The 288,358-nt window shown below is 37.3% G+C and overlaps 7 protein-coding genes, 2 long non-coding RNA genes, 2 other non-coding genes and 1 pseudogene across 20 annotated transcripts; 6 read left to right on the forward strand and 6 right to left on the reverse strand.

Annotated features, from left to right (window-relative positions):
• Positions 1–4,498: 4,498 nt before the first annotated feature.
• On the forward strand, positions 4,499–4,604 carry LOC145625890 (small nucleolar RNA R71). Its single transcript, XR_014110786.1, has one exon. It is a non-coding gene; the product is annotated as a small nucleolar RNA R71 (small nucleolar RNA).
• Positions 4,605–18,183: 13,579 nt separating this feature from the next.
• LOC145624972 (uncharacterized) lies at positions 18,184–19,590 on the forward strand (annotated as a pseudogene).
• A 2,593-nt stretch (positions 19,591–22,183) lies between these two features.
• Positions 22,184–22,288, reverse strand: LOC145625853 (small nucleolar RNA R71). The gene has a single exon (XR_014110752.1). It is a non-coding gene; the product is annotated as a small nucleolar RNA R71 (small nucleolar RNA).
• A 12,556-nt stretch (positions 22,289–34,844) lies between these two features.
• Positions 34,845–50,918, reverse strand: LOC145623917 (peptidyl-prolyl cis-trans isomerase FKBP19, chloroplastic-like). Of its 2 annotated transcripts, none has more exons than XM_081676830.1 (12): positions 50,527–50,918; positions 50,393–50,437; positions 45,136–45,190; positions 44,881–45,042; positions 43,074–43,159; positions 42,916–42,970; positions 42,582–42,658; positions 42,439–42,483; positions 35,848–35,903; positions 35,449–35,524; positions 35,231–35,372; positions 34,845–35,150 (listed from the first exon to the last, which is right to left on the reverse strand). In XM_081676830.1, the coding sequence occupies exons 1-11, from the start codon at positions 50,848–50,850 to the stop codon at positions 35,277–35,279; spliced, it is 1,077 nt and encodes a 358-aa protein (XP_081532956.1). In that variant the 5' UTR covers positions 50,851–50,918; the 3' UTR covers positions 34,845–35,150; positions 35,231–35,276. The 2 variants fall into 2 exon arrangements, with proteins under 2 accessions (XP_081532956.1, XP_081532955.1); XM_081676829.1 differs by having other exon boundaries at positions 42,582–42,662; positions 42,920–42,970; positions 50,527–50,915.
• A 21,393-nt stretch (positions 50,919–72,311) lies between these two features.
• On the reverse strand, positions 72,312–75,634 carry LOC145613026 (uncharacterized). The gene is made up of 4 exons (XM_081668097.1): positions 75,531–75,634; positions 75,422–75,460; positions 74,221–74,277; positions 72,312–72,708 (listed from the first exon to the last, which is right to left on the reverse strand). Exons 1-4 carry the CDS (start codon positions 75,566–75,568, stop codon positions 72,360–72,362), a joined length of 483 nt encoding a protein of 160 aa, XP_081524223.1. The 5' UTR covers positions 75,569–75,634; the 3' UTR covers positions 72,312–72,359.
• An 8,188-nt stretch (positions 75,635–83,822) lies between these two features.
• On the reverse strand, positions 83,823–94,774 carry LOC145623918 (uncharacterized). 3 transcript variants are annotated; one of them, XR_014110304.1, is made up of 7 exons: positions 94,342–94,774; positions 94,213–94,236; positions 93,713–93,851; positions 93,085–93,161; positions 91,170–91,257; positions 90,629–90,690; positions 83,823–84,217 (listed from the first exon to the last, which is right to left on the reverse strand). It is a non-coding gene; the product is annotated as an uncharacterized LOC145623918 (long non-coding RNA). The 3 variants fall into 3 exon arrangements; XR_014110302.1 differs by lacking the exon at positions 93,713–93,851; XR_014110303.1 differs by lacking the exon at positions 93,713–93,851 and having other exon boundaries at positions 90,629–90,829.
• Positions 94,775–102,050: 7,276 nt separating this feature from the next.
• Positions 102,051–116,640, forward strand: LOC145623919 (C-type lectin receptor-like tyrosine-protein kinase At1g52310). 4 transcript variants are annotated; one of them, XM_081676833.1, is made up of 5 exons: positions 102,051–102,182; positions 102,520–102,672; positions 103,339–103,782; positions 113,642–114,212; positions 115,920–116,640. In XM_081676833.1, the coding sequence occupies exons 2-5, from the start codon at positions 102,546–102,548 to the stop codon at positions 116,458–116,460; spliced, it is 1,683 nt and encodes a 560-aa protein (XP_081532959.1). In that variant the 5' UTR covers positions 102,051–102,182; positions 102,520–102,545; the 3' UTR covers positions 116,461–116,640. The 4 variants fall into 4 exon arrangements, with proteins under 4 accessions (XP_081532959.1, XP_081532960.1, XP_081532957.1 ...); XM_081676834.1 differs by having other exon boundaries at positions 102,104–102,182; positions 102,523–102,672; XM_081676831.1 differs by having other exon boundaries at positions 102,125–102,207.
• Positions 108,754–109,258, reverse strand: LOC145623920 (uncharacterized). Its single transcript, XR_014110305.1, has 2 exons — positions 109,167–109,258; positions 108,754–109,050 (listed from the first exon to the last, which is right to left on the reverse strand). It is a non-coding gene; the product is annotated as an uncharacterized LOC145623920 (long non-coding RNA).
• Positions 116,641–123,694: 7,054 nt separating the features above from the next.
• Positions 123,695–124,462, forward strand: LOC145624973 (uncharacterized). The gene has a single exon (XM_081678059.1). The coding sequence runs from the start codon at positions 123,695–123,697 to the stop codon at positions 124,460–124,462; it is 768 nt and encodes a 255-aa protein (XP_081534185.1).
• A 13,944-nt stretch (positions 124,463–138,406) lies between these two features.
• Positions 138,407–144,417, forward strand: LOC145623921 (allantoate deiminase 2-like). Of its 3 annotated transcripts, none has more exons than XM_081676836.1 (12): positions 138,408–138,609; positions 139,208–139,296; positions 139,902–140,005; positions 140,078–140,162; positions 140,256–140,372; positions 141,319–141,428; positions 141,507–141,612; positions 141,733–141,819; positions 143,324–143,560; positions 143,656–143,781; positions 143,876–144,037; positions 144,120–144,417. In XM_081676836.1, exons 1-12 carry the CDS (start codon positions 138,519–138,521, stop codon positions 144,240–144,242), a joined length of 1,437 nt encoding a protein of 478 aa, XP_081532962.1. In that variant the 5' UTR covers positions 138,408–138,518; the 3' UTR covers positions 144,243–144,417. The 3 variants fall into 3 exon arrangements, with proteins under 3 accessions (XP_081532964.1, XP_081532962.1, XP_081532963.1); XM_081676837.1 differs by having other exon boundaries at positions 139,211–139,296; XM_081676838.1 differs by lacking the exon at positions 143,324–143,560 and having other exon boundaries at positions 138,407–138,609.
• Positions 144,418–154,749: 10,332 nt separating this feature from the next.
• LOC145624975 (uncharacterized) lies at positions 154,750–162,987 on the forward strand. The gene is made up of 12 exons (XM_081678060.1): positions 154,750–155,368; positions 155,681–156,151; positions 156,332–158,898; positions 161,068–161,211; positions 161,293–161,554; positions 161,638–161,746; positions 161,827–161,954; positions 162,030–162,108; positions 162,187–162,298; positions 162,376–162,551; positions 162,625–162,739; positions 162,850–162,987. Exons 1-12 carry the CDS (start codon positions 154,750–154,752, stop codon positions 162,985–162,987), a joined length of 4,920 nt encoding a protein of 1,639 aa, XP_081534186.1.
• A 103,148-nt stretch (positions 162,988–266,135) lies between these two features.
• LOC145623922 (copper-transporting ATPase RAN1-like) lies at positions 266,136–276,561 on the reverse strand. 2 transcript variants are annotated; one of them, XM_081676840.1, is made up of 10 exons: positions 276,078–276,195; positions 274,391–274,447; positions 273,670–274,284; positions 272,132–272,558; positions 271,460–271,785; positions 270,763–270,821; positions 270,323–270,665; positions 269,935–270,123; positions 269,580–269,837; positions 266,136–266,851 (listed from the first exon to the last, which is right to left on the reverse strand). In XM_081676840.1, exons 3-10 carry the CDS (start codon positions 274,162–274,164, stop codon positions 266,375–266,377), a joined length of 2,574 nt encoding a protein of 857 aa, XP_081532966.1. In that variant the 5' UTR covers positions 274,165–274,284; positions 274,391–274,447; positions 276,078–276,195; the 3' UTR covers positions 266,136–266,374. The 2 variants fall into 2 exon arrangements, with proteins under 2 accessions (XP_081532966.1, XP_081532965.1); XM_081676839.1 differs by lacking the exon at positions 274,391–274,447 and having other exon boundaries at positions 276,078–276,561.
• Positions 276,562–288,358: the final 11,797 nt, after the last annotated feature.

Raw genomic sequence — 288,358 nt, forward strand, 5'->3', positions numbered from 1 at the left:
TCTTAAAAAGATTAACCACTACCTTAGAATCATTCGTAGGGGAAGCCACGGCCTCCGCCCACTTAGAGACATAGTCAACGGCAACCAAAATATACTTGTTCCCATGTGAAGATATAAAAGGGCCCATGAAATCTATAGCCCACACATCAAAAACTTCAAGCTCAAGGATGGGGTTTTGCGGCATTTCATCCCTCCTAGAAATATTCCCCATCCGTTGACATCTATCACAAGTCTTAACAAAAATCCAAGCATCCTTTAATAGAGAAGACCAAAAGAGCATAGATTGTAGAGCCTTTGATGCGGTCTGTTAAGCACTCATAAGCCGACCACAAGGAGAAGAGTGGCACATATGGAGAACACTTTGAACCTCGTCATTGGGGACGCATCTCCTTAACAAACCATCGACCCCTCTATTCAACAAAATCGGATCATCCCAAATGTATCTCTTTGCCTCATGCTTGAGTCTTCGACGTTGTTGTGAAGTGAAATCCGGAGGTATGGCACCACAAGCCAGATAATTCACAATATCCGCATACCATGGCTCCGACTTCACCTCAAGGACATATAGCACATCATCCCTTAGAGAATCATCTATTGGTAAACCATCATCTTCAAACCTTGCACCGCCCAACCTTAAAAGGTGATCCGCCACCACATTCTCGGCTCCCTTCTTGTCTCTCATCTCATAATCGAAGTCTTGGAGAACTAAAACCCATCTTAACAACCTCGGTTTAGCTTCCTTCTTTCCTATCAAATATTTGAGAGTCAAGTGGTCGGTATACACAATTGTCCTAGAACTAATGAGGTAGGTTCTAAACTTCTCAAATGAGTGAATAACCGCTAAGAAATCCTTCTCGATAGTTGTGTAGTTTAGTTGGGCATCATTGAGAGTTTTAGACAAATAATGTATGACATGAAGTTTCCCATCCTTTCGTTGCCCAAGAACCGATCCAATAGCCTCGTCACTTGCATCGCTCATGAGCTCAAATAGAAGAGACCAATCCGGACCTTGGACAATAGGAGCGGTGCAAAGGGCTTCTTTCAACCTACAAAAAGACTCTTGACAAGCATCATCAAATTAAACACAAACTCCTTATCTTGTTGCAATAAGGATGTTAAAGGCTTAGCAATCAATGAAAAATCTTTTATAAAACGCCGATAGAACCCGGCATGGCCAAGAAAGGATCTCACTTCCCTTACGTTGGTGGGGGGAGGAAGTTTCTCAATGACCTCTACCTTGGCTCTATCTACCTCAATGCCGGAATGGGAAATTTTGTGCCCAAGAACAATCCCACTTTCCACCATAAAGTAGCACTTTTCCCAATTCAACACGAGATTGGCCCTCTCACATCTTTCTAAGCAACGAGATAAATTGGATAGACAATCTTCATAGGTGGCTCCTCCAACGGAGAAATCATACATGAAGACTTCTATCTCATCCTCAATCATATCACTAAAAATTGACATCATGCAACGTTGGAATGTTGCGGGGGCATTACAAAGCTCGAAAGACATTCCACGATACGCATAAGTACCGTAGGGGCATGTGAAAGTCGTCTTCTCTTGATCCTTGGGGTCAATCGGGATTTGGAAAAATCCCGAGTAACCATCCAGGAAACAATAGAAAGAATGCTTTGTAAGCCTTTCCCACATTTGATCAATGAACGGTAGTGGAAAATGATCTTTACATGTACTTGTGTTAAGTTGGCGATAGTCAATACACATGCGCCAACCGGTAACAATCCTAGTAGGCACTAGTTGATCATGATCATTTTTCACTACCGCCATGCCCCCTTTCTTAGGCACAACTTGTACGGGAGATACCCAATCACTATGAGCAATTGGGTAAATAATTCCCACATCAAGAAGCTTAGCCACTTTCTTCCGCACAACCTCTTACATGGAAGGGTTAAGCTTTCTTTGCCTTTGTCTAACGGGTTTGGCATCTCCCTCTAGATCAATTTTGTGCATGCATATGGATGGACTTATACCTTTTATGTCATCAATGGTATAACCCAAAGCTTTCTTGTGTTTTTTCGAAACATTGATCAAGAGGGAGGTTTGCTCCTCCATTAGGTTAGAATTGACAATCACGGGTAAAGACTCATCGGAACAAAGAAATGCATACCTCAAGCCCAAAGGTAGAGGTTTCAAGTCTACCTTTGGTGCTCCCTTACCATTGGGGCTCTCTTCTCTTTCTTCAACTTGAAAGAGATCATGAATGTAAGGAACCTCTTCTTCCATGCTCACATCCTTGCACTCCCTCTTGCTTTCCTCAAGCAAATCCTCATAGAATTGTATGTCTTCTTTGTGAGTACCTATCTTTGATTCATTAAACAACACACTTTCGAGAGGATCATTAGTGGCATGCAAGTGGGAGCGGGAAAATTCATGAAGCACGGTATCAAGAACATCTACTCTAAAGCATTCACCACTTGAGGAGGGTTGTTGCATGACATTATTCAAATCAAATTCAATGGAATCATTGTCAATTTTCAAGGATATCTTACCCTCCTTCACATCGATGATAGATCTAGAAGTAGCTAGAAATGGTCTACCCAAAATTATAGGAATCCTCTCGTCTTCATCCATCTCTAGCACATAGAAATCCACGGGGACTATGAACTTTCCTACCCTAAGGTGAATATCCTCAACCTTGCCCATGGGGAACTTAATGGAATGGTCCGCTAGTTGGAGAGTTATATTAGTGGGGGAGAGGGTTCCTACTCTAAGATTTTGGTAGACGGAATAGGGCATTAGACTCACACTTGCTCCTAAATCATACAAGGCTTTATCAAACACAATGCCATTAATAGAACAAGGGATGGAGAAGTTACCTAGATCTTTCAATTTGGTAGGAAGTTTGTTGGAAAGAATTGCACTACAATTGGCGGTCAAACTCACTATCTCACACTCCCTTCTCCCACTCAAAAGGTCTTTCAAGAATTTGGAATAATGGGGCATTTGCTTCATAGCATCAACAAAAGGAACGGAAACATGAAAATTCTTAATGACTTCCAAAAACTTCCCAAATTGGGCATCAAGTTTAGCTCTCACAAATCGTTGTGGAAAGGGTAGCTTCTCCTCTCTAGGTTGGCGATTTAGGGGCAAGGGGGTGGCTTCTTTTCCCTTTGGCACCTCAACATCTTTTTCCTTTTCAACGCTCAATGGCTCATTGGTTCTCTCACCCTCATTCTCTAACTCCACCTCCTCTTGGGGTTCTTGGGGTTCTTCCTCAACTAAAGGGTCACTCCCTACTACCTTCCCACTCTAGTTGTCATGGCATACAAAGGTTTTGGGTTGAATCCTTGACTTGGAATGTGAGAAGAAGAAGAAGAAGAAGAAGATGATGATGATGATGAATTAAATGCAAGTTGAGCAATTTGGGTCTCAAGCATTTTCATATGAGCATTGGTTCGCTTTTTATCCTCCTCATATCTCCTTTATTCCTCCTCATGCCTCTTTTGATCCTCCTCACGCATTTTCAATAGAGCAATCCTCCTCATATCTCCTTTGTTCCTCCTTATGCCTCTTTTGATCCTCCTCACGCATTTTCAATAGAGCATCTAACTTAGTCATCATGGGATCATTTTGAGGGGCTTCAAGTTAAAGAGGTTGTTCAGGTGGAGGAAGTTGGGGTTGATGGAAACCCGGAGGCCTATTAGTTAGGGCATAGTTAGAAACATATTGACCCCTATTGCCTCTGGTACCTTGGTTAGGAACATTGCTTTGTTGGTTGTTTCCCATGTTACTTTGATCACAAAAATTTTTATTTTGATGGTCATGGTATCGGTAATTAGGTTGTTGGTTTTGATTACCATACCCCCTTTGGTTAGAGTAGCCTCTTCCATTGAAATTGGAAGGGCCTCCCCCACCATGGTATTGGTTATCATAACCACCACCACTTTGGTTCCAACCACGGTTTCCACCTTGATTCCAATTCCCCATTTGATTGGAGTTTGGCCTCAAGTTCCCTACATTCCCCATTCTAGGAGCAAAATTCATAGCATTGACATTTTCCATATTATCATCATTTTCATGGGGAAGGGGTTGAACTTCACAAGCATATACACAATGAGAGGTATCATGATCATAGGTTTCACAATTAGAACAAAACATGCATCCTTGGGGCATTGTATTGTAAGAAGAGGGGGAGAAAGTATCCATACCATTGCCTCCCTTGGTTGAAGGGGAGGTATTACCGTGAGGATTGGGCCTTTCTTTCATCAATTCATCCATTTGCTTGGTCATTTTGGAGATTTGGGTAGAGAGGTTGTTGATTGTGTTGGCTTGCTCCAATGCATAAACACCCTTACTATAAGTAGAATCCCTTTCTCCTTCATACCAATCATCATAGTGCTTTGAGGCCTCCTCTATAATACAATCCACTTCATCCTCTCCTTTTTTCATGATTGGGCCGCCGGCCGCGGAGTCTAGGCTTGTTCTTCCTTGAAGTGTGAGACCTCCCTGGAAAGTGTGAATGAGTTGATACTTGGGTATCCCATGGTGCGGGCATTGACGTTGAATTTCTTTGTATCGTTCCCATGCCGCACTTAGAGACTCACCACTCTTTTGGTGAAAACCTTGAATCAAAGACCGAGCCTCGGCGGTCTTCCTATGGTTATAAAACCTCCTCAAGAAAGTCGTAGTCACTTGGTCCCATGTTGTGAGAGAGTTAGGGGGCACCTCTTTCTCTAGCCATTCTAGACCTCTCCCAATTAGAGAAAATGGAAACATCTTGAGGCGAATATATTCTTGAATCACTCCATTGGCCTTTATTGTGTCACAATATTTCTCAAACTCTTTTAAGTGCTCATGAGAACTCTCAAACTTTCCACCCGAGAATTGTTTCCTCTCAATCAAAGTAATCAAATTAGGCCTGATCTCGAAATTGTTGGCTTGAGTAGTAGGAGTTAGGATCCCACTTTGTGCTCTAAAGGCTTCGGGAGCCCCAAGATGACTCAAAGGTGTATTCTCTCCCATTTTAGGACCTTCTTCACTCTCGAACTTATAGGTTGAGAAAGGGTTGATTTCCGGACTCGATGATGAGTTAGGGCTATCTAATTCTTCACTTGAGGGTGAAGAGGGTGGAGTATCTTCTAATTCTCTTACTCCTCTCGTCGGGGTGTGAGAATTTCTACTCCTTGCTCTTGCTTCTCTTCGAAGTAGGGACAAAGACCTCTCTAGCTCTAGATTGATGGGAATCAAAGATCTTGAGCGTGTTCGTCCTCTGTTCATGCAACAAAGCTAAGAAGAACGTAAGCACTGACAAGTAACAAAAGTAGCAAACACTAACAAATAAAAGGTGAGATAGTCTCAAACAAGAAATTAAATAGCAATGGAAGCCGTCTCCCCGGCAACGGCGCCAATTTGATAGAGGAATAATCACGTCGTTAGACAACTACACCTAAATCAAATACAATTTATAACACTCGACTTAACCTAATACAAGTATATGGCAAGAAGAGGGATCGAACCACATGGAGAAGCACATAAACACCGCATTCATCACTAGATTCTAAGCTATCTCGGGACAAAGAACAGAAATGACTAAGAGATTAAACTAAAAGTAAAACGAGTTAAAATCAATATAACTAAACACCAAGGGGAATGGGTAGATGTAGGTGCTGCTTGATCATGCAATAACATAAAAGCAAATTAATAGTGAACTAAACATGCATGAATATCGAAATAAGGTCCAATCTAACCGCCTTCCGGGGTTAATCGGTTTCTCCTAACATAGCCTCTATGTTTCCACACTAGAACCATATATTAGGAGGTGCAATCAAAGAACAATTGATAGTAATGAACCTTAACTAAGTCAACTTCCGTTCCTTGTTAGAAAAGATTCACCTTTAATCAACCAACAATGTGCACTTGCAAGAAGATCAAAGAATATCAAGCATGCAAAGATTTTAATCAAAATTAACTTAATCCCAATATTATAAGCATTAACAATTAGCAACTACACCATCCCCACACCCTTGGCTAAGTGACTACTCACAAATCATGTTGAAAACAATATCAATCACCAAATCAATAAGCATCAACATGATCAATAAGCAAAGAAGAAAAATCAAAGTAAACAAACAAAATTAAATGCAAAAGTAAAGAGAAAGAGTAAGAGACTGCTCATTAATTGAAGTAGAAGATCTACAAAAGATTAAACAAGCTTCTTCTTCAAAATCCAAGTTCATAAATGAAGAAATCCACACTTTCTCTCTCTACCAAATGAAGACTAATAGTGTTTATCTCTTTAGATTAAGCTAAAAATGCAGAAAATTAAAACTAAGTTAATCTAACTACATCAAAACGTTCTAAAATGGGACTTATATAGTCCGTACACAGCCAGCTGAAATAGAGGAGTGGTCCGACCGAACACTGGGAAGGTTTGGCCAGACTACATGGTAGGTTCGGCCAAACCATGGGTAGATTCGGTCGAACCTCCCTGATCCTGGTCTGGTCGAACTTCTGAGGTTTGACCACTCCTGCAAAATTGCCAAAATGCAACTTGACTCTACCTCAACGTTCGGTCAGACCACTGAGCAGGTTCGGCCACACCTTCAGGGGGTTCGGCCGAACCTCTCCTGAATCTTGCTTCCTTCATCTTTCCTTAAGCTTAGCTTCCTCCTCTTGAAAACCCCGATGGTTCCTATAAAGAATAACCATGGAAATCAAAGTAAAGAGTAGGAAACGGGGCAAAATCTAGGAAAGAAGATGCATAAAGGGAAAGGGAACTAAGTGCAAAGAAAAGGATGCAAACAGGCCGCAAATGTGGGAAAATGACCATCAAAATGAACCTTAATCGTGGCATAAATGCCACTCATCAGTGATGGACACAGGTGGAGCGACGAACTCCGTGTGCACATCCTATGAAATAAACTGAGTAATTAGTATCTACTTAGGGGCTATACAAGAGACAAATGCACAAGATCAAGAATACCTCCACTCCTCCCTCTGGCAAAATAGGTGGTGGAGCCAAGAGCGGCAGCAATGGCTCTGAGTTGCATAGCTTCGGACGAGCATGCGTCCGCCAAGGTGTGCCCTCTGGCGCCCTACTCGCCAAGGTCCTCAACCTCGCCTTATCGAAGATATGCCGAGGAGGGCAAGCTGGAACAACAAAGGCTCCGAGGAGTGCTGAATAGCCAATCTCTCGCCTAAATACACCATAGCATCATACGTCCCTTAAAAGTAGCGACGCTAAGCGGTGTATTGCGCAGCAAGCGCTGAAGCGTCAAAATTGGCCCACGGCCAAAACTCTACAGTCGGCTCCTACAAAATGCATACTCATATGATAAAATCCTACTAAAGGTATAAAAGGCAACTATACAATAAAATACCTAGAGGATCAACTCTCGAATGCGCCTAGAGGTGACATCCGCACTGTGACGACCTCCCTAACTGGCAGCAATAGGGAGCTCGCGAGGTGAAGGTCTTGCCGGTGCAAGAGATGGAAAGTACTCGTAGAATCAGATCTACAAAAATAGAAAAATGTCAACAGATGCCATAATCGATCTAGAGCTAACTTTAGAAGAAATAAAGTGTACCTCTATGTCTCTCAAAAAGCTAGAAATTGCGATGTCTCCCTCAAAGGAGCTATGACGACTAGAAAGTCGCAGTCCGATTAGGAAGTCCGCATAGGCCAAGCTGACCCAATCATACGACCCAACTAAAACAAGGTCACGAATAGCAAGCAGGTAAAAGAGAAGCACTCGACTACTTCTATCAAGAGAAAAGGTCCCTGACAACAGAGTAAGAGCAAAAATATGCACCCGCTGCTCTAGGGTGGTCATATGGTCCTGAAATGCCGCTGCAATCGTGCTCCGACAAATGCATCAAGTGCTAAGCTACGTCGAATCAGCCTCAGCACGAGCCCGAATAGTGATAGGGCCCAACAGCTCCAGTACCTCTGGAGAAAAGACAGTGATCTCGCCATCAAAAGGGAGCGGGACCGAAGTAAACTCCAATCCCGAAATGAGACTAAAGTCAGTGGGGGTAACGGTCATCTCACCCCAAGGGAAATGAAAGGTGTTGGTGGTGTCCCAAAAGAACTCCACCAAAACTGGGACTACGTAGTGGCTCTGTCTGAAAGAGTACATAGCCTGAGTGGCTCACAGCAAAGGAGTCAAGCCACATGACTCCCACAAATGGCGCAGACCGACGTGGTCACAGAAGTAAGTATCGTACAAAGAGCCGATGGTCGTGTTGCTAGAGCCATGGCTACGGACCGTCCCGTTAAGAATCCCTCGACGAACAAGCACTGCAATATGGAACTCTAGCGCGAAGTACATAGTGTGCTCGCCCCACTCTGGAAACCTCCCTAGAGAAGAAGAGGTGCCTACGGGATCGTCCTCCAGATGAGCCTCCCTAGAACTGGAACGAGAACCCGAACCTCATCGTCTATCCATGCTATATTATGCAAAATACCAGGAAATTAAGGTTGTATAGTATCTAAGGTTCGCCTAGCCGCATGATACTATGTTCGCAAAAAAAACAAAGTATAATTTCAATTCGAGCATAATTAGCAAATTTCAGCAATCAAACAATTTCTTGCAATATTATGATAAATATTGTGACATTTTGACAAAAATGGCTAGCAAAAACCCGAAGAACAGGTCACATTGTTCTCACGGACTTAAGGGGTTTAACAATGGCAATTTGCTCATTTATTCACCAAATTGAATAAAACAAGTTTTAAAATTCTCTAAACATGATTTATAAACATAATCCAGCAATTTCAAGGCATAAAATTTGATAAACAAAGCAAATTAAGCATAACTGGGTTCGATTTTTTTGAATACCTACGCGAGAACATCTCCGAATTCAGCAAAAATCAAGTTAAGTTTTAGAAAAACTTACATGGATCCAAAAAATAGATGAGACAAGCTTTGATTTGCAACAAATTTGAGCGAATTTGGTGGACAAACGAGCAAGAACGACCAATTTGAAGCTTCGAGTGGAAACATATATGCAGCAGCAACAGCCACGACAAATGAAGAAGAAATGGGTTTTATTTCAAAAACCCGACACCAGCGCCAGACGACGAGTTCGTCGCCAGGCGCTAGTCTTCGTTGCCTGGAGACAGAGTTGAATTGCGACGATAGTGCTTTCCAAAATGCGCTGGTGAGGCGACAAAACACGTGGCCTTTATAAATTACTATGTGGACCTTATGCAACAATTTTGGGTTCCTTGGTACGCCAGTTAGCCCCTATAAGAAATTTTGACATGATTAAGTAATCGGCTCGATTACAATCATAGTAGGTGATCGACCTGATAATAGATCGTCTCACTAAGCTTAAAGTGTCAAAGCATTGGCTCATCGCAAAGGCCTCGATATAATGGTTCATAAGCAGCAGAAAGGCACCGACGTAATGGTTCACAAACAGCAAAAAGCGCTGACGTACTAGCACCGCGAAAGTTTCAGCAAATATCACGGCAGCAAAGTTCAAGCGAGCTTTAAGGATCGACAAGCGTTGGTCTTCGATAATTTTCTTCGGAATATTATCGCGAAAACTGATGATGACTGCAAGCGGAGTTATTTTTGACGACGTTCCCTAGGATGTGGAGAGTTGTCACAAACAATTGAGGATGGATTCAAGCGAAGTGATCTACAACGGCATTCCCTAGCTTGTGGAGAGTTGTTACAAACAACAACTGAGGATGGCTTCAAGCGAAGTTATCTTCGACGAAGTTCCCTAGGAAGTGGAAGGTTGTCAAAATTAGGAGGTGATTTCAAGAGAATTTATCTTTGATCGTGTTCCCTAGCTTGCGGAAGATGTCAAAAGGTGGTAGAACGTCGTTCCAAGCAGAGCAATCTTCGATATTGTTCCCTAGCTTGCGGAAGATTATCACGGAGGAAATTGGAGGCAGTTACAAGCGTAGCAGTCTTCATGCGGTATCCCCTAGCTTAAGGAAGATCGTCACAAATCGATTACTACATAGACGTGTGCTCGACGGTGCAAGATACGCATTTCTATACTCTCTTATCTGTTTTAACTAACGCTAGTTTGCAGGTATCAGCATTATAAGAATAATTTAGGATCGCAAAACGTTCTGAATCATTCTCCGTCCCTACTATTATTTTGAATTTTGTTTTCGAAACATAAGTTTCTCCAAACTCAGTCAAAGTGGGGGCTTCTGTAGACACCCAAATGTGTCTCCCCAAAACCAAACCCAGTGATGAATACCTTCCACGTCTTTTGATTATCTAACGAGGTGAAAGTGTGGAAAGTCTAATGATGAGGATATTTTTATTAAAATATTTCTCTTTCTGTTTTTTAAAATATTTCATTTCTTACCTTATTTATGAAAAATAGCCAGTCCAATTTGGTTTGGTCCATGATAAGGGTCCAATAATAGTGTTGTTGGATTGGGCTCGAAAAGAGATTTCCAATGATATATAATAAGCCCAATTTCGATGAATTATGAGGAAGTTATGGATTAAATTAAATTAGGCCCAAAGATTTTAAAGGTGGCCTAACGATCTAGAGGAGAGCCTATTAATTATTATTCCTAAAGTGGTTAGGATTGATTTTAATCTTCTAAGAATATTTAGAAGGTTCTTTTTAATTCTAATGAGGTTAAGATCTATGATTATATTTTTAAAAGATGTTTTATTTAGAATAAAATATATTAAATCTGATTTTGAAAACTACTTGGACGCATAATTACCTGCAACCGGTTTGAAAGGTAATTACGCGTGTAAAAGCGCGTTGACTTTTAAACCAGCGCAAGACGACAGAGTCGTCGCCAGGCACTGACCTTCGTTGCCTGGTGATGGCCTTCGTCGTCTGGCGACGGGCTTGTCGTCTGGTGCTGGCTCTTGTCATTTGCGACAGGAGGTATTTTATTCCGAATATGATTTTCTTCGATCTCGTGCTATTTTTCCTATAAATAGGGGTCGTATCTCCCTGTTTTAAAATCATCTACATCTACAATCAACACCCAGAGTTCTCTAATTCTCTCTCTCTCTAAAAGCTAGAAGCTTTCTCTCTCTTTTCTTTTTCTAAATCTTCCCTCTCTCAAAATTCCTCACTCATTAGCTCTAGAAACACCTAGCCAAGTTCAAATTTGTCTTCGCCCTAGACGTGAAAGGTTTGATATTTCTGAGGGTTTGGTCCCAAATCTCTATTTCAATTATTTAATTTAATTGTTTGTTTATACTTTTCCTTGAAGTAACTAACGTGTGTATTTTGTTATTAGAAAGAGATACGAGGAATCGAAGTAAGTAATTTAATTGGCTTATTGATCTTTTGATATATATATAGAAATCATGCTTAGTATGTTATTTTGATTCCTAGTATCATGTTAGTATGTTTTATTGCTTCCTAGTATCATGTTTAGGGTTAATTAAAATTTCTAATATCATGTATGATTACTATGATGCTTCTTATTTCTTTCTTGATATCATGTTAGTATCATGTTAGGGCTAAATCTTTGATCTTTAATGTTTAGTGACATGCTAGGGTTTGTTATTAATCTTGTTAGTAACATGCCTAGGATCTTGCTATTAATATTATGCTTTAACACGATTATTTTAATATGATTGTTATTTCGATTATGATTATAATTATTATGTTTCTTGATATTACTAATTGTTATTGCTTGATCACACCTTTCATGCATGTTTAAAGGGAATTTATACTTGTAATCACGCTTAATAAGATAATTAATAAATTTGTTTAGGTTAATATGATTATAATTCATGTGATCGCCAATAATAGATTTGTTTGCGCATTAATATTCAACCAACATAGATTAAACAGGTTTAGGGTTAACCTATTGATTGCATGTTAGTCAGAAAGCGCACATGAATACGAGAAGAATAAAGTATAGTCTATATTTAGGGCAGATTTAATCTCTTTTAGGTTGAATTTGTACCTTCATCCCCGAACTTCCAGTCATGGTTCCAGACCTATTGGAGTTAACAATCTCCTGGATCGTTAAGGGGTGTAACCTTCACCCTGTGAACGGTTTACAAGTTCCTAAAACTTGTTGGCGACTCTTTTACTCCAGCTTCCTTCCCTTTGGACGCCACCCATGCTTAAGTGTATGATCACAGTAGGGCTCAAGTGTGGGATGGCTTGAAATATTCCCTACAAGTATCTTTGGTTGATTCTAGGATAGAGTATGCTAAGGTAGTGTCTTTAGAACTTTTAGGACCTTAAAGCCGAATTCTGTTGTTTTTGAAAATTTGCAATTGCTCCCCTTTGGTGAATTTGAAACTAATAGTGAATTTTTTCTACAACCATGTGAGGATTAATTCTTTTCAAGCTTTCTACATATCTTGCATGAGCGGCACATGGATCCTTGACTATTGTATGCTTTATCTAGATTTGACTTTCATCTCCCGAGATCGCAACCGAGCCATTTAGAAAGGAAAAAGGCATCTTTTCGGGGTGGTAATTTTTCATTTTCTAGGATAGTTTTCTTTTCATTATTTTGAGTTTTCATTTGCCTTCTTGCTAACCATTTGAGCCTTATATCCTTCTTCTCAAGCCTCATCATTAGATCTTAAGCCTTTTGTTTCATTCTTTTTCCTATCATTGGTTTTTGTGAAGCATTTGGTATCTTATGTTGGAGTTATGGTGGATTAGAATGGATTGTTTGGTCCTTTTAATGAAAGCAAGTTTGTATTGTAAATTTTTTGTGAATAAAAAGCAAATGCAAAAGTTGAAAAAGTCGTCCATAGTTAAAAGAGGCAAGGACAATGAATAATGTGATAAATGAAAAAATTAAAAAAAATAAGAAAGAGCAAAGCAAATTCAAAAAGTTTTGCCAAAATTGAAAAAAGTGAAAAATGAAAAATTCAAAAAAAATATTTTGATGTAAGTGTCTTTCTCCCTATTTTAAGCATTGAGGACAATGCTTTGTTCAAGCTTGGGGGAAAGCGTTCTTACGCTTTTTGTACATATGTTTGTGATTCTTGGCTTTGAATAAGCTTGAGGGTGTTGTGTTTTTGTTTGGTGATTACTTGGTTTTGATGTTGAGATTTGGCCAATATTTGCTTCACGATTTAGGTATACCACCAAATTTCAAGTTTTATCCTACCCTCACCCTTATCGCCCTTATATTACAACCCTTTCCAAGACCTTTTGACCTTTGTGGTTGAGTCACAAGTCGATGTAAGGATGTAGGTCAAGCTTATAGAGCGGTCTGCAATAGTTGAGATGTTGAGAAACCTCAAATCTATTTCTTTTTCTTGTTCCTTCGAGGAACTATAAAGATGCTTGCTACATGTAGATTTGAAGCCAATTGAGAGAATGTGCTAAAAGTGTTATGAGATGAAAGTGAATAGAGTCTTGATAGTTCTCTATTCTTAGCATGTCCTATGTTTCAATCAACCTTAGATATCTTAGAGCATGCACTCCCTTACTTGTTTAGAAAGATTTGCATTCATTTATGCTTGTACATTTGCAAAATATTCATTCATGAACATTTGTTTTCTTTCCTTTTCTTTTTTCTTCTTTTTCGTGCTTTGCCTTTTTGTTTGGTTTGTGAGAGCTATGGGTCAATCTATTAGGAAACCCTTATAAGAGCATCACTCGTCCTCTAGGGCAATCTAGGGGTTTAAATGGCTTGTCTTTTGTTGCTAAAATTGACCATGATTCCTACGAATGTGGGTTAGTGTATATTCTTGTCTCTTCTCTTCTTTTGGTTTGTTTGAATAAGCTCATCATTTTCCATCCCTTGGTTTTGTTTTGCTCGAGGACGAGTAAAAGATAAGCTTGAGGTATTTGATGGGTGTCATAAATGGCACCCATTTGATGAGTATTTAGGTTGTTTTCATCTTCTTTTCATAGCTTTCCTTCTTAATAAATGCTTAGTTTCATGCTTTTGCTCTTTGTTTTACCTTTTCTTTCTTATTTTGTGGTTTTGTGCATTTTGATAGATTTCCTAGTCTTTTTTCTTTTATTTGCTCTCTTTTCGTGGTTGTAGGTATTGTACGAGATTCGGATCTTGATATTGGTAGTTTACTTAGGTGGAAAATTCTTTTGGAGCAATCTCACAGCAGTAGGAATGCTCAAGATGCAAGGAAGTGGATTCTCCAAGTTCTAACTCTTGCGCTCTCAAGCCGCGCTCTCATGAAGGAGTGGTGTTGAACCCACTGTCAAGTGCTTTGGAACTGCCACTCTTAGTGTTCATCATCATCATATTGCGCGCTCACTAGAAGTCCCTTAGCGAACGCACAAAGCATCGAAAAAATCAAAGAAACCCAAAGGAGCGCAGGTGCGCAGCCCTATTGTGCGAGCGCGCCACCAGCCCGCGCACCGGTGCGCCTCCTCGGGTCCTTATTTTTTATCGGCTTTGTTTCGAGTTTCCTATTTATATCTACTTGTAACTCGATTTTGGAGGGTAATTAGATGCAATTAGAGATAATCTTTGATCATGTTCTTAGCTTAGTTGATAGCTTCTCTCTCTAGTTTTAGGGTTAGTTTAGGAGTAGATTTTGATAGAGAAAGTGAGGAATTTCAATGGCGATTGAGAGATTGAAGATTCAATGGTGACAATTGTGTCGAAGATCTTCTCTATTGTCAATGAGCATTTCTAACTCTATCTCATTTTATTGCTTTGTTTAATATTTAAGTTTGTTTGGATTGATTTTGATGTTTCATGCTTGATTAGTGTAGTTGTTCTTCATATATTGTTGATTCATATTTTCCTTAGTTGTTAATTAATTAGATGATGAAGTTAGAGTAGTTATTTGGCTAGGGACTGGGTTAACTATTATGATTGATTGATTGTGCTTAATTGGGGATTATGTTGATTAATTATTGAGATTAAAGTGATTAATAAAAATTGTGCATATGCGTAATTCGACAAACGTTGAGAATTATGCTAGATTGCATTGTAATTTCTAATGATATGGACCATTGATTTAGGAATTGCAATTGTCCCATTTAGCCTTGTTAGTAACGTTCCTAGTTAGTGTCTCTCGTAGTTGGCGCTAGTTAAACCTCTAGGAGATAGCTTGTCGAGCTCTTTTGATTGCACTTACCAATAGTCTTTGCAACCAATTATTTAAATGTTGTTCTCGATTTGCTACAATTGTCATGATTACTCGTTGATCCCTATTCCCTAGTGTTTTATTTGTTTGGTTTCTTTCTTTGTTAGTTGTTAGTGTTCTCTCTTTATCTTTGTCTTCGACCTAGCTTAGGCGCGTAATTGAGAGTGCTTGAACATTACCGTTCCTTTGGGTTCGACCCTTGACTTGCCTTTATACTTGTATTTAGGTTTGTTCAGTGTTTATAAATTTAGTTTAACCGGGGGAGGATTAGTCAACGACCTAGTTCTTCCCCTCGTCACTAACTTGAAGAAGTTCGTGTTGTGCAGTGTGCTAGTCAAAGTAAGCAAGGTGTTTTTGATGAGCGTCATTTATGGTGCTCAATAGAGTAGTTTTCGATTCCTTTTCTATATTTTCTCGTATTATTTTCTTATGTTCTTTCTAGTTTTCTCTTATTTTCCTTCTTTATAGCTCATTTTGGTTTTCCGTTCACTTTTATGAGCTTAATTAGTTATTTTAGTTTAATTTCTATATTTTTTTTTTTTGCTTTTTCTCTTACTTTTACTTGATTTCTTGCAAGTGAAGTTTTGAAATCTTGTTTGATGCTCCCTTACGGATGTTTTCTTATTAATTTTAGGTCTAGAGTATGCAAATACTTGAAGATTAAAAGGCTGACCTCCTCGCAAGCATCACCTTGAGAGCACCGATGATGAGGATGCACGAGAGCGCAAGTATACGAGCGAGCAAGGGAGGCCAAGCCACGAGCATCACAACAGGGGTGCGCTCACGCAGACCCCTCTGTGCGTGCGCCCAGACCCTGCTGTGCGCACGCACGGCTGGCCTAGTACGTGCGCACAGGGTGCTCCGCCTCCCTTCGCTCAATTTGTTATAAATAGCCATTGACTTTTCCTTTTTTAGGAGAGACGACTATATATGTACTTGAGACTTATTTTCCAGAAAGAGAAGAGAGAGAAAGTAGAGAGAGGAACTTGAGTTACTTTTTTTGTACTTCAATTTCATCTTTGATTTCAACTTTTAGCTTGGTTCATCTTCAATCAATGAAAGTTTGTGAGATTTTTTTCTTTTGAATTTACTTTTGTTGTTATTTCCTTTAATTCTTGAATGTTTGATTTAAATTTTGATCTTTGGTTGAGAATTTGTTGAATGTTTGATTTCTCTTTTATTAAGCTTGAAATGATGATGTTTGTGATTCAATTTGTATTGTTTGCCAATTCTACCATGATTAGTGAGTAGATTAATAGCTAGGGAGAAGGGGAAGCATGCTTTATTGATGATTCTTTGTTGATTGAATTGTTGCAATTAAATTGGTTGACATAGTTGTGCATGAGATTAATCGACTAGGAGTGATCAACCTATAAGATTAATCTAGATTACATAGCAAATTTCAATGACATGAACCCTTGATTTAAAAGTTGCTTTAATTGATAGAATTTGATTGTGATCTTCCTTGTTAGCCATTCATAGTGAACCCTAGCTTGGCTTATAGGAGATAGCTTTTGGATTCCATTAGTTGCAACTATTGTTTGTCCTTTGCAATGTTTGAATCAATCGAGTCATCCATCGATTAGCATAATCATTGAGCTTGCATGTGAAACCCATATCTCTAGTGTTTAGCATATTGGATTTATTTGATTTGTTTAGATTTTTTATACCTTAACTACAAACAAATTCTTTATACAATCTTCGAAGTAGCTTGACCTATGCTATAGCTTTCTCCTACTCATTCCTTTGGGTTCTACCCTTGACTTACCATATACTCCTATTAGGTTGGTTGAGTGTTTAAAAATTTGTTTGGCTCTAGGGGTGATTAGAAAACGTCCTACATTTTCCCTACGTCAAAAATGGCGCCATTGCCGGGGAATGATACGGGTGCTTTGTTATATTTGTTGAGTTTACTTCATCTTAAATTGAAAATACAAAAAGAATTTTCTATTTTAGGCTACACTTGTAGCCGTGCTACTAATTGTTTCTTTTGAGATTGTATGCATAGAGCATGTGGTTGTTCACTAGTGCCACTTGATCCGGAGATTGAGACGACAATTGCAAGGATAAGATTTGCTAGACGATCTTTGAGTTCTAGCTCTTCAAGTAAAGAAGAACCACAACAAGAAGAACAAGAAAGGATGGGAGAAAATCCAAGAGTGGCATTGTAGGAATTGGGGATTCCCGGTGCATATAGATTTGAAAGTAGGATTGCTCCACCTACAACACTGGAAAATGATTTTTAATTAAGGCCGGCAATGATCACTTTGATAGAGAGGCGACAATTTAGTGGGGCCAAGTATGAAAGCCCACTAAATCATCTCATGGCCTGTTTGGTATTGTGGATTTCATTTTAAATGACGGAATTGGGCCAAATAGGTTGTTTGGCTATAATAAGAATTTGGATTTGTAATTGGGCCAAATCCAAGGTATGTAAGAAATATGGCCATTTGAAATCCATTATCAAATCACGTCATTTCAAATCCAATTTGTTTCCCATCTCACTCCTTCTCTCTCCACGATACTCTCTGAGAAAATTTTTCCCTAAATCCTTGCTCTCTCTCCTACCTCTCTCCTGTGCCGCCATTAGAGAAGCTGAGGTCAAGCTTTTTCTCTATCTCCAATCTCTTTCCTCAAGTATGCTCTATCTCTCTCCGATTTGTTGCTTAATCCTATAATCTAATGCTCAGATTATTGTAGTTTATTAGTTGCAATTCTTAACCCTAATTTCTGTAATTTGATGAGATTTGTCAATTTAATCAACCCTAATTTTTGCAATTTGATGAGAAATAGCACTGATGGCTGCGATTGTATTATTGATCCAAAATATGATTGAATTCTTGAAAACCTATCAAAAGCTCTTAAAACAAAGCTAAATCCAGCCATGTAACTCGGATTTGAATCGAACACTGAAATTGATCTGACAAGCCGTTTTGAATAGTTTAATTAAATAGCACTGACTTGATTAAATAGGGTGGTTGTTCGATTTTATAGCTGCCTTTGTTGAATGATTTGATGCTTGAATTTTGTAAAGAAAGATACTATTGAATTGGCTTACAAGCTGTTGATTAAAAAGTTGTTGCTTACAAGTTGTTAATGATACTATTGAATTGGCTTAAGATAAGCAAAGTTTGAGTTTGGGTATTGTTTATTCTTCCAGCTCATAATTGAAAAGATGTCAGAGGAAGTCTCTACCCGGGAGTCGCTAAAACGTGTAAGGGATGATGACGAAGATATGGAGTTTATTGTCGTAGTTATAGGTTTTATTATGATAGTAGTAGGTGCATGTTATGGTCAAAAGTATTGGCTTAAGGAGGTAACATGGAATGAGCATGAGCGTGCCTTAACTAGAGCTACTTGGATGAACACTTTAAAAAAATGATAGGATTTGTCGAGAGCAATTAAGGCTTGACATAAGTTGTTTTAATAAATTATGTCATATATTGCAAACTAAGGGAGGTTTAAAGACAACAAGAAATGTCACGGTAAAAGAGATAGTTGCATTGTTTCTTCATATTCTTGCCCAAGATTTGAAAAATAGAACAATTTAAGCTATCTTTGCCCGTTATGGAGAGACCGTGAGTCGTCAATTCCATATAGTCCTCCAATCTATTTTGAAGATTGGAAAGTATTACATCAAGCAAGTTGACCAAACCACTAGTTTTGCCGAGGATAACAAGTGGAAATGGTTTGAGGTAAAATCAATATGACTTATAGCTTAAACGATATAAATTTCTTTTTATTAGCCTAAGTTATGTATTGTGAAATATAATGCTAGGGTGTTGTTGGAGCTCTTGATGGAACACACATTAAGATGGCCGTCCCTATTGAGGATCGTCCTCGCTATCGAGATAGGAAAGGTGACCTTAGTACTAATGTCTTAGCGGCTTGTGATTCTAATCTTCGTTTCACATATGTCTTACCTGGTTGGGAAGGGTCCGCATCAGATCCTCGTGTGCTTCGTGATGCATTAAGGAGGCCTAATGGGCTTAAAATACCAAGAAGTAAGAGTTTAGATTTTTTTTTTTCCTCATAACTTAGTAATTTTATATTGAATCTTATATGATTAATCTAATATTTGATAATGCAGACAAATACTTTCTAGTGGATTTGGGCTTTTCAAACTGTGAGGGATTTTTAGCTCCTTACAAAGGAACCCGTTATCATTTAAATTTGTGGCAGGGAAACACTCCAACAAATTATATGGAACTTTTCAATTTACGACATTCCTCTGCCCGAAACACTATTGAGAGGGCTTTTGGGTTGTTGAAGAAACGTAGGAGCATTCTTAGGGATCCTAGTTTTTTTGGGAAAAAGACTCAAATTAGGATAATTAATGCATGTTTCATCCTCCATAACTTTTTAAGAGAGGAAAAAAATGGAAGAAACGACTCTTATGCAAGAGGTAGAACAAGATTTGTTAAATATGGAAGTAATCGATGTAGAAGAGGAATAAGAAGAAGAAGAAGACTATATTACTAGTGCTCGGTCAACAAAAGAGTGGAATGAGTTTAGGGATAGACTTGCCAAGAAGATGTTTAAAGAGTATCAAGGGAGGAGACTTCGAATTTTGACTACTTAATGAAATGGATAATAGGTGATTAATGGTTTTGATTTCTTAGGCTATATTTACTGTGGTTCTGTTGTTTCTTATCTATTTACTACTGCCATGTGCATTTTTTGCTATTAGGATGTACAAATACTTTCTGTTTCTTTTATTCATCCTAAACTGCTATGGACTCAGCTCACCCCTGTCAATGTAACAGTATAATTCAGAGAGTTACATGACTGCATATTAATGTTTTCATCACATTTTTATTTATTTAATTTTTTTTTTTTTTTTTTTTTTTTTTTGCTTATCTTGGCTGTCTGCTAATGTTTACATTGTGATATTTAGGAACAATGACTTCTAAAAGACAAGGCAAACAACCTATGGGTCCTCCTAATAGAAGAGGATATGTTTCGTGGAATTCAAATATGGATGAGATACTTACTTCTACATTGTTTGAGCAAATAAATGAAGGGAACAAGGGTGATGGAGATTTCAAGTCACAAGCATATCAAGCCGTGGTTGACAAGTTAAGGGCTGACTTGGGCATGTCTATAACTATAGATCATGTTAGGAATCGGATTAAGGTTTGGAAGAAGCACTATTCCGTTATTACTGAAATTCGAACTAACACGAAGTTTAAATGGGATGAAAAAAAGAAGATGGTGGTGATCCCTATAGAACAGCTTGCTGATTGGTATACATACTGTACGGTATGCTTCATTTATTTCTTGTTTCATTGAATAGACTATAATATGAAATTTTATTATCTGTTTCAGCTTGTTGATTGTTAATTGTTCTGCTTCTAGGCTTGTTTAGGCTTATATGTTAATTTAGGCTTGTTTTATATGTTAATCTGAAATTCTAGGCTTGTTTACCGAACTGAAAACCTTCCTATTTTCCTTTGAACTGAGCCTCTACAACATTGACCTTCTGCCTTAAAAATAACTTGCATATATTGCATAAGGATATCATTATCTCAGAAAAGCCAAATTGAATTTACAAGTTTCTCTTTTTAGTGCTAAGGATTACATGACATCTTGGCTTCTAACTCTTGTAATACAGTACTTATGAACCCTCTAGATTGATTGAGGGCCAAAATCAGTTTATGATAGACAAAATGCTGCTACTGATTATGGTACAATTGTACCAAGTAAGACCCCATTCCTGATAAACAACCGATGTGATTTCATTATTTATTGCTGTATTTTAAATTTTGTACTGACATTATAGTCATTCATGCTCATGTTAAGGTTATAAGTGTGCTGGTGGAGCTTGCTCTCTTAACTTTAGATATGCCTAATGGTGCTGAACTGCTGACCTTCTAAGCTAGAATCAAGAGGAGTCAGCATTTCCCATTGAATCCCATTGAATTTTGCAAAAAACTTGAGTGTGCTTCTATAACCGAGATAGTGGGATTGGAGTATAATATTTATAAAATGTCATTGGTATAGTATTTATGATCAGCTCTTCTGATGTACTTGTAATTAGAACTTGATCAGGAATGTTGCATTTCTTAGAAGTATATTCTTGATGGCTTGCTATGCCTCTCAGCAGTATATTAAAGACGCTGCATATCAGATTATAGTTTGTTATTGTGCTGCTTTTCTGATTATAGTTTGTCTTACATTGATGTTGATTATTGCTAATATAGGATGCTCCCCAAGCCGCTGCATATCAAAATAAATTCATTGAGAATTGGGATGATATATGTACTTTGTTTGCTTCGGATAGAGCTACTGGTGAAGGAGCTGAGCAACATGAAGAAGCTGCTGCAGCAATGGAGAATGAAAATGATAATGCAAGTACCTCCGAGGCTTCTTCCGGAGGATCAAACAAGAAGCTCAAAAGAGATCGTCTAGCAGATGCAGTGAGCTGTTTTGCAGAGTCGTTTAAGGAGTATGTGAGCAGAGCGCAAGGGCCATCGAAGCCAACTTCACAGGAGATCTACGAGGTAGTCTCAAGTGTACTTGGGATCTCACGTCACCAAGTCCTACAAGCTGTGAAAAGGTTCATGAATGGGACGGTGGATGAGTTTGAAATGTTAAAAACTCTACCGGAAGTGGAAAAATTGGATTGGGTTTTATTATGTATTAATGATTAGTATTTTTATTTAGATGATTGTGAACTAAAACTACTAGCTAGATCTTGATATGTTGTCTTTTTGTTTAGAGTTTGTTGGCAAAATGTACCTTGGTTTAAAATTCAGAATTTGAAATTCCTTGTATTTCCAAACAGATATTAGAATTTGAAATTCAGGATTTGAAATTCCTTGTTTTGCCAAACAACTTTTAGAATTTGAAATCCAAAATTGTAAATTCTTAACTTTCCCAAACATGGGACTTGGAATTGAAATCTAGTAATTGAAATTTTAGAATTGAATTCAACTATTTGAAATGAAATAGGTGTATCCAAACACAACCTCAAGGAGTTTGAAAAGTATTGTAACACTATCAAACTGAATGGAATTTCCCAAGAATTCATCCCCTCAAGTTTTTTCCCTTTTCCCTCATTAGGCGTGCCTTGGAATGGCTAGACAAGGAGGTCAAACTAAATTCTCTAAGGACATGGGACAAAGTGACCAAGAAATTTCTATCCCGTTTTTATCCACAAAAGAAAACGGCGGAGGCTAGAGCTTTGATCCAAGGTTCAAGCAAAAGCCTAGTGAAAGCCGCTATGAAGCATGGGAGAGATACGAAGAGTATCAAAGAGAATGTCCTCACCACAGAATTCCTACTTACCAAATTATTCAAATCTTCTATGGTGGCCTACCTCCTCAAGGAAAGTCATGTTTAGATGGAGGAGCCGAAGGTCCAATTATGAATAAAACGGAGGAGGAAGTGGTAGACATAATTGAAGATGTAGTGAGGTAAATAGAGATTGGCAAGATGGAAAAGGGGAGTCAAGTAGCAAGAGTAGCTCTTCGGTGTACTCGGTTGATCATCTAAATGCAATCAACAATCTATCCTCACAAATGACACTTGGGGAAGGAAATGTCCGCTATCAAGGCAAAGTTGGAAAGTGCTACCTCCCAAGTTTCAAATCTTCCCTCCCGATCTAAGGGGAGAGGTATGTCTTCTAATTCTCAACCCTCTCCCTCTTCTAGTAACATGCGTAGTGGATGCTTGTTTTGTGATGTTTGTGGATCGTATGATCATGATACTTCTAATTGCCCTCATGTATGTATGGATGTTTGTGATGATTAATATGGGAATGTGAATGGGCATGTGAATAATATGTCAAACAATAATGATTTTAGGTTTGATAATCAAAGAGGTCAATGGAGTAGGAATTACAACAACCATGGGAATTTTGACAACTATAACCAAGGTGTTGGTTATAGGAACAAAGGGAACCAAAATTCTCGAGGTGGAATTTTGACAACTATAACCAAGGTGTTATAGGAACCAAGGGAACCAAAATTCTCGAGGTAACTATAACAGACAAGGTTATAGCAGCCAAAATCAAAACCAAAATTATGGTAATCATAACCAAGGTTATGGAAACCATAATCAAGGTTTTGGTCAAAATCAAGGAAGAGGTAATTGGAACAATCAAAATAGGGGAAATTTTCAAAACAATGCTCAAAGGGGTCCCCCACCCGGATTTGCTCGAAAGACCCAAAATGATAATTTCTGTGTTCAATCATCATCATCATCTTATTCTTCTTCTAGGACTAATTTGGAAGAAATCATTGAAAACAAAACAAAGTTGTTGAACACTTATATGGCGGTGAGTGACAAGAAGTTTAATGAAATGATGACCCACAGTAAGATGCTTGAAACCCAAATATCTCAACTTGCCAATGCTTTGAAAGACCATGCAAGCCCTTCTTCTTTACCTTCTCAAGACCAAGACCCTAAGAGATCCGTTAGTGTCATACTAACAAGGAGTGGTAAGGTGCTTGAGGAGAGTTTTCCTAGCAAGAGCAAGAGTGAGAAGGGTACAAAGGAGGTTTTAGTTGAGGAAGAGGGAGATGGTGCATTTTTGAGTGAAGTGATGGTAGATCCACCCAAGGAGGTGAAGGAAGAGAGAGAAGTTGTGAAACCTTAGCTTCCTTATCCACAAAGATTCATGAGACACAAGTTGGATGAACAATTTGGAAAATTTATTGATATGCTCAAGCAACTTCACCTTTCTCTACCATTTACCGCTGTTGTCACCCAAATGCCTAACTATGCAAAATTCCTCAAAGACATTTTGAGCGGTAGGAGGACTTGTGATGTTGTGGAGACGGTGAACTTGACCGAGAATTGTAGTGCAATTATAATGAACAAGATGTCACCTAAGCTAAAATATCCCGAAAACTTTTCCATCCCTTGTGCCATTTACAAAATGCAAATCGACAATGTCTTATGTGACTTAGGAGCTAGTGTTAGCCTTATGCCATATTCGGTGTACCAAATACTTGAAATAGGGGAGCTCTTACCTACTAAAATCACTTTGCAATTGATCGATAGGTCAATCAAGTTTCCTAAGGGTAAGGTGGAGGATGTCCCTTTGAGGGTTGGGAAATTTGTTATTCCAGTGGAAATTTTGGTGCTTGAGATAGACAAAGATGCTAGCATTCCTATCATTCTAGGGAGACTGTTCCTCGCTACTTCAGGTGCTATGATAGATGTCAAGAGCGCAAAAAATTCACTTAAAGTAGGGGATGAGGTGATAAAATTTGACTTGAATGATAGTATGAAGTATCCATGTTCTTCTTTAGAGAATTGTATGATGATTGACTCTCTTGATCATGTTGTGCCTTCCATGCATGAGCAATTACTCACCTATAACGATGCTCTTGAGAATGTTTTGTTGAATAAGCGAAAAATGGGTGATCTTAGCAAGGATATGGCTTTGTATGAAAATGTGCTCAATGGAAGCCTTGAGGATGTTGATGAGAAAATGTGCATGAACATTACTAGCCAAGAAGCATTGCAAGTGGCTACATCAAAGGAAGGTAAAGGTGTCCCCATGGTTGAGTTCAAACCTCTTCCATCACACCTTAGGTATGAATTCTTAGGCCCTAACTCAACTTTTCCCGTAATTATTAGTTCCTCCTTGAGTGAGAGCCAAGCCCAAAAGTTTTATGGTGTATTGAGAAAGCACCAAGGTGATTTGGACTATACTATTGATGACCTCAAAGGTATTAGTCCCGCCCTATGCATGCACCACATTGATGAGTCTATTTTATATATATTTTTATTCCCCGTCCCACGGTCATATTTGTGCTTATTTGAGCTCTGCGGAGTTATTTTTATTACTAATATACGTTTTTTAGTGTTTTTGTAGAGTTGGTATTATTTTGTAGGAATTTGCAAATTTATAACAATTTTCGAGCTTATTGAGCCACTACAAAGATATTAGAGTCGGATCGTATTTTTATAACCGTATGTTTAAAGCCCAAGACCAAGTTAAAGAAATTTAGTTCGGTGATTAAGGGCTCGATTGATGAAGAGGCCCAAATTAATATTTTGGATCAAATGATAAGCAAGTTAGTTAAGGATTTTGGGCCCAAAGCAAAAGAAGTCCAATCTCAAAGAAAATCAGAGCTGCTGGGCTGATTTATTGACCGGGCCCGGTCGGGTGATAGTTGGCCCCATCAGGCGAGCTTGATGGGAGATGTTCCGCTTCATCATAGTGGGCTTGTTATTTGGCCCACTTGATTTTGTTATGTCGGTGAAGTGGTTTATAAATAGGAATACATAGTAGTATTGTAGGAGGTAATTTTTGGAGCTATTATTTTCTTTATATTTCCGTAACTTGCACGCTAGTTAGGATTTTCTTAGGCTTTTGTTTTATATCGCTTTTCGTCTATTTTGTCTTGGTACTAATTACTTTTGTTTCTCGTTTGTTTGATGATTGTTATTGTTTAACTTTTGTTTGGTTACTATTGTTGATTTTACTTTGGTAGTTTTCTTTAATTTTGGTTTATATTATTATTGTTTTTATTATGCTTTATTTAATTGCTTATTGCTTTTAATCATGTTTTCTTTAATCGCTTTGATTAGTTTAATTTTAATTATGTGTAAGTAGTTTTCTTTCTAGGGTTTATGGGGATCCATAAATAATATGAAGGGGTAATTTATTATTGTTGATTGTCAATGCTAGATTAATTTCCTATTGATTGATTTAATGCTCTGTGACTAGATTAGGCCTGATCTTTTATGCATGAGTTTGACAATATTGATTCGAGATTCGAGAGATGAGAATTGATGTTTAGGTCTAGTTTCAATAGGCAGGTTAATTTATAAATGGTTAAGTCGAGATTCGAGAGATGAGATTTAATACCGGTAGATTAATTATGTGATTGTAATACGTAGCGAAAGCCCTTTATGATTTGATTAATTGATGCATTGATGATTGATTATTATGTTTTACCCTGGAATATTATTTATTGGTGAACCTATGCCCTAGGTCTTTTATTCATTGTTTCTCCTCCTACTTTTATTCTTTTCCACTTTTACTCTTAGTAGTTTAATTTCCCTTCGATAATAATAATTTGTTACTCTATAATCTAGATTATATTAAATAATTAGGAATAAAAAGACTCGTTTCCCTGTGGATTCGACCATACTTCCCTATCTATTTTAGTTAGTGGTTTTAGGAATTACTTTTGATTAGGTGATACGACTTTAGCCTGTCACACATCACTCTTGAGGATAATGCCTCACTTAGCATTTAAAGACAATGAAAGCCCCACCCTCAAATGGAGGAGGTGGTCAAGAAGGAAACCACCAAGATATTGGATGCGGGAATCATATTCCCCATCTCTAGCTCATGTTGGGTTTCTCCGGTCCACGTTGTCCTAAAGAAAGGAGGCATGACCGTTGTAGAGAATGAGAGAGGTGAGCTCATTCCTACAAGAACGGTCACGGGATGGAGGATATGTATAGATTATCGACGTCTAAACACATCCACTAAAAAGGATCATTTCCCCCTTCCCTTCATTGATCAAATTCTTGAGAGACTAACAAGACACAAATATTATTGTTTTCTTGATGGCTACTCTACTTTCTTTCAAATTGCTATTCATCCAGATGAGTAAGAGAAAACAACTTTTACTTGCCCATATGGAACTTTTGCCTATAGTAGAATGCCATTTGGGATTTATAATGCCCCCGCAACCTTCAAACGGTGCATGATGAGCATTTTTGGAGATATGTTGGAAGAAGAAATGGAAGTGTTTATGGATGATTTTTCGATGGGAGGTGTTTCATTTGAGGCTTGTCTTGAGAATCTCAAAAAGTTTTTGGCTGGATGTGAGAAAGTGAATCTAGTTTTGAATTAGGAGAAGTGTCACTTCATGGTTGAGGAAGGCATCGTCTTTGGTTATAAAATCTCTCACAAGGGAATTGAGGTGGACCAAGCAAAGATTGGGGTCATTGAAAAGCTTCCACCTCTGGTCAATGTGAAAGGTGTGAGATCTTTCATGGGGCATGTCGGGTTCTATAGGAGATTCATCAAGGATTTCTCTCTAATTGCTAAGCCCCTCAATGATCTTCTTCAAAAGTATGTTGAGTTTGTGTTTGATGATAGATGTTTGGAAGCATTCAACAAATTAAAGAAAGCCTTGACTTCCACCCCCATAGTCCAAGCCCCGTGATGGGATTTACCTTTTGAATTGATGTGTGAGGCTAGTGATACGGCTATTGGAAGTGTTTTGGGTCAAAGAATTGATAAGAAGCTCCATGTGACGAGCGATAAACCTAGGTCGTTGGGGACTAGATTTCCTGGCCAAAATAATATTTATAAAGCTAAACCAACCCGAGGTATAGGATAAGTCTAGGTCGAATCCCAAGGGAAGGAGGGAGTGCTAAGGTCGATGCTAAGCTATTCCGAAGGCTAGGGGACGACCCAAATTCAACCCGACTTGTTATTGACTCGACCCTAATTTTACCCGACCTATTACTATCCTAACCAAAAATTCAACCCGATTTGTTACTAACCCGACCTGAAATCAACACGACATGCTATTAACCTATCCTAAATTCAACCCAAATTATTCCTGGCCTGATTTCAAATCACCTTAAATTCAATTTAGACCGCCTTATTATTATTGATTAAAGCGTTTTGTCTAGGGGGACCTAGGTTGTCCAGGTCAGCAAAAGAAAGAAGCATCATCCCCAAATTTAAGAGTTAAATATAGTATATATTTGTTGTATGGTCAAAGGAGATAATTATCTTCATAAATTATAGACTATAGTTCCCTATTATGTTGTCATATATATTTCTATATAATCAAAGAAAATACTAAGCTTGATAAAAAATGATAATTACAAAGTATCTATTTATATTTAGTTAGAGTTTAGCCTATAAAGATTTACAAAGGCATGTACATTGTACAGTGCATTTATTTTCTTAATGATAAGGAAGGAAGATATTCCCTCAATCTTTCAGAGGATTATTTTTTTTCTTCATTTTTCCTCAATCTAAATGATAAAAATTTATAAATACTACTACTTTAATTTTTGGATGCATGTACATTCTTTATTTAAATTTAGTAATTAAGATTTACAAATACTGCTACTTTTTAGGTACAAGTTCATTCTATATTTCAATTAAGCAATTACAGTTTACGAATACTACTACTTTGTAGGTTCATGTGCATTCTAAATGTAGTCAATTACGGTTTGCGAATACTATTGGACCTAAGGCTTGTTTGTTTTATCTTATATTGCATTTATATAAAAAAAATAATTAATTACAATTTCAGATTAAAAAAATAAAATAAATAATAATTTCGGATAATGATTAAATTGAACGTGATAATGATTGAATGCGAGCATGAGTATATGACAATGACCTGATGATAATCAGACCCGAATAATTTACATGATCCCGGTCATGACTTGACTTGTTTGTACTTGAGAAAGCGGTGACCCGAACTAGATCTGTTAAAAGGCTTTTAACAAACCGACCCAAAAAATGTACTCGAACCCAAGATAACTCGACCTAAAATCAACTCGAAATCCAAATTAACCCAATATTTGAGACCTTAGCCCGAACATGACCTAATTTGGAAATGACACAACCAGATCATAACCCGCAAATTATAGACTTGAACCGAACCCGACTCAAACCCGAGAATGACCCTACCTGATTCTAACCCGTAAATTATTGGCTTGAACCAAACCCGGTTCGAACCCGAGAATTACCCTAACCTGTTTTAACCCGTGAAATCCCGAACTAAACTAGACCTATTATTCACCCGACCCGAATGTAACCCGACCTGTTATTAACCCGACCTAAACCTGACCCAAACCCGATAAGATGTAAGACCCGACGTGACCCGACTCAAGCACGACCCAACCCGAACCCGACCCGCATAAATTACGGCAATGACCCGAGTTTACCCAACCAACTTTTACCTAACCCAAACCCGACCTGTTTACCCGAATTGACAGCTTTAATGGTGGTATTGCCATTTCTTGGCGTTCCATGAAACAAACCATTGCAGCTACTTCTTCCATCATTATAAGATTTTAGCAATTCACGAGGCTAATCGTGAATGTGCATGGTGAAGGTCGGTAATTCAACATGTAAAAGAAGTTTGTAGTTTATCATCCGGGAAAAAGGCACTGACAACTCTATATGAAGATACTGCAACTTGTATTTCTCAACTTAAGAAAGGATACATCAAAGGTGATAGAATAAAGCACATCTTGAGAAAATTGGAGATATAAATGTTATGAAGCTTTGTTCATGTGAGAACTTAGCAAACTTATTTACTAAGGCTCTTTCAACTGCAACATTTGAAAGGCTAGTTTATCATATTGAATTGCGTCTTCTCAAAGATCTCTAGTGATATAATAATGAGGGGGAGTAACTGTGTGCTGCACTCTTTTCCCTTTATCCATGGTTTTTTCCCAAGGGATTTTTCCTAAAAAGTTTTTAATGAGACAGCATATAAGCTCATTAAATCTATTGTAATAATGTCCATCCAAGAGAGACTGTTACAAAATATATTCATTGTGGATGTTCATTATTGCTTGTAAATCCCTAGTATTATGCCCCCCATTGTAACTCCCATGCCCCCCATTTGCCATTACCTCTATTGAAACCCCCACTTAAATGAAATCTTAATTTTCCGTGAAGGTTACATTATGTTCTATTGGAAATTCTTGAGTGAAACACAAAGGAAGGAGAGGGAAAACAAATGTGATAAAGTCTCACATTGATATCTATCTTTCAGTTATGTTTTTCTATTCTTTGGCTTGATCTTGTTTTGGAAAGTTGTGATCAATTACAATAATTATTGACTGTTGGGTTGATTCCCTAATTGTTAGCTGTTTAATGGGGGTTTAATGGCAAAATGTTAATACCTTTTATGGCTGCCATTTCTCCTTAAATCAAGCTGGTTGTTGCCTTCTTCAATGTTGCACATTACCTTTTTTGGCCTCTATATATATGTGTGCTTTTACAAGCTTAAATATATACTAAAATACAATTACTTCCTCTCTTCTCTTCAGAAAATATTCCTTCGGTTTTGGGCAAGTATTCTGAGTTCCAGTCGGGTTTGTGAGTGCACACAAACTCCGGCGCCGTGCTTATTCTGGAGGGCGACCGCTTGATAACTACTGTACCGGGGTAGCGCGGAATCGTCTTTTAGGTCAGTGGTTATCCACGACGCGGCAATAGTCAATTTGGTCTACACAACATTGAGATAAGTATTTTTGTTTAATTTACTTATATACTAACAATCTAAAAGACGATGCTTATTGATTCTAAATGTCTATTTATTAACATGTGGAATTTAGAATGTTTTCTTATATTTGGAGCAAATTTTATGTTTTTTATGAATGTGTAACCTTATTGATTTGAGAAACGATTATTTGACCTATAGTTTTTTAATTTTGATATGTCAAAGTTAGATAATGTTGTGATTCTTTTTAGTCATATCACTTTCTTTTATTATGTATGGAGTATATCATTCTTGTAGTTATCATGATTTACTATGTATTAAGCAATTACGGATTGTAAGCTTGTGATAGTATTGCTTATACTCATTAGTTATTTTCATGATATATATGATTATTTATAAAAATGCAATTATATATGTTGATTATTATACATGTCTGCATGTAATAACTAATATAGATAGATATATGCAACAAGCCTACATTACTAAGCTTCTTTGGCTACTTGTGACTTTGTGAGTATATTAAATTACGTTATCTAGCTAGTACTTGATTGGGCAATTATTTCTTAACACTCTGGTTGATTGAATTCAAGGAATTATTTTGCTAAAGTTTTGACGATTGTGAGAATTAATTAAGGAATTAATTCTGCATATAGTGTATGTCTGATGAATCATGAATATTACTTTTGGTCATCCATTTTCTAAATTATAGCCTTGGTTATTTTGACTAAGTAATTGTTGTATGGGGAGTTTTAATTTGGAGAGTTAGCTTAAATCATGGGAGTACATTAAAAACCTTTTAATTGGTGATTGATTTTATTTTTTGAATGGTTGAGTTATTGCTTTATGTTATGTATAAAATTGTACCTAGCTTTTTGCAATATAACTAATATAGTAATATGGGTTACTTTATTTTTAATTGGCCAATGATATTATATTATTATGTTGTTGAATATATGCTTTTCTAGTTTTTGACAAAGAATGTTGAATTTGTCAAATAAATATTTGTTGAAATGAGTATGAAATTCCATATGTTTAGTTACCTCTAATTTCTTGGTTCTACATTTTGTGGATTGAAATTGGCCTTGGAGATAGCTTTATTGATTTAAATACCTATATGGTGGGATAGTTTGAGCTATGTCTTTGTCATATGTTTTGAGGTGTATGTACGAACTTCTAGTACTACTTTGCCATTATTCATGTATTAGATATGGAGTTTAATTAGAGTTATTGCATCAATTATTCATTTGTTGATATGCAAGTCATAATTTTTGTAACGTGATCTCATTACATAATTTTTGTATTTCATTAACATATGTAGAATTATATTTCTAATATGGTGAGTTTGTGAAGGGATATTATGTGATATTTTTTTTTCCTTAAGGAGAATATATGACTTTCTCTTTGGAGAATTTTGAGTAAAGTATTTTGGGAATTAAACTACGACTTTTCGATTTTTATGATGGTTTCTTGTTACCGTCTATGACTCTTTATTGTGTTATAATTCATTATGGATAAAGCATGAGTAAAATGTAAAGGCCCTAAATTTCATATGGTGGCATGGGAATTAATATTTTGAAGTATTGTTGAATTATTATCTTTGATTAATTCAATGTTTCAAAGATTTATCTCTACTCTTGTCCACCTTATATGTTATTAGACCCAAGTTCTATGACATAGTTATGGGTTTTTCTCAATCATGTATTTGACTATGCTTCATTTTGGGATTTGGAATTTTGGACCTTATGCATTCATGTGGAGGTTCAGGTTTTATAAACTTATGTGATTTCGTTATAAGAAATGTATGTTATTAAAGATCCCATATGAATATTGGAGGGATTTTGTATGTCCAAATATTTCGTTTATTGAGAATGTGGGTTTTAGGCGTATTGATAAGGGCTTTGAATCGGACTTTGTTGTCCAATGTGGGGGAAGTAATAAAAAAGAATTAGTGTTGGACTCAAAGTCTTGACTCAGTGTTTGCTTAGTAATTGCATTTAGTTCATGACTTTGTAGGCGAGTCTTGGAGTAGTAATTTTTATTATGAGCCTGATTGATCCTTTATATGGATAATGCCTTTAAGCATGTATGTGTGTTAGCACTATGTTTCTTGTAATTACATATGCACATTGGAATGCCACGTCTTTCTTTCTTCTTTTATTAATGGTGATGGATTTTTAAATTTGGTAAGAATGAGAGGCACTTCTAATGTTAGAGTTTTCTATTGTATAATGCGAAGCCTGAAAGTGATTAATTGTGCTAAAGACAATTTTTGATCGAGCTTGTCTTACAAGATTGTTTTGGTATCTCTATGTCTTTAGAGTATCAACTTTAAACTAGTGAAATGTCATGAGTGATTGTTTCCGTGGAAGAAGTTGTTGACTATGAGTTAGGTTATGTTTAACTATGTGTAGAATTCTACAATCTTTTCCTTGGGATTGTAAAGCTTGATATTTCTTCTATGGATTTTGTTGCTAATTCACTGAGTTTTGTTGGAAGTCTTTACGGCTAAACTTGTGATGGATGAGTCATTGCTACAATATAAAGATTTTGAATTTTTCTTGATCATATGTGAACTTTTGTGTCTATTTGGTAGTGCTATGTTTCTTGGGAACTATGCTTAGTCTGACATTGCTTATTATGTAAGTAGATTAAGCAAGTATACTCTTAACTTGAGCAATGATCATTTGATCGTTTTGATGAGGAGGTTGCATAGGTACTTGAAAAGTACAAAAGATTAGGAGTTTGCACTATTGTAAGTGGTTATGTCTGCACCACTACGGGGTGGAGCTATGTTTTGGAAATTGTGCAAAGCAACCTTGTTTTTCTATGTTTGTTTTGGAATTATCTAAATTTATTGCTCTTGAATTGACAGGTTATGAGGCAAGATGATCAAGAGTATATGGCTCTTATGAGCAAAAATGTGCTTGCAAATATCCCATTGTAAAGGAATTCGTCGTGATTTGCAAGTTGTGGTTACTTTTGATTGAACCATGCCCATGATGGTTGATGCCAAAGATAATTTTTCGAATGGGGTGATATCACTAGACTAAATAAAAGTCTAAAAGGAATGTTACGGATCCGTTAACTAATAAAGGCCTGTGTATAAAACTAGTTTTGGTAACATCGGAGGGGATGGGACTAAAAGCCCAAAGTATGAATTATAAGTAATCAACTCCTACTCATTATGAGTTCAAAGGGGAACATTATGAATTAATTCGGAAGCACAAAAATTTTATTTTTGTCCATCCCTAGATGTTTGATATGTGCTTGCTACAAATGGAAAGAGGATGAGCAAATGGCTCTTAATGAACCCATATCCATATTTTTGGTGGTGTGATGTAGCTCACACTTGATGGGATTCACCTACTTAGGTGTGGAAGTGTGGCCGCTTCCTATGAATATTGTGAGGGCTAATAATCTAGAGCACCTATGAGCATCCAGGCTGGACGTATGGCCAGTATAATGCGTCACCTTTATTCGCGGAATTTCAGAATATTATACATGTTCAATTGTGTGGCTCAAAGTGATGGGTCCCTAACTCCCTATTAAGTTCAAGATGAAGGTCACTTGGTAGGTGAGGGATCATAGTTTGATGTCCACTATGTGTTAATTCAAGTCGCGAGACATTAACACTTATGCAATTGTTTTGTTTTGCCCAAAACCAATTTTCTCTCTTTCTTTCTTTTCACATCTTCGAACCTGTGGGGGATTGTTGGAAATTCTTGAGTGAAACACAAAGGAAGGAGAGGGAAAACAAATGTGATAAAGTCTCACATTGATATCTATCTTTCAGTTATGTTTTTCTCTTCTTTGGCTTGATCTTGTTTTGGAAAGTTGTGATCAATTACAATAATTATTGACTGTTGGGTTGATTCCCTAATTGTTAGCTGTTTAATGGGGGTTTAATGGCAAAATGTTAATACCTTTTATGGCTGCCATTTCTCCTTAAATCAATCTGGTTGTTGCCTTCTTCAATGTTGCACATTACCTTTTTTTGGCCTCTATATATATATATGTGCCTTTACAAGCTTAAATATATACTAAAATACAATTACTTCCTCTCTTCTCTTCATAAAATATTCCTTCGGTTTTGGGCAAGTATTCTGAGTTCCAGTCGGGTTTGTGAGTGCACACAAACTCCGACGCCGTGCTTATCCTGGAGGGCGACCGCTTGATAACTACTGTACCGGGGTAGCGCGAAATCGTCTTTTAGGTCAGTGGTTATCCACGACGCGGCAATAGTCAATTTGGTCTACACAACATTGAGATAAGTATTTTTGTTTAATTTACTTATATACTAACATGTTCATCATATATATATAGTATGGCTAATGAAATGAGAAGACAACAAAAGAATTACTATCAACGTCTCTCTCTATTATATTCTCTGTTTCTCTTTATTTTCATAATAGCAAATATAACTTTTTATGAACTACCCTCATAAAGAAAGTTTCTTAGTACAAAGTATTTTTTAATGTTTATTAAAAATAGTACTACCTCTGTTTCTTATTATGTGTAACAAAGGAATATTTTATGTCTTACAAATAATACCCCTTTGTTGCACATAATAAAAAACGGAGGTAGTATAAAAAATTCTACAACAAATGCTAAAATAAATTTTGTAAGTTAGAAAGTGCACTAATGGAACGGAAGATGTCATTCAATGTTCAATAATTTATTCTCATCATTTTGATTATAAAGCAACACAATTGAAATGGTAGAATTGCATTTAGTTCTTCTATGGAAAAAATGCTGAGAAATTACAAATGTCCATCTATGCAAAAGAGGATAAAATATAATTTTTTTTTAAAAAAAAAACGCAAGATAAATTAAATGAAAAACAATATCACTATAGAAGGAAACATCATAAGCATTAGCCTTCAGGCGACATCAGCAGGAACCACACTCCTTTGCCATTCCATATTTCGGTACCTCAAAACTACAACGGGCAAACCTTTGGCTGCAATTCAAGTAACACCGAAAGTCTCAAGAATAATATAATTTCAAACAACATGTGCAAACAAATTAGTAATGACTAACCTATAAACACTAAATAGTGTTCAACAATCAGCGAGAGCAGCAACTTTCAATTTGTTACGATTTTAAGGAGCTCAATATCAAACAACAGAGTCTTATCTATAAGTCCCTGGTTCCTCAGCACAAAATCCAATGCCCTTTGCCCCTGTGGAAATAACTTCGTCAGTAACACTGAGATTAGAATGAACAACGAAATGAAATCGTTGACATATCCTACATACCGAGAACGTTGTTGGCTTAGGTCCCTTCTTGTTGTAGTCGTTGTCAGGGTATCCCAGTTCTGGAGGCACTATAACCCTGCACCATCCAAGAAATCCAACTGCCCTTTGTCAACTTACAAAATTCCACTCTTGAAAGTATTGCAAAGTAGAGAAACCCAATGAGCAGAAAATGGCTATATCAGTCTACATTAGTTAAAAATGCAGATCTAAATGTTCGGCCGAATTTTCCTTAGTAACAAAGGATAGGTACTCTTTCTGTATCACAATATTTCTCTTTTTTTTTATTCAAATAAGATGTTAGTAGGAGTTCAACTTTAGTATATACTTCAAAGCTAACTTTCTTGTCACAACAATTGTGATACCGGAAAAAGTACCTATCCTTTGCCAAAAACTGAATACCTTCTAATTCCACCCAATGACATGCCTAAGACAGCTTCCTCGAATGCTGGGATAACCTGCATGGTCAGGCATCAGCTTTGTCAAACACCTTCCAATCTAATTACGATCACCATGAAATGGCAGTAAAAGAAGATTAAGCCTTTGTACTCAATTTAAATACTCGTATATTTTAGTCATCCATTTTATGCCCATCACTCTTATGTGTAAATTTTGTCAGTTACAACAACAATGAACTGGGTCAAACCACCCTCACAACCAATTCAGGTCTATGAAAGAAGAAAGAACAACAAGCTAAAAGGTTCATGATCTGTACCAGCAGTAGCTAGTAGCAACACAAAGAGGAAGAGGGCCAAAGTTATTAATGAAGCACTTGGAGTTGGAGGAGTGGTAACTGGTGTTTAGTTTTTGAAGGCCACAATGGCAGTACAAGCCAAATCTCTTTATTATTAGGGTATCTTTTGTATTGCTGAATGCTTAGTATATAATGTAGCGGCAATAGAATAGTATTCTCTTACGAGATTTGTGAGATTAGTCTAGTAGTGAGAAAAGCAGCCTCGAGCTGCCCTATTGGAGAGTTATAGCCTCAAGCTATATTTCTTGTATCTGTTACTTTTAGATATCACTCAACCACAAGTTTTCACCTTAATATGTGTTCTTGTATCTAGAACATTGCATCTGATTTTCCTAGTCTATAGCAAGTCTATAACCCATTTTTACACCAGTTAGAGAAGCCTAAAGCTCAGCATGTACTCCTACTAGCCTAACTAGTGGAGATGCTGATTCTTAGTACATCTGTTTCAATTGTTTGCCCCTTAGGCAAAGATTGTTAGTCTTCGACCAAAATTTTGCAAGTGGATTGGCATATATATATGAAAGTGAGATTCATGGTGGGGATATGTTATTTAAAAATAAATAAATTGATTGCCGTCAAGAAAAAATGGAATGAACATATTGTTGAATAATTTTGAGAATGGTAGACAAAATTCATGTTAATTAATAAATTCACTTAGGTAATGGTGTTGTGAATTAATTAAATAAGATTATTAAAGCAAGAACCTTGGTAAAAAGGACAAAAATATAAATGGTGAAGAAAGAGCAGCACTCGGTTTAGAGAATTAAGGCTGCCATTGTTCTGCCCTCTCTTCCGACCGGTGAGGGTGGTGCTGCCCGATCGGGCGCGAGGCTGATGACTGATGATAAAGGTTAACCGCCTGATCGGGCTTCCGTCGCCCGGCAGGGCGCGATTTGGGTCTGGTTTGTTTCTGACGGTTATCGTCAGTTATCTTCATTGGTGTTTGATGTCGTTTGGCTTTGTGATATTGCTTTAGTGTAAATATGTTTAAAATACATATGATGGGACATATCAAGAAAGAAAGTCAGTTTGCTTTTCCTTCTTGAAACCTTATTGCAAAACCGATTTATCATCATCATAATTTACCAAATTTTGTTTTACATTTTACCACAAATATACTACACACTATTGTGGTTGTCTTCGTTGTATCTCCTGGTAATTTCGTGATACTCGATGTGTAAATTAAGGGTCGAAATATTACTTTGGGAAACTGATTTTGTTCAGGCCTCGAAGTGTTAATTGTTCAATTTCGTGTCATTTTTGTGACCCGGTAAACCAATTTCCCCAACAATCCAAAGTAATAATTTCCTACAAAGATGACATGGTGTAAGAATTATCTTGCAATTTTCATAATTTGGACAAATTAAGAGGAGTTGTTTTACGAAGATGGTAAAAGTTCGTAGTTGCATTTTTGGTGTAATCTCTTGGAGTGGTATTTGCTCACATCCCCGAAGTTAATGGAGGAAGAAGACGAGTCATTGGAGGCCGCAAGGAAGATGATCAAGCGGAAAAACGGTTTGTTCGGTACCATTAAATTGATGCAATTCACAGTAATTTATTGTTGTGTTTATCCATGGCGAATTGGTTAGTATTTCTAATTTTCTATATTGTTATTTTTTATTCATGCTTGAAATAATGAATGGTTTAGTTCATTGTTTGATTTATTCTATGACTATTTAGTATGGATAAATGGTTTATTCTTATTTATATTTTTATTTGATGATGATTTTTTATGGAAGTATTAACATGTATTTATTATGTTAATTGCTATTTAATACGTAATTGGTATTGCATATGTTAATTGTGATTCATGGATTATTGACTATCGACGGTAATTAATGTGGCAAGAGTTATGCTTTAATAAAGTATTTATTGGTCTATGCATGGTAAAAGGTCCGTTGTAGTTTTCAATGGGTTATGCGATAATGACTAATGGCCACAGTAATTATTAGTATAATTTTTGAGGTAATTCAAATGTCTTGAATTGATTCATCAAGAGATGCACATTTCGATAGGTCATGAACTATTAATGTGGATAGTATGGTATATATTATCGATTATTTAATTTATTCAATTTTGAATTTATTGTTTATTTTGCAAGACCATGATTTATTTTATGTTTATGGTGTTGTCTTGTGTAATTATTTTATGTAATTTCAGTTGTAAAAGCGTATGTATATGAAACAAGTTTGATGGCAATGAGGAGTTTGTCAAATTTGTGTATATGTTGTATTAATTCTTATGCATGAAACTGATTTTGGTTTTTATGAGTAAATTAGATGTATTTATCTTTCGTGATATCCATGTTTTGGAGGAAGAATTTAATTCTTGATTATCATGATGATAGGATACATGTTTTGACAAAATATTGGTTTATTTTGTTGGTTTGAATATGCCATGTTATATTGGGGTTAAGCCAACTAAGTTATGACATATTTGTTTATTTATTTTATTTTATTGATGTTTGTTTATGTTTTAATTCTCTCAGTTAAATCCAATGTGAAAAGAATAATTTATTGCTTGATTAAGTGCATATGTGTTTTCATAGCACACTTTCCTTAGGCAATATGAGGTATTTAGCAACTGTATTTGATTTTTTTTTTTTTTAAGGTGATGCTATGTTTATTTTAGTGTATTCTAAGGATGAATCCTAGACATATTTAAAATCTACTGAGTGAGTGAAGTAGAGTTGCAAACTAACGGAAAGTTTATAAAGTTTACGAAACAATATATGAGGTGAATACTATAAGCCAAGTTATTTCCAATCTATAGGTCTAGTACATGAAATTACCGCATAATTTGCACCACAACAAAGTGGTGTAACGGAAAGGTAGAATAGGACACTAGAAGAAATGAATAATTCTATGTTGTCATATTCGGTTTTCAGTGATGGGTTTTTGGGTGAAGCCGTTTTAACGGCTTGTTATGTGTTAAATCGTGTTCCCATGAAAGGGAAGGATGTTACCCCATATGAGCTATGGCATAAAAGGAAACCAAACTTGAGTCATCTTAAAGTTTGGGGTTGTAAGGCAATTGTAAAAGTGCCGGAACCTAAATATAAAAGTTAGGTGAATAAGGAGTTGAATGCATTTTATAGGATATGCGGTACATAGCTAATCCTATAAATTCTATGTATAGAGCAAATGGCTTTTGGTCGGTTCACACCACCATTGAGTCAAGAAATGCATGGTTTGATGAAAATAGATTTTCTTCAATTCCTAGATCAAAGGATGTAACTCCGAATACCGAAAGGATCAAGGTTTCATTGATCAAGAAATGGATGACCAAACTCATTTAGAGGAGGCATCTACATCATCATCACAATTAAGGAGAAGTAAGAGGCCAAGGAAAGAAAAATCTTTTGGTACGGATTTTCATGTGTACTTGGTTGAAGGATCAAGGGATGAAGTTTCACTACAACATCCAATCAATGTGGAAGATGATATTTTAACATATGATGAGGATATGAAGTCTCGGGATGTTCCATTTTGAAAGAAAGTAATTAATGATAAGATGAAATCTATCATGGGAAACAACACTTGGGTTTTAGCTAATTTACCACCTAGTTTAAACCAATAGGGTGCAAATGGATCTTCAAAAGAAATTGAGGATTGATGGAACTGTTAAAAAAGTTCAAGGCCAAGTTAGTGGCACAAGGTTTTATATAAAAGCCTGGTATCGGTTATTTTGATACATATGCGCCTGTAGCAAGAATTTCAACTATTAGATTGATAATTGCACTTGCGGCAATTATGCACCTAGTGATCCATTTAATGGATGCCAAGACAATATTCTTGAATGGAGATTTGGAAGAAGAGGTTTATATGTGACAACTGGAAAGGTTTGTCATGGAAGGCCAATAGGCAAAAGTTTGCAAGTTAATTAAATCACTGTATAGGCACCTAAGCAATGACATCAATAGCTTGATGGGTAGTGTTGTCTAATGGTTTTAAGTTATACAATTTAGACATGTGTGTATAGCAAATTTGATGACAACGGCCAAGGTGTCATAATTTGTTTATATGTAGATGACATGTTGATCTTTAGAACGGATTTGTCACAAGTTAAGATGAAAAAATCCTTCCTTAGTTCTCTGTTTTCCATGAAAGACATGGGAGAAGCGGATGTCATCTTGGGCATAAGAATAAAGACAAAAAAAGGGAAGTTGATCTTGTCACAATCTCATTACATTGAGAAAGTGCTCAAGAAGTTCAATGTTAGTGAAAGCTTAACCTTTCTTTATTCAACACCTATGGCTCCTAGCATAGAGTTATTATCTAGTATTGTTAAGGTAGTTTCACAACTAGAATATGCTAGAGTATAGGATGTTTGATGTATGCCATGACAAGTACTAGGCAGGATATCGCTTATGCGATTGGTTAATTAAGTAGGTTCACTAGTAATCCTAAAATGCTATGTTAGCAAATGGTTTATTGTTTGTTTATGTACTTGTTGAAAATCATGGATTATGATTTATGTTTTAGTGGGTATCCTTCAGTTATTGAAGGATATTCGGATGTAAGTTGGATCTCAAATAGAGATCTTCCATTCACAAATGGATGGATATTCCCATATGGGGGAGGTACTATTATGGGCATCTAAGAAGCAAACTAACTTGCATTGCGGAATTTATAATGACAACAGAGTTCATTGCATTGCATTCCGCTCGTAAATGAGCACAATGGTTAAGGTTTTAATGCACGATGAGAATTTTTTTTTTTTTTTTGGTTGCAAAAGCCAATATTACTAATAGTAATAAATTGTGATAACAATGTAATTTTTGGCTAAGGCATATAGCCAAGTGTAAAATGGTGAGTTAAGGTATATTGGTGTAAGGTATAGTTACATCAAAGACTTAACAAGGATAGTGTAGTCACTATTGTTTAATTTCGTACGAATTTTAATCTCGCAAATTGCTTAAAAAGCATGGGTAAGAGATGCTAATAAAGGATGGCAATCATTTTAGATTGGAGCGATAATCACAATTAGGAGAATCTCAACTTAACGCCCAATATGACGTTGGGTCTTAAGTTCAATGAGATTAATTCTCTTAATTGATGATTGGGAACTTGTTTAATCATCCAAGGTTAAGTTCCATATTTCTGTGATGAAAAGAGGTTGTTTTAACTTAATAGAATTCCTGATATACTGTCGGTCACAGGAGCATGTTTAGAAATCTACCTATATAAGTACGAAATTTAGCCGCTTCAAGAAGCTATAGGGGCATAGCTTTGAAGTACTTACGAAAAGATAGGGACACATGGCTTTACGTGTCAAGTATAAATGTAATCAAGTTATATATCTAGTGTGTGTAATATCTTCATGAATTCAATATGTATTGCTTTTGGTTCAATCGTTTTACGACACCAAATGGATACGGATTCTTGGAATGTGTATTGCACTAAGTGGAAGTTCAAGTCTTTGTACACTTTCATTTATGCACAAGATTGCCTTTTATGATGATGATGTTTGCAATGTGTCTGGTTTAATTCTCAAAATGAGGGAGGATTGTTGAATAATTTTGAGAATGGTAGACAAAATTCATGTTAATTAATTAATTCACATAGGTAATGGTGTTGTGAATTAATTGAATAAGATTATTAAAGCAAGAACCTTGGTAAAAAGGACAAAAATATTAATGGTGAAGAAAGAGCAGCACTCGTTTTAGAGAATTAAGGCTGCCATTGCTCTGCCCGGTCTGCCGCCCGGTGAGGGTGGTGCTGGCCTGACCGGGAGCGAGGCTGATGACAAATGATGAAGGTTAACCGCCCGGCAGGGCGTGATTTGGGTCTGGTTTGTTTCTAATGGTTATCGTCAGTTATCTTCATTGGTGTTTGATGTCGTTTGGCTTTGTGATATTGCTTTAGTATAAATATGTGTAAAATACATATGATGGGACATATCAAGAAAGAAAGTCAATTTGCTTTTCCTTCTTGAAACCTTATTGCAAAACCAATTTATCATCATCATAATTTACCAAATTTTGTTTTACATTTTACCACAAATATACTACACACTATTGTGGTTGTCTTCGTTGTATCTCCTGGTAATTTCGTGATACCCGGTGTGTAAATTAAGGGTCGAAATATTACTTTGGGAAACTGATTTTGTTCAGGCCTCGAAGTGTTAATTGTTCAATTTCGGGTCATTTTTGTGACCCGGTAAACCAATTTCCCCAACACATATGATATGTGTGCTTCCTTCCATACATCACTGTTTGAAACATGAAAGTCACATACCTCTTGGGATCCTATTTTGAATTTGAAGAATTCCTTGTCATCGCCCTACATATCAAAAGACCAAAAAGTCACAAACTGCTTTTAGACGCACCAACAAGATAACAAGTATAGAGGATAAAGGCATATTATTAACAGAGTAATACCTCAAAGGACCCACCCTTTGTCTTATTACGAGCTTCAAATATACGTCCATAGTATCCTATTGTGTAACCATCCCAATCTACCTGAATACTTTCATAATTGAAATGTTATAAATATTCTCATACAACAAAATCAACAAATAGAAATTAATTGAGTGAACAAAATTGTTCCTTCAACTTGATTGACAAAGCTCTCACAACATAATCTATAACCCCTATATACACGGTATAATGAACGCCAAAAACCAATTAAGGGTTAGAAAGATATGTATGCAATAAATCTATATACATGAAAAACTGAAGCGAATTGAGCAAGTTCAAGTTGGATATGGATGACCCACCACCACAGTCTCCCCAATCTTAGGGGTTGGACCAGTTCCTTTTCTCAAGTCCTGGATGGCAAAACATAAAAAGGTTAAGACAAAATGAAAACTAGAAATGATCATGAACACGTGGGCACATGTTAATGTTTGAAGATGGACAGAATAACCTAACCTTAAACTGGAGGCCACTTTCAGTTTCGATATAGTCAGGGTAACGCATCTTGGTCTTTCCATAATCTTTTCCCCTGAGTGCAGGCACTGAAATTGAAACAGATAAAGACAACCACTGTGACACCTAGAGAGATCAAAATAAGTGGCCCCCAAGTTCCCTGCCGGTAAGTTGCACGCAGACTAGGATCAACAACATATATGCCTCTTTAGACATTTAGAGTCTCACTCTTTGAAGAGATGAGGAAGGTTTATCCTACAAGTATATAACAAAGAGGCTATATCCATTCGATAATTAGTTATGTTTGGTCTTCTGATTGTTTACATTAATAAATCCACACAAGCAGTTTATGAGCCCCCCTTCCCCCCCCCCCCCCCCCCCACCCCCCTCACTGTTATTTTAAATTTTAAAAACAGGAGAACGTTATCATGCCCCCTCTAGTTACTTACTCAGTTCTAAAATTAGTTGACATGCATCTCTTTTGGAGTTTTTTTTTTTTAAAATGTTTCTATTTTAGGTAAGTTTATAAATTTCATTCCCTGTTTTACCTTTTCTTACCCCCACAATACTCCCTATGCATTCATTGATTCACTACTCTCTCTCTCTCTCTCTCTCTCTCTCTCCCTCTCCCTCTCTCTCTCTCTCTCTCTCTCTCTCTCTCTCTCTCTCTCCCTCTCTCTCTCTCGCATACCATGGCAGCCCCTTCCTTCCCTTGTTCCCAAACTGATAAAGGACAATAAGAAAGTCATCCCCAAAAGCTAGTTCAAGAGGAGGAGAGCTCATTGTCCTATATAACCCCCAGATGCGACCAATGTGGGACTCAAGTCCCATAGCTTGTTATGGACCGTAACATACCACCCCTCTTAGCAGGCTACATGATCTCATGTGGAAAACTTTGCGCTAGGAAGGAGGGAGAACAGAAGAGAGAGATGGTTCCTAGCCCCAACAAGCACTGACGTCCCTCCATCTGTCACATGTGGACTAAAGGAGCAGTGGTCGGCTCAAATACCATTGATACATGACAATAAGAGAGTGATCCCCAAAAACTCGCTCAAGATAAGAGGAGTCCATCGTCCTATATGTATCAAAATATGTTTGTGTTTGACGATAGATGGTGGGAATTTGGGTTTTTTTTTTTTCCTATATAGATAGGTACAAAGGTGATAGGTATTGGGATGGGGATGAGAGAAATACGAGATAATATTGTGTGGTAATGGGATGAATCCATCACCTTTTTTATTTTTGTTTTTTCTGTGTGTTTGGATTTTGTATTATTCTATTTTAGGCAGTGTTCTTTGAGTTGGTGTTAGTTATTTTGATTATTTTTTTTCCTCAATTTTAAGGTTGTTATTGAGTGACAGTCATAGTTTTTTACTAGTGGAGTAGGTGGTTGTTTCATAACAAGTAGTGTTGAGTTTTTTCAGTGGTGGTGTCATAACAAGTAGTGTTGAGTTTTCTCAGTGGTGGCATAGGTTGCATTAGTGGTTACATCAACGACAATGTTAGAAGTGGTGGTCCTAAGGAAGTTGGTTGACGTGGTTGTTCTGGCATGGAGAAGAGTATGAGGTTAGTGGGTAGGGGTGGGATTTACGTAAAGAGTATTTTTGTATTTTGTCTTTAAATCTCACTCCTTAATATGTGTGCCTAGATGAAGTGTATCGTATGTCAAGTAATAAGAAACGGAGGAAATACATACTCAAGTATCAAGTAAACCCTTAATATGAATGAACGACTCCTCAATTTTAGGTTGTTACTACAAAAACATACTTACAAAATCAGAGAAGTTTGTCAAGTTTCATAGAAACTTAACTGTCTGCAAATCCAGAGCCTGAAGAAGCAGCTATAGAAGGAGGGGCTGATAACAAGGAAGCAGCGTTCAAAAAGCCAGCAATGGATCCAACTGATGACAATAGAACTTGCCTTCGATTGATCAACTCTACTCTTGTGCAATCATTATCCCCTTCTCTTCTACCTATCCTCTTTCCAAGAAAATATTATTGTAACAAAAATCTAATCGTTTCATAATATATGCAGAGTATTTTAAAGCCTCCAGGTTACAACTTACAAGTTAAATTGAGGGAATCAGAAAAGGGATCACAATCAAAGCTCCACAACCACTTCTGGAAGAAACAAACAGAAGGAAAATATTATCACAGCTTACCCCAGAACAGATGATTAATCATTATCATAAAAAAATAAAAATAAAAAAATAAAAATAAAAAAAAAAAAAAAAAAAAAGGGACCGTTACAGATGATTAATTTTAAGCATAGGGGATGGGAAAGAGTACACTGTATCATGTGCAAACCCTGTATCAAAGATTTGTGTTATGAATAAAACCATTATAGCTTTACAATACAATATGTACCTAATAGCTATAGCCTATATAAAAAAAAAAATATATATATATATATATATATATATATATATATATATATATATATATATATATATATATATATAGCCTATAGGACATATACCTCATAGATTCTCATATATTCATGACATGTACTAAAATTCTAGCTCACTGTCCAGTCATAGATATGTAGTTAGCTCCTAATGTACCATTCATTATAGACCAGCTACAAATTATTCAACAATACAAATGTTGTCGTCGTATTCTATATAGTTCTAGTAAACATTATACTTCGCATTTATTAAAATATATATATATATATATATATATATATATATATATATATATATATATATATATATATATATATATATATATATATATCAATTTGCACCTAACAACCTGACTAGTTGAGAAGCACTATTTCTACAAGCTAATCGTAAGCCAGATTTGCACCAAATTGTTAAAATAGTAAACCAACATATATATATTAAAAGCTAATTGTAAGCCAGATTTGGACCAAATTTGTAAAATAGTAAACAAACATAAATATAGTTAAAACTATACATTGATGATTATAATTACTTCGATAAATGATTGTACATTCTTATTTTAAGTGGCGTCAAGCTCATTAAGGCTCAAAGATTTTTCTCAAAGGAGATGCAAGGATAATACTTAGCCAAAAAGGTTTAGAAAAAAAAAAAAATCAATCCACACATAATTTGCTATTGAGATTAAAGACATTTATGTCTATATCACGTATTGTATGGTAGGAGTGAAACATTATTGTAGTTAGAAAGAATGTTTAAAAGGGTGCAAATACAATCTTAAAATGTAACGTTCCTTATAAGCACATCCAAACTAGGGAAGCATTCATCTAAAACAAATTTCAAAAAAAAAAAAAAGAAAGAAAGATATTCTCCACCAAAGATTTAAAGAAGCTGATGTGTTCTGGGGACAAACCACTACCTCAGCACCAAAGAATTCCCCACTAACGCTGAAAACTTTGGGGTGGGTCAATAGCCAATGTTAGAAAAATCATTTATACACCAATTGAAATTGTCCCATTTGAGTGTAAACTTCTTGCGTATCACTAGTTCCTTAGGGACCTCTTTGGTTGGTATTGATGATCATGCTGACAAGGTTTCTGATTCTATTCCTACAGAGCACAGCACGTTTGATTTGGCTCAAGATGACACTACAGCATACCCGCATACCCTCATAAGCTGGCACAGGACAGAAGCTGAATGGCTGTGATGATTAGCTGGAAACATCTGGAATAATCTAGAAGCTTCTATTTTCTGCTACAAGTTTGTTAGAGTTTGTTATAAGGTTGTTACAAGATATTTTCTCAAGATTTCTCCTTGTAAGAATTCTGTTAGAACTCTTGTATAAATAGCAACATTGCCGTAAATCTTTGTAATCAATCAAATTATTTTCTAAAATCAATAAAACAAACTCTTGTTTCCTCTCTAGAAATTGTTTAACCCTAAATTTTAGAATCTTAACATGGTATCAGAGCAGAAGATCTGCTGAATTTTTTCAAATAATACAACAATTCTGGTATCAGTTCATTCGATTTTCATTTTTCAAGTTCAATTTTTGTAATCAGAAGCAATTTCTCATATAAATTCTTTGCTGAAATCAAATTTTTCAAGCATAAATTCTTGATAACAATGGCAGCACAAGATACTAATTCAATTAATCAGAATCCAACTCAAGATCCCGGATCAGTTTACTACATTCATCCAAGTGAAAATCCAGCTGTTTCACTCGTTTTTGAGAAATTCAATGGTGAGACTTATCAGGATTGGAAGAGAGGTATGATTTCGGCTCTCTCAATGAAGAACAAGATGGCTTTCGTAGATGGAAGCTTGCAAAATCCAGGAGAATCAGATCCAATGTACAATGCTTGGAACAGATGCAATAACATGATAATATCATACATACTGAGATCTGTGGATAATACTCTTGCTAAGAGTGTAATTTTCTTCTCCACTACTTGTGAGATCCGAAAGGATCTTGAAGACAGGTATTCCGTGATTTCTGGACCTTGAATAAGATAGAGTAAGGATCTTCTTCAATTGCTGAGTTCTTTACAAAAATCAAAGGAATTTGGGAACAGATTAGTGCTGCAAAGCCAATTCTTGTCTGCAGTTGTTCAAGATGCACCTGCAATTTGACACAGAAGTCCCTGAAGTCTCGGCAGGATGAAAGATTGATCCAATTTCTTATGAAACTTGATCCTAAACATGCCGAAGTTCGAACAAACATCTTGATGATGAATCCATTGCCTTCTATATCTGTTGCATATAGTTTGCTTATTCAAGATGAAAGGCAGAAACACATTACTATTACCGGGCAACCTAAGAGCATGGCATTTGCAGCTGCAGAAGAGAGAAGAAGTAATTACAGCAGACCCTATCATCATCGAGCACCTCTATTTTGTGATCATTACAAGCTGAATAATCACAAGTTTCACAACATAGATAAGTACTGGAAGTTACATGGTTATCCTGCTAAGGGAGGCTTCAACAAAAACAAAGCCAAGAGAGTTGCAGCTGTCGCTTGTGGTGAAAGTCGAGATGAAGAGGAATGCACCAACTACTTCACTAAAGAGCAGTATGAGAAGCTAGTCAGTCTTATTCAGCAAGATAAGCAGGATAGCTCTTAGCAGTTCAATGGAATGGTCAATAGTAATTGCTTAATTACTTGCCTCAATTCTAAGTGGATAATAGATAGTGGAGCAATTGATCATATATGCTCAAACTTTGAGTTTATTTGATTCATATGATGTGTTTGATAAATTTCCAAGTACAATTACTGTGGCTAATGGAAAGAAAGTAGAAGTCAAGCATATAGGCACTCTAAAATTTGACAATGGTATAATGCTTAAGAATGTGGTGCATTACCTGATTTACACTTTAATTTGATAACCACGCATAGGATTTGTAGAGATATGTGCTGTGGTATTGTTTTTACACATGATAAGTATTTGATTCAGGATCACTCCCATAACGCTTCTCTGGTTCTTGGTAATTTGAACTCAGTATCAGATAGTGACTTGAAGAAGACTAAGAATAATTCCTTCAGTAAATTTGGCTGTAGGAGATGAAGAGAAGTTGCTGCATTTGAGATTAGGTCATTTTCCTTTCAATAAAATGAGTCATATAGATTCTAAGTTCTCAAATTCAACTTGTAATGAAAGCATTTGTCAAATCTGTCCAAAAGCTAGACAAGTTAGGAAGTCTTTTCCAAAGGATAGTGTTAAGAGTGTCAAATGTTTTGATCTCTTACATGTCCTTACAAAATAAGAACTCATGATGGTTATTCTTATTTTTTGACTGTTGTAGATGATATCTCGAAGACATACTTGGACATTTCTAATGAAAAATAAGTCTAAATGTGTTGATACTTTGGAGTTTTTGATTACTTTTATTCACACTCAATTTGGTGTGTATGTTAAGTGTTTGAGAACTGATAATGCAAAGGAATTATGTGAGGGAAGAATGTTGTCAGTATATGAGAAGTTGTGTAGATACTCAACAGCAAAATGGAGTTGTGGAGAGGAAGCATAGACATCCTTTAGAAACAGCAAGAGCTATTGGTTATGTCATACCTTATGAGAAAATTCATGGAATTACAGCTAGCATTGAGCATTTAAAAGTTTTTGGATGCTTGTGTTATGCTGCTACTCTCAAGAATAGCAGGACAAATTTGATTCCAGGGCAACACCTTGTGTAATGCTGGGACTGGACAAAAGGCTTATAAGCTTCTGAACTTAGAAACTAATGCAATGTTTGTTTCTAGGGATGTTACTTTTCATGACAGACATTTTCCATTCCATTTCTCAAACAACACAAACAAGCCAGACTCAATTTTTCTTCCTGCTGATACAGCTTTCACTTTTACTTTTGATCCTAATTTGCCTGATATTTTTGTCATGTTCCCTGACCAAACAACTTCAGACCAAACACAAAACCCTCAAATTAACCCGGATACACAAATAATACCTCATCCTGATCCTAATACCTCAAATATACCTCAAACAAAAACCCCTTGGCCAAACCAGCCTGGATGATTGATTATGTGTGTGCAGTTGATTCTGCAACCTCTCATTGGTGTAATTTTGTTTCCTATAATGATTTTCTTGTTCCCTTCAAGGCATTCATTGCTCATATTTCAAGTGTGATAGAACCAGCTACTTATTTTGAAGCAGCACAGCATTTAAAGTGGATAGATGCTATGAACAAAGAGCTTGAAGCCTTGGCAGCCAACAACACATGGGTTCTAACAGCCGACAAGACCCATCACCAAAGTCTATAACTATTACTGCAGTTCATAGTTTATTATAGCCAGTCAAGTAAGATGGAACCCTTGAATTTCATAAGTTTCCATGTAAAGTCTTGAATGATTACATAAGTTTTAGTATTAACACTCACATTGTCACTCAGTCCCCATCACTAAACTTAGATCAATCAGCTATATTCTCTCAAGGTAATCCAAATACACCCCCACCCCCAAAATTCCCTAATAATAAATGCCTAAGTTTCCTAAAATGACTTGGTTGGTAGGAATTAGGAAGGACATGAAGTATGTGGATGTGCATGAGAATGAGGATTAGGATGAGGCATTGGATCGTAAGGGATGGAGGAGGATGATCTAAGTAGCCAACCCTCTTATGGGATTAAGGCTTTGATTGATTGATAGACTATCGTGTTTATAATCCATGTAAAACCATATCCACCGAACATGTTACACTAGATCAATTAAAGCCTTCATGGAACACACTTTTTTTTCCCAAAGTCCATATACTTCCTAGTTCCTATAATATCAATCAACTTTGTTCCGCTAAAAATACAGGATTTTATGCATTATAAATGCGGGTTAATCTTCTATTTACAAAGAATTAAAAAAAACAATTCTTAGAGTAGTGCAAAAAATTAAGCAAAATTATAAATTATGTACCTCTCCAAAAAGCATGTCCCTGTTTTTCCTGAGAAGCTCCAAAACCTAAACAAGAATGATCCAATAAAATCAAAATTCATAATCCAATAAAATCAAACATCAAGACATACTACAAACAGAGAAGATAGAATTACTCTTTCAATTTGGCTAATGTATTCGAGATCCTCAGGAGTAGGTTCGGGTTCTACATCGTCTTCGTGATCCTCGAAAGCGGTAGTGGTAGCCGGAATAGCCGAGTCATCCATACCAACACGGCCGCGCTGAATTGAACGACGGTGGTTGACATGGTTGAGGGAAAGAGAGAGAATGGTGTTGGTGTTGGTGCTGCTGCGGTTGAAAAGCAGTGAGGTGGTGGTGCTACGGCAATCGTAGTGGTGAGATAAAATGGAAGAAAGTCTACTTGAACAAGTTGAAGATGAAGATGATGGTAGTGGCAGTTGTAACTGTTGGGTTCCCATTCTCTCTCTAAGCTTATCTAATGATGTCTGTTTTTGGCAAGGAGGATCAGATTAATGTTTTTTTATTTTATTTTACTAGGTGAACTTGGAAAATAAGGATATTGCATTATGACATCTGTGGCCATGTGGATTGTTGTTGCTGAATTCTCATTATGTGGTTAGTGTCAATTCGGGTCATTGGTTTAATTTCAATCAGGTTAGTTGTGATTTCGCTTCGTGTTTTATAAAATGTTACACTTTTGATTGATATACATAATTTTAGATTACTTAATTTTTATAAATAAAATAAGAGTTAAATTATTAAAAAAATATATAAAATAAAATTGACGGGAAGAAATACTATCGTTAATAAATAACTATACGACATCTACAATAATACGAAGTAATAAGGATTTGTAAACCACAAATTTTGAGAAATTATCATTACTTTTACAGTCAAAATCATAACTAATTTCAATATTTGACATAGCTCATACTCCACCGCTTCAAGCTTGACGCGAGCAGTGATTTTCGATGTTTTTGCATCTTTTCAAGTAAAGACCTTCGCAATATCCGATGATGTTTTGATCGTAGAGTTGATGTCAAACCCTAAATCCATATTAATCCAAATTGTCTTCCCAATTATAATTAGAACCCTAAACACAAAATTCTCATCCATAGATGAGAATTAAAATCCCTGAATATTAGGAAAGCCATAAAAACTAGGACAGACTCTCACAAATGGAAAGAACAAAGCAAAACAAAACAAAACAAAAAAAAATAAAAAAATAATTAAATCAAAGAAAAAGGGTCGAAAATAGTCTTATTTCTAAATAAAATAGAGGATAGAGAGGATGGACGAGAGAAAAGGAGGCGGTAACACTTTATTGAAAAGTAATGAATGTGAAAGACAATTGGGATTTCATTAAGACTTGTGATGACCATTGTCAATGAAAGAGGAATATATGTAAGAGAAACGAAATGCCTCAACATTTTGTTCTTGAGCTTGAGATCTTTGACATTTGGAGTATTGAATTTATGAGTCATTTTCCCTCTTCTTATGGCAACCAATACATTTTCTTAGCAGTTAATTATGTGTCGAAATGGGTTAAATTTATTGCCTCGCCTACAAATGACCACAAGGTTGTATTAAAGATGTTTAAGAAGATCATATTTCCCCGATATGGGGTTCCAAGAGTAGTCATTAGTGAATGGACAATTGTTCTCACTTTGTGCAACACGCCTTTTGGAAAATGAAAGGATAATAACAAAGATTTTCTTTCTTTTTGTCTACATTTGTAGTCGTGCTACTAACCATTTCTTTGAGATTATATGCATAGATCTTATATTCGTTCTCTATTTCCCTTCGATCTGGAAATTGAAAGGACAATAACAAAGTTGAGAGTTGCTAGACGTTCTCCAAGGCAAGAAGAAGGGTAAGTCATCATGGGAGATAACCAAAGAGTGACATTAATTGAGTTGGGACTTCCTTGAGCCTATAGGTATGAGAGTGGGATTGCTCCACCTACGACACCGGAAAATGACTTTGAGATTAGACCGGCAATGATCACCTTGATAGAAAGGCTTTAATTTAGTGGTGCAAAGCATGAGAGTCCCCTCAACCATCTTAAGGAATTTGAGAAGTATTGCAACACTGTCAAAGTGAGTGGGGTTTATTCGCCTTAAGCTATTCCCTTTTTCTCTCATTGGACGTGCATTGGAGTGGTTGGACAAGGAGGTGAAACCAAACTCCTTGAGGACATGGGATGAGGTGACAAAAGATTTTTTATCTCGATTCTATTCTCAAAAGAAAACGGCCTAAGTAAGAGCTCTCATTCAATGCTTCAAGCAAAAACCCAATGAAAGTCTTTAGGAGGCATGGGAGAGATATAAAGAATACCAAAGAGAGTTCCCATACCATGAGATTCCTACCTATCAAGTCATCCATATCTTCTATGGCGGTCTAAGCCCTCGAGGAAAACCTTGCCTTGATGCGAGAGCTAGAGGACCAATAATGAACAAGACGGAAAAGGAAGTGGTGGATATCATTGAAGACGTGGTGAGGCATTATACGGATTGGCAAGATGATGAGCGTGAAACAACTAGCAAAAGCTGTACTTTGGTGTACTCGGTTGATCACATCAATGCTATCAATAACTTTTCCTCACAAATTTCGGAATTAGGGAAGGTAATGACCTCCATCAAAGCCAAACTTGAGAGTTTTTCATCTCAAGCACCTATTCTTCCCTCCCAAAATAAGGGGAGGGGTTCATTTCCTTACCCTAATCCCCTTCCTTCTTCTAGCAACATGTCAAGTAGCTATATGCTTTGTAATATATGTGATTCATATGATCATGATGCTTCTAATTATCCTAATGCTTCTTTTAATTTGATGGATGTGATGACTATGTTGGCAATGAGAATGAACATGTGAATTATGTGTCTAATAAAAATGTTGGACCTAGATTTGATATTCAAAGGAATAATGGGAATAGGAACTATCATAATGGGAATTTTGATAATTATAACCATAATAGGGGTTATAGAAACCAAGGAAACCAAGGTTTTCGAGCCAACTATAACCACCAAGGTGGTAAAAATGGTCAAAACCAAAGCCAAGGATATGGGAACCATAATCAATATTATGGTAATCGCAACAAAAATGGTAAAAATCAAGGTCGGCGCAATTGGAGTAACCAAAATCGGGGCAATTTTCAAAATAACAATCAAAGGGGTCCCGCACCCGGTTTTACATCAAAGGCTCAAGGCTCAAGTGATAGCTCTTATGCCCAACCATCTTCTTCTAGAGGTAGTTTGGAGGATGACATTGAAAATCAAATCAAGATGCTGAACACTTACATATCATCTAGTGACAAGAAATTTAATGACATGATGGCTCATAGTAAAATGTTAGAAAATCAAATTTCTCAATTGGCCAATGTTTTGAAAGAGCATGCTAGCCCTTCTTCTGTACCATCACAAGGTTTAGATCCTAAGAGACCAATAAATGCCATAGTGACAAGGAGTGATAGGATTCGTGAGGATGGAGTGCCTATGAAGAGTGAGGCTAAGTAGAGTCCTAAGGAAGTTTTGGTTGAAGATGAGGAAGGAAAAAGCTCTTTGAGTGAGGATGTAGGTGAAAAACCAATTGAAAAAGAAAAGGAGAAAGTAAGAGAAGTTAACAAACCCAAGCTTCCATATCCCCAAAATTTGAATAGGCACAATAAGATGAACAATTTGGCAAATCCGTAGAGATGCTTAGGCAACTTCATCTTACTCTTCCGTTTACTGATGTCATTGACCAAATTCCAAATTATGCAAAATTCCTTAAGGATATCTTGAGTGGAAAAATAACTTGTGATGTGGCGGAAACGGTTAGCTTGACCGAGAATTGTACTGCAATAATTATTAACAAGATGTTGTCCAAATTGAAGGACCCCAAAAACTTTTATATCCCTAATGATATCTATAAGATGCAATGCTTTGTGTGACTTAAGAGCTAGGGTTAGCCTTACGCCATATTCGGTTTATCAAAGACTTGAGCTTGGGAACTTTTTCCTACCAACATTACCTTGCAACTAGCCAACAGATCATTTAAGTTTCCAAAAGGTAAGGTAGAGGATGTTCCTTTGAGGGTAGGGAAGTTTGTGATTTCGGTTGATTATGTGGTTCTTGAAATTCATGAGGATGCCAATATTCCTATCATACTTGGTAGACCTTTTCTTGCTACCTCGGGTGCCATTATTGATGTTAAAAGTGCTAAGATTTCTCTCAAAGTTGGAGAAGAAATCATTGAATTTGATTTGAATGAAAGCATGAAATATCCTTCTTCTTCACTTGAAAATTGCATTAGATTTGAAATCTTAGATGATATTGTGAATAACATGCATGAGCACTTGCTCACCTCTAATGATCCACTTGAGTGTGTTTTGTTAAATACGAAAAAGATAGGTGAGCATGGCAAGGAAATGGAATTCTTTGAGAGTGTCATTAATGAGAGCATGGAAAAGAGTGATGATCGTATTTGCATGGGAATCTCAAGTCAAGACTCATTGCAAGCGGCCTCAACTAAGGAAGGTAAAGGTGTTCCAATGGTAGAGCTCAAACCTTTACCATCACACCTTAGGTATGAATTCTTAGCCCCCAATTCTACTTTTCCTGTTATTGTTAGCTCCTCCTTTAGTGAGAGTCAAGATCAAGAGTTATGTGGTGTTTTCACAAGGCACTAAGGTGCTTGGGTTATACAATTGATGACCTCAAAGGTATAAGCTCAGCTTTATGTACACACCATATAACTCTTGAGGAGGGCACCTCACCTAGCTTTGAAAGGCAACAGAAGCTACACCCTCAAATGGGGGTGTTAGTTAAAAAGGAGATCACTAAGCTATTGGATACAGGAATCATATTCCTTATCTCTAGCTCTAGATGGGTTTTCTCGGTCTATGTTATCCCAAAGAAAAGATGCACCGTTGTAGAGAATGAAAGGTGAGCTCATTCCTACAAGGACTGTCACGGGATGGCGAATGTGTATAGACTATCGACGTGTAAATACATCCACCAAAAAGGATCATTTTCCCCTTCACTTCATTGACCAAATGGTTGAAAGACTAACAAGGCCCAAGTATTATTGTTTTCATGATGGATATTCCGGGTTTTTCAAAATTGCTATTCACTCGGATGACTAAGAGAAAATAACTTTTACTTCTACATATGGAACTTTTGCCTATATGAGAATGCCATATGGTATTTGCAACGCCCTCGTCACTTTCCAACGATGTAAGATGAACATATTTGGAAATATGTTGGAAGAAGAAATAGAGGTGTTTATGGATGATTTTTTGTAGGTGGCATTTCATTTTAAGATTGCCTTGAGAATCTTGAGAAGTGTTTGGCTCGATGTGAGAAAGTGAATATGGTTTTGAATTTGGAGGAATGTAATTTCATGGTTGATGAAGGCATTGTCCTTGGTCACAAGATCTCCCACAAGGGCATAGTGGTGGACAAGGTGAACATTGAAGTGATTGAAAAGCTTCCACCGCCGGTTAATGTGAAAGTTATGAGATCTTTCTTAGGGCATGCCAAGTTTGATTGAAGATTTATCAAGGATTTTTCCTCTTACTACAAAACCTCTCAATGATCTTCTTCAAAAAGATGTCGAGTTTGTATTCGATGATAAATGCTTGGAGGATTTTAACAAGTTGAAAAAAGCCTTGATCTCTACTCCTATTGTCCAAGCCCCAAGATGGGATTTACCTTTCGAGTAGACGTGCGATGCTAGCGACACGACCATTGGGGGAGTGCTAGGTCAAAGGGTGGATAAAAATCTTCACGTCAACTACTACATGTTGAAGACCCTTAATGGTGCTTAATGGAATTATACGACAACTAAGAAGGAATTTTTGGCAATTACCCATGCTTTTGAGAAGTTCCGTTGTTACTTGTTGGGATCCAAAACCATTGTTTTCATTGTTCATGCGGCTCTTAAGTATGTCTTGGGAAAAAAGGATCAAAGCCTTGGTTGATCTGTTAGGTACTTGAACTTCAAACTTTTGATCTTGAAATTAGGGATAAGAAGGGAGCTGAGAATGTTGTAGCGGATCATCTATCTCATCTTGAGGAGTCCAAGATGATTATTCTCCCATAAAGGATAAAATGTTAGATGATTCCTTGTATGCTATTGATGTGAGGGAACCCCCATGGTTTGCCATTTAGTCAGCTATCTTGCATGTGGGGAGTTTCCTCCTTCATTATATAAGAATCAAAAGAAGAAGCTCAAGAGGGAGGCTAGACATTACTTGTGGAATAAGCCCATATTGTACAAACGGGGGATTGATGGTTTGCTTTGTTGTTGTCGGCCAAATGAAAAGGTTTCAAGTGTAGTGAAGATGTGCCACTCGGATCCAAATGGTGGTCAATTGGGTGTCTCTAGAACCGCCTCCAAGATTCTTCAATGTGGTTTATGGTGGCCACATCTTTTCAAGGATACATGGGAATTTGTCAAAACATGTGATCGATGTCGCGGAACCGAGAGCATCTCGAAGAGGAATGAGATGCCTCAACAACCCATTCTTGAGTTAGAAGTATTTGATGTATGTGGAATTGACTTCATGGGTCCCTTTTCTTCATCATATGGTAACCAATACATCCTTGTTGCGGTTGACCATGTGTAAAAGTGGGTTGAGGCTATTGCCTCCCCAACAAATGATCACAAGGTGGTAATGAAGATGTTAAAGAAGATTATTTTCCCGAGATTTGGTGTCCCAAAGGCGGTGACATAATGGTTCACATTTTGTGCACAATGCCTTTCAAATAATTTTAAGGAAGCATGGAGTTAATCAATGTTTCGGCCGCCCATATAATCCTCAAACTAGTGGATAAGTGGAGGTGTCTAATCATCAAATCAAGGTAATTCTTGACAAGATGATTGCAAGAAAAAGGAAGGATTGATGGGATATGATAAGCTTGATGATGCCTTTTGGGCATATAGAACGGCTTTCAAAACTCCTATTAGCACCACTCCTTACCGCTTGATTTATGGGAAGTCTTGTCAACTGTCGGTTGAGCTTGAGCACCGCACTCGTTAGGCAATTAAGAGGATCAATTTCGATTTGGCTAGTGCGGGAGAATAATGTTGGGTTGATCTTCATGAGTTGGAAGAGCTTCGCTTGGATGCTTATGATTGTGCTAGGATATACAAATCCCGTTCTAAGAAAGAGCATGACAAGTTTATTGAGAAGAAATAGTTCAATGTTGGTGACAAGGTGCTTGACAAAGGGATATAAACATGTTGTTAAGTGCCTAACCCTAAATCAATTAAGATTTATATAACCTAAACGAACCTAATACAAGTATAAGGTAAGCAAAGGGTCGAACCGCAGGGGGGAAGCTAAACACTGTGATCACTACTAATTAATTAAGCTATCTCGAGACAAAGAATGGAATTATCTAAGAGATTAAACTAAGAGCGAAGTGAATTAAAGACAATATAAAGAAAACACCAAGAGGAATGGGTAGATGTAGGTTTCATTTGAACATGCAATAACATAGAAATAAATCGATAATGAACTAAACATGCATGAATATCGATATAGAGAGTCCAATCTAGCCACCTTCTGGAGTTAATTGGCTTCTCCTAACATAGCCTCTATGCTTCCACATTAGAACCATATATTGGGAGGTAAAATCAAGTAACAATGATACAAATGAACTTAGCTAAGTCAACTTCCGTTTCATGTAGCAAAGATTCACCTTCATTCAACTAACAACGTGCACTTTGCAAAAAGACCAAAGAACAATCAAGCATGTAAAGACTTTAATCACAATCAACTTGAATTGCAACACTATAAACACAAACAAATTCCGACTACATCATACCCACACCCTTGGCTAAGTACCTACTCACTATCCAAAGCAATTATCAAGTCAATCATGATCTTAACAAGCAAAATCATGATTAATAAGTAATTAACAAAACAAAAGCAATTTAAAACAAAATCAAATAGTAGAGTAAAGAGAAAAGGGTAGGAAATGCTCATTCATTAAAGTTGAATTTCTACTAAGAGGTTGATTAAGCTTCTTCTTCAAATCCAAGCTCAACAATCATTAGTAGAAAAAAGAGATTCCCCAATGATTCAAAATCCCCCTATGCCATTCACAATATGCCACAAATACCACCTATGCCTGGAATTGGGCATAACTATACTCAGAGCTTTCCTCATTGAAGCACATTGATATGACAAGAAACCAACAGGTTCTTTCCCACCCATGCAATCAAGCCAATTGCTAAATAACCACTCAAAAGTTTCTGTGTTCTCATGGGAAACTAGAGCACAACCCAAAAGAATGGTTTATCCATGGTGATTTACACCCACAAAGTTTACAAGCGGCAACTTGTATTGATTGGTAACAGTAGACACCCATTTGTGTCTCCCCAAAACCAAACCCGGTGATGAGTACCTTTCGCGTCGAATCATAATCAAATGAAGTGAAAGTGTGGAAAGTCTAGTGTTGCAGATAGTTTTTAATTAGTTTCTTTGTCTCTGTTTTTTAAAACCTATTTTAATAAAACATCCAATCCAGTTTGGTTTGGTCCATAGCAAGGGTCCAATAATGGTGTAGTTGGATGGAGCTTGAAAAGAGCTTTCCAACGATATATTATAAGCTCGATTCCGATGAAAAATGAGGAAGTTATGGCCAAATTACTAAACTGGGCCCGGTTTGATACTTATATGCGGCCCAATGACCTAGAGGAGGGCCTTATATGGATTAATCATTCCTAATGCAATTAGAATTGATTTTAGTCTTCTAGATTCTTCTAGAAGGTTCTTTTCATTCATAATTCAATTAGCATTCATAAATTGACTTTGGTTGACTTTTTGGAGTTTTGATCAGAATGAAAGAGTGTTTTTAAGGAAAATACGATTTTGCCCTTTTGTACGGCTAAATTTTATCAGAATTAAGAAAACGCGTGAAAATAATTGTTAGCGCCTGACGACAGGGATTAGCGCCTGGCGCTAATGCTTGGCGCCTGGTGCTAGCCTTAGCGTCTAGCGCTAATGTTCAGCGTCTAGCGCTAACCTGTTTTGTTCTCGTCGAAACTCTAATTTGTTTTTCTATCCGTTTGGTTGATTTTCTCTATAAATAGCCTCCTAAAACCTCCGTTTTCAATCATCAAAATATCATCAACTCTCTAATTTTCTAATTCTCTTCTCTCCCTCTCTAAGCTAAAGCTTATTCTCTCTCCCTCTTTTCTAGCCTAGCCTTTTACAAACAAAATTCCGCATCTACAAGATCTAGAAGCACCTAGCCTAATTCGAAGTTGCCTTCGCCCTAGACGTGAAAGGTTTTAATTTCTGAGGGTTTGGTCCCAAATCTCTATTTCAATTATTTAATTTAAATGTTGATTTTATTATTTTCCTAGCTTGAAGTTACTAATGCGTGTATTTTGTTATTAGAAAGAGGTACGAGGCATCAAAGTAAGTGCTTTAATTGTTTAATTAATATTATGATTTAGAAATCATGTCTAGGTTGTTATTATGATTCCTAGTGTCATGTTAGGGCGTTTTGATCTTCCTAGTATCATGTTTAGGGTAATAACTATAATTTCTATTATCAAATATGACAATTGTGATTCTTGCGATGCTTCCTATATTCTCTTCCTAATTTCATGTTAGTATCATGTTAGGGTTAAAGCTTTGATTTTTATTGCTTAGTGACATGCTAGGGTTTGTTATTAATATTGTTAGTATCATGCCTAGGATCTTGCTATTATTGTGCTTTAACATGATGATGATGATTATTATGATTATATATAATTTGATTATTATGTTTCTTGATATTGATATTTTTATTGTTATTGCTTGATCACGCCTTTTATGCATGTTGTCAGGGAATTGGTACTTGTAATCATTCTTAATAAGATAATTAATAATCTTGTTTAGGGTTAATTTGATTATAACTCAAGTGATCGCCAATAATAGTTTTATTTGTGCATTAATTTCAACCAACATAGATTAAACAGGTTTAGGGTTAATCCTATTGATTGTATGTTAGTCATAAAGCGCACATGAATACGATCAGAAAAAAGTAGAGGCCTATTATTAGGGTAGGTTCAATCTCTTTTAGGTTGGATTTGTACCTTCATCCCCGAACTACCAGTCATGGTTCCAGACCTATTGGAGTTAACGATCTCCTGGATCGTTAAGGGGTGTAGCCTTCACCTCGTGAACGGTTTACAAGTTCCTAAAACTTGTTGGTGACTCTTTTGCTCTATCTTCTTTCCCTTTGGACGCCACCGTACTTTAATGTATGATCACAATGGGGTTCAAGTTTGGGATAATGCTTGAAATATTCCCTACAGTTTTTGGCGACTCCACTGGGGAGGATTTCTATTTTAATTCCTGAAATTTATTTCGGCAATGATTTAGAATGAGTGGATGAGACTCGAAAAGTTCTAAGCATTTCATGTGCGTAATTTTGATTAACATTATTATCATATGCATAAAAAAAGATCTCATTAGAAAGACCATCCGTAATGAGTTAAAACATAGGATTTTTACACGTAGGAAATTTGAGGAATATCTTTCACAACTAGGACCGAAATAATGCTGCGCGAAACTGGAAAATTTTATCGAGTACAAAAAGCTGCTGAGGCATGTAGGAACTAGCGTCAGGGAACAAAGTCTAGCGCCAATTATTTGACTTTAGCGCCAGGCGACAGCTTCTGTCGCCAGGCGCTAAAGTCAAATTGTGGCGCCGGCCTCTGTTTGCTGGCGCCAAGTTCTTCCAATACCGAGCCAGAAATATGCGTTCTAATTTTGACCGATTTTTAGCACTGTTTGCTCGATCCTACTTCCTGATTGAGTTTTTCTCACTTTTCTGAAACCCATATGTGTTCTACATATGGACATAACCCCCTGGGAATTCATGCTCCATCTACCTGATTGAACGCTCTGAGAAACAAAGGGTACATCCGAGAATGTTGAATTCACCAAACCATGGAAGCGAGTTTTTCTAAACTCGCGGTGTCCCATCCACTCGCGCCAACCCTTCACGGTTAGGCTTCCGCGCGGTGCATCTGGGCAATTAACCATGGACCCTCTATTGACTAAACCATATCCCGAACTTTAGAGAACTAGAGCCATGGTTAGGTTGCAAACTCATTGCATCATGTTGTGCCTACTTGACTAATTGTGCATTTTTGGTTGTGCATACTCTATGTGATTTTCCTAACCGTTTGTTTGACTTGTGTTAAGACTAAATAAGCTGATTTATGACTAAAAGAACTTTGCCTAATTAATTAATTAATTTGAGTAATTAGAGTCTAATAATTTAATCAGAGTTGACTTAGTACGACTTTAGGCATGCCTTGTAAAGTAATAATACCAAAAGCAGTTCCAGATCGACGTTCCAGCAATGGCGCCGAGATTTAAACTGCACCGCCACTCTGTGGAGCGTAGTGCCTGGCGACAGTCCTATCGTCTGGCGCTACACTGCAAAGAGAGGCGTCAGTCCTGTCGTTTTGGCGACAGTTCGGTTTATTGCTCGAGTCATCACCTTATGTCTAATTGAACAGTTTGCTAGTCAATTCGGTTAATTTTTACTGGTAATAATACCGTGTCAAGTCCTTAATCGAGTCTAAGCACTAAGTCCCATGATCTTACAGAAGAGTCAAAGCATGTCACTTACACTCACCACATAAAGCACACACTAATGCACACTTTGACCATGTCTAAGAGAGTCTTGTATGCGCGTATTTTCCGTCATTTTTTGAGGGGGGTAAGTCGGATATTAATCCTCCAATTAAACCACTTGTTTGAACCCTATACTTAACTCCTAAAAATATACACCTTATTTTTGCCAAAAATATGCACCCTAATATGCACCCTATTTTTTCTTTTTTCTTTTTCAAAACCCGTAAAGTCAAAGTCAATTTGAGTCAAGTCATTAAAACAAAAATGGTTTAATATACAACGCGTGGTCAAGAAAGGAAGGGCGTTTGATTAAAGACAACCTTTTTATTCAAGTTCAACTTTTCGACAAACCAATCGCTCGTAAAAGGAAAGCTAAGACGATAATGGCAACTCAAGAGGAAGTTAATGAGCTCAGGAATCAATTGATTACTGTGACTGAGGCGTTAAAGGTTTTAACCCTCAAAATCGATGATCCTGTGAAGCAACAACAGATGGACCTCATGCAAGAAAGCTTGAGAAAGTTGTCTAGTGACTTTAAGTTTCAAGGAATTAGCTCACAAGGGGTCTCGGTGGACAAGGATCTTCTTCCGCAGAAATTCAACGCCAACGACATCCCAAAATTCAAAGCGATTGACAACCCTTATTTTCACCTAAGAGCTTTCAAAACAATAATGAGCATTAAGGGTATTGACAAGAAGGTGTTTCCCTCTTTGTTTTCTCTATCTCTTGAAACCGTTTGCCAACAATGGTTATTCTCTCTTAAGAGAGAAAGAACCTCTACTTGGGAATCTATAGTAAACGCTTTCATTGATAGGTATAAGTGCAACATTCAAGTTGAAACTGACTATAGGGAACTTGAAATTCTCAAGCAGAAGGAGAATGAAGGTTTCACTTCTTTCTTCAACAAATGGAGAGAAACCTCTGCTAAGATGATTGAAGTATCAAGCGAGAAAGAATCTATGAGGTTATTCATCAAAAACCTTCAAGAGAAGTACTCCAAGCATCTCAAATACCAGAATAATCTCCATACCTTCAAGGTCGTCTATGACTTTGGAATTAATATTGAAGACGACCTAGCTAAGCTGAAAGCTGCTAACAGTAGCTCCAACAGTGGCTGGAAAGGCAAGAAGAACGACAATCCTTCTTCTTCCAAAACCACCCACTCGAACAATGTTGGTACCTTTAACTTAAGTGAAGTCCTTGCTATGAATAATCAAGGACTAAAGAAACCATTTAGGAGGAACTTTACTCCTATAGGTATGAGTTATGACACCGCATTTGACCGACTAAATGCAAAAGGTCTTATAACTCCTATTGGACCATTTGGGGACCCACCGGAAGAAAAGAGGACAGCTAACTGGAACCCCAATGCACATTGCAAATATCACCAAGGTAGGGGCCATCTTACCGAAAATTTTTGGAAGCTTAAGTAAGCTATCCAAGATTTAATCGATAACAACAAACTATCATTGCCTCCTGCCAGTAAGAAGCCGAGCATTGACAATGCACCTCTCGCTCATTCCTTGGCCATCTCTGATGAAGAAAACGAGGTTGATCCCTCATCTCTCATCAAGCCTATCGAAGAAATCCATGATATCGAAGAAGAGGAGGAGATCTTTTTCGATGCCATGGATGACTTTCCAGAACTAGCAAGTAAAGAGGATGTACGGTTGCTTACATTGTCCATGTTAGAGGGATCAAACTTGCTACGTGAAGCTCTTGAAGTAGCAAAAAAACATTTAGAGGAGCTTCAGTAAAAGGGTGACAAGGTTCCACCCACGAAAAATAAACCCAAGAGAGAGTTCACACCCATGGGAATGACCTATGATGCTACTTTTGATCGTCTCTATGATCAAGGATTAATCAAACCTATTGGCCCTACCGAGGATCCAACACCAGAAAAGCGATCTTCAATATGGGATCCCAATTCCTATTGCAAGTACCATCGAGGAAACGGTCATACCACTGATGAATGCTACAGGTTTCAAAATCTTATTCAAGATCTCATGGAAGCAAACAAGATCCCATTGCCTTTAGCTAGCAAGAAAACTAGGAAACCCTTCTCTCTACAAGTAATTGACAGACCTAAGAAGAGTAATACAATCTATACTCCAATTGGGATTTCATACGCTAAAATGTACAACATGCTCTCCAAGAGTGGCAAGGTCAAACCTCTCTAACCGAGACCATTTGAATCGCTAAAAAGGACAGATAGGCTCTACTGTCTATACCATCAATCAGGGGGTCACACTATGGAAAAATATTTTAAATTTAAAGATTTAATTCAGAAAATGATTGATGACAAAAAGCTAGTCCAAATTCCACAAGAGGAAGACATAAGCATTAATAGGGGTTGGGATAGTGATGAAAAAGATGTCTACTTAAAAGACATGGAAGGACCTCCACCTTCAGTGTCATATTCCATGGATGATTTCTAGGTTGAAGAAGATTCATCTATACACATCCTCACAAGATCTGGGAGAATGCAACCTCCCATTTCAACACAACCTATACCGACTACGCAGTAAGTTCCCATACCTATCATAGAAGACAATGATATTGTCAAACAGTTCAAGAATACCAAGGTTGAAATGAATGTATGGAAGCTTCTAACAACATCTCGAGAGCATAGGTTGGCAGTGATGAATGCCTTGGATAAGATAGGGATAGATTCTGACACCACTCCTGAGGGGTTGGCTAACTTCCTAACGAGTGATCTCCCTAGTCCTATCAACTTGATCACCTTTTCTGACAAGGATTTACCTCCAGAAGGTGACAAGCATTATAAGGCACTAAACCTCACAGTAGTTTGCAAGAGGATGAACGTCCCTATGACTCTTGTAGACAATGGATCGACAATTAATGTCTGTCTACTCAGAACTGCGAGGATGCTAGGCATAAGGGATGAAGACTTAACCCCGTCAACACAAGGAATAAGAGCTTATGATAACACTCGTCGTCAAGCTCTTGGCAAGATTACCATGAATATAATGGCGGGAGCGATAGAACACGCTACTACATTTCAAGTGGTAGATACTAAAGCTTCATTCAACTTACTGTTGGGACGTCCTTGGCTTCATGACCTAAAGGTCGTCCCTTCATCGCTCCACCAACAGGTAAAGGCCATAGTTGGAGGAATTCCCATCACGATCGATGCTTCACCCATGAGGACTAAAGCTATAGAAAATCCCATCATTAATGTGGAGCACGATGAAGACTTGTGGGGCTTTAATGAAGAGGTCTCCTTAATCGAAGAGGATGAAAGGACCCCTCTCTGCCACGACCCCCACTCCAATATGATAGTGAACGCTATTATGAAGAAACAAGGACATTTTCCTGGAATGACTCTAGGAAAGAAGAAAGGAATAACAAAATCGCTGGAATTACCTGGCCTCCCTAAGTTAGACACTTTCGAACTTGGTTTCGAACCGACTCGGGAAGATCTCAAGCGAGCCCAGGAAAGGTCAAAGGCGCGTAGGAACGCTCGCATCCAAAAGAAAGCAATCCCAATGGATCAGTATCCTCTTACTCTCAATGGACAATTCATAAAAGAAGGAGAGGATTGTCCATTCTAGAAATTTCCCGAACCTTTTGTCGTAAATGGCATAAGGCAACCAGGCTTCGAAATTTTCCTAGATTGCTATTTTCTAGATGAAATCCCAACTCCTATCCTCAAGGAGAAAGCACCCCCATGCTTTGACTTTAATGTCATGGGATTACTATTTGGGCGAGAAAAAGATGAGTCGAAGTACATAGAGGATAACTCCTCGCTCATCCAAACGGTCCTACAAAGCGAAAGCTTTGACCCCTAAAAGCTCATCACTCCAGCAGAAGGATCACTACAAGGATGGCGCAAGACAGTCAAGGTGACTACTCCAAGTGGAAGGAGAATCTCCATTACGACAGGGCAAGGACCGATGTTCGAAGAGTCATTTGAGTCAGAGTCAGAGTCAGAGTGTTTTCCTATAGAGTCATCTAAATCCTTAGTTGTAGCACCCCCTTCTTCTATCTCTTCCCTTAGAATAGTTAGCAATCAAGTCCCTGCGGACATATCTCTTTTCGATGCAATGATTTCTGAGTTTAATAATATGTCTTCATCCTCTTACTCCTCGTGCTTTTCTTTAACCCAAGATGACGAGCATTGCTTATTTAACAATGAAAATGACAAAGAACTTATTAAAGCAATGGAAACACTTGAAAAAAAAACATCGATAATTGAGGAAACTGAGACGGTTGATATCTCAAATGATTTAACCATCAAAAGAGAAGTTAAATCGGATTTACACTTAATGAACAAGAAAGAACCGATTTAATTAATCTACTTAAAGAATTTATCGATGTATTTGCATGGTCATATGAAGATATGCCAGGCATTAATAGAGAAATAGCTCAACACACCATACCACTAATTCCAAGAATGAAACCTGTAAAACGAAAGTTGCGTCGAATGAAACCCGACGTAGCTCTTAAAATAAAAGAAGAAGTTCAAAAACAAATAACTGCAAGTTTTATTAGGGTATCCAAATACCCCGAATGGGTGGCCAACGTCGTCCCAGTTCCGAAAAAGGATGGAAGGGTAAGAATGTGTATCGACTATCGAGATCTAAATAAGGCAAGTCCAAAGGACGACTTCCCTTTACCACACATCGATATTCTGGTACGTAGATAATACAGTGAATCATGCACTTCTCTCGTTCATGGATGGATACGCGGAGTACAATCAAATTCTCATGGCAGAAGAAGACATGGAGAAAACAACCTTCATAACACCATGGGGTACTTACTACTACACGGTAATGCCATTCGGGTTGAAAAACGCGGGTGCTACTTACCAACGAGCAGCGACTGCCTTGCTCCATGACATGATGCACAAAGAAGTTGAGGTATATGTGGACGATATGATTGTGAAGTCAAAAGATCGCCCAGGCCATCAAGTAGCCGTGAGAAAATTCTTCGAAAGGCTAAGAAAATACAACATGAGGTTGAACCCATCCAAGTGTGCTTTCGGAGTCACCTCAGACAAGCTTTTGGGTTATGTCATAAGCTCTAGAGGAATAGAGATAGACCCAACCAAGATCAAGGCAATCATGTCAATGCCACTGCCCAAAACCGAGAAGCAAATTTGAGGATTTATTGGCCGGTTGCAATACATAAGCAGGTTCATATCAAAATTGACAACAATATGTGAGCCAATATTCAAGAAGCTTAAAAAGAATGTACCAGTTATGTGGGATGACGAGTGTCAAAACGCCTTTGAAAAGATCAAAGTCTATCTCGCAAATCCTCCCGTATTAGCACCAGCACTTCCAGGAATACCTCTTAGGTTGTACTTAACAGTCACCAAAGAAACAATGGGAGCCATGCTTGCACAAGAAGTAGAAGGTAAATAAAATGCAATCTACTATCTAAGTAAAAAGATACTCGAGTATGAAGTACGTTATACACCACTTGAGAAATTGTGCCTCGCATTGGTGTGGGCCACAACTAAGTTAAGACATTACATGCTCGTGCATACAGTCTTTGTAGTCTCCCGAATGGATCCACTCAAGTATTTATTCGAGAAGTCTACACTCAATGGGCGCATATCGAGATGGATAGTCAACTTAGCCTAGTTCGATGTAAGATTCATGCCTCAAAAGGCTATCAAAGGATATGTGGTCTCAGATTTTCTAGCGAACATCCCAATAGAAGATTCAACGCCAATACACGACAATGAATTTCCAGACGAAGACTTGATGTCCACAGAAGATGATACTTGGACCTTATACTTCGATGGAGCCTCAAACCAAAAAGGATGTGGCGTTGAGGTATTACTAGTATCACCTAAAGAAGAGCATGTTCCAATCTCCATAAAGCTAGATTTTGACGTTACCAACAACGCTGCTGAATACGAAGCATGCGTGGTAGGCCTTGAAACAGCTCTGGCATTGGGAGTGAAGAAATTACGAATATTCGGGGAATCTTCATTGATCATCAACCATATCTCTAAGAGATGGAAAGTAAGGAGCGAAAGTCTATCCCCTTACCAAACTTATCTGGAAACTCTCACTAATCAGTTAGAGAAGGTAGAATACACGTATCTACCTAGAGAGGAAAATCAAATTGCTGATGCCTTGGCAAGACTAGCCTCAATGGTTAGGATTCCTACGGAAATCGAGCAAATGCCTCTAGCTATAGAAAAAAGGCATAAACCGGCTTACATTCAAGCTATAGAAGACGATGAAGTAATCCAAGATGAAGAAGAAGAAGAAGAAGAAGAAGAAGAAGAAGAAGAAGAAGAAGAAGAAGAAGAAGAAGAAGAAGAAGAAGAAGAAGAAGAAGAAGAAGAAGAAGAAGAAGAAGAAGAAGAAGAAGAAGAAGAATTGTGGTAAACGGATATACTCAATTATGTCACCAAAGGAGAGTACCCTCCTCATGCTGACAAAAGAGCAAAACAAGCATTAAGACTTTTGGATTCCCAATACGTACTCATAGACAATGAATTGCATAAAAGGGTACTTAAGGGTCGAGCTCTCTTATGTGTAGGAAAAAAGGACGCTCAAAGAGTAATGAGGATAGTCCACGAGGGCATTTGTGGAACTCATGTAAATTAAAAAATGCTAGTCCAAAAGATAATGCGAGAAGGATATTATTGGACTACCATGAATAGGGATTGTCATCAATACGTAAAAAGATGCCCTAAGTGCCAAATTTATGCCAATTTACAACATATTCCTCCATCTCTACTCTACACCTACACTTCACCATGGCCATTCTCTACATGGGGAATTGACATTATTGGTAAAATCACTCCCCCGGGAACAGGAGGTCATGAATATATCCTAGTAGCAATTGATTACTTCACAAAGTGGGTCGAAGCACAATCATATGCTAAACTCACCCCAAAACATGTAGCACTCTTTATCGAAAGAAATATTATTTGCCGATATGGAGTCCCACATGAAATGATAAGTGACAATGGAACTCACTTTCAAGCTGAGTGTGAAGAATTGTAACAAAAATATGGCATTCAACACCATCATTTGTCTCCTTATAGACCTTAAGCAAACGGAGCAGTCGAAGCGGCTAATAAAAATCTAAAGACTATCATCGAGAAAATGACAGAAAATTACAAAGATTGGCCTGACAAACTCCATTTCGCACTGTGGGGTTATCGCACATCAACAGGAAATACGCCATTTTCCTTGGTTTATGGAATGGAAGCCGTACAACCTGTAGAGCTAGAGATACCATCTCTACGCATCGCATTAGAAAGCAAACTTGATGAAGTTGAATGGACTAGGGCGAGAAATGAGGAGTTAATTCTACTTGATGAAAAATGACTAGAAGCTCTACATCATACTCAATGCTACCAAACTCGTATGGCTAAGCATTTTAATAAGAAGGTCAAGACAAGAAACATCAAAGTAGGAGACTTGGTGTTAAAAGCATTAAGGAAGAATGTTTTAGATCCAAGGGGAAAATTTAGGCCTAATTGGTCTGGACCCTATATTGTCAAAACAATCCTATCAGGAGGTGCAGCAAAATTAACCGATATGGATGGCAATGAGTTCTCGAACATGACAAATTTTGACCAACTTAAAAAGTACTACCCATAATTACTTGAGTAGGATACTCAAGAGATCTACGTTTGGCCTGATTCCTTAAGAAATGATACGTAGGCAACCCTTTACGGGTGCGGCCACTTTATATTTTGCAAACCTCGCATCCCAGACTTAAAAATAAATTCGACAGAAATTCGACGAAGCATCGGCAACACAGAAAAAGTTTTGTCGCCAGCCGATTAACTTTAGCGCCAGACGACAGTGTCTGTCGCCTGACGCCAGACTGCCGCAGCTGGCGCCAATCATGAAAAAGCGGCACCATATTTCTGGGAGTACCTGGGAATATTTCGGTGATTTTCGGAAAAATTTCGACTTCCGTACTCGAAAAAATTTTCTGGAAAATTAAATTTTCAGTTTTCATTGCTTTAATAAATTAAATTTAAAGGAGATGACTTAATTAAAAAGCTGAAATTTTTTTAATAAAATAAACTAACAATTACATTATTGATGGAATTTAAATAAAGCTTAAACAAATTAACTTTAAATTTAAAACTAAGTCTAATAATTGAAAGTTAAGCAATGCTTTAATCTTTTTTCTCTTTCTTTGCTCTCTTCCAATTTTTGTCTGCATCCTCTTCATCATCCATGACTTTAGCTAGTAGGCATCCTTTATAGGACCTACATTCAATTTTGGAGTAAATAGTTTCTCCCTTAACTAAGACTCCATGTTTCTTCTCTACCCAAGCCTTCTTCTCTACCCAAGCCTTCTTCTCTCAACTGTCAACTTTTCTCTTCCCTTTATCATTCGTAGAGCTCTTCTTCCTAGGCATTGTAGGTGTTTTGAATTCAACCTTTTCACCTAAATGTTCCTTAACGGGAATCACTGTGTCACCTAGACGACTCTTCACATCAGTTTTACTCTGATTTTTCTTCATGTCCTTTGAAGGTTTCTTGAGAAGCCACCTCTTCACATCATTGGGCAAGGAAGGAGGAACCTTTTGGGTAATCACTTCCCATAAAGGCCTAGCGCTCCAATAAGCATCAAATTTTTCTACTTCTTGAGAAACAGGGAATTCATAGGGACGACGAAGATCCCCAGAAGGAATTGTTTGAAGTAGGTCGTACTGTCTTTTTACCCTGCAGGGATAATAAAAAGTCATCCTGGATAAGCTTGGAAGACGGCAGAAGGGTTGCTTGTTGACACCAACCATCTTCTCTATTTTCTACCAAGGGATGACCCACTTGATGGCAAAGTTGCAAGAGGCAAAGACCTTCTTCCATTCATGGCGCCCCATCTTAGAGAATCGTTTCTTCCTTCTCACAAAGCAATTTGGAGTGTATTTTTCAACGTTGTCGGGAGGACTAATTAATTCTAGTCTCTCAATTAGCCACATCTGTAAAAAAAAAAATCAATGCAAATAAATTAATATTACTATACAAAAATATGTTTTAGATTTCTGTAATTAAAAATATTATTTTTCTACCTGTAATAAAATTGGAGAGCCCCGAAGAGGTGCTTTTAGATTTCTTTTCAATTCATCAAGACTAAGCATAGTCTCTCCAACGATTAGTGGCATTGGATTTCTCCCAGATTCAATCTGCTCCAAAACAGTTGATATAATTGTTTGACCTTCATTGGTTCTACCACTAGTGAGAAGATATTGGTTAAGCATGCAAAAGAGAAAAGCCCTTCTTCTATAAACATGAAAAGACTCATAATAAGGTCTATCAAAATAATAGCGAGCAAATTCTTTCAAATTAACTACGCTACCATCTACTATATTTGTTAGATCTTTGTCTTTTAAATTAAAGAAGCGCTCAAAATCCTTATAATAATATTCATTTATTCTAGGGATTACCGCAAGATCTAATGCAGGGAAGCCTAAGATAGCACCGAATTCTTCCGACAAAGGGCTAATTTCATCACACCCTAGTCTAAAACAATGAGTATCCACATCCCAATATTCTAAGACGGTATGAATGAAGTCTATATCAAGATATACCCCTTTGACACCATAAATACCCCCCATATGAAAAAAGTCTAATTCTTTTCTCTCCTTGGCAGCTGGAGATCGACACCATTCATGAGTGAAGTTGGTAAAACTCTTAGTGATTAAAGACATGATTGTTATTTTTTCAATAGCTAAGACTATATTTAATCTGCTGAAATTATGAAGAAAATCGGCTGATCAGGGGGCTATTTATACACGAAATCGGCACGGTTTTAATCCGGAAAGGATTCGGAGTCAGTGTTCATCAGCGCCAGACGCCTGGCGCCAAGCGCTAAGAATTAGCGTCTGGCGCTAACGCAAAACGCGTGGCGCCAGATGGCGCTGACGTGTCTTATCATACGAGCTTTTCAAACACCGCGTTTTTCTGGCTGATTCGAGTCTGAACAATGGCTTTATGATCTTTTATTCTTTTTATACCCCTTTTTCTTAATTAATATATCAATTATATTAATTATATTTTTTTGGATTTTATTTAGACTTAATTTTTAAGTTTTTTGTAAATCCAATATTTTTATTTTCATTTTCTTTTTGGGGGAGAAAGTTAGATACCCTCCATCAATAATAAAAATGACGGAATTTTTGCACAAAATTATTAATTATCACAATTCTTTGCAGAACAAACATGCACATAAAAATGAAAAATAATAAATAAATGTTAAACAAACATGTCTAATAAATGAGTCTAATAAAGGCAAAGTTCTATACAAAGTCAAAATAAAAAAAAAAATAAAGCACAGGTATAAACTACGGCGCTGGAGGACGTAGATGATGAGAGACGCCCATCATATCATAAAACTGCGCAGTAGAGGAGTAACCTCTCCACCAGCTCCAGCTCCAGTGTCCTCGGGAGGTGGAAAACTCAGCTCAGGACCCGTCCACCCAAGATCACCCTGAGGTTGAGGTTGCGGAGGCTGCTGCAATGACGAGCTGACCTCGTACATCCCACCACCTCTAAGAGCCGAGGTAGCCTCTCCCTGGCCTACCGGCCCAGCACGTGCACCCTTAGATGAAGAGTCCGAGCCCTCCACCGCCTCGGTCCGAGCAGCCTCAGAACGACCACTCCGACCGCCAGAGCCAGTATGGCGACGTCTCGAGCTAGACCTCGTCGGGTCTCTCCGCACCTGTAACACCCTAGAAATTCCTTTCTTTTAAAATACATGTTTTGCCCTGTTTAAAAATTTAAATAGGAATATCTAAGATATTACCGCCACTGTGAAAACGGCTAAGGTAACCATCAAAGACACACAGCGGAAGACTAATTTCAAAACCATTCAAAACAAGTCAACTTGAAAAGTCAACCAACGAAAGCAAAGTCAAAACCAAAGTCAAACGAAGTAAAATAAAACCATCCTACAACTTGGAACCATTGTAGGCCCTTATTAAAACCAAACCGACTTTAAAACTTTTGCGTTAGTCATGCATGATAATAATATCATAAATAATTAAAGCGTTAAACACATCATATACTTATAGAAACTAGCATGATTCGCTCTTCACCCATGCTCATTCATGAATATGCTTCATCACCTGAAAACCTCCTCTCTACTTGTCCCCACTACTCGCCATTAGAAAATGGGTCGTCGTAGGGCCAAAGTAAAGACATGGCCAAACACACAAACACACACAATCAGCAAAGCTGAGTACATAAGCGTAATTAAACACACTAACATGCTTTCACCTATCAACACACACTTACCTCATTGCACCTGTTCACAAGCACACACACCAATCAACAAGACACAATGACTAGACACTAATTAATTCATTTAGCGTTGATTACGCATCGAACGGGTTTCCTCCTCCTAACCTCCCCCAAATAAATTTGAGGTTAACTGACACGGGAGCTAACTGTGCCAGCGACAAAACCACTCAAAGGTGGCGGAATTCCTGCGCATAATAATAAATAAAAAGGAATGTACAGCGTCCTGTACTCCATTAGAAGTTATGGTTAAATATAAAACCCCATAACTCCCCCCATTGTTCATACTCAAGGTATATACGTTCCAAGAGTTTTGGTGTGTAATCTCTTTCACTTTACGTTATTTACCTTTTATTGGACTTGGTGATGACTCTCAAAGCATCAGAAAACAATCAACAATAATTATTCAATCAACCAAACATACCAAATTAATTCTTGACCACTTAGTGACCACATATTATTTAATGTTGAACCCTTTTTAATTCTACCTCAGTGTCAAAGACACCTTAAACGCATAATGCGCCAAAAATCCTATCCCTCGGTGTTAAAAACACCTTAAGTGCACAATGGCACCAACATACAATTTATTCCTTGTGTACATAGACACTTATATAGCTCCTTCCTCATGCTTAAAGCATCAATAAAAATTATTTGAACCATAATAAAATTCCGTTTCAATATTCCAAACATAATTAAACATGTAGTTTAATTAATCATGCCTTCTAACATGCCATAAATAAAAATGTGGTTCAAACACAACATGCCCAAAATATAATTTTCCAATCCATAACCATCACAAATAATTCATGCTTCACAATTCAATCACAAACACCATAAATTCACAATTCCATACATAAACCTTAGCATGATACTACTTGTAATTGATTGAAATCCAACCTAGCATGATTCTACATCATCAAAATATGCTAAGTACGCGTACGTACCTCAAATAAGCTCTTAAAATAACCGAGTACTCTACAACAATTCTCGAACCAAGTCTCCTATATAAAGGGACAATAATACTATATTAATTCTCCTTGTATACACAATTTTCAGCAACTTAAACTCACTTTAAATAACTTATAATAATCTGAAAATTATTTAAAAACCCCTAATTAAACTCCTTTTTAATGGATAATCACACCCTTTTATTAAAAATCACAATTATACTACTTTAAATAAAATTCCAACATTTTAAACTAATCAAAAATCCTTTAAAACTTCATCAACATACATCTTTATACTTAAATTATCCATATAAACATTAAATTATCTCTTACCCCTTTTAAACTCAAAGATAAAATTTAAAGCATAAAAAAAAACTTCGTTAAAAATCAAAAACTGCTCGAAAATCGTATTTAGAGGCTTAATTTGGCCACGAGAATCCTTTAAAACGTTGTTTCCACTCGAAAAACACTACTTTTTTTTATCAAAATCGGAGGAGTTTAGAACCTGATTGGGATTAAAACGGGATTAATATTAACTAACGGAAATCTAATAATTAAAACATGAATTTACGTGTTCAAAATAATCTGGAATTAAGTTAAACTAATAAGTAGTTATAATCACCAAAATTTCAAAACATCATTATTATAAAAGCCCTAAATCAATTATTCATAAAAACCCTAAAATCATGATTTTCAATAATTATAAAAAAACCCTAGGTTATAAAATTTAAAAAATCTGAAAATTATAAAGTTTAATCATCAACATACAATTTGATACTAATTAAATTAATTTCAAACAATAAAATCAAAACCCATAAATCAATAATTATAATTACACAAATTAATAAAACAAAGGAGAAAGAAAATAAGACTAACCTTTTTGTGTGGGAAATTTTTGGGGATTCATGGGGTATTTATAGAGTAGAGAGTGTAGGGTTAAATTTGGGCTTATAAAAATGTGGGCTTGAGTTATGGGATGGAATGGGTTATTCCAATAAGAGTATGTAGGAATAATTTACATTGCCCAATAATTAATAAACGTTTGGCCCAAAACATATTTTACTTTTATAAAACTTTATATTTAAAATACTTTAACCCTTTAAAATATTTAATTAAAATAATTGAGCCCTTGACAATACATTTTATTAATACTTAAATACTTTATAAAAATACATAAAAATACGGGGTATTACAGCACCTCAGGTCTCGTCCGGGTACGAGAAGGAATGGGCTGACCCTGCAAGAAGAAACTAAGTCAGAAACAATCAAAATAGAAGCAGTAATGCAAAAATAAGAAGGAAAACTACCTCTTGAACGGCGTTGTCGCGACGACACGTAGCCACATTCCTCATCCGAACGAGCTGGCTCCGGAAGGCATCTATACACCGTGCCATCGCCGTGACCACCTCCCGCGAGAACTGTCAAAGAAATAAAGTCAGTAGCAATGCATAACATGCATGAATAAAATTTCAAATAAATAAAGCTTACCCGAGTCTGGTGGCGAGGAATCAACCACTTCACGAAGCGCTCATCCTCAGGAGCCGGAGGAATCATCTCCTCGATCGGCCCGTATGTCCCCTAATAATGGATAGACATACGAGGTGGCACGAACTCAGTAGGTCCAGCCTGACGAAAACAAATCAAAGTCAGTAAAACATTACTTGGGAGCTACTTAACAAAAGGTAAAAGATGAAAATCATACCGCCACCTCCTCATCCAGAACAGGGGCTGGAGCTAACAGCGGCAGCAGCTCCTCCTCATAGCACCGCCCAGGGATCGTATAAGATCGCCAAGGGGTACCAGCTCTCTCTGACATGCTCACCAACCTCACGCCATTGAACATATGACGCGGTGTAGGAGCAGGAACGACGAAAGTATCTGAGGAATGTTGAATAGTAACTCTCTCTCCAAGATATGAAATCGCTCTGTATGTCCCTAAGAAATAGCGACGCTCAGCGGTATACTGCACAGGTAACCCAGGGACAACCAAGCCGATCCACGGTCGGTACTGCACGTTAGGCTCCTGCGAAGAACGCCTATCTAATAAGAATCTACCAAAGTTAATACGAAAGTGTTTAACTATACAAAGAACCATACCAAGATGATCTGATCTCGGACATAAGCAGTAGACATCCCAGCGCGGCGGCCTCCCCAACAGGCACTCACTGGAAACCTCCGCGGTGATGGTCTCGCCGGCAACTAAAGGAAAGTACTCGTAGAACCAGATCTACAAAAGGCAAAAAGTATCATCAAGTGCTAACCAAAGCTTAGAGATAAACTTTATGGGAGATAAAGTATACCTCTACTACTCTCCAGAAGCCGGACAGAGCGACGTTTCCCGTGAAGGGTCGGTGTCGACACGAGTCTCGTAACGCTCGAACAAAGTCAGCATAGGCTAAGTTGGCCCAGTCGTAAGTCCCGATCAAGTGAAGATCACGGACCGCATGTAGGTAGTAAAGCAGCACTCTACTACCCTTGTCAGGGGAAAACGTCCCTGACAGCAAGATAAGCACAAAGATGCGCACCCGCTGATCTAGAGGAGGGCCTAATATGGATTTATCATTCCTAATGCAATTAGATTTGATTTTAGTCTTCTAGATTCTTCTAGAAGGTTCTTTTCATTCCTAATTCAATTAGCATTGATAAATTGACTTTGGTTGACTTTTTGGAGTTTTGATCATAATGAAAGAGTGTTTTTAAGGAAAATACGATTTTGCCCTTCTATACGGCTAAATTTTATCAGAATTATGAAAGCGCATGAAAATAATTGTTAGCGCCTGACGACAGGGATTAGCGCCTGACGTTAATGTTCAGCGTCTGGCGCTAATCTGTTTAGTTCTCGTCGAAACTCTGATTTGTTTTTCTATCCGTTTGGTTGATTTTCTCTATAAATAGCCTCCTAAAACCTCTGTTTTTAATCATCAAAAAATCATCAACTCTATAGTTTTCTAATTCTCTTCTCTCCCTCTCTAAGCTAAAGCTTATTCTCTCTCCCTCTTTTCTAGCCTAGCCTTTTACAAACAAAATTCTGCATTCACAAGATCTAGAAGCACCTAGCCTAATTCGAAGTTGCCTTCGCCCTAGACGTGAAAGGTTTTAATTTCTGAGGGTTTGGTCCCAAATCTCTATTTCAATTATTTAATTTAATTGTTGACTTTATTAATTTTCTTGAAATTACTAATGCGTGTATTTTGTTATTAGAAAGAGGTACGAGGCATCCAAGTAAGTGTTTTAATTGTTTAATTAATATTATGATATAGAAATCATGTCTAGGTTGTTATTATGATTCCTAGTGTCATGTTAGGGTGTTTTGATCTTCCTAGTATCATGTTTAGGGTAATAATTATAATTTCTATTATCAAATATGACAATTGTGATTCCTGTGATGCTTCCTATACTCTTCCTAGTATCATGTTAGGGTTAAAGCTTTGATTTTTATTGCTTAGTGACATGCTAGGGTTTGTTATTAATCTTGTTAGTATCATGCCTAGGATCTTGCTATTATTATGCTTTAACATGATTATGATGATTATTATGATTATATATAATTTGATTATTATGTTGCTTGATATTGATATTTTTATTGCTATTGCTTGATCACGCCTTTTATGCATGTTTAAAGGTAATTGGTACTTGTAATCATGCTTAATAAGATAATTAATAATCTTGTTTAGGGTTAATTTGATTATAACTCAAGTGATCGCCAATAACAGTTTTATTTGTGCATTAATTTCAACCAACATAGATTAAACAGGTTTAGAGTTAATCCTATTGATTGTATGTTAATCATAAAGCGCACATGAATACGATCAGAAAAAAGTAGAGGCCTATTATTAGGGCAGGTTCAATCTCTTTTAGGTTGGATTTGTACCTTCATCACCGAACTACCAGTCATGGTTCTAGACCTATTGGAGTTGACGATCTCCTGGATCGTTAAGGAGTGTAACCTTCACCTCGTGAACGGTTTACAAGTTCCTAAAACTTGTTGGCGACTCTTTTGCTCTATCTTCTTTCCCTTTGGACGCCACCGTACTTTAGTGTATGATCATAGTGGGGTTCAAGTTTGGGATAATGCTTGAAATATTCCCTACAGTGACATATGTCGAATCAAAGCACACGACATCTCCAAACTCTTCATATGCTACCCTACTGCGAGCATCCACCCACATCACATCAGTTAGCCGCCCCTCATAATCTAATTTGTACTTCTGAAAAAAAAAATTGATTATTAGAATACATCTTGTCAAAATAGGCAAACATGGCATTAGCATCACCACCACACATCTTTAGCTTCTTCTCCCTATCCAATACATTCCTCAAGCCCCTCTCCGTAAAGGCCACATTCTCTACCCCACTGCACTCCTTTGCTAAACTACGATGAACTTGTGTAACCTGAGTACCAGCACTACAATCATTGAATAGCCTCCTCCTAACCGCATTTGTAATTTCATCCTGCCGGTACATAGAAATATATCGAGACTTTCTGGGAGTTGGATTGTGATATTGATGTTCTGTGATTTCCTTCCTCGCTTCCCAACAACCATCAGATTTCACACAGCCCTCATTTCCACAGGACACCCACACTTCTTAGTCTTCCTTCTATTCAAATCCAAAGATAAGCCACCACCATACACCCTTTTCCCATTTACTCTTCTACACAAGTCTGGCTTACCAGCTCATTCACAATGCCAAACGTAGGTCCTCCTCTTACTCTTGTCTATTTTCCCATTCTCTGTCTTGAAATTCCCAGCAGCTCTGTATACTCCAAATCCCCTTTGTTTGCCATATTTCCTAAAAAATTTATCAGTATCCTCCCAACTACTAAACACCATACCCACTTCAGGATGGTCCAACAAATATTCATATGCCCCTTCATCACTCTCAACAACACACCGAACCGGTGTTGCTGCATTTGGACCATCAACAAACACAGCAGCCCCCAACACATTATTAATTAGGGTGTCCATCACGCCAACCAGGAACTATCATATATGGAAATTTATCAAAGCTATCACCCAACCTAACCAAGAACACTCATACAGTAATTATGAAGTTAACTATCCAACTTTGTGGGACAACAAATTTCAAAATATCACTTTTACAACAAACTAGTTGTCCTATCGCACGCGATAGTCCAAAATGGTAAATATCGGGTGTTGATATTGTTGATCGTCAATCTAATTTCTTTTTGTATTTGTGGAAAATTAAGAATTTTAATTTTAAATTTAATATTGTATTTAGTACTGTGTAATATTTATTTCTCAACGGATGAAGAATGGGAGACCTTACTTTCACACACATCGGGAAATTAAGGTAAAATATTTTTAATTTATGTATAGTTCAAGTGAACTAATCTGTTTTTTAGAAATTTTATATTATAGAGGTATAATTTAATTAGTTTAATATGAGTTTTTATAATTCTTAATTTATGTATATTTGTTTTAATTTTCACCAAACTTTAGGGCATCCAAGTTGTAGTAAGTGTGAAATTTTGACCTGTTTTTTTTTTCAATAAGTATTAAATTGTTAGGCGTATTTAAACATTGCGGAAAAAAAAATGAGAATAAACATTGCGGAAAAAAAAATGGCAAATTCGGGAATCCACTATTTCTTTTAAAGTTATTATTTACTTACAAGAATGTCATCAAAACTAAATGGCATAAAAAGAGGTGGAACAATAATATTAAGGCTCATGATTTTGAATATTATAGTTTGGGCTAATGAAAAATTCTGACCTCGGAAGCAGCTTCAATTCAATGAAAGAACAAGCTCAGAAGCCGCTTTTATGGAAATTGAAAATTCGATTCAGAGGAAAGAGAAAGATAATAGAAAAAAATGAACGTTGGAGCAAGAAAAGGGTAAAAGAAAGACTGCATGCAATGGTATTCTCAAAAAACAAATAAACAAACAAATACCTAACCTTTCCAAAAAACACATGCCTTAAAACAAGCTAAAAGATAAATATTTCATGCTATTAAATTAAACTATACAAAAAAAGCTATGTTTAATCAATAATAATAATAATAATTAGTATAAGAATAATGTTTAATGTTTAATCAATCGTTTAAAATAGGTTAAATAAACTAATGTAAATAATAATTAAAAGTCCATTCATGTTAGCTAGCTTCCCCCTTATCCTTTTATCCTATGTCGATTTCGTAACAAAATTTAATGTCGATTTCGTAACAAAATTTAATATCTCTTCTTCCCTCATTGTTGTTGATGTATTCTTTATTTTCCTAATTAAGCTAATTGTCCTATTTTCCTTAAATGATCTTTCTTAATCGCCTTTCTCGCTCCATTGCTAATTGCTCTAATTTTCTTGAGTTATCATTCTTAAAGGGCATCTCTCTCTCTCTCTCTCTCTCTCTCTCTCTCTCTCTCTCTCTCTCTCTCTCTCTATTTTATTTTAGTAAGCCTTTTCCTAAACTAATTGCCCTAATTTTCTTAAGTGATCTTTCTCTCTCTATTTTATTTTAGTAAGCCTTGATTTTTTTAATGTGATCTTTCTTAATTGGTCTTTCATCTTTCCAAAGCAAATTGATCCTATTTTCATTAATGATTTTTCTTAAGTAACTTCTCAATCTTTTTCTCTCTTAAGATAATTGTCATGATTTTGTTAAGTAATCTTTCTTGTGTGATCTCTTTTTAATCTCTCGCATTTTAGCAAGCCTTTTTTCCTAAGCTAATTGCCCGAAATTTCTTGAGTGATCTTTCTTAAGTTGTCTCTCTCACTCACTCTTTCGTTCTCTCCCTTTAATAAGCTAATTGTCTTTATTTCTCTTCTAAACTAATTGCCTTGATTTTGCTAAGTGATCTTTCTTCTTAAGTGTCTTTTTTCAAGTGATTTTTCTTAAGTGATCTTTCTTCAATTCTTGAGTGATCTTACTTCTTTTAAGGTAGTTCGATACTCGATCTTTATTCTTCTAAGCTAATTGCCTTGATTTTGCTAAGTGATATTTCTTCTTAAGTGATCTTTCTTCTTGAGTGATCTTTCTTCTTTCATCTTTCTTGAGTGATCCTTTCTTGAGTGATCTTTCTTCTTGAATGATCTTTCTTCTTTTAAGGTAGTTTGATACTGAATCGTTTCTTGAATGATCTTTCTTCTTTTAAGGTATTTTGATACTCGATCATTTCTTGAGTGATTTTGCTAAGTGATCTTTCTTCTTGAGTGATTTTGCTAAGTGATCTTTCTTCTTTCTTCTTGAGTGATCTTTCTTAATTTCTTGAGTGATCTTGAGTGATCTTTTTTTACTTAAGTGAATTTTATTCATAAGTGATTTTTTGTAAGCGCTCTCTCTTTTTCTTTCTAGCATTCTAGTAACTCTTTTTCCAAAGAAAATTCTTCTTATTTTCTTAAGTGATATTTTTTTAAAGTGGTTTCCCTCTTTTTGTTAAGTGATCTTTCTTAAGTTGTCTGTCTCTAGTAATCTTTCTTAAGTGGTCTCTCTCTGTCTACTAATCTTTATTTCATTTGAGATACTACTGAATTACCTTGGAATTGAATTTGTTAAATACTAACACTAATATACAATTACTCGTTTATTCGAAAGTTTTTTTTTTTTTTTTGTAACTGTTGTTATTCAAGGATATGATTTCAATAGCTCAAAGATAATACGAATGGAGCCTTAGCTAAGTAATTCCTTCTTAATCCTAATAACAAAATCAATGTAGAATAAATGCAAAGTGAACAAAGTATATATATAGAGTACTACAAGTATATTTCAGCAAAGCAATTAAACTTGTGATCCAAATTGCCCGAAATTTCTTGAGTGATCTTTCTTAGGTGGTCTCTCTCACTCACTCTTTCGTTCTCTCCCTTTACTAAGCTAGTTGCCTTAATCTCTTTTCTAAGCTAATTGCCTTGATTTTGCTAAGTGATCTTTCTTCTTAAGTGCCTTTTCTTAAGTGATTTTCCTTAAGTGATCTTTCTTTAATTCTTGAGTGATCTTTCTTCTTTTAAGGTAGTTCGATACTCGATCTTTCTTTTTCTAAGCTAATTGCCTTGATTTTGCTAAGTGATCTTTCTTCTTGAGTGATCTTTCTTCTTAACTGCCTTTTCTTAAGTGATCTTTCTTCTTGAGTGATCTTTCTTCTTTCATCTTTCTTCATTCTTCTTGAGTGATCTTTCTTCTTTTATGGTAGTTCGATACTTGATCGTTTCTTGAGTGATCTTTCTTCTTTTAAGGTAGCTTAGTTCGATACTCGATCATTTCTTGAGTGATTTTGCTAAGTGATCTTCTGAGTGATCTTTCTTCTTAAGTGCCTTTTCTTAAGTGATCTTTCTTCTTGAGTGATCCTTTCTTGAGTGATCTTTCTTCTTTTAAAGTAGTTCGATACTCGATCGTTTCTTGAGTAATCTTTCTTCTTTTAAGGTAGCTTAGTTCGATACTCGAACATTTCTTGAGTGATTTTGCTAAGTGATCTTTCTTCTTGAGTGATCTTTCTTCTATATTCTTGAGTGATCTTTCTTAATTTTTTTAGTGATCTTGTTTTACTTAAGTGAATTTTATTCATAAGTGATTTTTTGTAAGCGCTCTCTCTTTTTCTTTCTAGCATTTTAGTAACTCTTTTTCCACTGAAAATTCTTCTTATTTTCTTAAGTCATATTTTTTAAGTGGTCTCCCTCTTTTTGTTTTGTTAAGTGATCTTTCTTAAGTTGTCTCTCTCTAGTAATCTTTCTTAAGTGGTATCTCTCTCTCTAGTAATCTTTATTACATTTGAGATACTACTGAATTACCTTGGAATTAAATTAATTAAATACTAACACTATTATACAATTAGTCGTTTATTCGAAAGTTTTTTTTTTTTTTTTTTTTTGAATAACTGTTCTTATTCAAGGATACAATTTCAATAGCTCAAAGATATTACGAATGGAACCTTAGCTAAGTAATTCCTTCTTAATCCTAATAACAAAATCAATGTAGAATAAATGCAAAGTGAGCAAAGTACATATATAGAGTACTACAAGTATAATTCGGCAAAGCAATTAAACTTGTGATCCAAATTGCCCAAAATTTCTTGAGTGATCTTTCTTAAATGGTCTCTCTCACTCACTCTTTCGTTCTCTCTCTTTACGAAGCTAATTGCCTTAATTTCTCTTCTAAGCTAATTGCCTTGATTTTGCCAAGTGATATTTCTTCTTCAGTGTCTTTTCTTAAGTGATCTTTCTTCAATTCTTGAGTGATCTTTCTTCTTTTTAGGTAGTTTGATATTCGATCTTTTTTCTTCTAAGCTAATTGTCTTGATTTTGCTAAGTGATCTTTTTTCTTGAGTTATCTTTCTTCTTAAATGCGTTTTCTTAAGTGATCTTTTTTCTTGAGTGATCTTTCTTCTTAAATGCCTTTTCTTAAGTGATTTTTATTCTTAAGTGATCTTTCTTCTTTCATCTTTCTTCATTCTTCATTCTTCTTAAGTGATCTTTCTTGAGTGATCTTTCTTCTTTTAAGGTAGTTCAATACTCAATCATTTCTCAAGTGATCTTTCTTCTTTTTTTCGAAAGTTTTTTTTTTTTTGAAAAATTGTTCTTATTCAAGGATACGATTTCAATAACTCAAAGATATTACGAATGGAACCTTAGCTAAGTAATTCCTTCTGAATCCTAATAACAAAATCAATGTAGAATAAATGCAAAGTGAGCAAAGTACATATATAGAGCACTACAAGTATAATTCAGCAAAGCAATTAAATCTGTAATCTAAGGATAATAGCATCCTACTCTAAGGAAAAGAGTGAGGTGGCTAGTAAGATTGAAGCTCCCAAGTGGCACATATAATTGTGCGCCACCCTTGTCAGCAACAGAGTTTAGATAGATAATGGCATTTTGAAACGCTCCCGTATTCAATGTTTTTCCATCTCCAACCGCGCCAAACTCCACAATGTTTACACTATGAGGTATATGGTCCAATTTGAGCTTGTGGCTGCATTGTTCTTTGCTATCATTACCGAGTACTACAATTACATTGCCAAGCGCCGATAGCAGAAGCTATGTCACCTTTAAAGGAACAGAAAAAATGATAAAATGTTAATTAAACAAACTTACATTCACTAAGAGTAAAAATAGAAAATTAAAAAATTAAAAAAAAAAAACTCTTAAAATTCCCTCTAGAGCACGTCTCTTGGGAGGCAACTTCTAGACTTCCTAGTTTTGTCCTTTTCGCTGAAGAATCGTATTCTTCGAGAAGCTTCTATGGCGGCTACTGGTGACGACAGTAATCCCATCTCTGACAACGGCTACATTAGCGAGGGTGATGATAGTGTGGAATGGGTTGTTAACGGTGAGGAAGAGGAAGAAGATAAGGTTTCACTGGGTGTTGTTGGAAGAATTTGGACCGATAGACATGTAAACTCTAATGCTCTTATTGATACCTTGAAAAGAATCTGGAGTCCGAAGCATGGATTAGAAGTCAGTTGCATTGAGAAGAATCTGTTCTTCTTTCAATTTCACCACTGGAGAGATAAATGGCGTATTATGGAAAACCAGCCATGGCATTTTGATCGTCATGCCCTCCTTCTTAGCGATGTTGATGGTAAACCATCTGATATCCCGCTCTTTCACATTCCTTTTTGGGTTAGGGTTTATGACCTTCCATTCATGGGAAGGAGTAATGTCAACAATGCAAAAACTATCGGTGACAAAATTGGGACGTATGTGTCTCTCGATCATTCGGGTGATGGAGGTATTAATAAATCGATGCGAATTCGTGTTCTTGTTGATGTGAGAAAATCTTTAAAAGATAAAGTGGGATTGAAAATGGGGGGGGGGGGGGGGAAAGAATATGTGAATTTAAAATATAAGAAGTTGCCTCTATTCTGCTATGTGTGTGGGAGGTTGGGTCACGGTGAAAAAGATTGTGATGATAGTTTGCCAGAAAGTATTAGTTGATTCGCTGAGGGTTGCTTCTCCGTGGAAGGCTAAGGGTAGTAATGGTGGTCCTGCTGGTGGGGATAAGGGCTGTGTCAAGCAGCTCTTTGTGGCAAGGAAGTCAAGGCTAAGAAGGATGTGGCGGTTGTTTCAGAGCAATTGGAGGAAGTGACTTTTGTTGAAAAAGATGGGAGGAACAGAGCGAGCCTGTCTACTTTCGAGGAGTTGATTAGTGGTTTGAATGCTCCTTCAGTGCTGATTCCGGTGATTGCTGCTAATGGAGATGGTGTCTCATTTGTGAGGGGCTCTGTGACTAGTGCTAGTATGAAAACTGCCACTTTGAAATCTAATGCTAAATATGACGCTAAAGTGGTTAATGCTAGAAAGCTGAAAAAGGTGAAATTGATCCATGGGGCAAGGGGGAGTCATATGGAGAAAGTGGATGAAGGAAGTGTGTTAGGTGAGAAACGTAAAGCTGTGGGAAGTGTTCTTAATGAGGAGGGTGAGATTGACCACGGTTTAGAGAAGAAGTTGAAGTGTGGAGCACATTCTTTTGCATTGAGTGATGACTTGATGAAAGTAGCGGCGGTTGGTGAGTCCCAACCCCGCGAACAACAATGAAAATCTTAAGTTGGAATTGTCGGGGAATGGGCAATCCTCGGAGAATTCGAACCCTCCAAAATTGGTGTTGGAGGGAGTGCCCAAATATAGTTTTAGTTATGGAAACGATGATTGATGTGGGTAGATTAGATGTTATTAGAAATAGGTGTGGCTTTACGGATGGTGTGGGTTTGTGTAGCATTGGTAATTCGGGTGGCATTGGTTTATGGTGGAGAGATGTTAATGCGCACCTGATTTCCTACTCTAGGCATCATGTTGCGATTGAGATTAGAGATTCGAATGGGGTTCCGAAGTGGGCTGCTTTGGGGGTTTATGGGTGGCCTGATAGTGGCAGCAAGCATTTAACTTTTGAGTTGATCTCTAGTATAAAAAATAGTATTTCCTTACCTATTGTTACCTTTGGGGATTTTAACGAGATTTTATGGGAGAGTGAAAAGAGTGGAGGTGCTATAAGGGGGGATAGAAAAATGGGGCTGTTTAGAGATATGATGGAGGGCAATCAATTTTCTGATTTGGGCTATGATGGTAGTTCTTTCACGTAGCAGAGAGGTACTAATCCTAATACTATTGTTCGGGAACGTCTTTATAGGTTTATTGCGTGTGATGCTTGGTGCTCCTTGTTCCCTAACAGGCAAATTAAGCATTTTCCTATTGCGGCTTCTGATCATGCGCCCATGTGGCTGATCACCAACCCCGTGCAGCAGAGTGGTAGGCGTAGGAAGAGGTTCCATTTTGAATCGTTATGGCTTTCCCACCCTGATTTTCTGTCCATCGTGAAGGACGCTTGGGCTGCTAATTCTGATCATAACATATGCAACAAGGTGGCTGCCTGTGCCTCGAATTTGAGCTCCTGAGCTCGAGTTACTTTTGGTGAAACTAGAAAAAAGATTCTAAGAAAAAGAAAGAGAGTTGTTGCAGTGGCAACAAGCTATGCTCGCATGCTTCAGAAGTGCAAAATTTTAGTGGCTGAACCTGGATGAGTTACAACGCCTTGATGAGTCCTATTGGTATGCTCGTGCCCGTTCTAATGAGCTTAGGGAGGGTGATAAAAATACGGCCTACTTCCATCATAAGGCAAATTATAGGAGGCGTAGAAATGCAATTAATAAACTTGAGAATGATGCTGGTGAAATTTGCGAGGAGGAGGGAGATATTGCAAAAATAATCGAAAATTATTTCACTAATATCTTCGCTTCTTCTTTGCCTTCTGAGTTTGGGGAGGCTACTGCAGGTCTTTCTTGTTTGGTGGATGATGATATGAACCACTCCCTTTCCTTGATGCCCACGGCCGAGGAGATTTTCCTAGCTCTCTCTTCTATGCATCCGAACAAAGCCCCTGGGGTCGATGGGATGCATGCTCTCTTCTACCAGAAATGTTGGAATATTGTTGGTGTCGATGTGATTAATTTTATTCAACAATGGTGGAGGTTTGGGGGAAATTTACGTGATGTGAATAAGACTTGCATTGTCCTTATTCCGAAATGCAATGAACCCCTCAAGATGACTGATTTCCGTCCTATAAGCCTTTGCAATGTAGTGTACAAAATCATCTCGAAGGTTATGGCGAACCGACTTAAGATCATTCTCCCTTCCTTGATTTCTCACCATCAAAGTGCCTTTGTCCCCAGGCGGTTGATCACGGACAATGCGATAATTGCCTTTGAAATCTTTCATGCCATGAAAAGGAAAGGAGAGGGTCGGAGGGGTACAATGTCCCTTAAGCTCGATATGAGCAAGGCCTACAATCGTGTGGAGTGGTCCTTTCTTGAACAAGTTATGGTTAAGTTCGGGTTTGCGGAGGGGTGGGTGCGAAAATTTATGGATTGTCTTAGCTCAGTGTCATACTCTTTTAAGTGGAATGGAAAGGTGTCGGGGAGTGTTGTTCCTTCTCGTGGTCTCCGCCAAGGGGATCCCATTTCCCCTTACCTTTTTCTATTGTGTGCCGAGGCCTTTTCGTCTTTGTTGGTAAAAGCGGCAAGTGACAATCTGATTAGTGGGGCAAGGGTTTGTAGAGGAGCTCCGAAAATCTCCCACCTCTTCTTTGCAGATGATAGCATCCTCTTTGCTAGAGCTTCTATTGAGGAGTGTTCAAAAATTGCTTCCATCATCTCCATCTACGAGCGTGTCTCGGGACAATTGATTAATTTTGACAAGTCAGAGGTTTCCTTTAGTAAGAATGTGAAGGTCGATCGAAGGCATGAGATTATTAGTTTGCTTCATGTTAAGCAAGTGTCTCGTCATGAGAAGTACCTTGGTCTCCCCACGGTCATTGGTCGTTCTAAAAAGGCGGTTTTCTCGTGTCTCAAAGAACGAGTGTGGAAGAAGCTCCATGGATGGAAAGAGAATTTTTTGTCTCAAGCCGGAAAGGAGGTCCTTATTAAAGCGGTAGCTCAAGTGATCCCCTTGTATATGATGAGTTTGTTTCGAATCCTGGATTGTGTACTTAATGAAATTAATAGTATGATTGCAAGGTTTTGGTGGGGCTCAAAGGGAACGGAGCGTAAGATTCATTGGGTAAGCTGGAATAAATTATGTCTTCCGAAGCATCTCCGTGGTATGGGTTTTAGGGATTTGGGGGCTTTCAATCAAGCCCTTTTGGCTAAGCAAGGGTGGCACCTCCTCAACGATCCTAATTCTCTTGTCCACAGTGTGTTAAAGGCCAGATATTTTAAAAATGGGGATTTTCTCTCAGCACATAGAGGTCACGATCCTAGCTTTGTTTGATGGAGTATTTGGGGTGCTAAATCCCTTCTCATTGATGGTTTGAAGTGGAGGGTGGGGGATGGGCGTAGTATTAATGTATGGGATGAGGCGTGGCTACCTGCTGAGAATGCTTTTCGTGTTCCCACTCCTAATCTTGCCAGCCTTGGGACTTATGCGTGGCTGATTTAATTGACCATGAGCTGCTGGGATGTCGCTGCTCTTAACCACCATCTGTCTGCCCCTGATGCTGCTGCTGTTCAAGGCATCCACTTGAGTTTCAGGGTGGTTAAGGATTCTAGGTACTGGTGGCCTACTAAGGATGGGCGCTTCACCACTAAATCGGGCTACTGGCTGGCAGAGTAGGCTCTTCAAATGGGCTTGCAACGAATGGTGGGCCGCATGTTGCTGAGGGTTGGAAGATTATATGGGGTATTGATGGACCTCCAAAGCTGAAAATTTTTTTGTGGAGGGCTTGCTCCGATTCCCTGGCTTCTATTGAAAGATTGGCTAGGCGTCACATTAGGGATGAGGGCTGCTGTCCATTGTGCAGATTGGGGGAAGAGAGTATTATCCACGCCATTTTTTATTGTCCTGATGCTAAGGGAATTTGGGACCATTCTCCCTTCGCTGGTGTGCTGTCCGATGCTCCTGTAGCTTCTTTCTTTGTGCGCCTCGTGTGGATCAAATCTAAGGTGAGCTCTGAGGATTTTTTGTTGTTTGCTTCGCTTTCTTGGGCTGCTTGGGCTTTTAAGAACTCTGTTGTTTTCAATGACCCGTGGAAGAATCGTGATATTGGGGTTTTGGGTTTTGTTCGGTTGGTTCGTGATTTTAAAAAGTACTCTTGTTTGGTTGGTGGGGCTATTTCTTCTTGGGGGGGTCGTTTTCTCGTGCTGCGTGGGTTCCTGAGGTGGGGTGGGTGCGTTTGAATACTGACGCTGCTATGTTGCTTGGTGATATTGCTGGTCTTGGGGCAGTGCTTCGTGATGATGCTGGTAAGGTGTTGGTTGTGGGTGTTCGCAGAATTGCAGGTGTGAATGATGTGTTGTTGGCTGAAGTTATGGCAGTCAGAATGGGCTTATTGTTGGCTCGTAAGCTTGAGAAGAACAGGATTGATGTGGAATGCGATGCTTTATCTGCTGTGAAGGCCATCAATTCGAAGCTGGTGGGTTTGGGCCCTATTGATTTGCTGTATGATGATATTCACCATCTTAGTAGTTCTTTTGATCTCTTTTCTTGTAATCATGTGAAGAGGGGGGGTAATTGTGTGGCACATTTGGCTGCCAGACTTGATGTCGATGTTGGGTCTGAATTGGTGTTTGTTGATTCTATTCCGCAAGGTGTTTCTACCTTGGCGGAGCTCGATCTTATTTAATATCTAATCTGCGCTCGTTGAGCGTTTCCTTTCAAAAAAAAAAAAAAAACTTACATTCATTATCATATAGAATTACAGGAATCAACCTTCAAAAACAGAACCATTGCATAATGCAGGCCAGTAACCAAAGCATCCAAGCTCGAATAACCAATAAACTTCATTCAAACAGCAAAGACAGAAAGAGTAATGAATTTAATGAATTAACAGTTTCAGCAAATCGAGTTTGACCAAGTCTGCCTCATGAATTTCCCAGAATGTCAATAAAACCAAGAAAAATAACACTCAAATACTAAATTCAGCAGCTTAAAATACTACTACTACTTAAACACAAAACAAAGTACAAAAAAACTGATCCAAATGACATTGATTACCAAAAGAAATCAAAATAAATCCCTAAAAAAAACAAACAAACACACAGCAATCAACTGAGACAATTAAAAAGAAAACAGCAAATAAAAACAACAGAAATACCAATTACAAATTTACTGAACAAAAAAACAGAACAAATTTCCAAAAAAATTGCAAAAATTCAAAATTGAATCACATAATATTAAAGATCTCATCTACTCAACTCACAATTCAATCAATGTCATCAATCTAATGCAAGAAATACCCAGATCTTAGGCTCGAGGCTCGACCCCTCCAGAAAACAGTTAGGTTAGTCACCACAATATGAGCACAAAATACAATAGCCAAGACAATTTTGTGTGAACAAAAACAAGATGAAAGCTGGGCGAAATAAAGGAGTACTTAGCATAAAACTCCTTTTTTGGCATAGTAAAAGTAACACAAACAGACAAACAAGAAATAAATACACAGGGATGTCTGGTTTCAGTAAATCTTACATGATCAAGCAATAAGACGTCATCTTCTTCTTCCAATCGTGAAAAATCGACGGCCCGTTGACCTGTCACAAGCTCTAGCAGCATAATTCCATAACCAAAGACATTTGTCCTCTCTAAGGACTTCCTAGTGGACAAGTACTCAGGTGCTATTCAAAATTTATCGGTATCGATATCCAATTGATCAATTAATCACTGAAGCATCTAAAAAATATAATTTGGCATTCAATTAAGCAGATCGAACATTCAAATTCATCATGCATGATAACAAAAATAAGATTGAACATTCAAATTCATCATGCATGATATAAATTATAATCGAAAACAGAATTCATCTTTGTGTGATTGAATTTAATCGAATTTCTTGATTGTTTGGGCATTCATACACGCCTCACCCTACAACAACCAGAAATTCCTGATCAAAACCCAGAATTTCAAATAAAAAACCCAGAAACAGGTATTTGCAAAGCTTGCATGCAGATTAAACGACTAATTGGGATGTTAGAGTAAGTGCGGACTAAAGCATAGTACTGTGACCAAGTACCTATACTGTATTCTTGAGGTTGCAACTGCTTGTCCCGAGCCTTCTCAACCAACTCCTTCCACTTTCCTCAAAGTGTGTAGATATCAACCTACAACAAAAATATACAAAAACAATTAAATGCTTAGAGATAATTAATTTAGTATCTAGCAAAACTATGACTCCTAATTACAAATCAAGCAAAAATCTATGTAAAATTGGACAGTACACAATCCCATTGCTCTTTTGTTTCTGATTGTACAATTGTAAAACTGGCATGTGTATATTGGATTATCAAAGAGTACCAATTACACAAGCAGCAGGGTAATGACTAACATTCAAAAGTCCTTTTTAATTTACTCCTAATTTTCTCTCTCTACGCTCAAAAAACATCCTAATTAGTCGTTTAATCTGCATGCAAGCTTTGCAAATACCTGTCACTGGGTTTTTGATTTGAAATTCTGGGTTTTGATATGGAATTACGGGTTGTTGTAGGGTGAGGCGTGTATGAATGCCCAAACATTCAAGAAATTTGTGGAGAAGAATCAGAAATCAGCGTTTGTTTTTTTTTTTTCCACAGTGATATTTATTTTGTTTTGTTTGATGGGGCTGCTTTAATTTTTGTTAAGTAATGTATATTCGTTAATCTCACTACTTTCATGTTTTTTCAGGCTCAGGCAAGTAAAATTAATCATAACTGCCAAGAAAATTCATTTAATTTTTCATAGGAATATATGTTAGATAATGGCTCTTTCATATCTTTTTAAACATTTCACTTGTGAATCCATGAGAAAAATCACTCCCATTTGTGCTTAATTTATCTTGTGTTATAGAATTGTTGTTAATATGTAATGATTTGGGGTTCATATAGTATGAAAGATGAAGGATAAGAATATAGAAATTTGGTTTTTTGGAGTATAGTATTGAAATTTGATCAATGGGATTAATTTATTTCATCTTATATTTGATGGAATATCTTATAATCAGATATTAGACCCCATAACCAGGCATAGAGATTTCTAAAGAATGGTTATGGTTCTGTTAAGCCCACGTAACTAAATAATGTTAAATAAAATTTTTAAATGTTAGTTGAATATCAAGTCTTCCTCTATTAACAAGTAAACGACACTGTTTTTTCGGTTGTTAAATTTAAGTTGAAGGGTTAATTTAAAAATCAAAGCCTTTAACTGAGGTTTATGGCTTCAGCTAAAGATCTTGTGGATGTTTATAATAGGATGCATTTGAATTATGATGTTCTCTCTTAGTTAGGAGGATGGTGAATTCCTTTAATAATCTTAAAATTCTCGTGACTTCTAAATTAATGAGAGATACAAATGATAAGGACAATATAATGCCACAAAGAATAATAGTTCGTCATATAAATTGCATTATAGTTGAGATACTATAATGCCGAATGAGTCAAGACCACAGTTGTTAGGGTCACATTATTGTATGCACAGAGGTTTGAGTTCCAAGATGCAGAACAATATTGAAAATATTATGGTTTAGCATCAGTATTGTTCTACATCCTGCCTCACTATTTCTGTACTTTCTCCCTTTTGTCACAGATTTTGCTATCTTCCTTTTACTTATCTAATTATTATAAGTTTTATATCCATGGGTTCTAATCAGGTATACAACACTTGATACGAAAGGCTTGCTGGAAACATTTGGAAAGCAAAGCATATAGATAGCTTCAATGTAGCCTAAATACATATCAGTCCGCAACATGTTTTACAAGATGATCAGTAAATTTAAAGCAATGCCTCAAGGCATGCAATCCTTTTTTGGTACTTCAATACTTTGTCTGATTCAAGCATATGATCATGTTCAAGCGTGAATAACAATTGATGCATAATATACAATATTCCCAGTATGAAATAGACTCTAGAATTACAGAAATCACCCATATCATAAAACCAAAATTACAGATACTCACCCATAAGCCATATCTAGGCAAATCAACATTATACCAACTCTTGTTGATCAGAAAATGATTGATAAGTTGAGTCTTCCCTGCAGATAATTTAACACCCAAATCAAATACAGATTACCAAAGCAATTGAAATAATTATATGCAAAAAACTCCAACAGCAAATCTCCCCTAAAAATCCAATCCAAATTCTTTTTAAACCATATCAAACTAATCACACTTCAATTGTATTTTTCATTGAGCAATTTAAACAGGTGAATATACAGGCTCACAATATACAGAATATACAGACTCACAATATACAGAAGAGAGCTACATACTATTTTTATAAACAGAATAGGGAAGTATGAAAATACCTATTTAATTTAATTTAATTTAGTCAATATACAGACTCACAATCAAGCATGCGATATAGAAAAATCATAATTATTGGAATGAATTTTCCATTTTGGACTATCGCGATCAACTAAGCTGCATCAAACCAAACCGAATTCTTTTTGAACCATATCAAACTAATCACACTTTAGAAACACTTCAATTGTATTTTTCATTGAGGAATTTAAACAAACAGGTGGTGGGCATGAAAGAAAACAAACAAATTAACAAAATCTGGTTTTTTTGAAGTCAAAGCAACCTTTTTCTTCTTAACAAGAGTATTAATAAGCGAAGATTTCCCAACATTAGATCGACCAAGAACAGCAAACTCAGGCAACCCATCAATGGGGCAATCCTTAGCCCTACTACTACTCTTCACAAACGCAACTTTCCTTGATCTGAGAATGACAACTTTAATCTAATTAATCACATTTAACTCAAAATTTTCAGCTGTTAATTTGCATGATATAATAACGATTGAAAAATCAATTACAAAAAAAGAAGAAAAAAAAAACAGTACTAATCAAACACTCTCAACTTTACACACAGATCCATCAAAACAACACTCAATTCAATCCAAAGTTAACCTCAAAACAATTACACGAATTCTCAAAAATCAAAGAAAGAAACAGAATGTTAATCCATTACTATTTGAATCAAATTAAACGACAAAAACACAAAATAAAAAACAAAAAATTCAAATTTGAGTTCCAGATCCTACTGAAATCAAAATCAAATTCAAAATTCAATAAAACAAACCTGAAAATCGATCGAAGAAAAGATCTGAAAAATCACCCAACAAAAAAAATTGCTTAAAAATTCAGAAAAATACAAATTCAACAGAATAATTGAAGAAATTCGATTTAATTTTAGCGAATTAATTGATACCTTTAAGCTGCTTTTGGAGGAGAAGAGATGCTTGAGAAGGTGAACCCATGGGAAGAGAGAAAGAAGAAAAAGTCTTTGAATCTGCATGCAAGTTGAAATTGAGAATAATTACTTACCAAAAAAGTATCTCACATTGATGCATGAATAGCAGATCGGAGTAATTGACAATAATCAAACAATCCAGGGAACCACCGCTACCACCACCGCCCTTATCCCACCGTTCAAGTATCTTCTACCCTCACTCCGAGCAACCCAACGAAAAATTCTGACCTCAGAAGCAGCTTCAATTCAATGAAAGAACCAGCTCAGGAGCCGCTTCCATGGAGAGTGAAAATTCGGTTCACAGGAGAGAGAAAGAACAAGCTCAGGAGTAGCAGAAATGAACGCATGCAAGGGTATTCTCAAAAAAACAAACAAACAATCAAATACCTAACCCACCAAAAAAAACACAGGTCTTAAAACAAGTTTAAAGCTAAATATTTCATACAATTAAATCCCTACCTTATAAAAAGTAGAAAGTTATTCTTATGAATAGTGTACGGACTTTTATACCCTTTAAAATGTTACTTTACCTTTGTACCCCTATTTACTCTTTAAAATGTGTTTTACCTTTGTATCCATATTTGTAATTTTGTACTCCAACCGTCCAACTTTAAATTGTTCTTACCCGTCTACATTTCCTTACACATTTGAGCTTTCTCTCCTCCTCTCCATGACTCCATCTCTTGAAAGTTTTTAACTTTCTCTCTCCACACTATCATTGTCAATCCAAATACTAAATTCCACATCTTTGTTCACCACCTTCCCAAAATTTCCAAATCAAATTGTGGCCAAAAAAAAGTTGACAATACTAATATATAGCGGTTGTTTAATATTGTTAGCCTATGTGGTGGATTAGGAATTGGTCGTTTCGGTTTCATCATTGATGATTCTTTCTCTATTTCGTATTGTACCACCACAATTAAGTAATGCTAACATCAACACAGCGAAAATAAACAAACAACAATTCTAACATTTGTTCCTTTTCTACATTATCATTGAAAAACCTAAGAATTATATTCTACTGTGACTCTACATAGTATTCCAATTAAAAGAATCACCATATACAAATAATAAAAATAAAGATTTTTTTTCAATATACGAGATATTTCACACGTAACATTCAACTTAGCACGACTACAAACAAACAATGCCTAAGCAATAAAAATACTACGTATATTCCTTTGTCGATCTTTTATTCCTCCATGTGAAGTGCAAACATAAGACAAGTAAAATTAAGTTGCAAAGGGTAGTCATTTCGCGCGCAACGCGCGCGTTGGCTGCCCTAGTTAAACTAAACAAAGAAAGCTAGGTACACCTCTTCACTTAATTTAATTTAAACACATAAATCACAATTATACTAATAAAAGTAAAAAAAAGTCAAGAAAAGTCAACAAATCTTGATGGCAAATTTGTAATAACCAACAAAGAAGGAGTTAATTTTGGTCATTTCACAACTCATTTTTGCCAAAAAGGTTAAAAAAAGTCATCAAAAAATGAAAGTCAACAAAATTTAAGGATTTGATGGCATTTTTGCAATTACCAACAAAGGATGAGTAAATTATGGTCAATACACTATTCCTTTCACTAATTTTTGCCAAAACTCCTAATCTTTCTCAACTTCTCACTTTTAAAGGTTGTAGATACATTCACAAAACTAACCAAATACAAAAATAAGCTTCAACTTTAGCTATGTATTATATTCAAAAAACAAATCAAGAATACTATTATTATAAGTTTATAACTAAACCATTTTAGCTTTGTTTATATTCACAAATCACAACTACCTACCTAGCACCAACATATACAATGCATCAAAAAATAACTAAATGTACAAGAGTTACATGCTTTTGAACACTTAATGTACTTCAAAATTATATATTTTCTTGGTCTATTTAGTTTGACTTGAATATATAACAAAATTAGGCACAAGAAAATTAGGGATTTAGTTTCATTTAAAGACTGCACAAGAGTCAAAATTAAGTAATCTATATCTATACTTTATTATTAGTATTTAAAAACACAAACCATCATCCTCATGATGCCACATGTAAATTATATTTTTCCACCAATGCCACATGTCATCTCATTTAATCTTTCTCATATTAAAAACAATACACTAGCTTTAATTCAATACATGAATGAATGTTTGATTCACTTCTATACTTAGTATACAAAAACACAAACCATCATCCTCATGATGCCACATGTAAATTATATTTTTCCACCAATGCCACATGTCATCTCATTTAATCTTTCTCATATTAAAAAAAAAAATACACTAGCTTTAATTCAATACATGAATGAATGTTTGATTCACTTTCCCCCAACTTAATATTTTCTACAATTACATTCAATTTTCACCCCTTATTCTTCTTTATAACTATTAATTTTCCAATAAAAAATATACGAGTATTATAAAATTAAAAATTATATTACATACCTATAAACAATCCGTGCATTATTGCACGAGCCAGAAGGCTAGTATATAACAAAATTAGGCACAAGAAAATTAGGCACCAGAAAATATCCAACAGTTACATGCTTTTGAACACCATTAATTCATTACCTAATAAAATTCATTAATTCATTAATTAATACCTCAGCAATTTCCGGATCCAACACCTCAATTTCATGCTCACTGACTTCCTCGTAACTTCCACCATTTCCTTCATTCACTTCCATTTACAATTCTTCTTGTGGTAAACAACAAAACAACAACAATTTAATTATTTTCCAAACCCTAACTTTCAACTATTAAAATTTTGAAAGACAAGAGAGCTGAAAACCGATACTTGCTTTTCAGGGGCAATTCTTCCTGTTTTTCTTGACAAATTCGTGACGAATTCACAAAAAATGTGAGCGGTTGTAGGTGTCGCTCGAAGTGCGCCTACGTTAAAAGCATGTTGTGAATATGTTTGGCACTCATAGGAAGTGGGAATTGACATAATACGATTAGGGACAAAGCAAAGTAGGGAGCCGCCAACAAGTTTTTAAGGAACTTGTAAACCGTTCACGGATCATAAAAGGCAACCACGATAAAGGGACAACGATAGGCAACAACGATTGACCCGTGAAGGTTACACCTCATTCATAATCCATGAGATTACTAACTCCATATGGTTCGGAACCACGAAAGGATGATCGGAGATGATGGTACGAAGTGAGTCATGAAGTCACATTCGCCCGTATTGGCCTCTACTCGATTCTTATAGTGAAAAGTGATTCATGCGATCTCAAAGGCATACAAACAGAGATTCAATTCGCTCTAAACTATTATTATGCTAAATTGGTTGAATATTAATGCAACACATAATTCTAAAATATTTGTGATCACTTGATTTAATAACAAGATTAAAAAGGATCCTAAACCGGTCGTCCAAATTATCTTATTAGGCGTGATTTTCAATTACATATTCCCTTTAACATGCAATATGGTGATCATAATAAATATAATAGAATAAACATTAATATTGGAAGCAATTTAACCATAATAGCGTTAGTCAAATCAAATATAAAATAACCTAATCATGATACTAGCAATAAGAAAATAAAATGAGAATAATTAAATTAATTAATAATTACTCACATTCCGCACGTTCCTTTAAATTGCTACATCATGAATAAACTGTTAGTAACTTCAATAAAAATATAAAGTAAATGGAAACAATTAAATTAAATAAAAAGTAGAGTTGATTTGGTCCAAACCCTCAGTTAATTCTACCTTTCACGCCTTGGTTTAAGTATAGAACTTTGGGTTAAGTATGAACTCCTTGGAGTGCTTAATTAGGGGAATTATTTTGAGAAAATAGGATAGCTAGTATTTAGGCTAAAGAGGGAGAAGAGAATTATTTTATGATCAAGCTTGTTGATCCTTGAAAAAGGGGTGATATGACCTCTATTTATAGAGAAAAAAGAAGGGTCGAAGAATTAAGATAAGATCTGAATTAAATCGGAATAAAACTCGATAGACAGCAGTTTTTGCGGTTTTTGTTTTTATCATATCTTTTGATCCAAAAATCGGAATAAGATGAATAAGATATCGTTGGAAAGCTCTTGAAGTCTACTTTCTAACCCAATTAGAATCAGATTAAAATATTTTGTACAATAAAAGATATGGCCGAAATAGTGAGACGGTGTCAGTTTTGAATAGAGTTTGACATTTTATTCATATTTTTTCCGTTATAGCTCGGAATTGATATTATAATATATCATTGGAAAGATAATTTCAAGGTCTATCCAACCATATAAAATTTGGATAAAAACTATGAGGCACGAAAATAATATCTGTCTATCTTTGAACGTCTTTCAATTCGAATAAAATTAGGACTTTAAAAAAAGGAGTTTTATTCAATTTCAAACTCTTTAATCTTATCTTTTCAAAAAGGATAATTAGGATCTTTTAGAAACTTATATAAGCTTCTAATTAATCCTAATTGGTTTAGGAATTAGATTAAATCATTTGGACCCTCCACATGGGCAAATTTTAATATGGACCATGGTGCATATTAAAATATGTGCACCACCATTAATAAAAGGCCACGTATTTTACAATTTGCCAACACAATATCAACATCATTTTCTCTCTCCTCTCTTCTCCTCCTCTCACACTTTCCTCATTTCTGATTTCTCTCTCCTCTTTCTTCTCTTTAAACTATTTTTCTCTCTATTAAATTCATTCATAATTTTGTTTTTGATTTAATTTCTTCATCACCATTGTTGTTCACCATAGATTGAGATCCTTCATGTCTTCCTCTTACAATTTCTAATTTCTCTCTCCTCTATTTTTTTTTTCCTAAATTCATTCATTATTTTGTTTTTGATTTAACTCCTTCATCACCATTGTTAATCACTATACATTGATTAAAAAGTTCGTTTTCTTCAACCTTCAATTTGAAGCTTTGTTAATGGAGTTTTTCCAATGAAGTGAAGTTAAAAATGACGGATTTGACGAGGAAGAGGTGGTTAAGACGACAGAAATGATTATTTTCCGATGAGATTCGTTTATCTAAATCACTATGACTAGGTTTGAGTTTCGAATATGTAGCTTTCATATTATTTTGATTTTTTATTGATATTTATGAACAAGTCTGTTTTTGGTTATATTTTGGTATTTTGAACATTTTTAGTTAAAAATATGAACGTATGACACGTTTCCTATAAATATATATTTTTACAAACATATATTTTTGGATTTATAAACATCTTAATTATAATTTTGAACAAGTGATACATTATTTATGAACTTTTTATGAGATTTATGTATTTTGTAATTATTTTTTTTTAAAAAAAATTTGGCATTCTGTACTTTATAAGGAAAGTCCGGCAGTGTCTTTAAGTGCAGATGTTTTTAAGGGTGTTCAGTGGTTTGTGGTTGGGGTTCAGAAGTTTTTGTAGGGGGGGTCGTAGGTTTTTATAGGGTGTTCAGTGGTTTGTGGTTGGGGTTGAGAAGTTTTATAGGGGGTTCAGAGGTTTTTGTAGGGTGTTCAGTGGTTTGTGGTTGGGGTTCAGAAGTTTATGTAGGGGAGTTCAGAGGTTTTTGTAGGGTGTTTAGTGGTTTGTGGTTGGGGTTCAGAAGTTTTTGTAGTGGGTTCAGAGGTTTTTGTAGGGTGTTCAGTGATTTGTGGTCGGGGTTCAGAAATTTTTATAGGGGGGTCAGAGGTTTTTGTATGGTGTTCACTGGTTTGTGGTTGGTGTTCAGAAATTTTTGTAGGGGGTTCAGAGGTTTTTGTAGGGAGTTCATTGGTTTGTGATTAGGGTTTAAAAGTTTTTGTAGGGGGTTCATAGGTTTTTGTAGGGTGTTTAGTGGTTTGTGGTTGGGATTCAAAAGTTGTTGTATGGGGTTCAAAAGTTTTTTTAGGAGGTTCAAAGATTTTTGTTAGGAGTTTAATGATTTGTAGTTGGGGTTCAAAAGTTTTTGTAAGGGGTTCAGAGGTTTTTGTAGGTTCAGGGGTTTTTGTACGGTGTTCAGTGTTTTGTAATTGGGGTTCAAAAGTTTATATAAGGAGTTCAGAGGTTTTTATGTTATCAAAAGTTTTTTGGGGCTTTTTTGTTGCTTCTAGTGTCTTATAAGAAGTTTTTAGGGGCTTTTCTTTTGCTTCTTGTGTTTGATATGAAGTTTCAGCCTATCAGGTAGCTAATTTAATTTTGATTTTGATCTTCGTCCTCTTCAGTAGGAGTAGATAATTTAATTTTGATTTTGATTTTCATCCTCTTCAGTAGGAGTAGATAATTTAATTTTGATTTTCTACAAAAAAAAAAAAAAAAAAATTTAAGAAAAAAAATCAATAAGACAATTATACAATAGAATATTGTTTCAATATTATAATTTGTTCATTTTTTGAGTGATGTTTTTGTGTGTTTTTCGTCTTTTGCCATGGTGGGTTGCAGTTTTAGAAAAAGAAAATTGGTGAGAGAAGACAAAAAATACAAAAAGAAATAATTAAAGAAGATTTTTAATTTATGAGAGGAGAGAGAAAATTTTTAAAATGAAATAAAGATAAATTTGGCGGATAGAAAAGAGAACAGTTAGTTTTTTTTAAAAAATTGAACTCCATGTGGCCTTTTTTCATCTGGGCTTTCTGTATTGGGCATGGTGCACCTATTTCTAGGTGCACCATGGTGCACATAATACTAATTGCTCCACATGATCATTGGGTCGTAGGTAAGGTGGGCTTAGGTTCGGTTTGGGCTCAGTTTAATATTTTGGCCATAACTTATTCGTTATAACTCGGATTTGGGCTTATAATATATCGTTGAAAAGCTCTTTTCAAGACCCATCCAAATATTCAATCATTGGACCCAGATTATGGACCAAAATAAACTGGATTAAACATTTTATAAAAAGGACACGAAATGAATGATTTTAAAGGACACGAAATGACTTATTTTGGGTTTAAAGGCACGAAAAGAGGAAAACAAGTTATGGTTTGGGGAAATGGGCTAGGAATTTGGTTGGTTTATGAAATGAAAATATGGATTTGAATATGGATTTAAGCACTCCAAAGATTAAATACTCAACCCGACCAATAATGGCGGTGAAAGGTTGTTCATCATCGGATTTGGTTTTGGGGAGACATTTTTAGGTATCTACAGCGGCGCAACCAATATGTCTCTCTTACACCGGATCGGAGATGAAATTTGGGGGAAAATGAAGTAAAAAGGGGGGAAGGTAACTTCTCCCTCCTCACTCCTCTCTTTTTACCCAACTTCATTTTCATTTACCATTCTTTTATAATTCCCCTTTTTTTTCAAATAATATTATTTTATTTGAATATTGGGCACAGCCGCACGGGGGTGGATAAAATTTCCTCATATTTCATAATAGGATTTTGATTATTTTTGACAAAATTGATTGTCATTTAGGGGGTGTTTGGTTCAAGCATATTAGGTATAAGGTATGAGTTTGGAATGACCAAAACCCATACCTTGTGTTTGTTTCTAGAAATTTTATTTTTCAAACCCATACCTCAAACCCCCAAGGTATGGGTTTTTGAAACCCAAGGGGGGAGGTGGGTATGGCTCATACCCATACCTTTAGTTTAAAATTAAAAGGAAAACTATCATTCCTAGATAAAAACCAAACACACAACCCCATACCACCCAGGTTTCATTCCTCGTTCCAAACCTGTACCATTGTTTGAACCAAACGCCCCCTTAATGTTTTTCAATTATATTTCCTTTTTACCCATTTTGATCGTTTCAGTTTTCAGTCTTTTCACCTTTAAGCTGCGTAGCTGCACCACTCCCCTCTCTCCTCTCCTCCACTCATTCGTACTCTGAATTCTCCATTGAAACAACTTGTGAGCTTTCTCTCCCATTTCATGAGTTAAGATTATTTATATTACTACTGTTATTTATAATCTTGAAATCAATTTTACAATCTAGTCAATTGTTAATTTTATTGTCAGTGTAGTCAATTTAGGGTTCTTCGGTGAATTATTGAACTACAATTTGTTATAAATTCTAGAATTATGAAAGATTATAACAAGCGTTGATCTCGTTGTTTGAATTTTGCTATTCATGTTCTTAGATGAATTTAACGAAATTTTTGCTTATAACGAAATTTTTGGAGCTTACTTTGATGATTGAGTCAACTTTACTTTGATTATTGAGTCAATTTTGGTTGCTAATGTGCAGCAGGCTTTGGTGTAAACTACCCATTGATGTCAGAACAAAATCATGAAAATGAACCTATTTTCCCTGGGCCTGGGGCGGCTGCCCCTCCTGCCGGTGATCAGGGATGGGCCCGGCCTCGTCATCACCGGAGTTTGCTTGCTTCACATAAAGCAGGTACAATATATATGCTTGCATATTATAAAATTGAGTTGTGAGTCTTTCTAACCTTTATTTCGGATATTATAGGAAATGTGATATTTGCTTATGGTAGGATAGTTTGATTATGCAAGAGAAGTTAGATTTTGGCAGGTGAACTTCTCTTGTGCTTCTAGGAAGTGGAGAGTTTTAAACTACGATATGCAAGAAAAATGATGTGGCATTCATGATTTTTTTTAATAACTGCTGTACAACATAAAAGCTCACTCAACTTTAACTCTCTTTGGCCAAAAAGATACAATCATTGCATATGTTGAGATATGCCTTTACGATTGCATATGCATTAAATTTTGAGTCAAATGTGATATATGTACGTGTATGACAAAAATATCATGAAAACTTCAATTGAGATACCAAGTGTATGAAAACATCAATTGAGGTAACAAAGTTTTATGGGATATCCTTATTTCAATTTGTAATGTGAGTCCAAGAATGAGTACTTAGTGCACTGTAATAATTTGTGAGAGAATGATAACTAATGCAGTAATGCTGGTGTGACTTTTCGTTCTCTTTTTTATTCATTCACTTGTTTTTGTTATTTTTTTTGTAAATAAAATTGTGGGTTATCATATTTGTTGTTACTGTTTGCTTAAAGCTGTTGGTATTAATATCTGATGTTACTAGTATCTTTTTTCTATAACCTGCATGTAGGGCATTGCCTGTCTGATTGGATTGTCAATGAAAACAAGACTAAATGCTTCAAGTGCATATCAGACTTAAAGTCTTGGGATGAGTCAGAGGCCTATTGTAAGGACCATAGAGGACACTTAGCATCTGTGTCATCGCTTCAAGAGCTGAAATTTGTTCAAGACCTGTGTAGAATTAATGTTGATGGTTGCTGGATTGGAGGACGAGGACAATCTACTTCTGGGCACAGTTGGATGTGGTCTGATCATAATTCTCTGCATAATGACTCCTTTTTACCCAAGGTGCAGCATGGATCAAATTGTGGCAACTTGTCCTGCAATAATGGAAGTGATTCATGTTCTTTGTTGTCCTATGGGGCCGTGCCCATTAAAGCTGTAGGATGCAACCATTCTCATGCTTTTATTTGCACAGTTGATACAGGTATGGCTTGACTCTGTCTTATCAATTTTCTCTTGTCTTGTCCTGTGTTAGCCTTGGCACCTTCCTTCAGGAATATTCTTTGGAATTGCATTAGTAGAAGGGTATAGAGGATAATTATTTACCTTCAAATAGACAAATGCTACATAGTCTTTAAAAATGTTTACTGCATAATTTGTAGTATTTTTAAAATAGACAACAGATATTGCATGCCATCTTATTGTAATGAAAATCAGTCACACCAATGCAACTCACTATTTCAAACTATTAAAAAAAAAAAAAAAAAAATCTCTGTGTGACTGCCAAAAGTGCTTACATCATGGTCTAACCAAATGCAACAAACAAATGAAAGCGCCACATAACTTCATCTTAGTTGTACATTCTATCCAGAATCCCCAAACTCCATGAACATGACTAAAGCAAGCATGTAGGTTTTATATGAAAAAGGCACCATATGCCAGAAAATGTGTAAGAGTTTATTCTATCTGCTTAAGAGAACATGCAGAAAAAATTAGTCATTTATTTTGGCTGCTGATGACTAATTTTTCATTCCAAGGAGATATGAGAGTAATAGGTGCTAATGAGGAGCAAGTCATATTGGTAGAAATGCCTTTACAAGGAAAGGAATTGTATCTTGTGGAAAGCCTGAGCAGTTCTAATTTTGTCAAAGGAATTGAAAAAGGATTTCAGTTGAAAGGAAACTAGTGAGGTCATGTGTGTTTCTTTGCCACCTAGCCTTATAAGATATAAATTTCAAGGGACACGTGTACCATAGTTATATAAATTAAAAACCAAAACTGAAGTGTATGAGCATGGAAAGTACATATTAAAACCAATTTCTCAATTAAATATCATTTCAAAATTGATTTCCTATTCCTAAACTCCATTCTATTCTCCTGCTATTTTTTTTTAGAATGGATTGCTAAGACTTTAGAAAAGATATATGACTAGGTACTAAGAGTCTAAGATAGGGGCTTCGGTGGGAAAATGACGAAGAAAGGAATACCACCTAAGTATATTGACCTAGTTTAGGATATGATATCAAGGGTTTGTTATAATGATTAGTTTACAATGAAGATCAAATGATCAACCCCAGCTCTTTGTAGCTTTTTGGATAAAGTTACAAGGTGTATCCAAGATGAGACACCGTGGTGTGTGTTATTTTTGTTTGATATCAAATTGGTGGATGAGGCTAATGCTTGGGATTAATGTTGAGTTGGAATGTTGGAGACATAATTTAGAATCTTGAGGGTTTTGGCTAAGTAGGAGTACGAAGAATGGGTTAACTATTGGTGAACAATATTATCACCTCGTACCGATTTTACAAAAAAGTGGAAATATTGATGAGGATGTAACACATAGAACTGATTTGGGAGCTCATGGGTTAATATGTGATCATTGCTGATTTGCTGCCTTTAAGGTTATAAGGAAAATTTATGGGATGACAATTAGACTTATATTACTTCATGGGTAAAAAATGTTCGCAATTAAGGGACATGTTAAGAAGATAAGTGTAGTAGAGATGCAGATGTTGATACAAATGTGTGAGAATACCTTAGAGGAATAATATTCGGAATGTAGATTTTTGAGAACATGGTTTTTGGGTGTCATGGTTAATGACGTCAATTCTTGAAATGTTAACATGTAACAATAAGTCAATAACACCTAGAACTTGTAATTCCATGAGTACTTTATTCATTATTAATCAACTTTAACCAAACTGTTTGATGTGGATCTCAGCCCCTTGTTTAGTCAAGTTTTTAGAAAACCCACAATTCTGTAATAAAAATCCAATCTTGAATAATTTCTTGAATATCGAATATAAACAAACCGATATTTCTCCTCACAAGATAACTTCTTAAACTTATAATTCGAATTCCCAAATTTAATTAAACCACTTTTGGATGCTAATTATTATGAGATTAAACTCTTAGCCTACTCCTAGATACTAAGTGTTTAATATTCTAATCTTCAATCAACTCCTTGAATTGAAAACTAGCAAATAACGTTTAAGCAAAAGCTAAACAATCAACTTTTATTATGCTGAATTTTGTGTACTTGTTATGTATTACAAAGCCACAAAAATCCCTTATTTATAGACAAAAAAACTAACTAATTCTAAGCCTAATAGGACTAGGACAAGCCCCTAGCTTTAGCTCCAAGTAACCTAAGTGGAATAGGAATACTAAACCTACTTACATTAGGAAACTATCAAAACCAACCTACTTGGCAGTTTTTGCGATTTTAGTTTTAGCCTTCGTTGACTGACTAAATGAACTCCGAGTCTTGTGAAACCACTTCCATTGGTTAGATGATATCCTGGCATTTCCAAAAACATGTTATAAGGCATATGTTTTCTTTGAGCTTCAAGTCCGTATCTGTAGTTCCTAGACTTCTACGAAATCTAACAAAATCGTAGAAACATAAGGAAACTTATAAACTAGATGATAAAATAAAGCTTAAGCGCTTAAACTAAGAAAAACCCTTTCAAGTGAAAGTTAAAACTTGCAAGCAAAATTCTAGAAGAAACTAAGTATAAACAATAAATGATGCATTTCTTTCCTTATTTGGGTAGCCTATATTAAAGTTATCTAGACCTTCTAAAAAGGCAGACCCTTCCAAAGAATTTATTTCTTGATTCACATCACTGTCTTATTTTTTAACCCACATTTAATTAAATAAACCCTTATATCATATGTTTTTACCCACTTTTAATCAACGAAATCCCACATTTTTATTTTGGATTATTGTGAAAAAACACCTTATAAAATTTTTCTTGTTAAAACACACCTAATACCAGGATTTTTTTGCGAGAACAGACCTTAGGGCGGTTTTAGGGGGATTGACTTGGTTTTCCGGCGTTGACCATCACGTGAAGGTCACGTGCCGACAACCTTCCTTTCTTTTCCCCCTTTTTTCTCCAATTATTTTCTCTCCTCAAGACCACCAACCACAACCTAGCCAACCCAGCCAACACCGACACCACCGTTTAACCAACCCGACCGCTAACACCACCACCTATCAACCTAGCCGCCATCACCCGCCACCCAAATCATTCTAAACCCACCACGTACACCATACAACACCCACCAAAACCACAAGATCCACCATGAAAACTACCCATAAAAAACCCCAAGCATCTCCATAAACACCCCTAACCATCTCATAAACAACCTTAAACATCTTGACAAAAACCCTTAACACCCTAAAACAAAATAATAGAGAGAGAAGAGGGTTGGTAGTGGTTTTTCCCCCTTTCATACCTCCAATCGAAAACCCTAAACTAAGGTAAATAAAAAAAACGACGAAATTAACAATTAATTTTATTAAATTTAACAACTTATCTGCCTCACAATTAGGTTAATTAAGGTTCTTTGCAGCAATTTGAGCAAAAAATGGAGTTAACCCATTCGATTGATAGACTTTGAAGGTTTGTTGCTAGGAAGAAAAGAGGAGAGAGAAAGTAGTCTAATTAGAGGGGAAAGGGGAAAAAAAGAGAGGAAGGGGTTTTCTCAAATGGCTGGTGATCAGGTGTTGGCGGCTAGCTTGGTAGTTGGTGGTGTTGGCGATAGGGTTGGCTAGGCGGTGGTGTTGTTGTCGGCGGCTAGGTTGTGATTTGGTGGTTTAGAGGAGAGAGAAAGTAATTGAAGAAAAAAGGGGGGAAAAGAAAGAAAGAGTATTGGCACGTGACCTTCACGTGATGGTCAACACCGGGAAACCGAGTCAATCTCCCTAAAACCGTTCTAAGGTGTGTTCTCGCAAAAAAAATCTTATTTTAGGTGTGTTTTAACAAAAAAAAAATTATAAGGTGTTTTTTCACAACAAAAGGGTTATAAAAGGTGTTATCTGACAAAATTTCCTTTTATTTTTTTACTCACTTTTAATCAACCAAAACAAAATGAAAAGGAAGTTGCACTAAATCAAAAGGTTAACCAACAAATAGGAGCAAGGGTTGTACTACTTTTTCTAAATCTATTGATGATTGCTTTGACTTTTTAACATGAAAGTATTTATAAAAATACTATTCCACTCATGGGAGTGTTTTTTCTTCTTGATAAATAATTATAATATAGTGAACACGATTGATTCAACGTTTTCATGTTTACTCAGCTATGATTCACACACTCAGCTGCAAATAAAAATCAACTTTCCACATATTCTCTCTATAGCTTTTGTAACTCTTGACGCGTTTCCACACCTTATTTGACAAGTTGCCAAAAGTTTATGTCTTTCTGATCCTATTTTTTTTTTTAAAAAATCTGTTTCTTTTTGCTTTCTACCTCCCTGTTTGGGTGAGGGAAAATCTAATGTATCCAATTTAGCATTATTGTGTCGATATTTGTTAATCGATCTTGTTTTGGTTATTTATGAACTGGATAATTGGATAATAAATTAAAGGAAGAAGATTAAGATTGATTAAGTGGAAATACATTTAGTTTAGGATAATTGATCAAGCATTCAAGTGGCCTGATTCATTCCCACAGTAGTAGAAAAAGGCTCATTTGCGTCGCTCATTTATAGTGTATTTGCGTTGCTTCTACTCGCGACGCAAATGACTTAAAAGTCATTTGCGTCGCTCCTAGGCGCGACGCAAATAAGAGTCATTTGCGTCACTCCTTTATAAAGGAGCGACGCAAATGACTCTTCTGATAAACTTCTTGTTTGTTATTTGTGTCACTCCTTAATAAAAGAGCGACGCAAATGACTCTTCAGATAAACTTCTTGTTTGTTATTTGCGTCACTTGTTTATATAGGAGTGACGCAAATGACTGACTAGACAATACAAAATTGCTTTATTTGCGTCACTTGTTTGTTTAATGAGTGACGCAAATGAGGTGAATTTTTTTTTTTTTTTTAATTATAATAATTGCCTTGTATATGTTTGTAGTACCTGTTTTCCTTGCTAGTGGTATAAAGTTATATGCTAACGCTAATATAATTGAAAGGGAGTCATTGCAACTATATTGCCAAAACTTGCGGGAGGTCCTAAGACAAAACATTTGATACCATAAAGATGTTTGTACTACAATTTCCCAATATGATTTTAACAAAAGAAACATAGTATTCAGTAATCATGAAAATGCTTCAAGTATCAAAATTCAAGGGTCTGCAAACAATACTAATTTCCAAGCCCTGTGATAGATCCTAGCTACATCACAATATCTATCCAAAAAAACACCTTAAATTCCGGCAAAAGCCTTCTTTCCACCAGCAGCAGCTTCAGCTGGAATCACCTTCAACACATTGAACCTCACTGTCTTTGAGATAGGCCTTTGAGATAGGCCTGGATAATTATCAGGGAAATATGATCAAGTTAAACACTGAGATCTGTTAGAAATATACACAAATAACACAATATCAACCAAAGTGCTCCAAGAGCAACTGACCTGCATTGACCAATGATAACGTGGTCTCCTTCCTTGACACGGAAACAGGGTGACACATGTGCAATGATGTTTGAATGCCTCTTCTTGTACCTGCAAGCAACATAACAACAAACAAAATAATAAGAATACCGAACAATCACATATAACACAACAGCACTTGGGAAAACAAAATAGCTAATACTTGCCTTTGGTACTTCTTGATGTAATGAAGGTAGTTACGGCGAACAATAATACTTGCCCTAGTCTCAACTCTCAAGTACTTATTAGATTTACCCATAAATTTGCAAGAAAGTGGTTGTTTCCTTTGAATCATACTTTAAAAGAGCTTAATATTCTATCAACAATAAAAAAGATCAAGAGCTTGCTCTGCTATCAATTAGTTAAAGAGCTTGCTGTGCTATCAACAATGAAAAAGTGAAAAACTAGTACAAATCCGGAACTGAGTTGAATCTAAGTTGCTTCTCCATAAATTTTACCCTCTCTAAAGTGCATCCATTGGCATCCTTCTTTTCTCCTCAAACTAGAACATTATCCCATGTATAAATCAAACTATAAATTCTTCCCAAAGGTCAAGATACTTAGTTCAGGTAACATAGCATTAACAAAGTACAATCACACTTATTTATCAAAAAAAAAAAAAAAAGGTACAATCACACTGAAGAGACCATTTAAGAATCAACGTGATCACGTCACATAGTAGCAAGATATTGATGCCCAGCTCCACCTAAAAGCATTGGGTGATAAATAGCTTTACATTGAATCAACATCAGCAAATATGTGTCGCATCAGGGATCATGTCTTTGATTGAATTTAGAACGATTAAGAAAATATATAAGATCAAGAAGGAAGTAACAAATCTCAAATTTCTATAAATAACCTAAACCAAAACCCAAAAAGTAGTCCTCTGTCAAGACAAATGTCAAACAACCACAAAATCTGATTACTGATTACAAGAGATCACTATAACACAAGCATATCAAAATGGCTAGTTTGCCCATACTTGACACAACAATGCTCAAGTATCAATCAGTCAACCATGTCATAAAGAACCAAGACTAACAATTCTAATACACAGCTTTAATGGCTAAAGCTAAAATAAAGGCCCCTGTGTTGAAATGGATTCTAGTACAGCCTCTGCCAAGTTTTTGTTCTCTATCACAACACTTCCAACAATTGGAATGCTATCATGCTTGGAAAATCCTATCTGTTTAACACATGAAATTCAAGATACACACCAAATTGAGTTCTAACTTCTTAGACTAAAACATCCACATTGCATGAACTTAAATTAATTTTATCGAACATAATATATGTTACTAACCGTTGGTGATCCCAGAGGTGATTGTGTAAACAAAATAGAATGCCCTTGTGGAAACTTCTTGTCCTTAAAGATGTCAAGGAATTTTTCAACCGCCTTTGCTTCTTCATCGGTGTAGATTCCGATGGCCTTCTAGAATGCAATGCAATTTTCTGTCAGTTAATCTGAATACTGTTGTCCTGTTAATGGGACGATCATGGTAACCTGTGTAAATTTTTCAAATGGACCTACAAATTGTTTGCAAGCATCAAGTTAACAACTACATTTGACAGTAAGACGCTATTAAACTGTTGCAGCAACTGCAATGGGGCTCCTAACAAAGTGATTTCCATCTGACCATATCAACTCTCCGAAAACGTACCCTGCTGGCAAGCCACCAGCTTGAGCTTTTAAGGTCACCTTATAACTCTTCTCTTCTCCAGCTTTCGTGAACTGCAAAGACTTCGGTTCCACAGTGACCTCAACGCCGTTTGGTTGGGTCACACGAGCTTCATAAGTCGAGGCCTCTGCCACATTCTTAACTGTTCGAGTGACAGTGACTGAGCCAGATAGTTTAGGCACTGTGATTGAAGGGTAGTTGAAGTTCAATAGGCCACTACTTGAAGTGTTTGATGCTTGACATTTGTAGGAAGGATCAAAGGACTGGAGCATGGTTTGGTTATAGCCAAGAGAGCAAAGGAACTCTAAATAATCGCGTGTGGTTAAGTCATAGACTAGCCCTGGATCCATGGCACGGTTTGGTCTAACATGTCCTGCTCCATAGGCGAATGGATCGGCTGTTGTGAAAGATGCATCCAGCATTGGCTTCTCTGTGTTATCTTTGACTCTAGCTGCCACAAAATAAAATGTAAAATGTCATATATTATCTAGATTTTGTCCAGAAATGTTTCATATGCTCATGACTTCAATCCGAATAATAAGTAGATCAGAAAAAGAGTTGCAGGGTTACCGGTAGTCATTATAGCAGATCTTATTGCGGCAGGGCTCCATGTAGGGTACACAGTCTTGAGAAGGCCAGCAACCCCAGATATATGAGGGCAAGACATAGAAGTACCCGAGTCTAACATAAAGGAAACTCTACGCTTATGGGATAAGGTTCTTCTGTTGGACTTACTGCTCCAGAGTATGCAGCTAAGACATTCACTCCTGGTGCCGTGATATCAGGCTGCAGAGCACAAGAACTCGTCATTGTTACTTTGTTGGACATTAATACTCGAGTCCAAGTTAACATTCTCAATACTTTTTGACATTTTCATTGACATTTTCAACACATTTTCAGAGAACAAAACTGCAAACCATTTTCAGAAATTATAAATTGCATTTTAAACTAAATGAATGAGCCATTCCCTCAAACCATATTCTGAGTTCTATAGCAATTATGACTTCAATTTTATGAAATGTTTACGCATTACAGAAACACAAATCAAAAATAAAAAAACCCTAGAACAGAACTAATGAATTGGACGAAAAAAAAAAAATACAACTTCACTAAATACAAGAAATCTTACCTTAGGTGAAATAAACTCAACAAATTCAACAATGTCGAACTGCTACATTAATCAAACTTCAATTATTGTTGCTGTAATTTGCTAGAACTTCCTCGGTGTTTTTGGGGGCGAAATTAATCGATTTTTCCAGTCGAAACTTTCAGTCATTGCTCGAATATGAGGCCAGGATTTTTAATTGAATTTTTTGGGGTTTCTAGGGTTCGAATTCCTATGGTTTTGAGTAGATTTTTTGCTCAAAATGGGGGAATTTTTGTGGGAAATGCTCAATTTTTCTGGGGTTTATGGGTTCGGATTTCTTAGGGTTTTTGGTCCAAATTTTTCCTCGAAATTGCTCAATTTGCTGCCGATTATAGGTCTTCAACTTGATTGCGATTTTGAATGTTGAATTTGCTGAGGAATCGGTGTTTTTTTGGCCGAATTTGTTGGATTTAAGGGTCGAATTTGTGGGTGTTTTGGCTGTAGAAATTCACTGGAGTTGCAACTTGTTTTTTCTTTTTGTTTAGTGGAAGGTAGGCGTGAAAAACTAAGGTCAAAATTCTGAAATAACCTAAATGCAAAAGATACATTTGCGTCACTTCATTATTAAAATGCGACGCAAATAACAAAAACATAATGCTGTATATTAGTCATTTGCGTTGCTCATTTATTAAAAGAGTGACGCAATTTATTCACTCACTCATTTGCGTCACTTGTCAATAAATGAGTGACGCAAATAAGATTATTATATGCGTCGCTTCAATAAATAAGAGCGACGCAAATAATAAAAATCTGCAATACAACAGTTATTTGCGTCGCTTCTTGATAAATATGCGACGCAAATAACATTTCAGGATGGTAAAATTTAACATTTGCTTCGTTCTTTCTAATGAGTGACGCAAATATGGCGACGCAAATGTACGTTTTTCTACTAGTGCCATGAGCTAAACAAATCTAATATGACTTGCTCGATGCTTTTTTCTTTGCCTACTCTCCTTTATTTTATAACATCTTTAGATTCTCATTTCCCTTTGACTAACTGACTATCTTCCTCATCATGATACTACGAGTATATATAATGCGCTACCTATAATGCTTTATCCCTTAGGAAAATTCATAACTTTACCGAGCACACAAATTTCCACCTCGTCCTCATGGTGAATAGGTTATTGGTGTTGATGTTCCGGTATCTAACGTGATGTGAAATCTTATCCTTATGCCAGTCTTTCTATTGCTTATCAAGCCTCTTACAGAGTCTTTTCAACCTCTTCCAACCTTAGCTTTAAAAATTGTGGTTTAGGTGTGACTAGGCCTAGTTCTGCAAGGCTTAAAACCAACAAAAGGCGAGTGCCTATGTGCGCTTTTTTCTAGGCTGATTTCTGTGCTTTTGCACCTTATGTTGTTTAAGATAATTGATAAACAATTTTTATTTAGTACATACATCCTTGTAGATTCACTAGAAATTTCAGGGGCTACCTCTCATATTTTTTTCACAAGTTTTTGTTGTTTTTATTACTTTATTTCATATCAGGAAGAAGCATGAAGAATGGTTTACCATTTAAAAGTCAGTGCTTGATTTCTCGTAACTTGTGAATTTGGGAAGTACTGCATGCCATTTAATGCTTGAATGTTCTTTGAATTTCAATTGTAATAAATGCATTGTTTTTGTGTAGGAAACCAATGCTATGGAGGACAGTGCCAAAACTTGTATATAATTATCCTAGCAGTTGTTAGTGGTGGGATTCTCTGTGCCACATTAGCTGTTGTGGTTTGGTTACTTGTCTACAGACGAAGTAAAAGGCGTAGAAGGTCCCGTAGGCAATCAAATCTAGTAGCATCATCTTTAGTGCCTCCATCCTGGAAGGTCTTCACAATTGAAGAGCTGAAGTCTATTTCAAAAAATTTTAGTGAGGGAAATCGTCTTCCTGGAGAATCCAAAACAGGAGGTACATATAGTGGCATTTTAGCTGATGGTTCAAAGGTGGCGATTAAGAAATTGAAAAGGTCCAATTACCAAAGGAAAAAAGAGTTCTATTCTGAAGTTGGGAGAGTTGCACGACTTCATCACCCAAGTCTGGTATCTGTAAAAGGGTGCTGTTTTAACCATGGTCATCGCTATATTGTTTATGAATTCATAGTGAATGGTCCTCTTGATAGGTGGCTGCACCATGTTCCAAGAGGTGGTAGATGCTTAAGCTGGCCTATGCGAATGAAAATTGCCACAACCCTTGCCCAAGGAATCGCGTGAGTTCATATTCACTTTACTTGCTTTGATGCCATTATACAATTATAAATGATCCTCTTTTCCAATTATTATATGTATTGAATACATAATATGAATGTCATGCTAGACTTTATAAACGTTGGTCCTCAGTAGAAGGTTACACTGATCTGGAAATGCTTCTGGTAGACTGATCAAGCATGTCAATGTATAAATGTTATCTCCATCTTTGCTTTCTTAATCGGTAAGTGTAACCTACAACGAGATCAGCAAGACAAACAATGATTAGTCTAAACCTTCCTCCTTCCCACTGATACCCCACTGTTTAGGGGGGTGGGGGGGGGGGGGGGGGGAAGCACCTAGAAGAAAGGAAAAAGAAAAGAGAAAGGGAACACATGTATAAAAGCATGGCCTGAGACAATTATTGGGGTGTACGTGCACACAAATCCTTCCAAGGTACCTCTTCAATGTATGAGTCATTATATTGTCGGTGACTAATGCTCATATGAGCGTAGGTAATATATGTTGGAGTCCTAGTTGCTACCAACCTACCATGTACCTGCCTGCCCAAAAAAAAAAAAAAAGAAAAAAAATTAACAGACCTGTTCTATCTCTTTGCAGCCTATTTTTTTTTTTTTTTTTTTTCCCTTTTTCTTTTCTAGATTGGGTTTTTAATTTGGCGGTTTGAATTTGTGGTGTTGAAGACGTGTTATTTATATCTCAATTTTGCTTTCTCTTCTATTTGGGTGAACCTATAAGTCAAGTAGCCACTCACTAGGTCTACATTTACCTGTTGTCTCCACTTTCCATATGCTTATAAGATCTACTTCGTCTCTTACATATCCATGCTTTGGCTCTTTACTTTTATTTATTTATTTATATTTATTTATTTATTTTTCTAGATAGGGTTTTTAATTTGGCGGTTTGAATTTGTGGTGTTGAAGACGTGCTATTTATATCTCAATTTTGCTTTCTCTTCTATTTGGCTGAACCTATAAGTCAAGTAGCCGCTCACTAGGTCTACATTTACCTGTTGTCTCCGCTTTCCATATGCTTATAAGATCGACTTCGTCTCTTACATATCCATGCTTTGGCTCTTTACTTTATTTATTTATTTATTTTTTGTGCTGTGTATTGTGTTTTTGCTCTGAGTATTTTCATGGTGATGATTTAATGGCTTTGGTTTTTAATTTTCATGGCTGAATTAAGTTCCTTTATCAACTAAGAGAATGATAATTATACTTTGAATCTTTGATGAACCAATTATTAGTTATATTATTTTTTTTTAAAAAAAAGAAAATAGTTTGGATGCATGACACTTAAACCACCACTGCTGGTCCACGTATGCACGCAAGGAAAAGGTGCCAAATTCTGTTAGCTCCACTGGAGGGGCAATTCAGTAAAGCAACACTAGTTTGTTAGGCTGTTGTTTCTGTGTGGAAAAGAATATTCATCACGCTGGCTTTTGTTTAGATTATATTTGGTAGTTTCGTTCATTTACTGAGTATCCTGGTTGTTGTTCTTTTGTGGGATCTTTTGGCTGAGACTTGTCATAGATGTTAGACAGTGTCCATGCCTTGTAAAGTCACAGTAACTTTATAGTATGTATCTTATGTAAATAGATGTTTGGCGTAAATTATACGAAGTATTTGTTTCCTTGCAAAAAATCTATGGAATTTTAATCTTAGCTTGGTTTCTGAAACTGATTGTTCTACTTATGCCAATAATAGATTTTTACATGACAAGGTCAAGCCTCAAGTTGTGCATCGAGACATTCGTGCAAGCAATGTGCTTCTCGATGAAGAATTTGGAGCACATCTAATGGGAGTTGGACTCGCAAAGTTTGTGCCATGGGAAGTTATGCAAGAGAGGACTGTAATGGCTGGTGGAACTCATGGGTACCTTGCTCCAGAGTTTGTCTATAGAAATGAGCTTACAACAAAAAGTGACGTGTATAGCTTTGGAGTCCTGCTACTTGAGATTGTGAGCGGGCGTCGTCTTGCCCAGGCTGATGATTCAGGTAGTTTGCAGAGTATATTCGAGTGGGCTACAACCCTTGTACAGTCCCATCGCTATCCAGACTTACTAGATCCTGTCATATCAAGCTCATCCTCTGAGATTCCAGAGGCTGGAGCAATTCAGAAAGTAGTTGACCTTGTCTATTCTTGCACTCAAAACTTACCTTCAATGAGGCCCCGAATGTCTCATGTTGTTCATCAGCTTCAGCAGTTGGTTCCATCAGCCCCTGTTGTAGAGCAAGCTCAACTTTAGAATTAAATAAATCATATGAGTATGTCTGGCCTGATCACGTATCCTAGCAATGAAGCATTAAACTGATTTGCTCTTAACCAGAAGGCTAAAGGTCCTGACTAATATGTTTGCTTGTTTTAAGATATTATGAAACTATTGCAATACAGCATCATTATTTATAAGAAGCACCAGTTTTATTGACGCTAATCTTAGGAAAACTAATATACTCCCTAAAATATGTACCTGATCTATGCAGGTTTCCTATAATCACAATGTTAACACTTCTAAATGTCCCAAACTATGATCATGAATGTGTGGTTAACAAGTCAAACATAATATGTCGATATTAACATTTCTATAACTACAAGTCCCATAAAAAAAAAAAAAAAATCAAAGTTTTAAAGAGGAAGTGTTGATTAAATATTTGTTCAAATTGAACTTAAACAACAATTTAATGAATTTCTAATATTAAGGTTATAAAAATTGAAACACACATTCAGAGTAAAATTATAGTTGCACTCGTCAAACGTGCCTACTATAATTTTACTCTAAATGTGTGTTTCAATTTTACTGAGAGTAAAAGCTACTTTAACAAATCTTTTGAAATAAAAGGAAAATTTGTCTAGAAGTGACATACTTCGTATATGTTCACTATTTTGTCTGCAAGGACCTAATATGTTTAAAGTTTTCTAAAATGACCTTATATGTTTAAAGTGTTCTAAAAGGACCTTATAAGTTAATTTTGTTGTTTGGGGGGACCTTGAGGTCGGAATCCGGCAATAATTAATTTTTTTCTCCGACGTGATTTTTTTCTCTGACGTTGACCTCCCATGTTACCTTAAAAAATGACCCCCCTTTTTTTTAGTTGTGCCCAGTTAATTACCCATATAAACAAAATCTGGGGGTATAATCGTCTTTTCAAGTACTAGTGGAGGGGTACATGTGTCTTTTCATATACTAGTTGAGGTGTATATGTGTAATTTCCTCACCAAACAGTAAATGCAAGTTGCAAACAATAATTGATAGCTCACCAAAATTACTAAATAAATGACCACGTTTTTTCAATATATTAAATGTACTTTTTAAAAAAAATCTATAGATATTTCTTGTCATCAAATAGTTATACAGAATCTATTTTCTTAATGTGTGTCCATGAAAATATGTTAGAAAAACTGATAAACGAATTAGGCTTATTTTAAAGGACCTAAAATATATCTAATATGAGTACGTAAACATACAATAATTCAAACGAGACTTAAAATAGCACTTGTAATTAGGCGTTTTTTCCGAGTGATACTTTGAATATTTTCATTTTTTTATATTAAATGCTTTAAAAGCTTTGTTGATTTTTTTATTATTATTTTTTTATTGTAAGTAAATTAGAATGCAATAACAACAATAACTTATTTTGGATTTTTTTTTTATTGTACATTTTAATACTTGTATGTACGTAGTTAAATACAAATGTGGATTAATGAAACATGATTCATTTCTAGCTAAGATGGTATTACATATGGTTTTCATTTAATGAGGTTTGGGGTTCAAATTTCTAAGAAGAAGCACACATGACACATAACAATTTTAAGAACGTCTTTTAATATATAGTTAAGATGTATGTCCATAACGAAAAAAGTAACTCTTTTTTCCCTCTATGTTTTCCTTGGGAGGGTGTCTCATCTAGCGATTCTGGCTAGTTTTTCCTTTCACTAGGTGAAAAAAGGACTTTGGCAGTGGTTCAAACCCGGTCTAAGGCACCGATTTGAACCGCATTCTATGTGGGGGGTGCCAAATACCCCCCTTTTTAGCACCGGTTCAAAACCGGTGCCCTATACCCTTTTTGGCACCGGTTAGCCGGTGCCTTTAACTGTTTTGGGCACCGGTTAACCGGTGCCTAAAATAGTCTCCCGCCTAAAATAAATGCCTAAACCCACGACATAATACATGATCTCTAATGATTTCAACACTATCGACCACATTCACATTATTATTACAATCAACACAAGGACAATAAAGGCCTTTGCCACCCAGTTTGCGTTGATAAGCTAAAGCCCTCTCGCAAAACTCTTGAACCCCATTCCAAAATTCCAATGTATCGCGTCTACCATACATCCAACTACGATCCTTCTCTATTTAGTAAATTGTCTCTAAACATATATAGCAACATATAATAAATAATGTGTAATTGCAAATTCAAGTACAAAACGTGAATATACCATTCATATAGTGAAAAAATGCATGTTTCCAAAGGGTCCTTATCACTCCAACCTAACCCATCCTTGAATGTCTACTCTCACTAGTGAATGTATGTCAACTTTCCAATTTTAAGGAAAATCTGGCAGCATTTCCCCCTAGTTCTCCAAGTACATGATGTAGATAATTAATTACCCACATATGTACCCAGAGAACATAGTGAGGAAATGGTAAGCCAAGATGTTCCTTAAAATCGAAAAGAAAACATACATTCACCACCTAAGGGAGAGTACACATTCAAGAACAGTCCCAACCGGGGACTATTCAAGACTTTCTCCTAATGAGAAAGCCTTGAACGGGTATCTAGGCATATGATGATGCAAGTATTCTACATATTGTTGTATTTATTTGCAATTAAACAATACACAAGTTGCAATTTCATGAATAAACTTTTATTAAATAGATAAATAGAAAGAAATATAGCTAAGTAAAGTTTATAAGTCATACCAATATAGCAACTACCCACTTGAGCTCAATATGTAGTCCTCAAGCTAAACTCGTGCTTCAATTCACAAATCTATTAAAAAAAAACAATAAACAAAAATTAGGTTAAATATTAGGTATGTACTATATCTTTCTCATAACATGTCAATTCACTAATTTATTTATAAGCTAAAACACATCATTCATCGAACTAACAATTGCTAAACTAACAAGGTTACTAATCTCTAATTTTTTAAAAATTACCCATCAAAACAACTTAAAAGTAACCATTCACCCATTCCAAAATTCATCTACTTTAGTAACAAGCAAGGTTACTAATCTCAAATTTATTCAAATATACCCATCAAAACAACTTAATATTAACCATTTAAACATTCCAAAATTCAACTAATTTAATAACAAAGTTCACTAATCTCTAACTTATTCAAAATAATCCATCAAAACAACTTCAAATTAACCATTAAAAGTAACATACCAAATTTCACCTATTTAACTACCAAAGTTAATATATATTCTATAATTATTTCAAAATTATCCACCAAAACACATTAAATTAACCATTAAAACATAATAAAATCCAACTAATTGAGTAACAAGGTTACTAAGCTCTAATATTTTCACAATTTCCCAATTATATTCAAACCTAAAATTGAGAAAAATTATATTCAAACCTAAATTTTAATTTGTTAACAATGGTTCAAAATGCAAAACAAATTAATATATATAAGTATATAATTGGAAAATAATGTAAAAAAACAAAAAAATTAAAAGGAAACCTTGAATGGAAGGAAACAAGGAGGGCAACAGATGGAGGAGGAGACTCAGGGCAGGGCACGACAAATGGAGGAGGACCCTCAGGCCGGTGGCGCGGCTCGGTGGTGGAGGAGCCTCAGGACGGTGGCGCGGCTTGGTGGTGGAGGAACCTCAAGCCTGGTGGCTGTTGTTTTCGAATTATGTAGGTGGAGGAACTATGTAGGGCAGCAGCTTAATTTGAAAGAGAAAGAAAGGGAATGCAGAAGGGCAGCAGCTTTGAAATAGGATTGAAGGAGGTTTTCGACACCTCTGGTGACCGGTGAAGGTGGCGGCTGTGGTGGAGGGAGAGAGTGGAAGGATTGAAGGTGGCCTGGTTTTCGCTCAGCTCTAATGAAACAGTGAGGAAGGAATGAACGAAAGAGAAAGAGAGGAAGGAGAAGAAATGCTAAGGCCGCGTTTTTTTTTTTTTTTTTTTGAATTTGGCACCGGTTCAAACCGGTGCCTTTTTTATTTTTGGCACCGGTTCAAGGCAAACCGGTGCCTTTTCTAAAGTTCTAAAATCCTGCCCATTTCTAGACCGGTTTTGGCCACCGGTTTGGCCTGAACCGGTGCCATATAGGGGCTGCCTATTGCTATTTTTCTACTAGTGTTTATTCTCAAGGATTGTTCTCGTGATTACGAGAGTTCTTACTTGATTTTATGGCTTCTAATCTACCTATTGTCAATAGCGTTGTCGATAATATTGAAGGTTTGGAAAGATCAGAGAATGAGAAGGTGAGCGTTAGGGAAGAGGAGATTGAATGGGTTGTCGATGATGAGGATGATGAGGAGGCGAGGACTTCCCTTGCCCTTGTGGGAAGGGTTTGGACGGATAGGAATGTTAACTCCAATGCCCTAATCTCTATGATGACAAAACTATGGAACCCTAAACATGGTCTTGAAGCAAATTGCATCGACAAGAATGTCTTCTATTTCCAATTCCATCACTAGAGGGATAAAGAGAAGGTGTGGGAAGAGCAGCCGTGGCACTTTGATCGTCATACAATTGTACTGAGTGATATCCAAGGTGAGATCAAACCATCAGATACCCCCCTTCATTCAGTTCCTTTCTGGATCCGAGTTTATGACCTCCCTTTCAAGGGGAGGGGGAATGAAGACAATGCGAGAACGCTTGGTAACAAGGTTGGTACTTTCATTAAGCTTGACAAATCTTTTGGTGATGGAATCAATAAATCACTGAGGATTAGAACTCTAATTGACTTACGAAAACCTATTAACAGGTGGGTGGAATTAAAAATGCGAGGGGGTGTGAAATAAAGATTTAGAGTGGCATATGAAAAACTCCCTTTATTCTGTTATGTGTGTGGAATGCTAGGACATGGGGAAAAGGACTGTGATAACCATATTGGTTACAACTCCCCTTAGCGTATCTTTGATGACAGTGCAAGAGTTTCATCATCTTGGCAGTTTATGAAAAAAGAGCACTCACAAGGTCCAAGTAGCTCAATAGGAGCAGGCCAAAAATCTTACGTTACGAGAAAGTCAGGAGGGGAGGCAACTCTTCCCAATGCAAGTGTGAAGGGAGTAGCAAAAAAGCTAGAATTTGTGAATTTGGAGAAGGCTGGCCCTGTTGAATGTCCTAAAGGGGTGGAAACACTGCAAAGCTCTGAGATAGGCCCAGTTGTGCATGATGTGTGTGAGTTTGATGGAGGCACGATGAATACTGTGACAAAGGGGGGTTTACATGTGGTAAATGATGTACCAGCTAAGCAGCCGCAACACATGCCAAATCCTACACTTGAGGAAGCTGCCAATGTTGATTTAGGAACACAAACTCTCTTGTTCTCTGCTGGAAATGTTAAAAATTAGAAGAAGAGGGGTAGTAGAATCTGGTTTAAAGAGGGTAGAGATATTCTCATGGGCGAGGATGGTCAGAAGAATGCTGAGAATAAAGAAGCTATGGTGGGGCAGAAAAGGGGGGAAAGATCTGATGAGGATATGCATAAGTTCTGCTCAGATGTCCAAGGGATGGAGAAAAAATTGAAAAGGAGTAATGTCGAAACATTTCAAGTAGAGGGTAGTGGCAAATCCCACTCCCTCGAACAACAATGAAAATACTAAGCTGGAACGTCCATGGACTCAGTAATTCATGGACGTGTAAAGCCCTCTGTGATTGGTGTTGGAGGGAAAGGCCGAATATTGTCTTCCTCATGGAGACAATGATGGATGCGAATAGTTTAGAAAGAATGAAAGGTATGTGTGGATTTGTTAACGAGGTATGCTTGAGTAGTAATGGCCATTCGGGGGGGGGGGGGATAGGATTTTGTGTTGGGGTTTGGTGAGTCCGACTCACCGCGGAAACAACCCCGACCCAAGGAACCACTCGTAATTAATAAAACCATAAAGCATAAATAAATAAACACAAGAAAAGGAAGAACGAATCATACCCTTGAAGCGAGCTTCGCCCTCTCAAAGCGGGCTCTTACTTGAAAGCCTTGAGCACCGCAAATGCCGTGCCTCCAACGGTATCCACCCACAAAGGACGAACACGACTTTTTAGATCCGCTACCTTGGAGTTAGCAAGGTCCGACCAAAACCCAAGTGTTAATGGAGTTTAAGAGTTTTTCCAAAATATGGAATGCTCTTTCTAACTCCCACTCAAGCACTTTACTCCAAATCCCAAGGTTGGTATTTATAGAGGAAAGTATGAGTGGGAATTTCTATCCCATCAATGTGGGATCATGAAATTCCACAAATTAATTTAAAGCTAAATTAAATTAAAATTGCAAACTAATAATAAATCTACAAGTGGCATTACCATGTGAAATGGGTTGGTGAGGACCACATGGAGAGTAGGGGACCATACTTGCTCCCCACTCAATACTCTCCTTGTGCCACATGTCCTTACCCACTTGCTCCCATATTCCTCAAGCTTCCCCATAGTGACCGGCCATATGGCCCAGCCACGAGCCCAGCCCGAGCCCAGCCCTGCACCAAGATGCGGGTTGCTGCTGTGCGCGCAAGCCACGCACTTGGTGCGGGCTTGCTGCTGTGCGTGGCTGCTAGTGCGTGCGCTGCTAGCACGCCTAGCTTGCGGTAGCTAGCTGCTGCACGCTCCACGTGCACGCGGCTGCTAGCTGCTGCTATGCGTGGCTGCTAGCACGGTGCGCTAGCACGCACCTAGCCAGCCATGCTAGGCTCGGCTTGGTGCGCTTGCTAGCCACCTATGCTTGGACATTTTTGCCCCTAGCATTCGGATGCTCGGGGCATTCCGATGCTAGGGGTATTTTGGGAATATGGTCGATTTATTATTATTTTGCGCGTCTCGTCTTTTTATTATTTTTGACTCGACTTCCGACGATCGATTTCGACGCTCCAAGCTCGAATTACCGACGTCTAAATATTTAACACTCGGGCGACGAATTAATTTCTTCCGAATTAATTCGTCGAGTCGGTTCGTATATTTTGCTTGGGTGTGACCCGAAGGGTTCAGTCAAGATTAAGCTGTAATATTAATTATATTAATATTACTGATCGAAAGCGGCCTCCACCCAAGCATTCCGATCACTTGACCTTACTGAATATATTAGCTTTCTAATAATTCTGAACCCGCTATCAGAATAATACACTTGTTCGAAGGACACCATTCCTTTCATTTTGGTGGAAGGATATAAATGCAAAAACAATTTCATATTCCTCACATCACTTTATGGTGGAGGTTTATGATCATAATGATATCCCGAAATGGAGAGCGGTAGGTATGTATGGGTGGCCGGAGCAAGAAAATAAAGTCCGTACTTGGTCTCTGATGACTCGGTTAAAAGCTAGTAGCTTGCTTCCCTTTGTGATGTTTGGGGATTTCAATGAAATCTTAAGCCATGATGAAAATGATGGAGGTGTACTTAGAAGAGAAAGTCTGTTGGATGCTTTCCAGGGCGCGATTGATGAATGTGGTTTGCGTGATTTGGGTTTTCGTGGTAGTGTTTTTGCTTGGAAGAGAGGTGTTAACCCAGCTACTTTTGTAAGAGAGAGACTGGACCGTTTCTTGGGTGATAATCATTGGTGTTCGATGTTCCCATATCACGAGGTGCGACATTTCCCGATTTACCAATCGGACCATGCACCTATATTGCTGACAGCCACCGATCACCGTGAAGAAGGTAAAAGGAAAAAGCAGTTTAAATTCGAAGCCCTTTGGTTGTCTAATGAAGAGTGCGGTAAGGTGGTTGAGAAATGTTGGAAGGGAAACGATGCTGACCATACGCCCAACAAGCTTGCTCGATGTGCGGATAGTCTGACTTCTTGGGCTGCTAAAAATTTTGGCGACCTTAAGAAGAAAATAAAGAGTACTGAGGAGAAATTGAAACATGCTCAAAACAAGTTCCCTGATGCAGCAATGCTAGGATCATGCTCCAAATCTCTCAAGAACTTGATGAACTCCACAGGCTTGAAGAATCTTATTGGCACGCTCGAGCAAGAGCCAATGAGATGCGAGACAGTGATAAGAATACCGTCTACTTTCACCAAAAAAAACAAGCATAAGGAGACACTACAACAACATTTAGGGTCTGCATGATAATAATGGGAATTGGCAATCGGGGAAAAAAGAGTTGGAAGATATCGTGGCTGTAGACACCCAAATGTGTCTCCCCAAAACCAAACTCGGTGATGAGTACCTTTCACGTCGAATCATAATCGAATGAAGCGAAAGTGTAGAAAGTCTAGTGTTGCGGATAGTTTTAATTTATTTTCTCTTCTCTCTGTTTTTAAAAACTTATTTTAAGGAAACAGCTAATCCAGTTTGGTTGGTCCATGATATGGGTCCAATAATAGTGTAGTTGGATGGGGCTTGACAAGAGCTTTCCAACGATATATTATAAGCCCAATTACGATGAATATTGAGGAAGTTATGGCCAATTACTGAACTGGGTCCACTTTGAGCCTTATATGCGGCCCAATGATCTAGGGGAGGGTCTAATATAGATTTATCATTCCTAATGTAATTAGGAATGGTTTTAGTCTTCTAGATTCTTAAGAAGGTTCTTTTCATTCCTAATTCAATTAGCATTGATAAATTGACTTTTGTTGACTTTTCAGAGTTTAATTAAAATCAAAGAGCATTTTTGAGGAAAAATATGATTTTATCCTCCTGTACGACAATTTTTATCTGATTTTAAGAAAACGCGTGAATTTCCAGATCAGCGCCAAACGCCAGTTGTAGCGCCTGGCGCCTGGTGCTAATGCTGGTGCCTTGCGCCAATAGCCAGCGTTGGCGCTAATCTCATTTTATGTGCGCCAGAACTCTGTTTTGATATTTTATCTTTTTGGCTGATTTTCTTTATAAATAACGTCGTAAAAAACCAGTTTTCATCAACAATCATCAGTTTTCATCCACAATCATCTACGATTTACCAATTCTCTCTCTTTCTCTCTCTTTTTTCTAAACTAGCTTCTCTCAAATACAAAATTCCGCATTCATTAGATCTAGATACACCTAGCCATATTCGAAGTTGCCTTCGCCCTAGACGTGAAAGGTTTAATTTCTGAGGGTTTGGTCCCAAATCTCTATTTCAATTATTTAATTTAATTGTTGATTATTATTTTCCTTGAAGTTACTAACGTGTTTATTTTGTTATTAGAAAGAGGTACGAGGCATCAAAGTAAGTACTTTAATTGATTTATTGATGTTATGATATAGAAATCATGTTTAGATTGTTATTATGATATTCCTAGAATCATGTCTAGGGTAATTTTAATATCTAAGTATGATTGTTATGATGCTTCCTATGTTCTTCCTAATATTTATGATTGTTAGTATCATGTCAGGGTTAAAGATTTGATCTTTATTGCTTAGTGACATGCTAGGGTTTGTTATTAATCTTGTTAGTATCATGCCTAGGATCTTGCTATTATTATGCTTTAACATGATTATTATGATTATGATTATTATAATTATTATGCTGATGATGATTATTATTATTATTGTTTTGATGATTATGAATATTATTGTTATTATTATTATTATGTTGCTTGATATTTTTATTTATTGCTTAATCACACCTTTTTATGCATGTTTAAAGGGAATTTGTAATTGTAATCACGCTTAATAAAATAATTAATAATCTTGTTTAGGGTTAATTTGATTATAATTCAAGTGATCGCCAATAATAGTTTATTTGTGCATAATATTCAACCAACATAGATAAACAGGTTTAGGGTAATCCTATTGATTGCATGTTAGTCAGAAAGCGCACATGAATACGATCTGAATAAAGTAGAGGCCTATTATTAGGCCAGGTTCAATCTCTTTTAGGTTGGATTTGTACCTTCATCCCCGAACCCTTATTTGGTTCAAGACCTTATGGAGTTGACGATCTCTTGGATCGTTAAGGGGTGTGACCTTCACCCTGTGAACGGTTTACAAGTTCCTAAAAAACTTGTTGGCGACTCTTTTGCTCTATCTTCTTCCCTTTTGGACGCCACCGTACTTTAGTGTATGATCACAGTGGGGTTCAAGCTAGGGGATTAACGCTTGAAATATTCCCTACAGTTTTTGGCGACTCTACTGGGGAGGATTTCTATTTTAATTCCTGAATTTGTTTCGACAATGATTTAGAATGAGTGGATGAGACTCGAAACGTTCTAAGTATTTCATGTGCATAATTTTGATTAACATTATTGTCATATGCATAAAAATAGATCTCATTGGAAAGACCATCCGTAATGAGTTAAAAACATAGGATTTTACACGTAGGAAATTTGAGAAATATCTTTCACAACTAGGACCGAAATAACACTGCGCGAAACTGGAATATTTTATCGAGCACAGAAAGCTGCTGAGGCATGTAGGAATTAGCGTCAGCAACCAGAACATTGGCGCCAGAATTTTAAATGTAGCGCCAGACGCTACAGCTAAAACCTGGCGCCAAGCTCTGTTTGCTGGCGCCAAATTCTTCCAATACCGAGCCAGAAATATGCGTTCTAATTTCGACCAGTTTTTCGCATTGTTTGCTCGATCTTACTTCCTGATTGAGTTTTTCTCACTTTTCTGAAACCCATATGTGTTCTACATATGGACATAACCCTCTGGGAATTCATGCTCCATCTACCTGATTAAACTCTCTGAGCAACAAAGGGTACATCCGAAAATGTTGAATTCACCAAACCATGGAAGCGAGTTTTTCTAAACTCGCGGTGTCCCATCCACTCGCGCCAACCCTTCACGGTTAGGCTTCCGCGCGGTGCATACGGACAATTAACCATGGACCCTCTATTAACTAAACCATATCCCGAACTTTAGAGAACTAGAGCCATGGTTAGGTTGCAAACTCATTGCATCATATTGTGCCTACTTGACTAATTGTGCATTTTTTGTTGTGCATATATATGTTCTCTTAATCGTTTGTTTGACTTGTGTTGAGATTAAATAAATTAATGACTTAAAGAACTTTGCCTAATTAATAAATTAATTAATTAATTAATTTGATTAAATAAAGTCTAATATCTTAATCAGAATTGACCTAGTACGACTTTAGGCATACCCCTGTTGATTAATAACACCGAAAACAGTCTCAGATTAAGGTTCCAGCATTGGCGCCAAAGTCTGGACTGTAGCGCCACTCTGTGGAGTGTGGTGCCTGGTGACAGCTCTGTCGTCTGGCGCTACACTACACAGTGCGACGCCAGTCCTGTCGTTTTGCCGACAGTTCGGATTATTGGTCGAGTCATCACCTAGTGTCTAATTAACCAGTTTGCTAATTAATTCGGTTAATTTTCGCTGTCAATAGTATTTGGTTGAGTCATTAATTGAGTTTAGACACTAAGTCCCATGGTCTTACACAAGAGTCTTAACAAGCCACCTATACTCACTAGTCTTAGCACACACTGTGAGTACACATCACCATGACCATGTCTTAGGTCCATGCATGAGTCGGTCTTTTCTGTCATTTGAGTTGGGGGTACATTCTATTCCTAATTCTTCATATCCCTCCATCTACATCATTTTTCTTCACATTCTATTCCAATCTTTCTTCACTTCCTCCATCCATTGCATGTTGAATAAAGTTTGAGTCAAATAATTAACAATGAATATCCCCAAATTCCTTTTCCACAGTACTTGGTCGAGGAGAGAAGGGCGATTAATCAAGGACAACCTCTTTATTCAGGTCTCACTTTTTGATAAACCAATTCGTCAAAAGAGGAAGGCTAAAAAGATAATGGCAAGTCAAGAAACGGTCAATGAACTTAGGAATCAATTAAATGACGTGACTGAGGTGTTAAAGGCTTTAACCCTCAAAATTGATGACCCTGTGAAGCAACAACAAATGACCCTCATGCAAGAAAGTTTGAGCAAGCTATCTAGTGACTATAAATTTCAGGGCTTTAGTTCACAAGGGGTCTCGCTGGACAAGGAACTTCTTCCGCATAAGTTCAACACCACAGACATCCCTAAATTCAAGGCAACAGATAACCCTTACTTCCATCTAAGAGCTTTCGAAACTATAATGAACATTAAGGGTATCGATAAGAAGGTTTTCCCCTCTCTGTTCTCACTATCTCTTGAAACCGTTTGCCAACAATGGTTCTTCTCCCTTGACAAAGAGAAAACCTCTACCTGGGAATCGATAGTAAACGCTTTCGTTGATAGGTACAAGTGCAATATTCAAATTGAAACCGACTATAGAAAACTTGAGATGCTAAGACAAAAAGAGAACGAAGGCTTTACTTCTTTCTTTAATAAATGGAGGGAAACTTCCGCTAAGATGATTGAGGTGCCTACTAAAAAAGAATCTGTGAGGATGTTTATCAAGAATATCCAAGAGAAGTATTCGAAGCATTAAAATATCAACACAATCTGAATACTTTCAAGGCCGTTTATGACATCGGAATTGAAATCGAAGATGACATCGCAAAGCTAAAAGCTACTAACAATAGTAACCACGGTGGCTAGAAAGGAAAGAAGAACGACAATCCTTCTTCTTCCGAAAACGCCCACTCTAGTAACAATGTTAGTACCTTTGATCTCAGTAAAGTTTTAGCCATGGATAACCAAGGATCTAAGAAGAAACTAAGGAAAGACTTCACCCCCATTGGGATGAGCTACGATACTGCCTTCGATCGACTCCATGCCAAAGGACTCATTACTTCCATTGGACCTATTCAAGATCCCGCACCTGAAAAGAGATTGCCTAGTTGGAATTCAGACGAACACTGCAAGTACCATCAAGGTAGGGGTCATGCTACTGAGAACTGTTGGAAGCTAAAGGAGGCTATCCAACATTTGATTGATAATAACAAGCTTCCCATACCTCCAGTTAACAAGAAGAGCGAGTGATGATAAAGGAAACAACACAAGACAAGAGGCGAGCTTCAACGACAAGATTTCGTGACCTCTTTTTTCTATTTATTTTTTATTTACCCTTTCTAGCATAGGCACCTTTTTATTCTCCTTAGATTTATTTTGTAGGATCATTATTTATTTTCCTTTAATAAAATGAGCATTTATTTCCTTATATATGATCATTTCATTATATTGCATTAAAAAAAAAAAATCCATGTTGAATTAAGCACAAGGTATACCAATGATTTGAGGCACCCCTTGTAGCCACATCATATCTCCTTTCATCTTTCAAATTTACAATCCTTTCTTCATAAACCACTTTGAGCCTCGTCTAACGATAGACCTTTCTTTTTTCAACCTACATCTACCTAACCTTGGGATGGGATGGTGTGTAACTTATGCAATTCTAAAAAAAAAACTTGAGTGATTTCAAAAGATTAAAATAGCAAAAATAAGCAAAAAAGATAATAATAAAAGTGTACAAAAGGGCAAGTGTTCCAATGTCTTTGACATAAAAATATCTTTGATATGAACACGTCTTAGATTGCGTCTCTTATCGAGTGCTCGGTACCGTGCCTGAGAAACATGAATGCTAAGTGAGTGATAGACCGCATGATCGGAATTGCCCACACTTATAAAAATGAAATAAATGCTAAAGTAAAAAAAAAAAAAAAAAGAGCTAAAAAAGAGTAGGAACTCAAGCATAAAAATATAAAGATTCAAAAGCAAGGTTGCACACCTTGGGGGCTTATATAGGGTTTTGAACCTTTATCCCCTTCTTCTTCAGCCTTTAGCCTAACCACGTTACAACCCTTAAAAAGACCTTTTTGAGGTATACACACTTGTGCGAGGTTCGGCTAGAGCTACGTTCGGCCTGATTCCTAACGGATACGTAGGCAACCTCACATCGAGGTGCGGTCGTAATAAAAATGCATTCATATTCACACACTTACACCATGATCATATCAAGGGATCTCCTATGCTCATCCCTATTCACTTAGAGCTAGATTTGGGGACTTGATTCCTACATCATTAGCTTACCTAGCCTAAGAGTCACCACCATTTGACTCTTTTAACAAATAATATCTTTCCACACACTTAGCTCTTGCGGCCTAGCTTTAGTGTCACTTTCACACACTGCACAGATACATGACCAAATATACTTCCCTTAGGAACCCTTTGTCATGGAATCTTAACACAACGCTGAAGCATGCCTTGTCATATCAAAATCGCTCATCACTCATAATTGTCATTACATCGAAGTATGAAGTTCTTAGCCTCCGAGCCTAAGTTACCCAAATACTTTCATCATTGAGTCAACAATTGAGATAGCCTAGGATGGATTAATCCTTGCACCTTGAGAGATAGTATCAAACAACATTTGACTAAGCTCATTCAACATGCGCCATCAAAACTTCGATTCTTTTTCGCGCCTTTCTTTTTCGGGAGAAAGTCGGTACCCTCCACAAAAATGACGGAAATTTTTTGCTTTTTTGCATTTTCGAGTCGCACGATCACATTACGATGGACACACGAGTCATGTACACATTGAGTCACGTCGTGTCATATCACTTTGATTTGAGTCTAACACATGTGTCAAACAGTTTGAGTCGAGTCAACTTTGAGTCAATCACAGCGAGTCAAGTTTATGCCTTGAGTCGTGTCGAGTCAATGAGTCAAGCGACATTAAACCTTAGGTCAACCCTAAGATAGTTAAAGAGATTGGCAAATTTCTATAGTAAAAAATAAGTACAGGTGCGGCAGAACAGGGAAGACCCTACTCCAGCGCCAGGTGAAAACATCTAGCGTCTGGTAATAGTTTTTAGCCCTTGGCGCTAGATCTTTTCAGCAGCGACAGAGCTCGAAGCCTCTTAGAACAACAATTTCAGGTTCCTTGGTACGCCAGTTAGCCCTTATAAGCAATTTGACATGATTGAATAGTCGATTTAATTACAACCGCAAATAAGTGACCGACTTGACGAAAGATCGTATCACTTAGCTTAAAGCGCCTCAACATTGGCTCATCACAAAGGTACCGACATACTGGTTCAAAAGCACCGACGTAATGGTTCACAGCGCCGACATACATGTTCACAATTCAAAGCACCGACATACTAGTTTACAAGCAGCAGAAGCGCCGACACATTGGCTAAAGCAAGTTTAAGCGAGCTTTAAAGATCGACAAGCGTTGGTCTTCGGTAGTTTTCTTCGGAATATTATCGCAACAACTGAGGGTGACTTCAAGTAAAGTTATTTTCGACAGCGTTCGCTAAGATTGTGGAAGTTGTCACCAAAGATTTGAGAAGATAGCACGAGATGGGCGGTCTTCGACGGCGTTCGCTAAGATTGTGGAAGTTGTCACCAAAGATTTGAGAAGATAGCACGAGATGGGCGGTCTTCGACGGCATTCGCTAAGATTGTGGAGGTTGTCACTAAGATTTGAGAAAAGATTTGAGAAGATAACACGAGATGGGCGGTCTTCGACGGCATTCGCTAAGATTGTGGAGGTTGTCACTAAGATTTGAGAAAAGATTTGAGAAGATAGCATGAGATGGGCGGTCTTCAACGGCATTCGCTAAGATTGTGGAGGTTGTCACCCAAGATTTGAGAAGATAGCACGAGATGGGCGGTCTTCGACGGCGTTCGCTAAGATTGTGGAGGTTGTCACCAAGATATGAGAAGAGCGGTTCATGATGAGGCGGTCTTCGACGACTTTTGCTATGATTGGAAAGGTTGTCACTATGATTCAAGAAAAGGCTCGAGATGTAGCAACATTGATCGACGGCGTTCCCTAGATTGCGAAAGATCGTCAAAACAAACAGCAAGATGACGTTCCATAGATTGTGGAAAGTTGTCAAAAATCAACTGAAGGTGATTTCAAGCGAAGTTATCTTCGATAGTATTCCCTTGGACGTGGAATATTATCAATGCGGAAGAGGATTGTTTCAAGCGAAGAAATCTTCGATAGTATTCCCTTGGACGTGGAATATTATCAAAGCGGAAGAGGATCGTTTCAAGCGAAGCAGTGTCTTCTATATTGGAAGCAGTTACAAGCGTAGCGGTTTTCAAGCGGGATGACATTCTCTTGGCAGGAGGTCATAAAAACAATCGGTTAATTTCAGAGACGTGTGCTCGACGGTGCAAGATACGCGTTTCTTAACTCATTTATCTGTTTAACTAACGCTAGTTTGCAGGTATCGGCGTTACAAGAGTGATTTAGGATCGCAGAACGTTCTGAATCATTCTCCGTCCCTATTGATACTTTGACTTTTGTTTTCGAAACTCGCGTTTCTCCAAACTCAGTCAAAGTGGGGGGCTTCTGTAGACACCCAAATGTGTCTCCTCAAAACCAAACCCGGTGATGAGTACCTTTCACGTCGAATCATAATCGAATGAAGCGAAAGTGTGGAAAGGCTAGTGTTGCGGATAATTTTAATTTCTTTTCTCTTCTCTCTATTTTTAAAAACTTATTTTAAGAAAACAGCTAATCCAGTTTGGTTGCTCCATGATATGGGTCCAATAGTAGTGTAGTTGGATGGGGCTTGACAAGAGCTTTCCAACGATATATTATAAGCCCAATTCCGATGAATATTGAGGAAGTTATGGCCAATTACTAAACTGGGCCCACTTTGAGCCTTATATGCGGCCCAATGATCTAGGGGAGGGCCTAATATAGATTTATCATTCCTAATGTAATTAGGAATGGTTTTAGTCTTCTAGATTCTTAAGAAGGTTCTTTTCATTCCTAATTCAATTAGCATTGATAAATTGACTTTTGTTGACTTTTCAGAGTTTTAATTAAAATCAAAGAGCATTTTTGAGGAAAAATACGATTTTATCCTCCTGTACGGCAATTTTTATCTGATTTTAAGAAAACACGTGAATTTCCAGATAAGCGCCAAACGCCAGCTGTAGCGCATGGCGCTACTCTTAGTAGCATTGGCGCCTCGCGCTAATCTCGTTTTATGTGCGCCAGAACTATGTTTTGATATTTTATCTTTTTGGCTGATTTTCTTTATAAATAATGTCGTAAAAAACCAGTTTTCATCAACAATCATCAGTTTTCATCCACAATCATCTACGATTTACCAATTCTCTCTCTTTCTCTCTTTCTTTTCTAAACTAGCTTCTCTCAAATACAAAATTCCACATTCATTAGATCTAGATACACCTAGCCATATTCGAAGTTGCCTTCGCCCTAGACGTGAAAGATTTAATTTCTGAGGGTTTGGTCCCAAATCTCTATTTTAATTATTTAATTTAATTGTTAATTATTATTTTCCTTGAAGTTACTAACGTGTGTATTTTGTTATTAGAAAGAGGTACGAGGCATAAAAGTAAGTACTTTAATTGATTTATTGATGTTATGATATAGAAATCATGTTTAGATTGTTATTATGATATTCCTAGAATCATGTCTAGGGTAATTTTAATATCTAAGTATGATTGTTATGATGCTTCCTATGTTCTTCCTAATATTTATGATTGTTAGTATCATGTCAGGGTTAAAGATTTGATCTTTATTGCTTAGTGACATGCTAGGGTTTGTTATTAATCTTGTTAGTATCATGCCTAGGATCTTGCTATTATTATGCTTTAACATGATTATTATGATTATGATTATTATAATTATTATGATGATGATGATGATTATTATTATTGTTTTGATGATTATGAATATTATTGTTATTATGTTGCTTGATATTTTTATTTATTGCTTGATCACACCTTTTTATGCATGTTGAAAGGGAATTTGTAATTGTAATCACGCTTAATAAAATAATTAATAATCTTGTTTAGGGTTAATTTGATTATAATTCAAGTGATCGCCAATAATAGTTTATTTGTGCATAATATTCAACCAACATAGATAAACAGGTTTAGGGTAATCCTATTGATTGCATGTTAGTCAGAAAGCGCACATGAATACGATTTGAATAAAGTAGAGACCTATTATTAGGGCAGGTTCAATCTCTTTTAGGTTGGATTTGTACCTTCATCCCCGAACCCTTATTTGGTTCAAGACCTTATGGAGTTGACGATCTCTTGGATCGTTAAGGGGTGTAACCTTCACCCTGTGAACGGTTTACAAGTTCCTAAAAAACTTGTTGGCGACTCTTTTGCCCTATCTTCTTCCCTTTTGGACGCTACCGTACTTTAGTGTATGATCACAGTGGGGTTCAAGCTAGGGGATTAACGCTTGAAATATTCCCTACAGTTTTTGGCGACTCCACTGGGGAGGATTTCTATTTTAATTCCTGAATTTATTTCGGCAATGATTTAGAATGAGTGGATGAGACTCGAAACGTTCTAAGTATTTCATGTGCGTAATTTTGATTAACATTATTGTCATATGCATAAAAAAAAATCTCATTGGAAAGACCATCCGTAATGAGTTAAAAACATAGGATTTTACACGTAGGAAATTTGAGAAATATCTTTCACAACTAGGACCGAAATAACACTGCGCGTAACTGGAAAATTTTATCGAGCACAGAAAGCTGCTGAGGCATGTAGGAATTAGCGTCAGCAACCAGAACATTGGCGCCAGAATTTTAACTGTAGCGCCAAACGCCTGAATTGGCGCCAGGCGCTACAGCTAAAACCTGGCGCCAAGCTCTGTTTGCTGGCGCCAAATTCTTCCAATACCGAGCCAGAAATATGCGTTCTAATTTCGACCAGTTTTTGTTGTTGTAATTAGTTGTTGCAATGTGCTCTACAAGATTATTTCGAAGCTAATGGCAAATAAATTGAAACCTTTTCTAGATAAAATCATTTCCATAAACCAGAGTGCTTTTATTCCAAAAAGGTTAATCACATACAATGCTTTGGTTGCCTTTGAAATTTGTCATGCTATGAAGAGAAAGGGGGAAGGCAAAGAGGGTACTGTGGCTTTGAAACTGGATATAAGTAAGGCGTATGATAGGGTTGAGTGGGTTTTTATGGAATGGGTCATGTATAAAATGGGTTTCAATGATAGCCGGGTCAGGTGAATTATGGACTGCTTATCTAGTGTTTCGTTTGCTTTTAAGATTAATGGTGGAATATCGGGTGCCGTAACCCCTTCTAGAGGTCTACGACAAGGAGACCCAATTTCACCTTATTTATTCCTTATTGTTGCTGATGCCTTTTCCACTCTTTTATCGAAAGCTGCAAATGAGAACCGCATTCATGGTGCTAAAATATGTAATGGCGCTCCTAGAATATCACACTTGTTTTTTTTCAGATGACAACATTTTATTTGCAAAAGCTATGGTTAGTGAATGCTCGGTGATAGCTGACATTATTAGCATATATGAGAGAGCATCTGGGCAAAGTGTTAATCCAAACAAAACCGATGTAGTCTTTAGAAAAGGTGTACATGGAGATCGAAGACAGGAGATTGTGAATATTCTAGGTGTCAAGGAGGTTGAAAAGCATGAGAAATACCTTGGATTACCAACAATTATTGGTAAGTCCACAAAGGCGATTTTTGCAAGCTTGAAAATCAGAGTGTGGGATAAAATACAAGGATGGCAAAAGAAGTTACTATCAAGACCCGGAAAGGAAGTCCTCATAAAAGCAGTAGCCCAAGCGGTCTCGACATATATGATGAGCATATTCAAGATTCCGGAGGGGTTGATTGATGAGATTCATGCGTTGGTGGCTCAGTTTTGGTGGGGATCAAATGAGACAACTAGGAAGATACATTGGCATAGTTGGGAAGCATTGTGCAAACCCAAGTATATGGGAGGTATGGGATTTCGTGATCTAAAAGTGTTTAACCAAGCGCTTCTTGCAAAACAATTGTGGCGTTTACATACCATGCCTAATACCCTGGTGTCATCCATTTTAAAGGCACAATACTATAAAAACCACTCGGTCCTAAAGTCTTATAGGGGGTATGATCCTAGCTACTCGTGGCGTAGTATTTGGGGATCCAAATCACTCATCCTTGATGGGGTGAAATGGAGGGTAGGAGATGGAAGGAAAATCCGGGTTTGGCTAGATTCTTGGTTGCTTGAGAAGCCAACTACTACTGTGCCTACTCATGGTCCAATTTTTGATCCGGAACTGAAAGTCTCAGACTTGATGCATGAAGGGAATAAGGAGTGGAATATTTCCTTGCTGCACACCTTATTTTCTGATGATGACTGTAGAAAAATTACACAGCTTCCAACCTCTATTTTCCAGAGAGAGGACGAACTCTTTTGGTGGCCTTCGAAATTAGGGGAGTATAGCGTGAAATCTGGCTACTGGTTGGGGAGACTTGGGCACTTGGAGGAAGCCGAAAGCCAACTTACTGATGACGACAGAGAGATATGGCGTGTGGTTTGGTGCTCCCACAGACCCCCGAAACTCAATTACTTTGTCTGGAAAGCATGTAGAGGGAATTTAGCAGTGAAAGAACTTCTTCAACACCGTCACATTGCTCCTGATGGTGTGTGTGGTTGCTGTAGATCAGAGATTGAGTCTGTAAACCATGCCTTATTCGAGTGTGCCTATGCGAAAGATATTTGGGATGGAAGTGATTTTGTTGATATTCTCAGAGATGCTCCAAACTCTTCATTTAAGACCACCCTTCTCTGGCTATCTAGGAAGCTTGATCCAATTCAATTAACACGTCTATTAGCGATGGCTTGGGCAACTTGGTTCTGTAGAAACAAACGCATCTTCGCAAATGCTAGCCTCAGTGTGAAGTATGTAGCTGCCGGTTTCATTAAAAACGTGTTAGACTATAAGGGGTATGCTCAGAAAGTCTTTAACAAAGTGAGTGGTGCGAATCCTAGTTCTGCTTCAAGGTGGAATTGCCCTCCTGTAGGTATGATAAAAATTAATGTGGATGCACACTTAGCTGCTACTGGTTATATTGGTTTAGGAGCTGTGATTAGAGATCACCATGGCTCTCTCATAGTTGATCATGTACGCAAAGTCTCAGGGGTGTGGGAGGTCGATCTCGCAGAAGCTGCAGCGATAAGGTATGGGATGCAAGTGGTTGTTAGACTTGGTTTTCACAAGGCATGGGTCAAAAGTGACTCTCTTAGCATCATTAACAAGATCAACAAGAATATGCAAGGCCGTTCCCCACTATGTTTACTAATTGATGATATCTCTAAGCTTGCTCTCTCTTTTGATAATTTTTGCATTTCTCATGTAAAACGTGTAGGGAATACCATGGCTCATCTAGTTGCCCGATGGGACACTAACGAAAACGATGAATTTGTGTGTATGGGCAATTTCCCCCATGGCATATCCACTTTGGTGGATTATGACTTGATTTATTAATATTCCCTAACGTTTTCCTAAAAAAAAAAAAAAGATGTATGTCCATGGACACACGTTACAAATACCAATAAACAAATTAGGCATATTTTAAGTCCCATAATATATAACTAATAGGAGTATGTAAACATACGGTTATTTAAATGGGACTTAAGGGCCTAATCTGTTTAACTTAATTTGAGTTCAGTTCATTTCAATTCAGCTCCAATCACTTCAGTTCTTAATTTCCTTTTCTCATAAACAATACATTTCATTTCTATTCAATTCATTTCATTTTAATTCAGTTTATTTGTTTTGAGTAAATCAAAACAGAACTTAAACTAGCACTCCTGCACTCGTAATAAAAAGAGTACATCATGCAGTGCTTTGGTGCTTCCGTCTGCGTTGGTGCTTAAAAAATAAAAAAATTGTCCACTTCTTCAGTCTAGTCTTTACCACTGAAAAATAATGATATCCTGATCAGATTTAGGCCCTACGTTAATGGACCACGTAACATTAAAAAAAAGTAAAAAAAAAATAAAAAAATAAAAAAACACTTACAAATATAGAAAAGAAATAGCGGACGTCGATGAAGGGAAGTTGTCAAATTGCTTATCTCCACTCTAAAAATTACTCACGTCCTACTCCACTACCAAACAAAACCTCGCATATCACAACACACCCATTTTCTGGAGGCCACTAGTTTACTATCTCGTCCAGCTTAATAAATAAATTTTGTTTGTTAAATCCCATTTTATTGCAAATATTGCATAAAAAAACATTTTATTGCAAGTAAACGGATAATTATTATCCAATCAACAATAATCATTAATACATAATTGTTAATATACTGTAAAAATTACAAAGTATTGATTTATTTACGAAAATGTGATTCGAATAAACAAATGTCGCTTGTATTTTATGGTAGTTTATAATCTTAGCCACCATTCACAAATCACAATCCTAACCCCGTAACTCATCGACTGCAGAGGGTTTCTTCTTTCCGCCGCCCTTTAACCCTCTTCTGTCGTTGTACGCCGCAGGCTCATCCATGGCTTCCTCTCTCTGTTTCTTGCCCTTCTTACTATTTGCTTTATCCTCTGCTTCTGCTTCTACTTCTACTACTGCTGATTTATTACATGGTAAATTTATCATCTTGTTTTATTATATGGTCTTCATTATTTGATCTACGTTTAGGTGTATTCAAATGTATGGATGTCTTATTTTTAATATACTTCGGTAATATCAATCAAAGACGTATTTTTTATTTACGTTTGCTTGTTATCCGTGATGGGTTATTAACAATCATATAGAAGTATAATCTAATGACGCTGATGATTGTTCTTTTATATAAACGTCTATTAATATTTTAAATGATGTAGTCGATTTGATTGTACAACCCCGCAAGACTCTATCCAACTAAGCTTCTTGATTATCCACGCACTCACATTTATTTGATTTAATCTTATTGTATTAGAAAACGGATACAAAGTAAAAAAGTTTCTGCTTGATAGATTGAATAATGATCTACAGTTCAAGGTTTAAAGAATGCAGATGGGTAATTCGAATTCGACCGAGGTTTTCTTTATAAAGGGGAAAAAAAACTGCTACCTCCGTTTCATATCATTTGCAACTCTTAGACAAATTTGTATGGCTGAATTTAAGTAATTTAGTGATTTTGGTTTTGCAAGTTTGTGCTTGTTTGGGTATAACAGTCTTTCTGGTGCACTTTCGATTTAGGAGGTGAAGAAATTGAAGTTGTGGGGCATGATTTATACCGGGAATATTTGAGGGATGAAGCGGCCTCAAGATTAAATGAGCTGGGGAAGGTATATATGTTTAAATTTAACTGTTATGATCAATGGCATAGAGAATCATTTGTGCTATGAATTTGTGCTATATCATGAAATTAAACCAGGTTTTTGGAAATTCTTGAGTTTTGATGTGAGTTTTAAATGATTTGTTAAACGGTTTGATTGACTCTTTTGTCTACGCTAACTTGATTTATTGTCTTGCATTGTCATAGCTGTCTGTTTTATGTATATATTTTATAATAAGAATTATGTAATGGAGTTAATTCATGTAAATTATATCAAACTATTCCCTTGAGAACGATGTGTACTTTTTATAACGAACATTGATACAAAGAAATGATACATAATACATATTTATGTTAGTTAATCAAGATAAGCCATTATATCAATTATAACATCTTTTGCATTACAAATTGATTTCTATCATATCAAACATAATGTGGTGTCCATGCATCAATTAGAACAATAGGCTAATGCAGCTGAAGGAGTTGATCAAGATATAGTATCAGTCTTTTGTACCAGTAAAAATTTTCCTTAACTTGATTTGCAGTCATATCACATGATAGGTTGGGTACATTGATATTTTAGAAATGAGCTTAAATGTTAAATTTATGTGGCAGGTTAGTGATGTGAATGGCTATCTTGAGAGGACTTTCTTGAGCCCTGCCTCTGTGAGGGCAGCAAACGTTATCAGTCAATGGATGGAAGATGCGGGGTTGAGAACGTGATACATCTTCTTATTCTTGTTAATGTATATTCTTTTTGAAGGCTATGTTTCAATAACTTCTGTTTGCAGGTGGGTAGACATTATGGGTAATGTGCATGGTCGGGTAGATGGGATGAATGCAAGTGCTCCTGCTCTGTTGATGGGATCTCATTTGGTAATTTTTACTCGGTTCTCTTAACCTCTCCATGCATTATTTTTTTTGGGTAGCTTACTAACAGAATTTAGTCTGGGTCTTGCCTCAATGAAGGATACTGTAGTCGATGCTGGAAAGTTTGATGGTGCTCTAGGTATTGTATCTGCAATATCAGCCCTGAAGGTTTTGATGGTGACCGAGAAGCTAGAAAACTTAAGGAACCCAGTTGAGGTATTTGAAAGTGCAATTTTTCTTTTGTCTCCCTGCTTCTTGCTTAAGTAAAATAAAAATAAAAATAAAAATTATAATAATAATAACAACAGCTTGAAGCCAGTAGAACTAAATTTGCTGATGATTTTTTTCCATGTTATTCCCCTATACGTCCTCCATTTGTCCGAGAATGAGATTGTGATAGAATATGCTCATAAGTCGCATCACAAAAGTTTGAGGCTTAGTAGGTTTTATTATTTGCCTAATTGCCTCTGTTCCGTCTTGCTCTCTTAAATCCTGATAGGAACTGAAGTAGATTTATACATAGATAATCAACTTTCTTTCATGGCCTGAGAATCAGTGCATGTGTCTAGACTAAACTAATAGTTTGCATTGTTGCATCCATCAACTAGAGTGTTACACAATACAACTGCACACCACTGTTATTCTTGAGATCTATAGGACATATATTCCATTGCAATCTTGAAAATGCTTTTGCACTTGGCAAAAATACATTGTAGTTGTTACTGTTCCAAGTTGTTTGATCACCTAAAGTTGCTGAATATTCAACACGCTCTTTTATGCCTTTGTGCATAGCTGAGAGAAATAGACCTCTTCTCTTTTACAGGTCCCAAATATATCCCTGTCATACACTAGTAGTCGACTTACAAAACCTCATATGTGTCTCTCCAAGGTGCTTAGTCTGGCACAAATTCACTATTCCTCAACGACAGCCCTAATGGTGGGAATGGAAAAATAGAGCCCAAAGTTTGATTCATTTATTACTCAGGTTTTGTGGATATATGTATGTCCAAGTATTAGGGGGTTTGATCAGGCTCTTGGCATGCAAGGATTTTATTCCTCCTGTCTTTATAGTGGATTTTAAAACTTGAAACAATTTCCTTTTTTTTTTTACCGCAAGATCCCTTGTGCGTCGCCTAAAGTAATTGCTGTTCATAATGTTTAGGTGATTGCCTTTAGTGATGAAGAAGGTGTGAGATTCCAGTCAACCTTCCTGGGGAGTGCTGCCATAGCAGGCATCTTACCAGCTTCCACATTGAACATATCAGACAAGAGGTTTGAATCTACTACCTTTCTGTTTATCCTAATTATTTATAATTTCTTATAATTTGTCCCCCCTTGCACAATGATCAGTGGGATAACTTTACAAGAGGTCCTTAACAAAAATGCTGTTGGGGTAACAGAGGACAAATTTATCCAGCTCAAGTATCAGCCAGAGTCTGTATTGGGTTATGTTGAGGTATATGAGTCTCATTGTCTGTTGTGTAAACTCCAAGGATTACATGCTTCATTGTTTTTTCTAACATGAGCTCTTAGGTCATTTGACAGCCTTTGACGTGTTTTGGGCTTAATCTTGCAGGTTCACATTGAACAGGGACCAGTTTTAGAAGCAGCCGGTATTCCTCTTGGGGTAGTCAAAGGCATAGCTGGGCAGACACGGTTAAAGGTAAACGTCCCTTGCTGCTTTCTTTCATCTGCAAACTCTCTCTAATCCATGTAAATAAAGCAAATGTAAACTGTCCGCAACCACACCAAAGACTTTTCGTTAAAATATCTTACAGGAGCTAGTACCACAGTTGTCACATGAACCAGATGGGCCTCAGCTCCTGTGTCCTGGCCAACCTGGCATTCCTCCGGACAACTTTTGAGGGAAAAGGTGGAACATTCATCTCTATTCTTTTAAGTAGCTATGCTTCGAAGTTAGTTTGGCTCAAGCTAAGTGATAGACAGATACAAGCACATAGTGAAAGCCAATTGATAATTTCTCTTTGGATTTGTAAATAAAAATAGGGTAAAAATAGGGTAAAGACCCGAGGGTGCACCGGTGCGAAGAGTGGAAGAGTGGGACCATGGAGGGATTAAACGAGGAAGAGGGAGACCAAAGATGACTTGGTTGGAAGGAGTGAGGAAGGATATGAAGTGCATGGATTTACGTGAGGATGAAGTTTTGGATCGTAAGGGATGGAGGAGAAAGATTTATGTTGATGACTACACGGAATAATCAAATTTGGTTCATGTTAGCCGACCCCACTTTTGGGATTAAGGCTTTGATTGATTGATTGATTGATTGATTGATTGATTTGTAAATAAAAATGGATGAACAAAAATTAGTTTTTTATGTTTCATCGGTTGCAAATATATTTCTGGGAATGGTGTCAATGTTGACAAGGTAGGCCCTCTGTGTTTCAAGGTTGGTTGATGAAGATATAGTGTGTATTTTGTTTACATATCAACCTTGATAATCATCTTCTCCTGCCAGATGGTTAAAGATCTAAGAATGAAGAATTAAAACCTAGCATGGACTCTGCTTTGACACATCTAGTTAACAATGATCATATCTTATCATTGGATCATTGCCCACATGCTTTTGGTATGAAGGCAAACCAGATGCTGGATTTGATGCATGTGACGTTCATGAGAAACACACGCCACCTTGAAGCGCATTTGGTGTATTTTCCTTTAGGCACACCAGACTATGATAGATTTCGTGTGCAACGTGTTACACTTGGTGTATATAAAATTATAAATCATCTTATTTATGATGCAGTTCTATTACCCTCTTCCTGTATTCTATTATTTTAAATTTCATTATCTTGTCTTCATGATTTCCATCCTTGTTAGGTGACTAAGGCTCTATTCTCCTCAGCTTAGTTTTTTGCTAAAAAAAAAACCCTAACTTGTTTTTGCTTAAATTTTGTTTGAGTTTTCTTATATAATGAACTCACATAATTTTTCTAGGCTTAACTTGTTTTACTCTATTTTATTATTTATTTTTAATTCTAAATGTGTTTAAATAAGTTGAGAACTGAGCCTATATAACTGCCAGTCCTGGAAATCATAATGGCTTACATTCTGACTGCCTCAAACAACTGGAATATATTTGTACGATCTTGCTTAGTAGAAATGTAGTGACGCTTTACCTAGATTATCTCACATGAAATTCACTGCAGGTAACAGTCTCAGGTTCACAAGGACATGCAGGAACTGTCCCCATGTCTATGCGGCGTGATCCTATGGCAGCCGCTGCTGAATTGATTGTATTACTTGAAAGCCTTTGTAAACAACCTCAAAACTTTTTGTCCTATGATGATGATTGCAGTACAGTTGAATCTCTTTTTGGTTCACTTGTTTGTACCGTAGGAGAAATATCATTGTGGCCAAGTGCCAGTAATGTTATCCCAGGACAGGCAGGGTCTTTACCTTATGCTTTTGCTTAGCTTAGTAGGTCTTCAAATTAATTATTGGACCAAATGCTAAGGCATGTTTGATTTCCCTTTTTCAGGTGACATTTACTGTAGATTTACGTGCTATGGATAATGCTGGCCGTGAGGCTGTATTGTATGAATTATCAGCCAGAATGTACAATATTTGTGATAAAAGATCAGTTTCGTGTGTAATTGAGCGCAAGGTACTTTAGTTCATTATTTTTTATTTAATTTTTATTTTCAAGTCACTCTTCTTTTTGCTGAATATAATTTAAAATGCTTGTTTGATATTTTCAGCATGACGCCAATGCTGTCAAATGCAACAGTGAATTGAGTTTGCAGCTCCAGTCGGCTGCACTCACTGCATTCAGAAAAATGGCAGGTAACGTTGATGTTGATGTGCCCAAATTAATGAGTGGGGCAGGGCATGATGCCATGGCTATGGCTCATCTAACTAAGGTCAGTTTTTGCACTCATGTTATATATGTTGATTATTCAGAATTAATATAGTATACAACTCTAATGGAGATTGTGCAAACAGATGGGCATGCTCTTCGTTCGTTGTCGTGGAGGTATCAGTCATTCACCTGCAGAACATGTATTGGACGATGATGTTTGGGCTGCTGGTTTGGCAATCTTAGCATTTTTAGAGAATCATGTGTAGATTCATGGCTATGTTTCAAACAGCACATCAAATGTACATAATGTACCTGTCTGTTGTACATATATAGACAATATCAGTTTATTCATATTGGTTACAATGCCTATTAAGCGCTTTTGTTTGTTGTACCCTCTTGATCCGTTAAAATGTAATAATAAATGTCATTTTCATTTGTAAATGGCTTCAGTAGTTTAGTGTAAGATTTTATCTTGTTTTAATTTATTTATAAATATTTCTGAATATTTTATATTTTTAATTTCGTAATTAATAAAATGAAGAAATTTGTATAATTAGAATGTGAATACTAATGCTAATCATATAACTAATATATAAAGTTAAACTTTTAGCCAAGCAACAAGATAACGACACTTGACATTGAAATCCGCTCCACTAAAAGGAATCGGAGGTCTGAATTGCCCATTAAGGGCTGACTTCGCCAGATGGAGGTTTGGAACCCAACTCAAGGACCTTCCCTGACTAGGATCGCTCCCACACCTGTAGCGTTCGTGATCGGCCTCCAAGGTGTTCCCCTTTATTTGAATACCCACCTACGCCAAATCCTCCTTTTGAAGTTGAGCAATCTTCCCCTCGTATTTTTCGATCAAATCGATTATTCGTTTTCAACTTTTTGCCAAGTGTAGCGCCACCTTGGATAGATTTAGATAGATGTCGTAAGATAGAAAAGTTAATTAAAATTTTATTTTCAATCAATTTTGGATATAATTTTAAGATAAAATTGTTTGTTTAAAGTTTTATTTTTAATAAAATATCAACATTTCATATGTACAAATTGAATTGTAATTTTATTCAACAAAATGTTAGATTATAACTCTCAATAATTATCATCTAAATTTATTATTGGGTTTTTCTACATGGTACCCTTGAATTTTTGAGTTTTCTACCTTGTATACTCCTAAATTCAGATTTCTACAAGGTGACCTTGAGTTATTAGTTTATTTTACATTATACCCTTGAGTTTTTGGATTGTTCTATATGGTACCCTTGAGTAGTAAAATAAATGGCTCTAAATTAATTTGACTCAAACCCACACCACCTAAACGACTTATTTAGCACCATCAAATACACAACTAACATGTTTATTGCAAAAACAAAAACAAAAAAGACTAACAACTTGAGTCCCTCTAAAACAAGCTCTTTTAGTTAAAGTATGAGCAAAAAAAAGTTCCTATCTTCCATCTCAAATGATCATACAAAAGTTCCACTAATTAGCTAATAATGAAGATTGGTGATTCCTCCATCTAATATAAATATAGAAGTGGTAAATAGATCATTTAGACGGTGTCGGTTTGAGTCAAATTAAGTTAGAGTCATTTAATTTACAACTCAAGGGTACCATGTAGAAAAACCCAAAAACTCAAGGGCACCTTGTAGAACTTAGGATTTAGAAGGGTACAATGTAGAAAACCCAATAACTCAGGGGTACCATGTAGAAAAACCCTAAAAAAAATTAACAATAAAAAAGTAAAAGCATATACAAAAATAAAAAATAATAAATAAAAAACAACTACCTAAGCCACACAACAACCACCACCATCCCCACCACCACCCAGACCCTAGAACTACCACCCCATCCAGACCGGAAACCAACGCTCCACCCAGGCCCGAATCCACCGCCGCCTGAAACCGACTAATACCCCAAAACCCTTTCGAAAATCGAAACCCAGCACGCTAGATGTGTTGAGGTCGCGCGGCGCGACATCGAGGCATGGGAAAGTGTGGGAGGCCGGAATCTTGGCGGGGGAATGTGAGAAATGTCGAAATCGCGTAGGGAAGCCGTAATTGAAACGGGGGAAAGGGAAATCTGGCGGAATCGGAACAGGGGAAGGAGAGGGCAGCCGGGATCGGGGTGGGTATGGGGTTTTCGAGGGTTTGGGGAGGGGGTTGGTGGTTCAGTGGAGGATGAAGGGGAGCGTCAGCTCTGATTGAGGCGGTCTGGGTGGTCAGTGTTGCGGGTCAAGGGAGGGGCTTTAGGCGTGCTTTCGGCGCAAAGGGTCTGGGTGACCGGAGCCACTAGGCTGGGTGTCAGGGGTGGCAGGGAATAGGGGTGTTCAAAAATACCCGACCCGGTTGACCTGACCCGTTGACCCGACGGATTTTAGCGGGTATTTTTGTTGTTTTTTTTCAAAATTAGCAGGTCGGGTATCCAACCCGGTAAAACTGAGATTTAGCGGGCCGGGTCATGGGGCGCCCTTTTGTGTTTGACGGGTACCCGCTGACCCTTTAAGCTTATATATATATATATATATATATATATATATATTGCTAGGAAATTAGGGTTTTATGCACAGCCGTCACTCACTCTTTCTCCTTCAAGCACCCACCTTTCTCTCTCCTTCAAGCAGCACCCACCTCTCTCTCTCCTTCAAGCACCCACCTCTATCTCTCTCCTTCATTCATCTTTCTCTCTCCTTCACTCACCTATTGCAAATAAGCAATTTCATTACAAACATCAAGAGCAAGCCTTCATCAACCCAGAAAATCGAACCACTGCACGCATTGTCGGAGATAGGCTTGCTGGAAACCGCGCGGCCGAGCTTTAGTTGCTGGAAATCGTCGGAGATAAGCCATAGCCGAGCTTTAGTTGTGGACTTGCGGGCCTATTCATCCTCCAAGAAAGATCCTTGTCAAGTTCAATTTGATAATTTAACTCTTATTAATGTTAGAAATCTTATGATTTCTCTAATATTTTGCTCAAATTTGCTAAGATCCAATTGACATAAATTCTCAATGGTTCTTCATTTGTGAATGTTTAAGGTGTTTTGTCTATTTTATCTCTGTAAGAAGTATATTATTTGTGCTTGTATGCTTGTATCTAAATTTTATGTTCTCAATTTCTTTTAGTTCCTTAGTTGAATCTTAATTATCTTCAATTTGTTTACAAGAGTTTTTTTTTTTTTTTTTTTTTTTTTTAATGCTTTCAAATGCAAACATTAAACTTTATTTATTTAATTATTTTTATTTTTATTTTTATCCGGGTACCCTCTGACCCGACCCGGGAATTTCAGGTACCCGTTAACCGGGTACCCAGATTTCTCGGGTCGGGTCATGGGCAGAGAATTTGACTACCCGAAACCCCGGGTACCTGCATTTCCGGGTACCCGGATTTGAACACCCCTAGCAGGGAAGGCTGGTGGTGGTATTTAAATAACTTAATTTTATTTTTATTTTTTTTTTAAAAAAAAACATTAAAATTATTTTTAAATTTATTTTATTTTATTTTTATTTTTTGACAAATCATAGGGCGACACGTGTCAAGTAACTTGTTATTACAGGTTACATGACCGGTTGGGACCATTTTGAGCGGATTGGGTATAAAGGTCGGATTATTTAAAAATAATCAATAGGTGAGATTATTTTGAGCGGATGAACCAAAGGTCGGATTATTCCGGGCAATTTTTTCATAATAATATTGGTGAAAATGTTCAATTAAATACATAAAAAAAAAATGTTCTAAGCACATTGGGTTGACAAAATCTGAAATGACTCATGATCTGACCCGATTGACAGGTCTACATACGGTAATAAAATCATATTAGATTGTGAAGTTTATTATTTGAGTCGATAAAAATATATTATATATAAATGGATGTTGTACGTTTTGAACTACTTCCTTCACTCCAAAACATATTATGATACAAATAATAAAGGGTTTTTCTACATGGTACCCCTGAGTTATTGGGTTTTCTACATTGTACCCTTCTAAATCCTAAGTTCTACAAGGTGCCCTTGAGTTTTTGGGTTTTTCTACATGGTACCCTTGAGTTGTAAATTAAATGACTCTAACTTAATTTGACTCAAACCGACACCGTCTAAATGATCTATTTACCACTTCTATATATATTAGATGGAGGAATCACCAATCTTCATTATTCGCTATTTAGTGGAACTTTTGTATGATCATTTGAGATGGAAGATAAGAACTTTTTTTTGCTCATACTTTAACTAAAAGAGCTTGTTTTAGAGGGACTCAAGTTGTTAGTCTTTTTCTTTTGTTTTTGCAATAAACATGTTAGTTGTGTATTTGATGGTGCTAAATAAGTCGTTTAGGTGGTGTGGGTTTGAGTCAAATTAATTTAGAGCCATTTATTTTACTACTCAAGGGTATCATATAGAACAATCCAATAACTCAAGGGTATAATGTAAAATAAACTAATAACTCAAGGTCACCTTGCAGAAATCTGAATTTAGGAGGGTACAAGGTAGAAAACTCAAAAATTCAAGGGTACCATGTAGAAAAACCCTAAAAAAAATTACCTCTTCAACTGGTTAGTGGTCACTCGAGACCATTTTGAGCGGATTGGATATAAAGTTCGGATTATTAAAAAGTAATCCAAAGGTGGGATTATTTTGGGCGGACGCCCCAAAGGTCGGATTATTCCGAGCAATTTTTCCTATTATTATTAATTATTACATATTTACTACATAGTTTAAATCATCACAAAATCACATCAATTCGTAACTAGTTTTGAATCAATAAAGCTATATTTTAAAATTTGACATATAGATTAAAAAATTAATCTTAAAAATCAATAAACAACTCGAGCATTGCACGAGACACAAAACTAGTATATATATATATATAAACCACATGGTTTAATTATTTTTTTTAAAAAAAAACACATAATTAAAATTAAATCATCATCATGGTAATACCCTCATCATCATCAAGATTATTCATCATCTTCATCCTCAATTCCTCACCTTTCCAACAACACAATGCCACGACAATACACTAAAACCTCCCAGCCATATTCTCCGCCACTTGATTCACCGCCTCACGCCAACACCGAATATCCACCAGTTCAACCACCGCAATTAACCACCTACCACACCATGTTACACACCACGCCACTTCAGTCACGCCACCAAACCACCTTCGAACCGCCACCTATTCTCACGCCAATAGCCCGCAACATCACCTGTCACCAATCCTTGCTCTAATAACCTACCCAACACATTGCCACCTCAATACCCTAAAACCGTAGAGACTGAACCTAACCCACGACCTTAACCAGCCGGCCGACCAGTCGACCACAACACAACCCCGATTTTCCCTTTTCCCCCAACCTCTTCAATTTCCCTTTTTCTCCAACGCCACCCCCTAATTCATAAACCCTGATTTCACATCTAATCTCCATTTCCAACAATCAGCGTTTCCAATAGCTATACATCTTGAATCTAAATTAATTTCACTGAATTTTACCCCAATTTTTTAGAGTTTTTTTGCCCAGAATTTCAGATGTGCGTGTTGTGGTGGGGGAATTTGGTGGTGGTGTTGAGCTGCGAGAAAAGAGAGAGGATTGTGAAGGCTAGGCATCGCCGGCATTTGAGGGGAGGAAGGAGGCTGAGCGTCGCCGTCCGGGGGTAGGAGTGGGAGTGGGGGTACTTGGTGTCGGCAGGGTCGGCTGGTGGTTTAGCTTTGGCTGGGTTGACGTTGGTTTGTTTTTTAATAAAATTATTTATAATATAAAAAAATTCAAAATACTAAAACTAACCTAAAACCTCTTACTATTAGTTTAAAATAATCATTAATCTATAACCCTTAAAAGTCAAAAGTGGCTATGAAAGTTTTTACTTTTTGCTATTCCTTATCAACAGTGCACTGCCGTTTATGCCCCTAAGAATTTCTATATACTTTGCCCTTTTGTGTCTTTTTGCTTTACTTTAAAAACCAAAAAAAAAAAAAAAAACTATTTCTGTTGCCGCTTTTGCCCCTAAGATTTTCTCATATTTTCTCTTCCCTTGATTCTATTTTAATCCTTATTATTGCTTTGCTGCCAGGTTTTGTACATGGACACTTCAGCTTGGGAACTGAAGTTTAAGCATGCCCATTGATGGACACTTCAGCATATGTTTTTAGCTTGACAAGATTAATTTATTTTTATGGTTTCAGTAGATTATCGTGCTGAACATAATCAAGATTATGCAGCTATGTAATTTATGTTCATGGTTTCCGATAGATTATTGTGGTGAACATAAGCAGGATTATGCAGCTATGTAATTGTAATTTTAGTCATTAATTAATTAAGTGATTTCTAGGTTGCTATGCTTGTAGTTTCTGGCATTCAAATTAATTTCCTCTATGGCTTTCAGTAGAATTATTATGTTTACTATAGTCGAGATTATGTATTATGTGTAATTGTTGTAATTGGGGAGTGATTTGTAGATTGTTATGCTTGTAATTTAAATATTGTGTTACACATTGTAGTTTCTTTTTGCTATAATTAATAAGGATCCTTTGGTTTTTTTTATGATTATATGTAGTCAAATTATTGATTTGTTTGTCATTACTGTTTTAATTTATATCGTTTCAGATTAATTGTCTTTATATTTGTTTGGCTTTGATATTGTATTAAATTCTTAGTTTAATGCTATTTTTTTTATTTTATTAATTCGTTTCAGACTCATTTTTAATTTTATTTGGGTTTTTGATATTGTATTTGGGTTGGAAAATGCATTTGGAGGGGAGCTTAGTCACTTAAGTAAAGTTACTTTGTGTCAAATATGATGTTCCATTTGCTTTACTGGGTAGCAGTCTGTCATTGGGAGTTCCAATTACCATGCACCTGATTGTCTGGTGGATAAAGGCTTGCTGCTTGGATATTAAGGTGAATCATGCTGGGTATGTTATTATTCAGAGGTTTTTCAGGTGCATACGCATGCCACTAAACTATGATCTTTCTGATTTGCCTGTGTTGGTTATTTTGTATAAAAGGCAAGACTGGTTTGGTGTTCCATTATCAAAACAAATGCAGTAGATTTTGTAAAAAAAAAAGGGAGATTGAAATAGTAGTAGGTAAGAAACCTTCCATTTGAGGCATTCTTTAATGAATTCCTGGTTTAGATTCAAATAAATTTTCAGCATTTTATCCATAATAATTGACCTTCATTGTATTAACACAACATTGTATTTAACCTTGATATACTATACTTGACATTAAACTTTCAAATAGATGTATATATGGATAGCAGACAATCTGTATTGAATTGGACTTACATCATGGACTCTTTGTTTGTATTTTTTTAGACATCCGAGTGTTTATGTTTTTGCATAGTGTGGTTGTTGTTCATTTTGGAAACCTAATATCTTAGAGTTTAGAGTTTATTTACATTTAGCATTGAAGAATGGCTTTCAGTGGCTGGTCTGGGTGATACATGGTCAATTATGGGTATATTATGGCATAGATTGTTAGCTGGGCAATCTTTGGGTTTTTGCAGTTTATATACACTTTGAATTGAAATTTGTGTTATCATTTTTGGGTATATTATGAACATTAAATTGTACTGAAATTTTTTAGTCTACCATTTGGTTGCCTAATTAAAGATTTATTAACTGTTTATATTATTATTTGAGGGTGCAGATTATAAATTTAAGCATCTTTACTATATCTCTTAACCTGTTTGGTTAGATAATAAGTAATTGTTAATAGTTTATCTGGTAGAATAATAAGTGGTTGTTAGTCTTGGTGATGATATTTAGGTATGGTTTAGTTTTGTACATGGTTAATTTTTTGTATCAAGTCATGTTAATCATGTTAAATTTTAAAAATTAATTTTGAATTTGTTGTGTATTGTTGTTCATGTAGGTTTCAGCCATCATCTCCTGTTGCTCTCGGTGTTGTAGAACATATTGTATGTGTTTCTGGTTATTTTTTAAGATTTGTGTTATGGTTGATCTTTTGTGGATCAGAATGTATTGTATGTGTGTGTGGTTGTTGCTTTGATTTCTTGTTATAATGCGTACTATTGGATAATAATAGTTGTGGCTTGTATAGGTATCTATTGTTGTGGTTGATTATGTTGGCATGTATATAATTGTTGTTTTGTTTTTATATTTATATGGTATGTGTGTTTGGTTTATTTGGATGTGTATTTAATATAAGTTAGAGTTTTGTTACCTTTATGGCTATAGAGTGGACTTATTGTTGTTGTTTTAGAGCTAGCATACGTGTTGTTTGCTTTTGTAGTTATCTATAGTGTCGCATGAACGATTGTAGTGTTCCAAGAGTGCTGGGAGGTAAATATCTTGAGGACAGTGGTTTATTTGTAGTCTTTTTTAGGGTGCTGACATTGTGAGTCACCCTCATCACTTGCTCTGATGAAGTCTGAGTGACTTAGCTTCTGATAGTATATATTGATCATGCACACAGGTCATGGGGTCAGAACCATTGCAAGTTACCATTTCTTTCCAGTGCTTGCTGAATCAGGTTATTGGTTTCCTCAAGTTAGCACCTCCCACTTATAGTTTGGCTGGGGATTCTAGGAATGCTGTTGACCTTTCCCTTGTTACTGATTGCGTTCTTTCCCCGTACATCTTTGAAGGTGGTCCCGCTGTGACTCTAGATGCTTCGCGCGAAAAGGCTGCTGAACAGGCTACTCGTTTTCTACGCGTAGAATATGGTTTGCAGATTGATGATCTGACTACTGAAACCATGTACAGGCTAGATATGTGTGCTTTCCTTTATGAGACGAAGCGCATATCACTGGATTCATTGAATAGGCCTGCGGCAAAGGGGGTGCCAAAAAGGCCTGTTCCACCAGTCAAGAAACAGGGTGATAAATGTATATGTATTGATTATATTGATGTGCTGCGTGTATTGGCAGCTGCTACTAAGGCTAGAGTTTCTGGAGTTGAAGCTGCCGAGCTTGCTGCAGGGAAATGGGTGTCTTGGTTGACAGTTTACCTTGTTGATAGTGTTGGAATGGAGTGTGTGTATAGCTCTGTGGTTAGCAATTGCAAACATGCAAAACAAGATGCTGCTAAGCGAGCTGTGAAGTTGCTGCGTGTCTGTTATAATGTGGATGTGGTTGATCTGAATCATGGAATGGGAGTGTACTCTGGAGTTAAGTGTGCTTTAGCTAGGGAAAGCTACATGTCAGTCAGGGAACGTGTGCTGGGAAGGCAAGGAGAATTACATCTGGCTCCTTATATTGGTGGAAGTGATTGCTTGACACCTTGATCTGGTTATCATAAAATCCCAACACCTGCACTTCCTCCTGCAGCCCCTCGTAAGCCTAAGGCTTCTTCTTCATTTGGGGAGCATGCCGCCGATCGCTCTGTCTCAATTCCTGATGCTTTATTTGTTTCGGTTCCTGATAACCTGGAGAAAGTGTTTAAGCGTAGGAAAATATAGTTTGAGTAGGTTGTAGGCTTGCTGTTTGGCTTGAACTTGGTAGTATCAGGGCTAAGGGCTGAATGCAGCGTTAGTTTATTTAGTTTTTTAGCTATCTTGCTGCTGATGTAGGTTGACTTGTTTTTGAAATTAAGATTGTAATGGCACTATGTAGAATGTAATGTGTTAGTTCAGTTCAACGCTACATCATGTAATGCACTCTTATCTCTTTGAAATCAATGAAATGTATGTTTTGCCTTATTTTGGTATTTCTGTTGTGTTTGTTTCCTACCATATTTATTTTAGATGAGTTTGCCTATTCTTGTTGAATATTCTAATTAGTTTTATGTCTGTATTAATTGAAACTAACAGGTTATCACCAGTTTATTACATTCCAGCTTGTTAGCTCAAGCTGCTTTGAAATGGGTATGTATTTTGTGCATATCTAATTAGGATAAACATAATACTTTCTTTGCTAGAAACAGTATAGAATAGGCCAAGTATTATGTATATCATTTACTTCAGTGATTATTAGTGTTCAGATGGTTATTAGTGCTCATTTCAGATAAACAACTGTATAATGTAAAGAGTGTTAAACAGCGGACTAGCAAACGATCACGTGCAATTGCTGGCTGTGTAGAGCCAATTAAAATCAGGTTTGGATTGAGTGCTCAATCTTTTTCCTGATTGTTAGGTGTGTGCATGTTGAATTTGCTTTTATGTGTTAGATGTTGTTAATGTAGTAAAGTGGTTGATGCTGGTGTAAAGAAAGTGTGTAAGAGCAATGGGAATGAAGTGGCTGATACTGGTGCAAAGAAAGAGAGTAAAATCAATGGCAATAAGAAGGCAACTATAGCAAAAAACAGTAAGTTTCTCCTTTTAGTATTGTTTTAAAAATTCCAAGAGGATTATAGTTTGTGTGATAATATTGAGTATGTTTTTTTAAAAATAGAGGGAGCAATTGTTGCTGTTACTTATCTAGAGCGCATAGATGGAATTACCAAAACAAATTCAGTAAGGTTGTAACACTTTCATCAAATATTGAATGTAACTTTGCATTTAAGGCGTGCTTTTGCTCATTGATATTTCTTTTTTGTGTCCTTAGTGAACCTGGTGAAAGCAGTGCGCAGGGTGCACGTAGGAATTATAAATTACCAGATCAATCTAATAAAAAGAAAAAACAGCTGCCTGTTCTAAAGCAACCTAAGAAAGGCAGCTAACAAACTCCTGCTCCTAAAAAGAAATGTGTGTGTTTTTTATTGAATAGTTCTTATGTTGTTTTATGTGTGTTCGATATTTTGCTGTATTAATTTTTGCTTTTCATAGATGAACCACCTGCTGTTATTGGCCAGCCACTTCCAATAGCTTCTCATTAGATGGAAGCTCCTCATTACTGTACTAAGTGTGGTGCTAAGAAGTTTCAGTATGAGTGGCTTCATTTTTGCTGTGGAAATGGAAGTATTAAGATTGCCACAAATGAGTTGCCTGCTGAACTTCACCGTCTCTTTACATCTCAAGATGAGGATGCATTGCATTTCAGGCAATATGTTCGAATGTATAACAATTTATTTGCGTTCTATTCCCTTGGAGGTGATTATAATGCTAAAACTGAAAAGGGAATTTATGTATTCTTACTACATGGAAAAATATATCATAATGTGCCTGATTTGTTGCCTGAAGAGGGGAGGCCAAAGTTCCTACAGCTTTATTTCTATGATGCACACTTTGAAGCTGTAAATAGAACAAGTACTTTTCCTGAGGTTAGAGGAGACATAATAGACATTCTGATGCGGGTTACAAGTGCAAACCCATATGCTTGTTTCTTTAGATCTCTAAGAGAGCTAACTATAACTGAGACTACACAAATTGTTATTAATCAAAGCACGGTGTTAGACCAACGAGTGTATAATGCGCCTTCAGCTAATGAAGTTGCTGCTATCTGGCCTGACAACATGTCTTCCAGTGATTATAATGGTCCACATATAATTGTATCAGGCAAGTCTACTAAAAAACATCGTATATGTCAGTATTATGGATGCTATGATCCATTATAGTATCCTCTTCTCTTCCCATATGGTGATTGTGGGTGGACTCAAGGTCTTCGAAAAATTTATGGAAGTTCGCATCAGGAGGCCCTAATGGATGTTAATCCTGTTTTTTCATGTGTTGTTCATACAGAAGAAGATCTATTAGAGGAAGAGGCTAAACATATGACTTTATAGGCAATCAAAATAACATTCTTATTCAATATATACATATGTGTCTGTGTATTACTTGACTTATTTGTTTTTCAAATTTTGTGTATAGGTTCAGCCGACTCTTCAGGGAATTCTAAAAGGCATATTTCTCCAAGAGAATACTATGCTTACAAGATACAAATCAGGCCAGGAAACATGCTGCTTCGTGGAGGTCGTTGTTTTCAGCAATACATAGTTGATATGTATGTCAAGATTGAAAATACCAGGCTTGATTTTTTTAGGAGGAATCAGCAGACAATTAGAGCAGATTTGTATCAGGGAATTTTAGATATTGTTGAAGATGGGGAGAAGAGTGCAAATAATATTGGCCGGCGAGTAATCTTACCTCCAACCTTTATAGGTGGACCTCGTGATATGAAAAGGCGCTATTTAAATGCTATGGCTCTTGTTCAGCGATTTGGCAAACCAGACCTCTTTGTTACCATGACATGCAATGTCAAATGGCCAGAAATAGTTGCTGAGCTTGTTGAGGGTGAGGTTGCAGCTGATCGACCAGATGTTGTTCCTCGTGTTTTTAGAAGTAAGTTAATTACTTTGAAAAAGCAAATAATGGAAGAAAAGGTGTTTGGGGAGGTGGCAGCTATGGTGTATGTTGTAGAGTTTCAGAAATGAGGCCTTCCGCATGCTCATTTCCTTATAATCTTAGAAAATGGATATAAACTTAGAGGCCCTTCAGATTACGATAAATTTGTTTGTGCAGAAATCCCTTCTACTGATTCTCCTCAGCTACGTGCTAGCATACTGAAGCACATGATGCATGGTCCTTGTGGTAGTATGAATCTTCGTTGTGGATGCATGAAAAAACAGATTGGGGATCAGGCTGTTTGTAAGTATAACTATCCTAAGGCATACTTAGAAGAAACAACTACTAATGAAGATGGTTATCCATTGTATAAAAGGCAGCACACAGGAGAGCAAGTCAGAATTCGTGGTGCTGATCTTGATAACCGGTGGGTTATCACTTATAATCCATACTTATCTTCGTTATTTGACTGCCATTTAAACGTTGAAGTGTGCTCTACCATTCAAGCAGTTAAGTACCTTTATAAGTATGTCTACAAGGGTCATGATCGTGTTTCTTTTAATGTTGTTGGAGAAGGTAATCAGGGTGTTGATGAGATTGACAATTTCCAAGCTGGTAGATGGGTTTCTCCTTGTGAAGCAGCTTGGAGAATATTTGGATTTGACTTATTTGAAATGACTCCTTCTGTCACGCTTTTACCTGTGCATTTACCAAATATGCAAACTATATATATGAGATCGCATGAGCAATTTGACTCAATTGTTAGAAATGAAAAAAGAAGTCAAACAGCTCTAACAGAATTTTTTAGTAAAAATGCATCCATGCCTGGAGGTATAGGGCTTCGTTATACTGAAATGATCTCAGAATATAGATGGGATCATGGCAAGAAAACTTGGATTAAACGGAGCTACAAAACAAAAAATGTTTCTCGGATGGCATTTGTAGTTCTAGCAGAAGGTGAGCGTTTCTTTCTTGGTAAGGTCATAAGTCCTGAGTCTTTTGATCATCTGAAGACTGTCAATGGAATTCTATACCCTACATTTCAAGAGGCTGCTATTAAACAAGGGTTGTTTCAAGAAGATAGTGCAACTACTGCCTGCTTACAAGAAGCAGCAGAAGCACAAATGCCTTCAGCAATGAGGCAAATCTTTGCAACAATGTTAATCTTTTGCCAGTCAAGTGACCCAAATGCGCTTTGGGAACGCTTCTATGGTGCATTGTCTGAGGATTTCAAGCACAAGCATCCAACTTCCCAGTCTAAAGTTATGCAATTAACTGTGAGGGAAGTAGAGAAGAGCTTGGAATCTATGGGGAAGTCATTGGAAGATTTTGAATTAGGCCATTTAATTGATGATACAGATGATGGGATTCGCATTACTAAGGATATTGTAGATGCTCTCGAAGCACCTATTCCTCCAGAATGTGTTGATTGTCGAGATAAGTTAAATGCAGCTCAGGCAAATGCATTCAATAGAATCATGTGGCATATTCAGAATGGCAAACCTGGTTGTTTTTTTGTAGATGGCCCAGGCGGAACTGGTAAAACATTCTTGTATAATGCTTTGTATGCTGAGGTACGTTTGGCAGGCAAAATAGTTTTGCCTACAGCAACATCAGGAATTGCGGCTTCTAATATCCCCTCTGGCAGAACAACACACTCTAGATTTAAAATACCTTTAGATTCAGAAGTATCACTTGCTTGTGATGATCCTAAGAAAGGAAGCTTAGCTGCTCTAATAAAAGAAACTGTTCATATATTATGGGATGAAGCTTCTATGGCACGTAGGGAGAATATTGAATCTCTAGACTTATTGTTACGAGATTTATGTGATCCTAACATGCTTTTTGGTGGGAAGGTCATTGTTTTTGGAGGAGATTTTAGGCAGGTACTGCCTATTTTACCTCGTCGCACACAAAAAGAGGCTGTTGGTGTAAGTGTAGTTAGTTCTTACATTTGGCCCTTGCTTATTAAATTTCGATTGACAGAAAATATCAGGGCTAGAGAAGACCTCCCATATTCAGAATTCCTTCTTGCTTTAGGAAATGGTCAGTTACAAACAGCTGAAAATGCTTTTGTTCAGCTGCCAGAGCATATCATTAAGTATTATACTCCAGCTGATAATCCCGTGTCTATTATGGGTGCAACTATCTTCCCTGAAATTGCTACTCCAGGATTTGATAGTGCCATGTTTAACGAAAGAGCAATTCTTACGCCTATGAATGAGGATGTTGATGCCATTAATGAGTATTTGATTGGTTTGTTCCCTGGTGTTTCTACCACATATGAAAGTTATGATTCAGTGCTTGAGGATAGCTGCACTCTATATCCTACTGACTTCCTCAATACACTTTGTCCAGGAGGAATGAGTCCTCACCGACTTGTGCTGAAAATTGGCAGTCCTGTTATTCTTCTACGAAATTTGTCGCCCTCTAAAGGCATGTGTAATGGAACTCGCCTTATTTGTAGACGGTTCCTTCCTAATTCTATTATTTGTGAAATTGCAACGGGGCATTATAAAGGCACGTTTTATTTCGTACCTCGAATCAACTTAAGGCCCTCGGCTTCTTCTAAATATCCTTTTCATTTTGAGCGAATACAGTTTCCATTGAAGCTAAGTTTTGCTATGAATATTAATAAGTCTCAAGGCCAGACACTTGGTCAGGTGTTAGTGTACCTTCCACAACCATGTTTCTCTCATGGTCAGTTATATGTTGCTCTTTCTCGTGCCAAAAAATCTGGTAAGGTGATTGTCTATACACCTCAACCGTCAGCAGCTATTCATAAAGGAAGTATTAGAAATATTGTGTCATATGATGTGTTACGCTTAGCTAATATTATTTAAAGTGGTATTTTTTGCATAGGCTTAGATTTTTCGTTGTTCCTTTGGCATGTATATTTAAACGACCTTTTGATTGCTACTATATTGATGATTTATTTGAGTCCTCATCAACTTGTGCTGAAAATTGGAAGTCCTGTTATTCTTCTACGAAATTTGTCGCCCTCTAAAGGCATGTGTAATGGAACTCGCCTTATTTGTAGACGGTTCCTTCCTAATTATATTATTTGTGAAATTGCAACGGGGCATTATAAAGGCACATTTTATTTCGTACCTCGAATCAACCTAAGGCCTTCGGCTTCTTCTAAATATCCTTCTCAGTTTGAGCGGATATAATTTCCATTGAAGCTAAGTTTTGCTATGACTATTAATAAGTCTCAAGGCCAGACACTTGGTCTGGTATTAGTGTACCTTCCACAACCATGTTTCTCTCATGGTCAGTTATATGTTGCTCTTTCTCGTGCCAACAAATCTGATAAGGTGATTGTCTATACACCTCAGCCGTCAGCAGCTATTCATAAAAGAAGTATTAGAAATATTGTGTCATATGATGTGTTACGCTTAGCTAATATAATTTATAATGGTATTTTTTGCATAGGCTTAGATTTTTCGTTGTTCCTTTGGCATGTATATTTAAACAGCCTTTTGATTGCTACTATATTGCTGATTTATTGACTTTATATTTTTTATTTAATTTGTGGCTATTGTATGTGTGGATTACAAGATATATCTTCTTTAATTAAGGACATTGGATTTGACATACTGCAATTTATAATAGCTATGTTGTTTGTTTCACAAAGTTGGCCATATTTTGGCACTCATCTATAATAAATTGTTTAAATAGTTTAATTTAAATGGCTGCATTTCTATTTGGTATATCTATACTTTAGATTTTCTCAATCAAGGTGGATGTAAACAAATAATAACATATTTCATGTTATAATTTAAAGTTTGAGTATATCGTATAATTTGCATTACTATATAAATGAGAAACAAATGATGCATTGTATATACTAATATTAGAGAATTTAAGTAGGCAAGAGGGGAAAAAAATAATAAAAAGGAAGTGTAAAAAAAGTTATGATTTCTTGTTATATTTTGATTAAATTTTAAAATAAAAGGACAAAATGTTGTCCATTTAAATTTACCTAGGTCAACAGAGTAGTCAAATCAAGTTAATCAGATATCTTAGTAAAGTAAAGTAAACCTCAGTTACTTGTATCAATGTAGAATTGAGAAATGGGAAGCTATTAATATCCAATAGAAATAAACAAAAGCTATTTTCCATTGGATATTACACATGACTGTTTTTCCAGCCAATTGAAATGGTACAACTATTAAAATAAGTTCAGCTTAATGAAGTTTCTGTTCTATATAAGGTTATTTTATCCTACCAGCACGTACATCTAATCCCCTTTTGCGTTTGAGCTCCTTTGCAGACTATACTCTCTGATATTCTTCTGCTAAGGTAAGCACATTAATGGGTGTATTCTCAAGTTATCTTGTTATTTTGTTATTACTTATCTGCATTTATTATTGTGCTTTAATTTGTTTGATCTTGTATATTGCTATACATGATGCACATGTTATTTGTTTTGCCTGTAAGCATTAAAGACATGTGTAGATTGTCATTATAATTTTCATTGAACATAAAATAGCCCGCTTTCATTCTTTGATGTGTACTTGCAAATGTACCAAAATTCATTTAATGCATACTATTACTATGGATCTGTTTGGATGCTTCTTATATATAGTGATCAGTAGCAAGAAATATTTTGTCTGCCTTTACTATGCTGCTAAATTAATTGAGCTTGTTATACTTTATTACTTTGACAATATAGCTTTTATGGTGAATAATTATATTACCTTTAAAAAAAAAATAGCTTTTGACTTAAACAAAACATGTTATACATTAAGCATCCTGTTATGTCTTACTTATAAGCACTGACTGTCTTATTAATGTTAGCTTTACTATATGTTGTATGGATAAATATGATTTCTGCTTGACCATATATTGTGTGGCATTCAATATTGATAAATATTAATTATAAATCTTAACTTTATTAACCTTTATAGATGAAACCTCAATATGTTCCCTTAGACAAACTAACTCCCAAGCATAAGAAATACAAGATTAAAGTTAAAGTCAAGGAAAAGTCTCCTGCAAAGTATCCAGAAAACAAAAAAGCTTTTCAGAAGCTTGTTTTTGAAGATGATGAGGTATCAACCAGTTATCATTGAGTCTATACTTAATATATGTGGATAGATATAGTCTGACTTTTTAAAATGGTATGTATATAGGGAAACAAAATCAGAGGAACTCTATTTGATGATGAGATTCAAAATTTCCAGGATATATTAGAACATGAAAAGGAGTATATCATTGCAGATGAACCCATCAGAAGCACCAATGCAATGTATCGCCATAAGGAGGGTGATTATTACTTATCATTTGGAGGCTCAACTGCAATTCAGCCATTGAATCCAAACACTGGTCCTGTATTGCCAAAGTACATTCCTATTGCTGAAGTGCCACCAACAAGCAGTGAAGATGATCGTTTTGGTAAAATATAATTTTCTTTTGACATGTTTTAAAACCTATCTATTGTTCTTAAGTATGTCTTGATGTTGTGATTATGAAAACAGACATCCTTGGAGTTGTGGTGTATATGGAAGATGTGCGCAGGAAAAAAACAACCAGTGGCTATGAGTTTGATGTGCGCGATGTTATTGTTGTGGATGATAGTGTGCAAAAGTCAGTGTACTTCCATGCAAATCTATAACAACATCGATTTATTTTATTATTAGTTTATTGATACCTTACTACATGTGTAGGCTTCGCGATGGTCTTGTTATTTCTCTGTATGGAGAACTTGCTACAAAGGATTGTGCTAAACTGACATCCTGGTGTGAATCTTACATGATTGTTAGCTTCCCGCATCTGCAGCCTGCAACCCATACTGGTTTAAGCTTCTCTTGCTGTTGTTATAATGCCTGATAGATTATATGTATGCATTGACTTATGTATTTTGCTCTAGGGTTTTCATTGTCATCATCCATGTCAACAACAATTGATACTAACCCCACTGGACCAGAAGTGAATGCATTAAAAGCTTGGTAGGTTTATACATTGTATACGTCAATTGAGGTTGACTTTAAATAATTCTTACTTAATCCTTATTTTGCTTGATATAGGGTACTAGAGAATCAGGATCGTCTTTCTGATCATATTGGTCATCAGCTATCAATTAGGGAGGGCAGCAACTCTGATGTTATTATGGCTATCAAAGATCTGAACAAGAAAACGGTTGTTATACTTTGTTTTATTCTATACATAATTTATTTCTTGACACATCCATTTTTATGTAAGGTTATTGTTTGCAGTCAACTACAGCAACTGCATATGAACGTCACTGGCTTAAGGTAACAATTTCAGATGCCAAAAAGGAAGATGTTAAAGCTCATATTGGATGTAATGGATGTGGGAAACATTGTGATAATGTGGAAACTGTCAAGTTTTATTGTGATGTTTGCAATGCTCAATGCATTGCAGAAAAGAGGTACATGTTACCAGCCATAAGTTGATTCATAATGCATAGCTTTATATTATTAACTAAGTGTATTTCTTTGCAGAGTCAGTATGACTTTCACTGCAGCTGATGACACTGATAACATCCGTTTAACTGCATATGGGAAGCAATGTGAGGCCTTGCTACGTCTTAAGGACACTAAACTTATACAGAAGAAGGTATAAATTTTTATATGAATTCTTGCATATGTTGTTACTTCATTTCACTACTAACTTTAGTATTATTATTTGGTTTCTATGTTATTTAACAAATGTGATTTCATGTGCAGCAAACAGACTGGCCTGAGTTTGAATCCATAGCTGCTGAGTTCAAAGAAAACCCATTTAAGATCAAAGTAGGTCCAACTGGTGCAATCAGGAGGATTGGTTATCTGAAATGGGTTGTGAAATCTGTTTTATTCGAGTGATGTTCCAGCTGCTTAGACATTGGGCTTCCGGTAGGAACACGATTCTTTGGCATCAACCACTTGGTTATTTTGGATGTGTTCCTACTTGACACCTTTTGCAACATTGCTATATTACAAAACTTTATTTCATAAATTTGGTTCTCTCCTAATTGTCTTGTACTTTTGAACTATTAAAATGTTGCTATTTGGTTCTCTTTTGGATTCTACTAGGTTGTTTTGGCATGTTTATAAACACCTTAACTACTTATTGTTGTATTTGCTATCTGATAAGTTTGGTGTTATAAGGTAACTTATCATGAGCTATGGCAACATTATTTTTATTTCATGGTCTTATGAAGTGCTTTTCTTTGTTTATGCAATATGGTTTTCTATTGTACTAAATTAGAAATGTTATATTTTCATAAGCTTATGATATAGCTTACTTCCAAGCTGTTATGATCTAAATGTATGCATCGCAAAAAAAATTGGACGCGATAATTTATAACTAAAGAACTCATTATTTACTGCATGGATTTCTAATTAAACACCCATTACTACATAATATTTCGCATAATCTACCATATCTTATCATTCTTAATTAATTTAAACTAATATAAACTACTACCAAAGCCAATAATCAATGCTTGCTCTTTCACAACCTTCTGGATTCTTTTCTTGACACAATGCCGAGTCTTCACCGTGCATAATTGTTGCTTCACCCGCATTAGTGGTAGCAAGCATTGATCCTTTAGTCACTTGTACGGTGCACTTTTGGAGCTTGACTTTGCTCAACCAATGATGCAGAATTATCACAATCACTCTGAATACAATGCTTAATCTTTTTCCCCTATTTGGTCATTTTGATTTCAGAAATTTGATTTTTAACCTCATGCAATTGCATTTCTAGATCTACCATTCTTTTTCTAACATCCAAGCAAGTGATCTTTGCATTTGACAATTTACCCTCTAAGTGAGCTTCTTTATATAAAAGCTCTTGAAGCTTAGCTTCTATCTTGCGTTTTTGGCAAATAGAAGTTTGCTTACAAACTGAAGATACATGCTTTTCTGCCATGTGAAAAAAATGAGCCTGTAGAAAATACTTTGGTTGCCTAACTTAAATAGCACTCATATATAGAGTTCAATTGTAAGGTACTAAAAAGTAGTCACCATTTGTTATAATCTTAATAGCTATTCAGCAACAGCAGACACAACAACCTATTATCTAAAGGGTAAATGACAGCATGCCAATTATTAAAAAGCTGTATGAATTACAATCTTAGCAAAGCTGGTTGCAACTCAAGAAGTCAATTATCATGTCACACACTAATCCTTGACAATGTATGAAGGCAATACATTACCTGCTGGATATATTGAAGAAAAGTGACTGACTAGGTAATAAGAAATATAAATATATCTACCATAATTCAAAGAAAATAGACCAGTATACTTTATATCCTGATAAAATTGAAGTCAGAACATCAATAACATAGGCATTTCTAAATCATGTTTCAAAATGAGTTGCAATTTAATATTGTTTACTAGGCTACTTTATATTGTAGATTAAATTAAGCTTATCTAATTATCTTACCTTAATTTGCTATTTTTCATGCACAGATTTGTTTTAATGATAATGTATTCAGCTCTATTATCTGCCTACTTACATAAGTAGCTTCATTTTTAATAACTTCATTGTTACTATGTATCTGAACTTTACTTATTTTGTGCCTACTTATATAAGCAACCTTCTTTAGTAGCTTTACTATGCATCTAATGTATACCAAAATATTGTTGTCTTTTGTTACTCTATCATTTTTTGGTGAAAGTCGCAAATCAAAATTGACAAGTATTAAGAGAATAAAACATTAAAAGTAAACTCAAATATGTAAAAAAAAAAAATAGATAGTAAAACATATAGAAAGGTTAAAGTATAAGTCAATCTTAGGGGCAAAATCAGGTGCACATAAGCTAATAGCAACTTTGCACGAAAATTACTTTAGTAAAGTTTATAGCCAAAATTGGGTGCACACTAACTAAAAAAATATATTGCACAGGTATCACTTTAGCAGTGTAATTCAATTGGTGATTATATATAATTAGACTCAAGATTAGGTGCATAGTAAAACTTATACTCTGACCCAAGATTACATAGAAGAATAATATTTTAGTGTACTTTGCCAACAAAATCAAAGATAAGGTAGTAGATATCTTAACAATATGCACCAAATATGTAATGCCATGTTATTTAATATTCTAGATTCATAAGGTAGGAATCTTATAGCATTATGTAAAGCTTTGCCTACTTTGTTTGCATTCTATATGTTGCATTTAATATAAACACTTTAGTATCTGCTATAAAAGAGCATATCATTGTATATTGAGTATTCAGGAAAGCCAAAAACCAAGTATAATCAGATATCAATGTAGATATCTACAGTTCACAGGACACAGAACAAGCAGCCTTTGTAATAAGAGCATACTAAGAACATACAACATCATGACTATTATAATAGCATAATTTAATTCACCTGCAACATAATTTCAGAAGTATAAATGAATCAAACTTAAGTAATCATCTTATCTAATTCTGCAGCTTCTTACAAGCATGATCATTAGTTCAATACAGATTAATTATGAGTAAAGTGTTTAATAAAGTTAAATATTTAACTAAAAAATGTTGTTTATAAAATATATATTTACATTATGCTTAATTCTAAGTACTATTCTTAGGCTCTAATCCTCCTATTTACTGATCATCTCTCTGCTATTGTATATCTTTTTTGCTATTCTATTTCCTGCTAGCTATTCTATTTCTTTTTTGGTGTGATTCTAATTAATGCTATCAATGTATACTAAATATATATTAATTTGCTATTGCTAGAATGGAAACATCTTAAAGGTATTCTAACACTATAATAATCATAAGTATAAAAATAGAACTATTTCATTTAACTCATTAGTTATAATTTCTCATTCAAGTCAAGTGTATGTATATATAAATTCCATATCAACTTCCATCATGATTCACATAACTCACAAAAATACTTTATTAACAAGACCAATCATTCTTAAAGAAGGTAATGCACAATCCCATAAAAGAACAATACAAAATATTTATATACCAATCAAACATAAAAATTGGATTGTTTCATAAAATCACAGCACAAAATGATTCACCAATTTAAACCCAACTATTTATATACTATTAAAACTTAAAAATGTCATACAAAATATTCATATCCATAATCAAGGTCAAATGCATATAGCCATAAGACCTATATAACCAAAAAACTATTGTTCACTTAAACAAACTAAAATAGATAAAAGTAATTCTTCCATTACAATTCACATATACTGTTTAATATTATAAATCTTAAACAAACTAATCAATCAGAATCAAAGCCATAAGCATCGCTGTTAGAATGAGAAACCTCAGGGGAGTGATAATGGTATGGGTAACCAATAATGGTATGGGTAACCAATATCCTCTTCTGAGTCATTATTATACCATGAATCTTCTTCCTCTGCGTTTTGCTCCTCCTCGCTCTCCTCTTCTGCTTCCTCCTATGACCCCCTTTCCTGCTGCTGTTGTAGCCCCTGCTGCACTGCATCAGCACTCTGAACCCCAGCAGTCGGTTCCTCTTCCTCTGCTTCAGCAAACGCCGCCACCGTTGAATCAATTACATGCTTCACTATGTCCTCATCGTCGTTGATATCCATATCAGCCTCCCCTCCTTTAACCTCCGCATCAAAAGCCAATTTACCACCACCGCATTGATCCCTAATTTTAGACGACTCACCTTGAACACCCACATATCTTATCATTCTCACTCGCTCTTCGTCTTCATCAGAATCTCATTCAATTTTAATTGGAGTATCATAATTACTTCCAGGTTCAGGTTCTTTACCCTTGCCTTCGGGTTTCACCTTCTTCGCCTTGATCTTCCTCTTAGCAACTTCAGCGCACTTAGCTAACTGTGCATCACAATCTTTCATTTGATCCATCAATTCACCGAGTTTCTTTGTAGCTTCAGTTTGGACATTTGCAGTTGCGACATATTGGGCACGCAAATTATCCTTGCGCTTCTCTAAAAAATTTCTGTACCAATCATTAAAGATAGTATCATCATCCTCATTTCCAGCCATGGTTATGAGTTACTTTTCTACTGAAAACACCAGAGAAGAAGATGAAAAGAAAAAGAAAAGTTTCTCAACTTTCGAAGAAAAGTAGAACAAATAAGATGAAAAGAAAATTAATGGTTTTCCAACTTCCAAAGAAAAGCAGAGCGAATTTTGGGAAACGTGTGATGATCAATTCTTTCTTTTATTATAGAGCAAACCGTCACTAATAAACATCACGTCTTTTCAATTGTCTATCATACCATGCAGGAGAAGAAGAGTTGCATTGTCTCATATAACGCACCTGTTCGAGCAAACATTTTGGTTATAGGCGTACATATAAATAATCTCAAAATAGATAATTTTTTAAAACATATACAAAAAGACTCTTATACTATAGTGTTACAATTTATTCCAACACTTTTAAGTGAACGAGTTATTTTAAAACGTAATTAGTTTGAACAATTTATTTTAAGTTGATATTAAACAATTTATGTTAATCATGACTATTTTCAAGATTTGAATTAATCTTAAGGATTGGACAATTTTTTTTTTAATAATTGTGTACTTATTATTATAATATTGTCGTATTAGTCTATTAGACGCTATAAATTTATATAATATAATTCGAATTTTCGGATATGATCCAAATAAAACTGAACTTTAATTCAAATTGGATTGGGAAAGTAATTCAGATCAGATCAAATTCAAAATTAAAAACCGAATTATATTTCGGATCGGATCGGATCGGATTTGGCCTAAATCCGAACCAAAAACAAAAATTATAATTTGTTCCAACACTTTTATTTTTTAACATCTTGGTTATAGGCCTATATATAAATAATCCCAAATAGATAATTTTATTTAACACATACAAAAAAATCTTTATACTATAGTGTTACAATTTATTCCAACTCTTTTAAGTAAACAAGTTATTTTAATACATAATTAGTTTTATGTAGTATATTTATAAGATAAATTATTTATAATTATTCCAACATTTTTAAGTGGACATGTTATTTTAAAATATTATTTTTATCACAATTTCTTTTACCAGAATATTTAATGTAATATATTTATAAAACCAATCTTAATTATTACATTGGTTCAAGAAAAGTTATTTATTGGTCAAGGTATACTCTATTACTCAAAATACTCTTCTTTGCTCTGCCAAAAAAAACTTGAATAGACATGAGAAAACGAATAGACACTTTGATTGATATAAGATATATATACTTATTATAATTCTTACATACCAAAAGATTTTCTCTTTCATTTTTTATAAAACAAAAACTTTTAAATGGCTGGAAATAATGGAAGGTCTTATTTTCCAGATGCATACTGTCGGTATTTAGAGAAAAGGAGATCAAATTTAATAGGGCAATTATCAGCCAATTTTGAGGTTCGAATGGAAGCAGGGCGCAAATGTGATGAATTAATGGAAAAGCTTAAAAAAGTTGATGAGGAATTGGCTAATTGTGATAAGTTTGATGAAGATAAAAAAGATGAGATGAAGCCTAAAACCAGGGACATCTCTACTGGTGTAATTGAAATCGACACTGATAGTGAAGATAACACTGCTGGTGTTATCAAAAAGAACTTTGTTGTTGGTGAGTCATCTACAAGGCAGGGTATAACTGTTGAGGGGACTGAGAACGAAGGTGATACTGGTGAAGCAAGGGAAGTTTATATGGAAATCAGCAATGGAGATGATCAAGTAGAGAGAGTTGACAACGCAGTCCTTATTCATGCAGAACAAGCACCACAACAACATGCAATGAGTGAAGATGCTGCTATTCAGATGGATCAAGAGCAACAACAGGCACAGGCTGAAGAGGAAGAGGAGCCAGAACATGCAGGGGAAGAAGAAAATGAGCAAGAAGCTGATCAAGGTATAGAAGTGTCAGATGTTGATTCGGATGAAGAAGTTGGACATTATTATCCATATCATTATCATTCTCCTGAAGGTTATGAGAGTGATAGTGGTGCATATGGATTCGATTCTGATTAATTAGGTAGATTCTAAACTTTTGATGATAACTTTTTGAACATGTTTAGGTTAGACTTTTATGATTGCCAAGCCATTTTGTTAATATATGCCAGTAATTGCTGTAATTGATGGTTAATTTGGCTTGTGAAGTTATGGACTAGCTTATTTGCTTTTGCATTGCAATGTAACTCCGATAGTTTTTCATGTCATGAACTAGATGCCTTGTAGTATCAATTACATTTGGTATTAATCTATTTTGTGTGTGGTCTGTGATATATTGAATTGCTTATTACTTAAATTAATCAATTATTATGCTCATTATAAAATCATTAGGCTACCTATTAAATTTTAGAAACTGACCACATTAGTTTATTATTAAGCAATTGAAGTATTCAGATCAGGGGAATTAGTTGTTATATAATAGTTTGTGAAGCTGCGATTTGTGAAGCAATAATATGCAACAAGTACTCATTTAGAATTCATAGACAAGTAGTCCTAAAATAACAAATCACAATACTTCATGATAGCTAAATACTTAATAAACAACACACTCAAGTAGTTATCAACTCTTACAAGCACAACATTTTACAGCTAACTTAGAGAGCCTCAGTAGCTAATTTTGACTAGCTTGATAAATCTTACAACCATAAACACAGTACATCACATATTTAAGACAAATGAAACCTACAAAGGTACCCCCACTTTAAAATGAACCTCCATGTGAGGCATCACTTCCACTTGAGTATGATGGATTAGAGTGATGATGAATTTCAGAATCAGGAATAAAAGGTTGAGCACTGTGGGTGCTGGTTTCTCCCTAAGGTTTCTGTTTTGGTTCATTTTTGGAAGGGTTAATAGAACATCTTCTCTTAGGACTAGGTTCCCTGCCTTCCGGTTCACCAAAACATAGAGCAGCAATAACAGCTTCTAGCTCTCCTACTTTCTGTTCAAGATACTTAACACATTCCTCCAACCCTTCTAGGTTGGTATGTTTGCCTGCCTCACACTGATCACTATCATCAGCCTTTCCCTTACCTTTACTTTCCATAGAAATAGGGTTATGTTTTTTGGACAGCAGGGTAGTATTTTAGATAGTGAATGCATATGAAAAATGAGGTTTCTAGCACTCTACTCTTCTGTTATATAAGCTAAGTAAGCTATACTATATTACTTAGAGGTTAATTGGTGGTACTTTAAATAAATTTCACAGGCCTATTATTAGATTATTCTTTCCATTATTCTCTGGGCAACAGTTTGTACTCTTAAAATATACAAGTTATAGCACTATACAACTAATGTAAATCTAAAATGTAAGTAATTTGTAAATATTTATGTTAAAGCATTCATAATAAGTCATACAATAATTTAAAACTAACAGTACAAATACTTAAGCTGAATTCTGACTATCATACTACTTTTATTATATCCCTAAGGCTTAACAATGACTTATCATTTTAAGTAGCTCACACTAAAACAAGATCTATATCAAACACAGCAGGCTGACCTTCTCTAAACTTAATTAATGCACCTTCATCTACCTGAACGTTGTAATGATCAGTAAATTCCCTAACACCGCTGTATAATTCACACTTAATAATAAGACCATCCTTCCTCACAACTTTCAGCTTTGCAGCAATTTGCTCATCCAAATTTTGAAGCACTACATTAGTTGAATCACCAAATCTGCTTAGCCAATTGTTAGCAAAATCAATAGGAACATTCTGCAAACAATGAAATGAAAGCAAATAAGATTCATTCATAAAAAAAAAAAAAAAACTGTAACAAGCAATATATACTTTACCACAAACAATGCTTATTAGCAGTACATACAATTCCTGCTTTCTTAAGGTAAGGTGCAGTGAAATAAATTTAAAATGTGGCTCAGAACAGCTACGTGCAAGGTCATCAATCCATGCATTTGTCTCAATCATCTTTGTTGAACTACCATCATAAGCAGGTCTGCGACCACGCCTCTTGCTTGAACTACCAATGCTCTTATCGCTTCCTTGGGCCTTTTTACTTCTTGATGACCTTAAAATTTGCACAATTAAAGTGCTCTCTCCTATATATTTGAACTTTAAATCATCCCCAGTACTTATTCTATTATCTCTAACAAAATCAGCCCAACCACCTTCCAAAATAGTTTTCCAACCATCTTTGTCCTCTTCATGTGCCATAGTAGCTTCCCAAACTCTTCCATATTTTTGCAATTGCAGATCAACTCCTTGCAAACCATCATACAAAATGTTCTTAAACTCATCAGGAATGCGCTGCAAATTAATAAACATAAATAAAATACCAATTCAATATATAAATAACAACAGCCAAAAGCAATTCAGACAGTAATCTAACAAAGCCACATAACTACAACTCATAATAGCAAAAATATATCAAAAATTATAGATTTCATACCAGCTTATCTTTGAGATCATCTTCATAACAAATGCTAAATGTCATTGCAGAATTTGCCATTGCAATTCTTAGATCAATTGCAAAAGTATGTCTATTTTACCTTATAAACACAATTTAATGACAAATTTATGCTATAATAAACACTGCCATATATATAACAAGATTATTGCCAGGAATTTATAGCATATTAATTAGAATTAAATATTTCTTTGACAAGCAAGTACTTGAATACATATGTTTTCAGAAACTGAAGCAGACCTTAATTTCAATATGCCTTCCCAATGGTCATACTAGCAATAATTACAAGTCAAGTAAATTCAAAAGGAGTAAAATATTTGCACAAGTACCACAATAGCTTAGTATCCTCTTCATACATATGTACTCATTAGTACTGCTCACTTCATATTCCGAAATAACTTATTCCATTTTTTTTATAATTGGAAATAATCAAATACATAAACTAAATTACAGTATATATAGTATGTAACACTTTCATATTTTTTGATGGATAACGATCCTAATTACATCTTATGTTGCTGATTTACTTTTCTCAATTATATCTTCTTCCATACTCAATTCCTATCGTAATTACTTTTCTTCTTTTGATGAAGAATGATTCTAATTCAAATTACAGTGTAGGTGTCAATAATATAATTGTTATTATAATCAATTTCAATTTTTCGTTTATTTAGAGTTACTCAAACAAAAAAATAATGCATGCAATATAAATAATTTAATACACTTATGACTCGAGATTGTTAAATTTTATATCCCTATTCAAATTAGTTAGCGTTTATACAAATTAAAGTAAGACCAAATAAAAGTAATATTGAATTTAAAAAATATTATTATATATGTAACTATTTCCTTTCCCGGCCCGCTCGATTTGCAATGTGGTGCGCGCGCATCGCGCGCGTAAAAAAACTAGTGTTATAAATATATTAAGTACAAAAATACAATGTTACCATGGATAATATAAATCATGGCCGTTCACCAATGAGAAAATAAATAAAAATATGGTGTTATGGAAGTGAATTTTCCTTTATCTTTTTGATTAGTGTATAATATACGGTTGTAAGTGTGCCAATTAAAAATGAGAGGAACAAACGAATACAATCTAATATATATAAATAAAGTAGGCATTTTTGGAGAGCCACATAAGAAAAGGTATTATTTTAACCAATGAAAAATTATATTAATAATTTATTTTAGGATTAAAAAATTCACTCGCCACCTACGAAAAAAGTGACGAATAAGATTTAAGAATTTTGCCACATATGTAAAAGCAACGAATAGTAAATAATTAAAATTTAAACTTTTTTAAAAAAACTAATAATTATCTTTTTTACATATATGGATGCAAATCTTTGATCGCAACTATCTTTAATCTCTCCCTAGCAAATATTATAAAGATTACATATTAATTATGTACTCATCGAAACGAATAAAACTAAATCTCATATGACTATGTTAGAGAGAAATTTAGAAGATTCCCCCTAATTTTTAATAATTAAAAGATTTTAAGTGATACTAACATTTTAAAACAAAACGAGTATATAAAAAAAACGCATAAGCAAAGGATTTATTTTAACCAATAAAAAAAAGATTTTTCATTTATTTTTAAATAAAAAAATTTAAATTGTCACCTAAGCAAAATTAATGAATAAGGATTGGGATTTTTAATTCAAGCGCCACATTAAATATATAAAATAACGACATATAATGTTAAAATTAAAAAAATTATCTTATGGTATTAGGAATTTTATTCAAATTTATATTTCATGAATGATCTTCATAAATATACAATATGTTATACTGTATTTAATAAAATAATTTATTAGAACCGTGCATCGCACGGGCTTATATCTAGTTGATATAATTATAAGAATTTCATAATTGTTTTAGGTGTTTTTAGTCTCTTGGGAGAGTTATGTCACTAAGACTAGTCCGGCGCTGTCTATACCTGCAAAACACGGAAACTCCGGTTGGTAGGAGCTCCGCCTCCGACGATTAAATTAATATTGGTCGTAGGAGATGAAAATGTGCGGAAAAAGTAAAAGTGAGATCTTCTCGGATTCCGAGATCAGTTGTGTTTTTCTCTAATGTTAGAGAATATAGGCTTGTTTTAATAAATGAATTGTGTCCCCAGAATGGCGGAAATCTCCCTATTTATAGGATCATTGGAAAAGTGCCCTTCATTATGTCAAGATGACTTAATGGGCTGCGCCGTTTTGCGGCGCTCTTGGGAATTGGGCCCTGAAGGCCGCAATTCCATCTGTTATCTGAGGCTTGACACGTGTCAGCCAAGGAGTGGTCCACGTTGGACCCCTCCAAGATAGACACATGTCCCTTTCTAATTCGACCACGTGTCTATGGTATTTTTACCCTAAACATTTGCCCCTCACAGGGGTGACGTGGCAGGTCACGTGGCATCTGTGACAGATGTCACCTGCTGATTAGCTAATGGTTATTACCGTTATACTGTGAAGGGAATTACAAAAGTGCCCCCGTTTTAACCTTCTATAAATAGCAAGTTACCCCCCTTCCTCTCTCTCATCCGACTTCTTAAAAATCTAGAGAGAGAAAAAGAAAGTATTTCTAAAGAGAGACGCTCTGACCCCGCTTGTAGCTGAATTCCAAAAAACTTTCTGTTTATAGTTTCTTGGACACAATCGGCACCGCCTGAGAAGTTTTTCCAGAATTTTATAAGGTAATCGTCTCTCCCCTTCTTATCTCTTTCAAGCTTTTGCTGTTTGTATTTTTATACTTTTCATTAAATGGATTCACCATCAACACACATGGCACATCCTAGGATAGTAGTCAGCCGGTCTCTTGTTACGGCTGAGTCTAGGACTGGGGGTGCTATCTTTGGATGGATGGACCTGCTTTGCTCATCCCTGAATCCCACCGTCTTTGTGTAGGACACAATGGCGAGGGTAAAACAGACAGCTACAAAGCCAAAGAGAAGGAGGCGTAATATGGAAGTGCTTGCAAATGAGGTAACCTCAGATGAGGAGTACCAAGAATCGGATGAGCAAGCAGAGTCTTCTCCACATGCCCCCACCACTCCAAGTGATGGGATTTTGAAAGAGTCAGACGACAAAGGATCCGCCTCTGCTTACGGTCCCAATAACGAGCCAGACAACGAAGAGACCGTTGAAAGATCCGGCTTAGAGGCTTCTAGTTCCAATCAGGAAGACCTCACCTCTAATTACCAGCAAGCGGCCAAAGGGCCGTCCATAACGAACCCCACTTAGGCGGGTATGTCCCTTAAGGACATTGCTACTCTAAAGAGTAGCTTCAAATCTTTTCAAGATAAACACCCAATAGGGGCCGGCTAGGACATAATGGTACTGTCTGAGGAGGCGACGATTCTTGGGATGATGACACAGAGCATGCTGATAACTAATTCAGCTAATACAAAGCGGCTTTTAAAGCCGGCCTCCGCTTTTTCCTCCATCGAGGAATAAGGGTGATCCTAAGGGGGTATGAGCTAGGAGCCAGACAGCTAACTCCCAACTCATGGGTTAATATTTTATGTTACATCGCCAGCTGCGAGTTTCAGAACGTGACGCCTAGCTTTGAGGCGTTTGCTTATATGCATAATATGAGTCGCGCCTAAAGATGGGCACGGGCCGTGCCAGAAAGCGGGCGACACGGGCCCTGCACGATTCCGGCACGGCACGGCGGCCCACCTGTATTTATAAAATTATTTATATAAACTTAAATATAATTAGATAAATAATTTATATAACCTTAATTAAAATAAAGTTGTTCAAAATAAAATATATTAACATTAACATAAACATAAATTAATAAAATTATTTATATAAAATTAAGTTGTACTATATATATATATATATATTGTTTTTTATTTACATTTATTATTTTTTTTAAAAAATGTGGCACGGTTTGGCTCGCGGCCCGGCGTGGCACGGCTCGCCGGGCACGTGGACCGTGCCGTGGGCTGGGGTGTGCCAAATTTAGGCACGGCCCTCCGCGGAGCCAGCACGGCACGACACGACACGCCCACCACCGCGGCACGGCCCACGGCGGCACGGCACGACCTGTTGCCCATCATTAGTCGTGCCCTAGGCGATTGGGGAGCGTGGTATACTCTAACCACACTCCTGGAGTACATGATGACGCTGGACTAGTGTAGGGAATATTTAAAGCATTACCCCAAACTTGAACCCCACTGTGATCATCAAGTCTTCGTCTGAAAATTCATTGTCATGTATCGGTGTTGAATCCTCTATTGGAAAACCCGCTAGGAAATCCGAGACCACGAATCCTATGACACCCTTTTGAGGCATGAATCTCACATCGAACTGGGCTAAATTGACTATCCACCTTGATATGCGCCCATTGAGTGTAGACTTTTTGAATAGATATTTAAGTGGATCCATTCGGGAAACTACAAAGACTGTATGCACGAGCATGTAATGTCTTAGCTTGGTTGTGGCCCACACCAATGCGAGACACAATTTCTCAAGCGGTGTGTAGCGTACTTCATACTCGGGCATCTTTTTGCTTAGATAGTAGATTGCATTTTCTTTGCCTTCTACTTCTTGTGCGAGCATAGCCGCCATTGTCTCCTTGGTGACTGTTAAGTACAACCTAAGAGGTATTCCTGGAAGTGCTGGTGCTAATACAGGAGGATTTGCGAGATAGGCTTTGATCTTTTCAAAGGCTTTTTGACACTCATCGTCCCATATTACTGGTACATTCTTTTTGAGTTTCTTGAATATTGGTTCGCATATCATTGTTAATTTTGATATGAACCTACTTATATATTGCAACCAACCAATAAACCCTTGAATTTGTTTCTCGGTTATGGGCGGTGGCATTGACATGATCACATTGAACTTGGTTGGGTCTATTTCTATTCCTCTAGAGCTTATGACATACCCTAAGAGCTTGCCTGAGGTGACTCCAAAAGCACACTTGGATGGATTCAACCTCATGTTGTATTTTCTTAGCCTTTCGAAGAATTTTCTTAAGGCTACTTGATGTCCTGGGCGATCTTTTGATTTCACAATCATGTCGTCCACATATACTTCAATCTCTTTGTGCATCATGTCAGGGAGTAAGATAGTCGCTGCTCGTTGGTAAGTAGCACCCGCGTTTTTCAACCCGAATGGCATTACCATGTAACAGTAAGTACCCCATGGTGTTATGAATGTTGTTTTTTCCATGTCGTCTTCTGCCATGAGAATTTGATTGTATCCCACGTATCCATCCAAAAACGAGAGAAGTGCATGATTTGCTGTATTATCTACCAAAATATCGATGTGTGGTAAAGGGAAGTCGTCCTTCGGACTTGCCTTATTTAAATCTCGATAGTCGACACACATTCTTACCCTTCCATCCTTCTTTGGAACTGGGACCACGTTGGCTACCCATTCGGGGTATTTGGATACCCTAATAAAACCTGCAGTTATTTGTTTTTGAACTTCTTCTTTTATTTAAAGAGCTACGTTGGGTTTCATTCGACGTAACTTTTGTTTTATAGGTTTCATTCCTGGAATTAGCGGTATAGTGTTTTGAGCTATTTCTCTATTAATGCCTGGCATATCTTCTTATGACCAAGTAAATACATCAATAAATTCTTTAAGTAGATTAATTAAATCGGTTCTTTCTTGTTCATTAAGTGTTAATCTGATTTTAACTTCTCTTTTAATGGTTGAATCATTTGAGATATTAACCGTCTCAGTATCCTCAATTATCGGTGTTTTCTTTTCAAGTGTTTCCATTGCTTTAATAATTTCTTTGTCATTTTCATTGTTAGTTAAGCAATGTTCGTCATCTTGGGTTAATGAAAAACATGAGGAGTAAGCAGAAGAAGACATATTATTGATCTCTGAAATCATTACATCGAAAAGGGAAATGTCTTCAGGGACTTGATTACTAACTATCCTAGGAGTAGAAATAGAAGAAGTAGGGGGTGCTACAGCTAAATACTTGGAAGACTCTACAGGAAAAGATTTTAACTCTAACTCTGACTCAGACGACTCTTCAAACATAGGTCCTTGCCCTGTTGTTATGGAGATTTTCCTTCCACTTGGAGTAGTCACCTTGACCGTCTTGCGCCATCCTTGTACTAATATTTGAAGGGTCAAAGTTCTCACTTTGTAGGACCGTTTGGATGAGCGAGGAGTTATCCTCTATATATTTTGGCTCATCTTTTTCTCGCCCAAATAGTAATCCCATGACATTTAAGTCAAAGCATGGGGGTGCTTTCTCCTTGTAAACAGGAGTTAGGGTCTCATCTAAAAAGTAGAAATCCAAAAAGATTTCAAACCCCGGTTGTCTTATGCCATTTACAAGAAAGGTTCGGGAAATTCGTAGCATGGATAGTCCTCTCCTTATCTTATGAACTGTCCATTGAGGGTAAGAGGATACTGATCCATTGAGATTGCTTTCTTTTGGATGCGAGTGTTCCTACGCGCCTTAGATCTTTCCTGGGCTCGCTTAAGATCTTCCCGAGTCGGTTCAAAACCAAGTCCGAAAGTATCTACTTTAGGGAGGCCAGGTAATTCCAGCTGTTTTATTATCTCCTTTTTCTTTCCTAGAGTCATTCCAGGAAAGCACCCTTGTCTTTTGAGAATAGCATTTACTGTCATATTGGAGTGGTGGTCGTGACAGAGAGGGGTCCTTTCATCCTCCTCGATTAAGGAGACCTCTTCATTAAAGCCCCACAAGTCTTCATCATCTTCATCGTGCTCCACATTAATGATCGGATTTTCAACAACTTTAATCCTCATGGGCAAAGCGTCGATTGTGATAGGGAATCCTCCAACTATGGCTTTTACCTGTTGGTGAAGAGATGAAGGGACGACCTTGAGGTCATGAAGCCAAGGGCGTCCCAACAATAAGTTGAATGAAGCTTTAATATCTACCACTTGGAAGGTAGTGGCATGTTCTGTTGCTCCCGCCGATATATTCATAGTAATTTTACCAAGATCTTGGTGACGAGTATTGTCATAAGCTCTTATTCCTTGTGTTGACGGGGTTAAGTCTTCATCCCTTATGCCTAACATCCTCGCAGTCTGAGTGGAAAGACATTAATTGCCGATCCATTGACTACAAGAGTCATTAGGACATTCATTCTCTTGCAGACTATTGTGAGGTTTAGTGCCTTTTAATGTTTGTCACCTTCTGGAGGTAAATCTTTATCAGAAAAGGTGATCAAATTGATAGGACTAGGGAGATCACTCGTAAGGAAGTTAGCCAACCCCTCAGGAGTGGTGTCGGAATCTATCCCTATCTTATCCAAGGCATTCATTACCGCCAACCTATGTTCTCGAGACGTTGCTAGAAGTTTCCATACGTTCATCTCGACCTTGGTTTTTTTGAATTGCTTGACAATGTCATTGTCTTCTATGATAGGTATGGGAACTTGCTGCACAGTTAGAATAGGTTGTGTAGAGACGGGAGGTTGCGTTCTCCAAGATCTTGTGAGGACGTCTATGGGTGAATCCTCTTCATCCAAAATATCACCTATTAAATACGACATTGAAATTGAAGGTTTTTCCATATCTTTTAGGTAGACGTCTTCTTCATCGCTGTCCCAAACCCCGTTAATGCTTATGTCTTCTTCTTGTGGGATTTGAACTAGCTTTTTATCTACAATCATCTTCTGAATTAAATCTTTAAATTTAAAACAGTTTTCAATGGTATGTCCTCCTGATTGATGGTATGGACAGTAGAACCAATTTGTCCTCTTTAGAGATTCAAATGGTCTCAGTTTGAGAGGTTTGATTTTACCATTCTTGGAGAGCATTTTGAACATTTTAGCATAGGTAGTCCCAATTGGAGTATAAAGTTTATTACTCTTCTTGGGTGTGTCAATTACTTGGAGAGGGAATGTTTTCTTCTTCATGGGTGGAACTTTATCGTACTTTTTTTTTAAGTTCCTTCTCCTTGTTTCTTTGCAAATTCAATAGCCTCACGTAGTAAGTCTATTCCCTCCCACATGGACCATATAAGCATTTGCACATCTTCCTTGGTTGCTGGTTTTGGAAAATCATCCATGGCATCGAAAAAGATTTCCTTCTCTTCTTCGATAGCATGAATTTCTTCAACATGCTTGATGAGAGATGAGGGATCAAAATCGTTTTCCTCATCGGAGATGGTGAAGGAATCGGAGAGAGGTGCATTGTTGATGCTTGACTTCTTACTGGCAGGGGGCAATGGTAGTTTGTTGTTATCAATTAAATTTTGGATAGCTTCCTTAAGCTTCCAACAATTCTCAGTGAGATGGCCCCTACCTTGGTGATATTCGCAGTGTGCATTGGGGTTCCAATTAGCTGTCCTCTTTTTAACTAGTGGGTCCCCAAATGGTCCAATAGGAGTTATAAGACCTTTTGCATTCAGTCGCTCAAATGCGGTGTCATAACTCATACCAATAGGAGTAAAGTTCCTCCTAAATGGTTTCTTCTGTCCCTGGTTGTTCATAGCAAGGACTTCACTCAAATTAAAGGTGCTAACATTATTTGAGTGGGTGGTTTTGGAAGAAGAAGGATTGTCGTTCTTCTTGCCTTTCCAGCCACTGTTGGATTTATTGTTAGCAGCTTTTTGTTTAGCAAGGTCGTCTTCAATGTTAATCCCAATATCATAGACGGCCTTGACGGTGTGTAGATTGTTTTGATATTTTAGATGCTTGGAGTACTTTTCTTGAAGGTTCTTGATGAACAACCTCACAGATTCTTTTTTGCTTGGTACTTCAATCATCCTAGCAGAGGTTTCTCTCCATTTATTGAAGAAAGAAGTGAATCCTTCATTCTCTTTCTGTTTAAGTATCTCAAGTTCCCTATGATCAGTTTCAACTTGAATATTACACTTATACCTATCATTGAAAGCGTTTACTATAGATTCCCAAGTAGAGATTTTCTCATTATCAAGGGTGAAGAATCATTGTTGGCAAACGGTTTCAAGAGATAAGGAAAATAGAGAATGAAATACTTTTTTATCGATACCCTTAATACTCATTATTGTTTCAAAAGATCTTAAATGAAAATAAGGGTTATCAATTGCCTTGAATTACGGGATGTCGTTGGCATTGAACTTCTGCGGAAGAAGCTCCTTGTCCACCGAGACCCCTTGTGAACTAATGCCCTGAAACTTGTAATCACTAGTGTAGAGAAAATTTCAAGCATTATCCCTAGCTTGAACCCCACTATGATCATACACTAAAGTACGGTGGCGTCCAAAGGGAAAGAAGATAGAGCAAAAGAGTCGCCAACAAGTTTTAGGAACTTGTAAACCGTTCACGAGGTGAAGGTTACACCCCTTTACAATCCAGGAGATCGTCAACTCCAATAGGTATGGAACCATGACTGGTAGTTCGGGGATGAAGGTACAAATCTAACCTAAAAGAGATTGAACCTTCCCTAATAATGGCCTCTACTTTATTCTGATCGTATTCATGTGCGCTTTCTGACTAACATGCAATCAATAAGATTAAACCTAAACCTGTTTATCTATGTTGGTTGAATATTAATGTAAGATAAAACTATTATTGGCTATCACTTGAATTATAATCAAATTAATCCTAAACAAGTTTATTAATTATCTTATTAAGCGTGATTACAAGTACAAATTCCATTTAAACATGCATATAAGGTGTGATAAAGCAATAACAAATAAATATCAAGAAACATAATAATAATCATAAATAATAATAATCAATAATAATCATCATAATAATAATCATCATCATAATCATTAATCATGTTAAAGCATAATAATAGTAAGATCCTAGGCATAATACTAACAAGATTAATAATAAACCCTAGCATGTCACTAAGCAATAAAAATCAAAGCTTTAACCTTAACATGATACTAACATGATATTAGGAAGAAAATAGGAAGCATCGCAGGAATCGCAATTGTCATATTTGATATTAGAAATTATAGTTGTTACCCTAAACATCATACTAAGAAAAGCATCCTAACATGATACTAGGAATTATAAAACAATCTAGACATGATTTCTAAATCATAATATCAATAAAATCAATTAAAGCACTTACTTGGATGGTTCGTACTTCTTTCTAATAACAAAATACACGCGTTAGTAACTTCAAGGAAAATAATAAACAAACAATAAATTAAATAATTGAAAGAGATATTTGGGACCAAACCCTAAGAAATTAAAACCTTTCACGTCTAGGGCGAAGGCAACTTCGAACATGGCTAGGTGTTTCTAGATCTTGTGAATGCGGAATTTTGTATGCAAAAGGCTAGTTTAGAAAAGAGAGAGAGAGAGAGAGAGAGAGAGAGAGAGAGAGTAATCAAGAGATTCTTGATGAGAATTGGTGATGGAAAACGGAGGTTTTAGGAGGCTATTTATAGAGAAAATCAGCCGGATATGATAAAAAACGAATCAGAGTTTTGAAAAGAATAAAACACGACCGCAGCACCAAACACGCGCCTGTCGCCAAATGTTGGAGTGCAGCGCCAAACGCTAGGTTTGTCGCCAGACGCTAGGTCCGTCGTAAGATGCTGGTCCTGTCGCCAGACGCTGTAATCAGTTTTCCACGCGTTTTCTTTTTTTGATAATATTTAACCGTACGAGAGGGAAAAATTGTATTTTCCTTAAAAACACTTCTTTTATTCTGATTAAAACTCTTAAAAGTCAACTAAAGTCAATTTATCAATGCTAATTAAATTAGGATTCAAAAGAACCTTCTAGAAGATCCTAGAAGACTATAATCAATTGTAATTGCATTAGGAATGATAAATCAATATTAGGCCCTCCTCTAGATCATTGGGCCGCATATAAATATCAAACCGGGCCCAGTTTAGTAATTTGGCCATAACTTCCTCATTGTTCATCGGAATTGGGCTTATAATATATATCTATGGAAAGCTCTTTTTGAACCCAGCCCAACTACACTATTATTGGACCCTTTCCATGGACCAAACTAAACTGGATTGGCTATTTTCTTAAAATAGGTTTTCAAAAACAGAGAGAAAGAAAAGAAATAAAAACTAACCGCAACACTAGACTTTCACACACTTTCACTTCATTCGATTATGATTCGACGCGAAAGATACTCATCACTGGGTTTGGTTTTGGGGAGACACAAATGGGTGTCTACAGAAGCCCCCACTTTGACTGAGTTTGGAGAAACGCAAGTTTCAAAAACAAAAGTCAAAGTATCGATAGGGACGGAGAATGATTCAGAACGTTCTGCGATCCTAAACCATTCTTGTAACGCAAATACCTACAAAACTAGCATTATTCAAACAGATAAAAGAGTTAAGAAACATGTATTTGTCATTGTGACAACCTTCTGCAAGCTAGGGAACGCCATCCTGTTGTTTGTTTGACGATCTTCCGCAAGCTAGAGAATACCGCTTGAAGAATGCTACGCCTGTAATTGCCTCCAATTTCGCCGTGATAGACTTCTACAAGCTAGAGAACCCCATCGAAGATTGCTTCGCCTGAAACGACCTTCTAGCGCTTTGTGACCATCTTCCGCAGGCCAGGGAACACGATCGAAGATTGCTTCTCCTGAAACTATCCACATTTGTTGCGACAATATCGTGAAGAGTATCACCGAAGACCAACGCCTGTCGATCCTTTTCTTTTGCTATGCCTGTGCGTCGGCACTTTTGCTGCTTTTGAACCAGTATGTCGGTGCTTCTGAATTGTGAACCAGTATGTCGGTGCCTTTTGCTGAGTTGAACCATTATGTTGGTGCCTTTTGTATATGTATGCACCATTATGACGGTGCTATGAACCCTTATGTCGGTGCTTTCTGCGATGAGCCAATGTTTAGGCTCTTTAAGCTAAGTGAGACGATCATTTATCAAGTCAATCACTTAATGCGATTGTAACCGAGCCGATTACTTAATCATGTCAAATTGCTTATAGGGGCTAACTGGCATACCAAGGAACCCAAAATTGCTGTAAGAGGTCAAAATAACCATTCTGAGTGGCTGAGAGCTCTATCGCCGCTGAAACGCTGCTGCGCCATGATTTGGCTATGTCGCCAGACGCTGGACTTTGGCGCCAGACGCCAGAGCTGTCGTTTGGCGCCAGAATCGGGAATCCGTAGAAATTTCCTTTTCTTCTTCTTTTTTGTTGCTGCTGCTGTTCTTCTTCGAAAATTCGCCGCGGAATTCACTTTGCTCTAGCTTGTTTGTTTCTCAACCAAATTTGCTTAAATTTTTTGCAAATCGAAGCTCTATTCATCTACTTTCCTGATCTATGTAAGTTTTCTTCAAACTCACCCCGGTTTTTTTATGAATTTGTGCGTTTTTGTTCACGAATTTTTGAAAAATTCGAACCTTATAATGCTTAATTTGCTTTGTTTGTCAAATTTTATGCCATGTTATTTCTTGATTATGTTTGTATATTTCCTTGGGAGTGTTTTGAGACTTGTTTGACTCAGTTCGGTGAAGAAACGAACAAGTCACCATTGTTGGACCTCTTGAGGTCGGGAAGACAATGTGGCTTGTTCTTGATGTTTTTGCTAGCAATTCTTGTCCAATTTGTCACAATAATTATCATAGTATTGCAAGAAATTGTTTGGATTCTTGAAAAATGCCGTATATGCTCAAATTGAAATTGTGCTCAGTTTTAGTACTACGTACTCTGTTTTTGCGAACATAGTATCATGCGGCTAGGTGAACCTTAGATACTATAGAACCTTAATTTATGTTGATTTTGCACAATGTAGCATGGCTAGATAGAGAGGTTCGGGTTCACGTTCCCGAGACACACGACGGGAGCATGAGCTCGTAGAGGAGGACGCCGACCCGTCCGCTTCTCTTGGTCCCCTCCCTGATTGGGATGAGCGGACTTTGTACTTTGCCCCCGACCACCACATTTATGAGAGGGTGCGTCGTGGGATCACCGCTGGTAGGACGTGTTGCCATGGCTTGGGAAACGATACTCTGGGCAAGTTGTATAGGATGTTCATCAGCGTCGACGGAGAGTTGAGACTCCTTTGGGAGTCTTGTGGGCTGACTGCCCTGTTTGAGGCCACGGAGGCCATGAGTTCTTCTGACGGGGGTCACCGCGTGGCTCGCGCCCTGGTGGAGTTCTTCTGGGACACCACCAACACCTTTCACTTTCCTTGGGGTGAGATGATGGTCACCCCAACCGACTTCAGTCTCATCTCGGGACTGAAGTTCAGTTCTCTTGCGCTGCCGTTCGACAGCAACATCAGCGTCTACTCTCCTGAGGCTGATGAGATGCTGGGTCTGATCGCTGTTCAGGCTCATGATGAGGTGGACTCATCACAGTTTAGTGCCAAGAGTATTCGGCGGTCGACTCTGACGGCAGCTTTTGAGGATGATGCGACCACCCGAGAGCAGCGGGTGCGCATCTTTGCGCCTATCTTGCTGTCAGGGACGTTTTCCCCTGACAAGGGTAGTAGGGTGCTGCTTTACTGCCTTCATGTTGTCCGCGATCTTCACCTGACCGGGGCCGATTTTGTGCGTGCGCTGCGAGACTCGTGTCGACACCGGTCCTACACGGGGAACATCCTCTGTCAGGCTTCTGGAGAGTCGTAGAGGTATACTTTATCTCCTATAAAGTTAGCTCTAAGCTTTTGTTAGCATTTGCTGATATCTTTTGTCTTTTGTAGATCTGGTTCTACGAGTACTTTTCTTCACTCGCGCCGGCGAGACCGTCGCCACGCGAGTTACCCGTGGGCGCCTGCTGGGGAGGCCGCCACATTCGGGCGTCTACCGCCCAAGTTCGAGAGCAGATCCTGTCGGTATGATTTTTTGCATAGTTAAACACTTTTGTATTGCTTTTTGGTAGATTCTTATCTCATAGGCATTCTTCGCAGGAGCCTGATTTGCTGTACCGGCCATGAGGTGATTTGGCTGTCCCTGGGCTAGCCGTGCAGTACACTGCTAAGCGTCACTATTTCCTAGGGACGTATGGGGCGGTGGCATACCTGGGAGAGAGGATTGCTATTCAGCACTCCTCGGATGTTTTCGTCGTCCCTGCTTCTCCGCCACTTCACATGTTCAATGACGTGAGGGTTCTCAGCATGTCGGAGAGGGATGGTACCCCTTGGCGATCTCATGCGGTTCCAGGGCGGTGCTACAAGGAGGAGATGCTGCCGTTGTTAGCTCCGGCCCCTGTTTTGTCTGAGGAGGCGGCGGTATGATTTTCATCTTTTACCTTTTGCTAAGTAGCCCCCAAGTGATATTTTACTCACTTTGGTTTGCTTTTGTCAGGCTAGGCCTACTGAGTTCGTGCCCCCTCGTATGTCCATCCACTATTAGGGGACATACGGGCCTATTGAGGAGATGTTTCCTCCGGCTCCCGAGGACCAGCGCTTTGTGGAGCGATCGATTCCTCGCCACCAGACTCGGGTGAGTTTATTTATTTGCTATTTGTTCATATCTATCATGCATTGTTATTGACTTTATTTCTTTGATAGTTCTCACGCGAGGTGGTCATGAAGATGACAAGGTGTATAGACGCCTTCCAGAGCCAGCTCGTTCGGATGAGGAACGTGGCTACGTGTTATTGCGATAACGCTGTTCAGGAGGTAGCTTTTTCTCCTTATTTCTGCATTGTTGTTTCTATTTTGATTGCTTCTGACTGGATTTCTTCTTGTAGGGTCATCCCATTCCTTCCCGTACCCGGACGAGATCTGAGGTCCGGAGAGAGCCGGCGAGGTCTAGTTTGAGGCGTCGCCGCACTACTTCTAGCGATCGGGGTGGTCAATCTGAGGCTACCCGGACCGAGGCGGTGGAGGGTTCGGGCTCTTCATGTGAGGGTGCACGTGTTGAGCCGGTAGTCCAGGGAGAGGCCACCTCGGCTCCGAGAGGTGGTGGGATGTACTAGGTCGGCTCGTCATCGCAGCAGCCTCCACAGCCTCAGCCTCTGTCGGTTCATCAGGGCGACCTTGGGTGGACGGGTCCTGAGCTGAGTTTTCCTCCTCCTAGAGAGACTGAAGCTGGAGCTGGTGGAGAGCATACTCCTCGTACTGCGCAGTTCTTTGATATGCTGGGCGTCCCTCATCATCTGCGTCCTCCAGCGCCGTAGCTTGTACCTGTGTTTTATTTTTTTTGACTTGTATAGAACTTTGCCTAATTGACTCATTTATTAGACATATTGTATATACATATTATTATCTATTATGACTTCATTTATGTTGTATTTATATTTCATTTTTATGTGCGTATTTGTGTGTGCAAAAAATTGTGATAAAAATAATTTTGCACAAAAATTCCGTCATTTTTATTATTGATGGAGGGTATCCGAATTTCTCCTCCAAAAAGAAAAAATGAAAAATAAAATTGGTCTTACAACAAACTTAAAAACTAAATTAAGTCTGAATAAATCCAAAAAAAAGAAAAATTGAAATTAATATATGAAATTGATATGTAAGGGTATTTGTATAAAGGGATAAAATCGTAAAGCCATTGTACGAGTTCGAATCATAGAAAAAAAACGCGGTTTGAATAGCTCGTTGATAAGACACATCAGTGCCAGGCGTTGCTGCTGTCGCCAGGTGACAGACTCTATCGCCAGGCGACAGAGTTGTGGTTTTGCGCTGATGTACGATGACTCTGAATCCTTTCCGGATTGAAACTGCATCGATTTTGTGTATAAATAGCCCCCTAATCTGCCAAATTCCTTCATAATTTCAGCAGATTAATAATAGTCTTAGCTTCTTGAAAAAAATAATCATGTCTTTAGTTACTAAGAGTTTTACCAACTTCACTCGTGAATGGTGTCGGTCTTTAACTGCTAAAGAGAGAAAAGAACTTGACTTTTTTCATATGGGAGGTATTTATGGTGTTAAGGGGGTAGATCTTGATAAAAACTTTATTCATACCGCGTTAGAATATTGGGACACAGATACTCATTGTTTTAGACTAGGGTGTGATGAAATTAGCCCTTTACCGGAAGAATTCGGTGCTATCTTAGGCTTCCCTTCATTAGATCTTGCGGTAATCCCTAGAATAAATGAAGATTTTGAGCACTTCTTTAATTTAAGAGACAAAGATCTAACAAATATTGTAGATGGTAGTGTAATTGATAAGTGACTTTTATGTCACTTTTAGGGTATTTTTATGCTTATTTTCCGGTTTATTTTCTATTTTTTTCCCTAGTTTTATACTTTATTTCGCTTATTTTCTTATTTTCCTTATTCGTTCTCTATTTTGAGTATTTTTGCATTTTTATTAGTTTTTAGTTTATTTTTGTAGTTTTAGTTAATAATTTCCCGCTTCTCTCATTTTATTTATTTTCTTTTAGTTTCTAGTTTGTTTTATTTTATTTTATTTTATTTCATTTTATTTTATTATTTCTTTAGTTTTAGCATTTTATTTTACTTTATTTATCTTGTTTTTTTTTTATTTTAGTTTTTGTCCCTATTTCTCTCGGTTTTCTTGGTTTGTGTAGGGTTGTGCTCGGAGGTCCAAGGTTCGAGGTTCAATATTCGTGTCTCAAGTTTTGAGTCATAAATGGAGTCTCGAATTCAAGCCAAACATCATTCACAAGCTGCTGCTCCTAACCAACCTACTGCTGCCAGCTTATCATACACCCCACCATCACCTAAACCTACACCACACACTCTTCACCTCACTTCCCCTGCTCCCAGCTTCCTCACGTATTCCCACACCTCCAATCACCACCACGCAAACCACCAGCCTCCTACAGCAGCACTGGCCAGCCACGCAACATCTGCCGCCGCCCTCACTTAACCACCATTTGCAACCTCACGCACCTAGCAACACCAAATCAACAACGAATTCCCAACCATCGCTCCCACAACAACCAATTAACCACCATTTCACACCCCCTGAACCACCGTCCACCAAAACCCGTATCAACCAACACCAACACCACCGCAACAATCGATTCCCCTGCTCCCTCACTTCACGCAACAACAACAACCACCCAAATCACCACCAAACCACTCACCAATTAAACCCCTCAACTCACAGCAGGAAACCACCATCAACAACCACCCGAACTCACCTCCAATCTACATCCGTCAGCCACCAATTAAGACCAGCGTCAGCCACCAAAACTACAACAACAATTGCAGCCGCAATTCGCCCAACACCCAAACTCACAGAGCAGCCAATTCGCGGCCGCGCAGCCCTGTCAGATTGCGCACAAATTGGAGTCCAAAATCAGAGTTGAGGCAGTAAGTTTGCGCGACCTGTGCGCGACTTCTGTGCGGGCGCGCAATTGTGGGTCAATCACGAGCTTTTCACGTGATTTTTATGAAAATTGGACGGCCACAATTCCTTCAATTAATCCAAAGGCCGAGAATTTGATGATGCTAGATGATGCGTGATGGTGATGAAAGTTCAGAGCAGCCACGAAGAGAAGGGGATTTGGGGTCTGATGGATTCGTGGGTTTAAGGGGGAATTGGGGATTTTTGGTTTTCTTTTCTTTTTATTTTTTTTAGTTTTATTATTTTTATTTATTTTAATTAGTTTAATTTCTATTTTATTTTATTTTATTTCATTTTCTTAGCTTGTATTATAAATACCCCCTTTGGGGTTATTTTCTAGGAACTTTTAATCAACATTTTTTATTTAGATAGATTAGATTAGTTTAGCATATATTTTCTCTCTCTTAGGGTTAGATTAGGAGTAGTTGTAGAGAGAGAAAGCTTGGATTTCCATGGAGTTTTTGAGAGGTTGAAGAAGCAACTTTGTGGAACTTCTTCTCATCTATTCAATGAGCATTTTCTAACTTTCTCTCATCTTTATTTCTTTGCTTAATTCTTAGTTTTTGCTTTTTGTTTGTTGATTTGAGTAGATTAATTAGTTTATTTGTTTAATCTTGTTTTTATTCTTATTTTACCTTGTTTTCCATGTCTTTCTTCATTATGTTAGCTTAGGTCTTGTTCTAGGGAATTGGATAAAGGTTATATTAATGAATTAAATGATTGATTGTGATTAGTATGAAATTGTTTCTTGATTATTATGTATGGGTGATGCTTTTATGGATTAGAATCTTTCTAGCTAATCGATTCTATGCTCTTAATTGTGCTTTCAATCAATTGTACGAGAGTGAGTTGGTTGAGAGCCCTAAATTCTTCCATACCTTTTCCAGGCTAGTTGCACGAGAGTGAATTAGTTTAGTAGGATAATTAACATGCTTAATTGTGCGAGAGTGAGTTAAATGTGTTGATGTTCCTAATCGAGGTCATTTTCATCTATTTGTATGATGTTGTTTAATACATTGATGTGATTGGATTCCACTTTCCCTAGTTTTAGTTAATTGCTCTTAGTAGTGTTTGGTTTAATCTCTCTCTATCTCACAACCTTTCCTACTAGTCTAATTTGCACAAATTAATACACTTAGTCCTTTTGGGTTCGACCCTTTACTTGCCACTAACTAGTTTAGTGTAAGTTTAGGTATTATAAATTTCTAATTTGGTTAGGGTTAGTAGACCAACGACCACCTTTTTACCCGCGATCAGTAATTAATTTGAAAGAATTTGCACGCCAATACTTTGATAGACCTTATTCTGAATCTTTTCAGGTTTATAGAAGAAGGACTTTTCTCTTTTGTATGCTTAACCAATATCTTCTCACTAGTGGTAGAACTAATGAGAGTCAAGCAATTATATCAACTGTTTTGGAGCAAATCGAATTTGGGAGAAATCTAATGCCATTAATTGTTGGAGAGACTATGCTTAGTCTTGATGAATTGAAGAGAAATCAAAAAGCACCTTTTCGGGGCTGTCCAATTTTATTACAGGTAGAAAAATAATATTTTTAATTACAGAAATCAAAAACATATTTTGTATAGTAATATTAATTTATTTGCATTGAATTTTTTGCAGATATGACTAATGGAGAGATTAGAATTAATTAGTACTCCTGACAATGTTGAAAAATATACTCCAAATTGCTTTGTGAGGCGGAAGAAACACTTCTCTAAGATGGGCGCCATGAATGGAAAAAAGTCTTTGCCTCTTGCAACTTCGCTATCAAGTGGGTCATCCCTTGGTGGAAAATAGAGAAGATGGTTGGTGTCAACAAGCAACCTTTATGTCGTCTTCCAAGCTTAACCAAGATGACTTTTTATTACCCTGTAGGGTAAAAATACAGTACAACCTACTTCAAACAATTCCTTCTGGGGATCTTCGTCGTCCCTATGAATTCCCTGTTTCACAAGAAGGAGAGAAATTTGATGCATATTGGAGCGCTAGACCTTTATTGGAAGTGATTACCCAAAAGGTTCCTCAGCTCCTTCCTTGCCCAATGATGTAAAGAGGTGGCTTCTCAAGAAACCTTCAAAGGACATGAAGAAAAATTAGAGTAAAACTGATGTGAAGAATCGTCTAGGTGACAAGGTGAGTCCTGTTGAGGAACGCTTGGGTGAAAAGATTGAATTCAAAACACCTATGATGCGTAAGAAGAAAGACTCTACAAAGGATAAAGGGAAAAGAAAAGCTGACACCTTAGAGAAGAAGGTTTGGGTAGAGAAGAAACATGGAGTCCTAGCTAAGGGAGAAACCATTTACTCTAAAATTGAATGTAAGTCCTCTAATGGATGCCTACTAGCTAAAGTCATGGACGATGAAGAGGATGTAGATAAAAATTGGAAGAGAGCAAAGAAAGAGAAGAAAGATTGAAGCATTGCTTAACTTTCAATTTATTAGACTTAGTTTTAAATTTTAAAGTTAATTTGTTTTATTAAGCTTGTATTTAAATTCCATCAATAATGTAATTTTTATTTTATTCTATTAATGAAATTTAAGCTTTTTAATTAAATCAATTTCTTTAAATTTAATTAATTAAAGCAATGAAAACTGAAAATTTTATCTTCCAGAAATTTTTTCGAGTACGGAAGTCGAAAATTTTCCGAAAAACACCGAAATTTGCCCAGGTACTCCCAGAAAAGTGGCGTCGCTGTTTTATGGCTGTCGCCGGATGCTGCCGTCTGTCCTACGGCGACAGGCGCTGTCGCCTGGCGCTGCAGTCTGTCGGCCGACGACAGGATTTTTTCTGTGACGCCGATGTTCTGTCGAATTGCTGTCAAATTTCTTTTTATTACTGGGATGCGAGGTTTGCAAAAATTAAAGTGGCCACACCCGTAAAGGGTTGCCTACGTATCCTTTCTTAAGGAATCAGGCCAAACGTAGCTTTCTTGAGTATTCTACTCAAGTAATTATGGGTAGTACTTTTTAAGTTGTTCAAGATTTGTCATGTTCGAGAATTCATTGCCATCCATGCCAGTTAGTTTTGCTGCACCTCCTGATAGGATTGTTTTGACAATATAGGGTCCAGACCAATTAGGTCTAAATTTGCCTCTTGGATCCAAAACATTTTTCCTTAATGCTTTTAACACCAAGTCTCCTACTTTGATGTTTCTTATCTTAACCTTCTTATTAAAATGCCTAGCCATACGAGTTTGATATCATTGGGTATGATGTAGAGCTTCCAGTCACTTTTCATCAAGTAGAATTAGCTCTTCATATCTTGCTCTAGTCCATTCGACTTCATCAAATTTACTTTCTATTGCAATGCGTAGAGATGGTATCTCTAGCTCTACAGGTTGTACGACATCCATTCCATAAACCAAGGAGAATGGCGTAGTTCTTGTTGATGTGCGAATTGACGTGCGATAAACCCAAAGCGCGAAATGGAATTTGTCAGGCCAATCTTAGTAGTTTTCTGTCATCTTCTCGATGATAGTCTTTAAATTTTTATTAGCTGCCTCAGCTGCTCTATTTGCTTGAGGTCTATAAGGGGAATAATGATGGTGTTGAATGCTATATTTTTGTAACAATTCTTCACACTCAGCTTGAAAGTGAGTTCCATTGTCACTTATCATTTCATGTGGGACTCCTTATCGACAAATGATATTTCTTTCGATAAAGAGTGCTACGTGTTTTTCAGTGAGTTTAGCATATGATTGCGCTTCAACCCACTTTGTGAAGTAACCAATTGCTACTAGGATGTATTCGTGACCTCCTGTCCCAGGAGGGGTAATTTTACCGATAATATCAATCCCCCATGTAGAGAATTTCCATGGTGAAGTGTAAGTGTAAAGTAGAGATGGAGGAACATGTTGTAGATTAGCATAGATTTGGCATTTAGGGCATCTTTTTACATATTGATGACAATCCCTATTCATGGTAGTCCAATAGTATCCTTCTGGCATTATCTTTTGGACTAGCATTTTTCCATTAACATGGGCTAAACAAATGCCTTCGTGGACTATCCTCATAGCTCTTTGGGCATCTTTTAATTTCTGAGGGTTTGGTCCCAAATCTCTCTATCAATTATTTAATTTAATTCTTTGATTTTAGATTTTCCTTGAAGTTACTAACGCGTGTATTTTGTTATTAGAAAGAGATACGAGGCATCCAAGTAAGTGCCTTATTGATTTATTGATATTATTATATAGAAATCATGTCTAGGTTGTTATTATGATTCCTAGTGTTATGTTAGGGTGTTTTGATCTTCCTAGTATCATGTTTAGGGTAAAGAATAAGTTCCTTAGATCAATTATGATTTCTATGATGCCTTTTATTGTCTTTCCTAATAGTATCATGTTAGGGCTATATATTTGATCTTTATTGCTTAGTAACATGCTAGGGTTTGTTATTAATCTTGTTAGTATCTTGCCAGGATCTTGCTATTATTATGCTTTAACATGATTATCATAAATATGATTATTTTATGATGATTATTATTATTATGATTATTATAATTGTTATGATTATTATTATGTTTCTTGATTACATTTATTATTATTGCTTGCTCACGCCTTTTATTGCATGTTTAAAGGGAATTGGTACTTGTAATTACGCTTAATAAGATAATTAATAATCTTGTTTAGGGTTAATTTGATTATAATTCAAGTGATCGCCAATAATAGATTTATTTGTGCATTAAATTCAACCAACATAGATAAACAGGTTTAGGGTTAATCCTATTGATTGTATGTTAGTCAGAAAGCGCACATGAATACGATCAGAATAAAGCAGAGGCCTATTATTAGGGCAGGTTCACGAGGTGAAGGTTACACCCCTTAACGATCCAGGAGATCGTCAACTCCAATAGGTCTTGAACCATGACTGGTAGTTCGGGGATGAAGGTACAAATCCAACCTAAAAGAGATTGAACCTGCCCTAATAATAGGCCTTTACTTTATTCTGATCGTATTCATGTGCGCTTTCTGACTGACATGCAATCAATAGGATTAACCCTAAACCTGCTTATCTATGTTGGTTGAATATTAATGCACAAATAAACTATTATTGGCGATCACTTGAATTATAATCAAATTAACCCTAAACAAGATTATTAATTATCTTATTAAGCGTGATTACAAGTACAAATTCCCTTTAATATGCATAAAAGGCTTGATCAAGCAATAACAATAAATATATATATCAAGCAACATAATCATAATAACAATTTATAAATAAAAATTTTAACAAAAATTATATAAATAATCAATATGAATAATCATGTTAAAGCATAATAATAGCAAGATCCTAGGCATGATACTAACAAGATTAAAAACAAACCCTAACATGTCACTAAACAATAAAAATCAAAGTTTTAGCCCTAACATGATACTAACAATCATAAATATTAGGAAGAACATAAAAGGCATCATACTTTTAATCATACTTGATATTAAAGTTACCCTAGACATGATACTAGGAATTTATTGTTGTCACCCTAAACATCAAATTAAGGAAAACATCCTAACATGATACTAGGAATCATAATAACAACCTAAGCATGATTTCTACATAATAACATCAATAAAAACCATTAAAGCACTTACTTGGATGCCTCGTACCTCTTTCTAATAACAAAATAAACGCGTAGTAACTTCAAGGAAAATAATAAACAACAATTAAATTAAATAATTGAAATAAAGATTAAGAAAGTTTAGACTATATTTGGGACCAAACCCTCAGAAATTAAAACCTTTCACGTCTAGGGCGAAGACAACTTCGAATAATGCTAGGTGTATCTAGGTCTTGTGCATGCGGAATTTTGTATTTGAGAAAAGGCTAGTTTAGAAAAGAGAGAGAAGTTTATATCAAGAATTTCTTGATGAGAGGTTGTGATTGAAAACGGAGTTTTTAGAAGACTATTTATAGAGAAAATCAGCCAAAAAGATAGAAAATCGAAACAGAGTTCTGACGCGCAAAAACAAGGTTAGCGCTAGACGCTGACATTAGCGCCAGGCGCTAATGACTGGCGTTTAACGCTGATTAAATTTCTGACGCGTTTTCTAAAATCAGATAGAAATTAACCGTACAGGAGGATAAAATCGTATTTTCCTCAAAAACAATCTTTTATTCTAATTAAAACTCTAAAAAGTCAACAAAAGTCAATTTATCAATGCTGATTGAATTAGGAATGAAAAGAACCTTCTAGAAGAATTTAGAAGACTAAAACCATTCCTAATTGCATTAGGAATGATAAATCCATATTTGGCCCTCCCCTAGATCATTGGGCCGCACATAAGTCTCAAACCGGGCCCAATTTAGTAATTTGGCCATAACTTCCTCAATATTCATCGGAATTGGGATTATAAAATATCGTTGGAAAGTTCTTTTCAAACCCTGTCCAACTACACTACTATTGGACCCATATCATGGACCAACCAAACTGGATTGGATGTTTTCTTAAAATAGGTTTTCAAAAATAGAGAGAAGAGAAAAGAAATTAAAACTATCCGCAACACTAGACTGTCCACACTTTCACTTCATTCGATTATGATTCGACGTGAAAGGTACTCATCACCGGGTTTGGTTTTGGGGAGACACAAATGGGTGTCTACAGAAGCCCCCACTTTGACTGAGTTTGGAGAAACGCAAGTTTCAAAAACAAAAGTCAAAGTATCGATAGGGACGGGGAATGATTCAGAACGTTCTGCGATCCTAAATAACTCTTGTAACGCCGATACGTGCAAACTAGCGTTAGTTAAAACAGATAAAAGAGTTAAGAAATGCGTATCTTGCACCGTCGAGCACACGTCTCTGAAGGTAACCGATTTGTTGCTGCTTTTTGTTTTGACGACCTTCCACAAGATAGAGAATGTCGCCTGAAGACTGCTACGCTTGTAACTGCCTCTAGTTCCGCCATGATAGAATTCTGCAAGCTAGAGAACCCCATCAAAGATTTCTTCACTTGAAACGACCTCCAGTTGTTTGTGACAACTCTCCGCAAGCTAGGGAACGCTGCCGAAGATATCCTCGCTTGAAGCTATCCTCATTCACTGCAATAATTTTCCAAAGAAAATTACCGAAGACCTACGCTTGTCGATCTTTAAAAGCTCGCTTGAACTTTGTTTTCGCTATGCTAGTATGTCGGCGCTTTTGCTGCTTTTGAACCTATATGTCGGTGCCTTTCGCTGAATGAACCAGTATGTCGATTCCTTTCTAAATGAACCAATATGTCAGTGCCTTTTGCGATGAGCCAATGCTTAGGCGCTTTAAGCTAAGTGAGACGATCTTTCATCAGGTCGATCACTTTATGTAATTGTAATCAAGCCGATTACTAAAAATCGTGTCAAATTTCTTAGAGGGGCTAACTGGCGTACCAAGGAACCCAAAATATATTGCAAAAGGTTGGAACAACCGTACTGAGTGGACGAGAAATCTAACACCGCTGAAATAATGCTAGCGCCGCTTATTTGGCTGTAGCGCCAGACGCTGGTACTAGCGCCAGGCGCTAAGCCTTATCGACTGACGCCAAGGTCTAACGCTTTGCGCTAGAGTCGGGTTTTCCTTAAATACCCTTCTCATCTTCATTTCCGCTGCTGCTGCTCGCGTTCTTGCTCGAGAAATTCTCAAAACTTCACTTGGCTCGTTCTTGATCGTTTTCAACCGAATTCGCTCAAATTTGTTGCAAATCAAAGCTTATTCCATCCATTTTCCCAATCTATGTAAGTTTCCTCCAAACTCACGCCGGTTTTAATGAATTTCCACAACAAGAAAATGGCCAGTTTCCGACCGAAATTTCCCGTCGATGAAGGCTGTAAATCCGGCGCAAATCATGTTTGCGACGGAATACCGTCGTTGATTTCCGTCGTACAAGCTTTGGTAGGAAATTCATGAATTTTCGAGGAATATTCCGTCGGAAAGGTGTATTCCGACGGATTTTACGACCGAATTTAATCCGTCGCAGAAAATATTGAATTTTGGGGTTATTCCGTCGCTAATGTGCGACGGAATTTTCCGTCGGTGTGGTGTCCTCAACGTCGGATATTTCCGTTGCAAAAGTACATTTCCGACCGAAACTTTCCGTCGAAAAAAGAATCTTCCGACCAAATATGTCCGTCGCTGGTAGTGTATGTTGCGACGAAAATTATTCCGTCGCTGGCTTACGACGGAACATTCGGTCGTTAGTCTAGCGACGGATATATTTTCCGTCGGAAATGGTGGTGACTTCCGACGGAATTTACTCCAGTTTTCCGTCGCAAATTTAGTGCTTCTGACCAATATAATTCCGTCAAAAATTGTTTTTCCTTTCGAACAAAAATAATAACAAATATTATTATAATTGCGTATGTTCCTGCACCAAATACCTGTGATAATTAAAACTATTATTGAATTGCGAAAATATTAATAAATATTATTTTCTCAAAAGCTATATATATCCAAAAGCTACATAATATATAGTAAGTTCTACAAAAGCGGGAACATAATCAAACGCTACATAAAATCGATCAAATTAAGTGCATGTCCATACTACACAAACCTAAGCTAGGCTAAAAAACTGCAGGGGTACCCTGGCTTGCTCCTCTACTACCCGGATCATCCCTAGGGTCTCGACGTTGAGGCTGAATGGTGGAACATGTGTCGGTGTTGTTGCCGAATCGTCTCATGAAGTCATTCCACCTCTCCTCGGCTCTCCTCTCCATTTGGGCCACTTCAGCTCGAATTTGAGCTTGCATCTCAACTTCCATTTCACTCCGAAGTTCACTCCGTATTTCACTCCGGAGTTCACTGCGGATCTCACTACGAAGAGCCTCGACCCTATGCTCCATCTGACCTGCATCTGAGAAACAACGGATGGTGTGTACTGTTGTGAAGACCTAGACACCCGACCCATCCGTTCGCCATAGTACAACGATGCGCTTTCGCCAAGTCCCCCCACTCGAACCTTCTTGTTGCGACCACCCACAGTCTCCCAATACAACTCATTGGGACTCTTTTTAATCCCTTGGGTGGTGGCTTCTTCAACCTTCTTCTGGTAGGACTCCTACAAGAAATACATTATACAATTATATATGGTTTTAATAATTTACCAAAAACATCAGTTACAAGTAAAGCAACATATAAGTGAAAATGGAATCAAATAACAATAAAAGAAGCATATTTCTAAGTTGAAGGATCTTTATTCTCAAAATGAAGCCATTTCAAGCCTTTATGGCTTCTTACATGCCTATTTCCAACATTTCTTAACTTTTTAACTCATTCTTTGTCAAACCATCTCATATTTACATACTTATAACATATTATGGGTTTAAATCACATAAAAGAAGCATATTTCTAAGTTTAAGGGTCTATATCCTCAAAATGAAGCCATTTCAAGCCTTTATGGCTTCTTACATGCCTATTTTCTATATTTCTTAACTTTTTAACTCATTCTTTGTCAAAACATCTCATATTTACATATTTATAACATATTATGGGTTTAAATCACAAAAAAAAAGCATATTTCAAAGTTTAAGGGTCTTTATTCTCAAAATGAAGCCATTTCAAGCCTTTATGGCTTCTTACATGCCTATTTTCTATATTTCTTAACTTTTTAACTCATTCTTTGTCAAACCATCTCATATTTACATACTTATAACATATTATGGGTTTAAACCACAAAAAAGAAGCATATTTCTAAGTTTAAGGGTCTTTATCCTCAAAATGAAGCCATTTCAAGCCTTTATGGCTTCTTACATGCCTATTTCCAACATTTCTTAACTTTTTAACTCATTCTTTGTCAAACCATCTCATATTTACATACTTATAACATATTATGGGTTTAAATCACAAAAAAGAAGCATATTTCTAAGTTTAAGGGTCTTTATCCTCAAAATGAAGCCATTTCAAGCCTTTATGGCTTCTTACATGCCTATTTCCAACATTTCTTAACTTTTTAACTCATTCTTTGTCAAACCATCTCATATTTACATACTTATATTATATTATGGGTTTAAATCACAAAAAAGAAGCATATTTCTAAGTTTAAGGGTCTTTATCCTCAAAATGAAGCAATTTCAAGCCTATATGGCTTCTTACATGCCTATTTCCAACATTTCTTAACTTTTTAACTCATTCTTTGTCAAACCATCTCATATTTACATACTTATAACATATTATAGGTTTAAATCACAATAAAGAAGCATATTTCTAAGTTTAAGCCAAAACATAATAAGTAAATCATACAAAATTATATTGAAGTTGTTACCACTATGTTTTTGGATTTGGCATTGGCAGGCACCATTCCTTTCCCAGGGACCTCCTTGAAGTGCGTCTTCATGAAAAGCTCATGTGCAGTAGGTAACTGCCCTTTGTTTTTCGCCGCCTTTGAATGTATATGCACAAAAACAAATAAAACTTGTCATTTCAATGTGAACCACAATTGTTACCTATTTACATGCCTTATAAAGAAACTAACAATCCTTTTTGCATGTTGTACAGCTGAAATTGAACCCTGGTAGTGGGTTGGTTCAACCACATTGTCCATCGATCCGCCTCTTCTATTCTTCTTGTTTTGTTCGGACCGTTTCTTGTACGTATCATCATTGGCAACAATGTTCATCATCTTCCGGTGGACTTCATCGATAAGCCAGCCCGACTTCTGACCTTTCATCTTGTGTGTGACTGTGTGAAACATGTCCTTCAACCAATATGCGAACTTGGATTAGAATGTTGTCTTCACATGGTCCTCCAACTCGGGTGCCCATGTGCATTGCTTCTGCAATTGACAAACATTTAAAGTTAACAACCAAATCTCAAACTTCGCAATTAGTAATACATAGTTGTAAGTATAAAATGACATACACAAAACAAGTTCCACTAATGCTCCTTTGTTTTAGCAACAACTTCTCCGTAATTCCTCCAAGGCTTTCGATAGTAGCCTGTTAGGGTATCGGAGATGGCCTTTACCACGGCTTTATCATCAAACCTATTTTAACGTACATCAAGATCAAAAAGAAAATAAGTAGTTCATGTTAGAGTATTCCATAGGTCATGATATAAAATATGGATACAAAGGGATTGAAGTAACAACTAAATATATACCAGCACGTGGCAGGGTCTAGTACCACCCTCTGAGAAGACTGCGAGGCATGTTGCCCCTGAAGCTGTTGCGCTTGAAGCTGTTGCTCATGATGCTCAATCTGCATCTGTGTTTGAGGATCCTCGTCGTCACCCAAATCTTCCGCGTCCTCCGCGTCCTCCATTTCCTCATCATCATCATATATCAAAACCTGTCTTTTCTCCTTTCCCTTTCTACTCTTCGACGTTTCTCCTTTTTTCCCTCCCACCATTGCAACCTGAAAAAAACGTTAGTAACATGCTATGATATTATTAACATTACAAAAATTAGTAGTACAATGAGATGTAAAAGTAATAAAATAGAACGACCAACTCATATTAATGGTTTTACAATAACAATCAAATTAAACCGACAATTACATTCAAAGTACAAGCAAATGCATCCTATTTATTTTACAATAACAACCACATTTTCCTACTCGTGGCTTTCATCGCTACTATCACTACTGGTATTATCACTACTATCATCTAAAAACACATCGATGTCATCATCCTCGTCACTGTCACTAGAGTCGACGCTGGATTCATCATCTGATTCACTTGAGATTATTAAGTCGTCATCATCATCTTCGTCGTCATCCTCAACTGGGTCGTAGTCAAGAATGTCATTCGGTGGACAAAGCGTTGCATATACTTCTGGGGACGGTGCCTGCAAAAACTCAAGGTCTACTGGAGCATCAACCACTGACCTTGCTTGTGTTTTAAACACAGACCACCATTGAACTCGATCCCGTTTTAGGCTAGGGTAGGATGTGTAGTACACTTGGGTCACTTGATAAGATAATACGAAGGGATCATACTTGGGGTAGTTTTTAGTATGATTCACTTCGACAAGCTTATACTGTTCATGTATGTTCATACCCCTACCACAATCCATCCAACTACACTTAAAGAGTATAGTCTTATACTCTTTAATTGGACCAGTGTAGACAAGTTCAATTATATCGTCTAGAATGCCAAAGTACTCTCCACCGTCCTCACTAGAAACACAAACACCGTAATTCATCGTAGACTTGTGTTTACCATAGGAATGTGTATGTAAATTAAATCCACCAACAAAAATCCGCTTCCAAGTTCGAACACGCTTAAAAGGACGCATGCACAAAGCTTGGAGGACATCCGAATTTGGTTTCTCTTCAACCACCTATTTACGTCAGAATAGAACAATTCTATCACCTTATGGTGAAACCAATCAGAGAATTCAACGTCACATTTCTCCATGACTTCCTCACTACGCAAAAAAGGCCGGGTACTAAGAACGTAGTCCTCAAACTTCCTATTAGGTCAATGACACGAGATAAAATTAGTAATTCAACCGATTTAATTCTTCAAAACAATGAAAAAATTTCAATCCTGACCACGTATACCTTTCGTATTCACCAAGAATGCCGCAGTTTCGTAAAACGAACAAATGAGCACACTTGAGTTCCTTTTCATCTAAGTACCAAGTTTTACCCTCAGATGAGACACGACCGCTATCCTCCGAGAACAACTCCGGTAAGTCAGCGTTCTCCAATGTGGATTCCACGTCTACATTCACATTTTGACCAAGATCCTGAGTTTTTGTGTCAACTGACGCCTGGAAGTAATTTGAGCAAAAGTTTGCTATCTCTTCGGTGAGATAAGCATTGCATATTGAACCTTCAACTCGTGCCTTGTTCCCAATTTTACGTTTCAAGTGATTAAGGAACCGGCATTTAAAATAGTATAATTAATTGCGTAAATAGGTCATGACTATGAAGGGTTTGTATGAAAGAAATTAATGGGACTTTGATTTACCTTTCGAAGGGATACATCCATCTATATTGAACAGGACCACATAACTTGCCCTCATATGGAAAATGAATAGGTAAATGCTCCATAGAGTTGAAGAATGCAGGAGAGAAAACCTTCTCAAGCTTGCAAAGGATTTCAGCTATGTTTTTCTCTAATCGCTCCATGTCACTAACTGTGATTGTGTAACAACACAAATCACGGAAGAATTGACTGATCTCTGTAACCGCATTCCAAATACGGGTACGGAGTAATTCCCTCAAAGCAGTGGGCAACAACCGCTCCATGAACACGTGACAGTCGTGGCTTTTCATTCCATGAAGCTTACAGGCTTGTAAATCTACGCATCTGCTCAAATTGGAGGCATATCCATCTGGAAAACGCAACTGTTTAACCCATTCACACAACACTTTTCTTTGAGCCTTGTCAAGAGCGAATGGGGCTTTTGGCATAAACTCTTTTCCTCTATCATCTTCATCCATATGAAGTTGTGGCCGTTTACAATATTTGGGAATGTCATTTCGAGCCGATGGCGTGTCACATGTATGCTTTTTCACATCCACTATGGTGTGGATTAGCTGATCAAAGAAGTTCTTTTCAATGTGCATGACATCCAAGTTGTGACGGATGAGCAAATGCTTCCAATAAGGAAGTTCCCACAACAAGCTTTGCTTGAACCACCCCTTTTTTTTGCCTTTTTTAGGTGTTTCAATGCCTCCGGTCCATCAGTTGCCTTTGGAAGGTGTCTCACACATTCCCACAATTCCTCACCTGACATGATGTGTGGCGGTGAAACTTTTTCGACTTTGTTTTTACAAAATGCAGTTTTGCTTTTTCGAAAAGGGTGTTCGGTTGGAAGGAATTGGCGATGGCAATCAAACCAAGAAACTTTGCCACCATGTTCAAGCCAAAATGCTTTGTTTTTATCCATACAATAAGGACAAGCCTTCTTACCCGCTGTGGTCCAACCAGACAACATACCGTAAGCTGGGAAGTCGCTAATGGTCCACAGGATGGCTGCTCGAAGATTAAAATTTTGTTTCCTTGAAATGTCATAAGTATTTGCGCCAACTTCCCATAAATGCTTCAACTCTTCTACCAACGGTTGCATATACACATCCAAATTTCCCTTAGGGTTCTTAGGACCAGGAACAAGCAATGAAAGAAACATGAATTGTCTTTTCATACACATTGAGGGAGGCAAGTTATAAGGGGTCAATATGACAGGCCAACAAGAATATTGTCCCCCAAACTTACCATGAGGAGCAAAACCATCTGTACACAAGCCAAGTCGAACATTACGAGGCTCATTGGAAAATTCTGGGAAGCAATTGTCAAGGTGTTTCCAAGCTTCACTATCACTAGGGTGCGGCATTGTGCCTTGAACTCGAGGATTTTTCGAATGCCATGTCATTTCCTCCGAAATGTTCTTGGTTGCATAGAGCCTTTGCAATCTCGGTGTGATCGGAAAGTAAATTAAAACATTCAAAGGCACTAAGCTACCTTTGGAAGTCTTCTTGTATCGGTCGCTACCACACACCCGACATGTAGATAGCTGAACATCATCCTTCCAAAATAGCATACATCCTTTCGGGCATGCATGAATCTTTTCATGAGGCAACTCCAACCCCTTTACAATCTTCTTCACCTCATAGAATGTATCGACCATATGGTTGTTGTTAGGAATAGCCTCATTGACCAAAGAAGGAAACCCATCAACACATCTATGGGGCAAATTATACTCGCACTTAAGACTAGTAATTCGGGCAGCCATCTCTAAGACAGACAACGAACTCCCTTCGTATAATGGTTGTTCGGAAGCTTTTAACAAATCCAAGAAATGCTTAGCTTGTGCATTAGGCTCCTCCTCTGCCTCTTCAGAATGCCCTTGATCTTCATTATGACCAAAAGCATCGAAAACCATTTCACGGTATTCATTTGACGACCCTTCAGGAACTCCCGGAAACCCTTCCCCATGACATATCCACTCACAGTAATTAGGCACAAAACCCTTGCGGTACAAATGAATTTTAACCGTTTCCGCATCCCATAGCCGCCTGTTCTTACATTTAAAACATGGACACCTAACTTCATTCTGGTTGCTGCTCTCGGGATGATCTTCCACGTATTTAAGGAATTCATCTACCCCTTTCACAAAATCCAGATTAATAGAATGTTCAACCTTCCTTTCATACATCCAGCTACGTTCTGTTCGTTTCATGATTACAACTTCTACACAACTCACGAATATGTATAATTACATTAGTCACAATGTATATTGAATATTCATTATCCATAAAAATGTTATGAATATGCAAATAAGATTGTAAATGATGTCCAAAGGTCCTTATCACTCCAACCTAACCCATCCTTGGACATTTAATCTCACTAGCGAATGTATGCCAGGTTTTCAATTCTATGGAAAATCCGGTAGCATTTCCCTTAAGTTCTCCAAGTACACGATCAAGGCTATTAGATAACCCATCATATGTACCTAGAGAACATTGTAGAGAAATGACAAAGCAGGATAATCCCTAGAATCAATAACAAGGCATACATTCCCCACCTAAGTGAGAATAAACGTCTAAGGATAGTCCCAACCGGGGACTATTCAAGACATACTCCTAATGAGTATGACTTGAACGGGTATCTAGGCAAATGATTATGCAAATGATTCATTCAAAAGTATATAAAGCCAAAAACACATCCATTATTATAACACATTCATTATAACACATCCATCATTATAACACGCTCATTTTAAAATATGTCAAGCAAATAACACAACCATTATAAAGTAAAGAACACAATTAATTAAATTAAATTAATAATTATAAGTAAACCAAATATATCATAATCATCATTTAATTAATATAAATAATCATATGTAAACTAAGCTAACATACATTATAAAATTATCACATATTAAACTAAGCTAACATACATCATTATACTAAACAAAACCAATATAAACTAACATATAATCCCGTACATTATTATAATAAAATATCAACCTAAACTAACATATCGTGTCATACATTATTATACTAAATCAAAGCAATTTCACATGTCATGTCTTACATTATTATGATAAACCAAATTAAACTAACATATCAACCATTATTATAATAAAATAAACCAAACTAAAGTAACTTAAAATTATCACAAAATAAACTAAACTAAGAATTTTTAAAATTATAATGTCACTAACCTCAAGATATGCACTATTTATTGAGATTCAAAGCAAGTAAATGTTCAAATCCTACAAATAGTAAAAATTAATATGTCAATTTTTATAATAACGGTACAATTATTTTTTAAAAAATAAAAAATATATATAATAAATGTACAATTACCGGCTGTAGAACGGCGGGTGGTGAAGATGGTGGTGGTTCTGGTCGGAGCGAGGACAATATTGGAGGAGGAACCTGTCCAAAATGGGTTGTGGTGGTTAGGGTTTCATAAAAAAAAACAGAAATTTTTAAAATAATAAATAAATAACCAGAAATTTAAAAAAAAAAAAAAAAAGCAAAAGATACCGGCGGTGGTGGGTGATTGTAAAGGCGCCGACTTGATACCGCCGGCGGTGGTGGCTGTACAAAGCAAAGGTTGCATTTTCAGACTAAAATTTAAAAAAAAAGTAAAAAAAAAAAAAACACAAAACAACTTACCGGCGGCGGAGAACTGCGTGGTTGGGCGAAGCGGGACCTCTGACCGGCGCAGTGGTGGCTGTTGACAGCAAACGGTGGTGAGTGGAGGCATGTTTATAATTTTTTTTTTAAAAAAAAAAAACAAAACAAAACCTACACTTACTGGCGGCCGACCAACGGAAGGGCGTTTCGACCAACGCAGCGGAGGATCTCCGGCTGCGGCGAACGGCTGGCGACGTTTCCTCTTCGACGGCGGCGAATCTCCTTTTCTTTCTTTCTTCCTCTCTCTTCCCCTTTTTTTCCTTTCGTAGCAAATGAATTCAAAAATCAAAAACCCTTGACTTTGTCTAATTAATTTTTCGTCGAAAACTATATTTTCCGACCGAAATTAATTCCGTCGGAAAATTTGCGAGGAATTTTCCGTCGGAAACTTTATTTTCCGACCGAAATTAACGACAAACTTAAATCCGTCGTTGATGATAGGATTTGCGACGGAAAATCATGTCCGTCGGCATAATTCGGTCGGAAATTGGCCCTTTTCTAGTAGTGTTCGCATGCATTTGTTCACGAATTTCTTGAAAATTCGAAATTAGAATTGCTTAATTCTCTTTGTTTATCAAATTTTATGCCATGAAATTGCTTGATTATGTTTATATATTTCCTTAGGAGTAATTTGAGACTTTTTTTACTTAATTTGGTGAAGAAACGAACAAATCACCATTGTTGAACCTCTTAAGGTCGGGAAGACAATGTGGTTGTTCTTGATATTTTTGCTAGCAATTCTTGTCCAATTTGTCACAATAATTACTATAGTATTGTAAGAAATTGTTTGATTGCTTGAAAAATGTCGTATATACTCAATTTGAATTGGTGCTTTATTTTAGTACTACGTACTCTGTTTTTTTGCGAACATAGTATCTTGCGGCTAGGCGAACCTTAGATACCATAGAACCTTAATTTATAATGATTCTGCACAATGTAGCATGGCTAGACAGCGAGGCTCTGGTTCACGGTCACGAGACGTTCGACGGGAGCATGAGCCTATAGAGGACGACGGTGATCCGTCCACTTCGCTCGGCCGACTCCCTGAGTGGGATGAGCGGACCTTGTACTTCTCTCCCGTCCATCATATCTCTAAGAGGGTGAGACGGGGCGTCATAGTTGGGAGGACACGTTGTCACGGTTCCTGTTCCGACAGTTTGGGCGACCTGTACAAGATGTACATCGCCAAAGACGACGAGACGAGACTTCTATGGGAGTCTTGCGGACTGACTGCACTGTTTGAGACCTCAAAGGCCATGATTTCCTCTAGCGGGGGTCACCATGTAGTCCGGAGTTCTTTTGGGACACCACCAACACTTTCCATTTCCCTTGGGGTGAGATGATGGTCACTCTGACCGACTTCAGTCTCATTACGGGACTGGAGTTTAGCTCTGTGGCGCTGCCGTTCGACAGCGAGATTAGCGTCTTTTCTCCCGAGGTCGAGGAGCTGTTGGGTTCGATTGCTATTCGGGCTCGAGCTGAGGTAGAGTCGACTCAATTCAGCGCGAAGGGGATTCACCGCTTGACTCTAGCAGCGGCTTTTGATGATGGTGCGACTACCCGAGAGCAGCGGGTGCGCATCTTTGCACTTATCTTGCTGTCAGGGACGTTCTCCCCGGACAAGGGTAGTAGGGCGCTGCTTTACTACCTTTCTGCTGTCTGTGATCTACACCGAATCGGGACTTACGACTGGGCCAGCTTGGCCTACGCTGACTTCATCCGAGCGTTGCGGGACTCGTGTCGACATCGATCCTTCGCGGGGAACGTTGCTCTATCCGGCTTTTGGAGGGTCGTATAGGTATACTTTATTTCCTGTAAAGTTTAGCTCTAAATTTTAGTTAGCACTTGCTGATAACTTTTGCTTCTTGTAGATCTAGTTCTACGAGTACTTCCCCTCAGCTGCGCCGGCGAGACCGTTGCGCGCAGGTTTCCAGTTAGTGCTTCCTGGAGAAGCCGCCGTGTGGGGATGTCCACTGCCTATGTCCAAGATTGGATCATCTCGGTATGGTTCTTTACATATTTGAACATTTTGTGATACCTTCGATTGATTCTTGTCTGATAGACGTTCTTTGCAGGAGCCAGATGTGATGTACCGACCGTGGGTCGACTTAGCGGTCCTTGGGCTAGCCGCGCAGTATTCTGCTGAGCGTCGCTATTTCTTGGGGACCTATGGAGCGGTTGCGTACTTTGGAGAGAGGGTTGCTATTCAGCATTCCTCGGATACTTTTGTTGTTCCTGCTCCTCCACCGCGTCACATGTTTGATGTCGCGAGGTTAGTGAGCATGTCAGAGGGAGCTAGTACCCCTTGGCGATCTTACACGATCCCTGGGCGGTGCTATTAGGAGGAGCTACTGCCGTTGTTAGCTCCAGTTCCTGTACCTGCTGAGGATGTGGCGGTATTATTTTCAGCTTTTACTTTAAGTAGCCCCCAAGTAATACTTTACTGATTTTTATTTGCTTTGTCAGGGTGGTCCTGCTGAGTTCGTGCCACCTCGTATGTCTATCCACTATCAAGGGACATACGAGCCGATTGAGGAGATGATTCCTCCGGCTCATGAGGGCGAGCGCTTTGTGGAGCGGTCGATTCCTCGTCACCAGACTCGGGTAAGCTTGTTTATTTGCATCTTTTTGTCCATATATGTTATGCATGTTTACTGACTTTATTTTCCTAACAGTTTTCGCGCGAGGTGGTCTCGGCGATAGCACGATGCATAGATGCCTTCCGGAGCCAGCTCGTCCGGATAATGAATGTGGCTACATGTCGCCGAGACGATGCCGTTCAGCAGGTAGCTTCCCTTCTTATGTTTTTTTTGCATTACCGCTTCTATTTTGCATGTTTCTGATCTTGGTTTCTTTTTCAGGTCCAGACCATTCCTTCTAGTACCCGTACGAGACCTGAGGTGCGGAGACAGCCGGCGAGGTCTAGCTCGAGACATCGCCGCACTGGTTCGGGTGGTCGGGGCGGTCATTCTGAGGCTGCCTGTACCGAGGCGGTAGGGGGCTCAGGCTCTTCATCTGAGGGTGCACATGTTGTGCTGGTAGGCCAGGGAGAGGCTACCTAGGCTCTTAGAGGTGGTGGGATGTACGAGGTCGGCTCGTCATCATAGCATCCTCCGCAGCCTCAGCCTCAGGTTGACCTTGGGTGGACGGGTCCTGTGTTGGGTTTTCCACCTCCCGAGGAGATCGGAGCTGGCGCTGGAGCTGGTGGAGAGGTTACTCCTCGTACGGCGCAGTTTTATGAGATGATGGGTGTACGTCCCCCGGCGCCGTAGTTTGTTACTGTGCTTTTTATTATTTCATTTTGACTTTTTATAGAACTTTGCCTTCAATTAGACTCATTATTTAGACATGTTTGTATATACATACTATTATGAGTTTATTCATCATTTATCGTGGTTTTTCATTTTTTTTTATTATTGTTATGTGCATGTTTTTGTGTGCAAAGAAATTGTGAAAAATAATTTTGCGCAAAAATTCCGTCATTTTTATTATTGATGGAGGGTATCCGACTTTCTCCCCCAAAAAAGAAAAAATGAAAAATAAAAGTCACAAAAAATATTGAATTATAAAGACTTGGAAGTTAGTCTAAATAAAAATCCGAGATTTAATATAATAGTTATTATAATGAATTTTTAGAAAAAGATATTAAAGAAGAATAAGGAAATCGTAAAATCATTGGCGGACTCGAATCAGGTCAAAAACGCCGTTTTTTGGAAAGCTCGTACGATAAGATACATTAGCGCTAGCTGGCGCCACGCGTTTTGGTGTAGCGCCAAGCGCTACACTTAGCGTTTGGCGCCAGGCTCTGGCGTCATGCACCAATATTTGGCGTCTGGCGCTAATGAGCGCTGACTCCGAATCCTTCCTGGATTAAAATGTGCCGATTTTGTGTATAAATAGCCCCCAGCCGATTTTCTTCATAATTTCAGCAAATAAAATTTTTTCTTAGCTTTTAAAAAAATAACAACATGTCTCTAGTCTCCAAAAGTTTTACCAACTATACTCATAAATGGTGTCGGTCTCTTAATGCCAAGGAGAGAAAAGAGTTAGATGTGTTTCACTTAGGGGTATTTATGGTGTCAAAGGGATAGATCTTGATTTAGATTTTATTCATACCGCTCTAGAATATTGGGATGTAGATACTCATTGCTTTAGAATAGGGTATGATGAAATTAGCCCTTTGCCGGAAGAATTCAGTGCTATTTTAGGCTTCTCTGCACTAGATCTTGTAGTAATCCCTAGAAAAAACGAATATTATTATAAGGATTTTGAACGCTTCTTCAATTTAAAAGACAAAGATCTATCAAAAATAGTAGATGGTAGCATAGTTAATTTGAAAGGATTTGCTCGCCATTATTATGATAGACCTTATTTTGAATCTTTCCATGTTTATAGAAGAAGGGCTTTTCTCTTTTGCATGCTTAATCAATATTTTCTCACTAGTGGTAAAAATAATGAGGGTCAATCAATTATATCCACTTTTTTAGAGCAGATTGAATCCGGGAGAAATCCAATCCCCTTAATAGTTGGAGAGACTATGCTTAGCCTTGATGAATTAAAGAGGAATCCAAAAGCACCTTTTCGTGGCTCTCCAATTTATTACAGGTAGAAAATTAATATTTTTGATTACAGAAATCAAAAAAATATTTTTGTATAGTAATAATAATTTATTTGCATTACAATTTTTACAAATGTGGCTAATGGAAAGACTGGAATTAATTAACCCTCCAGATAACATTGAGAAGTATACTCCAAATTGCTTCGTGAGAAGGAAGAAACGCTTCTCTAACATGGGGCACCACGAATGGAAGAAGGTCTTCGAGTCTTGTAATTTTGCCATCAAGTGGGTCATCCCTTGGTGGAAAATAGAAAAGATTGTTGGTGTCAACAAGCAGCCTTTCTGCCGTCTTCCAAGCTTGTTCCGAATGACTTTTTATTATCCCTGCAGGGTAAAGAGACAGTACGGCCTACTTCTGACTATTCCTTCCGGTGATCTTCGTCGTCCCTAAAAGTTCCCTGTCTCTCAGGAAGTAGACAAATTTGATGCTTATTGGAACGCTAGACCTTTATGGGAAGTAATTACCCAAAAGGTTCCTCCTTCCTTGCCCAATGATGTGAAAAAGTGGCTTCTGAAGAAACCCTCAAAGGACGTGAAGAAAAATCAAAGTAAAACTGATGTGAAGAGTAGTCTAGGTGACAAAGTGATTCCTGTTAAGGAACGCTTGGGTGAAAGAATTGAGTTCAAAAAACCTATAATGCCTAAGAAGAAGAGTACTGCGAAAGATAAAGGAAAAAGGAAAGCTGACACCACAGAAAAGAAAGCTTGGGTAGAAAATAAAGAAGCATGGGGTCCTAGCTAAGGGAGAGACTATTTATTCAAAGATTGAATGTAGGTCCTCTAAAGGATGCCTACTAGCTAAGGTTATGGATGAGGAAGAAGACGCAGACAAGAATTGGAAAAGGGCTAAGAAAGAGAAAAAAAATTAAGAGCATCGCTTAATTTTCAATTATTAGAATTATTTTTATTTTATTTTTTTAAATTCAAAGTTAATTTATTTAAGCTTTATTTGAATTCCATCAATAATGTAATTTATTTTATTAATGAAATTGCAGCTTTTTAATTAAATTATTTACTTTAAATTTATTTTATTAAAGCAATGAAAACCGAAAAATTAATTTTCCAGAAACTTTTTCGAGTACGGAAGTCGAAAATTTTCCGAAAAACACCGAAATATTCTCAGATATTTTACAATAAATTGGCGCCACTATTCTTTGACTGGCGCCAGCTGCGGCAGTCTGGCGTCAGGCGACGGAGGCTGTTGTCTAGCGCTAATGTTCATCGATTGGCGCCAGAACTTTTTTCGTGACGCCGATGTCTCGTCGATCTCATCTTGAATTTTTTATTAAGTCTGGGATACGTGATTTGAAATAAATAAAGTGGCCGCACCTGTAAAGGGTTGCCTACGTATCCTTTCTTAAGGAATCAGGCCAAACGTAGATCTCTTGAGTATCCTACTCAAGTAATTATGGGTAGTATTTCTTAATTTGGTCAAGATTTGTCATGTTCGAGAACTCATTGCCATCCATGTTAGTTAATTTTGCTGCACCTCCTGACAGGATTGTTTTGACAATGTAGGGTCCAGACAAATTAGGTCTGAATTTTCCCCTTGGATCTAAAACATTTTTCCTTAATGTTTTTAACACCAAGTCTCCTACTTTGATGTTTCGTGTCTTGACCTTCTTATTAAAATGCCTAGCCATACGAGTTTGGTAACATTGAGTGTGATGTAGAGCTTCTAGTCGTTTTTCATCAAGTAGAATTAGCTCTTCATATCTTGCCCTAGTCCATTCAACTTCATCGAGTTTGCTTTCTAATGCGATGCGTAGAGATGGAATCTCTAGTTCGGCAGGTTGTACGACATCCATTCCATAAACCAAGGAAAATGGCGTATTTCCTGTTGATGTGCGAATTGGCGTGCGATAACCCCACAATGTGAAGTGAATTTTGTCAGGCCAATCCTTGTAATTTTCCGTCATTTTCTCAATGATAATCTTTAGATTTTTATTAGCTGCTTCGACTGCTCCATTTGCCTGAGGTCTATAAGAGGAAGAATGATGGTGTTGAATGTCATATTTCTGTAGCAATTCTTCACATTCGGCTTGAAAGTGAGTTCCATTGTCACTTATCATTTCATGTGGGACTTCGTATCGACAAATAATATTTCTTTCGATAAAGAGTGCTACATGTTTTGCGGTGAGTTTAGCGTATGATTGTGCTTCGACCCACTTTGCCACTAGGATATATTCATGACCTCCTGTTCCTGGGGGAGTGATTTTGCCGATGATGTCAATTCCCCATGTAGAGAACGGCCATGGCGACGTGTAGGTGTAGAGCAAGGATGGAGGAACGTGTTGTAAATTAGCATAGATTTGGCACTTAGGGCATCTTTTTACGTATTGATGGCAATCCCTATTCATTGTAGTCCAATAGTATCCTTCTCGCATTATCTTTTGGACTAACATTTTTCCATTTACGTGAGTTCCAAAAATTCCTTCGTGGACTATCCTCGTTGCTCTTTGGCCATCCTTTTTTCCTACACATAAGAGAGCTCGACCCTTAGGTACCCTTTTATGTAGCTCGTTGTCTATGAGTACGTATTGGGAAGCCAAGAGTCTTAATGCTCTTTTTTACTCTTTTGTCAGCATGAGGAGGGTATTCTCCTTTGGTGACATAATTGAGTATATCTGTATACCACGGTTCTTCTTCTTCTTCTTCTTCTTCCTGGATTACTTCATCATCTTCTATAGCTTGAATATATGCTGGTTTGTGCCTTTTTTCTTTAGGTAGAGGCATTTGCTCGATTTCCGTAGGAATCCTAACCATTGAGGCTAATCTTGCCAAGGCATCAGCAAATTGATTTTCTTCTCTGGGTAGATATGTGTATTCTACCTTCTCTAACTGATTAGTAAGGGTTTCCAGGTAGGTTTGGTAAGGGGCTAGACTTTCGCTCCTTACTTTCCACTTTTTGGAGATTTGGTTGATAATCAATGAAGAGTCTCCGAATATCCGTAACTTTTTTACTCCCAATGCCAAAACTGTTTCAAGGCCTACCACGCATGCTTCGTATTCAGCAGCGTTGTTGGTAACATCGAAATCAAGCTTTATGGAGATTGGAACATGCTCTTCTTTAGGTGATACTAGTAATACTCCAATGCCACATCCCTTTTAGTTTGAGGCTCCGTCGAAGTACAAGGTCCAAGTATCATCTTCAGTGACCATTAAGTTTTCATCTGGAAATTCATTGTCGTGTATTGGCGTCGAGTCTTCTATTGGAAAGTCCACTAGAAAGTCTGACACCACAGATCCTTTGATAGCTTTTTGTGGGAACCTTACATCAAACTAGGCTAAATTGACTATCCATCTCGATATGCGCCCATTGAGTGTAGATTTCTCGAATATATACTTGAGTGGATCTAATCGGGAGACTACGAAGACTGTATGCACGAGCATGTAATGTCTTAACTTGGTTGTGGCCCACACCAAGGCGAGGCACAATTTCTCAAGTGGTGTATAGCGTGCGTCATATTCGAGCATTTTCTTGCTTAGATAGTAGATCGCATTTTCTTTGCTTTCCACTTCTTTTGCTAGGATAGCTCCCATTGTCTCTTTGGTAACTATTAAGTACAGCCTAAGAGGTATTCCCGAAAGTGCTGGTGCTAATACGGGAGGATTTGCGAGATAGGCTTTGATCTTTTCAAAGGCTTTTTGACACTCGTCATCCCATATTACTGGTACATTCTTCTTAAGATTTTTAAAGATTGGTTCACATATTGTCATCAATTTTGATATGAACGTGCTTATGTATTGCAACCGGCCAATAAATCCTCGAATCTGCTTCTCGGTTTTGGGCGGTGGCATTGACATGATTGCCTTGATCTTGGTTGGGTCTATCTCTATTCCTCTAGAGCTTATGACATAACCCAAAAGCTTGCCTGAGGTGACTCCAAAAGCACACTTAGATGGGTTCAACCTCATATTTTATTTTCTTAGCCTTTTCTTAAGGCTACTTGATGGCCTGGGAGATCTTTTGACTTTACAATCATGTCGTCCACATATACTTCGACTTCTTTATGCATCATGTCATGGAGTAAGGCAGTCGCTGCACGTTGGTAAGTAGCACCCGCGTTTTTCAACCCGAATGGCATTACCGTGTAGCAGTAAGTACCCCATGGTGTTATGAAGGTTGTTTTCTCCATGTCTTCTTCTGCAATGAGAATCTGATTATATCCTGCGTATCCATCCATGAACGAGAGAAGTGCGTGATTTGCTGTGTTATCCACCAGAATATCGATGTGTGGTAAAGGGAAGTCGTCCTTTGGACTTGCCTTATTTAGATCTCGATAGTCGACACACATTCTTACCCTTCCATCCTTTTTTGAAACTGGGACGACGTTGGCGATCAATTCGGGGTATTTGAATACCTTGATGAAACCTGCAGTTATTTGTTTTTGAACTTCCTCTTTTATTTTAAGAGCTACGTCGGGTTTCATTCGACGTAACTTTTGTTTTACAGGTTTCATTCTCGGAATTAGTGGTATAGTGTGTTGAGCTATTTCTCTATTAATGCCTGGCATATCTTCGTATGACCAAGCAAATACATCGATGAATTCTTTATGCAAGTTAATTAAATCGGTTCTTTCTTGTTCATTAAGTGTTAATCCGATTTTAACTTCTGTTTTATTGGTTGAATCATTTGAGATATCAACCGTCTCAGTTTCTTCAATTATCGGTGTTTTCTTTTCAAGTGTTTCCATTGCTTTAATAAGTTCTTTGTCTTTTTCATTGTTAGTTAAGCAATGCTCGTCATCTTGGGCTAAAGAAGAACACAAGAAGTAAGGAGAAGAAGTCATATTATTATACTCTGAGATCATTACATCAAAGAGTGATATGTCCTCAGGGACTTGATCACTAACTATTCTAGGGGAAGGGATAGAAGGATGAGGTAATACAACTAAAGACCTAGATGACTCTATAGGGAGAGACTCTGACTCTGACTCTGATTCAGACGACTCTTCGAACATCGGTCCTTGCCCTGCAGTGATGGAGATCTTCCTTCCACTTGGAGTAGTCACCTTGACGGTCTTGCGCCACCCTTGTAGTGATCCTTACGCTGGGGTGATTAGCTTCGAGGGATCGAAGCTTTCGCTTTGTAGGACTGTCTGAATGAGCGAGGAGTTATCCCCTTTGTTTGTCGGCTCATCCTTTTCTCGCCCAAATAATAATCCCATGACATTAAAGTCAAAGCATGGGGTGCTTTCTCCTTATGGACAGGAGTTGGGATTTCGTCTGTGAAATAGCAATCTTAGAAAATTTTGAATCCCGGTTGCCTTATGCCATTTACGACAAATGGTTTAGGAAATTCGTAGCATGGATAGTCCTCTCCTTCTTTTATAAATTGTCCATTAAGGGTAAGAAGGTACTGATCCATTAGGATTGCTTTCTTTTGAATGCGAGCGTCCCTACGTGCCTTTGACTTTTCCTGGGCTCGCTTGAGATCTTTCCGAGTCGGTTCAAAACCAAGTCCGAAAGTGTCTAATTTAGGGAGGCCAGGTGATTCCAGCGGTTTTGCTATTCCTTTCTTCTTTCCTAGGGTCATCCCAGGAAAATGTCCTTGCTTCTTCAGAATAGCATTCACGATCATGTTGGAATGGGGGTCGTGGAAGAGAGGGGTCTTTTCATCCTCCTGGATTAAGGAGACCTCTTCATTAAAGCCCCACAAATCTTCATCGTCTTCATTGTGCTCCACATTAATTATTGGATTCTCTATAGACTTAATTCTCATAGGAGAAGCATTGATGGTAATAGGAATTCCTCCAACTATAGCTTTTACTTGTTGGTGGAGAGATGAGGGGACGGCCTTTAGGTCATGAAGCCAAGGGCGTCCCAACAATTGATTGAATGAAGCTTTAATATCTACTACTTGGAAAGTAGTAGCGTGTTCTATTGCTCCCGCCGTTACATTCATGGTAATTTTACTAAGAGCTTGACGACGAGTGTTGTCATAGGCTCTTATTCCTTGCGTTGACGGGGTTAAGTCTTCATCCCTTATGCCTAACATCCTCGCAGTTCTAAGTGGACAGACATTAATGGCTGATCCATTGTCTACAAGAGTCATAGGGACGCTCATTCTCTTGCAAACCACTGTGAGGTTTAATGCCTTATAGTGTTTGTCACCTTCTGGGGGCAAATCCTTGTCAGAAAAGGTGATCAAGTTGATGGGACTAGGGAGATCCTTCGTGAGGAAATTAGCCAACCCCTCAGGAGTGGTGTCAGAATCTATCCCTATTTTTTCCAGGGCATTCATTACGGCCAACCTATGCTCTCGAGACATTGCCAGAAGCTTCCATACATTCATTTCAACTTTCGTTTTCTTGAACTGTTTGACGATGTCATTATCTTTTACGATAGGTATGGGACCTTGTTGTGTGGTTGGCATGGGTTGTGTTGAAACAGGAGGTTGCATCCTCCCGGATCTTGTGAGGACATCTATTGATGAATCTTCTTCAACCCAAAAGTCTTCCATGGCATATGACACCGAAGGTGGAGGTCCTATGTAGACACCCATTTGTGTCTCCCCAAAACCAAACCCAGTGATGAGTACCTTTCACGTCGAATCATAATCGAATGAAACGAAAGTGTGGAAAGGTCTAGTGTTGCGGAAAGTTTTAATTTCTTTTCTCTTCTTTCTGTTTTTGAAAACTTTATTTTAAGAAAACAGCCAATCCAGTTTGGTTGGTCCATGATATGGGTCCAATAGTAGTGTAGTTGGATGGGGCTTGCAAAGACCTTTCCAACGATATATTATAAGCCCAATTCCGATGAATATTAAGGAAGTTATGGCCAAATTACCAAACTGGGCCCGGTTTGAGCTTTATGTACGGCCGAATGATCTTGGGGAGGGCCTAATATGATTTATCATTCCTAATGCAATTACAAATGGTTTTAGTCTTCTAGAATCTTCTAGAAGGTTCTCTTCATTCCTAATTCAATTAGCATTGATAAGTTGACTTTGTTGACTTTTCAGAGTTTGAATTAAAATCAAATAGCATTTTCGAAGAAATTATATTATTTTATCCTCCAGTACGGTAAACTTATCGGATTTTCGAAAACGCGTTAAAATCAAGCTTGGCGTCCAACCCCAAGCCTTGGCGCCTGGAACCAGGCTTGGCGCCTGGCGCTAGTGCTGGTGCCTGGCGCCAGCTAGCCAGGCTTGGCGCCAGCTCTTTTTCCATGACCGTCAGACTCTGTTTTGTTAATTTATCTTTTTTGGCTGATTTTCTCTATAAATATCGTATTAAAAACTCCGTTTTCATTCATCATCTACATCTATCATTCACCATTCATTCACCAATTCTCCTCATTCACATGTTTTCCTCAACAATTAGTTTTAATTAGTATTCTTTCATTCATCTCCCTCATTCATCTTTCCTAAACTTTGGTTTTCTTATACAAAATTCCGCATTCACAAGATCTAGAAACACCTAGCCATATTCGAAGTTGCCTTCGCTCTAGACGTGAAAGGTTTTAATTTCTGAGGGTTTGGTCCCAAATCTCTCTTTCAATTATTTAATTTAATTGTTGATTTATTATTTTCCTTGAAGTTACTAACGTGTGTATTTTGTTATTAGAAAGAGATACGAGGCATCAAAGTAACTACTTTAATGGTTTAATTGATATTATGATGTAGAAATCATGTTTACATTGTTATTATGATATTCCTAGTATCATGTCTAGGGTAATTTTAATATTAAATATGATTGTCACGATACTTCCTATATTCTTCCTAATATTTATGATTGTTAGTATCATGTTAGGGTTAAAGATTTGATTTTTATTGCTTAGTGACATGCTAGGATTTGTTATTAATCTTGTTAGTATCATGCCTAGGATCTTGCTATTATTATTATGCTTTAATATTAACATGAACATGATTATGATTATAATGATTATAATTTATGATGATTATGAATATTATTATTATTATTATTATTATTATTTTGATGATGATTATTTTATTTATGATGATTATGATTATTATTATTATTATGATTTGATTATTAATTATTATTCATGATATTAATTATTATGTTGCTTGATATTTATATTTATTGCTTGATCACGCCTTTATGCATGTTTAAAGGGAATTTGTATTTCTAATCACGCTTAATGAGATAATTAATAATCTTGTTAGGGTTAATTGTGATTATAATTTCAAGTGATCGCCAATAATAGATTTATTTGTGCATTAATATTCAACCAACATAGATTAAACAGGTTTAGGGTTAATCCTATTGATTGCATGTTAATCAGAAAGCGCACATGAATACGATCAGAATAAAGTAGAGGCCTATTATTAGGGCAGATTCTATCTCTTTTAGGTTGGATTTGTACCTTCATCCCCGAACCCTTATTTGGTTCTAGACCTTATGGAGTTGACGATCTCTTGGATCGTTAAGGGGTGTAACCTTCACCTCGTGAATGGTTTACAAGTTCCTAAAAAAACTTGTTGGCGACTCTTTTGCTCTATCTTCTTCCCTTTTGGACGCCACCGTACTTTAGTGTATGATCACAGTGGGGTTCAAGGTAGTGGGTTTTTAAAGGCTTGAAATTATTCCCTACAGTTTTTGGCGACTCCACTGGGGAGGATTTCTATTTTAATTCCTGAATTTGTTTCGGCAATGATTTAGAATTAGTGGATGAGACTCGAAAAGTTCTAAGTATTTCATGTGCGTAATTTTGATTAACATTATTGTCATATGCATAAAAAGGATCTCATTGGAAAGACCATCCGTAATGAGTCAAAAACATAGGATTTTACACGTAGGAAATTTGAGAAATATCTTTCAGAACTAGGACTGAAATAACACCGCGCGAAACTGGAAAATTTTATCGAGCACAGAAAGCTGCTGAGGCATGTGGGAAGTAGCGCCAGGGGCCAGAGCTTGGCGCCACACTTTTAGCCCTAGCGCCAGATGCCAGTATTGGCGCCAGGCGCTACAATTAAAAGTTGGCGCCAGTCTCTGATTGCTGGCGCCAATTTCCCCCAATACCTAGCCAGAAATATGCGTTCTAATTTCGACCGGTTTTTCGTATTATTTGCTCGATCCTACTTCCTGATTGAATTTTTTCTCACTTTTCTGAAACCCATATGTGTTCTACATATGGACATAAGCCTCTGGGAATTCATGCTCCATCTACCTGATTGAACGCTCCGTGCAACAAAGGGTACATCCGAGATGTTGAATTCACCAAACCATGGAAGCGAGTTTTTTTTAAAACTCGCGGTGTCCCATCCACTCGCGCCAACCCTTCACGGTAAGGCTTCCGCGCGGTGCATCCGGACAATTAACCATGGACCCTCTTTGACTAAACCATATCCCGAACTTTAGAGAACTAGAGCCATGGTTAGGTTGCGAACGCATTGCATCATATTGTGCCTACTTGACTAATTGTGCATTATTTGTTGTGCATATATATTCTATGTTTCTCTTAACCGTTTGTTGACTTGTGTTGAGATTAAATAAATTAATGACTTAAAGAACTTTGCCTAATTAATTAATTATTTAATTTGAGTCAATAAAGTCTAATTTTTCTTTAATCAGAATTGACCTAGTACGACTTTAGGCATACCCCAGTTGACTAATAACACCGAAAACAGTCCCAGACCGAAGCTCCACTATTGGCGCCAAGGTCTGAGCTGTAGCGCCACACTATGGTGTGTAGCGCCTAACGAAAGCTATGTTGTCTGGCGCCAACCTCCACAGTGTGACGCCAGTCCTGTCGCTTGGCCGACAGCTCGGATTATTCGTCGAGTCATCACCTAAGGTCTAATTAATCAGTTTTCTGTTTAATTCGGTTAATTTTGCTGTCAATAATGTTTAATTGAATCAATGATCGAGTTTAGGCACTAAGTCCCATGGTCTTACACAAGAGTCCAAGCATGTCACTTACACTCAATGCACACACCAATAAACATACTTTGACCATGATTAAGAGAGTCTTGTGTGCGCGTTTTTTTTCGTCATTTTTTTTAGGGGGGTAAGTCGGATATTAATCCTCCAACCTAAAAATATGTACGTTATTTTTGCCAAAAATATGCACCCTTTTTTTTCTTTTTCCTCTTTTTCCCTTAAAATAAACCATAAAGTCAAGTTGGTTCGAGTCAAGTAATTAAAACGCAAAATGGTTTAATTTACAGCGCGTGGTCAAGAAAGGAAGGACGATTAATCAAAGATAACCTCTTCGTACAAGTCCAACTTTTCGACAAACCTATAGCTCGCAAGAGGAAAGCAAGGGTTATAATGGCAACTCAAGAAGAAGTCAATGATCTTAAGAACCAACTGGCTACTGTGACTGAGACACTGAAGCTTCTCGCACTTAGGATCGACGATCCCGTGAAGCAACAACAAATGGACCTCATGCAAGAGAGCCTAAGCAAGTTGTCCAACGACTACAAGTTTCAAGAGCTTACATCACAAGGGGTCTCGGTGGACAAAGATCTTCTTCCGCAGAAGTTCAACGCCAACGACATCCCAAAATTTAGAGCAATTGACAACCCTTACTTCCATTTAAGAGCATTCGAAACAATAATGAGTATCAAGGGTATTGATAAGAAGGTCTTCCCTTCTCTTTTCTCACTATCTCTCGAGATCGTTTGCCAACAATGGTTCTTTTCTCTCGAAAAAGAAAAGACCTCTACCTGGGAGTCTATAGCAAACGCTTTCGTCGATAGGTACAAGTGCAACATTCAAGTCGAGACTGACCATAGAGAACTTGAAATTCTCAAACAGAAAGAGAATGAAGGCTTCACCTCTTTCTTCAACAAGTGGAGAGAAACCTCAGCTAAAATGATTGAGGTACCGAGCGAAAAAGAGTCTGTGAGACTGTTTATCAAGAATCTCCAAGAAAAATATTCCAAGCATCTTAAATATCAAAATAACCTCCATACCTTTAAGGCTGTTTATGACATTGGGATCAATATTGAAGATGACTTGGCTAAGTCAAAAGCTGCCAACAATAACTCCAACAGTGGCTGGAAAGGAAAGAAGAACGACAATCCTTCTTCTTCCAAAACCGCCCACTCAAATAATGTTAGCACCTTTAATTTAGGAGAAGTTCTCGCCATGAACAACCAAGGACAGAAGAAACCATTTAGGAGGAACTTCACTCCTATTGGCATGAGTTATGACACCGCATTTGATCGATTAAATGCAAAAGGTCTTATAACTCCCATTGGACCATTTGGGGACCCACCAGTCAAGAAGAGGTCGGTTAACTAGAACCCCAATGCACACTGCAAGTATCACCAAGGTAGGGGCCATTCTACTGAAAGCTGTTGGAAGCTTAAGGAAGCTATCCAAGACCTAATTGACAATAACAAACTACCGTTGCCCCCTTCCAGTAAGAAGCCAAGCATCGACAATGCACCTCTAGCTCATACTCTGGCTATCTCCGATGAGGAAAACGAAGTTGACCCCTCATCTCTCATTAAACCTGTCAAAGAAATCAATGCCATAGAAAAAGAAGAGGAGATCTTTTTCGATGTCAAAGATAGCCTTCCAGAACCGACAAATAAGGAAGACATACAATTGCTCACACTGTCTATGAAGGAGGCATCGCAACTACTACGTGAAGATCTTAAGGTTATGAACGAACTCCATAAGAAATATGATGAGCTTCCATGTCCAAAAGAAGAACCTAAAAGAGAATTCACACCAGTGAGAACGACTTATGAGGCAAAGTATTTTCCCTTACAAGTCACTGAAAAACCCAAGAAGAGCAATAGAATCTACACTCCAATTGGGATCCCATATGCGCAAATGTTCGAAATGCTCTCCGAGAGTGGCGAGGTCAAACCTCTCGAACCGAGACCATTTGAGTCGTTAAAAAGGACAGATAGATATTACTGTCAATACCATCAATTAGGGGGGGCACACTATAGAAAATTGTTTCAAGTTCAAGGATTTGGTACAGAAAATGATTGATGAAAAGAAATTAGTCCAAGTTCAACAAGAAGAGGATATAACCATCAATGGAGTTTGGGACAGTGATGAAGAAGATGTCTACCTAAAGGACATAGTAGGACCTTCACCTTCTGTATCATACACCACAGATGACATTTGGGCTGGAGAAGATTCATCAATAGATGTCCTCACAAGATCTGGGAGGATGCAACCTCCCATTTCAACACAACCTATGCCCACCGTACAACAAATTCCCATACCTATCATCGAAGACAATGATATTGTTAAACAGTTTAAGAAATCAAAAGTTGAGATGAATGTATGGAAGCTTCTGGCAACATCTCGAGAACATAGGTTGGCTGTAATGAATGCCTTGGATAAAATCGGGATAGATTCTGACACTACTCTTGAGGGACTAGCCAACTTCCTTACAAGTGATCTTCCTAGTCCGATTAATCTAATCACCTTCTCTGACAAAGATTTACCCCCAGAAGGTGACAAACATTACAAGGCATTAAACCTCACGGTAGTCTGCAAAAGGATGAATGTTCCCATGACTCTTGTAGACAATGGATCGGCTATCAATGTCTGTCCGCTTAGAACTGCGAGGATGCTCAGCATAAGGGACGAAGACTTAACTCCGTCCACACAAGGAATAAGAGCCTACGATAATACTCGCCGTCAAGCTCTTGGCAAAATAACCCTAAATGTAACGGCAGGAAAAATAGAACATGCTACTACTTTTCAAGTAGTGGACATCAAAGCCTCATTCAATTTGTTGTTGGGACGCCCTTGGCTTCACGATCTAAAGGCCGTCCCTTCATCTCTCCATCAACAAGTGAAAGCCATAGTTGGAGGGATTCCAATCACTATCGATGCTTCGCCAATGAGAATAAAATCCATAGAAAATCCGATCATTAACGTGGAGCACAAAAAAGATGATGAAGACCTATGGGGCTTAACGGAGAAGTCTCCTTAATCCAGGAGGATGAAAGGACATCTCTTTGCCATGACCCCCATTCAAACATGATTGTCAACACCATGCTGAAGAAACAAGGACACTCCCCTGGGATGACCCTAGGAAAGAAGAAAGGGATAGCAAAATCGCTGGAGTCTCCTGGCCTCCCTAAGCTAGATACTTTCGGACTTGGTTTCGAACCGACTCGGAAAGATCTCAAGCGAGCCCAGGACAAGTTGAAAGCACGTAGGGACGCTCGCGTTCAAAAGAAAGCAATTCCAATGGATCAGTACCCTCTTACGCTCAATGGTCAATTCATAAAGGAAGGAGAGGACTATCCATGCCATGAATTTCTCGAGCCATTTGTTGTAAACGGCATAAGAAAACCGGGATTCAAAATTTTCTTGGATTGCTACTTCACTGATGAAATCCCAACTCCCGCCCACAAGGAGAAAGCACCCCCATGCTTTGAATTTAACGTCATGGGATTACTGTTTGGACGAGAAAAGAATGAGCCAACTTACGAAGAAGATAACTCCTCGCTCATTCAAACGGTCCTACAAAGTGAAAACTTCGACCCCTCAAAGCTAATTACTCCAGCCGAAGGATCACTACAAGGGTGGCGCAAGACTATCAAAGTGACTACTCCAAGCGGAAGGAAGATATCAATCACAACAGGGCAAGGACCGATGTTCGAAGAGTCGTCTGAGTTAGAGTCTTTCCCTTTAGAGTCTTCTAAGTCTTTAGTAGTAACACCTCCCCCTCCTATTTCTTCTCCTAGGATAGTTAGTGATCCAGTCCCTGAGGACATATCACTCTTTGATGTAATGATCTCAGAGTATAATAATATTTCTCATTCTCCTTACTTCTTGTGTTCTTCCCTAACCCAAGATGACGAGCATTGCTTATCTAACGATGAAAAAGACAAAGAAATTATTAAAGCAATGGAAACACTCGAAAAGAAAACACCGGTAATTAAAGAAACTGAAACAGTTGACATTTCGAATGATTCAACTCATAAAAGAGAAGTTAAAATCGGACTAACATTGAATAAACAAGAAAGAACCGATTTAATTAACTTACTTAAAGAATTTATCGATGTATTTGCTTGGTCATATGAAGATATGCCAGGCATTAATAGAGAAATAGCTCAACACACTATACCACTAATTCCAGGAATGAAACCCGTAAAACAAAAGTTGCGTCGAATGAAACCCGACGTAGCACTTAAAATAAAAGAAGAAGTTCAAAAACAAATAAATGCAGGTTTCATCAAGGTATCCAAATACCCCGAATGGGTCGCCAACGTCGTCCCAGTTCCAAAGAAAGACGGAAGGGTAAGGATGTGTGTCGACTATCGAGATCTAAATAAGGCAAGTCCAAAGGACGACTTTCCTTTGCCACACATCGATATTCTGGCAGACAACACGGCAAATCACGTGCTTCTCTCATTCATGGATGGATACGCAGGGTACAATCAGATTCTCATGGCAGAAGAAGACATGAAGAAAACAACCTTTATAACACCATGGGGCACTTACTGCTACATGGTAATGCCATTTGGGTTGAAAAACGCGGGTGCTACTTACCAACGTGCAGCAACTGCCTTACTTCATGACATGATGCACAAAGAAGTCAAGGTATATGTCGACGACATGATTGTGAAATCAAAGGACCGTCTTGGCCATCAAGTAGCCTTAAGGAAATTTTTCGAAAGGCTAAGAAAATATAACATGAGGTTGAATCCATCGAAATGTGCTTTTGGAGTCACCTCAGGCAAGCTCTTGGGATACGTCATAAGCTCTAGAGGAATAGAGGTAGATCAAACCAAGATTAAAGCAATCATGTCAATGCCACCGCCCAAGGCTGAGAAACAGATTCGAGGATTTATTGGCCGGTTGCAATACATAAGTAGGTTCATATCAAAGCTGACAACGATATGTGAACCAATCTTCAAGAAGCTCAAGAAGAATGTACCAGTAATATGGGATGACGAGTGTCAAAAAGCCTTTGAAAAGATCAAAACCTATCTCGCAAATCCTCCCGTATTAACGCCAGCACTCCCCGGAATACCTCTTAGGTTATATTTGACGGTTACCAAAGAGACAATGGGAGCCATGCTAGCACAAGAGGTAGAAGGCAAAGAGAACGCAATTTATTACCTAAGTAAAAAGATGCTCGAATACGAAACACGCTATACACCGCTTGAGAAATTGTGCCTCGCCTTGGTGTGGGCCACAACTAAATTAAGACATTACATGTTGGTGCATACCATTTTCGTAGTCTCCCGATTAGATCCACTCAAATATCTGTTCGAGAAATCTACACTAAATGGACGTATTTCAAGATGGATAGTCAATCTAGCCCAGTTTGATGTACGGTTTATACCTCAAAAAGCTATTAAAGGATCCGTGGTGTCAGACTTTCTAGCAGATTTTCCAATAGAGGACTCGACACCAATACAAGACAATGAATTTCCAGATGAAGACTTAATGGTCACTGACGATGATACTTGGACCTTGTATTTCGATGGAGCCTCAAACCAAAAGGGATGTGGCGTTGGAGTGCTACTAGTATCACCTAAAGAAGAGCACGTTCCAATCTCAATAAAGCTTGATTTCGACGTTACCAACAACGCTGCTGAATAAGACGACAACTTAGTCCAAGGCGAAGAAGAAGAACAAGAAGAAGAACCATGGTACACAGACATACTCAACTATGTCACCAATGGAGAATACCCTCCTCATGCCGACAAAAGAGCAAAGCAAGCATTGAGACTTTTGGCTTCTCAATATGTACTCATAGACAACGAGCTACATAAAAGGGTACCTAAAGGTCGAGCCCTCCTATGTGTAGGAAAGGTGGATGCACAAAGAGTAATGAGAATAGTTCACGAAGGAATCTGTGGCACTCATGTAAATGGCAAAATGTTAGTCCAGAAAATAATGCGAGAAGGATATTATTGGACTACAATGAATAGGGATTGCCATCAATATGTAAAAAGATGCCCTAAGTGCCAAATTTATGCCAATTTACAACATGTCCCTCCATCTTTGCTCTACACCTACACATCGCCATGGCCATTCTCTACATGGGGAATTGACATAATTGGCAAAATCACTCCCCCGGGAACAGGAGGCCACGAATTTATTCTAGTAGCAATCGATTACTTTACGAAGTGGGTCGAAGCGCAATCATACGCTAAACTCACTGCAAAACATGTAGCACTCTTTATCGAAAGGAATATTATTTGTCGATACGGAGTCCCACATGAAATGATAAGTGACAATGGAACTCACTTTCAAGCCGAATGTGAAGAATTGCTACAAAAATATGGCATCCAACATCATCATTCTTCCCCTTATAGACCTCAAGCAAACGGAGCAGTTGAGGCAGCTAATAAAAATCTAAAGACTATCATCGAGAAAATGACAGAAAATTATAAGGATTGGCCTGACAAGCTTCACTTCGCATTGTGGGGTTATTGCACGTCAATCCGTACATCAACAAATACGCCATTTTCCTTAGTATATGGAATGGATGCCGTACAACCTGTCGAACTAGAAATACCATCTCTACGCATTGCGCTAGAGAGTAAACTCGATGAAGTTGAATGGACTAGGGCAAGATATGAAGAATTAATTCTACTCGACGAAAAACGACTAGAAGCTCTACATCACACTCTGTGTTACCAAACTCGTATGGCTAGGCATTTTAATAAGAAGGTCAAGACAAGAAATATCAAAGTAGGGGATTTGGTATTAAAAGCACTAAGGAAAAATGTTTTAGACCCAAGGGGAAAATTTAAACCTAACTGGTCTGGCCCCTACATTGTCAAAACAATCTTGTCAGGAGGTGCGGCAAAACTAACTGATATGGACGGCAATGAATTCTCAAACATGACCAATCTTGACCAACTTAAGAAATACTACCCATAATTACTTGAGTAGAATACTCAAGAGAGCTACGTTCGGTCTGATTCCTTAAGAAAGGATACGTAGGCAACCCTTTACGGGTGCGGCCACTTTATTTTTCGACATCTCCACGTTTCAGAATCAATTAAAAAGTCAACAGAAAATCGGCAAATTATTGGCGTCGCAGAACAGAGCCTGGCGCCAGCCAGAAGTCATCAGCGCCAGCCGATGGAATTGGCGCCTGGCGCCAGACCTCAATAGCTGGCGCTAAACGCCAATTACTGGCGCCAATTTGGGAATAAAATCTAGGCGAATTTCAGTGTTTTTCGGAAAATTTTTGACTTCCGTATTCGAAGAATTTCTGGAAAATTAATTTTTTCGATTTTCATTGCTTTAATAAAATAAATTTAAAGTAAACAATTTAATTGAAAGCTAAAATTTCATTAATAGAATAAAATTACATTATTGATGGAATTTAAATAAGGCTGAAATAAATTAACTTTAAATAAAAATAACCGTCTAAGTCTAATAAATCTAAAGCTAAGCAATGTTTTTAATCTTTCTTTTCCTTTCTAGCTCTTTTCCAATTCTTTTCTGCTTCCTCCACTTCATCCATTACTTTAGCTAGTAGTCATCCTTTAGAGGACCTACATTCAATTTTGGAGTAGATGGTCTCCCCCTCAGCTAGCCCTCCATGCTTCTTCTCCACCCAAGCTTGTTTTTTCTGTGGTGTTAGCTTTCCTTTTTCCTTTGTCTTTGGTAGTATTTTTCTTCCTAGGCATTGTAGGTGTTTTGAATTCAATTCTTGCACCTAAGCGTTCTTTGGCAGGAGTCACCCTGTCACCTAGACGATTCTTCACATCGGTTCTACCCTGATCAATGGAAGCTTTCTTCAGCAACCACTTCTTTACATCATTAGGCAAAGAAGGAGGAACCTTTTGGGTAATCACTTCCCATAAAGGTCTAGCGCTCCAGTAAGCATCGAATCTATCTATTTCTTGAGATACAGGGTACTCATAGGGAGGACGAAGATCCCCGGAAGGAATATTCTGAAGCAAGCCGTATTGTCTTTTCACCCTGCAGGGATAATAATAGGTTACACGAGACAAGCTTGGAAGACGGCAGAAAGGTTGCTTGTTAACACCAACCATCCTTTCTATTTTCCACCATGGGATGACCCACTTGATGGCAAAATCACGTGATTCAAATACTTTTCTCCACCCATGACGCCCAATTTTAGGGATGCGCTTCTTCCTTCTCACGAAGCAATTGGGAGTATATTTTTCAATGTCATCCGGAGGGCTAATTAATCCTAGCCTCTCCATTAGCCACATCTGTAAAAAATTGCAATGCCAATAAATTATTATTACAATACAAAAATATATTTTTTGATTTCTGTAATTAAAAATATTATTTTTCTACCTGTAATAAAATTGGAGAACCGCGAAGAGGCGCTTTTGGGTCCCTTTTCAATTTATCTAGACTAATCATAGTCTCTCCAACTATTAATGGCATTGGATTCCTCCCTGATTCAATCTGTTCTAGTACAGTGGTGATAATTGATTGACCCTCATTATTTTTACCACTACCAAGAAAAAATTGATTGAGCATGCAAAATAAGAACGCCCTTCTTCTATATATATGTAAAGATTCCGAAAGAGGTTTATCAAAATAATGGCGTGCGAATTCTTTCAAATTAACTATGTTGCCATCCACTATTTTTGATAAATCCCTTTCCTTCAAATTAAAGAAGCGCTCAAAATCCTTATAGTAGTATGCATCCACTCTAGGGATTACTACGAGGTCTATTGCAGGGAAGCCTAAGATAGCACCAAATTCCTCTGGCAAAGGGTTAATCTCATCATACCCTATTCTGAAACAATGCGTATCAACATTCCAAAATTCTAAAGCGGTATGTATGAAGTCTAGGTCTAGATCTACCCCTTTGATGCCATAAATTCCCCCCAAGTGAAATAAATCTAATTCTTTTCTGTCTCTAGCATTAAGAGATCGACACCATTCATGAGTGTATTGGGTGAAGGTTTTAGTGGCTAAAGACATAATTATTATTTTTTCTAAAGAAGAGAATAATTTTATTCGCTGGAATTATGAGAAGAATCGGCTAGGCAAGGGACTATTTATGCACAAATTGCGAAGAGTTTTAATCAGAATGAAACACGAAGTCAGCGTCAATTGGCGTCAAACCCCCGAGATTGGCGCCAACCGCCAGAGCTTGGCGCCACGCGCTAAGTGTAGCGCCTGGCGCCACGCGCCATAAAGTGGCGCCAGCTGGCGCCAAGTCACCAAGACAGCTGCACGTGCTCAGTTTGCGTTTTTAATATTAAACTTGACTCGGTTAATGACTTTATGGCTCCGTTTAATATTCCTAAACATCTTTTCTAATTAAATATAGCTATTATTTTTTTAATTAATTTATATTATTCTTTCTTTTGGATTTTATTTTAAATTCCAAAACCCGTCATTTTTTTGATTTTTTCCTTTTTTATTTCTTTTTGGGGGAGAGAGTCGGATAATATCCTCCATCAATAATAAAAATGATGGAATTTTTGCGCAAAATTGTTGTCACACCTCTTTCACACACACTAACATACACATAATAATAAACAATCAAATAAATCCATAATAAACATAAAAATACAAAATGTGTCTCTAAATGATGAGTCAAAGGCAAAGTTCTAAAAAAAAGTCAAAATAAAATATACACAGGAACAAACTACGGCGCCGGAGGACGTAGGCCCATCATGTCATAAAATTGCGCCGTACGAGGACTCACCTCTCTACCGGCTCCAGCTTCAGCACCAGCTCTAGTCTCCGTGGGAGGAGGAAGACTCAAGATAGGACCACTCCAGCCAGGATCAACCTGATGCTGAGACCGCGGAGGCTGCTGCGATGACGAGCCGACCTCGTACATCCCACCACCTCTGAAAGCCGAGGTAGCCTCTCCTACCGGTGCAACAGGAGCACCCTCTGAAGAAGATCCCGAGCCCTCAGCAACGTCGGCTCGAGCAGTCTCAGAGCGACCGCCTCTACCCCCTGACGAAGTGCGACGACGTCTCGAGCTAGACCTCGCCGGATCTCTCCGCCCCTCAGGTCTCGTGCGGGTGTGAGAAGCGATAGGCTGGCCCTGCAAAAAGAATTAAATCAGAAACAAGGTAAAATTGAAGCAGTAATGCAAAAATAATAAGTAAAGAAAGGTTACCTCTCGGACAACGTCATCCCGACGACAGGTGGTCGCATTCCTCATCCGGACGAGCTGGCTCCGGAAGGCATCTATGCATCGTGCCATAGCTGAAACCACCTCGCGTGAAAACTGTCAGAAAAATAAGCCAGTAAAAAATGCATGATATATGAACACAAAATTCTAAAAAAAAAAAAAAAAAAAAAAAAACCCTAGGCTTACTCTAGTCTGGTGGCGAGGAATCGACCGCTTTACAAAGCGCTCACCCTCGGGAGCCGGAGAAATCATCTCCTCGATCGGCCCGTACATCCCCTGGTAGTGGATGGACATACGGGGTGGCACGAACTCAGCAGCACCGTCCTGATAAAACAGAAAAAATCAGTAAAGTATAATTTGGGGGCTACTTAGCGAAAAATAAAAAGCTAAGAATCTTACCCTCACATCCTCAGCCGGTACAGGGGCCGGAACCAACAAAGGTAGTAGCTCCTCAGCATAACACCGCCCGAGGATTGCATGGGACCGCCAAGGGGTACCAGCTCCCTCAGACATGCTCGACAACCGCGCCTCGTCGAACATATGACGTGGTGGAGCGGCAGGAACGACGAATACATCAGAAGAGTGCTGTCTAGCGACCCTCTCTCCTAAGTACGCGACCGCTCCATAGGTCCCCAGAAAGTAGCGACGCTCAGCAGAGTACTGTGCGGCTAATCCAGGGACTGTCCAACCGCCCCACGGTCGGTATACCACCTCAGGTCCCTATAAAAAGCATCAATCAGGAAAGAATATATCTAAAGCACCGTGAAAAAGCAAGACAAACGATAAAAGTCGTACCGAGATGATCCAGCTCCGGACACGTGCAGTAGACATGTCCACATGGTGGCCGCCCCAAGAGGCGCTCACCGAAAATACCCTCGGCGATGGTCTCGCCGGCGCACCGGAAGGAAAGTACTCGTAGCACCAGATCTACAAGGAGTTAAAAGTGTGAGTAAATGCTAACTAATATGTAGGGCTAAACTTTATAGGGAATAATGTTTACCTCTACGACCTTCCAAAAAGCAGACAAAGCGACGTTCGTCCTAAAGGACCGGTGACGACACGAGTCCCTCAGTGCACGAACAAAGTCAGCATAGGCCAAGCTGGCCCAGTCATAAGTCCCGATCCGCTGAAGATCACGGACAGCAGGGAGGTAGTAAAGCAATGCCCTACTACCCTTGTCGGGAGAGAATGTCCCTGACAACAACATCAGCACAAAGATGCGCACCCGCTGCTCTCAGGTGGTCGCATCGTCATCAAGAGCCGCTGCCAGCGTCGAGCGGCGAATCCCTCTAGCACTGAACTGAGTCATCTCGACCTCAGCTCGGGCCCGAATAGCGATCGGCCCCAACAACTCCTCGACCTCTAAAGAAAAGACGTCGATCCCACCGTCAAACGACAGTGGCACAGAAGTGAACTCCAGTCCTGTGATGAGACTGAAGTCCGTAGGGGTGACCATCATCTCGCCTCAAGGAAAATGAAAGGTGTTGGTGGTGTCCCAGAAGAACTCCACCAAAGCGCGCACTACGTGATGACCCCCGCTGGAGGCGACTATAGCCTCGGAGGTCTCAAATAGAGTAGCTAGCCCGCAAGACTCCCATAGGAGCCTCGTCTCAAGATCCCTGGCGATGTGCATCCTGTACAAATCGCCTAAACCGTCACAGCCAGAGCCGTGATGCCGTGTCCTTTCGGGCTCGGTACCCCGTCTCACCCTCTCAGAAATGTGGTGGACAGGGGCGAAGAACAGAGTCCGCTCGTCCCACTCCGGAAGTCGACCAAGAGAAGTGGATGACGTGGTGTCGTCCTCTATGGGCTCAGGCTCCCGTCTAGTGTTTCGGGACCGTGAACCCGAGCCTCGTTGTCTAGCCATGCTACAGTGTGTAGAATTATTATGAATTAAGGTTCTATAGTATCTAAGGTTCGCCTAACCGCATGATACTATGTTCGCAAAAATAGAGTACGTAGTACTAAAACAGAGCACAAATTCAAATTGAGCATAACAGCATTTTTCAAGCAATCAAACAATTTCTTGCAACACTATAGTGATTATTGTGACAAATTGGACAAGAATTGCTAGCAAAAATATCAAGAACGAGTCACATTGTTCTTCACGACCTTAAGAGGTCCAACAATGGCAAATTGCTCATTTCTTCACCAAATTGAGTCAAACAAGTCTCAAATTACTCCCAAGGCAATATACAAACATAATCAAGCAATTTCATGGCATAAAACTTGACAAACAAAGCAAATTGAGAATCAAAAAATTCGAATTTTCATGAAATTCGTGAATATTCATGTCAAGAATTCATAAAAATTGATGTGGGTTTGAGGAAAACTTACATAGATCGGGAAAATAGATGAAAAGAGCTTTGATTTGCAACAAATTTGAGCAAATTCGGTTGAAAAACGAGCAAGCAATGAGCAATTGAAGCTTTCGGTTTCCTCGAGCAGTTTTCGCGACGAACAGAGCAGCGAAATGAAGAGAAAATGGGAATTTAAAGAGATTCCCGTGCTGGCGCCAGTCCCTAGGCATTGGCGTCACGAGTTGGGCTTGGCGCCTGGCGCTAACGCCTAATAGCTGGCGCTGATGGTCTTTCAGCGACGCCAAAGCATCTAGCCATCTGATGAGGTTGTGCTAACCTTCTGTAACATATTTTTGGGTTCCTTGGTACGCCAGTTAGCCCCTCTAAGCAATTTGACATGATCGGCTTGATTACATAAATTGATCGACCTGATAAGAGATCGTCTCACTTAGCTTAAAGCGCTTAAGCATTGGCTCATTAGCAAAAGGCACCGACATATAGGTTCAAAGCAACAAGAACGCCGACGTACAGGCATAGCGGAAGCAAAGTTCAGGCGAACTTTTAAAGATCGACAGGTGTGGATCTTTGGTAATTTCCTTTGGAAAATTATCGCATCAAATGAGGATAACTTTAGGAGAAGATATCTTCGACAACGTTCCCTAGCTTGCGGATAGTTGTCACGAGCAACTGAGGATTATTTCAAGAGAAATAATCTTCGATGATATCCCCTAGGATGTGGAATATTGTCAATGCGACTGAGGATTATTTCAAGAGAAATAATCTTCGATAGTATTCCCTAGGATGTGGAATACTATCATAGCGGAGGAGGATAGTTTCAGGCGAACCAATCTTCTAATTTGGAAGCAGTTACGGGCGTAGCAGTTTTCAAGCGGGGTGGCATTCTCTAGCTTGTAGGAGGTCATCAAAACAATCGGTTACTTTCAGAGACGTGTGCTCGACGATGCAAGATGCGCGTTTCTTAACTCTTTTATCTGTTTAACTAACGCTAGTTTGCAGGTATCGGCATTACAAGAGTGATTTAGGATCGCAGAACGTTCTGAATCATTCTCCGTCCCTATCGATACTTTGACTTTTGTTTTCGGAACTTGCGTTTCTCCAAACTCAGTCAAAGTGGGGGCTTTTATAGACACCCATTTGTGTCTCCCCAAAACCAAACCCAGTGATGAGTACCTTTCACGTCGAATCATAATCGAATGAAACGAAAGTGTGGAAAGGTCTAGTGTTGCGGAAAGTTTTAATTTCTTTTCTCTTCTTTTTGTTTTTGAAAACTTTATTTTAAGAAAACAGTCAATCCAGTTTGGTTGGTCCATGATATGGGTCCAATAGTAGTGTAGTTGGATGGGGCTTGCAAAGACCTTTCCAACGATATATTATAAGCCCAATTCCGATGAATATTGAGGAAGTTATGGCCAAATTACCAAACTGGGCCCGGTTTGAGCTTTATGTACGGCCCAATGATCTTGGGGAGGGCCTAATATGATTTATCATTCCTAATGCAATTAGGAATGGTTTTAGTCTTCTAGAATCTTCTAGAAGGTTCTTTTCATTCCTAATTCAATTAGCATTGATAAGTTGATTTTGTTGACTTTTCAGAGTTTTAATTAAAATCAAATAGCATTTTCGAAGAAATTATATTATTTTATCCTCCAGTACGGTAAACTTATCGAATTTTCGAAAACGCGTTAAAATCAAGCTTGGCGTCCAACCCCAGGCCTTGGCCCCTGGAACCAGGCTTGGCGCCTGGCGCCTGACGCTAGTGCTGGTGCCTGGCGCCAGCTAGCCAGGGTTGGCGCCAGCTCTGTTTCCAGAGCGTCAGACTCTGTTTTGTTAATTTATCTTTTTTGGCTGATTTTCTCTATAAATATCGTATTAAAAACTCCGTTTTCATTCATCATCTACATCTATCATTCACCATTCATTCACCAATTCTCCTCATTCACATGTTTTCCTCAACAATTAGTTTTAATTATTATTCTTTCATTCAGCTCCCTCATTCATCTTTCCTAAACTTTGGTTTTCTTATACAAAATTCCGCATTCACAAGATCTAGAAACACCTAGCCATATTCGAAGTTGCCTTCGCTCTAGACGTGAAAGGTTTTAATTTCTGAGGGTTTGGTCCCAAATCTCTCTTTCAATTATTTAATTTAATTGTTGATTTATTATTTTCCTTGAAGTTACTAACGTGTGTATTTTGTTATTAGAAAGAGATACGAGGCATCAAAGTAACTACTTTAATGGTTTAATTGATATTATGATGTAGAAATCATGTTTACATTGTTATTATGATATTCCTAGTATCATGTCTAGGGTAATTTTAATATTAAATATGATTGTCACGATGTTTCCTATATTCTTCCTAATATTTATGATTGTTAATATCATGTTAGGGTTAAAGATTTGATTTTTATTGCTTAGTGACATGCTAGGATTTGTTATTAATCTTGTTAGTATCATGCCTAGGATCTTGCTATTATTATTATGCTTTAATATTAACATGAACATGATTATGATTATAATGATTATAATTTATGATGATTATGAATATTATTATTATTATTATTATTTTGATGATGATTATTTTATTTATGATGATTATGATTATTATTATTATTATGATATGATAATTAATTATTATTCATGATATTGATTATTTTGTTGCTTGATATTTATATTTATTGCTTGATCACGCCTTTATGCATGTTTAAAGGGAATTTGTATTTGTAATCACGCTTAATGAGATAATTAATAATCTTGTTAGGGTTAATTTTGATTATAATTTCAAGTGATCGCCAATAATAGATTTATTTGTGCATTAATATTCAACCAACATAGATTAAACAGGTTTAGGGTTAATCCTATTGATTGCATGTTAATCAGAAAGCGCACATGAATACGATCAGAATAAAGTAGAGGCCTATTATTAGGGCAGATTCAATCTCTTTTAGGTTGGATTTGTACCTTCATCCCCGAACCCTTATTTGGTTCTAGACCTTATGGAGTTGACGATCTCTTGGATCGTTAAGGGGTGTAACCTTCACCTCGTGAATGGTTTACAAGTTCCTAAAAAAACTTGTTGGCGACTCTTTTGCTCTATCTTCTTCCCTTTTGGACGCCACCGTACTTTAGTGTATGATCACAGTGGGGTTCAAGCTAGTGGGATTTTAAAGGCTTGAAATTATTCCCTACATCCTACCATGTCTTTTAAATAGACGTCTTCTTCGTCGCTGTCCCAAACTCCATTAATATTTACATCCTCTTCTTGTGGAACTTGGACTAGCTTCTTATCATCAATCATTTTCTGAATTAAATCCTTGAATTTAAAACAGTTTTCGATAGTATGACCCCCTGATTGATGATATTGACAATAATATCTATATGTCCTTTTTAATGATTCAAATGCTCTCGGTTCGAGAGGTTTGATCTCGCCACTCTCGTAGAGCATTTTGAACATTTGTGCATATGGGATCCCAATTGGAGTGTAGAGTCTATTACTCTTCTTAGGTTTATCGGTGACTTGTAAAGGAAAGCGTTTCGCCTCATAAGTCATTCCCATGGGTGTAAACTCTTTCTTGGGTTTATTTTTCGAGGGTGGAACCTCGTCATATTTCTTCTGAAGTTCTTTTACGACTTTGAGGGCTTCACGTAGCAAATGTGATCCTTCCATCATAGTCAGTGTAAGCAATTGTAAGTCCTCTTTACTTGCTAATTATGGAAGGTTATCCATGGCGTCGAAAAAGATCTCCTCCTCTTCTTCGATGGCATGGATTTCTTTGACAGGTTTGATGAGAGATGAAGGATCAACCTCGTTTTCCTCATCAGAGATGGCCAAGGAGTGAGCGAGAGGCGCATTATCAATACTTGGCTTCTTACTGGCAGGGGGCAATGGCAGCTTGTTGTTGTCGATTAAGTCTTGGATAGCTTCTTTAAGCTTCCAACAGTTCTCGGTAAGATGGCCCCTACCTTGGTGATACTTGCAATGTGCATTGGGGTTCCAGTTAGCTGTCCTCTTTTCGACTGGTGGATCCCCGAATGGTCCAATAGGAGTTATAAGATCTTTTGCATTTAATCGGTCAAATGCGGTGTCATAACTCATGCCAATAGGAGTAAAGTTCCTCCTAAATGGTTTCTTTTGTCCTTGATTACTCATAGCAAGGACTTCATTTAGGTTAAAAGTGCTAACATTGTTTGAGTGGGTGGTTTTGGAAGAAGAAGGATTGTCGTTCTTCTTGCCTTTCCAGCCACTGTTGGAGTTATTGTTGGCAGCTTTCAACTTAGCCAGGTCGTCTTCAATATTAATTCCAATGTCGTAGACGGCCTTGAAGGTATGGAGATTATTTTGATATTTGAGATGCTTGAAGTACTTTTCTTGAAGGTTTTTGATGAATAACCTTACGGACTCTTTTTCACTGGGCACCTCAATCATCTTAGCTGAGGTTTCTCTCCATTTGTTAAAGAAGGAGGTGAAGCCTTCATTCTCCTTCTGCTAGATGACAAGGGAATAAACGCGTCGTCAATTGTCTATCCCTAGATCAAATACAATTTATACAACCTAAACAAACCTAATACGAGTATAAGGCAAGCATAGGGGTGGAACCACAGAGAACGGTAAACACCACCAAATGTTATCGACAATTAAGCTAGTCCGGAATAGGAGATAAATAAACTAAAGTCTAAAGATGCTAAAACAAGAAATAAAACATTAAGGCACCAAGGGAAATGGGTAGGTGAAGTTGACGCTTGACCATACAATAACAAAGTAGCATATCAATGGTAAACTAAACATGCATGAATATCGAAGTAAAGGGTCCAATCTAGCCGCCTTCCGGGGTCAATTGGCTTCTCCTAACATAGCCTCTATGTTTCCACATTAGAACCATATACTAAGAGGTACTATTAAATAACAATCGATAGTAATGAATCTCAACTAAGTCAACTTCCGTTACTTGTTAGTAAAGACTCATCTTTAATCAACTAACAATGTGCACTTGCAAGAAAGACTAAAGAATATCAAGCATGCAAAGACTTTAATCACCGTTAACATAACCCCAACATTAAAAGCATGAACAATTAGCAACTACACCATCCCCACACCCTTGGCTAGATGACTACTCACAAATCATATTGAAAACAATATCAATCATCAAATCAATAAGCATCAACATGATTAATAAGCAAAGAAGAAAAATAAAAGCAAATAAGCAAAATCAAAAACAAAGGTAAAGAGAAAGAGTAAGAGATTGCTCATTTATTGAAGATGAAGGTCTACAAAGGATTGAACAAGCTCCTTCTTCAAAATCCAAGTTCATTAATGAAGAAAACCACACTTTCTCTCTCTACCAATGAAGACTAATCCTAACCTAACCTAAAACTAATTAGAGAGTAGAATAGATGATTATTGAATGTCTAATTACCCCAAAAAATGGGTATTTATACTAACTTAATAAAACTAGGAAAAATAAAAGAAAAATAAAATAAAATAAAATAAATTAAAAGGAAAAGTAAAAAAAAATCAGAAACTAAAATAAAAATAAAATAAAAGAAAGAAAATAAGAAAAGGGAAAAGAAAAAGAAATAAAAATAAAAGAAAAAATAAAAATAAAAATAAAACAAATCAATTCCCACCAAAACAATCAGCTACCCCCTTTCCCCTTCTTCTTCGAAATTGGCTGCTTCAATATCAACACCAAACAACCATCATCAATGGCTCAAAATCATCACCGACATCTTCATCAACCAGCAATCAATCAAGGCCGTTCAATTTTCATTAAAACTCGCATGAGAAGCTCGTGAAATGGTTCGATCGAACCGGTGGCTGGTTCGACCGAACTACGGGGTTGGTTCGGTCGAACCAAGGGTATGTTAGACCACTCCTCTTTGAATAACAAAACCCCCAAAGTCTCTGACTCGAAGTTCGGCCGAACACTCATTGATTTGCTCGAACTTGATTAATTTGCTAATTGTTCTGATTTTTGGGTCGATTGGTTGCTTAATTGGTGGTTTGAGTAGTTGCGGGTCAGGTGTGGTGAAGGGCTGCCGTTTGGGTGGAGTGAGTGCCCGCTGCGAAGGGTATCGAGAATGGAGATGAATTGGAGCTATGGGTTGCGGGCTGCTCTGATTTGGGGCGTTGCAGTGTCGGCTTTAATTGGTGGTTGCGGTGGTCGGGTGCGTGGTTATTGTTGATGTTATATTCGTTGTTGTTGCTGTTGTTGGTGGTGTTGCGGGGTGAAGCAGGGTCTGTTGCGGCTGGTGGTGTGTGGTGTTTGGTTGTGTGTGCTGTTGTTGGTGGTTGTGGGGTGTTGGTGAGGGGCTGCTGTGGTGTGTTGGTGAGGGGCTGCTGTGGTGCGTTGGTGAGGGGCTGCTGTGGTGTGTTGGTGAGGGGCTGCTGTGGTGCGTTGGTGAAGGGCTGCTGTGGTGCGTTGGTGAGGGGCTGCTGTGGTGCAAGGACGCAGCAGGCTAATTTTGGGGTTAGTAGATGTGTGGTGGAGCAGGGGAGAAGCAGAGGAGGTTGGCTGAGGGGCTGTTGTGGTTGATGTGGTGGAGGATAAGGGAGGTGGGGTGATGGATAAGCGTGGCAGCACCTAAAGGCAGCATCCTGTTTGGAAGCTTATGTCTCGAACCTTAGACCTCCAAACACGAAAATGACTTTAAAACCCGGAACACCTACAACCAAAAACACGAGGGGATTATCAAAAGATAAAATAAAATAAAATAAGAAAAGGTAAAATAAAGTAAAATAAAATAAGATAAATAACACTAAACTAATAAAAATTAAATAAAACTACACAAGTAAAGAAAGTGAAATAAAATAGACTCAAAACTAATTAAAATAAATAAAAGTAAATTAGAATACTTTCAAGGGAAAAATAAAGAACGAAATATAACAAATCAAAAGCAAATAAAATACGAAAATAAACTAATTCTAATAAAAACTACGAAAAGAACTAAAACACGACAAAATTACCAAAATAAACAAGAAGTGTTATTAAGAGAAAACAAGAGAAAGAAAGGGAAAATAAGATAAAATAAACGCGAAAATGACTCTAAAAATACTTCCTAAGAGTGACATAAATGTCACTCATCAATTTCCCCCAAGCTAAACCTTTGCTCGTCCTCGAGGAAAGCTAAGGCAAAAGAGAACAAGATGGAATTATTGAAAGCAAAAGAAACAAAATAGAAACAAAGAGAAAGAATGTACACTAACTCACTGTCGTAGGAATCACGGATGCATTTAGCGTATGCATCGAGCCCTTTAAACCCCTATGTCGCCAAAGATGACGAGTAAGCTCTCGTGAGGGTTTCCTAAGAGGTTTAACCCACAACTCTTGGCAACACATAACATTCAAGGCAAAGGTGAAATCAAGAAAACTCGAGTTTTGATATTTCAAACCAAACACAAACAATGGGCTAAATGCACAAGAATACAATCCTTTCTAGACATTAAAGGTAGCCTAGCAAAAGAATAGCTAAGGTTGATGCACACATAAAGCATGCAAAGGGTAGAGAACTTAGAGGGACTTACACTCCTCCTTATCTCCGACCAAACTCCCGCATCCTCACTAGTTTTGCATCCACTTTTAAGGTGATATCTCGAGATTCCTCGAAGGAATCGGAACAAAATAAGCAATGAAAAACATTTAGGCTACCCGACATCTTGACATTGATAGCTCGCTCAATAGGCTTGGCTTGATTACCCTCCATCGGTAGTAACTAAACCTTACTAAGGTCAAAAGGTCTTAAAAGGGTTGAAACGTTTAGGCTAGGGTAAAGGGTGCGGAAATAAATTTGGAAATTGGTGGTAAACTTAGAAGTGAAGCAAGGTTGATCATTCCTCAATTCAAACTCAATAAACTACCAACTTTCAAATCAAAAATTCTAGCAACTCCTCCCCCAAGATTATTCTTTTTCAACCAAAAAACAAATATTTTTGTATTTTCTCAATATTTTCTTCTTTTTTTTTCATTTCTTTTTATTCTTTGCTCTCGCCTCTTTTAACTTTGAGCGGCTTTTTCTTTCATTTCCTTTATTTTCTTCTCATTTACTCAAACCATTCAACATAACAAATATAAACACAAGTACCAAAATTTGAGTTTTTCACTTCTTTTTCATTCTTTTTCTCACTTTCATTAACCAAAAATACAAATCAAGTCCCGAGAATGCTTCACAAAAACTAATAAAGGTGAAAATAAAGCAAAGGTCCATTGGTTTGTAATGTGGTTAAGCCAAAGAAGGGAAAATGGCTCAAATTGGGTTACTAAATGAGCAAATGCAAAAGAAAAATAAAAGAATAGAAAATAATAAAACAAAACAAAAATCCTAATTTCCTTCGTCTTCCCCTAGGTTGGTTCGGTCTCGATCTTGGGTAGATTAAGCCAAATTCTCGATATAAGCTAGCAATGCCAAGGATCCAAACGCCACACATGCAAGAAATGTAGAAGTCTAGAACAAAATAAACACATCCTCACAAAAATGACGGTAGTGGAGTAGCAAAAATCACCTTTAAAGCTTCAACTAGCTAGAGAGCGACAACCATCTTACCACAAACCAAGTGAGCTAAGGTCTCATAGCCCTTAAGTTCTACTACCTTGGCAATGTTATATGTGTGAACCAACCTCGACATTCGAGTGCACAAAAACCTCTAACAACTAGCAAAGAGGGTATTCTAGGTGCTAAAGCCCAATTATGTCCAAGTTTAAAACAAAACATTTTGAAACTTGCCTTGAATGCCATGGAAAGACACTATACAGACAAATATTCACAAAACCAACAATACTCAAGAATGCATATACAATTGTGCAAGATGAAAGCATGATCAATCAAAACTACATATACCAAAAGTCAACTCAATAAGGCGCTCATGGCCATCCAAACATAGAAAACCAATCTCAATAATAGACTTTGGCAAGTATGAGAGAAATAAATCAAGAAATCATGAGACTATGGATTAAGAAACCACCAAGAGATATAGATAACCCCCCCCCCCAAGCTAGCGAATAGCTACTCCCCCAAGCTAGAATGGAGCATTGTCCTCAATGCTCAAAATAAAGGCACAAAGGGTGGGTGGGAGGGGAAGAAAGAAAACACATTCACACAACAATTCATATTCATTCAATCCAAATGCAATTAAGAAAGCAAATCCAAGATGAGGGAAGAAGGAAAGAGTAAACCAAATGTGAGGTGGGTGTTGAAACCCGCAATTGAGCACATTGTCCACAATTTCATCTAATTCCTCGTCTTTGTTGCTTTTCCAAATTCAAGCAATCATTGGTGTGCTTCTTCTCAAGGAGCTCAATCAAAAATCCTTGCACATGAGTATATGCATCGAGTACCTATACACATAGACAAGAGAGTAAACAAAAACGAGAAACGCAAAAGAAAGAAAAGGAAAGCAATAAAACACGGGTTACTTCCCGCAAAGGCTTGCTTAACGTCCAAGCATGACCAATCTAGTAAATAACCCGACAAAGAACGCAATAGCTTGTCATATGCACCGGCAAACATATCAAGAAATAGAGCATACGCGATGCTCATATGACAAGCAAACATAAAGTACAAGGAGACTTTATGCTTGAGAGAAGGGAGAGAAGAAAAAGTAAAAGAATCAAAAGAAAAATCAAGAAAATAAGAAGAAAAAGTAGAAGAAGAAAAAGCAAAATCCTCACAAAAATCTTTTTGGTTGGCATTATAACTCTTTTCCTCATCAACAATGAAAGAGTTGGGGGCTTCGAAAGCATAGATAGGAAGAGGATCCCTAAGAGGTTCTTTGAGAAAAGAAGGGAGGAACATAGGATAGTAGGAGATATGGTTAAACCTTTGGGAAAAAGGTGTATGAGAAAGGGAAAAAGGGGTAGCTAATCCCTCATCACAAGATCTCACATCACTAATGAGGGAATGAAAATCAATCATGGAATCCTCAAATGAAGAACCCTCATGTTCTACATCTCCCTCAAGCTCAAAAACTCCAAACGATTCAATCTCAACCTCCTCTTTACATCCTTGAACAACATCTCCCTTAAATTTCTCAAGGCCTACCATCTCAAAATCAAGAGTGAATGGGGGCAAATTTCTCTCAAACTCATCTCTTTCTAATGAAGCTTTATCAATGAACTCACTCATAAGGTTATGGGCTACCGTTTGAAACTCAAGAAATATTTGGGCCATAATCTCAGATGAGTCTAAATCATCATGGATAGACGAGTCAAAAGCTTGCTCATTGGAATCATCTTGGGGACTATGGGGCACACCTTTAGAATTCATGCAAAAATCAGATGCAATATGAGAAAGAGCATGCACTTCATCATCATTAGAATGTACCTCATTACATTGAGCTATAGAGGGAGGGGAGTTGAAATCATGCATTACATGGTCACTATGGGGAGCATCAAGCACATCATGAGAATTCATATTAGACAAATCATGACAATTGGCATCAAAATTAAAAGCATGAGAATCCCGAACATATGTCTCATGATTGGCCCTCTCCCAATCATAATTATCCCTAGCTAACCATGAATAGAAATCCCAAGCTTCATCCGAAGACATGTCTTGAAATTTACCATTTAACATATTATCAACTACTCCTCTAAAATTCTCATTTAATCCCAAATTGATGATTTCACAATAATCACCCTTGGTTAAACCTTTAACACCATCTAGGAAATCCTCAAGTCTATTGAAATACACCCAAAACGGCTCATTATCAAATTGAGGAATAGAAATATAAGCCATTTTTTTCTCAAATAAAGCAACACAAATAAAAACCAACAAATCAAAAGAAAATTATAAACAATGGACTAGTCTCAATAAGATAACACAATGGTAATGGAAGCCGTTCCCCGGCAACGGCGCCAATTTGACAAGGGAATAAACGCGTCGTCAATTGTCTATCCCTAGATCAAATACAAATTATACAACCTAAACAAACCTAATACGAGTATAAGGCAAGCATAGGGGTTGAACCACAGAGAACGGTAAACACCACCAAATGTTATCGACAATTAAGCTAGTCCGGAATAGGAGATAAATAAACTAAAGTCTAAAGATGCTAAAACAAGAAATAAAACATTAAGGCACCAAGGGAAATGGGTAGGTGAAGTTGACGCTTGACCATACAATAACAAAGTAGCATATCAATGGTAAACTAAACATGCATGAATATCGAAGTAAAGGGTCCAATCTAGCCGCCTTCCGGGGTCAATTGGCTTCTCCTAACATAGCCTCTATGTTTCCACATTAGAACCATTGTAGGCATCGTTTGATGTGCGCCTACGTTAAAGCATGTGGTGAATATGCTTGGCACTCATAGGAAATGGGAATTGACATTACGATTAGGGACAAATAAAGTAGGGAGCCGCCAACAAGTTTTTAAGGAACTTGTAAACCGTTCACGGATCATAAAAGGCAACCACGATAAAGGGACAACGAAGGCAACAACGATTGACCCGTGAAGGTTACACCCCATTCATAATCCATGAGATTACTAACTCCATATGGTTCGGAACCACGAAAGGAGGATCGGGGATGATGGTACGAAGTGAGTCATGGAGTCACATTCGCCCGTATTGGCCTCTACTCGATTCTTATATTGAAAAGCATTCCTGTGATCTCAAAGGCATACAAACAATAATTCAATTCGCTCCAAACTATTATTTAACTAAATTGGTTTAAAATTAATGCACACATAATTCTACAAATTTGGTGATCACTTCAATTAATAATAAGGTTAAAAAGGATCCTAAACCGGTTGTCCAAATTATCTTATTAGGCGTGATTTTCAATTACATATTCCCTTTAACATGCAATATAGTGATCAAAATAAATAATAGAATCAATATTAATATAAAACCAATTTATTCATAATTCCAACAACATAAAAATCGTTAGAAAAAATAACAATGATAAAAAGAGCATGATCCTTACTTTGAATCTGTTTGTTTGCAACTACAAAATAATAAACGAGTTAGTAACTTCAAGGAAATAATAAAACAATAATTAAATTAAATTAAATTAAATAAGGTTGATTTTGGGGCCAAACCCTCAAACAATTCTACCTTTCACGCCTAACTTTAAGGACAGAACCTCGAGTAAAATATGGACTCCTTTGAGTGCTTGAAGAAGGAATTTTGAAGCGAAAAGGGTAAGCTAGTGTTTAGGTTAAGAGCATAGAAGAGAGAAAATAAGAATAATCGAATTCTGGTTGCCCCGTACATCAGAAATGAGGGGGTATTTATAGGGAAATGTGCTGAGGGAGCACACGGAACCCTAAAATGATAAAAACCCTAAAAAAGTATCCCGTGACACGGTCAGACTGTACCGTCAGACGGTACACATTCCCGTGACACGGTCAGTTTTGGAGTGACGCGGGAAATTTTCAGAAAACGGAACGGAAAACGCGTTAAGGGTTTACGCGGAAAGGACACGGAACTTCCCGTGTCACGGCAGACCTCCCGTGTCACGGGAAGTCCCACTGTCAGACGGGAAGGGTTCCCGTGACACGGTCAGGCTGTACCGTGACACGGTCAGTTCTAGTCCATTTTTCCGTCTAAATTCATTTTTAACCCTAATTTCTTTCGGCTTTTTAAGTGCCGATTGATAATTTCGGGCTTTTTTCTGACTTTTATTATTCGGGCTAAAATAATAAAATAAAATAAAATGTTTGGGCCAAAAATAAATAATAAAATAAAAAGGTTTGGGTTTAAAATTAAAACTATGCTTTTACCAAACACCAAGACTGATCCATAGACCTTTCAAAAATAAAAATTTAATAAAATACGATTTTTTAAGCACTCTCGGGATTAAATACTAAACCCGACCAACAGTAGCGGTGAAAGGTTATTTATCATCGGGTTTGGTTTTGGGGAGACATTTTTAGGTGTCTACAACCATATACTAAGAGGTACTATTAAATAACAATCGATAGTAATGAATCTCAACTAAGTCAACTTCCGTTACTTGTTAGTAAAGACTCATCTTTGATCAACTAACAATGTGCACTTGCAAGAAAGACCAAAGAATATCAAGCATGCAAAGACTTTAATCACCGTTAACATAACCCCAACATTAAAAGCATGAACAATTAGCAACTACACCATCCCCACACCCTTGGCTAGATGACTACTCACAAATCATATTGAAAACAATATCAATCATCAAATCAATAAGCATCAACATGATTAATAAGCAAAGAAGAAAAATAAAAGCAAATAAGCAAAATCAAAAACAAAGGTAAAGAGAAAGAGTAAGAGATTGCTCATTAATTGAAGATGAAGGTCTACAAAGGACTGAACAAGCTCCTTCTTCAAAATCCAAGTTCATTAATGAAGAAAACCACACTTTCTCTCTCTACCAATGAAGACTAATCCTAACCTAACCTAAAACTAATTAGAGAGTAGAATAGATGATTATTGAATGTCTAATTACCCCAAAAAATGGGTATTTATACTAACTTAATAAAACTAGGAAAAAAAAAAGAAAAATAAAATAAAATAAATTAAATTAAAAGGAAAAGTAAAAAAAAAATCAGAAACTAAAATAAAAATAAAATAAAAGAAAGAAAATAAGAAAAGGGAAAATAAAAAGAAATAAAAATAAAAGAAAAAATAAAAATAAAACAAATCAATTCCCACCAAAACAATCAGCTACCCCCTTTCCCCTTCTTCTTCGAAATTGTCTGCTTCAATATCAACACCAAACAACCATCATCAATGGCTCAAAATCATCACCGACATCTTCATCAACCAGCAATCAATCAAGGGCGTTCAATTTTCATTAAAACTCGCATGAGAAGCTCGTGAAATGGTTCGATCGAACCGGTGGCTGGTTCGACCGAACTACGGGGTTGGTTCGGTCGAACCAAGGGTATGTTCGACCACTCCTCTTCGAATAACAAAACCCCCAAAGTCTCTGACTCGAAGTTCGGCCGAACACTCATTGATTTGCTCGAACTTGATTAATTTGCTAATTGTTCTGATTTTTGGGTCGATTGGTTGCTTAATTGGTGGTTTGAGTAGTTGCAGGTCAGGTGTGGTCAAGGGCTGCCGTTTGGGTGGAGTGAGTGCCCGCTGCGAAGGGTATCGAGAATGGAGATGAATTGGATCTATGGGTTGCGGGCTGCTCTGATTTGGGGCGCTGCAGTGTCGGCTTTAATTGGTGGTTGCGGTGGTCGGGTGCGTGTTTATTGTTGATGTTGTGTTCGTTGTTGTTGTTGTTGTTGGTGGTGTTGCGGGGTGAAGCAGGGTCTGTTGCGGCTGGTGGTGTGTGGTGTTTGGTTATGTGTGCTTTTGTTGGTGGTTGTGGGGTGTTGGTGAGGGGCTGCTGTGGTGCGTTGGTGAGGGGCTGCTGTGGTGCGTTGGTGAGGGGCTGTTGTGGTGCGTTGGTGGGGGGCTGCTGTGGTGCGTTGGTGAGGGGATGTCGTTGGCATTGAACTTCTGCGGAAGAAGATCCTTGTCCACCGAGACCCCTTGTGAGCTATTCCCTTGAAACTTGTAGTCGCTAGATAGCTTGATCAGACTCTCTTGCATGAGGTCCATCTGTTGTTGTTTCACGGGATCATCGATCTTGAGGGTTAGAATCTTTAATGCCTCAGTCACGGTAACCAGTTGGTTCCTAAGCTCATTAACTTCTTCTTGTGTTGCCATTACTGTCCTAGCTTTCCTCTTATGAGCGATGGGTTTGTCGAAAAGTTGGACTTGTACAAAAAGATTGTCTTTGATTAACCGCCCTTCCTTTCTTGACCACGCGCTGTAATTTAAACCATTTTTGTTTTAATTATTTGACTCAAATCGACCTTGACTTTACGGTTTTAAAGAGGAAAAGTAAAAATAGGTGCATATTTTTGGCAAAAATAAGGTTAAAAATAGGTGCATATTTTTTGAAAAAAATAAGGGATATATTTTTAGGAATCAAGTATGGTATTTAATCAAGTGATTTAAATTGGAGGATTAATATCCGACTTACCCCCCTAAAAAAATGACGGAAAAAACGCGCATACAAGACTTTCTTAGACATGGTCAAAAGTGTGTATTGGTGTGTGCGTTATGTGGTGAGTGTAAGTGACATGCTTGGAATTTTGTGTAAGACCATGGGACTTAGTGCCTAGACTCAATTAATGACTTAACAAGGCATTATTAATAGTAAAATTTAATCGAATTAATTAGCAAACTGTTTAATTGGACACAAAGTGATGACTCGAACAATAAACCGAACTGTCGTCAAAACGACAGGACTGGCGCCTCTCTTTGCAGTGTAGCGCCAGACGACAGGATTGTCGCCAGGCGCCACACTCCACAGAGTGGCGCTACAGTTCAAACTTTGGCGCCATTGCTGGAATGTCGATCTGAAACTGTTTTCGGTATTATTGCTCAACAGGGGTATACCTAAAGTCGTACTAAGTCAACTCTGATTAAAAAATTAGACTTTATTTACTTATATTAATTAATTAATTAATTAATTAATTAGGCAAAGTTCTTTTAGTCATTAATTTATTTAATCTTAGCACAAGTCAAACAAACAGTTAGGAAAAACACATAGAGTATGCACAACAAATAATGCACAATTAGTCAAGTAGGCACAATATGATGCAATGAGTTTGCAACCTAACCATGGCTCTAGTTCTCTAAAGTTCGGGATATAGGTTAGTCAATAGAGGGTCCATGGTTAATTGTCCGGATGCATCGCGCGGAAGCCTAACCGTGAAGGGTTGGCGCGAGTGGATGGGACACCGCGAATTTAGAAAAACTCGCTTCCATGGTTTGGTGAATTCAACATTCTCGGATGTACCCTTTGTTGCTCAGAGCGTTCAATCAGGTAGATGGAGCATGAATTCCCAGAGGGTTATGTCCATATGTAGAACTCATATGGGTTTCAGAAAAGTGAGAAAAACTCAATCGGGAAGTAGGATCGAGCAAACAATGCTAAAAACTGGTCGAAATTAGAACGCATATTTCTGGCTCGGTATTGGAAGAACTTGACGCCAGCAAACAGAGGCTAGCGCCACTTTTTGGCTTTAGCGCCTGGCGACAGAGGCTGTCGTCTGGCACTAAAGTCAAAATACTGGCGCTAATCTTTGTTCGCTGACGCTAGTTCCTATATGCCTCAGCAGCTTTCTGTGCTCGATAAAATTTTTCAGTTTCGCGTAGTGTTATTTCGGTCCTAGTTGTGAAAGATATTCCTCAAATTTCCTACGTGTAAAATTCCTATGTTTTAACTCATTACGGATGGTCTTTCCAATGAGATCTTTTTTATGCATATGACAATAATGTTAATCAAAATTACGCACATGTAATACTTAGAACTTTTCGAGTCTCATCCACTCATTCTAAATCATTGCCGAAATAAATTTCAGGAATTAAAATAGAAATCCTCCCCAGTGGAGTCGCCAAAAACTGTAGGGAATATTTCAAGCGTTATCCCTAGCTTGAGCCCCACTGTGATCATACACTAAAGTACGGTGGCGTCCAAAGGGAAAGAAGATAGAGAAAAAGAATCGCCAACAAGTTTTAGGAACTTGTAAATCGTTCACGAGGTGAAGGTTACACCCCTTAACGATCCAGGAGATCGTCAACTCCATTATGTCTTGAACCATGACTGGTAGTTCGGGGATGAAGGTACAAATCCAACCTAAAAGAGATTGAACCTGCCCTAATAATAGGTCTATACTTTATTCTGATCGTATTCATGTGCGCTTTCTGACTGACATGCAATCAATAGGATTAACCCTGAACCTGCTTATCTATGTTGGTTGAATATTAATGCACAAATAAACTATTATTGGCGATCACTTCATTTATAATCAAATTAACCCTAAACAAGATTATTAATTATCTTATTAAGCGTGATTACAAGTACAAATTCCCTTTAAATATGCATAAAAGGCGTGATCAAGCAATAACAATAAATATATATATCAAGCAACATAATTATAATAACAATTAATAAATAAAAATTATATAAATAATCAATATTAATAATCATGTTAAAGCATAATAATAGCAAGATCCTAGGCATGATACTAACAAGATTAAAAACAAACCCTAACATGTCACTAAACAATAAAAATCAAAGTTTTAGCCCTAACATGATACTAACAATCATAAATATTAGGAAGAACATAAAAGGCATCATACTTTTAATCATACTTGATATTAAAGTTACCCTAGACATGATACTAGGAATTTATTGTTGTCACCCTAAACATCAAATTAAGGAAAACATCCTAACATGATACTAGGAATCATAATAACAACCTAAGCATGATTTCTACATAATAACATCAATAAAAACCATTAAAGCATTTACTTGGATGCCTCGTACCTCTTTCTAATAACAAAATACACGCGTTAGTAACTTCAAGGAAAATAATAAACAACAATTAAATTAAATATTTGAAATAAAGATTAAGAAAGTTTAGACTAGATTTGGGACCAAACCCTCACAAATTAAAACCTTTCACGTCTAGGGCGAAGGCAACTTCGAATAATGCTAGGTGTATCTAGGTCTTGTGAATGCGGAATTTGTATTTGAGAAAAGGCTAGTTTAGAAAAGACAGAGAAGTTTATATCAAGAATTTCTTGATGAGAGTTCGTGATTGAAAACAGAGTTTTTAGAAGACTATTTATAGAAAAAATCAGCCAAAAAGATAGAAAATCGAAACAGAGTTCTGACGCGCAAAAACAAGGTTAGCACCAGACGCTGACATTAGCGCCAGGCGCTAAAGCTAGCGCCAGGCGCTAATGACCGGCATTTGGCGCTGATTAAATTTCTGACGTGTTTTCTAAAATCAGATAGAAATTAACCGTACAGGTGGATAAAATCGTATTTTCCTCAAAAACTTTCTTTTATTCTGATTAAAACTCTAAAAAGTCAACAAAAGTCAATTAATCAATGCTAATTAAATTAGGAATGAAAAGAACCTTCTAGAAGAATCTAGAAGACTAAAACCATTCCTAATTGCATTAGGAATATTAAATCCATATTAGGCCCTCCCCTAGATCATTGGGCCGCACATAAGGCTCAAACCGGGCCCAGTTTAGTAATTTGGCCATAACTTACTCAATATTCATCGGAATTGGGCTTATAATATATCGTTGGAAAGCTCTTTTCAAGCCCTATCCAACTACACTACTATTAGACCCATATCATGGACCAACCAAACTGGATTGGCTGTTTTCTTAAAATAGGTTTTCAAAAACAGAGAGAAGAGAAAAGAAATTAAAACTATCCGCAACATTAGACTGTCAACACTTTCTCTTCATTCGATTATGATTCGACGTGAAAGGTACTCATCACCGGGTTTGGTTTTGGGGAGACACAAATGGGTGTCTACAGTGGGTATTCTCCCTTTGTGACATAATTAAGGATGTCTGTATACCAAGGCTCTTCCTCTTCTTCTTCTTCTTCTTCTTCTTCTTCTTCTTCTTCTTCTTCTTCTTCTTCTTCTTCTTCTTCTTCTTGGGTTACTTCATCATTCTCTATTTCTTGGATATAAGCTAGTTTATGCCTCTTTTCTATTGTTAAAGGCATTTTCTCAATTTCTGTAGGAATCCTAACCATTGAGGCTAGTCTTGTCAAGGCATCAGCAAATTGATTTTCCTCTCTAGGTAGATACGTGTACTCTACCTTTTCCAATTGATTTGTAAGAGTTTCTAGGTAGGTTTGGTAAGGGGCCAAGATTTCACTCCTTACTTTCCATCTCTTAGAAATTTGATTGATGATCAACGAAGAATCTCCTAATATTCGAAGTTTCTTTACTCCCAACGCCAATGCTGTTTCGAGGCCTACCACGCATGCTTCATATTCTGCAGCGTTGTTGGTAACGTCAAAACCTAGCTTGATGGAGATTGGAACATGTTCTTCTTTAGGTGACGCCTATAGTACTCCTACATCAAATCCCTTTTGGTTTGAGGCTCCGTCGATGTAGAGAGTCCAAGTATCATCTTCTGTGGCCATCAAGTCTTCATCTGGAAAATCATTCTCGTGTATAGGTATGGAAACTACTATTGGGAAATATGCTAAGAAATCCAAAACCACAGATCCTTTAATTTAATAGCCTTTTGAGGCATGAATCTCACATTGAATTGGGCTAAGTAGACAATCCATTTTGATATTCGCCCATTTAGTGTAGATTTCTCGAAAAGATACTTGAGTGGATCCATTCAAGATACTACAAAGACTGTATGAACGAGCATGAAATGTCTTGAATTGGTTGTGGCCCACACTAATGCAAGGCACAATTTTTCAAGTGGTGTATAGCATATTTCATACACAAGCATCTTTTACTTAGATAGTATATGGCGTTCTCCTTTCCTTCTACTTCTTGTGCGAGCATAGCCCCCATTGTCTCTATGGTGACTGTTAAGTACAACCAAAGAGTGATTCTTGGGAGTACTGGTGCTAAAACAAGAGGATTAGCGAGATAGGCTTTGATCTTCTCAAAGGCTTTTTAACACTCATCGTCCCATATTACAGGCACATTCTTTTTAAGCTTCTTGAATATTGGTTCACATATTGCTGTCAATTTAGATATGAACCTACTTATGTATTGCAACCAGCCAATAAATCCCCAAATTTGCTTTTCGGTTTTGGGTGGTGGCATTGACATGATTGTTTTGATCTTGGTTGGGTCTATCTCTATTCCTCTAGAGGTAATGACATATCCCTAGAGTTTTCCTGAGGTGACTCCAAAAGCACACTTGGATGGGTTCAACCTCATGTTGTATTTTCTTAACCTTTCAAAGAATTTTCTTAGGGCTACCAAATTCCCTGGGCGATCCTTTGATTTCACAATCATGTCATCTACATAGACTTCGACCTCCTTGTGCATCATGTCATGGAGTAAAGTAGTCGCTACTTGTTGGTAAGTGGCACTCGCGTTTTTCAACCCGAATGGCATCACATTGTAACAGTAAGTGCCCCAAGATGTTATGAATGTTGTCTTCTCCATGTCTTCTTCTGCCATGAGAATCAGATTATACCCTACGTATCCATCTATAAATGAGAGAAGTGCATAGTTTGTTGTATTATCTACTAGAATATCGATGTGTGGTAAAGGGAAGTTGTCCTTTGGACTTGCCTTATTTAGATCTCGATGGTCGACACACATTCGTACCTTTTCATCCTTCTTCGGAAACTGGGACTACATTTGCGACCCATTTGGGGTATTTGGATACCCTGATAAAACCTGCAGTTATCTGTTTTTCTACTTCTTCTTTTATTTTAAGGGCTACGTCGGGTTTTATTCAACGTAACTTTTATTTTGTAGGTTTCATTCCTGGAATTAGTGGAATTGTGTGTTGAGCTATTTCTCTATTAATTCCTGGCATATCTTCATATGACCAACCGAATACATCGATAAATTCTTTTAATAGATTAATAAAATCGGTTCTTTCATCTTTATTAAGTGTTAGTCTGATTTTATCTTCTCTTTTAATGGTTGGATCTTTTGAGATGTCAACTATTTCAGTGTCTTCAATTACCGGTGTTTTGTTTTCAGGTGTTTCCATTGCTTTAATTATTTCTTTACCATTTTCATTGTTAGTTAAGCAATGCTCGTCATCTTGGGTTAAAGAATGACACGAGGAGTAAGCAAAGGAGGACATATTATTAAATTTGGAAGCCATTACATCAAATAAAGCTATGTCCGTTGGGTCTTGATTACTAACTATTCTAGTAGAAAGTGCTAAAACAGAAGAATTGGGATAAGGTGCTATAACTAAAGATTTAGAAGACTCGATAAGGGAAGACTCTGACTCAGACGATTCTTCGAATATTGGTCCTTGTCCTGTTGTTATGGAGATTTTTCTTCCACTTGAAGTAGTCACCTTCACAGTCTTTCACCATCCTTGAACTAGACCCTCTGCTGGTGTGATAAGCTTGGAAGGATCAAAGTTATCACTCTGTAGTACCGTTTGAATTATCAAGGAATTGTCCTTAATATAAGTTGGCTCATTCTTCTCATACCCAAAGAGAAGTCCCATGACATTAAAGTCAAAGCATGGGGGTGCTTTCTCCTTATGGATAGGAGTTGGGACGTCATCTAGAAAGTTGCAATCCAAGAATATTTCAAACCTAGGTTGTCTTATCTCATTCTTGACAAAGGGTTCAGGAAATTAATAGCATGGATAGTCCTCTCCCTCTTTTAAGAATTGTCCATTTAGGGTAAGAGGATGATAATCCATTGGGGTTGCTTTCTTTTAGGTACAAGCGTTCCTACGCTCATTGGTCTTTTCCCGGGCTCGCTTAAGGTCTTCCGGAGTCAGTTCAAAACCAAGTCCAAAAGTGTCCAATTTAGGGAGGCCAGGTAGTCCCATTTGCTTTGTTATCCCTTTCTTCTTTCCAAGGGTCATTCCAGGAAAGTGTCCCTGTTTTAGGAGGATAGCATTTACTGTCATGTTAGAGTGGAGGTCATAGTGAAGAGGGGTCCTTTCATCCTCCTCAATTAAGGAGACCTCTTCGTTAAAGCCGTACAATTCTTCGTCATCTTCATCGTGCTCCACATTTATGATGGGATTCTTGATAGCCTTGATTCTCATTGGTGAAGCATCAATTGTGACCGGGATTCCTCCAACTATAGCCTTCACTTGATGCTGAAGGGATGAAGGGACGGCCTGGTCGTGAAGCCAAGGGCGTCCCAACAATAGGATGAAAGATGCTTTAATGTCTACCACTTGAAAAGTAGTAACATGTTCTATGACTCCTGCCGTTACATTCACGGTGATACTTCCAAGAGCTTGGCGGCGAGAGTTGTCATAGGCTCTTATTCCCTGTGTAGACGGGACAAGTCTTCATCCTTTATCCCTAACATTCTCGCAATTCGGAGTGGACAGACAATAATCCCTAATTCATTATCTACAAGAGTCATTGGGACATTCATCCTCTTGAAGATTACTGTGAGATTTAATGCTTTTTTATGTTTATCACCCTATGGAGGTAGGTCTTTGTCAGAAAAGGTGATCAAATTGATGGGACTAGGAAGATCACTCGTGAGAAAGTTAGCCAACCCCTCAAGAGTGGTTTCAGAATCTATTCCTATTTTATCCAAAGCATTCATCACTGCCAACCTATGTTGATGAGATGTAGCTAAGAGTTTCCATACATTCATATCAACTTTAGTCTTCTTTAGTTGTTTGACAATATCATTGTCTTCTATGATGGGTATGGGAACTTGCTGAGTAGTAGGGATAGGATCTTGTACGGTAATGGGAGGTTGCATTCTCCCGGATCTTGTGAGAACATCTATGGGTGAATCTTCTTCATCCCAAATATCGTCCACTGGATATATTGTGGAGAGTGGGGTTTCTTCCATATCCTTAAGGTAGACATCCTCATCATCAATGTCCCAAACTCCATTAATAGTAGCATCTTTCTCTTGCGGAATTTGGACTATCTTTTTATCATCAATCAGTTGAACTAAATCCTTAAATTTAAAATAGTGTTCTATTGTATGTCCCCCTTACTGATAATATAGACAGTAGAACCTGTCCGTCCTCTTTAGTGATTCAAATGGTCTCGGTTCGAGAGGTTTAATATTGCCACTCTCGGAGACAATTTTGAACATATTTGCATAGGTGGTCCCAATTGGAGTGTAGGATTTATGGCTTCTTTTGGGTGTTTCGACTACTTGAAGAGAGAATGGTTTCTTCATAGTAGTCTTTATAGGTGTTATCTCTTCATTGACATGTTTACTTTGTTCTTGTTCCATGCGTTCAAGAACTTTTTCTACACATGCTTATCATTTTCTCTACCGTATATACGAAGAGCAACACATCTTCTTTAGTGGCCAGTTATTGCATTGGGGACCATTCACTCATGGCGTCGAAGAATACTTCTTCTTCTTCTTCTTCAAGGGCATGAGTTTCTTCGACTGGTTTAATTAAAGATGAGGAGTCAACACAACTTTCCTCATCAGAAATAGCCAAGGAGTCAGAAAGTGGTGCACTGTTGATTCTTGGCTTCTTGCTTGCTGGAGGCACTAGGAGTTTATTGTTGTTGATCAAGTCCTAGATAGCTTCCAGCAATTCGCAGTAAGATGGCCCCTACCTTGATGGTATTTGCAGTGTGCATTAGGGTTCCAATTAGCCGTTATCTTTTCGACCGGTGGATCCCCAAATGGTCCAATAAAAGTTATAAGACCTTTTGCATGAAGACGGTCAAATGCGGTGTCATAACTCATACCAATAAGAATAAAGTTTCTCCTAAATGGTTTCTTTTGTCCTTGATTATTCATGGCGAGGGCTTCATTCAAATTAAAGGTGCTAACGTTATTTAAGTGGGTAGTTTTGGAAGAAGAAGGATTGTCGTTCTTCTTTCCCTTCCAGCCATTGTTGAAGTTAGTGTTAGCAGCTTTTTGCTTTGCAAGGTCGTCTTCAATATTAATTCCAATGTCATAGATGGCCTTGAAAGTATTCAAGTTGCTTTGATACTTGAGATTTTTAGAATATTTTTCCTGGAAATTCTTTATGAACAATCTCACATATTCCTTTTCAGTAGGTACCTCAATCATCTTAGCAGAGGTTTCACTCCACTTATTAAAGAAAGAAGTAAAACCTTCATTCTCTTTTTGTTTAAGTATCTCAAGTTCCCTATGATCAGTTTCGACTTGAATATTACATTTGTTCCTATCAATGAAAGTATTTACAATGGCATCTCAAGTAGAGTTTTTCTCTTTGTCAAGGGAAAAGAACCATTCTTGACAAACGGTTTCGAGTGATAAAGAAAACAGTGAATGAAAAATTTTCTTATCTATCCCCTTAATGTTCATTATTGTCTCGAAAGCTCTTAAGTGGAAGTAAGGATTGTATGTTGCCTTGAACCTAGGGATGTCTTTGGAATTGAACTTCTGAGGAAGAAGTTCCTTGTCCACTGAGACCCCTTGTGAGCTAATGCCCTAGAATCTATAATCATTGGATATTTTGCTCAAGCTTTCTTGCATGAGCTCCATTTGTTGTTGTTTCACAGGGTCATTGATTTGAAGAACCATAATCTTCATCAATTCAGTTAGGTTGGCCACGTCCTTCTTGAGTTCATTAACTTCTTCTTGAGATGTCATTATCTTCTAGGCTTTTCTTTTCCAACTGATTGGTTTTTCAAAAAGGAGTACATGAACTAATGTATTGTCTTTGATTAATCGCCCATCCTTTCTTAACCAAGCGCTGTAAATTAAACCATTTATTTGTTTTAATGACTTGACTAAAAATGACTTTGACTTTATTGGTTTTTAAAGCAAAAAAAAACAAAAATAGGGTGTATTTTTTAGGATCAAGTAAGGGTTTAAAAAATATGGTTTAATTGGAGGATATATCCGACATACCCCCCTAAAAAATTGATGAAAAATACGCACATACAAGACTCTCTAGACATGGTCAAAATGTGACATATTATGTGTGTGCTTTGATAGTGAATGTGAGTAACATACTTTGACTCTTGTGTGAAACCATGGGACTGTGTGCTTAGACTCAATTAAGGACCGAACATGATTACTGTCATTAATAAATCGATTAAACTGTTTTAGCCAATTGATAAGTTAGACTCGTCGTGAAGACTCGAGCAAAAATATGGACTGTTGTCAAATGACAGGACTGTCGCCAGACGCTAAGGATCAATGTCAGACGACAAGATTGTCGCCTGGCGCTAATCACTAGTGCGTGGCGCTACAGTCCAAATCTCTGCACCATTACTACAACATCGATCTAGGACTGTTTCCAGTATTTTACTCTAAAGGGACAAGCTTAAAAGTCGTATTAAGTCAAGTTCAATGAATTTAATTAGACTTTAATCATTAATTGATTAATTAATTAATTAAATTAGCAAAGTCCTTTAGTCATTAATTAATTTATTTAACTCATTCATGAGCCAAACAAACGGTTAGGAAAAACACATATGAAATATGCACAACAAATAATGCACAATAGTCATGTAGTCACAATATGATGTAATGAGTTTGCAACCTAACCATGGCTCTAGTTCTGTAAAGTTCGGGATATGGGTTAGTCAAAGAGGGTCCATGGTTATGAGTCCGGATGCACCGCGCGGAAGCCTTACCTTTGGAAGGGTTGGCGCGAGTGGATGGGACCCCGCGAGTTAAACTCGCTACCATGGTTTGGTGAATTCAACAAACTCGAATGTACCCTTCGTTGCCAAGAGCGTTCGATTGGGTAGATGGAGCGTGAATTCCCAGAGGGTAATGGCCATATGTAGAGCACATATGGGTTTCAGAAAAAAGGGAAAAACTCAATCAGGAAGTAAAACCGAGCAAACAGTGCTAGAAAACTAGTCGAAATAAGAAGGTAGATTTTTGGCTCGGTATTGGAAGAATTCGGCGCGAGAAAATAGCGTATGTCGCCAGACGATGCCAGTGTCGCCAGACGACAAGTATTGTCGCCAGGCGACAGCGCCATCGCTCGGCGCTGACGCTATTTTCTCAGCACTAATTCCTACATGCCTCGACAGCTTTCTGTTCTTGAATTTTCCAATTTTTTTCGTAGCATTATTTCGACTTTAGTTGTGAAAGATATTTCCCTAGTTTCCTACGTGTAAAAATCCTATGTTTTTTACACATTACGGATGGTATTCCCAATGCGAACCTTTTTATGCTTATGTCAATAATGTTAATCAAAATTACGCACATGAAATACTTAGATATTTTCGAGTCTCATCCACTCATTCTAAATCATTGCCAAAAATTATTTTAGGAATTAAAATAGAAATCCTCCCCATTGGAGTCGCCAAAAAACTGTAGGGAATATTTAAATCATCCCACACTTGAGCCCCACTGAGATCATACACTTAAGCATGGTGGCGTCCAAAGGAAAGGAATCTAGACTAAAAGAGTCGCCAACAAGTTTAGGAACTTGTAAACCGTTCACAGGGTGAAGGTTACACCCCTTAACGACCCAAGAGATCGTTAACTCCAATAGGTCTGGAACCATGACTGGAAGTTCGGGGATGAAGGTACAAATCCAACCTAAAAGAGATTGAACTTGCCCTAAAAATAGGCCTCTACTTTATTCTTCTCGTATTCATGTGCGCTTTCTGACTAACATGTAATCAATAGGTTAGCCCTAAACCTGTTTAATCTATGTTGGTTGAATATTAATACGTGGAATGTTGCGGGGGCGGTTTTAGCATCATAAAAAAGAAGATGTCCGCGATAATTAGTCAAGTAGAAAAGGCTCCCAACATGGTTATGCCTTTGATCCACACTTGTCGTTCCGAGCCGGTAAGCAAGACAAAGCAAGTCAACGAAGGCGCGATGGGGGAATCCCCCCCTGTGACCCCCTGCTCTACCTCGGGCCATCGACATCATACGCTCTAACTCGGAGTTCCGGGACAGGTGGGTCGAACCCACCCCAGGCCAACCAAGATCGGATATAGCTGGTTTTCCGCGGTGTAAGCACCACGAGGTGTGAAGCGATCTCGTACTAAACAAAACTACTTTCACTACCTTTCCTATTTCATTTCTGGTCAGCTCTCTCGTCTTCCCGCTTAGTCCAAAAAAAGAGAGACAGTTTCCTTCCGGGCAAAGGTCATAATTTGCAGGAACATTCTCGCCTCTCAAAACTCATTTGATTGAACTAGGGCGACCAGCCGCATGACTTACTTATGTTCTGCAAGGGCAATGTGGCCTCGGCGGTCCCCTGGACATAGTCCTTTTAGGAGCTTTGTCCACTCGCTTAGCTCTACTAGCCTGAGTGCTAACAGGAATGTTGGTTCCTAGTGCTCATTGAGCCGGTACGGGGTTGCCCTTCGAATCATCCTCCACAACCCAATCTTTTCAAATTTCTTTGTTTTTTAGCGAATGTATAAAGTTTGTCTTCAACCTCCCTGGTTTCGTAGCAAGAAGGTTCAGATGAAGTAACCAAAAAGTTCGCATTCACAACTAACAACATTGATTCATTCTCCCATTTCTTGTGTCTGTCTCGAGGCGCTGCCAGGTAGGGGTGCAGAGACAGCCAGGAGGTCCTGAGCTGACAACCAGTAGTTCAAGAGTTGAATAGCTTGAGCGTGGTGGCATCTTCTTCATTTGAAAGAGTTCCCATTTTGGTCAACTCTCCATCATCTTTCTTTGGCTGGCTCGTTTAGTAGAAAGCAAGTAGAGTGCATAGCCTCTATAGTTTGGCTAAGCAATTTCATAACCCTAGAGGACGCTCCTCCGCTGTGTCTCTGCTCCCCCCGTGGGTTGGGGGTCGCCCAGCAAACAAATCGCCTCCTTGCTAAAAAGAAAAGCGGACCCACGACCCCCAACCCACGGGGGGAGCACAGCACTGCGGAGGAGCGGGGGGAAGGAACTGCAATAAGGCTTCCCCTTGCTCAAAGTTTCTTTGAATTCCTTGAATTTATAGCTGGTTCTGAATGACTGTGAGCGGTCTAAACTTTGACCCTCTTTGGGAAAATAAGTTTCACTCTGACCTAGAAAAGCAGCGAAACATAAATTCTCGTACCCCCGTCGCGTCGTTCGCTTTCATGCGTGTGAAAGTAAGGTCTCCCCTTCTTCATCCGTTTTCAATTTATTAGGAAAGTGCTAGTTCTCTTGACTTAGCTGGTCTTTTCGGATGATCAGCCACACTGGGACTGCTTCTTACCATTTTTTACTGGGGCGACCCTCCATTGACAATTTTTTTCCGTTTTTGTGTGTTAGTTATGTTTTTTCTTGCCGATTTTTTCCGTTTATGTGTGTATCAATTTCGAACCATCTGCTAGAGGTTGTAGGCGGCTTACATTTTTCCTGCTACTAAAGCTTCCGTTTAGATAGTGCGACGATCTAAAGGAAGGTCTCTTTAGCTTGCTCCGATCTGTCCACCATGGGCAAAGATGGAGCAGCAGATCCCGAACTTGTACGCGTGCTCCTTCGATTACCTTACCAAAATCTTCGCTTAAGCGACTACGTTCCTTCCTGAAGCTAAGAAGTAAGTCTACTTTTACTTCTTAGTCTAGGTCTTAGAAGCATAAGCGGGAGCCGAGGGGGCAGGTCAGGGGATGTTAAGAGTATCACGTACTCAAGTCCGCATGGCCCTTATGGGCTGGGCCACACACGTGCTCTTAAACTTGAAAGGGTTGAAGAGCGCCATATAGATAGTTCCTTTTAGTTTTTAGTATAGTAGTTATCGCCTTCCTCCATTAGTACTTCCACACCCAACTGACTCAGCCATCGCGAACATCCAAATTTCTGGTTAAGCATGTTCCCAGAAAAAAGATACTTTCGAGAAACTATTATTGGTAATCACTTGAATTATAATCATATTAGCCTAAACAAGATTATTAATTATCTAATTAAGCGTGATTACAAGTACAAATTCCCTTTAAACATGCATAAAAGGTGTGATCAAGCAATAACATAATAAATATAACATCAAACAACATAATATTGATAATCATCATAATCATAATCATAATGATAAAGCATAATAACATTAGCAAGATCTAGCCTCCTAGGCATGATACTAACAAGATTAATAACAAACCCTAGCATGTCACTAAACATTAAAGATCAATTAGCCCTAACATGACACTAACATGATATTAGGAAAGAAATAGGAAGCATCATAATAATATACATGATATTAGAAATTTTAGTTGTTACCATAATACTAGGAATCATAAAGACATCCTAACATGATACTAGGAATCAAAATAATCAAAGCATGCTTTCTATATCAAAAGAATAATAAAGCAATTAAATCATTTACTTCGACGCCTCGTACCTCTTTCTAATAACAAAATACACAACTAAGTAACTTCAAGGAAAATAATAAAACAAACAATTAAATTAAATAATTAAAATAGAGATTAGGGACCAAACCCTCAGAAATATTCAAACCTTTCACGTCTAGGGAAAAGGCAACTTTGAGCTGGGCTAGGTGTGTCTAGAACTAATGAATGAGAAATTTTGAGAGAGGAAAGGTTTAGAAAAAGAATAGAGAGAGAGAAAACTTCTATCTTTTAGAGAGAGATAAAGAGTGACAAATAATATATTTTATTCAAAATAAAAAAAATTAAAAATATAATTATCAATCCTAATCTTATTAGAATTAAAAAGAACCTTCTAGGTATTCCTAGAAGATTAAATTCAATCCTAATCACTTTAAGAATAATAATGAATAGGCCCTCCTCTAGATCATTGGGCCACATTGAATATCATTGGGCCTAATTTAATTTAATCCATAACTTGCTCATTATTCATTGGAATTGGGCTTATAATATATCATTGGACAGCTCTTTTCGAGCTCAATCCAACTACACTACTATTGGACCTTTATCATGGACCAAATCAAATTGGACTGGTTATTTTCATTAATAGAGTAAGAAAAAAAAATATTTTTGAAAACAAAAAGAGAAATATTTTAATAAAAAGATCCTCATCATTAGAATTTTCACACTTTCACTTCGTTCGATAATCAAAGAACGTGAAAGGTGTTCATCACTGGGTTTGGTTTTGGGGAGACACATTTTGGTGTCTACAGGAAGGGAGATGGAGAGAAAAGAAGAGAGAAAGAAAAAAGGGACATGAGAGAGAGCGAGAGAGGAGCATGGATAGAGAGATGTGTCGAGAGAGAAGAAACTAAGTTAGAGAAGGGTCAAGAATGAGAGAGGGGGTTGGGAGAGACTAAAGGGACCAGTAGACACAAAAGGGCCAAGGGAAAGAGGCAAATCTAGGAGAGGAGAATAGAGAGGTTAGGAGAGAGAGAGAGAAAGAGGGGTTAGGAGAGAAAGAGAAAAAAAGAGGGGTTGGAGAGAGAGAGAAAGAAAGAAAGAGGGGTAGGGAGAGAGATAAAGAGTGAGAAAAAGGGTTCGGAGTAGGGAGTCGGAAGAAGAGATTAGAAGAAGAAGTGAGTAAAATAAAGATAGAATGAAAAATAAGGTCACGAGAGAGCGATAATGGTCGAAAGAAAATGAAATACATACTACCTCTGTTAACATTTACTTGCAACTTTCGAATATTTTATGTTTCTCAAATAATGCCCCAAAGTTGCAAGTAAATGTTAACGTAGGTAGTACATCAATAAGGAAAAGAGGGGATGAGAGATAAAAATGGGTTAGGAAGGAGAGAGAGGGATAGAGAGAGAAGACTTGGGAGAGAAAGAGATAAAGAGGCCAGATAGAAAGAAGCTAAGAAAACTAAAAGGGGACAGGAAAGAGAGGGGGGTTGGGGGAAAGGGGGTCAGTAAAAATGGAAACGGGTCGGACATTTCAGAAACAAACGGTTCCCATATTTATCACCGAGTCCACCTTCGAATCTGAACCAACCATATCCGAGTTCGCTCCAATCGGACTCTTAGACATCCTAATCCAGATTTGAGTCCGACAAATTCAATAACATTTGGTGTTTTTTCTTTATCCATAGCAAGTATTATAGTTTAATACAACAGGAAAATGGTGCTGAATTAAAAGAAAAATATAAAGCTTAAAAAATTCATATAATAAAATGTTAAATTTACAAATAAATACATCACATATGTAATCAAATCATGGATATTTAGATTTGAAAAATGAGTATACTAGTAAATCTAGATTGAGACTTGAGAAGATGGGTAGGCTATGATATTTTGAGTCTTCGGATTACTCAAGATCTTCAGCATGGTGAAGCATGATTATAAAGCCCTAATGATGTAATTTAGTCATGTATATTGAGTTATGACATTGGAGGAAGTTATCATCTTACAAGAGGAATGATGTTGTTGCATAGAAAATGAAGGAGAGAGAAAAAGATGGTGTAAGAGAGAGAAAATGCGAAACAAAGAATGAAGCAGCAGTTAAAGTCTTGGAGATTTAGGGTCTTTACTTGGGCTTTTTTTTTTAAGATTCTACTTGGCCTTTTATAGCAAACATATTCTAACAGCTTATTACTTAGTCGGACTCTACACTGGGTCCAAATCTGATCTAACTTCTATTAGAATTCAGATTTTTTATCAATTGAGAGTCTTTCTATTTCGGATTCAAATCGAACTTTTTCCTTCGGATCGAATAGGACTCTCGAATCGATTCCGAATTAAATTACCATCCCTAGGGCTAGGGGTGAAATAAACTCGGTTTAAAACCGAACCAAACCGAAAACCAAACCGAATAACAAATATGGTTTGGTTTTTTTTAAAGTGGTTCGATTTCGGTTTTGAAAAAATAAATATTTCGGTTTTCGGTTCGGTTTCGGTTTGAGAAAGTGAAAAACCGAACCAAACCGAAATTAGGCCCAAACCCAAAAAATTACCCTAGCCCAACAGATTTAACCCTAAATATATAAAGGAAAATAAACCCTAATTCTCATATTTCACCTCTCCTTTCCTCTTCTCTCTTCTCCGCAGCTCCACCCTCCCTCTCCACTTCTCAGTCGTTTTTCACTCTCTCTCCTTTCCTCTTCTCAGTTCGCACTTCTCCCCCTTCACTCTCTATCCTTTTCTCTTCTCAATTCTCCCTTCTCCACCTTCACTTGCATCACCTTCGACGAATTCTCGAGGTTTTTTGAAGTTTGAACTCAATAAAGGGCATCAACTAAAGGGTTTTCATGTCAAATTCGACCATGAAAACACTAGATCTAGTGTTTTCATGGTCGAATTTGACCTTTGAAACCCAAATTTGAGGTTTTTCGGTGGAATGTGAGGTATGTCCTCCTTTTCTTACTTTTAATTTGGTTTAAGTTTTTTTTCTACTTTGTTTTCATGGTGGTGTGTGATTGAATTGCGGTGGTGGTAGACTAGTAGGTTGTTTTGACTTTTTTGGGTCGATCTAGGGTTAGGGTTTGGGTGAAAAGGATGAAGGGTGGTGAAATAAGGTGGGTTGTAGTATGGTGGGTGCGGATCTTAGTTAGGGGTGGTGAATAAGGTTTAAACTTGTTTAATTATGTTTGTATGGATTGGTTTGGTTTTGTTTGGTTCGGTTTTGATTGGGTTTGGTTCGGTTTTTTTTGCAAAATTTGATGTTTATGATGTTTGATATGAAAATTCGGTTTGGTTCGGTTTTTTTTTTATGAAACCGAAATAAATATGGTTTGGTTTGGTTCGGTTTCTAAAGTAAAGTGGTGCGGTGTGGTTTCTAAAATCCAGAAACCGAATTAGGGTGGTTCGGTTTCGGTTTGGACAAAAAACCAAACAGAAAACCGAACTTTCACCCCTACCTAGGGCAAGTGTAATCTTTAATGTTGAAAGCCTTTTAGAGGATGGAATAGGGACAAGAAGAATTAGAAAGAAATAGGGAGACTAAGAGAAAGGGTATGGGGCCATTAGCTAATAAAGGAATGAATGAGTGATATGGGAACAAGTTTGATCTATATTTATTTCTACTATGTTAGTTATTGTATGTTGATTTTCGTTTTTTAAGTTTCAATTTGTGAACTCTATATATGATAATAAAGCTCATTTGGTTTGAAATTTTATTGAATCATAACTTTAGATTTCTTCTCACTTTTTAAAAAAAATAGTTTATAGTTTCTTCATTCGAGTTTTTGTTATTTTCTAACTTACTTTGTATATAAAATTTAAATAGATTTATGTTTTCAAAGTATAATTGGTCGCAAATGAAAACGACCCTAAAAAGGGGCAGCAAATAATTTTTTTTAATAAAATATAGGAAAATAATGAACGGTTTGCTTTAACAAGTGTTCTCTTTTCTACGGTTAAGTAGGATATACGTTGCATTTTCCTTCTTTATTTTAGAATCATTGGATGGGAAAAGAGAACGACTTATCCTAATGATGATAGTTCTCTATTATTTGACATACAAAACGCTTCTTTAACCCGTTCTATAAACTTTATACATCGCTTAACAGAAGAACGGTTCAAATGTGTTTTATAAGGCTCTTTAAACCGTTCTCTATGGTAAAACCACGAGAGAGCGATAAGGGTCGGAAGAGAAAGAAATATAGAAATAATGAAAAGAGGGGATGGGAAAGAGAGATGGGTTTGGAAGGAGAGAGATAGAGAGAGATAAAGAGGCCGAAAGAAAGAGGCAAATAGAGAGAAGCTAAGAAAATTAAAGGGGACTGGGGAGAGAGAGGGGTTGGGGGGAAAGTGAACAAGTGTAATCTATAATTTTTCAAAGCCTTTTAGAGGATGAAATAGGGATAAAAAAAGAATTAGAAATTAAGAAAGAGACTAAGAGAAAGAGCACGGGGCCATGGACTAATAAAAGAATGATTATGTAATATGGGAACAAGTTTGATCTATAAATGTCAGATCCATTAAAAAGAGGGGGGGAGGAGAAAGAGGGGGGATTTAGGGCAACAGAGGAAAGAAGAGGTGAGAAACAATTCAATAAACCATGTTGATTATTTAATTGTGGAAGAGGTTTAGAAGATATGGAGGAAGAAAATGGAGAAAAAAATGGAAATATGAAATAAAGAGGATAAAATAACGATGGATTTGAGAGAAGGAGAAAAGGATGAAAAACTCTTAAGAGAATCATCTTTAGTAGTATTCAAGGAGTAGTTAAACAATACTTTTAAAAAAGATTTGAAATAATTTTGTAATCATATAAATCAAGTATTAAAATATAAAGGAAGATGAAAAAATGTGAGACCAAATTATACCCTCCAAATTATCCATATAGAGAAGGTATTGGGTACGACAAGTCAACCAAATAATTCGTGCGTCAAATATATATGATATACACGATATGTATTTAACTATTAAAACAATGAATTAAGCTAATATATTGGACAACATTCACCTTTATTCCTTAGTTTGAGTACACAACATTAACAACACGAGCTCTTCCATTAACAACAAAGGACGTTTTAGTAATCGGGACACTAAATTATCCTCGTCTTAAAAACCGAAAAATACTAATTACACTCAATGTCCCTTCAACATGCACTTTGTAACTTTCATTTATCTTATAGTTTTAACATTGTGTAATTTCAACTAACCACATTGCCCTTATAATTAAAGGGTATAAAATATTACTAATAACAATCAACACATTTTTTAAAAGTCTTTCCCTTGCAGGATGACTTTAAAAGAAAGTAATGCACCTAAATCATGACGGATGGAGTACGTATGGAACCGATGCCTGTTCCATACAAAGACGGTTGCATATTTTCACCAACCACTAGAAAAAATCATTAACATAGTATACAGGATGTGTTACAACAGTTCCCCTATACACGAGGAATCTAGGGCAGCTAATTTTTTACCCTGTTAAATCGTTAAAAATCATCTCACATGTACAAAACTTGAAGGAGCCCAAAGGTCACCAACAAATTCAAAGTTTGAGCCCTATTCTACAGTTATCTCAAGTATACTTGTCAATCTGGGTTTTTTATACATCCTAAGAAGCAAAGAAGAACAAACAACACTTACGGAAGAGAGAGCCATGCAAGCACCAGCCACCCAAGGGGGCAAGCTTAACTTTATTGAGGGATAAAAAACTCCTGCAGCAACGGGTATAGCAATTACGTTGTAAGCCATGGCAAAGATATAATTCAGACGGATACGTGAGAATGTCTTCTTTGAAAGATCTATGGCTGTTATTACATCTTCCAGATTACTTCTCATCAAGACATAATCAGCAGCTTCAATGGCCACATCAGTTCCTGCACCAATTGCCATACCAACATCAGCGGCAGCAAGAGCAGGTGAGTCGTTGATGCCGTCACCTACCATTGCTACCACACTTCCATTTCTTTGAAACGAACGAACTACTTCAGCTTTCCCAGCTGGCATCACTTCAGCCCTCACATCATGTATTCCCACCTGCCAGTCAAGTGATTTTCTTGTCATCTTTATTCAGTTCAAAATTCAGAACAAAAGTGAAGCACAAGGGCAATGTCACAACTTTAGAGAAGATATAATGGACACAATCACTTTGCAATAGCCATTATTGCCAAAATAGTGTTAAATATGTGTCATCCATGTTTTTAAGGAACTCTAAAAAATAAATGGTTTTGCTTTCAAGGACTCAAATGCTTTTGAAATAGCATTATTGCCACAATAATTAAGTCACTATCTGCATCATATGATTGGATTCTTCCATAAGCCAAAACAGCAATTTTTAAATATTTGTTCTCTTCGCCTTGATTCTTTTTACTGATTCTCCAGATCGGTTCTTAATCAAATTACCTTAAATCAGGTGAAGAGAACATAGCCTAAATCTACTACTACCTCCGGACCAAATTACTCACAACTATTTCTTTTTTGGGTCGGTCCACATTACTCGCAACTTTCCCATTTCTTTCCTGTTTTAGTAAATTTTTGGGTGGTAATTGACCAATTTACCCTTACTTTTTTTTTAAAACATCCATATTAAATTACAAATCTGATTTCATTAGATTAAACCCTCAGCTTAATTACTTAAACCCTCATCCCCTTTAATTTTCTCCCTCCTCCTCCAACCCCATTTTCATGGTGGCTTTGTGGTGTTAAGAGCGGCGGGGTTCGTCAGGTAAATAATGAAGAGAATGAGTTTTCTCTCTCTTCTCCTTCCTCGTGGTTTAAGATCGGCGAGGATCGGCAGCCTCGTGGTTTCAGATCGGTGGCCTCGTGGGTTTCAAATCGGTGGGTTTCAGATCGGTGACCTCGTGGATTATTTCAAATCAGTGGGTTTCAGACCAGGGGGGTGGTGGGTTGGTTGTGTCGATGTGCTGGGTTGGTGGTTTCGGTGTTGTTTGTTTCGGTGTGCTGGGTTGGTTGTTTCGGTGTGCTGGGTTGGTGATTTCAGTGTGCTAGGTTGGTGGTTTCAGTGTGCTAGGTTGGTGGTTTCAGTGTGCTAGGTTGTGTCGGGTATGCTGGGTTGGTTGTGTCGGTGTGCTTCAGTGGTTGTGGTTGAGATTGGTGGGTTAGCTAAGGTCGGTAGTTTGGTGATTGTAGGGTACGTAGGTTAGTGGGTTCAGCGGTGGTGGTTGCTGGGTTCGTCGGTGCTTGGGTGGCTGGGTTCGGTGGTAGGTGGTGGTGGTGGCCTAGTGGGTGGTTTCTGTACAGCTAGGTGGTGCCGGTGGTGGTGGGATTTTTTTAAAAAATTGGGTTAATTTGTTTTTTTTTTTACGGAAATTTCACCAAATGCCCCTGAGTAATTTTTTTATTCACCAAATACCCATCAAAACTTTCAAATTCACCTTATGCCCCTGAGTTTAACAAAAATATCACTAAATGCCTAAAAGACCAACGGAAGTTGACTCCGTTAGTATTTAAAGCCTAATTATGCCACGTGGCAAAATGTTATTGGTTGTTTATTTAATTATTTAAATTTTAAAAGTAATTAATTGATTATTTATAAAAATTAAAACAAAAAAAATTAAAAAAAAACCCATCCACCAAAGCCCAGCCCCAGTCCCCGCCACCACCCCCGCCAGCGAGAATCCCCTGAACCCCCAACCACACACGTGCGGATTCCGCCTGAATCCCCACACCGGCGCCACCCACCAAATCCCAGCCCCAGTCCCTACCACCACCCCCACCGACATCTGCAGCCACTCCCCTTCCCGTCCCCTCCACGTCGCCACCCTTCTCCTTCCCAAAACCACTTTCCCCCACCCTAAAACCCCACCCACAACTCGAAAAAACCCATATCCCCTCCCGATGGTGCCTAGCCGACGCTAGGCCAGCCCCCAAACCCCATCCCCAGCCGATAAACACCTTAATTAAACTCCAAAATCAAAATCCCCAAATCGAATGAAACCCTAGATTTCGATTTTAATGTTTTTGATTTTGGGGTTTTGGTGTAGTGGAAGGAAGGGGGGATGGGCGGCTTGGGTTCTCCATCTCGGGGAGGGGTTCTTGGACGCCGGCGCTAGGGTGGATTTTACGAGAGAGAGGGGAGTGGGTTTTCCGATTTCAGGGTTTTTGGTGTTTGTCGTGATGGGGGAATAGAGGAGGGAGGGGGTTGTGGGTGGGGAGATGGAATCTCCGGCGAGGGAGGGATCACGCCCACCGGCGCGGGGGAGGGGGTGGGGGTGGATGCCGGCGGTCTAACAGGGGGCTGGGTTGATGGGGGAAGGGAGGTGGCTTGGGTTTTTTCTTTTAAGTTTTTAATTTTTTTTAATTAATTATAATTAAAATAAAAAAATTAAAATAGAACCAATCCTAGCATGCCACGTGGCATATTTAGCCTTAATGACCAACAGAGTTAACGTCTGTTAGTCATTAAGGGTATTCGGTGACATTTCTGTTAAACTCAGGTGCGTAAGGTGAATTTGAAAGTTTTGATGGGTATTTGGTGAATAAAAAAGTTACTCAGGGGCATTTGGTGAAATTTTCGTTTTTTTTATTATTTGATTAATAATACTTAAGTGTATACCCTTATCTTTCAATAAACATGCTTAGGAAATTTTGCCTCGGCCTCCGCAAACCCTTCCAAAGTTGCGAGTAATTCAGACCAGAGGTAATAATTAGAACATCTTCAATAACAAAATAACATTTATTGTGGAAGACATAAAAAATGCAGAGGACATAAAAATATAAATGGGGCAACAAGATCAGTAAATACCTCCTTGGCAACAGCTTGAGCTGTTCGCCAGTTATCCCCAGTGACCATGACAGGTCTAATGCCCATTTTGCAAAGGCCCTCAACGACAACAGCAGCTTCTCTTTTCAGAGGATCAGCTACTCCTAGAGCTCCGATTAGTACATTATTACAGGCAGCAAGTACTCCTGTCTGTGCACCTTCCTCGAGCTCCACCAAAAACTTTTCAATGTGTTTAGGAATTGACATCCCATTTTCAGTAAGCAGCTTCCTGTTTCCAATCTGTCATTGAAATGTATCATAAAGCAGTCGTTAAAACAAATAACACTATGCCCTTCTGTTTGACATATGTGGCAACACTCAAGAGTCTGGAACTCACCAGAACATGTTTTCCGTCAACAGAACATTGGACTCCTCTTCCAGGCACAGCAATGAAATCTGAAACATCTAAAAGCCATCCAGAATCCTTGTCATTCTTCTGAGAGTCCTTGGTTTCAGAAGGCTCAAAGAAATGAAAATGCCGAGCATATTCAACCACTGCTTTTGCCAAAGGATGTTCACTACTAGCCTACAACATTAATTAATATGATATCAACATACAAAGAGATTAATTCAATAGGGTATTGACAGTTTGATACCTACACCTAAAATCTAACATGCTGATTCAAGATTTTACACCATACAACTATACAAAGCACTAAAGTCATGCTGGAAACCAACAGATGCAACTATAATTTAACATTTTCAGTTGTAACAGAATAATTCACCTCAGCAGAAGCCACCAATCTAAGAAATTCTCCTCTATCCATGCCAGTGAAAACTTTAGCAGTTGTCACTGTGGCTTTTCCCTGCGTAAGAGTCCCCGTTTTATCAAAGATGACATAATTGACCTTTTGAGCCCTTTCCAATGCATCTCCTCCTTTTATAAGCACGCCATGTTTTGCACCAACCCCAGTTGCGACCATGACAGCGGTAGGTGTAGCCAAACCCAAAGCACATGGACATGCAATTACAACAACTGATATTGCAAACATCAAGGAAAATACAAAATAATTGCCATTCTCTGGCAACCAGCTTTGAGGATAAGATCCAGTCACTCCACCAATGTACCTAGAATGATTATAGCAGAAAATGTATTACAGTTAAAACTGAGACTGTATCATTATGAACTAATTGCACAAAATGCCAAAAACCCGCAGTGACTTACCAGCCCAATAGTGTAAACAATGCCATAACAACCACAGTAGGAACAAATACACTTGCAACCTACAGTAAAATCATATCAGTCTGAGATATTAAAAAGGATGGAGTTGAATATATACAGAAATCAAAGCAACTTTATAGCTAATGGCACATAAAAGCTAATTACTGACTACAAAAGTTGGGTGTAAAATTAAATGGTAAAACCTTCCTGAAGATTAATTAACAGGTCCTACTTCTGTGAAATACATAGTTTTCGCAAGAGACACATTGATTCACTAATCAACAGCTGAATTTTTATACCATCTTAGATCCTTTACTTCCATATACTCCATACAAAAGATTATAAAATCACATCGAGCCCTCTTCCTCATCCCAAAAGGTTGCTTTCTTCCTCGAAAAGCACCCAGGAAAAAAAATACAGTTGGAAAATAAAGGATAGAGGAACTCTAAACATTCAGAAAGCATCAATTTTTTTCATCTTGGAGAGGCTAGTATGATGAATTGCTTACCATCACCAAGGTGAAGATTATATGTACTATCAAAAAAACCAATAACGCAATTTTTCTCCAATTATGACAATAAACGTATCAATTATCCCAACTCCCAACCACTTATCAAGCAATGACATACATATTCAGAAGGAAATAAACAAACTATCATTGAATTATAACATCATATCACTTATCCAACTGAATACTTACAAAGTCAGCAAATTTCTGTATTGGAGCTTTAGACATTTGTGCAGTTTCAACCAGATTTATTATCTGACTCAAAAATGTGTCAGATCCCACTTTGGTTGCCTGAATATGAAGAACCCCATGCAAATTCATTGTGCCCCCAATCACATGTGCTTCGACCTCCTTCAAGACAGGGACAGATTCACCAGTGACCATACTTTCATTGACATAACTTGAACCCCACAACACTACACCATCTACTGGAACCTTAGTACCAGGGAGAACTTTCAATGGATCACCAGGTTGAATCAACAAAGCATCAATTTCACGCTCTCCTAAACATTTCCCACCTATAGAATAAAACCAAACAGATTCAACAATGTAACATCACTCAAATCAACAATTTCGGCCTTTTAAATAATACTTCATCTGGCTTTTTTAATTGCAATGTTGGGGCTTCCACGCTTGTCAATTCACATTTTGTTTAACTAATACCTTTAATTATACTTTAATCATAAAAAGTCAACCTATTGACACAAAACTAACAAAATCCCATATGGCTATATTTTTCCTAACATTTACATCATGAAATAAGGTCAAAGGAGTTTGTGTGGATAGTATATACTATAAAACGTAGCCGCAAAAAAGAATGAAGTATAATCAAACTAATTTATAAGTGACTCTTAGTAGGCATACCTTTGTCTTTCACAAGTAACAATGCTGTAGCAGGTGCAAGTTCAACAAGCTTTTTGATAGCATCTGATGTTTTCCCCTTTGCCAGGGACTCCAAATATTTTCCCAAGAGAACAAATGTTATTAGCATGGCACTTGTCTCAAAGTATGTTGGAGACCAGAAACCAGTAGCAGCCCCATAAAGAAGAGCACAGACAGAATAAAAGTAGGAAGCCGAAGTTCCCAATGCAACTAATACATCCATGTTTGTAGCTCCACGCCTTAATGCTTTAGCAGCAGCTACATAGAAACGCTTTCCAATGACAAACTGAACAAGACTCACCAATGCCCACGTCAGCCAATCCCTCATCAGGAAAGGTCCACAACGCCACAGGAGAAAAGGATACAACACCGGTACATGGGGGCAGACACGAATAAGAAATACAGGAACCTATGATTTTGATGTAACAAAGTTGAATGCATAAGTTTCCAATACCAAAGAAGCAACAAATGGTTATTGATTTTTTTTAACATCGAAATAGGAGAATACATGCTGTTTAATTTGCATTCGAGAAGTTAAATTTTAGATTATCTTCCCTTCTAAACTTAGTGAATACATACATTAGGAAGAATCATAAGAGTAGCAAGTATCGTAGCTTGTTCAGATATACTCCTTCCATTTCTAAAAGTTCTCCTCGCTTTCCACTGAGCCGTTTCAAAAAATTCAACTCACTTCAACTATATTGTTTTTAAAAAAAAACCTCGTCTTTACTCTCTTACCCCTCCTACCCCACACAATTTACACCTTTTTATTTTCTCTCTTTACCCACTTTCTTTCTTACACCATCTCTCTTTATTCATTTTTTTCTTACATCCACTCACCTTTTTAAAGCATTCCTAGAAACAAGTGTCAGAGGTGAGTCGAACTTTTGGGAACAGAGGGAATACATTTTAAAGCACACGTCCAATTGTCTAGTTTACAATCACAAAACTCTATTCTATATGATAAATCACACAATAACCCGTCATGATACAAGGAAAGCATAGTTGGAGGTCTACAAAGATTAAAAAAAAGCACAAACTTGATAATGGCTCAATATTTGAAGTAAGCTAGGACACAGGGTCCCCGATATCTATGTGCTCCGGACAAAAGAAGTTAGAACGTGAAGCTTGAATATTTCCCAATTGCAGCTACAAGGAGCTGAATTTTGGGTAAATTAAGTCCAATAAGGACAGGTAATGTCAACTAAGCAGCCTTTCTTATTCTACCTCCATGCATATTCTTCAAATGCATAGTTACATATAACTTTCCCAATCCAATGCGCCTACTTGATAGAAATCTATTGCAGCTTGCAAACAATAATTTAAACAAGGAAATAGGGCTAAACAGCTAGAAAGTGCAAACCACTAGATGACCAGAACATGACGTAAGTTGTTGGTCATGTTGAAGAATTGTTTAAAAATATGTGTAAATATGATATTAAAGAAAGTAAATATGTCAGAAGCCATTGAGCCTCAGTGGAAACCTATAACAATCAAGTAGAAGAATAAGTGATACTTACACTAAGATAGACACTGGATGTAAAGAGCTGGAACATTTTTGATGATTCTTCCAAATCTTTAGAGGTCATTCTGGCATAAGGGTTCTTCACACTCAATTTAAATCGGCCACCACTAGCCTCTTCAATGGCGTCAACCAAGGACCGAGAACCAATGACTTCAGAATCAAAGCAAACTTCCAGCTCTCTTGAATTCCTATCAAAACGAAACTGTAGCACTCCTTTGATATGGCAAAGCACCCCCTCCAGAGACTGTGCATCCAAGTCCCCAAAAATCCCTGCTACCTCAAGAATCATTTTACCCTGCTCACTGCTCTGTACAAGTGAAGCTTCAAATCCGGCATCTTCGATGGCATTCACAATGCCATCCTTGCTAACTACAGATGGATCATATTCAACTTCTCCTAACGAAGTTGTTAGGGAAACCACAGCTCTGGTAACCCCAGGGAGCTCCCTCAACATACCTTCAACCGAGTTAACACATGCTGCACAAGTCATGCCTCCGATATTGAACTGCCCCAACAAAGTCTTATTTGGAATTGTCCGCGAAGAATTTGGTTCAGGCAAAATTTCTGCCTCAAATCCTGCATCTTCGATAGCAGATTTAATATCCGCATCCTGCAAGGAAACCAGGTAATAAAAGTTAGTGTAGCACAAATTGAGGCCAATGAATCGCAACAGATTACAAAGCTATATTGTATAACTAAAGCAACATAAGATATACCTTCAAACCAGCTACTTTCTATTTTATTTTGTTATGGTTGGTGATGATTGTACCCACCTTAGAAAAAGCAGTAAAAGGCATACATTAAGTGGACCAATGCAGCACCAACTTTAACAAAAGCTTTACACTAACATATGCAGTCATGATAAAGACATATAAAAAGTTGCTAATTACATATCCACCTAGAAGAAGATAGAAAAGGGCAAGATTAAAAATTAAGTCACCATGACAACAACTACTAGAATAGAAATAATTATATATGAGAACACATCAGTGCAAAAAGAAGCCAAATTTCACCCCGGACCTAAAGAACTTAAGATGAAAAAAACAACAGTTCCAAGTAAAGCTGACTATGACATATAGGTTTACATGAAAGGACATCTCTCAAATAATAATCACACAAAAGAGCTTTCACCAGCTAGAAGAAATTCATGTTGGATAAGCACCAATATATATATATATATATATATATATATATATATATATATATATATATGTAACCATGCTGGAGGGCAGAAAGGAGTGATACGCATCAAAAGCTAAAACCAATCAACTTTCCAACAGTGATGCATGGCGTTCTATCCCCTCAAAAGTAAAACATTTCAGCCAAGCAGTTTTCATAACTACGTTACATTATGCCAACAAAAATGAATACGAACTCAATTTCCACCAAACAAACATGGCATCCCAGTTGCTTATTGAGAGTCCTGCAGCTACCTCGAGGATTCCACATTGTTTTGTCATTTTGGGAAAGGATTCTTGCCGTAAAACGAGTTCACCCTGGTTGGGAAGTTGGTTTGAGCGTGTAGCTCTAGTGCTCTACTACTTTACATAAATAAATGTTCCCACAAAAGGTTTAACAACCATGATTGAAACCAATCTCAACACAGTTCATGATTGACGGGATTGGTATGGACAGTTGGTCACGTTAAGAAGGCAGTGGAGTCCTGCATTCAACACACAAAACTCACACATCACTCGAGCTATTTTCCCCTAAAAATTTTATTTTCCCATGTACACACCGCGCTCTAACCCTCTGTCAACGACATACAACCTAATTTTACGATTAGATTTGAGAAAATGATACAGAGCAACAAATTTTCCAATCTCAACACAGCTCATGATTGACGGGGTTAATATGGAAAGTTAGTCACTTTAAGAAGGCAGTGAAGTCCTGCATTCAACACACAAAACTCACACATCACTAGAACTACTTTACCCTAAAATTTTATTTTTCCATGTATATACACCGCACTCTAACCCTCTGTCAATAATGTACAACCTAATTTTACAATTAGATTCGAGAAAACGATAAAAGTTACACATAGCAGCAAATTACTACAGCTTCAAGTAGTTCAATATAATAAGAAATGCAATACCCTAGTCATTACTTACTTCCAATCATAAAATCCAGAATTTAACAACTCCAGAAATAGAAATAATATGATCAATGATCGACAATACACCTTACTCCGCAAATACCACATTTAGTTAATATTACCAATAACACTACCTAAACTCGAAATCAATATCTTATAATTTATGTAGCATTCAGCATCAATTCGCAATCCCACTCAACCCTACACTAACCACCAACAAGTTGAATAGTTGTGTTCATATACAAAATCCAATATAAAAGCTGAATCAAATCCAACATCAATCAATAAAGTTAATTAATAACACAAACCTTGATCAAATCAGGATTAAAAACAACATCGGCTTTATTCTGTAACAAAGCAACGGAAGCATGGAAGACGCCATTAACGGCAAAAAGAGCTGATTCAACAGAATTAGAACAAGCAGCACAGGTCATACCACCAACACTAACTTGAATTCTCCGCGAATTACGAATTCCATCCTCCAACGATGCGCCGGAAGCTTCATAATGGTCAAGTAGGCGCACATCTTCAAGGTCTACAGCGTTGGAAACACCGGAGCCTCGGGACGGCGTTAGCTGGAGGTCTTTCATGTTGTTGAATGCCATAATAAAAGAAGCATGAGCAAAACACAGGAAATTGGAAATTGGTTTTTTTTAAGAGGTTTTATCAATAATTGAAGAGGAAGAAAAGAGGAGGAAAAAGAAGGATTTAAGGAGGTAAAAGTAGGAGAAGGAGGTTGAAGGTTGATGGAGCAGGTAGGAGAAGAGAGAGAAAATATTGACAAATGTATTGTTGAAATCTGACTAGATGGTCCATTGTACTACCATGTTTGGTATTTTTGTACTACAAAAAATGAAATAAGGCGTGTTGAAAAGGTTTCTGAGTACTACAGAGAAGATATAACTTAATTAGGCCCCATATGTTTGGGATTAGTTTGAGGTCACCAAACTCATAAGAGTCATAACCAAGATTAGTAGGTTACTTATAATACTAACGTAATTTGCACTTATCATATAACTAATATATAAAGCTAAACTTTTAGTCATGTCACGAAATAGTGACACTTGGCATTCTAACTTTTCGCCAAGTGTCGCGCCACCTTGGATAGATTTAATTGTATTCACAAGATAAAAAAAAAGTTAGTTAAAAATTCTTTTTTCAATCAAATTAGGATAGAATTTTAGAATAAGATGGTTAGTTTAGAGTTTTATTTTCAATAAAATACCATATATTAAACTTATAATTAGGCCACAAGACAACACGGTATAGCATTTTAACTTTTCGTCAAGTGTCGTACCACGTTGGATAAATATAGATAGACTTTGTAGAAAAAAAAAAGTTAATTTAGAATTCTATTTACAATCAATTAAATTGAATTATAACATAATTTTATTTTAAAATTCCATAAACAACCCGGGCATCGCACGGGGCACAAAACTAGTATAGTTATATGTTTATTTTAGTACTATATGTAGCGGATGTAGGTAAGATGAACTGTTCTATTAGATCAAAAACTTTTGTATGTCAACTCGGTTGAGCTTGCGAACCAGATATATTGACGGTAGGAAAAAGGTAAGAAAAATACCTATTTTTAAAGTGTCCCTACTCTCTAGTGGGTATTGATGAGTGCTAATACACATACAAGTATACAACCATGGTATATACATACAATACCATTAGAAATTTGATACATCATCAAAAGAGGGGAGAAAACTAGGAGCAAAATATAAATTGAATTCAAATGGAACTTGGGCCCATAAATCTAGCTAATAAAAACATAACAAATTATGATTATATGTAAGGACCACATCAACAATTGTATGTGTAGCCTTTCGGGTATTCAATCCCTAACCTCAAAGTTAGAATACTCAATACGTTCAAGTTTTGCTTGGGAGTATTGTATTTATATGTACCTCATCAACTTTATACAATCTTTTAAAACTGTTTAATGGATTTGTTTGGTTTTCATTTTCATACATATTTGTTTAGGGTAAAAATACCCCCAACACGTGGTCCAATCCCATAAAGACACGTGGGCCAATTAAAGGGTGATATGTGGAATGTGTCCCTGTAGGAAGATGACACGTGATACACAAAGAGTACTTGAATAAGAGAGTTAAGGGCCTCATTACATCAGGAGCCCCAAATCTCGAAAAAGTCGTAATAATGGCGCCCCCATATGGACACGTGCCTTCTCCTGATTGCGCTGCCAATCAGAGCACGAATTTCTAGGGAAATAATCCTAAAGGGGCACAATTTTTCACCCTTATAAATACCCTAATCATTTATAATGGAAGGGGTGGATTGTGACATAACATAAAAAGAGCATTAAGAGCTCCAACTTCTCTCTACTTTCTCTCTCTATCTTTTCCGTTTTTGATCACTAACTTGATTGTCAGTGGCGAATATTCCGGTAAATTCGTTGTTTTTGCATGTGTCTGCATCCATCCGGCCGAGAGCGCCACCAGTATCCCGAAGGAATCACAAAAAAAACCCAAAACATTTGGCACCGTCTGTGGGGATACTCGTCCATTATTGCAAAAGATGGTCAAACACCCAATACTAGTCCTACTCTTGGTCAGGACGGACTCGTAGAGAATGTCATTGCTACAATCAATACTTGTGATCCTCTGACCGCTTCATTTCATTAGGCCGAGGATCCTCCAATGACTGTTGGTTCCTTGCAAGGTCGCTCTGAACAAGCTCCGAAAGGAAATTGAGAGCAAGATGCCTTCTACTTCTAAGAAGCCGCCCAGGAGAGAAGGAGAAGGTGCAACACCCTAGAAATTCCTTTCTTTTGAAATATCTGTTTTGCTCTGTTTAAAACTTTAAATAGGAAAATGTAAGATATTACCGCCACCGTGAAAACGGCTAAGACAACTATCAAAGACACACAGCGGAAGACTCTCCTTTAAAATATTTTAAAACGACTCAAATTGAAAGTCAACTCACAAAAGTAAAGTCAAACCAAAGTAAAACAAAGTCAAACCTACAACTTGGAACCATTATAGGCCCTTAACCAAACCAATTCAACTTAACTTTTACGTTAGTCTCGCACCAGAAGTATCATAATATAAATAAAGCAATAACACATCATAAACTTATGGAAACTAGCATGATTCGCTCTTCACTCAAGCCCATCATGAATATGCTTCATCACCTGAAAAGCTTCTCTCTACTTGTTTCCACTACTCTCCATTAGAAATGGGTCATCATAGGGTCAAGGTAAAGACAAGGCCAACAAACACACTAACTCACAATCAGCAAAGCTGAGTACATAAGTGTATATGAACACACTAACATGCATTTACCTATCAACACACAACTTACCTTGTTGCACATGTTTTTCAAGCACACAACATTCAACAAAAACTTCTCAACTAAGTAACTAAATAATTTATTTAGTTTTTATTACCCATCGAACAATTTTCCCCCCTAACCTGCCCCAATAAAGGGGTACTAACACGGGAGCTAACTGTGCCAGTATAAAAGAACCACTCGTAAGTGGCGGAATTCATGCGCATAATAATAAAAGGAATTTACAACGTCCTGTACTCCGGCAGAAGTTATGGATAAATATAAAACTCCATGACTCCCCCCATATGTTTATACTCAAGGTATATACGTTCCAAGAGTTTTAATGCTTAATCTCTTTCACTTTACGTTCTTTACAATCTATTAAACTTGGTGATGACTCTCAAATCATAACAACATCAAACATCATGATTATTCAAACAATTAAACACTTTAATTTAATTCTTGAATAATTAGTGACCACATAATATTTAATGTTGAACCCTTTTTAAATCTACCTCGGAGTCAAAGACACCTTAGACACTTAATGCGCCAAAAATCCTATCCCTCGGTGTTAAAAACACCTTAAGTGCACTAAGGCACCAACATACAATTTATTCCTCGTTTACATAGACACTTACATAGCTCATTTCTCATGCTTATAGCATCAATAAAAATTATATGAACCATAATAAAATTCCCTTTTAATAATCCAAACCAAATTAAACAATTAGTTTAATTAAACATGTTTTCTATCATGCCATAAATAAAAGTGTGGTTCATATTATGATGAGAGGAAAATTAGGTCGTTATCTAATCTTCCCTCGGTCAAACTAAATTTATAAACACTTAACAAACCTAGATACGAGTATAGAGGCAAGTCAAGGGTCGAACCCAAACGAACGGTAATATTCAAGCACTCTCAATTATGCGCCTAAGCTAGGTCGAAATTGAAGGTAAGATGTAACACTAACAACTAACAAAACAAGCAACCAAACAAATAAAAACACTAGGAATGGGGATCAACAAATAATCATGTCAATTGCAACAACTTGGAAAGATCATGCCAATCAAAGGTTGTGAAGACTAATGATAAAAGCAATCAATTGGAATCAAAGAGCTATCTCCTAATTGCTAAGCTAGGGTTCACTATGAATAACAAACTAAGAGAATCACAATCAAAACCAATCGATCACTACAAGAAAATAACCTTTTCGTAGTGATTATTTTAACATTTAGTATCGATTGTAATTGCAACAAAAAGCTTTCCCAACGAATGGTCATTCGATACAATATCCCCCGTTGCCTTAAGCCTTTAGTAGTGGTTTCAATATCGCCGGGGTTGGCCTCAATAATCGATACGAAATACTACATCCAATCGTGGTGATTATTGTAGCGATTACAATCGCTATAAATGTTTAACTCATTTTCTTCAAAAAAGAAAATAAAAAAAAAACATGCGTATGATCTTTACAAGATTCGAACATGCAACCTCAAACTCTTATATTAAATGTTTCACCAATAAGCTATGACATATTTTATGTATTCTTTGTCAAACAATATTTATATACCTAGTGTTGAAAAGGCTTTTTGTATCGATTTTTAGGATTTAGTGGCGATTGTAAATGTTACGATTTCTCAAAATTATATAAATGTGTAAAAATAGTACGTGTTGATATGTATTATTATGTTTTCCGTATCGATTTTATATGGGAAAACCATGGTGATTGTAAAAATGATACGACATCCTTAATTATTTCACAAACATACTTGCATATTGTAGCGAATGTACAATCGCTACGAAAAGAGATTTTTCTTGTAGTGGATAATTGCAATTCCTAAATCAATTGTTCGTGTCATTAGCAATTACAATGCAATATAGCATAATTCTCAAGGCCTAATCGAATTACACACATGCAAACCTTCATGTAGACACCCATTTGTGTCTCCCCAAAACCAAACCCAGTGATGAGTACCTTTCACGTTGAATCATAATCGAATGAAACGAAAGTGTGGAAAGGTCTAGTGTTGCGGAAAGTTTTATTTCTTTTCTTTTCTCTTCTCCCTGTTTTTGAAAACTTTATTTTTAAGAAAACAGCCAATCCAGTTTGGTTGGTCCATAATATGGGTCCAATAGTGGTGTAGTTGGATGGGGCTTGCAAAGACCTTTCCAACGATATATTATAAGCCCAATTCCGATGAATATTGAGGAATTTATGGCCAATTTACTAAACTGGGCCCGGTTTGAGTTTTAAGTACGGCCCAATGATCTAGGGGAGGGCCTAATATGATTTATCATTCCTAATGTAATTAGGAGTGGTTTTGGTCTTCTAGAACATTCTAGAAGGTTTTATCATTTTTAATTCAATTAGGATTCTTCAGAGTTTTAATTAGATCAAATAGCATTTTCGACCGAAATTATATTATTTTATCTTCCAGTACGGTAAAATTATCAGATTTTCGAAAACGCGTTAAAATCCGGTTTGGCGTCCAACCCTAGGCCTTGGCGCCTGGAATCAAGATTAGCGCCAGACGCCAGAATTGGCGCCTGACGCTAGCCACAGTTCCTGGCGCCAATGAGCCAGGTCTGGCGCCAAGGTGGATTTGTGGTCTTCATACTCTGTTTTGATAAATTATCTTTTTTGGATGATTTTCTCTATAAATATCGTATCAAAAACTCCGTTTTTATTCACGAATTCTCCTTATTCTTAAGTCTTCATCAACTATCTTCATCATCTACATCTATCATTCACCAATTCTCTCTATTCTTAAGTTTTCATCAACTTTCAATCATTCATCAAATTCTTTGAATTCATTCATCTCTTCATTCATTCTTTCTTTTCTAAACTTTGCTTTTTCATACAAAATTCCGCATTCACAAGATCTTGATACACCTAGCCATATTCGAAGTTGCCTTCGCCCTAGACATGAAAGGTTTTAATTTCTGAGGGTTTGGTCCCAAATCTCTATTTAAATTAATTGTTTTGATTATTATTTTCCTTGAAGTTACTAACGTGTGTATTTTGTTATTAGAAAGAGGTACGAGGCATCCAAGTAAGTACTTTAATTGTTTTAATTGATATTATGATGTAGATATCATGTTTATATTGTTATTATGATATTCCTAGTATCATGTCTAGGGTATTTTTAATATCAAATATGATTGTTATGATGCCTTTTATTCTCTTCCTAATATTTATTCATTGTTAGTATCATGTTAGGGCTAAAGATTTGATTTTTATTGCTTAGTGACATGCTAAGGTTTGTTATTAATCTTGTTAGTATCATGCCTAGGATCTTGCTATGCTTTAATATGATTATGATTATGATTGATATTATTATTATTCATGATGTTATTTATTTATTATGTTGCTTGATATGCATATTTTTATTTATTTATTGCTTGATCACCTTTTATGCATGTTTAAAGGGAATTAATACTTGCAATCACGCTTAATAAGATAATTAATAATCTTGTTAGGTTAATTGTGATTATAATTCAAGTGATCGCTAATAATAGTTTATTTGTGCATTAATATTCAACCAACATAGATTAAACAGGTTTAGGGTTAATCCTATTGATTGTATGTTAGTCAGAAAGCGCACATGAATACGAGCAGAATAAAGTAGAGGCCTATTATTAGGGCAGGTTCAATCTCTTTTAGGTTGGATTTGTACCTTCATCCCCGAACCCTTATTTGGTTCATGACCTTATGGAGTTGACGATCTCTTGGATCGTTAAGGGGTGTAACCTTCACCTCGTGATGGTTTACAAGTTCCTTAAAAACTTGTTGGCGACTCTTTTGCTCTATCTTCTTCCCTTTTGGACGCCACCGTACTTTAGTGTATGATCACAGTGGGGTTCAAGCTAGTGGGATTTTAAAGGCTTGAAATTATTCCCTACACTTCATTAATCACTTTAATCTCAACAATCAATCAACACAATTCCCAAATTAATCACAATTAATCAATCATATAAGTTTCATCCTATAGGCGTCGTTCGAAGTGCGCCTACGTTAAAAGCATGTGTGAATATGCTTGACACTCATAGAAAATGAGAATTGACATATACGATTAGGGACAAGGAAAGTAGGGAGCCGCCAACAAGTTTTTTAAAGGAACTTGTAAACCGTTCACGGATCATTTAAGGCAACCACGAATAAAGGGACAACGATAGGCAACAACGATTGACCCGTGAAGGTTACACCCCATTCATAATCCATGAGATTACTAACTCCATATGGTTTGGAACCACGAAAGGAGGATCGGGGATGATGGTACGAAGTGAGTCATGGAGTTAATTCGCCCGTATTGGCCTCTACTCGATTCTTATAGTGAAAAGTGATTCCTGCGATCTCAAAGGCATACAAACAAAATATTCAATTTGCTCCAAACTATTAATAAGCTAAATTGGTTGAATATTAATACAACACATAATTCTAAAATATTGTGATCACTTGATTAAACAACAAGATTAAAAAGGAACCTAAACCGGTCGTCCAAATTATCTTATTAGGCGTGGTTTTCAATTACATATTCCCTTTAAACATGCAATATAGTGATCATTATAACCATAGAATAAACATTAATATTGGAAGCAAGTTAACAATAATAGCGTTAGTCAAATCAAATATAAAATAACCTAATCATGATACTAGCAATATTAAAATAAAATAAGAGTAATTAAATTAATTAATTACTTACATTCCGCACGTTCCTTTAAATTGCTACATCATGAATAAACTGTTAGTTACTTCAATTAAAATATAAATCAAATTGAAACAATTAAATCCCTACCTTATAAAAAGTAGAAACATACTCTTATGAATAATGTAATGCCAATTATACCCTTCAAAATGTGTATTTACATACATACTCTCATTAATATGTAGATGCTATTTTAATGAATAGTGTTTAGACAACTATACCCTCTAAAATATTTATGTACTTTTATGCTTTCATAAATGTTAGTTGTCTTGAACATTTATACCACCTAAATATAGTTGATTACATATTTTCTCTTATTGTTTTTTTTTAGGAAAAATTTCTCTTATTGTTAATTTAACTAATTTTGTGATTTAAAAGCCAAACCAAAAAACCTTCAAGATATGGCTAGCTATGACGCGCGCATCGCGCGCGTTAGCTTCCCTAGTTAAATAAAAAGTAGAGTTGATTTAGTCCAAACCCTCAGTCAATTTTACCTTTCACGCCTTGGTTTAAGTATAGAACTTTGGGTATTATATGGACTCCTTGGAGTGCTTAAAGGAAGGAATAGTGAAAGAATGGGGAGGCTAGTGTTTAGGCTAGAGAGGGAGAAGATAATTATTTTGATGATCAAGCTTGTTGATTATTGGAAAAGGGGTGATATTGCCTATATTTATAGAGAAAAAGAAGGGTCGGAGAATAAGATAAGATCCAAATTAAATCGGAATAAAACTCGATAGACTGCTGTTTTTGCGGTTTTTGTTTTTATCATATCTTTTGATCCAGAAATCGGAATAAGATGAATAAGATATCGTTGGAAAGCTCTTGAAGTCTACTTTCTAACTCAATTAGAATCAGATTAAAATATTTTATAAAATAAAATATATGAACGAAATAGTGAGACGGTGTCAGTTTCGGATAGAGTTTGTTATTTTATTCATATCTTTTCCGTTATAGATCAGAATTGATATTATAATATAGCATTGGAAAGATAATTTCAAGTGATATCCAACCATATAAAATTTGGATAAAAACTATGAGGCACGAAAATAATATCTATCTATCTTTGAATGTCTTTCAATTCGAATAAAATTAGGACTTTTAAAAAAAGGAGTTTTATTCAATTTCAAACTCTTTAATCTTATCTTTTCAAAAAGGATAATTAGGATCTTTTAGAAACTTATAGAATTTTCTAATTAATCCTAATTGGTTTAGGAATGGGATTAAATAATTTGGACCCACCACATGATCATTGGGTCGTAGGTGGGCTTAGGTTCGGTTTGGGCTCAGTTTAATATTTTGGCCATAACTTATTCGTTATAACTCGGATTTGGGCTTATAATATATTGTTGGAAAGCTCTTTTAAAGACCCATCCAACTATTCAATCATTGGACCCATATTATGGACCAAAATAAACTGTATTAAACGTTTTTATAAAAATGACACGAAATGAATGATTTTAAGGGACACGAAATGAATTATTTTGGGTTTAAAGGCACAAAAAGAGGAAAATAAGTTATGGTTTGGGGAAATGAGCTAGGAATTGGGTTGGTTTATGAAAATATGGATTTGAATATGACTTTAAGCACTCCAAAGATTAAATACTCAACCCGACCAATAATAGCAGTGAAAGGTGTTCATCATCGGGTTTGGTTTTGGGGAGACATTTTTAGGTGTCTACACATCCAATTCATAGACAACAACTACTCAAATATCATCATCTATCAACAAACAACTAAAGAAATAAAAAATCAACAATATATCAAGAACAATTACACTATCAATAATCAAACATCAAAATCAATTCAAACAAACAGGAAATTAAATAAAGTAATAAAGAGGAGAGAGAGTGAGAATCTTCATTGATTGATAATGGAGATCTTCAATACAATTGTCATCTTGAATCTTCAACCTCTCAAATAACCATTGAAATTCCTCACTTTCTCTCTCTAAAATCTACTCCTAAAACTAACCCTAGATCTAGAAAGAGAAGCTCTCAACTAAGCTAAGAAATATGTGGTCTAATTCTAATTTTAATTTTAATTGTTTCTCTCTCTAACCCAAAAATGGGTATTTATAATTACAAGGTTAAAAGAAAATAAAAGAGATGATGTTGTCAAGGGATGCAGGGGCTGTCAATTTGGTTTGGGTGCTGTCCTAAGGGATGAGAATGGGGTTGTTCGTGTGTGTGGTGTTGCTCAGTCCTTTGACAGGTGGGACACGACTGTGGCAGAGGCAAAAGCTATCCTCTTTGGGATGATGTTGGCAAGGGATGCAGGGGCTGTCAATTTGGTGGTGGAAAGTGACTGTTTGCAGGTTGTTCAAGCTCTCAAGAATACGGCAAAAGACTCTAGTTCATTATCTTTAATTTTAGATGACATTTTACTTTTTTGTTCTTCTTTTTCTAGTGTAAGTTGGTCTTTTGTGAAGAGGGGAGGGAACAAAGTGGCCCACGATTTAGCTCACCTTCAACCTTGGGTGGATGGTCATCGTGTGTGGTTTGATGATTTCCCGTCTCATGTAATTGATCTTGCTTCGGCTGATTTGGTTATTTTAATTTAAGTGTGCCCTTTGGGGTTTTTTTCAAAAAAAAAAAAAGAAAAGAAAAGGAAAATAAAATAAAAAAGGAAAAGAAAAGAAAAAGAAAAATAATAAATAAAAGTAAACTAAAAGAAATGAAAAGAAAGAAAAAATAAAAGAAAAACAAAAAAAAATTAGAAAGGGAAAACGAAGTCCACTGACTTCGATAATTCGAAGCTCATGAAAATGGGAAATTATCCCCTGCTTCTCACTCCACCAAATCATGCGCATCACAATTTCTTGATCAATAAATTAATCAAGATCAACGGTCAATTGGAAGTGCGAAAGGTGTTGGTTGCTGCGAAGTAATTGGTGCTGGATGGAGCGGCTATTGCGGTGGAGAAAGGTGGCGGAGCAGGGACTGATTTATGCGGCTGGAGGGTGGTGCGAAGGTGGTGCGTTAACTGGGTTGGAGTGCAGGGTTGATTCGGTGTTAATTGCGGTTTGTGTTGCGCATGATTTGGTGAGTTGTGGTGGCTGGTTGCGGCTGCTACTGGTGGCTGATTGTTGCGGGATAGTTGGTGGTGATTGGAGGGTGGTTATTGCGGCTGTGAATTGGGGATCTGTTGCGTGATGTGAAAAGAACAGGGGAGCTGCGAGAAACAGGGCAAGACGGGGCCGCGCCCGCGGTGCTGGAGCCGTGCCCGCGGTGAGCCTTGCAGCCAAACTGCGGAGAGTTCCCAGTCGATTTTGCTGTTTTGGTGCAACAAAGCCCGCGCCCATGGCTTGTAGACCCGCGTCCGCGTCTATCATGGCTGCTGGGTTGTGATAAGACTTGTTGGTTTGTTATGTTGCAACACTTAAATGATATTGAATCTAAAACCACGAAACATCAAGCTTGAACATCGGAACTCCGAATATGACAATTTGAATCGTGTCTTGTCCCGAGCAATCACCTACACGAACAACCGAACATGAGGGAGAAATAGGAGACAAATAAAATAAAATAAATAAAATGAAAATAAATAAAGTAGAAATAAAAGAAATAACACTAAAACTATGAATTAAGGACTAAAATCATGAAAAACTAATAAAAACTAATCAAAACCCAAAATGAGTTATTAAAATGGAAAACCAAGGAAAACTAAGAAAATTATATGAAAATATAGAAAGAAAATATAGAAAAAGAACTTAAATCTTATTCTTTTGAGTGCCATAAATGACCCTCATCATATTCAACATTCCAAACTATTATTTTCCAACCATTAATCCATCACAAATAAATCATGCTTCATAATTCAATCACCAATAACAACCAAATCAAACTTTCCACTCCAAATTTAACATGATACTACTTGTAATCAATTAATTATATCTAACATGCTACTACATCACCAAAAATAAGCTAAGTACGCGAGCGTACCTTAGAATACGATCTTAATATCGCCACGAATAATAGAAATCACTCTTTTCGAAGCCTCCTACAATTTAAAATAATAAAAGAGTATTAAAATCCTCTCTACACAAATTTCCAGCAATGTATGTTTCGGGTGTTTTTATGTCCCTTAGGAGAGTTACGAATCGAAGACTGGATCCGACAAGGGCGCCTGTACCTGCAAAACAAACGGAGCTCCGAATAGTCGGAGGTTCGCCTCCAAAAATTAAGTTAGTACGGATTCAGAAAAAAAGTGCGGAAAGTAAGTATCTTCTCGGATTTCGAGATCAGGTGTTCTCTGTTTTCGAGAGCAATAAATGTCCTAATGATTAAGAAGTAAAATTCAAGGTGCCCCAATTATTGGGGGAATTTCCTTATTTATAGGGTCCTAGAAAAGCGTGCCCTGTCCTAGGGTTTGATGACCTAGGAATTAGGGCAGTGTCGTTTTGCGGCTCACCTTGGGATTTGGGCCTTGAAGGCTGCCATTCCTAGGAGACATATCTGAGTGGCACGTGTCGTCATCGGGGAGTCCATTTGGACACCTCTTGGAGTGACACGTGTCACCCTCTTATTGGTCCACTTGGCGGGGTATAAATACCCAAATCAGTTGCCCCTCACAGGGGCGACGTGGCTCA

Source organism: Chenopodium album, chromosome 3, assembly GCF_948465745.1.
Source record: "Chenopodium album chromosome 3, dcCheAlbu1.1, whole genome shotgun sequence".
In the NCBI taxonomy this organism is placed as follows: Eukaryota; Viridiplantae; Streptophyta; class Magnoliopsida; order Caryophyllales; family Amaranthaceae; genus Chenopodium; species Chenopodium album.

Bases quoted from the DNA above. Each gene is read 5' to 3' on its own strand.
- LOC145623921 (XM_081676836.1), top strand. From the start codon at position 138,519: ATGGCTTCCTCTCTCTGTTTCTTGCCCTTCTTACTATTTGCTTTATCC. The intron at 140,373-141,318 runs GTATTTGAAAGT...CATAATGTTTAG, and splicing joins ACTTAAGGAACCCAGTTGAG to GTGATTGCCTTTAGTGATGA. The intron at 141,613-141,732 runs GTATATGAGTCT...TTAATCTTGCAG, and splicing joins CTGTATTGGGTTATGTTGAG to GTTCACATTGAACAGGGACC.
- LOC145624973 (XM_081678059.1), top strand. From the start codon at position 123,695: ATGACTCGGTTAAAAGCTAGTAGCTTGCTTCCCTTTGTGATGTTTGGG.
- LOC145623922 (XM_081676839.1), bottom strand. From the start codon at position 276,374: ATGGCATTCAACAACATGAAAGACCTCCAGCTAACGCCGTCCCGAGGC. The intron at 270,822-271,459 runs GTAAGTATTCAG...ATTTTACTGTAG, and splicing joins TACAGAAATTTGCTGACTTT to GTTGCAAGTGTATTTGTTCC. The intron at 269,838-269,934 runs GTGAGTTCCAGA...TTTCAATGACAG, and splicing joins TTGACGGAAAACATGTTCTG to ATTGGAAACAGGAAGCTGCT.
- LOC145623917 (XM_081676830.1), bottom strand. From the start codon at position 50,850: ATGGGAACCCAACAGTTACAACTGCCACTACCATCATCTTCATCTTCA. The intron at 43,160-44,880 runs GTTAAGTTTCTA...TTTCAATTTCAG, and splicing joins AGGCTCTGGATTTGCAGACA to TGCCTGCACTCAGGGGAAAA. The intron at 42,659-42,915 runs GTCATCCATATC...GTATTCAGGTAG, and splicing joins TGGGGAGACTGTGGTGGTGG to ATTGGGATGGTTACACAATA.
- LOC145613026 (XM_081668097.1), bottom strand. From the start codon at position 75,568: ATGTGGCTACGTGTCGTCGCGACAACGCCGTTCAAGAG. The intron at 75,461-75,530 runs GTAGTTTTCCTT...TTCTTCTTGCAG, and splicing joins GCGACAACGCCGTTCAAGAG to GGTCAGCCCATTCCTTCTCG. The intron at 72,709-74,220 runs GTACGTACGCGT...AGGAATTTCTAG, and splicing joins ATTTTAAGAGCTTATTTGAG to GGTGTTACAGGTGCGGAGAG.
- LOC145623919 (XM_081676831.1), top strand. The intron at 102,673-103,338 runs GTACAATATATA...TGATGTTACTAG, and splicing joins GCTTGCTTCACATAAAGCAG to TATCTTTTTTCTATAACCTG. The intron at 103,783-113,641 runs GTATGGCTTGAC...GTTTTTGTGTAG, and splicing joins TATTTGCACAGTTGATACAG to GAAACCAATGCTATGGAGGA.
- LOC145624975 (XM_081678060.1), top strand. From the start codon at position 154,750: ATGGAAGCTCCTCATTACTGTACTAAGTGTGGTGCTAAGAAGTTTCAG. The intron at 156,152-156,331 runs GTAAGTTAATTA...TTGTTTGTGCAG, and splicing joins TGTTCCTCGTGTTTTTAGAA to AAATCCCTTCTACTGATTCT. The intron at 161,747-161,826 runs GTCAGTGTACTT...CTACATGTGTAG, and splicing joins GTGGATGATAGTGTGCAAAA to GCTTCGCGATGGTCTTGTTA.